Here is a 245,473-nt window from a genome sequence, read left to right on the forward strand (position 1 = left end):
TCAGCCCAATGTTGCTAGCTTTGAGGAGGGAGGAGGGAGGATAGCGGGCCCTAGCTTCTAGAATCAGGCAAAGGCAAGGAAACGGATTCTCCCCTGGAGCCTCCAGAAGGAATGCAGCCCCACTGGCACTTGATTTTAGCCTCGTGAGACCCAATTTGGACTTCTGACCTCCAGAGCTACAGGATAACCAAAGTGTGTGTGTGTGTGTTTTTTCAAAGTGTGTTGTTTTAAACCCCTTGTTTGTGGTCATTTATTGCAACAGCAGTGGGCAACTAACACAGGGGTATTTTTGGGTGGGGACGCACGTTCTGTCACTTTGTTACTGGCTTTGATTCTAAGACCCTCAAAAATGTAAACCTTACCTGATTCAACTTTGTACATACACTACTTACTGGAGACCCAGCAGGGACAAACTCCTTGAGAGCTTTTTCCCTCATAGCATTTTCATTTTGCTTAACATTGTGTGTGTGTGTAGTCTACAAATTTTAATACATGTAGAGATTCATGGAACCACCACAATCAGGATATGGAAGATGTCTGGCACCCCCACAAGACTCCAGCATGCTATCCTTTCTCATCACACATTTCCCACGCCCCTAAGCCCTGGCAACCACTGACCTATTCTCCAATGCTATAGCTCTGTGATTTTTGAGACCCTCCCATTAATGGAAACACACGTTATATAACCTTTTGAGACTGGCTTCTTTCCCTTAGCATAATGCCTTCGATAGTCATTCAAGCTGATGACTATATCAATGGTTCGTTCCTTTTTATCACTGAGTTGTATTCCATTGAATGGATGCACTGTAGTTTATCCATTTGCTACTGGAAGACATTTCGATTATTTCCAGTTCTTGGCAATTACCAACAGAGATGCTATGAACATTTGTGAACCATGCGAACATAAGTTTTCATTTCTTTAGGATGAATACCTAAGAGTGTAATTGTTGGGTCATATGTTATGTATATATTTAAGTTGATAAGAAACTGCCAAACTTTTCTGGAGGAACTGTACCATTTTGCCTTTCCACAGAGAATGTGTGAGAGTTCTAGTTTCTCCACATCCTAGCCAGCACTTGGTTTTTTGTTGTTTTTATTTTAAGATTTTGTTTATTTATTTGACAGAGAGAGAGATCACAAGCAGAGAGGCAGAGCAGAGAAAGAGGGGAAGCAGGCTCCCTGCTGAGCAGAGAGCTTGATGTGGGACTCGATCCCAGGATTCTGAGATCATGACCTGAGCCGAAGGCAGAGGCTTAACCCACTGAGCCACCCAGGCGCCCCGCCGGCACTTGGTTTTGTCAGTATTTTTTATTTATTTATTTATTTCCATTCAGCTAGATGTGCAGTTGTAACTTTTTGGCCTAATGATTAATGATGGTAGACATTTTCTCTTGCACCTGTTGGCTATGTTTATATTCTCTTGGGTCAAGGGCCTGTTTTCAAATCTTTTGCTTGGTTTTTAAATAGGCTGTTTGGTTTCTTACTGTTGAGTTTTGAGCTTTCTTCTCTGGGAGCTCCTCTGGACTTTCCAGTTCATGGAGGTGCCCCTTTTCTAGTGCTCAGGGCAGAAGGTGGGAGCATTATTTACTTCCATCTGTCATGTCCTTCCTGTAACTGCTCATGTTGGGCCCAAGTAGCTCATACTCTTACTACGACTCCTGCAACCGCATTGTTTGGTTGCTGGGGTAAAGATTACTCAGAGGCTCAGCTGGTTAAGCCTCTGTCTTCAGTTCAGGTCATGATCTTGGAGTCCAGGAATCATGCCGCACACTGGGCTCCCTGCTCAGCAAGGAGACTGCTTCTCCCTCTGACCCCCCTCTCATACTCTCTCTTCACTCTCTCTCTCAAATAAATAAATAAAATCTTAAAAAAAAAAAAAAAGTCAAACAGGAGACTTACGTTTTCTTTCTCAGCAATGGAAGACCCCTTCCTTGGTCTTCAAGCCAGAATTGGAAGGTTTTTCCTGTAACTCTCTCTGTTGATGCTAATACCCCCTTCAAGATTTTGGGCTGCATTGCATCAACCATTTAACCCAGGGAATGGTAGAGTGGGAGGAAATAGTAAACTTACCACCAATTTGGTGTTACTTTGGTATCTGGTCTTTTCAGAGAGTTCAAATAGCTCATGTGCATTCTCTCCAGGTGTATTCAATGGGAGAGACAGGGTGGAGTGTCTTACCTAGACCTGGAGCCTCCTGGAAATTTTCTAAAGCACATGATGCATGTTTACACATACAGTGCCAAAGCCACCATGCCGGAAGCACCTCTTACATCAGGCACTGGAACAGAATTTTGTGTTCAAAGGGTTATGCTTAGGCAGCTATCCCTCTTTCTAGCTGTGTGATGCTGGGCAAAACTCCAAATGTATCTGATCCTCAAGTTGTCTTGCCATAGGAGTGTGGCAAAGATCAGACCCAATAATATGTATAAAGCCCTTCACCTCAGGACCCAGAACATAGTAAGTGGCCAAGAAATGATAGCTACTCTTGATGTTATTATTACCAATTATTTTGTTGTGGGCAGAGTCCTGGGGTTACAAGCTGCAGAGAGGGACTCTGCCCATGTTATGCAGAAAGGGAAGGTCCATTTGGAGCTCCTGGAATCCAGGAGCTGAGGGATCAGATCTAGGAACACCAGGGACCGCAGGCTGGGTGGAGCTGGCACCACAGTGTAGGACAAGCTGCCCTCGGGTCTCCCACGGTGGGAGGTGGGTGTCATCCCTGCTCTCCCATGAAGACCACACCCACGGGGAACTTTCCAAGAGGAAATGGGGATTAATAAGCAAGGGGGACGTGGATTCAGGGAAACCCTCCCCTTCAAAAAAACTCTTTCCTCTTGCGAGTTAAAAGACCACAGGCAGGAAACCTAACCTCTCTGTACCTCGATTTTCTCACCTCTGAAATAAGATCATAATCCTATGAACTGAAGACTTCACCCAATAATATCAGGAAAGGACTATAACTCCAGATCAGACACCGAGCTAGTGCCCAGTTCTAAGTTTTATTATTATTACATGTCACTGCCCATTCAATCCTCAGAACAACCTCTGGGTATTACTGACCTCGCTTTCCCAGTGGAGAAACTCATAGGTGTGCTGCGATTTGGCCAAGGACACTGACTTTAAAGCTGCTTTTTTCTTTTCTCTTCTTTCCTTTTTTTTTAAAGTAGCCTCCGTGCCCAGCGTGGAGCCCAATGTGGGCCTTGAACTCACGACCCTGAGATCAAGACCTGAGCTGAGATCAAGAGCCGGATGCTTAACTGACTGAGCCACCCAGGTGCCCCAATGCTGCTTTGATTCCCAACAAGCTTTCCCTGTCCCCAGGGTGGGGGTGGTCAGAGTGCCACCAGCTGTGGGGCAGGCCCCAGTGTATACAGCTGATGGCAGCCACAGCAGGGGCAGCACTCGGGGAAGGGGGTCTTGTAACAAAGGGGGTTGTGAGAACCCCCTCCATCCAAGGTCCTTCGTGCATTGGAAGCAAAGAGCTGCCTACAAAATGAGCTCACCTGTGTACAAAGTGCATCTACCCTCAGTGCCCCCGTGGTGTGCTCCATGCTTTCCTCATGAAAGATATCAGTTATTTGGATGAAGCTGTCAGGATGAGAAATTGTGGGCTAGGAGACAGGACAATGTCCCTAGCGGGTCTGTGGGTCACGAGGTTTGGCACCAGAAGCCCTGAGCTGACTGGGCACAGGCTGGGGTGGGGCGGAGGCCAGGGCTGGACCGCCAGCGCAACAGGAAACCTGGGGCAGGGGAAGCCGAGGGACCAATCGGGACCCATCCCGGGGCGGGAGGGGATGGTGCTACAGAGGGCTCCTTATTTTCTTTCCATTTTTTCCCTTTATTTCCCCTACACTTAAGAAAAAGCTGTAACGAGACAGCCTATGGAACGACAAGATTGATTGTGTCGTTCTGGCCTTTGAGGGAAGAAGGGGGAAAAAATCAAATTATTGGACAGGTTCCTTTTAAGGAACTGCTGCTTTAATTTATTCTCTTATATTTTGTCGATAGCTGTTGTTTTTTTCTCGAACAAGTGCTGCACTTTATAAATGGATTTCACTTGGGCAAAACAAACACAGTCATTTCATATTTCTCCTTCCTTCTAAAACTTACTTAAAATGTGGTGAGTGGCTGAGATTTACACACGGGGTCTGACCATCACTCGGGAGGGGGACAGGTGGCTCTCGAGAAAGCACCCTGTCTCAGCTGGGGAGGGGACTGGCAGGGGCGGATACGGCCACAGACCACCTCCCAGCCACACAGTCAGGAGCCCAGGCCTGTTGGGGCTCCCTGTCCCCCACCAAGGAGACATTTTAAGGAAACAGATCCCCCCACCCACTCTTAAAGAGTCTGATTCAGTGAGTCTGGAGTGGATCCCCAGACTCTGTGGGAGTTTTTAATCTCAGATGATTGGATAATAAATCCAAGCTGGGTGACCTCCCGGCCTCACCCCTACCACCCCCAAGTGCCCTGGACTCCTCTGGTGCCCCCAACCTCTGTCCCTCTGCTTCCTCGGCCTGCAAGTCAGACTCACCTTTTCAAATGGCAAAATCCTGTTCAGCCTCATAACCCAGGGCGGGTGTCACCATTCACTCACTCAGTTATGCAGCTGCTCATTGAAAATGTATTTATTCAGCACCTTTATATGCCAGGCACTGGGCTTGGCATTACAATGAGTAATATACAGAGATACAGAAAGAGGAAGAGAGAGAATCCTTGCCCTCCAGAAACCCACGGAACAGCCAAAAGGGAGGGAGGGAGCTCTTTCTGGCCCCTGCTGTGCCACACTCGGAGTGGGGTCTCAAATCCAGACATCCCTGGGGGTCCAGAAGATCCCTACGTGAGCGAAGAAGCAGGCTGGGGCTGGCTGGTGCCAGGGACGGCCCACCCTCCACATGGGGCTGCAGCCCAAGTACGCCTTGTGGAAGGGAGCTCAGAGTATGCAACTGGTTTTTCAGAAGAAGATAGGAATCCACATATTTATATGAAATCTCTTTTTTTTTTTTTCTTTAGATCTACTCTCCCTGGGAGCTACACAAACCTGCCTGCCCGCCTGCCTGCCTGGCGCTCCGGCTGGGTGTGAAACCTACCAGAGCTCATCTCCTGCAGAGGGAAGGGAGGGGCAGTGTCTGGCTGAGTGATGCCTGACCAGAGAGCCCAAGCTGCAGTTGGACTCAGACGCTTCCCCCGGGTACTGCCACCTGGGTCCCCAGGTCCTGGAGCCAGCCCCCTCCAGTGCCCAGGAGGCCCGGCCAAGCCAGGCCAAGCAGTCCCCTTTCTCTGCCGCAGGATCCTCCAGCCTGGTCGCTCTGCAGACTTAAATAATAAATTGCAGCAGAGAGAGGGAAATTAAGCCATGCAGTGGGGGAGGTGGGGGCTGGGGGCTGGAGGCTGCGATGGAAATCTAATGAGGAGTCAGCCAAGTGAAAAGGAGCAGGCAGACGGGGGGCGGGCTGCAGGGATGGCGAGGGGTGGGTCTCTCCGCCACCCCATCCCCTGAGCTTAGGCCTGTAGCAGAGCTGCATGGCAGCTTCCATCTGTCCACACTAGAAATCTAGCTTGGTCCTGCCATTGCATAAAGCAAGATGAAGCCCCCTGTCACGCCCTCACCTCCTCAGCACACCCCTTCAGGACGAGCCTCGCTCACAGGTGCTTGGCATCTAGGACCCCTCGGCTTTGTCCCCCTCCTGATCTACCCTGATGAGTGGGAGCAGAGCTCGGCAGCTTTTTTCCTTGCACCCTTTACTCTCCCTTCCTCCCCGTGTCCCCGCTATGCTGAGGACCCCAGGGTGCCCAGTGTCTAAGGTTAACATGGCACAAGCAACAGGTCAGAACGTTCTGGTCCACCACACTAGAAGAAGCCTGCCCCATGCAGGCTGGGAGAACCCTGGAGTGAGGGGACTGGGAGAGGTGGGGAGAGTTAGTCTGGCCCTGTGTGCTCACATTTTTTTTTTTTTTAATTTGACACAGAGAGAGAGAGCACAAGCAAAGGGAGTGGCAGGCAGAGGGAGAAAGAGAAACAACCTCCCCACTGAGCAGGAGCCCGACATGGGGCTCGATTCCAGACAGGGTCCTGGGATCATGACCCAAGCCAAAGGCAGACGCTTAATTAACTGAGCCACCCAGGTGCCCCTGTATGCCTCACTTTTGAGGCAAGGCCTGGGGAGCAGCAAGGCCCCTCTACCTGTCCCCCAACCAGCAAGACGTAAGAAACTCCTTTAAGAAGGTTGAGGACAGACAGGTTTACAGTAGCTCAGAAGGTCCCCGTGTGCCCGAGGGAGCCACAATATTGGTCTTGGAGTGAGATAGCACCAGAGTGGCCCTGGAACGTGACTGGGGGACCCGAGTGGCCAGGGTAGAGCACATGGCAGAGGAAAGACCTTGGACTAGGAGGAACTGAGGATCTCAACGGAGAACTCTGGGAATGAGGACGCAGCAAGGACAGTGGCACAGATGCAGGGTGAACTTGGCCCTCATTCAAGGCCTTGACCCTTTGTGGGCCCCACCTCTCCTTTAATGAGAAGGTGGGGACTTGAAACTGAAGAAGGAGAGGAGACCCAAAATTAATCAAGAACACCTGAACTGGCTCTATTTACACGGAGTTGACCAAAATAGGGGCAAGATAGAAATTAAGTTCAGTATTACAGAACCATCTTTGCCCACCTGAGTTTGTAACCCAGGAGACTCTTCCCACGCTTGGCACGGAAGACTCAAGAGGCATTTGGGGTGCGGGCAGGGACCCTCCTGAGTGTCTGCTCTGCTCCGGGCTCAGTCCAGAGACTGGGGGTGCAGCTGAGGTCCCAAATCTGCCTGTTGATATTGGACATGGAGGAGACTGTCTGTGAAAGTGAGAGTGACTGCATGAGCTGATGTCAGATGCTGTGAACTGCGGCCTGACCCATCTGTGCAGGGTCCTGTGATCCTGATCGCCCTGGAGGGGAGCCAGGAAGGCCTCTCTGAGGAGCAGACACTGGGCTTTGTCTCCAATGAGGAGAAAGAGCTAAAGGGGAAGGTCAGAGGAGAAGGCATTTCGGGCAGAGAGGACAGCAGGTGCACCAGACCAGAGATGGGTGTGGGCTTGCAGAATAGTGAAATGGGGCCCAGTGGATAGCAGCATGGTGTGAGCAGGGACCATGAACCCCACAAGGCACGGGGGGAGGTGGTCGGCCCTTCATTCCATGTGATGGAAAGTCAGGAGCAAGAGAAGCAAGGAAGACTGGTTTGATTTACTTCTTTCAAAGACTAGATCTTGATGACAGGGGACAACCTGTAGTGAAGCACAGGGTCCCCTGCCCCCTTGAACGGGGTCAGATGCAGTGTTTGCAGCAGGCTCGTGGCCTCACTGGCCCACTCCATGGGCTTTACCTCCAAGATGCTATTCCTCCACACCGCACAGCCTCGCCATGCCGTCTCCATAACCCCTTGTGGGAGTCCCCAGTCACTGTCCCCTGTTAAGCTGGGGTTCGTATGTCTATTCAGGCCACTAATCCAAGTGTGCCAAAGCCACGACGATATCTTCCTACTGTCTGCGTTCTTTATTTCAACCCATTTTCTGCCCTGCAGTGGAATGTAAGACTTGGTTATCTCAGTGATTAGGAAATTCTGTTGATTCAGATCTCCTTCTCCCCCATCTCCTTGTGCCTGGATTTCGGCAAATGTGGGTGGTGTCTCAACATGGCGGGGGGGGGGGGGGTCCGCAGGTGGGTCATAAGTCAATGTCTTCCCTACTGGCACTCACCCAAGACATGTCTTGGCTGTCCTCTCCCTTGAGCATTGGCAGCAAAGAGGTGTCTGTGTCCCCGTCTGGTCCCTGCTGTAAGTTTGGGTGGTGGTCTCCCTTTGTCACAACTGGGAGGTCCAGTTGCCCCCCTAGTGCTCTGGGACTGGGAAGCTTCCTGCGCTGTCTAAGGACCTTGCTGCAAGCCACCTCTCACCTCCTGTCTCTTGTCACCACACCCCGTCAGGGCATAGGGTACCAGAGAACCTCACCAACAAGGAAACAAAGCTGAGGTGCTCCCTGCGGCCAAATCCTCAGCTGCCCTGGGGGCTACTCCTCCCCAGCCCTGCCAGTGATTGCATAAAGAGGTCATTGCGGACATCCCCAGCCCACACGAGGGAAGATGAAGCCTGGGTGAGATGAAGCCACTAGGAGAGATGGGGCCATCTCTGGGGACAACTCGTGCTGAGAGCTACATGTGGGGGTGGGGCTGGCTGCAGGGGAGGGGGTCCCTGCCTCGGGGACAGGTCCATCAGGCAACAAGATGCCCAGTGAGGACCCCTCCAGGTGGTTGTTCTCCATCCCCTACTCTGCGTTGATAACCATCCACAGACTTGGACTTTGCCTTAAACCCCCCCTTGGCCCTGCTGGCCAGCCACATGGTACCCTCTGATTCCTGCTGTTACCCACCCTCCAGCCCTTGCCTGTGTCCCCATCATCCTGTCCAGCATCATGCCTATTGGCCTTTTGCCTCCCTCACCTTGTTGGAGAGGACCCACAGACCCTGGAGCCCAGACCCTGGAGCTCTGGGGTCAAGTCTCCTCTCTTCCACTCTGATGCCCTGTCCATCCAGGTCTTGGCTGCTCCCTTCTCTGCAATCCATTTCCTGCCCAAAACATGGGCAGGAACCAGAGCATGAAGCTCTGTGTGCTTTCAATCACATTTACCTGGGAAATGACTGCCGCAGACGGGCTGCTGGGGACAGGTGGCTGGAGCCCCATAGCACAGCAGAGACACTTTGGGCAGCAATGGGACAGTATTCCGTCCACCTGTATATGCATGTCCCTCCCCTCACCAGGGAGTCCAGTGCTCACCTGCCTTCCAGAAACTGGCCCAGCTGCTTGGGAAGGAGACAGGGATCCTTTGCAACATGGTTTCTAATTGTGAAAAGCTGGGAGCCACCTAAGTATTCATCAAGGGGGCACTGGGTGTATAAACCTCGAAATAGCTGTGGAAGGGAAGACCACATGCAGTTCCAGGAAGGATCGAGAGCCATGCAAATCTATGCACACAGAGCTGAAAACATATTGGTGCGAAAAACCGAGAAACTGATGATACTGTATGATACCATTTAAAAAAGGAAAAAAAAATCCACAAAAGAGTACTAACTCTTTTAAGGTACATTTATGTATTTGTAAAATCAAGAGGTGAAAAAAAATCATAGTCGTTCCCTCTGGGAAAGGGGGAGAAGGGGTGGGGTTAGTGCTGGTGGTCACAGGGGACTTTATCTAGAATGTTCTAATTTTTTCAAAAGAAGAACGGATCCTTGTATGACATGTGTAATTTATCATAACTGAAGAAGGACAAAGAATTCCAACAGCTGGGCCACATGCCCTTTGTGTCAGCCTTGTTCCTGGCTCCCCTTCCGCCCCCTCCCCCACTCTCCCCACCTTGTCTCGCCACCCCTCAGGCCTTCCTCCAGTCCCAGCCCTCTCTCTGGACCCAGAGCTGGAGGCCGTTAGATCTTCCATTTAAAACTCCTCATCCGCGCCCGCACTGGGGAGTTTCTTACTCCCTTTCAGATGTAACTGTCTGTCACCAATAATAGTCTTTTTCGATTTCATTTCCTTCAGCTCCTGCCAGCCACTCTGAGAGCCTCCTTCCCACCCTGCTGCCCCCCCCCCCCGGCCCCAAGTCAGGGGAAAAAAATACATTTTTGCCTTTACTATGATGTATGCGATCCCATAAAATAGTGAAACAGATATGAAAGGTTGAGAGAAGGTAGATAAATGGCTCCTATTATTCTACCAATCAAATGAAATACCTCTCCACGTCCTCATTTGAATGATAATAAAACTCGGAGAGGCTGCTGGTTCACTGTTGTCATCGCTGGCAGCCGCTGGAACCGAAGAGCCACAGGCCAAGGTAACCTTGGGGTGTCCTCTGCAGCCTGCTAGGGCCGGCAGTCCTGGCTCCTTACTCTCCCCCAGCCCGGGGCTCTCCCGACTCCCACTCCTGCCCCACCACCAGCTCACCCACTGGACAGCTCTGCACCTGTCTGCCCAGCCCCCAGCTCTCTCCGAGCTCCACGGGGCAGAGCCAGGGCCCCAGAATAAGAAACCAGGGTACCGCCAGGAATGCTCTGCTTCTCAGCTTTCTCAGTCCAGACCTCCCCTGAAAGTCCCTGACGGCCTGTCTACACTGACCACCCACCCCGGGCATTCCCGAGGCACTAGCCACGGGCCTCAGTGATGGGGCTGTCACTTGTGTCTTGTTCTGTCTCTAGTCCAGGGCATGTCTGTCTCCATGGCGTGGCTCTGAATTCCAGAAGGCGGGGACCACACGGGACTGGCTTGGCAGTGCCTCACAGCCTAATCATGTGTGTGGAGTCTTCATTCATTCCGCCGGCATCTACCAAATGCATATGGAGCCCCTCCTTGGTTCAGATGTCTCGCCATTGAAGAAACTGATCAGAAGCCCTTCTTGGGGGAGCCCACTCCATAGGTGAGGGGTGCAGGTCAGGCCACCTCCCCTTTTGAGCCCTGCAGTACCACAGACCGTAAGTTCCCGCAGTTCCGTTTCCAGTGCGTTTTTAGGGCCTCCCATGCATCCTGGCCTGACAACCAGGGAACCCCTGTGCCTTTGGCCTTCCCTGCATTTCCCCCACGCTGCGGGGAGCAGCACCCGAGGATTCCCCACTTCCCTGCCACGGACAGTCCTGGCAGCCGTCAGACCTGAGACCGTGTACCCTGGTGTGTGCTAACACAGGTGGGTGAGGCCAGGCAGACCACACTCTGTGAATAGGACTCTTGGACAGAATTTAACATCCTGATGGCCACACCCTAAAGAGACTTCAAATTCTCATGACTCAGATTCCTAGCAGGGCCATGATTTTGGCCCTACCCTTCAAATAAATTCCCCTTGTTTAAGGTAGCCAGGTTAGTCACTGACCCCAGGACTGCCAAGGCCGGACAATGCCCCGAACTGGCCTGCAGGGCCCCAGGACCTGCCGTGATATCTTGCTCAAGTGACATCTCACTGTCCGCCTCTGGCCCCATCAGAGCAGAGGCCTGGCTGAGGAGGCTCCAGCAGCACGGGGAACAGAGCCTGCCCACAGGAGACGTGGATGACAATGACTGAAACAGCAGTAACGGTACCCATTTAGAGATGAGGAAGAGAAGCCCTAGAGGGCCAGAGACAAGTCGGGACCCAAATCGAAGCTTTCTCTCTCCTTGCCTGGGACTCCTCCCTCTGTACCAGTTGCTCCCATATACCAGATTCTCCCCCTTCCTCAAGCCAAGGAACATCCCTAGGAAGAGATAAGCCAGAGCTGAGGCTCAGTTCCCTAGACGGGGAGGAGACTAGCAATTCGGTCTGTGGGGTTGACTCACTACACGCAGCAGGTAGTTCCCGGAATGCCCTGGAAGTCTGTCTAGCAGTTCACTAGACTGACAGCAGGCAGAACATGGAGGCCTGGGAAGAACCAGGAGCAAGGGCTGCTCGGAGCCTGCTCCAGCTCCTCCCCGGTCCTTGTGTCAGGCCTCAAAACCCGAGGACAGGCGTAGGCACGTGGTCCTCCTCTCGCTGGCCGCCCCGATAGGGAATCAAACAGACACAAGTCAGCACCATCACCTCCTGCATGGGGAGTGGACTCGGAGCAGCTGAAGCCCGGTGAGCTAACAAGTGAGGCCAAACAGACTGTGACTCCTGGTTCCAGGCTGGCTCAGGCTCCCAAGAGCTGCTTTGGGCCTGGCCGCATTGCTCAGACTTTTGGCAGGCTTAAGAGCACCAGCTCAGAAAGCCAAGGGCTCCTTGGAGGGAACTGAAACAGAACATTCTGCGGCTGGGGAACGGAGGGCTATGAAAAGACGGTGACAGAGCCGAAGTCCCCCACCACAACGTGGGGCTGACCCGGACGAGGGGCCCTCAGACCTCCACCAGGGAAGAGGCAGTGTGGCTGAGGCAGGAGCTAGGAGCCTTGCGAACCTCAGCAGGCCACTGCGAATCTTGAGTCCCTACCTCCCCATGTATAAGATGAGGCCGCTCCTTGGTACCACTGTAAGGATTAAACAAACATGAAATTGATTTGTTTATATGAAAATAACTAGGGATGGAAATGAAAACATATATCCACACAAAGACTGCACATGAAAGTTCGTGGCAGGCTTATTCATAATTGCCAGATACTGGACACCATCCAAATGCTCTGTCAATCGGCGAATGAATAAAGACACCGGTGTGTCCACATGATGAAATACAACTCAGCACTCAAAGAAACAAATCACTGATACACCCCAAAACGTGGGTGGCTCTCGAAATCATAATGAAGGCCACGTGGCAGCGTCCAACTCAAAAGGCCACATCTGCAGGATTCCATGCACAGCTGGTTCTTGCTGTTCACTGTCACCAAGTTCCGAGAAGTGGCCGCAGACACTGCGTTTGTGAATACAGACCTACCACTCCGAGGGGCATTCAGGGTTCGCTTCTTGCAAGCCTCCGTCAGCCAATCAATACATAACTGTGTTGTATGTGAGGCTCTGTATCCAGAAAGACACTTCGTGTAATGTATACTATTGATTCATTAACGTTGAACCCGCAGCTGGCAACACTTAAACTCACGGGAATGAAGCTTACCTAACACGCGTAGTTTCTCCACAAGGCGCATCACAGCCTTCTTGACACCTCAGAACACTAGGCAGCCCTGGAGCTCTACCCTTGGGGATTATTTAAACAGTAAAACCACCAACAAAGAGCACAAAAATGTGAAAGACAGGGTACTCAAGGACGCCACAAAGGACACTTGTTTACAGTGTGAGAGTTGGAAGAAGAAAACGGAGTATCACCTTCTTTTACCTCAGCGGGGGACATGTGCATCAAGCAAATTAAAATACGTTTTAATTTAGTTATTTGTCAGAGAGAGAGCACAGCGCACGAGCAAGGGCGGGGGGCGACAGGCAGAGGGAGAAGCAGGCTCCCTGCTGAGCAGGGAACCCGACTTGGGACTCAATCCCAGGACCTGGGGATCATGACCTGAGCTGAAGGCAGACGCGTAAACGACTGACCCACCCAGACGCCCCGCAAATTAAAATTTTCACCATTCTGTACATGTCTGTGGATCACCATGAAAGCACCATGAGTCTTAATTTGGGGGTTACAAATAAATTTTAGTGAGTAAACATGTTTACAAATACAGAACCTGTGAATACTGAGGATTGACTGTATATAAAACTCAAAAGAAAAAAATCAGACCCACAGTGACAGAAAGAAAATCAGTGGTTGTCTGGTGCAGGGAGGCACAGAGACTGACAAGGAAGGACCACAAGGCACCTTCTGGGTGATGTTCTCTATCTCGATTGTGGGGGGTGGGCGTTACACAGGGGGATAAATCTGTAAAACTCACTAAAACATACACTTGAAATGGATAAGTTTTATTATTCATAAATTATACCTCAATAAGTTGAATTTACAAAAATGACTTAGCATGATGTCTGATCATTCTGCCGTTCCTTTTGAGATCTCGGGGCCAGCCTCCTTGGAAGGGTCAGCAAAGGATGAAGGAAGAAGCAGGGAGTGCCAACGTGGGCTCCATTTGGAAGCTATTTGTGTCTTTCCCTCCCTATGAGATGGCATGTATGACCCAGACCCTTGGTTTCTCCCATGCAGACTTTTTCATTCCCACTTTGTCCATCAGAACACTTTTGGTTGCACGTGTCAGAAACCCAGTTCAAACCAGCTTAGATAAAGTGGGGAGAGAAGGTGTTTTTTGCTCCTGTCTTGGAAAGAAAACTCTGCATCAGGCATGGCTAGATCTAGGACTTAAGTGTGGTCACTGGGCCAAGGTTGGCCACCCTCTCTTGAGTCTGTTTCTCTGGGTCAGTTTCACTCTGGGACCATGGGCGGGAAGGTGATCCCTAGCGGCTCCGGAACTCCAAGGAGAGGGAACTTCTCTGTCTCAGCAAAGACGGGGAAGCAGGCATCCTTTGCCGAATTCACTGCTGAGGGGATGGAGTGTGCTGACTAATCATGCCTGCATCCTGTTCTCACTACCATGAAGAATATGGACCGAGGGTAGGGGAAGAGTCTTCCCAAAAGAAAATCCAGAATATGGGACAAGAGACTGGGACCATGTGCCTAACAGCCAGTTTGCTTTGAGCCAGAGCTCCTTTTTCTGGGCTGATATCATAAATACATCAAGAACTTAGACCTGGCAGGGAATGGATGAGAAATTGGAATTAAACTCAATATTCTAGAACCCGATGGAAAAAAGGCAGGGTAACTGCCTAACTGCCCCCAGAAGAAAGAGCAGAAAGATCTTATCTAGAAGTAATTGCCTGGCTTTGCCGTCCCAGCTCCTTACTCCTGATGCAGAATCCAGGTATCATCATCTTCTCTTGCTATAGAAATTCCAGTGACCTAAATATCTTGTCCCTATTTTGAGACCAACACCAATCATTTTGAAAACTAAGTTCTTTCCTGCATGCCAAGAGTTCTGTCATTCAGTTCTGGCTTCTATCTTTTTAGCAAGACATGATCATGGAACCACCTGAGCATCAATGAATTTTCTTAGACTCTTGGTAATGGAGGATCAGCTCTGTCCCTGACTTTTTCAAGAAACATCTTTGAGAACACACTGAATTTTTCTTCAATTTAACAAACATTTATCAAGCATCCACTTAATTGGAAACAATATGAAGGAGATGGTCCCAGCCCTTCTCTCTTCCTTTCTAATCTTTACACTTATTTATTTTCTTGTGTTAGTGCATTGATTAGGATTCCACTATAATACTGAATGGTAGTACTAACAGCATCTTTGCCCTATTCCTGCTAAATATTTCAACTTAAGTATGAAGTTTGCTCTGTATGTCTGATAGATGCCTTTTATTGGGATAAAGAAATTTTTAAAAATTTCTAGTTGTTAAGAAATTGTGATTTTTTTAATTAAATTTAATTTTTTCTAAGTAGGCTCCACCCCCAGCATGGAGCCCAATGCGGGGCTTGAACTCTAGGCCCTGAGATCAAAACCTAAGCTGAGATCAAGAGTTGGACACTTAGGGGCGCTTGGGTGGCTCAGTGGGTTAAGCTTCTGCCTTCGGATCAGGTCATGATCCCAGGGTCCTGGGATCGAGTCCTGCATTGGGTTCTCAGCTCAGCAGGGAGCCTGCTTCCTCCTCTCTCTCCTCCTGCCTCCCCTCCTACTTGTGATATCTCTCTCTGTCAAATAAATAAATAAAATCTTAAAAAAAAAAAAAGAGTTGGACACTTAACCAACTGAGACACCCAGACACTCCGAAATTGTGATCTTTTTAAATTATAAAGTGAGGGACGCCTTGGTAGCTCAGTCGGTTACGTGGTTGCCTTTGGCTCAGGTCATGATCCCAGGGTCCTGGGATCGAGTCCCGCATCAGGCTACTTGCTCAGCAGGGAGCCTGCTTCTCCCTTTGCCTCTGCCTGCCACTCTTGCCTGCTTGTGCTCTCGCTCTCTCTCCCTGACATATAACTAAATAAGATATTTTCCCAAAAATAAGGAAATAAATTGTAAATTGATGTTGAAATTTATCCAATACTCTTTCTAGATCACTTTTTACTGGGAAGTGTAATCCAAAAGCTTTACTATATTGAGCTTTAATAAACAGTAGACAGGAACACACAGGAGGGGGTGAGGAGGACCAGGGACAGCCAGGGAAACAAAGGAACATCTGAGTAGGTCCTTCAAGGATGTGAAGAAACTGACCAGCATCAATGCAGGGAATTCTCTGACAAGCCATCAGAGAATGGGGACAGGTCTGGAGTGGTCCTTTCATGTAAGACACCTCTGCTGGTTGGCAAATGCTGGCCCGCTATGGGTCCAGGACACACCTTAGCCCTGCAGGAATGGCCGCTTGGGCACTTGATAGTGAAGTCAGCACAGACGGCAAAAATCAAGAGAACAGTCAAGATTACCCTTGGAAATTGCTTAAATTGTCCATAAAACGCATACATGGATTTTATGTCTAAAACCCTGTAAGAATTCTAGAGTGTTCCTGCTTACCCACCAGGCTAACTCCAACTTGCTTCTGTGTTAAGCTTTTTTTTTTTTTTTTTTTTTTTTTTTTCAGATTTTATTTATTTATTTGACAGAGAGAAACATAGCGAGAGAAGGAACACAAGAAGAGGGAGTGGGAGAGGGAAAAGCAGGCTTCCCGCCGAGCAAGGAGCCGATGTGGGGCTCGATCCGAGGACCCTGGGATCATGACCTGAGCGAAGGCGGACCCTTAACGACTGAGCCACCCCATCGCCCCCACTCCCATTTAAGCTTTATCCTGTAACGTTAATGTTCATTAGTAGATTTGTTCGGTTCTGGGAGGATTACTTGAGTTTCATCTCAAGTCAGCCAAAAGTTAGACAATACAGAATGTCACTGTGATGTGCAGGTAGCAGGCACAGGTCGCCTTCTCCTGGATGGCCAAGAAGGTCTCTGTGTCTCCTCTAAATCAGGCTGAGTTTGGCCCCAACACCCCTGGGAGTCCCCCTTGTCCTCCCTGAAGTCTGCAGGCACAGTGACAAGGGAGTGGCAAGGGTCTTCCCAAGCCTAGCTTCCCCAGGACCTTCCAGCCCAGCCAACCTAGGCAGGACTGGTGTATGGCCAAGACCATCTCAGGAAAGGGGTCCCATCCACCATGACCCCACAAACCTGGTAATGGGCTTCTGGCCTTGACCGTGACCCTCCTTGCTTTATTGCCACCAATTTCTCAGCTCATCTCCTCCTCATGGGCCACACTCCAGCACCCTGGTCTCTTCTTCATCTCCTTCCTCTTATTATTTTTAAGATTTTATTTTTTAATTTTTTAATGTAATCTCTATTCCCACGTGGGGCTCAAACTCACCACCCCTGAGAGTCGCATGCTCTTCTGACTGACCAGCCAGGCTCCACAGTGGCCCCTTCTTATTTCTCAAACACCCCAAGTTCACCTCCACCTTAGGACCTTTGCACTTCCTGTTCCCTTTGCCTGAACTGCTTTTCCTTCTCATTGTTCAGGTCTCAGCTCACGTGTTGCCTCCTCAGAGAGGCCTCCCCAGGTTCCTTCCTAAAGTACCACCTCTATCCCATCACCGTAACACACAATCCTGTTTCCTGCCTTCTAACCACTAACCGTTTATTACCATCTTCAGTGTTTGTTTTCCTAGTTCCTCTCTATCACGAAGAAGGTCTTGATTGTTTTGGTCGCCTGGTAGCTACCCAGCGCCTGGCACACAGTAAGCACTTAATAAATATTTGTCAGTTGATTATGCAATGGAATCCTTGTTGCTGGTCACTCCCATGACTACTTGGTCCTGCTTTGAAATGTCTTTCTCTCTCCCCCACACATGATTAATTGAGGACATTGCCTGCCCTACTTTAGGGCCCTGATGCTTTCCTGGGATGCCATCTCAGAACTCCAGTCCTGCCCACTAGATGGCCCCTGCCCTTACCCCAGCAGACAGCTGAATTCCAGAGCCCTTCTGCCCACCAGTGTGTTCATGCTGCCCCAGGTCCTGGGTTGAGGGCCAGATGGCCACCTTGGTTGCTGGGCAAAGGCAACTACAGGCTCCCCATCTGAGTCATGGGCCTGCTCAATGCATCTCCATCTCCTGCCCTCCTCTTCACTGCTGCGCGGGCCTCCGGGTGAGTGTCCCTTGGCGGCACCTCCCGCCCCATTCATCCCCATTAGCCGCTGTCCACACTGGGCCGGAGGGAGATCAATTACCAGTGCTGGCCACTGAACCGTGCTAATGAGGATGAACGCTCACCCAGCTGGAGGCAGGGGTGGGTGGGAGGGGTAGGGAAAGCAGCCAATGTGAGCTACCTCACTAAAGGCATCCGGGAGGAAGGCTCCCTCTGGGGACCCTGGAAGGAGTCCCCTGTGGGGCAGGGACCCCAGGAACCAAGGTTCAGCTCAAGCTGTGTTCGGAAGAAGAGGAAACAGCCTGGCTGGGGAGTAAGGACTCAGGAAGCAGGGGTGACCCTGCTAAGAAGAGGGCTGTCCTTGGGTCTGGACTAATCAGGCCCTTGGCTCAGGCCCTTCCCTCTGCCAAAGGTGCCCTCTCTGCGTGCCCCACGCTCCAAGGGCCAGCTCAGAGATGTCTGCCTCCGCACTCACCCCAACGGCCTCCTGCTCCCAGACCTCCTCAGACCTTGCCCTGCTGGATTCTGACTATGCCAGATGGTGCTGTTCCGTGTGAAAAGACGCTTGACCTCTCTTGTAAGAGCCATGCAAAGGAAAACCGTGAGGATTTCGTTTCCTTCTAACAGATTGGCAAAGATAGAGAAGGCGGACAAAGGCAGAGCTGGTCATGCTGCTGGGAGCAGGAGGGGCAGGGGCAGCTCTGCGCAAATGGGTGTGATCACTTCAGAGGACAATTTGGCAGTAGCTATTTCAATTAAAAATGCACACGCCCTTTAACCCAACCATTCACTTCCGTGCATTTATCCTCTGAGATACGAGTGACCAGAGATAAAAGTACAAGAGTGTTCACTGCCCGGAAACATCCCACATGTCCATCAGGAGCGGCCATGGAAGTCCAGGAGGCCTCATCACACCATGGGGCCTTCCCCTGGCCTCCTCGCCTGTGCAGCGAGACAAGCGGAGTGCCGGTCTCCAAGCTGTTTGGGGAAGGAGATCAGTTAATATAAATAAAGTGCTTAAGGGCGCCTGGGTGGCTCAGTGGGCTAAGCCTCTGCCTTCGGCTCAGGTCATGATCTCAGGGTCCTAGAATCAAGTCCCGCATCGGGCTCCCTGCTCAGCAGGGATCCTGCTTCCTCCTCGCTCTCTGCCTCTTTGCCTTCTTGTGATCTCTCTCTCTCTCTCTCTGTGTCAAATAAATAAATAAAATATTTAAAAAAAAAATAAAGTGCTTAGAGGAGCATCGGCACATAGTAAGTACAAGTTCCTGCTATTATTACCGCTTTGCTATTGTTGCAAAGAACGGGCGTGTCTTTCCATTCCATACTGGTATATAATTATCTCCCAGAAATGCTGGTCAGTGAAAAATGCAGACAGAAGATTCTGTTGGAGGCGCCAGTCACGCAGTGCGTGGACTGGGTTCTGGCTTGCTTTGTTTCTTGAGGAGATCTGCTTTTGGATGCACAGACCATCTCCGGGAGGACACCGCCAGGACTAACAATAGTGGCTGCTCTGGGGAGGAGAAGGTGACCAGGAGACAGGGGCGAGAAGGGATTTGCACATATCCTTCCATGCAGCTTGTGGTTTTTAACCACATGCCTGCACCACCTATTCAAACAAATAAATCACTTGTCAAGCCTGGGGACTCACCTGCCTGAATCTCCCACCAGCCCCTGAGCCCCCTGAGGACAGAAACCGTGTCGGAGCTGCTGCCAAGCTTGGGGCACCCAGCATGGCCTGGCTGACACAGATACTTTGCAAATGTTGGCTGGCAGGCAAGCCACCTGGAATTTCAAGTGGCCCCTCTGCCCGGAACCCCCTCTCCCCAGGCACGATTCCAGGAGACTCCCCCAGATAGGGGCAGGCAAGTGCTGGAGCAGCCTGGGGATGGTTTGGCCTGATCAGGAGGCAGGCCCGAGAACTAATTTCCAGAGGATCATACCTGGAAGCAGGATCCAGGTGTCCAGATGTGTCCAAGCCACCAGGTGTTTAAGCCTCTGCCAAGAACTAGAACTTCGGGCCACAGTGGTGGCCCCTCTGTACACAGGTTACCGATGTCCCCATCTGTCTGCATAGCTGCACAGGGGACCAGGTAGGCATCACCATGGCAATGGCCTTGGAAATGCCAAGGGGCTGATTGTGTGGCTTTCTCTGATGGGCTGAGCTCCAGGCCCCCAGAGCCAGTAACTGCTGCCTATCAGGCCAACGCTTGGGCTGAGGAGCAGAAATGAGGCCCCAGGCCCAGGAAGGGACCTGCCAGGGCCAACGTTGCCATCAGCCCTGATTTGGGGCCACCCTTCTCCATCACCCTCATCCTCTTGTCCAGTGAAGGGGTAGCTGCTCCAGTCTAAACCCCAGGAGCAAGGGCTTGCCTGTGCCTCTCACCAGAGCCTTGGAGTGGAGCCCAAGTGGGAACAGCTTGACTCTCGACCACCTATCAGGTAAGGGACAGAGAGGCAAAACATGGCTTGTCCCTGCAGGGAAACACCCCAGCAGTGACACAAAACAAAGCAGCTCAACATGCACAGACATGACCAGGTCTTCAAAACACATTGTGGGGTTTCGAAAAGCAAGCTACAGCAAGACAGGAGTGGTGTCCTGGCATGTCAAACTTAGCATGGTGCCCCACACTCCAAGGGCCAGCTCATCCTAGCTGGAGCGTTCATCCTAAACACACACACACACATACACACATACACACACACACACACGATGATACCAATATTTCCTATGTGTACATAACTGAGTGCAAATTTTTTTTTGAAGATTTTATTTATTTATTAGACAGAGAGAGAGCACAAGCAGGGGGAGCAGCAGGCAGAGGGAGAGAGAGAAGCAGACTTTCTGCTGAGCAGGGAGCCTGATGTGGGGGCTTGATCCCAGGACCCTGGGATCATGACCTGAGCCGAAGGCAGACACTTAACCAACTGAGCCACCCAGAGGCCCCATGAGTGCGAAATTTTAAAAATATAAAATGTCTGGAAGGATTTATGCCTCACAGTAGTGATGACAGGGGAGGAAGATAGGAGAGGGGAGTAGAATGGGAGTTAGGGAACTTTAGTTTCATCCATTTTTTAAGGCAATTGGGTTCCTGTTTTACCTGTGCTGTCAAAATAATTTAAAATTAAAATCAGGGGTATCTGGGCGGTTCAGTCGCTTGAGAGTCGGCTCAGGTCATGATCTCAGGGTGGTGGGATCAAGCCCTGCATCGGGCTCTGTGCTTGGGGAGAATCTCTCTCTCCCTCTGTCCCCCTCCCTCTCTTTTCTCTCTCTAAAATAAATAAATCTTTAAAAAATATAAAACAATTAAATTAAATACTTTATTTCATGTCGCTTTTTCATAGAAAGCAAGACCACTCACTGACCACCCCGCACACTCCCAAGGCCCCTGTTCGAGTCTCTGATATTCCCTTAGCGCTCAGCCTTCCGCAGCTGAGTGACTCACTGTGATGCTCACTAGGTGGGATTTTCTTCCTTGGCTGGTATGCAGCTCTAGCCCAGGAGGAGTCCTGCCCACTGCCTGTTTCCATGTAGCTCCAGAGCTAAGAATGGGTTCATGTTTTTTGATGGTTGATCATCAAAAGGGAGATAATATTTTGTGACACACGGACGTTATATGAAATTCAAATTTCAGTGTCCAGGAAATCTTAGGAGAACACCGCCACGCCCATTTGTTTGTCATGTCAAGAGCTCCTTCCTGCCATAAAGCAGAGCTGAGTGGTTGTATGACCTGCAAGCCTAAAATGTTTACTATTTGGCCCTTTGCGGACAAAGACCACCGACCCAGCCCCCCTCCCGCCCCCGTCTGGTCTGTGAGTGCCACAGGGGTGGGGGACTTCGTTTTGTTCCTTATGTATTTTTTTTAAAGATTTTATTTATTTATTTGACAGAGGGAGAGACAGTGAGAGAGGGAATACAAGCAGGGGGAGTGGGCAGAGGGAGAAGCAGGCTTTCTGCCAAGCAGTTAGCCTGAAGTGGGGTTCAATCAAAGGACCCTGGGATCATGACCTTAACGACTGAGCCACCCAGGTGCCCCTCTTCCTATGTATCTTTACACTACAAGTGTCTGACACATAGTAGGTGCTCAGTAAATCCGGTTGAATGAGTGAAGGTATATGTGTTGGAGCCTGTTGCCTGGACCTCCTTCCCACTGTCTGTGGGGGCCTGAAGGTGGACTCAGGCAGCGTCATTGGCTCTGAGTCCTTTAAGAGAGGCCCGAGGATGGCAAGGCCTGGATTTGGCACCAATAAGGTGGGCCCCCAGGTCTGTGGAACCGTGGCTATGGCCTTGCTCAGCCCCAGCACCCACCACACCCCTCCTCCTCCGCAGGGATGGCCACACCTAGAGCCGCCCCCTGTCCGCAGTAGAGGTGGCTACACTGCACGGGCTGTGCTTTGGTGCCCTCTGGTGATCACTGGGAGTGGCTCCCTCCAAGGTCTGCACCACCTTGATTAACTCACTGTCCTCTTTCTGGAGGAAACCCTAACCTGGCCTCCTGAGCCTGTCTGACCTCCTCATCCAGAGATCCAAGGGCTCACCAGCCCAGGATCTCTTTCCTTTCCAGTTCCCCCATCTGGAGTAGCCTGATGTCACAGGACCCCCTCCCTCCAAGCCAATGTCAGACACTGCCAGCATCTCTCCTCTAGTTAGACTCTGCAAGCCCAGGACTCTGGAAGGCTCCCAGGCTGTCAGACAATGGCCACCTCTGTCATAACCAGGGTATGCTCCTCCCTGACAGAGGGTGGGAGGGTGACCTTGGTCCCCATGGCCTGGGGACCTACCTAGAGGGGTGGGCTGGGAGTGGATAAATAAAGCTTCCTTGTATTTTCTACACATCTGGAGAGATCCCCTTCTGGTAAGGATTCCTTAGCACAAGGGAAAGAACCGCTCTGGGTTCCACTTTGGGGATAGGAGACGTATCTAACCAGCATGAAATGCCACCTAGCAGTGAACATCATGAGTTTGTCATGATATACACATTACAACTATTCCAACTGCCTCTGCCAAGAGACCAAGTTTGAGCTGCCTCGGTAACTCCAGCTGCCATCCAGGGAGTACCTGAGTGGATGGATGGATGGATGGGTGGGGGGATTGGATGGATGGATGCATAAATGGATGGATGGATGGATGGATGGATGGATGGATGGATGGATGGATGGATGGAAGGATGGGTAGGTGGATGGGTGGATGGATTAGATGGTTGGATCGGTGGGTGGGTGGACAGATGGGTGGATGGATAGGTGCATAGGTGGATGGATGAGTGGGTGAATGAAAGATAGACAGATGGATATCCTACAGCAGAACTAAGCTTTGGAGAATCTTGGGTCCCTAGCCAGGGTCACAATCACTCCCACCAGTCATACCCATCCCATCTCATCATTCCCATTTCCAAATATATTCTGGTTCTCCCATTTCCCTCTACCCCTCTCACCACTCCCACCTCTTTGGTACCCCAGGTTCCTTCATGCCAAACCCATGCTAGCAGTAGGGTCTCTAAGGCAACTGGGACTCAAACCTAGAGAACACTGTTCCCCTGGAGCTTCCCAGAGGTGGCAGCCCCTCTATCTCCCCATCAAGGGGTCCCTTCTCCCAGGCACCCCAACTGTCACAGTGTAGCCATCCCTCTTCCTTTCTTGAGAGCATGTATTACTAACACAGATGCTTCTGCCTCTACCCATTTTTGAGTCACCTGCAGAAGAGCACGGCACAGGGCCAGGAGCTTGACCTTTCCTCCCCCTCCACACACCTAAGCAGGCGGTCGGACATCTGGGCTGAGACATGTTCCTGCCCCTCATGAGCTGACACTTCAAGTGTGCGAGTTCCACCTGGATGCCACAGAAGGGCAGGACTGGTGCAGTGCAAGCTAGCAAGAGGGGGTCAGATGGGGGCGGGGTGCAGCCGCCCAGCTGTGTGCTCCAGGGAACCCCTTCCCCCAGGGGGTTTCCTCATTGGGAAAAGACTCGGCCACCTCGGGAGGTGCTGTGAGGTTTGAGGGAAAGTGAAAGGCAGAAGCGTTTACAATCAGAAACCACAAGACACGTGCACAATATCATGAGCCCCATTTATTGTAGCATGTAGAGCCCACCCACAGCCTGTGTATCCCGGAGACCCCAGGACAGCGCCCAGCTCGCACCTTGGAGCCACCATGCGGTGCTGCCCCACGCCCCGCCCACCTGCAGCAGCTCCCAACATTCCTGAACCTCGGACTCGCCAGGGACCCCATGGGGCACTGTCTCAGAGGGACCTATGTTGGGGGAGGGGAGTGCCAAAGATGGCCCCCACACCTTTTGTTTGACTAGCAGGGTTTAAGAGATTTTTTTCATTAGCTGCAAACAACTTAAAACTCGGGATACTTCACATAAAAAATATAGCTTTTTGGCTTCCCCAGACTTCTTACATTAGACCTACCTACATTCTCGCTGTACAGCCATTAGCTCCAACTGAAGGACAGCCACCAATTTCAGGTGGGAATCTGTGGTTTGCCACAGTCCCCACCACACCTTGATGTCAGTCAAGGCCAGTTGCCCTTAGCGACTCAGACTCAATCATGCAAGTATTTCTCATCACAAAGCAATGTCTCTAAATGTCCCATCTCCAGGAATAGTGGGAAAAATTAAAGTCCCAAAGGTCTCGCAACTCAAAGGCCTACTTTATTTTTATAACCCACCCGGCCCTGAGGGCATCTAAGTTAAGAGACTGGGCACTAGGCCAAACCTCTCCTTTGATCCACAAATGCTCACTCCACACATACCCCTTTGTGCAGATCTGAGAACAGCAGCCAGGCTTCCCCAATCTGAGCCACTCTGCTCCTTTAGAAGCTTGTAAATTCCCTGAAACCCAAAGAACTAGTAAGCAGGGTGGACACACCAGGCACAGGGCTGTATTGGGTGGGGTTGCCCTAGGAAAGCCAGACCCAGGTAATGCTGTGCGGGGCGCGCCCTCTAGTGGTCAAGAGGCAACTCTACAGGCCACTGGGAAGATTTTGAACTGAATTCCAAGCAAGCCTAGGAGTCAACCATCGGTGGCCCTCAAACAGGACTCTCCCCATCCCCATGGGTGACAAGCTCAGGCTTCCAGCTACTCCCTGCCCAAAACCTTCCTGATCTCCATCTCACCCTTTGGCCACTCTCCTGGGCACGCTGGCACCCATCTTAGCCCCTAGGAGGAACAGACCCTTCCTAGACTGTGGCCTCTTTGGGACAGGGTCCAGCCTCCCCAATTCTTCACCCTCCAGGCTTCGATCCGGGCTTGGCCCACAGCAGCAGTGCAGCATTTGCAGGGGGAAAAACTTGCAGAGGTGGAGGAGGCAGCTCCCAGCCTCCAGGGTCAGGCAGGCAGGACACTTGGGTGAGTAGAGCAGGCCAGGTGGGTCCCTCAGAGAACAGGAAGCGCACGTCCCAGGAGACGAAGCCACAGAAGAGCCGCTGTGGCCAGATGGCCATTCCTCACAAGATGCTGGGGATCTGGACTTTCATGTGAAATATGCCAAGTTTTAAAAGTTGGCTCAACGTATGCACTACCCAGGCCAAGAAAACATGTTGGCAGGGTGGGTCCGGGCTGGGGCCCCAGGCGGACGGCACGGCTGAGGCCCTGTGGCCCATGGAACCTCTGAGATGGTGGGCGTAAGCCAGTGGTTTTCAAGGTTTTGTTTATTTGAGCAGTTTGTAGCCATCGTCATGTTTGATCCTGAGAGGCAAACGAGGGAGAAAAAATTCTTGGACCCATTCTAAAGTCTGACACATTGAGGCCGAAGGGGGCTTCTGGCAGGGTCAAGGTCCCAGCTAGTAGAGAAGACAGCTCTGAAGCTGAGTGAGGCTGTGTCCCAGGCAACAGCCCGCCAAGCCTGCCCTAATAGCCAAGCACAAAGGAGTGTGTCCCAGCCTGGGCAGGGACAGGGCAGACCCCTCCCATCCCACCCCACACAGCCAGCACCCTCTTAGCTGTGCCATTCCTAGTTCCCTGGAGAGCCCGCCACCCCACAGCAGCCGAGATGGTGCTCCCTGTGCACATTCTCACAGACACACCTGCCTTCCGTGCACATAGCTCCAGGACAGGCAGCGCGAGCAGAGGCACACAAGCTGTCCCCATGGGCACACAGCACACCCACACTCAAGCCCCTTGGACCCCTTGTTCGGGTCCAAGCAGAAACACCTGCAGCCTTGCCCATCGTGGGTACGGTGGCAGGGGAAGTGGGGGTCCCTGGGTAGGCCAGGCAGGTAGCCATGGCCAGTGTGGCAGCCTCACCAGTTGGCCTTCACTGCCTTGATGTCACTCACAAGGTTCTGGGCCAGGCAGATACCAAAGATCTGTAGGGACAAAGGGGCAAAGTGAGGGAAGGTCTGCTGGCAGGGCAGGGGTGTAGGGGGCATGCTGGGCTGAGGCAGTACCTGGAGGAGAGCGATGCCCACAAAGACCCCAGCCACAACGATCAGGTTGTCCTGCAGCCACTTCTCAAACTGGCCCACACAGCCTTTGGTGTGTATGGAGCCCTGCTGCTCCAGCTCCTGGGGACAAACAGGCAAGGGGCTTGGCCCACCCACTCCCACAGGCCTCCTCTGAGTCCAGCTTGCTAGGCTCATCCCTGCCTCAGAGCCTGAAATCTTAGCACCTGCTGCCTAGATGGAGCTCTACCACAGGGCCTTTGCATGACAGGCTCCTGCTGGTCATCAGGGTCTCAGAACAGATGTCCCCTCGTCCAAGAGGCCTTCTCTGACCACCCATCCCCAATCCCATCACCTCCTTTACTTTATATTCTTCCAAGCTCTTGGTTGAAAATGTCACATTACTATTCATGTGTGTTTATTCGTGAGCCTACTATCTTTCTCCCTCTACTGGAGTGGGAGCTCCTTGAGAGCAGGGGCTCTGTCTGCCTATCTCCTAAGCAGGAATTCCCAGCATCCAGGGCTGCCAGGTGTGAGCACCAGTGCGTGCTTGACAAAGGACTGAAATGAGCAAACACCGATGTGTCTGTGCCCACCAGTCCACTGTCCCCATGACTGGCAGTACCAAGCCCAAGGTGCCTGGATGGTTCCTAGGACTCAGCAGCCCCGCCCCCAACCACAGAATCCCTGAGGACTTTCAGAGGAGCCTATGAGAGGCTGACCTTCCCTTCCCAGTGCCCCCAATTCTGTCCCCAACCCTCTCACCAGTTTGAGCCGGACATCATAGCCACACTGGGTGTTGAGGACATCTTCCTGAGAAAAAAAAAGGCCAATGAGCGACTTGGTGAGGGAGCACCTCACAGGGGCCCACGGCGCCCAGCGCTGCAATGGTTCCTGCTTCTTAGGGGAAGGAGATGGAACCACAGACTCTGTCCATGCCCAGCACTGCTACATGAGGCTCACTGAGGCCCACGCAGCTCTTTCCCTGGTGCCAGGACAATGTCAGCCTGAGCTGCCTCCTGTTTAGAACTCCTGTCTGCTCATGTATTATAAGAATGGGAAGAGTCCTGGCCCTCAGTGTCCCAGGTGAACTGTGGTGGGAGAGATGTCCCTGGGAGAAGTTTCTGCTCTGAAGAAAGCCATAAAGGGGTCAGAAACCCCACGCCCTACCACTCCAGAATGGTGGCCCAGTGGTGTAGCAGCTGGCTGCCACCATCGAAAAGACAGGTTTGGCTGAAGGGTGCAGCCCCTCCCCCAGCAGGCCTCACTGGTGCCCACGGACACAAAGTCTACTTTGTGTCTACTAGGAGGACTCACCCCAGCACCAGAGGCCTCTGGAGCGGGCCGAGCCCAGTAAGCCCTATGGGGGATTTTTCCCCACATGTGGCCTATGCACTGCGATGTCCCCGCCCGTCCCCACCAGGCCCCACTCACCGCAGGGTCCCTGACACAGCAGGAGAAGGGCACCCCGCAGCGCTCCCGGCTCGGGTTCAAGTCAGTGCAGTTGAAATAGATGTTGAGGTTCCAGTCATTTGGCCCTCGGGCTCCGCAGCAAGACCACTAAGGGCGAGAGGAGAGCCGCAGGTGAGTCAGGCCCATCCCAAGAGCCCCATCTGGCTGGGAGCCTGGGCTGCTGGAGATAGCATAGGGGCGGGCTGTGAGGGGGTCAGGAGGCCACTAGGCAGGGGGCTTCTGTGGAGAGGGGAGGTCTCGAACTCGAACACATTCAGAGGCCAAACAAAGAACATAAACGAGAAAAGAGGGCCGACGGGTAAAAAGATACAGAATGGCAGAGACGATGGCAAACAGAGAGCCCCTGTACCAGCAAAGTGGACAGCAGGATTGTAACCCCAGCCAACACAAGCGGTCCAGAGTTTCTTAGAAGGGGAAATCTGTATTTTTCTATCAAATTTCTTCCTTTAAGTGTGTTGTAAACCCTGGCCTAGGAGCTGCCAGGTTGGAGCCTCTGGCTTCTGTTCCCCAACACCCTGTTCCTGCAGAACTAGGCACATTGAGGACCTACAAGGATCACAGAAGCTGGCTTCACCACAGACAAGGGGTCTGGCCCTTTCCCGTGGGGTGTGGACAGGGGAATGGCCCCAGAACACAGGGAGCTTGCTCTCTCCCACATCTGCCCAGCAGCCGCCTCCTGCAGGTGGAGCCCGCTGGCACAGGACTCACATATTCCTGAGCAAAGTCAATGAGGTTCTGGAGGTCAATGTCGTCCCGATAGGCCTTGACGTTGTTGTTAATGAAGAAATTGAGCTGGTCTCGAATCCAGTCCTTGAATACGAAGGCCAGGATCCCTGTTGCCAGCTCCAGGAAGAAGATGAGGCCAAGGAACACTGAGAACTGGGGTGGGGGCACACAGATGGTTGGCGTCAGAGATGCAGGGCCTGGGGGGGGCACGCGGCGGAGCCCCACCACCACCCCAAGACAGCCGAGAGAGTCCCCACCTTCTCTCCTATTAGTATTGTTTTATGATGGCGAATGACAGCATGGTTCTGACCTACCCATCCGTTCTCCTTCCCCAGGGAATCACCCTGTTTTCTTTGAGAAACCACCCTCCACATACACATTCAGCTCCTGAGGTCCAGCCAGAGCCATCTCCACCTCCTTTCCCATTCCTGATAGAGGACTGGGCATGCGCTGGGAGCCCACCAACCAGAACACTACCTCTCCCGGGGCCACAGGGACTGATCCAGAAACAGCCAATCTGAACCAAAGAGATGCAATTAAAGGCCCTGCCCACTGGTTGGGAGGAGAGAGCCTCAGCCTCCAGTAGGAGCCCCCACCCATTCGTGGGCATCCTTCCATCTCATGGGGAATAGAGCCTACTGGAAGGACACGCTAGAGAAACAGAGAGACCAGGCCAAGTGACACTGTGATGGCCCCTGGATCCAAATGTGTGGGCACCCAGCATACCCCTGGCCTTTCCTTGGGCCACTGGGTTTTTCAGGCATAACAGAAAGGATCCTATAAATACAGATAATACAATTCTGATGATTTTTGTTATAATAACACAACAGTAATAAACTGGCCATTATTAAGTACAAACTATATGAAGAAGTCGGTGGGAGGAGGCTGGGATCCCCAGTGGATCTAGGTGGGGGGTGCACTCACAAACTTGAGCAGGAAAGTGTTCTCCCGGAGGGCCCCGATGCAGCCAGCAAAGCCCAGCACCGACATGATGCCTCCAACCACTACAAACAGCCACACGGGGTCGAGGCCTCCCAGATCGGTCAGCGCAGAGATGTTGGAGAGAACACCCTGTGCCAGGGGAGCAGAGGCAAGTAGTCGGGCCGATTGTCCCACCGCCTCAACCTAGGGCAGCCCCACACCCGGCTCCACCACCTTACCTTCTCACCCCAGGCCCAGAGGCCAATGGCCAGGAACAGGGCTCCCAGCACCTGCAGAAGCAGCAGCGAAGAGCTAAGCATTGGAGTGTCAGCATCCTTCCCCAACCCTAGGAGAGTCCCTCGCTGTCTAGTAGTCAGGGTCTTGGGAAAGGGGAGGGGTAAGGGGACTGGACTATAAATGGGGTCCTGGGTCCTTTCTATCTCCCCAAGAACACATTTCAGTTCTCACCCTAGCGCTTTCCGGAACTCAGCACTGCGGCAGAGGGTAGCTGGGACACTCCTGCCAAGCAGCAGCAACAGTGATGTCCTGAGCCTCTCCTCCCACCAAGCCTGTTCTAGCTTCCGGGCTGCTAGCCTCCGTCCTGCCTCCTCACAATCTGGCCATCCTGCTGCCCGGCAGCTCTGTGATAGCCGCCCTGCTCGTTCTGTTTTCAACACTCACAAGTAAAGACCCCTGAATGACAAGGAATCCTGATGTGAGCAGGATCCAGCTGAGGGACCCCCATCTGGGCCAGAGGCTATGACCTTGAAAACATTTTGCCACAGTTCTGCCTGGACCTTCTAAGCACCACCCACCATCCTGCCTCAGTTCCTTACTGTGCAGAGTCTTGGATGTCCAGGCCATATGCCTGAGCCTGAGCAGGTCCCCAGATATCCAGTCTCACATGGAGAATGGCCCTTCTGCCCTAGCACGAGGCCATGACCCCACCTCTTCACACCTTCCCCACCAACCCACTTTCCCAGGCTCCTTCCCCTCCCCCCACCAATTCTAGTCCATTCCACCATGACCACCCACTTTTAATGCTTTCCTCTCTCTGAAGACTCTTCTCGCTGCAGTACTCTTCTCGAAAAATGTCTTTCCTTCCCTCCCCCCACACTAGATCTGGGATGTAAAACCAAACATCACTGCTCCCGCCTCATCCCACTGCATGGCCTTGTGCTAGGGCACACCTGCCTGAGGCAAACATCTCCGTGTCCCAGGCTCAGTTCCATGTGTGGGAACTACATCGGCAAACAGGACAAATGAGCTCTCTGCCCTCAAGGAGTTTACACTCCAGTGAGGAAAATCCACAGTAAGCAAACAACGAATTACAGATACCAACGGATCCTTTAAAGAAAAGCAAATAGTAATGCGGTGAGTAGTGACTTAGGGCGGTGGAGGTGTGCTTTCGTTTGGGAAAATGGGGACATTTTAGCTGAGCTCTGAATGACGAGAAAATGTATCAAGGAGAAGAAAATTTCAGGTGGAGGGACTGCTGGAAGCCCAGGGGTAAGATCCAGTGTGGCGGTGCAAGGGACAGACTGAAGGGCAGCAGGGCCAGACCCCAGAGGGGACTGGAGATCGCTGGAGGAGTCTGGACTGTATTAATCGCTGAAAGGTTCTTAGCAGCGTAACACCAGGGTCCATGTTCCATTAGAACAAACAAAAATCTCTGGCACCTCCCTCTGGCCACCTGGACCCAAACCCGAAACCTTCTCAGGGCCTCCCTAAGGGGCCTGGTTCTGTCAATTCAGCCTCATAACTTCCCCTGGAGACTTCCTCACTTCCCACTCCCCATCCCCCAGCTTACCCTCAGCCCTCCTCCCGGGTGTCCCAACTTCCAGGCCCTCTGTATGTCCCTCCTCCCCCCAAAGAAGGCAGACAGATCTGCCTCCAATACAAAAGCCAAAACAGACCCATCACCCAGCAATGAAGCCCTCACTGCTTTACACTGTGCTCAGTGTGAAACTCCAACACTGTCCCAGCCCTGGGGCCTTTCCTGCTCTGGCTCCCCAGCCGCACTCCCCCGCAAAAGTGGGTGTGCCTGGAACAATCCTGGGCTTCTCTCACCTGTCCCCCTTAGCATCCGGGGACTCACTCTGCTCTGTGCTCTGCCTCACCCCACCCACTGCCCCGGGTATGTACCTTGGCTCTACACTTAACTAGCCTGTGACTCTCCGTTAAATGACATAACCTGTCTGTGCCTATTCCCTCATCCATAAAATGTAGATAATAAATAACAAAGTAGCTGTGTGAATACAAGTTAGAATTCATTTAATCTGCCTAACAACCCCTAGGGGCAGGCTTTAGTATCACCCCTCCCAGGTAAGGAGGCCAGAGTCTTGCTGAACAAAACTGAATGGGCCTGGTATTTTGACTGAAGGCAGCAGTAACAGAGACTGTAGAGGCAGCAAGGAGCCATAGAGATGGGATGCGGGAGGGAGAAGGGAAAGATGACTTGGCAGGGCCCTGGGGCAGGTGCCACCCTGGGAGGGCTCCACTAGCAGCTCCCTTTTCTGGCAGGGGCAGCACCGCCCCAAAGGCTCGGTTTTGTCAGCTGCGGAATGTTGAATTCTGTTCCTCCAGGGTCAGCTCCGGACGTCTCAACAGGAGTGGTCTCCTGTCCCCAGCCGAGTAAACTAGAGCTACTGGCCCTCCCAGCCGGCAAGCTCTCAGTATGGAGCAGGCTGACCTACCCGCCACCCTCCCACCCTCCTTGCAGGAGCTTAAGGCTAAACGAGGGGATCCGGCCCCTTTCCTTCACTAAGACACTCCTCCCTGTGGACGAAACCAGGACGGAGCTCAGCGCACAACCACACTCCACACTCCAGGGTAGCAAAGGAGCTGGGCAGGAGACAGGTCCGTGGGACCTTCAAGGAAACACCTCCCCTTTCTCCACCAGGGCTAGAGAAGATACAAGGAGACTCCACCTCCATACCCTACCCCCGCGGCGCCTGGGGCCCCACCTCCAGTAATCCGGGCCTCCCCGGGGTTCCCTGGGGTGTCCTGAGAGTGGGCGTGGAGGTGGGAGTGGGAAGAAGGTGGGGGGTGACGGTCCCAAGCCCCTAAGGCAGGGAGTGGTCCCTTCACCATCACCACCAAGTAGGGGACTGAACCTCCTTCTCCCGCCACCCCCAACACGGGGCCCGGAACCCACCCCGCTCTCACCCAGAAAACAATGTTGAAGCCAAACAGGAAGTATTTCCCGCAGCAGCCGACCTCGGGTTCCTGGAAGTGCTGGTGCTTGCCCGGCATGGTGAGCATCCGCCCGCCGGCCCGGGAAGCGGAGCCGGGGCCGGGATCGGCCCTCCACGGGCCACCCTGGGCTAGAGCCGCCCGGGGCCTAGCCGGGCGGCTGCGGCTTCATGGCCGCGGCCACACAGAGCGCCGGTTCGGCCCCGCCCGCCCCACAGGGACCGCCCCCGGCGACCCGCCCTCCCTGTTCTCCCCTCCCGCGCAGTCTCGTCGAAGCCCCGCAGCCTCTAGGTCTGACTCCGCCCCTGCCCTGCTCTGTCCCCTCCGAGCCCCGCCCCCAGGCAGGCTCCGCCCCCGACTCGGAGCCCCGCCTCCAAGCCTGACCCACCCCGAGCGCCGGCAGCTGCGTAGATCTCTCCAGCGTCCTGCGGACCTGCTTGCGAAGCGTGATGATGACCCCCCCAAGTCTCAGGCACGAAGCATCCCCAGTCACTCCTACTCTACAAGGCTCAATACCAGCGCCACCCCAGTCCCCAGCCTTGCTGTCGGAGCCCAGTCCAAGAGAGGAGTAACTGCTGCTCTAATGAGCAGATGGGGACGGTGATACGGTGTTTTTAACGTGCCGCCTGCTTTATTACAGTGCAGTCGAATCAGATGCGCTTTTCACTCAATGGAGATTCATCTCGACCTCTCCTGGCTCAGACTCTGGCCAGAAGACAGCTGGGTCTTGTGAAGGCCTCGCCTGCTGCTCCCTGACACTCTGGCATTGCCAGGGGCATATATATACCCGACTCCTGGTCTCTAACCCCTCAGACATGGAAACCTGTCCCTGACTCTTCCCATCTTTCCCCTTTCCCCGTACTAGCTTGAGCCTGATTGGGCCCCGGGGGTCTCACATGAGCCCCCTTAAGGCCGGACAGGTGATTATGGTTTGCGGGGGCCCAAATCTTACTCCATTTTAGAACTCTCGAAAATAATTCTAATTTTGTTCAAAAGTGTTTATTTCGAACAGGAACAGAAAAGGGGCTTAAACTTCATCACCTTTCAGCTAATCCACCTCAAGCAGAACCATGAGGGGACCTAACCACTGCTGTCCTCCATTCCTGGGGCAGGACCTCGACTGTCTACCCACCTCTGCTTCAGCCTGACCTGAGGCAGACGAGGCCCAGACACAGCTGAGGAGAGGGCAAGAGGACACACTTGTCTCTCTGTGAGATAGTGGGGTTCTGCCTCCAAGCCTCCAACCCTTGTGACCTCCCATACAGCCCTGCTCCAGGGACCCACCCACATCTGGTCAAGGGAAGGTGCAACATACAGTACAAATCTCATGAGAAGGCAAACGCATAAAGGCTTGAAGAGTGATTACAAAGACGAGAGCCCAGACCCCAGCCCCTGTTCTGGAGCCCCATCTCGCAGTGTCTGGAGCCCCATCTCGCAGTGTCTGGGGCCTTGGGCCCTCTCCCCCAAAACAGAAGAGTCACCCTCAGGCCACCCAGCCCTTTTCCCAGGAGTACCCAAAGTAAGTGCTGGACTGTAGGATTCTCTTGTCATCTTTCCACCTTCAGTTGAGCTTTGCTTCCCCCAACTGACTCACCCCAACCCACCCTCTGATGAAACAAAAACAGTCAGGGCTTTCCTCCACCTTTCCTGCATCCTCAGGCTGGATCCCTGACCACAGAGCTGTCCCCTAGGCCTAGGGCCAGGCTCTTATTCACTCCAGGACATGGGAGTTCAAAGAATGTTCATATTCACTCCAGGACATGGGAAAACCCAGTTGTCTACCCCCCAGTCCTGCCCAGCATCAGCACTGTAGCCCAGCACCACACACACAGCAGGGAGGCTCAGGGGCATTTGAATGGAGAGGGGTGCCACGGTCTCATCACACCACAAACTTATTCTTAGTTAGGGAGTTGCTCTTGGTGGCTGTGTCTGCGTGGGCCTGGTATCCAATGACGATCTTCGTGGAGAGGCCCAGGCGCTCTTTGTAGACCCTCCTGGATGATGAGTAGAAGAGGAAATGAGACAGAGTCACCAGCAGGTCCTGGAGATAACCTGGGACCCTGGGTCCTTTGCCCAGAGCTCCCACCCTGGTTCCAGTCACCATCACTCTCTCTGCATCTTACCTACGTGAAAACCCCAGACAGGACTCTTTAATGCAAAAGAAGAGTCCTGTTAGAGATAGCTTGAAATATGGATTCCAAACCCCCATAACAGGTGGGTAAGGAAGGAGGAGGAGATGACACAGAAAGTTCCAGAGTCTCCCTCACAGGCCAAGCCACCACCCGTCACACACACTCACCTTCTCCCCTGGAACAGACCCTGCGCCAGAGCGATCGCTCACCCAATGTGCAGCACGCCCGCCTGGTTCTCTGCCTCCCTCGTCCACACAGCGATCTTGTCCCCCTTGGTTCGGATATTGATGACAGCCCCACACACCTCCCGGCTGTGCTCCTCGAAGCTCTCCCCGATCAGACACAGCAGCTGGGCCCAAAAGGGAGGATGGTGAGACCTCTACCTGAGTCACAGGGAGTGCTCCCACTATCACAGGGAGTGAGACCACGGACACCACATCAGCCCAGCCTCTTCTAGTCGGGGGGCCTTCCCCAGCCCTCCCTCCTCTCCCCATGGCCACTCACAGTCTCCAGCCACAGGCGGTCCAGCTCGCTGTGGCGCTGCTGCTTGGCGAGACTGACCAGCCAGCGGCCACCTCTCTTATTCCTGCTGTCTTCCCACATGGGTTCAATGCCATCCTAAGAGGTGGGATAATCAATAAATAGCCTCCCTTTGTTCAAAGGGAAAGGTGGGCCCAACCACCTTCCCAGGCCCTGCTCCGGCCCCTAAATCAGCCTCCGTAGGCCAGGGTCCCTCTTGCCTCCAACCCCTGTGAACAAGCAGGTTCTACCACCAGCCACTCAGCCCCCCAGACCCTCCCATGGGCTCCCCAGGCCGCTGATCCTCGACACTTGTCACCTTTTGCAACCTTGTAGATATACACGTATGTTTATCTCCTTTACTGAACTGAGTTCCTTGAGGGCAGGCTTCAAATGCCAGGGGCGGGGTGGGGGGGTGGTAATTAAGGAAGCCTCAGGGGCCACTGCAGTATGTACATAAATCACCTGGGGAGGTCTTTAAACACGGAGGGGAGGGTCCCACCACGCACACCTGTTGGGTCAAGACCTCCGGAGATGAACACTGATGAGAGCCTGGACATTGACGCAGAGTGTTCCCAGGCAATCTGAGGCATGGCCCTAGTTAAGGAGCCGGGCCAGAAACCTGGGCTTTTTCTGAATTCCCCCTTCTCCCCCTACCCCTTCCAGACTCTTCAAGGTCCTACAAGGCACAGCTCCAGCCTTATACGCTGTCCAAGCTTCTGTTTAGCATTTCCTTGGACTGGAAGTCGCATCTCGGCTGAGGAAGGCTGTCTGTGGCCACCCCCATCCCCAAACCCTCCACGAGGGAGGAAGGCAGCAGAAGCTGAGAAGGGTCAGCCCTCTTGGGGGTCTGAAGGGCCCCAAGTGGGGAAGGGGGAGGCACAGCTTACCTTGAACAGGGCGTAGTCACAGCCGGAAGAGAGCTTACTGGCCAGCTGGATGTGATTGTACATTCTGAAGAGAACCCCCCCACCCCACCCCAGGCTGAAAGTCCAGACTTTTTACGGCCTGGTTCCAACTTGCCTTGTCCTCCCCCCCCCCCCCAACTTCTCACCAGACTCCACTACTTTCCACCCACACATCAGGCCTCCAGGACTTTGCTCACACTCACCCTCCCATCCCCTGCCTAGAATCCCATCTCTACTTACCCAAACCCTCAAATGCCACCTTCTCCCTGGAGCCGTCCCTAATCATCCAACCACCTGGGGAGGCTTTTAGAGCCCCAGTGCTGGGTGGGAGAGGGGGTTCAGGCACCCCCCCAGCTGATCCCCAGACTCTCACCCGCCCCTCGGGTTTGTGTCACACCTTTCAGATTCCTTCCCTCGATCAGCCACGGTCAGACCAGATGGTCAGAAGCAACCAGGCAGCCTAATCCTTCCTTTGTGGCTGAGATGAGCTCAGAGAGGGAAAAGAACCTCCCCAGAGCCACAAAGCCTTGGAGCTGCAGAGTCTTGGGCAACTCCTGGCTTCTCCCACCCGGTAGCCTCTCTCCCAAAGCCCTGAGAAGGTTTCAGGGGGGGCCATGTCCCAGCCCCCAGGGTCCCCACCCCCAAGCAGAACCCACCAAGCCCCAGCCCTCAGCAAATGCTGGGAGGTCCCAGGGAGAGCTAGGAGGAAAGCGCTCCGGGGGGGTGGGGGGGGGGGGTGGGGGGGGCTGGGAAGGATCCCCAGCTCACAGTCCCCTGGCTCGGGCCTCCCGGGCCAGGAGCAGACACTCACGCCCAGAAGTCCTCCACAGTGTCAAACTTGGTGACCAGATGCAGGTTGTCCTGCCAGGCACGGCTGCGGTCATTCTTGAAGAACCACAGCGCCCACCTAGGGGGAGGGGAGGCCAGGAGGAAGCAGAGAGCCAGCCCTCCTGGGCCCATCACCAGCAACACCTGTGCTGGCAGGGAAGTCATGCCCCTTCAGGGACAAATGATGAGATGGGATTTGGGCACAGCACACCCCCCCATCCCCCCACAACCACGCCACGGTGACTGGGGTTAGTTATCCCGAAAGGCTGGGCAGGGTGGGGGAATTTAACACAAAATCTCAGTTGGGTTAAGGCCAGAAGGGCCAATAGGGCCCAAGCCTTATGCCCACTCTGACCTTTCTTGGATGAGGAACTGGGGCCGAGAGAGGAAGGTCTAGTTCAAGGCCACAAAACCTGCCTTACCTGTTCAGCAGCGGGTGTAACTCCAACTTGACCCCCTGGGGGGCCCCATCCTGGGCCTTCCTCCTCTGGGACAGCAGGGCCCCGGGTGGATTCAGAGCCCCCTCTGCCATCAAGACCGGCCCTGCTGCCCCCTCTTTCTCTTCCTTTTTCTCCTCCTTCTCCCCCCACTTTCGGATTCCACCCTCAGCCTCGCTGGCCTGACCAAAGAAAGGAATCGGGGTGAGCAGCAAGCCCCTTCCCCCCTAGCCCCGTCCCTGGCTGCATGAAGGGCAGGAGCTGGACTTACAGGGCTGGTGGCGGCCATAAGGCAACCTGAGCTTCATCCCAGTTGGCCCCCAGCTGCCGGCTTTTAACCCACCAGCACCGCCCCACTCCGTCCCCAGAACACGGGATGGGGAGGAGCCAGAGTAGTGTGGCCGGCTGCTCAGAGGGGAAAGGGCTTCCACTATGCGTTTCATCTGCAAGCATTTAGTGAGCACCTTTGCATGCAGGCAGGTGGGAGGGAGACAGGTGTGACCAGACAAACCCAGCCACCACACACATGGCCATGGGCTGGCTGGATCACAGAAGGTAAGGGTCAATATTAGGGATCTGCCCTTTGTGCAATCACATCCCCTGGAGGATGGGCCTAGAATGGGCGCAGTAGGGAGGGGGAGAGGCAGGGAGGGGAGGAAGAAGGAAAAGCTCTGGCTCTGGCTACCCTTCCCCTTCCTTCTCAACAACACTCTTTTCTGCAGGAGCTGAGGGCTCCCCAAATTTTTCACCCTCCTCTTAGCTACTTCTAGGGTCTGAGATCTATAAAGAGACTAGTCTACTCCCCCTACACCCAGGGAAGCCCTTGACCACCTGGAGGCTGACAGTCAATCTCTCTCCAACCCACATGCCCTAAGCTCCAGGTACAGGCCAGGCATGGGGCTGGGTGCCGGGAGGCACTGAGGGGTCAAAACTGAGTAACTCCTGTGCTCTGCTCTATTGGGGGAGCCTGAGAGCAGGGACTCTCACAAACACCTGTGTAGTCACAGTTTAGACCTTGGAAGAAAGGGAATTCGCAGATGGGGAAAGATAAGTCCATGACCTGAACTGGGGGCTTTCGAGGGGCAGTTCTCCAGTGCACAGATCAGAACCACCTGCTGGCCTTGTTAAACAGGCTGCTGGGCCCTGCCCTCAGAATCTGATAGAACTGGCATTTCTAACAAGCTCCCTGAGGATGCTGGTCAAGAAGCCCATTTTGAGAACCACTAGCTTGGAGGCAGTTCAGAATGAGGTGATGTTTGCGTTGATACCTAAGGCATGAACAAGAGTTAACTAGGTGAGTGGACAAGGGCATCTCAGGGACTGGGAGCAGCATGTGCAAAGGCCCAGGGGCAAAGGGAACATGGGGCACTGAAGGAAAAAAAGAAACACCAGTGTGGCTCTTACCCAAAGGAGGAAAGGCTAGTAGGTCTTGATCTTAGGAAAATGGAGAGCCACTGAGGACTTCAAATGGATACAGATGGGCTGGGGAGGTAATCAGATGGGCTTTCCAGCACGTTCTTTGGGCTTCTCTGCAGGAAACAGACTCTGTGGTACCGAGAGTTCAGGGGAAGAGATCTATTCGGTTGCTAATATAGTTGTCCAGGTGACAGATCTGGTGACAGGGAAGGTGGAGAGAACATGACAGATGTCAGAAGTGTTTGGAAGGAAGACTCTCTAGCCTCTGGTGATGGATTGGCTCTGGAGAGGTGGGCCACAGTGTCCCAACTACCTGTTGCCACATCACAAGCCACCCGAAACTTAATGGCTTAAAACAGCAACAGTCCTCTGTTTTGCTCACCAATCTACAGTTCAGGTTGTGCTCACTAGGGACAACTCACCTCTGCTCCAAAGTGCTGTCAGTCAGAGTGGCTTACGGCTGGGGCTAGAGTCATCTGGTCCCTCCCTGGGACAGTTGATGCCAGCAGTCAGCTGGACCCTCAGCTGGGAGTGTTGGCTGGGACAGCTCTATGTACCTCTCCATGTGGCTGGTTGGCCTCCTCACGACATGGTGGCTAGGTTCCCAGAAGCAGCATCCCAAGAGACAGGAAGCAAGAGCTGCCAGCTTCTTAAGGCTTGGGCCCAAAACCTGGCATGGCATTGTGTCCGCTGTATTCTATTAGTGTCCCAGGGCCCACATTCAAAGACGGGGACATAATCCCACCTCTTGATTGGAAGAGTGTCCAAGAATTTTGAACAGGGTTGGGGAGAGATCATGAATCTATATTCGATGGAGAAAAAAGGAAAAAGGACCTTCCCTGAGTGCCAGGCATGGTCTTAGCTGCCTTAGAGTCCTGGCCCAGAGCCTGGCATGGAATGCCCCTGCCAGCTGCACTGCCCCTTCCCACCTTCTTCCACATCTTCCTGCATGGGACAGTGTGTGGACTGTGGAGTTAGATCACTAAGGAAAGACCCTAGGAGTAAACCTCTGACCTATGGGGTCCTAGTCCCTACTCAAAGCCCTCCCAAGTCTATCTATGGAGGACTTCTGCACAGTGGGCTCCTGCAACCCTGTCCTACCATACTATTCCGAAAATATCTTGAATCTGCCCATTCTTCTTACGCCCCCACTGCCCCCACTCTAGGCAAGCCTGCCATCTCTGGCCTGGGCCACTGCCCAAGTCTCTCCTAACGCTCTCCTTACTTTGACTTCCTCCTCCTTACAGAACATTCTCCACTTGCCTCAGAGGACTCATTTAAAATATTAATCTGATCACTTAAGTCCTCTGTTTAAAACCCTCCAGGACACCCAGATTTTGACCCAAAGTCCAGGTTGTGGGCCTGTAGGTTTCTGCATGATCCAGCCTCACAGTGCCCCAAGCACACCGAGCCTCCAACAGGCCAGACTGGCTCTTACCTCAGGGCCTTTGCACTTGCCATTTGCTGTCCAAATCTTTGCGGGACTGACTTCTTGTCCTTCTGGGCTGGGCTCAAATGTTGCCTTCTCAAAGAGGGCCTCCCCGTGTAGCTCCTCCTAATACACCATGTATTTTCCTTACTTATTTTACTCGTCTGCCTTCCTCTACTAGAACAGAAGAACCACTCACAGCTGTGCTCTCTAGTACCTGGAGCTCTTAGCAAGGCCTCGGAGGACTAAGTGAGGAGGGAGAGTTGACCTTCAGATTTAGCAAGTGGACATCACTGATTTGGACACGAGCAGCACCATCTAAAACATCTCACCTGGTCACGAGTTCATTGGCTGTCAGTTGCTTCCTACTAGAATTTCAGTTTTAGAAGAGCAAGGACTTCATGGTCTTGTTTTCTGCTATATCTCTGGTACTAGAACAGGGCCTGGCACCTGGAAGGCACTCAGGAGAAACTGACTGGAAAGAATAGATACCAATGGCGGGTTATATGACTTCCCCTCTTTGGGTGTTGGCTCCCTCATCTGTAAGCGGGGGAGGGGACTGAAAATGCCTGTTTTCCAGGATTGATTTTAGGGATTAATGATATAATGGAGACCATGCCTGGGACGTGGTAGGTCTGCGATGAGCATCATTCAGCTCCCACCCTGCCTGCCGGCCTTCCTCCCCAACCTGAGGCCTCCGGACAGCAGGAATGTTGATAAATGTTTAATCACACTGTCAGGCACCACATACAGAGTTACAAAGACCCAGCTGGATTTTCAAAAAACCCAGGCAGGGCTGGGATCACCAGGATCTCCGTGATCCTCTTAAGAGCCTGCCGCTCCAGCCGCTCCAGCTGTTCCCCTGGGGATTTTCTCCCAACCCCTCCCCACATTCTCCACCCCTCTCTCCCCCAAGCTTCTGCAACCATTCTCAGTACATTCTTAGGAAGAGGAAAGGGAAGAGAGGAATGGAGAGCCCCATTTTCCTGGGGGAGAGAAAATGGAACCGAGGCGAGGTCCCAGAGAACTCACAGGATCAGGGCCTGGTCAGAAGGAGGCCTGGGGCCTGGGCTCTGCCATTCTGTACCCTAAAGGGGAGAGGGGGAGGAGGTGGGCCACAGTGTGACACAGGGTGAAGAATCCCTTGTGCTGGAAAGTGGCGGCCCAGTGGCCACGCCACCTTCTTTCTGGAGACAGTACATAGAGAGTCAAAGAAAGATGTAGCAGATGTTAACACTTGGTGAATCCAGCTGGAGAATATTCTGGTATTCATTATATTAATATTGCAACTCTTCTGGAGATTTTATTCACTGTAGCATGCTCCTCGCAAATTTTCTCTAGGTCTGAAGTTTTTCAAAATAAAAAAGTTGGGTGCAAAAAGAAATAGCGACAACGATGCTAGTGGCCTTCTCCATAACCATGCTCCCCATCTCATACTTTGATTCTGGGAAGTCATAGGCCCAGCCACACATTTCCAGCCTCCCTAAAGCAAGGCATAGCCTGGAAGCATGCCGAAGTTGTTAGCTTCTGAAAACTCCTTGGGAAAGAGACAGACAACTGGCAGCTGCCCTTTTACCTACTTCCTCTCCTCCTGCCTTCTGCATAGATATGATGGCTGGAGCTGCGACAGCTGTCTTGGACCATGAGATAACCTTGAAGGTAGAATTCATGTACTAAGAATGGTGGCACAGGAAGGTGGGAGTTTAGATTCCTGAGGAATGTGCAGTCATCAAACCAACTGTGGCCTGCCTACCACTGGGCTTCTTTAAGTGAAGGAATAAAAACCTGCTTTGCCTAAGCTTCTGTATTAGCAGCCAGATGAACTGCCTGTCTGATTCACAATGTAACCCTGTCTTTTGCTCCCTTTGGACCCTGGACTTTTTCACCTGTTGAATCTTCTGCCAAGAATGTTCAGCATCACTTGTGAGGTCCTTCTCATCTTTCAAAACCCAGCCTGAATATCACTTTCTCCTGGAGGCTTTCTGGAGGTGCCCCTTCCTTCCTGGGCTCCCATAACCCCTATGCTACTATTAATGTCCCTGACGGCCCACTTGCTGTGAATCTCAGGGCTCATCGCTCATCGTTGCTTTGGCCCCTCTGTAGCATTTAACCAGCTGTCCTCTCATCCCCTTGGTTTCCCGGCTACCAATCTTTCCAGCTTCTCCTCCTCCCTGTGCTGCTCCTTCTCAGTCTCTTAGCCAGGTCCTCTGCTTCTGGTCACACATGAAGTTTGCAGCACCTCAGGATTCTGTTCTGGACCCTCTCCTTGTCACTCTCTATGTTCTCCTGGGCAACTGCGTCCATCCCCCCCTTGTCTCTAGCTACTACCTGCATGCTAATGACTCCAAATCCGGTGGGATACCAGGCTGCCTTGGACCAGCTCATGAGAGCAATTATTATAGTTTCAGGAGTTTGTGAGCCAGGTGTTGAGGTCATTATCAAAAATTAAATTATATAAGCTTATGGTTATATAAATTATGTTTAAAACAGATGATAAATGCTCAAAACATAGCTTCCTAGTTATTTTATTATCAATGCTTTTAAGATTGTTCTTATCAATTTATCTGTATGGTGAAAATACTGTAAAAGGCCATACTGTGGCCCATCTCTTCCCAGTTCTCGCTCTGTGACATCACATTGACAGTGAACTCAATCACAAAGAGAGAATTCACACCACGGATGTGGCAACTTCTACAAATCAAGGTATCTCTCTGCTTAAGAAAGCCACACATTAAAGAATTCCAAATACAGTGGCCCAAATAGATACCTGCAGCCGGTCCCGAGTGATGCCCTGAGCTCCAGCTCAGATGTCCATCTGCTGGATATCTCCTTCAGTTTGTCTATCAGGCACGGCACAGTAAGCTCTATTAGGCCTCAAACAAGCTCTCCATCGCCTGCGCCCCCTCCGCCCCCAATCCTGGAAGCTGCCTCATCTCCTCTATGTTTGTTTCTTCTTTCTTTCTTTCAGATTTTATTTATTTATTTATTTTTTCTTTAAAGATTTATTTTTTTGACAGATAGAGACTACAAGTAGGCAGAGAGGCAAGCAGAGAGAGAGAGAGGAGGAAGCAGGCTCCCAGCCAAGCAGAGAGCCCGATGCGGGGCTCGATCCCAGGACTCCGGGATCATGACCTGAGCCGAAGGCAGAGGCTTTAACCCGCTGAGCCACCCAGGCGCCCCCAGATTTTATTTATTTATTTGACAGAGGAGAGCGCAAGCATGCGGAACAGCAGGCAGAGGGAGAGGGAGAAGCAGGCTTCCTGCCGAACAGGGAGCCCAATGCAGGGCTGAGATCCCAGGACCCTGAGATCATGACCTGAGCTGAAGGCAGACACTTAAACGACAGGTCTTGAGCCACCTCAATGTCTAATTCATTTTGCAACAGCATCTCTCACCTGCTGTCCAAGCCAGAAACCTGGGAATCTTCCCTCAACTCATCCCTCTGCCTCTTCCCCAACACATAATAGGTTACCTCCTGAACAACACCCAACTGTCCCTCCAAACCTATTCCAGCCTCCCTGAGGCTTTTCTGGCTCGGGCTCCACCATCAGTCCTGATGGATTCTGCCCCAGCTTTCTCATGATCTTGCTGTGTCCCAGACCCTCAAACAGTTCACCTCCATATGGTCCTACAAAATGCAAATCTCATTTGTCTCCCTGGTGCTTAAAATCCTTCAGCGACCTCCCCGTTCCTATGACAGAAATACAACAACCTTTGTGTGGTCTTTCTCTCTCCCCACCCCCTCCTCTTTGCTTCTTCATCTCTATTTTGACATTCTGGGGTTCTTAGTCGAGAGTTGCAAAAATCGTTTCTGGCTAATTTAAGTAGATAAGGATTTTATTATCCAATACTGGGCAGCTCAGAAACTCTCCAGGAAGGCCAGAGAGTCCCCCTTGAAGACTGCACATCCTGGATTAGTGCTCCACATCACACTGCCAAGCGACTCTAGAAGGCTCTCCCGATGCTACCGCTGGGCATGGACAACGTGTTGCGCTGTTGGTGCTGGATCCACCCAGAAGCAGTATCACTGCTGTCCATGGTCCCTGGTAGGACCTGCCACCACCAACACCACCAGTCCTCGCCAGAGCTGAGAACCCTCCTTCCCTGCTAATTCAGGTTCAAGTCTGGGGCTGAGGTCACATGTTAGGGCTTTGAGGAAGGCTAAGAAAGCACTGTCAGCTCCCAGAGGGAGAGGTGGGCCCTGCCTCAGAATATGGGGGATCCCCCAAACATAAGAAGGGGACAGTTCCAATGCTGAGAAGCCAAAAATAATGACAGACACCACCCATGCTAGCTTTTAGCCTGCTTACCCCCCCACCCCCGGCTGCCTCTCTGCCTACCTGTGATCTCTCTGTCAAACAAATAAATAAAATCTTTTAAAATGAATAAATAAAAATAAAATACCATTTAAAGTAAAATAACCAAAAAGCATAAGAAGGAAGGTGATAAAATGTAAAAAATCTTCCCTCCTTGAGTGCTCTCAGCCCCATTTGCCAGGGGCAACTGCTGTAACCCTATTTTGGAAGTCCCTGCTGGCATGATCTTTGTATGTCTAGATGTAAGAATGTATATATGTATGTATAAGAGGTCTTATGTAACTATGTGTGTCTATGTATCAAAACTGACTGGTTCCCCACATTACAGTTTAGTACTTCCCTCTCTCACTTCACACCATTTCTCCATACACTCCCATGTCAGTACACATGGGTCCTGCTCATCCTTTCACTGGACAGATGTCTCACAATTAACTAGCCAGACCCCTACAGATGGACATTTGCATTTTCAGTGCTGTAGTGAACATCCTTATACAAATGTCTTTGTGCGCTTGTGTGAGCAGATCCAAGGAATGAATTCTTGGAATGAGAACTGTTGGCTCAAAAGGAGCATGCATTTATGTTTTTGGTAAACATTGGCAGACTGCCTTCCAAAAACCATGCACCAATTTGCAGCTCTATCAGTGGCCTATGAACACTTTCCCTCCCAGGCCCTTGCACCGTCTGGCTGCCCCCTCACCTCATCCCCTATCATTTACCCACCCTGAATTTCCAACCACAGTGCCTTTGCCCATGCTATACCCATAGCCTAAAATGCCATTTCAGCCTGTCTTTCAGGTAAAAACTTATCTCTCCCATGAAACCTAGCACAGAGGTCACCTCCTCTGTTCAGACTTTCCTGATTCCCCTGATCTTTTGCAGTCCTCTTCCTCTGGGATCCCATAATTTCTTGGGCATAATTCTGTCGTTGCTCCAACTGAGGACCTATGTGTGCCTGGCATTCTATGGCCATTTGACAATCCCCATCATAACCACACACCAAAAAATGGTCTTGCCTGGCTATCCAGCTGTACTTCCTTTTATCTGTTCCTAAGCACAGTCCTGTCTCAGGACCTTTGTATGTGCAGCTGCCTCCCTATGGATCTTCCCCATATTGGCCCGGATGCCTCTCTGGGGTCTCTGCTCCCACTGGCCTTCCCTGGCCACTCTGTCTCAAGCACCCTCCTCTAGTCATTCTGTTACATCACCATTCCATTATCTTCATAACATTGCTCACAAGCTGAAACAACCTTGTTAGGTTTAAGTGCTGACACGTTTGTTTTCCCATTTCTGCACAGACACAAACACATCATTGTAAACTCCCCACTGGCAGGGACCTTGGTTTCCTTTTCCACTGTCCCCAGCCTCAAACCTGCCTAGCATCTGTCTAAACGTTCAATCAACATTCATTGAGCGAGTCATCTATTATTTTCCCGGAAAAGAAACTGGCGTTCAGATAGGAAGGCTGAGTAGCCCAAGGTCCCACAGTTAATAAGAAGCACCCCTGAGATTCAAACCCATTTGAACCCCAAAGCCAACTGCAGACAGTATGTCTTCCCTACTCTTGGCGCTCTCCATAGTCTCCCCCACCCGATTAGGCTCTCGGGGGCTGGATGCGGATCTGACGCCCAGAGGTCTCCAGCGGCGCATCGGGGGCCGGCCCCGGGAGGCTAGCGGGCTCCGCGGAGATGTCACCCTCCCCGCCCCCTGTCAGTCAGGCTGAGGGGGCGGCGCGGCCGCCAGAGGGGGCGCTGAGCTCAGAGCTGCCGCAGCACCCGAGCGGGAGCCCGAGCCGGAACCGGAGCCTGAGCGTGCGGTCCCGCAGGGCGCAAGGCGCGATCCGCGGCTGGCGACGCACCGAAGGCCCGGGCATCGCTGCGCCCCGGCTCAGGGCCCGCGCCCCGCCTGCTGCTGACCAACCTGGGCACTTGGCGAGGCCCCGATTCCCCCATCCGCCCCAAGCCCACCCCAGATCGGCCTAGCCGAGCCCCTGCGTCCGCTCGCCGCAGCCGCAGCAGCTCCTCCATCCCCAGCCCGGGCCCAGCTTCCAGGTGAGGCGGCCGCGCTCCGGACGCCGGGGTCCGGGAAGGGGCTGGGGAAAGAGAGGGGACTGGGCGGGATGGGGAAGCGGCTGGGAGCGGAGACGGGGAACCCGCGCGAGAACGGAGAGAGGGTTCCGGTAGGTTCGTGTCGGTGTGCGCCCTGGGGTGTTTGTGTGACTGCTGCCCTGTGCCCGCAACTGGCTGGGTGGCCGTGTGGATGTGCTTCCACGCCCGTGTGTTCCTGTGTGTCAAGGCGTCCGTGCGCGTTTGAACGTCTGCGTGTCCTGTATGTGCACGTGAGCGTGTCGGTGGAGAATGTTTGTGTGTATGGTCGTGTGACTCTGTCGTGTATACAGGCAGACCCCCAGACTTCACGCCGAGCCCAGCACCCCGACTGCGCGGGGCTGCAGGTTGCAATGCCCCGAATAACCGAGGCAGTGGCTCCTCCCGCGTCCCCGGGTTTCAAGGACGCCGGGACTTGTCGCGGCCCTATGGCCTCCCGCTGGGGAGGGGGTCTGACAAGGAGGGGGCCGGCCTGGAAGGGCGCCGGGTCTCAGGAGCGAAGTGGGGGGTAACCAGCGTCCCCGGGGAAGGACTGGGGTGAGGGTGCGGGGCCAGCGCACCCGTGCCGGTGTGTTCGCCCTCCCCAGGCCGCCAGGATGGACGTGTTCATGAAGGGCCTGTCCATGGCCAAGGAGGGCGTCGTGGCCGCCGCGGAGAAAACCAAGCAGGGGGTCACCGAGGCCGCGGAGAAGACCAAGGAGGGCGTCCTCTACGTCGGTGGGCAAGGGGCAAGGCTTCCGGGGCTCTGCGGGGTTTGGGGGTCCTTTGAGGGAGTGGGGCCAGTGTCCTTGGAGGGAGGGAGTTGTCCACTGTCCACGGAGGGGTCTGAGCGGGAGAATATGAGTCAGCAGATGAGGCGGGGTCAGTAGGGGTCACTCGGGACACAGCCAGCGGAAGGAAGCCTGGGTCAGTGATGAGACCTATGGGGAGAGGAAAATGAAGGGAAGAGTTGGGGAGGGTGGGGTTCAGCTCAAAGGCCAGGGACAGGTGCATGGGTCAAAACAGACAGCCTTTTTCTTACTCACATGATTACTAGTTCCTGGTGTTTAGCACTTACTCTCTGCTGAGCACCGTGGGAAATGCCATACATCCATTAAGGCACATCATGCCCCTCGCCCATTCTGCAGACCAAGAAAAGTGGGGTTCCCAGAGGTTTAACTACAGTGCTCAAGGTCACACAGGGCTGAAACCAGAAGCTGGAGTTGGAGCCAAGCCTTATGGACTCCAGAGCCCCTGTGTTATTGGGGCTGCCCCTTAGCCCTCCTCTCCTGCAAGGTCCACCTCAGAGCCGCCGTTAGGGTCTTCCTGCCTCCCGATGCCAGGAGCTCCATCACTGCCTCTGGGTCCCTCCCCCTTGCCGCTTCCAGCTGTGTGAAGAGAAAGGCCGAGGGAATAAAATCTCTCCTAAATGTGAGAGGAGAGGGAGCCCGCAGGGTCATTTGCATAAGGGGATGCAAGGCCCCAAACTGACGATTACTGAATTTCCGTGGTGATTCAGGGCTTACCGGTGTGTAGTAGGCAGAATGATCCTTTGTGTGGGCGGAAGAGGGCTGGTTAATTTGCCCGTGGTTGTGGCAGATTTGGGATTGTGGCAATTTGAAAAATACCGACTTCTTACTACTAACACGCTAGTAGGTGCCGACTCTCCTGCTAGTGATACAGAGCACTCCAGTCGTGGGATCTGACATCCAGTGGCTGGGTGGGGACCACTGCAGTAGCGTAATCATAGAGGCTAGCATTTGAGCTGAACCCCAAAGAATAAGAAGGTGGCTGGAGGAGGGGAGTTGGAGGAAGCAGAAAAGGGCTGAAGGAGACAGGACCAGAGAGCAGAGGGCAGGAAGCAGTGCTGGGGGTTGAGATCAGAAAAAAACGGGCGAGTGGCAGCTCACAAGGGGGCCTTGTTGCCCAGGCCAAAGGATCAATTTGACCTGCCAGGAGAGATTGTAAGCTAGGGACTGACATGATCTGACTCCAGTGTAGAAAGTTTCCTTGGGTCTCTGCAGAGAGACCAAATGCAGGGAGGCCTGGTGGAGGATAGTGTAGCCAGCAGATGAGGGTGACTGGAACTAGGGCACAGGTGATGGAGATAAGTTGGAGGCTTGAGCCCACACCTGCCAGGCCCCAGCTCTGGCCGCCCTCCTCCTATGTATCTGGCTACCGGCTACCCTTTCGCTCCTATGTATCCCTGGCACCCAGCTCGGTCTCCCTGCTAACAGACTCGAAGCACCCCCTTCCCCTTAGTTTGGTACCTCCTGCTCTTCCGCCTGCCCAGGAACCCCCAATGGCCCCCAGTTCCTACACATTAAAGCCTCAGCTTCCTGCAGTCTGTAACTCAACACCGTTCTTGGTCCTGCCTCAGTCCGTGTGTCCATCTCTCCAGGCACACAGATAGCACTGCTGGGCTCTGTGCAGGCCCGGAAAGGACACCTCTCTGTGCCCTATGTGGGTGGTTTCCTGTGCCTGAGATACCCTCCCCAGTCTCCTTTCTGCATATCCCCCTGCTCCCCATTTGTCAAGGCCCAGGCAGTGCCCCTCCCCTACCACGTACCCCTTGGAGGCTGGATGGAAGTCCTTACCCCACTACTTGAGGTCCAGGGCACCAAATCTGCTCTTCTCTTACCCCATCTGATGGTGAGCCTTTGGCCTAGGACCTGGCACAGAGCAGGCGCCAACAAATGTTTGTGGGAGGAATGACGGGGTGCAATGCAGCACACCCCCCCCCCACTGTCTCCGTCTGGCTGGCCAGAGCGGGGCATTCCTGCCTTCCCATTCTGTCCTCTGCTTCCACTAGCCTCAGCCCTCCCAGACACCCATTACCCATTTCAGGGTCTACCAGCTGTTGTCTGTGTTGCTACATCCCCAGAATAAGAGACTCCCCACTACCCTGAAGGCTCCTGCCCACCTCCCCGCCCACCTTGGATCAGACCATCTTGCCTCTCCCAGCAGTTACCCTCCTGACAAGACCCAGCCAGTGCCATGGGTGTCAGGCACCCTCGGACCCATCACATAGTTGAGAAGCTCCTCAATTTGGCCAGAAGAAGGAACTCACACCCCAGTTAGAAGAGACTTTAGAAGAAATGGAGTGGGGGCTGGTGGGTGTGAGGGTCCATAGGCGGGATGTGGGCAGTCAGGCATCAAGGGCACCAGAGGAACCTTTACAAATACACACCACTACGCCCCCCCACCCGGCTCCACCCCAACTCCCACCCTCACCTGCTCACCGGGGGCTGAGAGGTAAAGGAATGCGCTTTGAGCTCTGTTGGCTTCCAGGCAGCGTCCCCCCAGAAGGCATGGGAGATCATTTCAGGTGGAGGAGGGGCCGGCGGTGGGGGAGAACTCGAAGTCCTCAAGAAGTAGGTGTGGAGGGCTCAGTGCTGTGATGAGTGGGGGGCATCTGCGGGATCTGTGATGGGGCCAGGATGCCCACTGCCGACTGGGTCCCTCTGCCCACTCCATTAACCACCACACTTGCCAGAGGCTCTGTTCCCTCAGCTCAGAGTCCTGATGTGTGCTCCTTTTTGTCCCTGCAGGAAGCAAGACTCGAGAGGGGGTGGTGCAAGGAGTGGCCTCAGGTACCAGCCCAGCCCTGGCACAGCTCCCTTCCCTCACCTCGGGCCTGGGATCTGGCCGGGATCTGGAGGGTGGGGGGAGGGGTGGTGGTAGAAGAGGGCACCCCCAAGGATTCCTGAGAGTGTGCCCCTTGAGGGAGGCCAGCTGGAACACCATGTTGGAGAGAGACACATTTCTTTCTGCTTTACCTGGGCCCCCAACCCCCTTCCCCAATCGTCTCCCTGCTCCAGTGGCTGAAAAAACCAAGGAGCAGGCGTCCCATCTGGGAGGAGCCGTGTTCTCCGGGGCTGGGAACATTGCGGCAGCCACGGGCCTGGTGAAGAAGGAGGAATTCCCCGCTGATCTGAAGGTGAGCTGTCCTCTCGCCATACACACGCACATGCACACACCCACGCATGTATGCACACACGTGCCAGGCACACCATAAACATGCCCCAGCCAGCTGGAGGCACACCTGGCCTCACGTTCTACGGAGCTCTGCTAGACTTGGCTCAGAATGAGTTTGCAGGGCGGGTAGGGATGCGGTAGTCCCTGTGACTGTGCCCCCAAGTCTGGCTGTATACATGTATCCTGCTTCTGAATGTGACCTGGACCACTTTGGGCCACGTCTGCATGTCACGGATTGTTTGTTCTTTCTTGTCTTCAACAAGTATCCATACCAGAGAGGAATTATTCTAGAAGTTGCTATGGCGAATAAGTTCCTATGTTCAGGGAGCAGATGCTATAGTGGAAGAAGACAGATAACCAATGAATGAGATGGTTTTAGACGGGGCTAAGTGCTATGAAGAAAAGGCCGAGGTGATATGATAGAGAGTTAAGGCGTAAAGGGACTACTGTAGTTGGGAGGGCTTCTCTGATGAGTGACATTTGAGCTGACCCCCAAGGGATGAGGTGAGCCTTGTGAGAATTGTATTTCAGGCAGTAGGACAGCATTGGTAAAGACCCTGAGGCAGGCATGAACGAGTGTGGGCCACGGGGGAGGGCTGAGTTGTCCATCGCACACTTGTGCAGCAGGAGAACAGTACCGCCACATGCATGAAGGAAGACACTTTCATTGGGACCCACTCTAGCATAAGACCTGTGAACTCTGAAACGCCAGAGCTGGATTCAAGTGCCACCTCCACTACGTCCTGACTCTGTGACCCTGGGCAGAGTCCATCACCTCTCTGAGCCTGCTTCTTTGCCTATAAGACAGAAGATGAATGCAATAGGGCTTTTATGCACACTAGGTATTTATCAGAGGTCCTCAAAACTTCTGTGTGCATCAAAATCAGCAGGAGGCCAGGTTAAAATACAGACCATCCACCATCTCCCTAGAATTTCTGATTCAGCAGGTCTGAGGTGGGACCTGAGAGTTTGCATTTCAAACAGATGCCTGAGTGATGCTGGTACTGCGGGTCCAAGGACCACCCTTCATCACAGGCCTTTACACATTGATCCTTTCACCTGTCGCTGGTGTAGGGCTTGACTCGGAAGTTCTGGCTTAGGTCCCGTGTATGTGTGACTCTCCATATATTCTTGTTCCAAGGATCCCTTCTGTTCACCGATCTCTTATGTGGGCAGGTAGGGTTCTAGACTCAGTACCTGGAGTAACTCACTGAATCTTTATATTCTCTGAGAAGAAGGCACTACAGCATGTCCATTTTACAGTAGAAGGAGCGGAAGCCCAGAGAGGTGAAGTGACTTGCCTGCCTCTCTAAGAAGGTACTTGGGAGAAGCTCAGGTTTACTGCAGTGAAATTGCTGGTAGCCGACCCAGGGCCAGGGTCCGTGCTGGGAGCTGGGGTGCAGAGAAAGACAGAACTGAGCCTGAGCTCTCAGCCTCGAGGGGCCTTTGCCCAGTACCATTTCTCTCAGGCCTCCTCCTTCCTACCAGCACTTCTGACACCCCAAGCCTCTGCTCACAAGGGAGCTCAGGACCATGGACTTACTATTTAAACAGCAGCCCTTTGGGGCTACCAAGCATGCGGAACCCGCGCAAGCCCAGGGTGCACATTTCCGAGTGTCCCCACCTCCCAGCCTGCTTCGGTGCCTTACCATGCAACCCTCCCTGTCCCCCTACAGAGCAGACAGCACCATCGCATTTCCCATCTAAGGCAGCTGAGTCCAGAGGTAAAGTGACTGACCTGAGCTAGTGAGTGGCTGGGCTGGGATGTTTTTAAAGTAAACTTTTTATTGAAGTACAACATACATACAAAAAGCACACAGCCCCAGTATTTTTTCACAGAGCGAGCCCCCCATGTAACCAGCACTCACATTAAGACACAGGACATCAGCCCCTCAGAAGCCTGCCTTAGGCCTTCTTCCAGTCCCTGACCCCTGGGACCAAGACAAGGGTAAGATGAGGGAGGATACTGGGGCCCAAAATTTGAGGGGGACACCAACTCTGGGGTCTCATGTGCATGGCCCTAAGCGTGGGGGCCTTCTTAAATGTGTACCGTAAGTGCCTTATTCACCTTCCCTTGGTCCTGGCCCTGCCTCCCCCACCAAGGGTCATTGCTCCTTGACTTCTGTCAACACAGATGAGTTGGGTATTTTTAACCCATTTCCACGTTATCACAAAGCACACGCTCTTCTCCTGGCTGCTTGTGCTCAACTGGGCAGCAATTCAGCTGCGTGTGGCAGGTGCGGCCCTTCTCCGCTCTCGCTGTGTGCTATCCATCCCTGATGGGCCATACTGCCCACCTCCGTTCTGCTGCTGCTGGACGTGTGTGTTGTTGCCAAGCAATGAGTTCCAGCTGGAATTTTTAATACTGGGTGACTTGGGGTAACCTTCCAATTTACCCACCTCCTAGGCCTTGATATACCCATCCATCCGCTGGGGAAAATGAGCCAGGGCAGTAGCTGTAAACTTGGGTGCCCATGGGGCCCACCTCCACTGGCCACGTGAAGGAACTAAAGCTACCTGGATGGGGGTCAGGCAAGCCTTCCCTAGGCCAGCCCTCCTGGCTCCTGGGATTCTTATCTCTGCCCAATAGGGAGGGACAGTGGTTATATGTGGGGAACGGGGAGGTGGTATAACCTCCTACCTACAGGTTCTCCCCTCCGTGGGGTCCAGGAGTGTGCCACCCACATGTGGCCGTGGGCAACTGTGCATGGACCCCAGGTGATTGTGGGTGGGCGTGTGCAGCCAGCTCTGTCTCGTGTTTGGGCACACACGTGTGCTCACGCACAGGTGGCTGGCCATGTGTCTGGCAGCCCCCCTGCTTGTGTGCCTGCTGGTCTGCACCCGTCTGGGCAGCAGATGCAGGGGGGAGGGGAGAGTCTTAGCTCACACATCCAAGCAACACCATGAGCTGTTGCTTCCAGCTTATCTTAAAATAGCAACAGCTGAAGAAACCAGGCCACATAGGACCCTGGGGGAGGGATGGGTGGAAGGTGGCAGGGGAATGGCTCCAAGCTCCTGCCTGGCCCTGTCTCAGAGCTTCCATCTCCCTCCAGCCCAGAGGAGCCTCCAGGGTTCTCTCTGGGGTCCTGATGCTCAGCAGAGCCTAACACAAGGCAGGTAAGGATAAGTCGGTGATGGGGTATACTGTCTATCTCCCCATCCAATCCAGTCCAAATGATGGAAGTGCAGTAGGCTACCAGGCACTGGGGAGAGGGGTATGGAGAGCCCCTTCTTCTCACCACTCCCAGCTTCATGGTGATCTAGGGGGATTTCACCCCTCATGCCTTAGTCCACTTCCAAGGCACTCCAAATAAACAATTGAATTAAAAATTCTGGTTGTACAGCCAACAAAGCCTAGCCTTCCCCCAATCAGCCAAAAAATCTTCCCAGGGAAGGAATTTGGGGGAGCATCTCCCAGCTGCCCTCATGGCCCTGTCCCTTCTCTGCCGGCAGCCAGAGGAAGTGGCCCAGGAAGCTGCTGAGGAGCCGCTGATCGAGCCCCTGATGGAGCCAGAAGGCGAGAGTTATGAGGAACCGCCCCAGGTGAGTGGTGGCAGGGCTGGGTGGGGCTTTGGGCATCCCAGAAGATTGCCACCATTCCCAGCTGGGGTGGGAAGTCCCTGAGAGGATAGGATTGGGCCAGGAAACTTCACACTCCCTTTTCTAGAACCCAGGCCCTAGGAGGTGGCAGCAGAGAGGGAGGACAGATGGGGCCAAGCACTGGGGCTCAGGCGCCCCTGCCCAGGGAAGTCCCAGCTGTCCCTAACTTCCAGGTTCTTCCCCTGCCCAGGGAGAGGGGCTTGCACTGTTCCTCCTTGAGGGGGAGGAGTCTCGGGGCCAGAACCTGGCCACTTGGTCTCCAACTCCTTCCTCTTTTGCTCTTCCCCACTCCACCCCCATCCCTCTGATGCAGGAGGAGTATCAGGAGTATGAGCCAGAGGCGTAAGGGCCCAGGACGGCCCCCCACCAGCAGCACAATCCCTCCCCTGTCCCCTGCCCCGTCCCCCAGAACCAGGGCTGTCCTTCTACCCCTTCCCCCGAAACACAAGATCTTCCTTTGCTCCAAGCGGACCCCTTGGAGCCTGTGTTGATGTCTGTCCATCTGTCTGTCCTACCCGCTCGCGTGGATCCCTGGGGCCTGGGCAGGGCGGGGGCTGCGGCCGTGGCTGGTAGCTTCGCCCCACCTATGTTGCCTCCTCCCCGCCCCACCCCGTCCAATGTCTGCGCGGATGTAGCATGTTCTATGTATTTTTAAAAGAAGATCGGAAACCGACGGCTCCCCCCACACACTCCCAACAGAGGCTCTCTGAGGGTCCCCCGGGCAGCCCCAGAGCCTCCCACCCCACTCCCACAACGACCCCAAGAACCCTTTTTTTTTTTAGCCAAACCAGGAGCCAGGCTGTGCCATGCCCCCTCCCTCAGCCAGCCCAGTCCGAACGCGGGCGTCGTGTGTCGTGATTGTGGCATGGAGAGTCTCCCAACCCCCGTGTGAGCGTGTCCTGGGTGGGCGGGCCCGGGTGTCTCCCCGCTCCGCGTGTCCACGAATAAAGCCAATCTGTCTGTAGCCGCCGCCGCTCGGGCAAGGCAGGGTTGGGCGGTAGGTGGGGGCGGCCGGCGGGCTTCCACACCCCAGACTACTCCACTCCGCTCTTTGGTGCCTGGCACCTTCAGCCCAGGTACAAGACTGACTACCTCGGGCCTCAATTTCTCCATCTCCTGTCCTCCCCCACCCCACCCCGCCCGGGTTGACGCAGGGGAGAGGGTCTACCCAGACTGGGAATCGCGGTTGGCTGGGAGGCGTGAAGGTGGCCTCGGGCGCCACCTGCTGGACTGTAAAGCGCCAAGGAAGCCCCTCGCCACCGCAGCGCAGGGTGGACGGGCGCACACCTCTCTGTACACGCAAAGCAGGGTCGCGGATGACAACGCACACGCAGACATGTGTGCGCGTACACTGGTCCTGGCGCGCGCGCCTGAGTGTACGCACCCTGGCAGGGGCACACGTGCAGACACGCATGCACGCCTGCTGACCGGCACGTGCGGACTCGCGCGCGCACTCAGTTACGCGCGCTGCGGAGGAGCCCTCGGAAACCAGCAGCGCGGGCACTGAAAGAGCCTTTTACGCTCAGGCAGAACGTTTACAGGCGCTCAGCCCTGCGCACGACTGACCAACGCAGAAAGACCCATCCAAGGGCAAGGGGAATGGACAGTTGCCCCAGAAGGAGGCAGAGCGCTGGCAACCGGCGCTCCATCCCTCTCGGAAAGGCCCTCGGAGGTTTGCGGTCTCCGCAGAGGTGGGCAAGGGTCCTCAGAAAGCTGGGAAGCCGGTCCGGAGCCCTGAGCAGATAAGGATCAGCACTAGAGGGCCCCCAACACCAACTAGGTGTGGGGAAGAAGGGGGCGGAGACGCCGCGGTGAGGCGCAAAGGCCCCGCCTCCGGCAGGGCGAAGGCGCTACTCTGCTCAGCTTCGAGGAGCCCCACGCCGAAGCTCCTCCCCCGCTAGTGGCAAGCCCCGCCCCCGTCGGTGCGGCGCTCTGGCCTCGTTTGCCGCAGCGGCTCTCTAACCAGGCTTGTACGAGGCCCCACCCCCGCTCATGCGGAAGCCCCGCTCTGCTTTGCCGCAAGGGCCCCCACCAAGTCTGTGCAAGACGTCACCCTTTTTCTCCCGGGTGCGACCTCCTTTCCGACTTTAGCCCTGTTTCGCCCTTCAGCCCCAGGGCCGGAAGGAGCTTGCTCCATTTAATCAACCCCCGGGTGTTAGCGCTTCGTCCTTCCCTAAGTCGTTGGGGGCGAGAGATGGTGCCAGGACCGGGTAGGCCTTGAACGCTGCAGGAGGCCGGTCCACTCGGGTCACCTTGGCCTGCAGTGTGCAAGCCATTATTTCCGGAAGTAGGAGGCAGCTGGCAGACGTGCGTGTAGAGAACAAACCGGTGGGTTCAGATCCTCTGATTCAGCGTGCAGGTGCCGGGATCTCAGATCCCTTTTGACTGAATTAAGACCCTATTTACAAACCCACACATCGCGGGGATTGCAAAGTCGTGGCCTTCGTGTTAAATTTGGCCTGAAGGGATGTTTGTGCTAGCCCAAAGTTTAAATTTTTCTCATTTGATTCCAGTTAGGGACAGCCCCTTTCCCTTCCTCTCGTCTTCATCTCATCCACTTCCCTCATTTTTATGAACTACCTGGCTGGTAAAGAATTTGAGTTTGCCACCTCCCCTCCCACTACCAGCACCTGATTTCCATTTTTGGATGCTGAAACCAGGTTCACCATCTGGCTTGTGGGGAGGTTTATTCTTCCTTCCTGGGTGCCAAGCCACGCACCTGGTTTCCTGCTCAGAGACCAATGATCTCATCTGCCAGGGTCACTTTAAATGCATTCCAGGCACAGGCCCAGACGCATCCTTGGAAGATGCCAGCCCTGTGTCACACGGCACTCCTGACTCTGGGTACACTTGTGAGAAGACCAGCTCATGGGTTCCTCTCTTATGAAAGGATGAAGCCATTTCTCAAGTGCCCAGTAGGTCCCCAGCATCCAACACTTGACTCCATTAATTTTATTTGAAACCATCCTCAAGGATTCCTTGTTATTCTAACTCCCCAACTTATGGAGGAGAGAATGGAGGCCAGAGGGGCGAAGTTGCCTGCTCTGGGTCACATTGCTGGGGAAGTGACAAAGACCACATTTCAGCCCCATCTCTGAGTCTGAAGCTCACCTCCTTCGGAATTTTCCAAAAACGGACTTGCTCTGAGAGAGACAAAGAACACCTACCATAGGGAAACTTGGAAGTGGTTGCAGCACAGAAATCACAGACATGCAATTTCATGGGCGCTGCAAGCGAGGAGGGGAGGGCTGAGCTGTGGGTGATGCAGGTGTATCTGTGTCCATGCGTGTCTGTGGATGTTGCCCAAGTGTGTTGTGTGCGATTATTTAGTCCTTCGATGATGCCTGCCGTGTCTGAGACGCGAGGGGCTGCAGGCAACAGCTGTGACAGGACATCCCACGGGTCAGCAAATACTTGGAACAAGATAATCTGGAGTTCCGTGACCAACAGAAAACAGTGATGTGAGAGACGATGACAAGGAGAAGGTGGTGACCAGTATTAAATTGGGGTGGTCGGGTCAGGTCTGGTTGAGGAGGTGAGGTTGAAGCAGAAACCTGAACAAAAGGGGGGTTCACATGGGAAGATCTGGGGAGAAGAGCACTGCAGGAGCAGAAAGGACCACCTCTCTGTGTCTGTGTCCATGGCAGGCAGACAGTCAGTGAGGCTGAGCCGGGTCCAGCCTCCCCAGTCTGTGGGTCCAGCCCCACCTCACCTTCCCATCTTCTGCCCCTGCTCTTTCTTCCACCTGGGTAGCTGCCCTCAACTGCGCCTGTCGAAAGCCTTTCCTCCACTGATATTTCCCTTGTTCTCCAACCACAAGTGATTTCTTATCACCCCATTCTGCTCAGCTGGGCACTCAAGGCCCCGCCCCCACCCTTGCATCGCCCCCCCCCCCCCCCATGTCAGCCCTGGCGGGCCTTTGCTGGCTGGCTCATCTGAAAATTGTGCTCTTCCCCTGACAAGGGCTGAGGGCTGTCCTGGTGTTCCTCCCATTTGCCTGTCTTCCTCCCAGTCTCCCAACCCCCACCCCTAGTAATCTGGCTCCACAGCTTTCTCTGGAACTTTATTTTTGTTTTCTCCCTTCCCTATTTATAGCTCTCTCCCCTCCGAACCATCCCTGCATCCATCCCGTTGCCTAGAAACTGGCTCTGGGCTGAAGGTGGGGGAAGGCCAGGCCGAGCCCAGGCAGGGGGGAAGGAAGAGCTGTCACCCACATCCCCCCCTCAGCACCACCCCCAGGCTCCCAGAAGCCCACCCTGCCTTCTGCCCAGCACCCATGGGTGTTTTTTAAAAGATAAAATGTGAAAAACAGCAGCTATAGTAAAGCCTTTTACAGCCTCTAAAGGACAGGCTGCCTATGATTTCACTTGGGCCTCTCAGTGGCCTATCCCCCCAGAGGCCTGGACCCATTTTCTCAGATGAGAAAACTGAGGCTTCAGGAAGCAAAGGCCCCACAGCTGAGGTCTTCTCAGTAGCAACGCCACAGCTCTGAATTTGTTAGTTTTGGGATATTGGCCTGAGACACTGAAAAGGAAAATTTAATAGTATAAAAAATTCCATAACCCATGAGTTGCAGAGGGTAAAGAAAAACATTTTGTCATGATCCTTCTGCACACTAAGGAACCAAGAATGCCTCTGCCATGCCCTCCACGGTGCCCCTTCGTGCTGCTCCACCAGCACCCCCTTTTCTTTAGAGGGGGTAGGGGCAGAGAGAGACTCTTAAGCGAGCTCCACACCCAGCACAGGTGCCTGATGTGGGGCTTGATCTCACAAGGCTGAGATCATGACTTCATCCAAAATCAAGAGTCAGAGGCTTAGCCGACTGACCCACCCTGGCACCCCCACCATGCCCCTTTTGATGCCCCAACCCCAACCATGCCTTCACCATGCCACACTGCAGTCCCCCTACCATGTTGCCGCTATACCCCACCATGTCCAGCTGTAGCTCTTCTCTAGCCCTGATGCTTATCTTCCACAGGCTGGACCGGGAATCCTGAGCTTGGTTCCTGGCTCTGTCATTTCACCAACTGGGTGACCTCGAATAGTTCATGTAACCTCTCCGAGCTTCAGTTTGCTCAGTTCAAGAGTAAGGATATGAATTTTCACCCCATAGCACTGATAAGAGAATTAAATGAGATACTGATGAAAAGGTGTTTTGCAAACTATAGAGGGCTGTACCATGTGAGTGATCAATTAGTATAGTAAATGTTGTTATTGTTGTCATCATCAGGGCCAAGAGATGGGGCAGGGCAACCAAAGTGGGCCCTGGGATCAGAGAAGGAGCCCACAACCTGTGTTGGGGGAAGAAAGAGGTCCTTCTCTGGCAGAATGAAGACCAAGGGTAGGGACTGCCTGCAGGCCGCTGAAGAGTAGAGTGTGCTCTTGTGCCTGATTCCTTTTTCTCAACCACCCCTATTCCCTGTCCCCATCCCCTACTACCCCCTCTTCTTGTCCCCCAACCCAAGGCCCACCTTTGCCTTCAAAATAGCCTCTCTGGGGAGAATGGGGGAGAGGGCTGCCAAGGAGCAGCTGGGCCATGATTCAGCCTGAGTCACCCATCCAAATCCTAGGGCCGCCCCCAGCTGGGCCGGGGCCTGCAGCTGCCAGAGGGAGGGGGGTGTGGCGAGGGAGGGAGGGGGCCTATGTGGGCAGCAGATTCTGCTCAGAGGTGCCTAGTCCAGGGGCTCTCAGGAATATCAGGGCAGAGCTGGGAGGGCCTGGGAGTGATGCATACGAGGAGGTCAGGGTGGGGAAGGTCACCCCACAGACATCAGTTATCTGGGTTAACTGAGGAGACAGGGTTTTCATGTGTGTATGTGTGTGTGTGTGTGTGTGTGTGTGCCTGCACGGCACGGGGTGTCACACGTATATGTGTTGTCACTTTCTAGCTCTGTGACCCTGGCAAGTTACTTAACCTCTCTCTGAACATCTGTTTCCTCACTTAGGAAATGGGAAACATATTATCAATCTCAGATGGTTTTCCTTAAGTATTAAATGTAATAAGATGATGATTGAAAAACACCTGGGCAGTCAGTGAACGGAACCCCACTACCACCACCGCCATCATCTAGGGTAGAGTGGATTATACATTGCTTGCGTGAGAATGGATACATATCTGAGTGCTTGTATTCAGGGGTGTGGGTACAAGCCTCAGTGGGGAGAGGGTCTGGATGAGTGTTTCTTGAACGGGGTGAATGTATTCTGTGTGTATGTTTCTGAAGCACAAATAAGAATTCTTCAGAAAGTGGGTTTATGTGGCACTGTCTGCCATATGGTCCCACCCCTTCTCTCCCTCTCCCTACCCTTTCACACACATACATACACTCACACACACACACACACATACACACACACACACACACATCACACCTCCCTTAGAGGCCATGATTTGCTGAAATTCAGCCTAGACCAGGACCAGCGCTCAGGCAAAGGAGTTGAGAAACTGTGGATGCTGCTGTATTGGCAATCTCAGACTTTCTCAAAAGCCTTTAACCTCAAGCAAAGCTGGAATGAGTGTGAAAGGGGGAAGGTGTGTGTTGGAGTGGATGTGAATATGAGAGAGCAGGAGCTGCGCGTGTGTGTGTGCATGCACACATGCGTGCACACAGGGGTGGAATTGGGGGGTGGCTGCCTCTCTGCTCTGGTACAGTCTGCTTGTCTCCATGGCGCCTGTTGCCACACACGCTTGCTTTTCAGAAAGTCACTGGGATTGTTTATTCCACCCCCAGCCTGGGTGCCAGCCAAGGAGCTGCAGGCTCTTGTTTATCTTCTGGTGCGTAAGAGTGTGTATGGCTTCCCAGCAGCAGACCAACCCGAGATATGTGCGCACACACACTCACACGGGTGTGATGACCACGTTAGTTATCACAAGATGAGCCTGAGCCGCTGGGTGAGCCACAACCCGGGCCCGGGGAAAATTTGCTCCACATGGGGACAGAGATGAAACCCCAGCAGCTCCACGTAGACACACCACCAATTTAGCAACCTCTAAAAGGCCAGGAAATTTTGAGAGCCAGTTGCCCTGGTTGTGGTCTTGGGCTCTAGCCCCACCCCCAGCACTAATCACTGCATGGTGGTTGGCCAGTCCTAGGTCACTGCCCACCCCTAAAGCCGACAGTGAGGCCCATTCAATGCCACCACATAGACTGGGGTGGGAAGGTAGCTCCCAAGGAAAATGGAGGTGCTGTGGTCAAAAAAGAGTGGACAGGACTGGCCTTGCCTAACCTTAACATCTATTACGAGTGCTATGCTATGCTTGGTGCTTGGTGGTTTTATCTCTCCCTATATCCTCTTCAGAGCTCTGAGAGCTGAGTTACATAGGATGAAGTTGAGGCTCAGACAGACCTCAATCAAGGCCACACAGCTATTGCTGGCAAAGTCAGAATCTGAACCCACACTGCCTACTTCCACGCCCTTTTTGAGCTCCCACTGTGCTTTAGCAAGTGTTTTGTTGCCTGGGAATTTTCATTTTTAAACATGTTTATATCAATAAGTCCCCATGGAACAAACATGGTTGGAGAGTGTGATAAAGGGCACAGATGGAAAGAGGTCCTGACTGTGCCCATGAGGCAGACACAGCTAGAGCTCTGACCACATCCCTTCAGATGCCCTTGCAATTTCTGCGCCCACCAGCAAGACTCCCAACAGGTGGTCCCTGCACCTTTGTCAAAAATCTCCCCTTGGGCTTTGGAACCCACTTTACCCACATAAACTGTGTGCCATAAGTGCCTGGGAACTAACACATAGCTCCATGGGCTGGCCCTTCATCAGTGTCCGCCAGGTGCTGGGATATAAATACACCAGTTCCCGTACCCTCAGCCAGGGGAATTCTGAGGTGTACATTTACCCCATTTTCTAAACTTCTTGCAAGATTACACTTCACCCACCCACTGGGATAGCTGGCTTAACAACCACCTCTTATTGGATGCCTTCCCCTCCTGGGTCACCTTCCCAGTCCGCTGCTGACACCACCCAGGGAGGGGTCTCTGCACCTCCCAAGTAAACCACTTTCCCTCAATCTTCATCTCAGGATCTCTGGGTTGCCCCAGGGCCCTGGATCCCATCCTCTTCTTCCATCCTGAGCACCTGGGCCCCGCCATTGTGCTCTCCCTTCCTGGCATCTTCCCTTTCCCTAACTACTGGCCCCTCTCATCAGAATTTAAATGCCTCCAAATCTCCTCAATTTAACCTTCCATCCCACTGTAGAACTTATGATATTGCCTGTCTCCCTCCAAGCCCAAATCTGCTGAGAGTCATCTGCTTGCTCTCTTTACTTCTTTACTCCAATTTACTCATCAATTCCCCCGCCTCAAGTCTGCCTTCCACCCCCACCACTCCACTCACTGTGTTTTCATCAAATTTCCATTACCTTCTCTGCAAAGTCCAGAGATCATCTCTCAGGCCATATCTTGTCATCCTGATGCAGTTGACCCTGCCTTCCTTCTGGAACATTATCTCCCCTTGGCTTCTAAGGCATCATTCTCCCGAATTTCTCCTGGTTTATCAGATTACTGTTTCTCATTCTTCCTTGCAGTCTTCTTTTCCCAGCTAGTACCTTAATGTTGGCATTCCTCAGGGTGGATATAAGGTTCTTGTCTCACCTTATTTGGTCTATACTCACCTTTCATGTACTGATACCCCTCTCATGTCTTCCATAACCCTTCTCTGTCTCCAGCCTGGTCACTCAAGAGCTCAGTTTTAGACTCAGATGTCTCAGCATGGAGATCCCACAAGCTCCTTCTTTCTCCAGGACTCGTCAGGTACCTGTCCTCCATATACTCAGCTCTCCAAGTCAGAGCTTCAGACAGGCAACAGAATCCTCTCTCCCTTCACAGTCACAATGACCCATGACCAAGACCTGTTGACTTTACCCTTAAGTAGGTATCAAACCCAGCCCTTCCTCTGTCCCAACAAACACTGCCATGTCGGACGTCATCATCTCTCACCTGGACAACTTCACGGCACCCTCACTCATGCCCTGGTTCCACTCTTATCCACCCTCACCCTGACCCAGGAGGAGCTTTTTAGATCACAGGTTGGTTCTTGCCAATTTTGATGTCTTGTGAGCCTCCCCAAGACTTGATGTCTTCATCTGTATCATGGGGCCAGTAATGTTTACCTGGAAGGATTGGAGGGGGAATAGAATGAAACAATGAATGTAGAATAGGTGTGAAGCGAAGTGCTCTTGTGGGCAGCGAATGAGCAATTTTCAGGGTCTGAAACATTAGGAAGCGTCCCTTATGTGGGTGTTGTCCGTGGTGCTGAAAACTGGTCCTGTATCCTGAGGATTCTGGATGCCGGGTATCCCTGGGATACTGGTTCCCTGGGATGCTGGCTGAAGACGTTGGTCCGATAGATTTTCATTTGCTGCCTGGATTTTGAAAAGATCACGGTGATGTATGGTTCACCAGGTAAGTGGGAGGAATAGAAGCTAAAGGTTTAGCATGAGGTTTCAGGAGTTAGCTCCACTATTAACTAGCTGTGTGAAAAGGAAGTAACCCATGAGTATCTCAGTTTCACAACTGAGAAATGGGGCTATAATAAACATTAATTTGCTCCTAAGTAACTGGAAATGAAATTTTGTGACACCTGTAACAAAAACTTAGCAAGGTGTCTGACCCTAAATAAATGTTACATTAGTTGTTACCATTTTTAATAGGTGGCTTCACTGTACAGGTGAGAAGGTCGTATCACCTCTTGGAAATTACAGAGTTATTTATTTGTTCTAATCTGGGAGGTCAAGGAGAAGGGGACTATTTCTCTGAGAAGAAAGGTCCAGAGGGTGGTAGGTAAAAAGACCTCATGTCCTCGGCAGTTCAGACTCAACTGGAAACCCCTGAACACCTACTTTGGGCTTCTTCATCTTTCCAAGACCACTGCGAGGTAATTAATGATAGTCCCGTTTTACAGATTGGGAAACTGAGGCTCAAAAGTGGAGAAATATCTTGCTCAAGGATACCCAGAGAGAAGAGAACCGAGCTTTCATAGCCAGAGAGTGGGCGGGCATCCTGGCTGGGGAGGCCCGTAGCGAGGGAATGGAAGGAGCCTCGCTCCCACCCTACTCGTGTCCCTTCAACTCGCGGGAGCGTGGGCGGTGGCGCGACAAAGGGGTGGGGGCGGGGCGGGGTGCTGGGAGAGAAGGCCGGAAGTGCGGCCAAGGCGGAGGCGGGAAATTTCCGCGCAGGGGGAGCTCGGAGATCGCGCCGACCTGCCTCCCTATACAGGCGCAGCGTGCCCTTGGACAAGTGGCTTTCCCAGTCTGAGTCCCAATTTCCTCCTCGGTGAAACTAGTAGAGGGAGTTCGCGGGGCTGGATTGAGTGAGATCTGACAGACTACGCGCCCCGCCCGCAACAGGCGCGCAGCAAATGGGCAGGCGCTCCGCCCCTCAGTCTCCCTGTCTGTGAAATGGGAACCGGGTCGAGGAGGGCGGGGAACCCAGGAGCTCCCGGACCTCCGTGAGGAGCGCCAGGCGAGGGGCGCCCCTCCCGCCATCCATCCCTCCGGCCTCCTCTTCCTCGCCGGCACCGCCCCCTCCCGGCTTTGGAGGCCTCCAGTCTGCCAGCGCGCATGCCCGGGGCGGGGCGCTAGGCGGGAGCGCGGAGCGGGCGCGGGGGACGGCGGCGCGGAGTCCGCGGGTCCGCCCGCCAGCCCCGCCGGAGGCAGCCGAGGCCGCTCGGGCGGCGGCGGCAGCGGCGGGAGCCGGAGCGCAGCGCGCTAAGGAAACGGAGCGGCAGCACTGTCGGGTAAGCGCGCAGCCCGCACCTGCTGCCCGCTACGGGCGGGCGACATCGACCCCATTCCTCGGCTCCCTGCGGCCCCGGAGACGCTGTCCAGGGTCCTCGAACCACCTGGGTGGCGGGGCTCGCGCACCGTGCGTGGCGTGTGCCCAGTTTGCGCCCGGGGTGTATGTGTGCGCGCGCGGCCGGGGGCGGCGGGTGTCCATTTCCAGGCTCCTAGCCGGGGCGGGGCGGGGGCGGGTCCCGCAGCCGCGGGCCAGGCACTGGAGGGGCCCTGAGGGCCGGCCCGCCCTGTGTGTAGGACCCGGACCCCGCGCCCCGCCTCGCCGCGTGCGGCCGCATTGTTCGACAGGGCTGTGCGGGAGGGGGCGCTTCCCGCCACCGCGGGGAAGGGGGTCCGCCCGCGTTGATTCATTTCCCCCGCCCCGGAGAAAGCTCTGTGCTCGAGTGGCTCCCCTGGAACCACCGGCACCACTGAGCTCACTCGCTGTCGCACACTCAGTGTGCCACACACTCTGGGGCACCATCACACACCCCATCACACACTTACCGCGTTCGCACACTGGCATCTCTCTCCTGGATGAGGCCACGATCTTCACACACACACACACACACACACACACACACACACACGGGCTCTTGGTCATTCCATCACACTCATACACACGGCCACCTGTACACTCACCCAGTACACCAAGTAGGAGCCTTATGTATACACCCAGGCATAGCTACGCATTCATACCAGAGATTGCCTATCACAGCACACTCAACAATATTCCCTTATCACAACACACTCCCAGCCACCCTGCTCTGGCTTGCTTTTCCCTATTCACACTTGCTCATGGTGTTCCTCTTGCAGCCCTAGACCCTGGAGTAGTCTGTGCACATGCTTCCTCTCCCATACTCCCCATCTCTTAGCTTGCTGCCCATCCCCTGCACTCCCTTAGCTCAAGTGTGCACACCCCTGCAAGTCTACTCTTACCCTCCTGTGGATGAATGGATGGATAGTCTGGGGGCCACTTCTGGAAAAAGGTATGGCTATCACCCTTTGTTACATTCTTTCCCCCCTCCAGTCCCAGGCAGGAGGCTTTGCTGCACCAAGGCTACTGGGAGCCAAGGGCTGAGAGAGTGAGGGGCAGCAGACCAGGATTGTTAGAGACACACACACACAGGCACACACTCACACCTGCTGAAGCACTGCCAGCCTTTGTTGGTCTTGTCACATGGGAGGGGGTATTTGCAGGTGCCTGGCAGCCTGGGCTTCTTATCGGGAAGAAATCCTAGAGAGGAAGGAAAGGGCTGGCGAGGTCCCGGGGCCAGAATAAACATTCACAGAGGCTCTTCTGCCCAGAAGTGGGGCACAAGGCCCTCTGTGTACATCCAAGTCAGCTCTCTATGAGAGACCCTGAGGTCTCTCATGGCGCACACCCACAGGGTCTAAGTGGCCCCCACAAGATGTAAATGCACAGGCCAGTCTGCATATATGAGTCGCATGAATACACACCAAGGTCTTCTTCAGCAGAATGCAGGAGTCAGGTCCTGGCTTTCCAGGCTAGCCTAAGCTGGCACGGACATCAACAAGCAGTCTTCACGCTCCTCTGCATGCCAGGTGAGCTGGCCCACACACCTCGGGGATCATTTCAATCTTTTTTTTTTTTTTAAAGATTTTATTTATTTATTTGACAGAGAGAGACCACAAGTAGGCAGAGAGGCAGGCAGAGAGAGAGAGGGAAGCAGGCTCCCTGCTGAGCAGAGAGCCCAATGTGGGACTCGATCCCAGGACCCTGAGATCATGACCTGAGCCGAAGGCAGCGGCTTAACCCACTGAGCCACCCAGGTGCCCCTCATTTCAATCTTTTACCTCAATCGGGTCACATAAGCGTGCAGGCTCATCTGCTCATCTTGGTGGGTGTGTGCAAGTGGGGACACTCATGCTTCCTTGGGTCCAGGGGATTGGGAGGACCCTTGCTCTGGCCCCAAAGAACAGAAAGGGACTTTAAGAGCCAAGCGTCAGTGTCCAAAATCTTAGTGGATACAAGCAGGAAGAACCCAGGCTTTGGGTTCAGACACAACAGGCTTTGAACTATAGCCTCCTGCACCAGCTGCATGCCCTTGTCAAGCCTTTTCTCCCTCTGACCTCAGTGTGTGCATCTGTGAAATGGGATGATAATGCCCCTTCATGAAATCATGGTGGAGTCCAGAAGACCAAATGAGCCTGAGAGTGCTGGGCCCAGGGCTGAGCCCAGAGTGGGAGAGCGATGGAACTGGGTTCCAGTGGGAGGGCTGGGCACAAAGGGGGGCACCCCAGGCCTGGGCTGCCTCTTGGAGAAGTGGCTTGAGGATACTGAGGATCCCTCGAGAGCCAGGAAGCACCCAGTAGAACTGTGAGCAGCAGAGTCTGAGAATGGTTTCTTGGCAGATCTTAAACCCGGACTGGGCCAACAATTCTAGATATAACTACATCCCTTCCCCCATTTCAGAGACTGAGGCCCAGACCGTGGAAATACTCACTCAAATTCAAGGAGCAAGTCAATGACCAAGCTGGTGCTTGACCCCACCTCTTTCTTATGCCCTGGCCAGGCTCTTTATCCATACCCCAGACCTTCTTCTGTGTCTGAGAACTGCAGACTTGCTGGGAACCAAGAAGCCAATATTTTCCGGGGGTGGGGGGGTTTCAGAGGAGACGTGTTACCAGCCAGGCCATGCCTGCCTCTCAGTTTCCTCTTCTGGAAAATAACTCAGCACCTTCCTGGCAGGTGGATGAGGTCTGCACAGAGTAAACGTACGAAAGGCTTGATGTGTGAGGTCACCTCCCACCCTTCTCAGCATCTAAGTCAAGGGTCAAAACTCAGGGGGCTATAGGCCAGGGGGATGCCTACAGGAGGGGCTGGCTATAAGAAAAACAAGTCAGTGATTGACACCAATGTGAAATCAGCTCCAGTGTCCACGACACATAGGGAGGGGTGCAGATTGGGGCTAATTGGGGAGTACACCCCCATCCAAGAAGGCAGCCACTGCTTGGTTCCTGCTGACTGTTGCCACGCAGGAAGCATGCTCAGATTGCCAAATTTTAGTTTTCCAAGAGAATCTGGAAATCTGATTTTCACATGAAATATTTGAATTTTTAAATGTTGATCGGTCAACGCCTTTAAAAATTTCCTTTTAGCACTCTGGGTCAAACAAGCAGGTCTGAGGGCTAGATTCTGCCAGTTTGCGCCTCTGCTGCAGGCTGTCCGTCCCCTGCCCCCTCCGGGGAGCACAGCTGGGCTCTGACAGGCTTGAGTAGATAAAAACAGGCCTTCCATGTACACAGCCCAGCCCTAAAGCGAGCAGAGCCCTGCACACCCCTCATCTTCTCTAATCCTCACAGCAGCCTCGTGGGAGCAGGGGCGGCTTTCTCAGGGTCTCCAGTGAGGAGAAGAGACTTGCCTGAGCTCATAGAACTGCTAAGTGGGGAAATGCCTCCTCTCTCTCCCCTTCTCAACCTCACTCCAGCCACTCTGGCCTTTTCACGGCTGCCTCAGATGCTGGCTCCTCAGAGGGGCCTTCCTCAGCCAGGTGTGTAAGTCAGCTGCCCCCCACCCCCATAGTCCCACAAGTCACTCGGCTCAATTTCCAAAGCCATGTGCCCCATTGTCCTCCACAAGGGGCAGACTGCTCCAACTCTAGTGTCCCCATATTGGTGATGACCCCCATCTGCCCCAGTCCCATAAGCCCAAAGCCTGGGGGACACAGTGGTGAATAGTATCAGCTCAGTCCCCATCCAGTGACTCAAGGTCTAGGCAGGGACCTGGAGGTCTAAAGGGCAGAGTGACATGTGTCTGGTTAGGGGAAGAACAAGAGGCCATAGGAACTCCTAAGAAGCTGGTGGGCAAAGAAAGCTCACTGGAGCAGGAGACATTTGAAATGGGACCTGAAGGTTTAATGGGAGTCAGGCAACTGTTTAGAGACTAAGGTGAGAGAAACTGTGAAGCCACGGATGAGCCCAGAGAGGTTATCCCCCATGCAACACCTGTGTGTGCCCACACGTGTGTGTGTGTTTGTACCTACTTTGAGGAATGCGTACTGAAAGGTAAAGCTTAGCGGGTAAGTGAGTACACAGGGGCTTGGGAGCACATGATAGGATTGGACTTGACCCTAAAGGCACTAGGGAGTCATTAATGGGGAGTCCCCACCCCCCATTTTTTAAAAAGGTAATATATGCACATATAACCACAATTTCATGCATTGCAAAGGGGCATACCAAAAAAAAAAAAAAAAAAGTCTCTTCCACCTCCAGATCCCTGGTCTCACTTCCCAGAGGCAATTGCTACTAAGTTTTATGGGTTTCCTTCCAGCAATTTGCTCTTTAAAAACAAACCCATATATGTGTATCTGTCCTTTTTTCCTGTCTGCATGCATGGAATCCCACCAGCCCTGACTTTTTTCACTTAATTTATCTTAGGCATTATTCCTTATCACTCCATACTTTCTGACAGCTGTTGGGGGGGGGGGCGGAGAATCCCGTGAGGCAGTCCCATATTTAATGAACTGGCTTCCTGTTTTTTTTCTCATCACCAGCCATGTTCTCGTGCACCCTTGATGCACCATCCATCCATCTTCAAGACCGTTCCTGGAGGTGGGCTTGCTGATCTAAATGCCAAGTGCATTGCAAACTTCTATAGGAACTGAAAAATGTCTTTCCAAAAAGATTACAGCTAATTGACTTACCTAGCAAGAGCAAGAAGGAGTTGGAGACAAAGAGGGGCATGGTAGACCAACATCTTAAAAAGATCATTCAGTCATTTATTTAACATATATGTCTAGGGGGCTACTTGCTTACTATATGCCAGTCATTGTTCTCAACCCTGAGGGTATATAAGTAAATACTACAAAGTTCCCATCTTGCTGGAGCTGACAGTCTAATGGGAGAGACAAACCATGTGTAATAAACAACAGTATGTAATATATCACTGGTGACGGGTTCTATGAAAAAAAAGCCGAGGAAGGCAAGGGGAATGGAGAGTGCCAACCAGTGCTGGGGAGGATGGGTCAGGAAAAGCCACAGGGAGCAGACCACGCAGATTTTAGGAGGGTAAGCATTCCAGGCAGAATAAAGAGCCAGTGCAAAAGCCCCAGGGCAGCGTGCATCCAAGGATCAGCAAGGCAGCCAGTGTGACTGAAGCAGCATAATCGAAAGAAAGTGGTAGGAGACAAGGCCAAGATCAGTGATGAGGCCAGAAGGTGCAGGGACATGTAAGGAGTTTACTTTTACTTGGCATGGCATGAGGAGCTACTGCATGGCTCTGAGCAGAGGAGAGATGGGCTACCTTGGGTCTTACTAAAATCCTTCCAGCTGCTGTGTTTAGGATGAACCGTATGGGTTGAAGGAAAAAGCCAGGATAAGCCAAGAGGGAGATAGTCCAAGTTCAGCTCAGGAGAGTGGCCAGGTTCCGGCTGTATTTTGAAGGGAGATCTGTCATGTTTTGCTGATGGATGGGATGTGGGGTGTGCGAGAAAAGTCAAGGGTGATTCTAGGGCTTTCGGCCTGAGCACTAGTGAGATGGCTTTGGGAAGGAGGGTGGGTGGAGTAGGTTTGGGGGAAATCCAGCGCGCTGCTCACTCTGACTGCCGGTGTGTAGTGGGACGAAGTTGCTCGCAGATCCAGCTGCCTGCCAGCCCTTCTCCCCGATGTTCCCCAGACACTGCACACTCAGATTGTCCAAAACACAGGTCCCCATTTCCCCAGATTTCCTGCCTCGCCCCCACCCCCACCCCTGGCCAGAATCCCACGGGCCACCCCTACTGCCACCCTCTGCAGCCGGCTGGCTCCTGTCGGTTTTCCCCAGGATCTCTCAGTTCTGCCAACTCTCATCTCTTGGACCTTTACTGTGCCAGCTCTCATCTAGATTATTGCAGAGAAGGGCTGGGTGAATGAAGGAGGAATTGGAAGGAGGAGAAATTAAAGAATGCTTGGCTAGTCCCTCTCCTCCCGCCTCCACACCATCCCAGAGCAGTCTTTGAAATCTCACATTTCAGACTATGTCCCTTCCCAACTATAAATCATCCACATCTTCTCAGGGCCTGCACAGACCCAAACTGCAGTCCACAGATATATTTTATTTGACCCACATGGTGTATTTCTTTTTTGATCTTGAATTAGGATATTTTACATTAACGTTCTGGATCTCCTGCTACTCGCTGATACTACCGGGATCAATCTGTCCAGAGTAGTGCTTGGCTAGCGGAGGAGTGGCTCCCGCCTTAGGGCATACCCTCTCTGCTTTGCAACTTTCCCTGCCACTCCCTATTGTTCTCTACCCAGCCTGGTTTCCTCACTTAAATTACCCTCCTGACCTCTATGGTATTGGAGTTTGTGACCTGTGTCCTAGAAGACAAAAGTGTAACTGCAGAGTAGCATGCCGTATGGGGTGGGCTGACAAGGAAGACAAAGGGTGTATGCTGCATGGGGTGATGATTGATGAAGTTGAAAAGTCAGACCATGAGGGCCCCTGGGTGGCGCAGTCCGTTAAGCGTCCGACACTTGGTGTCAGCTCAGGTCGTGATCTCAGGGTCATGGGATTGAGCCCCCCATCAGGCTCCTAGCTCAACACAGAGTCTGTATGAGGCTCTCTCCCTCTCCCTCTGCCCTCCTCCATGTTCTGTCTCCCTCTCTCTCTTAAATAAGCAAATTTTTTTTTTTAAATAAAAGGAAAGAAGTTACACTGTGGCCAAGTTGTGAAGGGCCTTGAATGCCATTTGAGGAAGTTTGACCTTTATCCAGAGGGCCACTGGGAGCAGAGAAGCAGGGGAGTGATGGGGTGCGACAGAAGAGGGCCAGATGGGGACAAAGAACCCAGGGAGGAGGCCCAGCTGCTAGGAGAAGGGTGGGAGGGAGAAGATAAAGGCTCCTGCTCACTGGGTCTTCCCTGAGTCTGAGTCTGTTTTCTTTGTGTTTCAGAACCAGATAGAAGCCTGGGGCACAAGTACGGTTAGGAGGGCAGTTGGGCAGTGCTGAAGACCCAACCTGGCTCCAGCTGCTTTGGAAGAACTCCAGCCCCCCAGCACCTCAGCCCACAGCCCTCTGCTGCCCACAGGATGGGAGCCTGGGGGCTGGGAACCCAGCCATGAGGGACTGCTGCCCCTCCCAGCAGAAGGCCAGCCCTGCACCCCCTAGGCACAACCCTGCCCCAAGCCCAGCCATGGACTCTAGACACAGCAGCTCCAGTGGGGCTGGGGAAGGGGTCTCTTGTTCTGAGGGCCCTGGCGGGAGCTTGGCCTACATCCCTCCCCAAGAGGCAGCCAGCAAAGAGACACTGGGGGCACATGGAGCCTTGGTCTCAGGGACACAAGAAGCCACCTTCTCTGAGAAGCCAGAGCCTGTGTCCTCAGTGAAAACTGATCCCTCATCCTTGGAAAACAGAAATCCTTTGTTTTTGGAGAAGATGGAGTCCAAGTCTTCAAAGCCGGCAGATTCCACTTCCATAGGAAAGGAAGCTGCTGGGTCCTTGAGAACAGCAGATCCTGTATTTATAGTAAAGACAGAGCCTGCAGTCTTGGGAAAAGGGGATCCTGTGGCTTCTGGAAGGATGGATCCTGTGGCCCCAAGGAAGGAGGATCCTGGACCCTTAGGGAAGGTAGATCCTGTGTGCTCTGACAAGGTGGAACCAGTGTCCCCAGGGAAGGAGGTCCCTGTATCCTCTGCCACATCGGACCCTGAGTTCCCAAGAAAGGAGGAGCCCTGGTGCTCAGGAAAAGAACTTCCTGTGGCCTCAGAAGAGGCAGCTCCAGCATTTGTGGGAAAGGGAGATCTTGTGTCCTTGGGAAAGAGAGCGCCTGGGCCCTCAGGAAAGATGGATCCTGGGTCCTTGGAAAACACAGATTCTGCAACTGCAGGAAAGCTGGATCCTGCCTCCTTGGCAACACTGACTCCAGGGCCATCAGGCAAAACTGGGCCTGTGTCTCCGGGAATAGTGGCTCTGGGGTCCTCAGGAAGGATGGAGCCTACTCACTTGGGGATGACAGATTCTCTATCTGTTGGAAGTGCAGAAACTGGGTCCTTGACAAAAGAGGAAGCTCAGTTCCCCAGGAAGATAGAGCCTGCCTCCTTGGGAAAGGGAGATCCCATGTCGATGAGCGTGACAAAAACTGTGTCTGCTGGGCAGGTGGATGCTGTATTTTCAGGAAAGATGGAACCGACGTCTTTGAAAAATGTGGATCCTGTATCTTCAGGCAAGGTGGGTCTGGTGTCTTTGGGAAAGGTGGATCTGGTGTCCTCCGGAAAGCCAGAGCCCTTGTCTCCTGGGGAGGTGACAGAAACTGTCTCAACACGAAAGGAGGACCCAGTGCCCTCCACCAAGGTAGATCCCATTTCTGTGGGAAATACAAAAACATCATCTTCTGGAAAAGTGAATCCTGAATTGAAAGGAAGGTTAGACCCTGTGCCCTCAGGTCCAGGGAATCCCAAATTCTTGGGGACAGCGGGATCCTCATCCTCTGTCAAAGCTGAGACAGTGACTGAGAGGAAAACAGAGCCGCTGTCCTTAGAGAAGGCAGGTCCTATGGGCTCTGGAATGGTGGGTCCCACAGCCTCGGGAAAGGCTGACGCCATGGCCTTGGGCAAGGCAGACACTGTGAGCAGAGGGAAGGCAAAAAGTGTTCCCCTTGGAGAAGTAGACTCTGTGTCTGGAAAAGTGACCCCCGTGACTCTAGAAAAAACAGCCCCGGCACCCTTGGGAAAAGGAGAAGCTGTCCTGGAGGGAAAGATGGATCCTTTGCCCCCAGAGAAGGGGAATCCTATGAACTCCGCAAAGGTGGATCCCAGGGCCTCAGGGAAGGCAGATCCCAAGTCTGAGGGCAAAGCAGAAACAAAGCCCTTTGGGCAGGAGGGCCCTGCTTCATCGGGAAGGGCAGAGACTGCACCTCTGCGGAAGGAGAAGCCGCTGGCCTTGGAGAAAGGGGAGCCGGAGGCCTCAGGAAACGTAGACCCTACTGCCTCTGGGAAGGTGGGGCCTTTGATTCCAGGGAAGGCTGAGGCCGTGCCTTCAAGAAAGGCAGAGCCCCCCTCTTCCGGGAAGTTGGGTCCCCTGACTGTGGAGAAGGCAGAGGCCTCCTCCTCCTCCAAGCAGTCAGATGGCAAACCCTGCGCCCCAGGCCCTTCTCCCGCGGGAACCGGGAGTGGCGGAGGCCTCTTGGAGCCAGTGCCAGAGCCCAGCGCAGAGGCCTCCGGCCTAGGCCAGAAAGACCTGGTGGCCGCTGGGGCCGAGAGAAGCCCCGGCCCAGAGGCCATAGGGCCCCCGCCCGGGCCGCGGACTCGCGACAACTTCACTAAGGCGCCGTCGTGGGAGGCGAGCGCCCCACCGCGGGAGGACGCGGGGACGCAGGCGGGCGCGCAGGCCTGCGTGTCGGTGGCCGTGAGCCCCATGTCTCCGCAGGACGGCGCGGGCGGCCCGGCCTTCAGCTTCCAGGCGGCACCTCGCGCGCCCAGCCCCGCGCCCAGGCCACCCTCGCGCCGGGACGCGGGCCTGCAGGTGTCGCTGGGCGCCGCCGAGACGCGCTCCGTAGCCACGGGGCCCATGACGCCGCAGGCGGCCGCGCCGCCGGCAGCGCCGCCCGCCTTCCCCGAAGTGCGGGTGCGGCCCGGCTCCGCGCTGGCGGCCGCCGTGGCGCCCCAGGAGGCGGCCGAGCCGGTGCGCGACGTGAGCTGGGACGAAAAGGGCATGACGTGGGAGGTGTACGGCGCCGCCATGGAGGTGGAGGTCCTGGGCATGGCCATCCAGAAGCATCTGGAGCGACAGATCGAGGAGCACGGCCGCCAAGGGGCGCCCGCGCCGCCGCCCGCCGCCCGCCCGGGTCCTGGCCGTGCAGGCTCGGTGCGCGCTGCGCCCCCCGAGGGTCCCGCCAAGCGCCCGCCTGGCCTCTTCCGAGCGCTGCTGCAGAGTGTGCGCCGGCCCAGGTGCTGCTCCCGAGCCGGACCCACGGCCGAGTGATCTGCTCCCCTTTTATACGCCCGGGTTTCCAACCTTTTCAGGCTCCCTTCTTGACCCCAAGATCCTAGAAGGGATCCCCCTCGACGGGCGGGAGGCCCCCCTGAGAGGTGGGCAGCCTCTAGGGCCTTCTCATCCTCTTCTTTCCAGCCTCTTCCCCTGCCAAGCTCACCAATGAACCCTCTCTACCCGGCCCACTCATGGTCATGGGACCACGAATCCAGCCCTGACACCTCCCTGTCCCCTTCCAGTCCTCATTGCTCCTTCCCTCCCTGTCACAACTCGGGGATCTGCTCAGCAGGCCCAGCCCTGAGAGCTGACGCAGGCTCCTGAGATGTCCAGACTGGTAGGCTGAAGTCTTCAGTGGCCACTAGGTCCCCAGAACTGGAGAGACTATGTACAAAGGCTCTAAGTATGCAAGGATTGGTGTGTGAAACCCCTGAGTGTGCAAGGCTCCAAATATGGGGCCCCTGGAAGAGTGTGTGTGTCCATGCAGTGGGCTGGCCCCCATGGCCCGGGCATGTCTTGCATGCTGGTAGTCATCCCCAAATCCTGTCTCCCCCTCATCTGGCCCAGTCCCCAGCCCTATCCACCCTCCCTGGACACTGTTCATGATTCCTGACAGCGGGAAGGAAGCTGCAGGAATGCCCAGGGGGCACAGTTGAAAGGAGAGTCTCAGACAGGTCTGGGAATCACAGTCAGAAGCTCATAGAAGGTCTTGGGTCCCAGGCAGCCTGGCAGCTGGTCTTGGGTATTGGGGGCAGGACAGAGAGCTCACTTTATAACCACAATCCTCCTTTAAAGGCTACCCTCTCTCCCTCATCCCTGTGTGTTGTGAGCCCCACGAGTCCCTTGTGACCATTCAATACCCCTGTCCCCACCCCTCCAGCCACAGTTTTTGGCTACAAACTGTCACAATATACATTGGTAATAAAATTGTCCCCCAATTCTTGGCAGGTGTGATTGCCTACAAGCAGAAGGGGACAGAGTAGCACGATATATTAATGCATTCAGAGAGGGGTAGGTGTGGTTTGGGGTGACAAGACTTCTTCCGAGGTAGATCATCATGTGGGGCTCTGCAGCAAGGTGCCTGTAGAAGGGACATCACAGGTCTGTGGTGTCCAGGCCAGCATTGGTGAAGGACACCTCCTGCTGTCCACCTCTGTCCGTCTTCCTTCCTGACAGCACCATGCCCAGAGGCTCTGTATCTAGCTCCATCGGACTGTGTGGGGGTTCCTAATGTGGGGAGAAGGAGAGAATTTGTGAAGGGCAGAGATGGGGTGATTTTCCCAGTCCATAAGGGACTCTTCAACCCATGACAGATGGTTGCTTAACTGCAGTCCCGCATGCTCTTCCTGAGGCCCATTTCTTGGCTGTGTCCAGAGGTGACCATGGCCACTAGTGGTGCAGATGGGCTCAGGTGAACAGGTGAAGGGGTGGGTCTGAGGGGGGAAGTCTCCTCTGGCCTTTGCCTGACCCACGGACACAGCAGGACTTCGGGGTCGTTCTCAGTCCTGAATGATAGCAGGCACGTTGTCCTGTGACAAGGTGTCAGTCCAATCTACCTCCTGCCACCTGTACCCCAAGGCCAGCACTGTGCTGGGCGCAGTCCATGGGTGCAGTCACATGTCCATGTGAAGTACCCACAGGAGACCCCTGAGGCAGGGATCCTGTACCCCACTTTACAGATGTGGAAACTGAGGCTCAGAGGGCTCTCATGGCCAGGAAGAGGCAGAGCAGGGTTTGGATCTCTGGGTCTTGTTGGCCCTAAATACTGTCCATTGCTGCCCCTGGTTGAATCTGGCATCTCCCTGTGCCACCCTCAAAGGGCCATGTCACACTCAGGGTCCCACCTGCAGCTCATCACGGCACACGCTCATATCCCTGCCTTTCCTCTTCCCCCTTCCCTTGCAACTTGCCACATACTCAAACCTCCTCACAAGGGCGCCCTCCTGTGGAGCCTCCCCCAGGCTCAGCTCTGCCAACACAGAGACACCTCTGGGGGCAGAGCCCCTGCCACCATTCTCCCCAGGGCATTCCATGGGCTTTTTCTGGACTAGGGCTTTTCCAGTCCCTGATAAACAGTGGAACATCCGAGGGGCCCCAGGAAGGACTAAACAGGCTCCCCAGAGTCCTCACCGTAGACCCCCCAGTGGGAGCCATTAGTGCAGTGCAGCCTAGGACAATTCAAACTGTCCTCGGAGACAGGAGACCTGAGTTCTGGTCTGCCCTTGCCTTGCAAGCTTTCTGACCTCAGGCAGGTCAGCCCCCAGAGCCTTCTGGCCTCAGTTGCTTGTGAAGGTTGCATTAGATCACCTCTCAGGTCTCTCAGACCTTCCACACAAACATTTACGGAGGTTTTGGGTGAGTTAGGGCACCAAGAGATCCTTAGAAAAAGGTCCCACCTGTTTTCCTCACCCAGAGACCGCAGGGCCCACCTGTGTTGAAGCAGAGACGGTAGAGTCTCGGCAGCTTGTCTGAGTTTAACAACCTCTATCATCCTTAGGACAGTCTTGGCTCTTTTCTGGCTTTTGAAGGCTCTCAGTGGCCCAGCTTCTCCCCTTCTCTAGACTCATCTCTTCAGGCTCCCTGCCCCTCCCAGCCCACAAGTCCAGCCCCACCGGGAACCCCCAATGCCACTCCCCTGTAGTGGTCAGCCTTGGTCTCCACCAGGGGCCACCAACCTGGCCACAAGTTCTCACCCACAAGACTGTTCTCTTCTTCCTCAGTTCCCCCCAGACAGATTCATTGAAGTTTTGGCCCCAAACCATCTTCAACCAGAGATGAACCGTCCACCCCAAGGCCTTCAGCACTTCCTGGTCACCCGGATTGCTATCCGTGACCTCCATCTTTGGGGGCCCATTTGGTGGCCTCCATGCTACAGGCAGATCCTGGTGCAGTACCCCCACACACACCCCACCTGCTGATCTCCTCCCTGGTTCTCTATCCTGCACATTAGAACTTCAAGAGCTTTAACGACACACTCAAGCATGTTGGATCCCCACCCATTGGATCAGAATCTCCAGGCTGTGACACCACATCGGCATTTCTAAAGGGTTCCCCATGCGTTTCTAGTTAGCAGCCCAGGCTGTGCGAACTGTTGATCTAATTGAACCATGTCCCCTACTGAACAAATAGCAGGACTGCTATTTATTTGAGCCTCCCTTCTCTCCTTTACTAGGCTATGTCCACCTCTGGATTTTTCCCTGCACCCCGCCAGCTTTCATACAAAGGTATACACAGAAGGAACCAGATTTTTTAGCTCTTGCTTCATACCAGGTGGTTTTCATACCTGCTCTAACTTCTCTCTCAAAAAGCCCTGCATGTTTAGTGTTCCGAACTCCATTTACAGAAGAGAAAACTGAGAACCAGAGGGAAGTCACCCACCTCGAGTCTCAGTGAACCAGTAGAAGAGCAAGGGTTGGGTCCCATCCAAGGCTGTGGGCTTCCCAGGGTCTGGTGTGGAGACATGCATGTCAGCAGCAGGTCCTTCAGCTCGGTCCCGAACCCCACCCCTTCAGAGAAGGACCCCATGTCAAGAAACCCCAGGCACCAGCTCATCCCCCAGCTTGCCTTGATTATCTCCTTGTCCTTTTCCAGGTCGACAGAGTTGTCATCCAGGGAATTGAGACTGTGGGAGAGATGATGGAGCTCAGTCAGTAGCCCCAGTCTTCCCTGTCCGTGGCCAAGAACCACCATTGCCTCCACCATCATCACCACGCGACCATCTCCATCTCCACCACATCACCACCACCTCCACCATTACCATCACCTCTACTACCAACACCACCACACCACCAGCACCACCATCATCATCACCTCCACCACCACCACCGCCACCATTGCCACCACCACCTCCATCACCTCCACCACCATCACCTCCATCACCACCACCAACACCGCCACCATCACCACCACCACCACCACAACCACCATCACCATCACCTCCATCACCACCACCAACACCACCAACACCGCCACCATCACCACCACCACCACCATCACCTCCATCACCACCACCAACACCGCCACCATCACCACCACTACCACCACAACCACCATCACCATCACCTCCATCACCACCACCACCACCACCACCATCACCACCACCACCACCACCACCATCACCACCACCACCACCACAACCACCATCACCATCACCTACACCGCCACCATCACCACCACCACCACCATCACCACCACCACCACCACCACCACCATCACCACCACCACCACCACCTCCATCACCACCATCACCACCATCACCATCACCACCGCCACCAACACCGCCACCATCACCACTACCACAACCACCACCACTATCGCCATCACTGACCAGCATGGCTGTGAGGGTCTCTGCTCACCTCATGTGGTCTAGGTCACTGGAGGAGGATTGGGAATTGAAGCTCAGGTCCGTGGTGGGGAGGTCCAGCATAGGGTTGGCCCTGGAGAGAAGGCTTATTCAAGCAGTTGTGAACCTCAGACTCCCCATGGAGCTTCTTACCCACCCTCTGACCCCCTCTCACCGCTCAGTGGTGTACATGTTCGTCCCAGGGATGGCAGAGGTCAAGGGCATCACCCCTGCCGCTGTCTTTCGGGCCTCCTTAGCAGCCTTCACAGCCCGAAGCTTCCGGTGGTAGCTGTGGAGAGCCAGGGGCTGGGAGAGTCACTACTTTGTCTGCGTGCCTACTGTGTGCCCAGTGCAGGTACTGAGAGTGTGGCTTCACAACAACCCTGGCAGGTCAGAGGCTTAGCACCATAATACCGAGGGCACAAGTAAGAGCCAGGGAAAGGAAAGGACTCATCTAGGGCTGGCCAGTGGCAAGGCCTGGAGTCAAATCCAGATGTGGCTGCTGGCCTCAAACTATTGCAAAAGGAAAACAAGGCAGCATTTATGAAAAGACTAGCATTTTCCTGCTTGCAGGATGCACTTTGCGTCCTTGTGCACCTTGAGGAATCTAGTGTTGTGCTCATTCTACAAAGGAAACCGAGGCTCAGGGAGGGGAGTTGACCTACCTGAGTGGTCACGACAGGTTTCAGGGGACTAAATACAGATATACCGGATGTCTAAAGCCAAGCTTTCTCTACCCACTAGATGTCTCAAAGAGTGGGAAAGGTAGGGCTGGAGACACGGGGGTTGATGGGAGCAGTACCTCTTCCGGATACACACGAGGGCCGTGGTCATGATCACGATGACCAGCAGCAAAGCCACTCCCAATCCTATGATGACACTGACGAGCAACTTTGGCAGGTCTGACTCCTGGCTCTCCTGGGAGCCCTGGAGAAGAGGTGTGAGGGAGGTTGTGAGTGGACCCTCCCCCTCCCTGCTCCCCTCATCAGCTCCCCTGCACTGACACTCACCAGTACCACCAGCCCCAGCTGCAGCAGCTGCATCAGTGAGTCCTGGTCATTCCGGATCATCCTGGCCACAGAGTCCCACTCAGACCCGAGGGATGTCGGCATCCCCCAGGGTTTTGCTCACCCTCCTGCCCACCCAAGGGGAGCCCCACTCACACACTCAGTTCATCAAGGGTCAGGGCTGTCCCGTTCGAGAAGACAAAATAGGCATCAAGGTAGGAACGGCCCCGGGCCCTGGAATGGGGCAGGGGTAAAGAGTAAACCGTCCAGAACCACCCAGCAGACCCCCCATGCTGCTGCTTCTCATCCTCACTCCAACCACTGAGCCTGTGGGCACTCACCGAGCTGTGGATTCCATGTCCTGAATGCTCACAACATAGACAGTAGTCCTGGTGGCCTGAGCGAGAACCCTGCAAAGGGGGCAGATGTCACTGAGGCATAGGATAGGAGCCTTAGACCGGGTCTGTGGCCAGGACTCTGCCAGGGGAATTAGGAATTGTGTGAATTAGAAAGGGACACCTCCTCTGGACAGTTTCATTGGCTACTCAGGTAGCGCCTCTGTGCAGATTAGACAGGGAAGCCCCTTCCTCTAGGGTTGGGCTTATGACTTAGCAAGCAGAATGCCCCTGTGCAGTGCACAGCCTTCACAACCATACGTGATGTCCTATTTAGGCCTCTCTCTCCCCAGCCAACACTATGCTTCTAGGAGCATTGAGAGAGGAAGTGCAGGTACAGGTACAGATCAAAGACAGGGACAAAATCAAGTGTAGGTCAGGGACAGGTTTGACCTACATTCTGTCCAGGTCTTGTCAGGGATCAGACTCTCAGGCCCTGTTCTTCCCCACAGCCCCCTCTAGGCGTCCCAAACCTACGGGATAATCTTCTCCATGTTGGCGCCCACCTCCTCCTTGTTCATGGAGAACTGCAACCTGACACGATAACTTTGGTCCACAGTGAAGAGCTACAGGAGGAAGGCATGGGGAAGATGAGGCACAAGGGACCCAGGAGCTGGCAGAGGGTACCGGGGGCTAGAGGCAGGACTCAATGCTCACATTCAGGGTGATTTTAGCTTCCTGAGCAGGACCCACTGAAGGTTTGTCCTGGGCCTGGACTGTCACTTGGTAGGTCCCTCGGAGAGTGGAATCAAGGTTGGTCACCAGCCTATAGAAGGTAGATGAGCATGGCTCAGTCTTGGAACCCAAACTGGAGTCCTCTGGAACTCACTGTCTTGAGGCCCCGTTGACTCCCGCCCATCCAGGGGCTGCCCACAGTTACTCAATATTGCCAATGAACATGTCCGCCTCCGAGGAGGTAGTGACCCGGAAGTAGCCCTGGAAAGGGGTCGTGGCCCCATCCTTGGCGATGAAATCCACTTGGAGGATAGAGAAGAGGATGGCCCCGTTATTCCCTGAGTCATTGTCTCTGGCCTGGGAGAAAGAATGGACGACACCTAGGGGCCAGGCCAGGTAACCCTTCACCCCCAGCAGGAATCAGCAGGTGAGATGGCCTGGGCTGGTCCCAATATTTCTATCAGCCTCCTCCAGGCCACCCCAACTAAGCAAACACTTTAAACAAGTCCCTGCTTCTGGCCCTCTAACTCAACAGGTTGCTGTCCAAAGTCTGTCCCATGTGGAAATCCTGTCCTGCTTTGCCCCAACCCAAAGCCACACACACACACACACACACACACACACACACACACACACATTTCCTGAACACCTAAGGTGTGCACCTTCCCTTAAATCCCTCATTTCAGTGTTTACTGACTTAAATACAAATTCCCTTGGCAGACCATGAAATAATTGGAGGGGGGGCCACAAACATTCTTATTCATTCTAGTGCCTTTTAGATATACATAGAGCCAACACACAGACCTGTGAGTCTACTGTTCAGAATGAGACCAAAGCTGGTGTTTACGTTTAAAAAAAGAGAGTCGATTTAAAGAAAAGGGCTCCAAGCTATGGCCACTGATGATATTGGAATGTAATTGGCTGAAGATTGGAAGACTCTTTAGGGCTTGAAAGAACCTGGAGAGAGAATTACTATCCCTATTTTATAGAGGAAACTGCGGTGAGGACTCAGCTTGAAGTGGGGAAGGCTGGCCTCTTTCCACAGCAAAGGGGAGCACACACATACCACCCAACCTCTTAACCCCCACACATCACTGCCAGGAACTGCCAGCATCTTCCAGAAGTGAAACTGAACCCCAGAAAGGCAGGTAGCTCCCCAAGTCAGGTTCCTGGCCTGTGTGGGAGGCCTCGCTCACCCATGCAGCACACCCAGTGTCCTCTATCAAACACACTCACATCCCATGTCCCGTGTATAAAAATACACGAAAGTATTTTTATAATTTCACTCTGGAAATTATTTATCTGCAAGGAATTCATTTAATTTACAGCTGTTATGATTTGTCTGTATGACTCAAGAATTGTGGCATAGCGAAAAAAAATCTAGCCTGCAAATAGTTTTTATGATCATGAAATTTTTGTGACAACAAAATGATAATTAATGGAGTTTAAATCCTACCAATTAGGCAAGTGTTCATTTCCATCCTGGGGTTTTCTTTTGATATGTTGGAGCCAATAAATTTCCTTTCTTGTGTTAAAACAGTCTGGGGGCAGCCAAAAGGCCTTGAAGGCCTTCGTCCTGTGTCTCCTGGGGCTAACGTAATGGACAGAGGCAGGAGCCAAGGGCTTACCTGGACAGAAGCCACCTGCTGGTTGGGGACCACAAGTTCTGGGATGATAACTACAAGTGTGGATGAGAAAGGGTCAGTGGGGTCAGGGCTAGTGCCCACCCGGCTGGATGCTGATCATAAGCCCAGCTCGGGATGCAATCCCCCCAAATCTTTCCTCAACCTCTCTACCACCAAACTCCCCATTACAACAGCCTCTGTGCCATCAGTTAGCAACTCATCCACCTCTCATTGTGCAGATGAGGAAACTGAGGCCCAGAAGGGAGGGCCTGGCCCAGGGTCCAATATTATGAGTTGGGGCAGAGCTGGGCTGAAAACTCAGATCTCCCCACCTGTTGAAACCTTGGGGGAGAGGTGGGATTGGAGGCCTTCCTTTCTCTCCACGGGCCCACTTGGGGCTGGAAGAGGGCCTATGGGAGCTACCCGAAGGAAATCCTGGCAGAGTATGGAGGGAAAGGCTGGCCGCTTACCAAAAGTCTTATTTTCAGGCAGAAAATAGGGGGCGTTGTCATTCATGTCCTCAATGGTGATGGCAAGGCTTCCTACAGGAATAAGTTTGGGGCTGGTTCTGGCCTCTAGGCCAAGGCCTGACCCAGAAGGCCTGGGCCTCAGCCATGCTCCCTGCTGCCTCCCTCCTGCGCATCTCCCATGCACCCCCCCTCCCCTGCTCCTGCCTGGGGGTGCCCACTCAGTTTCCTCTGGCCTTTGTGGCAGGAAGTATCCTCCCCATACCTCAGAGAGGGGAGCACTTGTCCAAGGTCATCCAGTAAGGACTGAGCCCGGCCGGGGAATGTCCCACCTGTTACTTGTTAGCTGTGTAAGCTAGGTTACTGGCACTGTGTGCCTCAGTTTCCTCAACTGTAAAATTGAACAGGGATCACCTAGCCTACCAGTAGTGTGGGAAGGACACACAGGAGGACTTTTATGGTGCCTGGCACAGCTCTCGGTGGCAGGACATTCTCGGACTAGGCTAGCTGTTGGTGCGGTTCTTCCAGCGACCACAGTCAGAGCTGGGCTACGAGCACAGTGACGGCTGCCCTCCCCTTCACCCTGCCTCACAAGTGGCTCTGGGCCAGGCACCATGCTAAATGCTTTACATGTGTCCTGGCCCCTGTGCAGCAGCCTCCTGAGCCCGGCAGGCTGGGCCGCCTCACCGTTGTCACTGTAGGCCAGGAAGCGGGGGTCCGTGGTGGTGTCCCAGGCCCGCACAACCAGCGTGACCAGGTCACAGGACTCATAGTCAATGGCCTCACTCTGATTGATGAACACTGAGCCGTTGGCCAGCATGGAGAACCAGCCATGGCACAGGCTGCCCACGTTGACCCCGGCCTTGGTACAGACGACGTTCACAAGTTGTATCTCCAGCTGGGACGAGGTATCCACGTCCCAGGCCACCACCTGGGCCACCAGGCCATGCTGTGAGCCATTCTCAGAGACCCGGATGCCCCGGAGTGAGGCTGGGTCCAGAGTGGGGGCCTCATCGTTCACGTCCTCCACGGCCACAGAGACTTCTGCTGTGGCCTCTCTCCCCTGGGGGTCCGGGTTCTCAGCACTCACAGTCAGATTGTAGGAGGCCTGTGTCTCATAGTCCAGGCTCACATCTGAGGGCAGCCAGAGGCGGCCCTCAGCCCACCCGGACCCCAGCACCAAGCCACGCAGTACGAAGTTGTTGGCGCCGCTCCCTGACAGGATGAAGCTGATGCGGTTGTTGGCTTCCGTCTGATCCGCGTCCCAGGCAGTCACCACACCCACCAGCTCACCTGTGGAGGAGGGCAGACTGCACAGGGACCCCGGGCGCAGCCACCGGAGGCTTCCCCTGTCCTCACCTCCCTCAAGTGCCCCCGGGAGGGATCTGACACCTGACCTCGCCCCTGCCCCAGTGCCCGGCCTGACCCAGAGAGGACTTACCTTGGTCCCTCTCCTTCACTGAGAAGGAGTAGACAGACTGGTTGAAGATGGGCAGGTTGTCATTGATGTCCTGCAGGCAGAGGAAATTCTGAGCACACGAACCTCAGGAGCCCCCACGGTTCGGTCTCCCCAGAGCCAGTCTGAGAAGCTCACGTTTCCTCTGACCCAAGGCACAGACTCTCTGTCAGCATCTCTGCACTTCACCAGTGAGAAAAGTGCCCCTGAGAGGACAGAACCAGCCCAGGGCGCACACCTGGGGCTCACAGGCCTATGGCAGGACCTCTGGAATTGGTTAGATAATTTCAGGGAGGCCCCACTCCTTCCTGCTTCTCTGACCACGACTCAGAGCCATCTCAGACTCTGCTTTCCAGAAGGGGGGTTGAGCTCCTATCGGCGTCCCCGTCTGGCCCAGCTTGACTCACCATGTCTTGGATTTATTCTGTTGGTCTCACTGTTTCCACAAAGGCCCATGGCCCAGGCTTTCCCTTGTCCCCTCTTTTTGCCTGTCCCTCCTGTGCTCAGCTGACCCCAGGACCCTTGCTCTGTGCTCAGGCATTGCTGAGCTCCAGGAACCTGCCAAGGCTCAGGCCTGGTCCTGGCCTTAGACACCCACTGTTTTCCATTCTTGCCTACCCTCTCCGGCCCTGGCCACCTACACCTACAGAGACTGACACTGTTGTCCCCGCACAGAGCCACCTCCACCTGCTGCTCCCTCCCCAAATCCTAACGCATGCTGCAGGTGCCCTTGGCTTTTCCTGCCCTTCCCCGGGGCAGCCCACAGGTATCTGCTTTTGCCTTCAGCTTTTTCTAAGTAAGCGTTCAACAGACATCTATGAAAACAAAGCCATCTCTTCCTTAACTAGGTGTGTTTTCTGCTGGCAATTTCCCAGAATGGCATGTCTGGCTCTGAGCATGCAGCCAGCAGCTTCCTAAGTCACAGGGGTGGCCGAGCTATGGCAAATCTAGTCCCACCTCTCCCTCACATGTGACTTGACTCCTCTGAGTCTCAGTGTCTTCATCTGCAAGATGGGGTCATGGTCCCCACTCTAGGGGTGGTTGTGAAGACGAGTCTGTGGGTGTGAAAGGACCTACTCACTCACTAAATGCAGTCCTGCTTTCTTCCTTCTTCATGGCCTACTTCACCCTGAGGACAGCGGAACAAGCTAACAAGTCCTAATTCGGCTCTGTTTCTCCATTTTCCCTGAGGTCTCCGTCTGATCCTTGCAGGGAAGCAGCACATCCCAACCCACAGCACACAGGGCTGCCCTGTGGGGTGGTGCAGGCTGTGCACTGCACAGGCCTAGGGGGCGCCATCCACATCATAGACATTGGAGAGGCACACATTTGTTACAACACTTCTTTAGAGGAAGGTGACTTGGGGGCTGGTGGCAGCCTAAGAACCAGACAGACTGGGTTCAAAACCCCATTCTGTGTCTCTAGGCAAGACTCTCACCCTCCATGCCTCAGTTTCTTGATCAATAAAATGGTAATCACCATCTCTATCTTGCAGGGCCAGATGTGCAGTAAACCCTGTAAATGTTGATTTTCACCCTTTCTCTTTGCCTGTGAATGGTGGTGTGGCGATAGGAGAGTTTCAGTAGAACTTCGTGAATTATAGCTAGAACCAACAGAGTAAATAGTTCCTGCCATATCTGTGGGAGAAATGTTCCAAGACCTCCAGCGGATGCCTGGAACCTGGTACCAAGTCCTGTACGTGCTATGTTTTTTCCTGAGCAAACATACCCATGATAAAGTTTAATTTACAAATTAGGCATAGGACGAGATCAACAATAACTAATACTAAATAGAACAATGGTAATGATATACTGTGATAGCAGTCAGTATGAATGTGGCCTCTCTCTCTCCTCTCTCAAAATATGTGATTGTCCTGCACTCATCCTACTTGTTGTGCCGATGTGAGATGATGACATGTCCCCATACATGAAGAGAGGTGGACCACGTGGACGTTGTGACGTCACTAGGCTCCTGACCCTGTGATGACCTGATACGTCATAAGGGGGATCATCTGTTCCCAGAATGCTGTTGACCGCAAGTGACCCAAACTGGGGAGAGTAAAACCATGGAATTCAGGGGCAAATGGAAACACTGAGGACCTCCCCTGGGTCCGGCACTCTGCAAAGCACCTTCCACTTGTTAACTCACTTTCTGGCATTTTTGTCACCATTTTACAGATGAGGAACTTAGGGCACAGGGAGGCTGAGTGGTTGCCTAAAGCCCCACAACAGAGCCAGAATCCTAACCCAAGTGGCCTGCTTCCAGAACTCTCTTGCCCCCCCCATCACAAAGGGCAGAAATGTGACTCCAGCTGGAGGTGTGGGGGTGCCGGCCACCTGCTGGGAGCTCCCCAACATGGGGCCCATCCTGGCATCCTGCCCGCAGCTGAGCCTGCCTCACCTCCACGTTGATGGTGACGTTGACTTCAGTGCTGAGGACCGGCTCGCCGCAGTCAGACACAAGCACGGTCAGCACGATTCGGCCCCCCAGGGCAGGTTCAATGGCCTCTCGGTCCAGGGGCCCCAGGTTTCTGAGGATCCCTTTATCGGGGTCTATCGAGAAGTTATGGCTGTAGGCGCCGGGCAGCAGGTTGAAATGCAGACGGCTATTGTTGTTGTTGGGCTGGTCGTCGTCCCGAGCCTACGAGAGAGCCAGCATCCAGCATCAGTTATCAGGGCTTCCCAGCTCCCCAGCGCCTCCCCTGCAGCCTGGCCTCCCCCTCCAGCACCGACCCACAAGGGCAGTAACCAGACCTAAAGCCGGTGGGACACGGGCTCATCTCTCAGCCTCAGTGTCCCGTCAAGGAGGGTCAGATCAACAGCTTGCAGGATTCTGTCCTGCCAGCGTCCTGAATGTGTGCTCGGTTTGCCTTTGGGGTGACCCAGCATGAAGACTACAGCAGATTCCATCATGCTTCTGGGCCTTTGCACGGGCCTTCCCCTCTACGCCCCTCTGCCTGATTCCAGGCCAGGCTGGTGATTCCCCTGGGCCTCCACGTCCCCTGAGCTATCTTCAGCACAACACAAGTGACACCCTTGGGTGACTCTCCAGCGCTCTTCCCCTAGCTGAGAGTCCTGTGTGGTGGGCATTACGGTGGATTCGTCTCAGAGGACTGGGCCCAGCAGAGAGCCTAGTGCACAGCAGGTTCTTCGGCAAACATGGCTTTGAATCCAGAGCTGGGCTACTCTGACTTGGAACCTAGCCTTTTCCCTTCCTCCCTTCCCGCCCCCTCCTCTATTCTTTCATCTCAGGTCCTTTGGGATCTTGTTTATTAAATGCCTCCCCTACAGACAGCCAGAGATGGTTTTTCCAGTAGCCTGATCCTGTCTTTTCCCCTCTTAGCACTTTGAATTCAGGCCAGTTAATTCACCAAGCGTGTCTCAGGACTCCTGTTAGTTACAGCAGCATATCTGAAATGCTCCTGCCCCAAGGAACCCACAGACCAGAGGAGCAAGAAGCAAAGGCCCAGGTTTCCCTGGCAGAAAGTTCTAGGCTCTGGTTTCAGGGCTGCCACCTATGGGCTATGCCACCCAAAAAAAGTCGCTGAACTTCTCTGAGCCTCGGGGTTCCCCTTCTGTGACCTGGGGACCATCAGAGCATCTACTTCCCACGTCAGTCAAGACACCAGAGATGGGAATGTGCTCTGGAAACCTCACAGCTCAGGAGTGGGACAGCGCTCTGTGGCCACGTGATTGTCATTCTGAGCACCTGGTTTCTTTCCCACTTCTTCCAAGGCCCCCTTTTCAGATGACTCTGGCAGACGTGTGTCTCTGATATGTCTTTGGAGCCAACCGTGGGTTTTTATCTCATACACTCTGTGAACCTGGCCACTGATATTTCCCTTTTTGTACTGGCCATCAGGAAGCTCAGAACTGAATGTTCAGCTGCCCTCCTGGCAACAGCATGGTTCTCGGTTCTAACTTTACTTTTGTGCCCATTAGCAACACCACCCTCATTTTCTCTTTTTCCTTATTCCTCCAATTTTTTTTACCTGACTTTTTAATCAAAGTCACCTCACATCCTTTCTGGAATGAGACAGGGGCTGGAATTAAAAGGGCCAATATGTTTTTGAGGGCGTGCTCTGTGCTGGGCTTTGTGCTGAACACTTTACACGTATTATCTCATGATTCCCCAGTGACCCTGGGAACAAGGACCATGATTGTTCTCATTTTCCAAAGAGGAGACAGAGGCCCTGAGAGATGGATTAACTTTCTCAGGAAATACAGAGGAGAGCCCAGGTTCCAACCCAGGGCCGCCATGATCACAGAGCCCGTCCCTGTCCTATCCGCACCTGGATGGTCACAAAGACGTCGCCCTCCTCCTCCTGGACAAAGATGTTGTAGGAGCCGCTGACCACAGGCCGGTTGTCGTTGATGTCCAACAGGACAATGTGCAGCGTAGTGGAGGTCGACAAGTTCCCGCCATCCGTGGCCTGCAACGTCAGGTAGTACTCGGCCTGCTTCTCTCGGTCCAACGCCTCACCGTTCCTCACTGTCACGGTGCCCGAGCCCTGGTCCACCTCAAAGATGTCTGCCCTGCGCAGCGTGGCCAGAGGGAGCCAACAAAAATACGGGATGTCCATTTAAGTTATAATCTCAGATAAACCGTCAAAAATATTGATGTATGTCCCCTGTGATATTTGCCATCCACTTATACTAAACAGATCATCCGTTGTTTATCTGAAATTGAAATGGAACTGGGTGTCCTAGAGTTTGCCTGCACCCTAGCCCCACAGCAAGGCAGCGAGGCAGGCCCGGGCCCCGCTCATCTGACTGTCCCCCCACCCCGCCCACCCTGAGACCTTACCCGTTCCCTGGAAGCAGGCTGTAGGTGATGCGGCCCCCCTCTCCTGTGTCAGGGTCAAAGGCCTGTGGGGCAGAGAGTTAGACAATAGGACATGGTTTGGAAATGATGGTACTCGCTGCCAGCCAAGCGATTGAAGGGGACAGGGCTGTACTGCTTCCCGTCACAAAGGGAGAACACCCGACACACTCCGATTCACAAATAGACACCCCCACACACATGCGTGCAAGCTGGCTCGAGCCTGAAGACATCAGATGATAGAGAGACTCGGGCAGGGTCATGGTCCCCAGGTCTGTGTTTCTCCATGTCTTGCTGAGCCCAGCCCCACAGGGTCCCCCTCACTCACATGGATGTTGTCGGTGACCACAGTGCCGTCTGCACTGTGCTCCCAGATACTAAGGTTGTAAAAGCTGTAGGGGAATGTGGGCCGGTGGTCATTAATGTCTCTAAGGTGGATGGTCACCAGGGCGACGGAGGCGTTCCCACTGACTGAGTCAGTAGCCACGACCTGAGGACAGAGGAAGAATCAGCAGTGTGGGGACCAGAGGACCCATGGGCCAGGCTCCCTGCTGGCCCAGAGCACCCCTCACCTGCACCAGCATCACTGTCTTTCCCTCGTAGTCCACCAGCGCAGGGACTCTCACCAACACCTGCACGTCCGTGGAGCCTGCTGCCCGCTCGGGGGAGACGCTGAAGGCTTCAGCATCAGGGCCCCCCACAGATAGCAGGAAGGTGCCATTGCTGCCCTGTGGAGATGGGCTTAAGGTATAGTAGAGACCCCAACCCCTGCAACGCACCACCCTGCCCCTTGCCCCTAATCCTGGCTGTAGGCGCCTGCGTCAGGAGGCCCTGCCTCTGAAGTCCCATGAGGGGAGGCTCTCAAGAGACTGCGGCAAGAGGACCCTGGGGAAGCCGGGCTGCTCACTGTTCCCTGCAAAGGTGGGCTCGTTAGAAGATGTCCGCAGGTGACTGGGCTCCTGGTTTGGGCTGGAAAGACAGAGCCTGGACACATTCCCCTCACTCCCAGAAGACATTCCTGTGTCTTCTTTACCAACCCCCACTCAACACAGTCCGCCACCCATACCAACACCAGCCACCAGAAACATCCAAAGTCACCCCATTACCCACACCACCCTCCATTCCACACCCTTTCCACTCCACTCAACCACCAACTCAACACACCCGCCCACCTACCACCACCTAACACCTCCTCCACCCACGTTTTGTACCAACTCGATATCACCAAATACTACCAAACATTGTCCATAGGTAGTCATTGTTCAATACCACCCAGACTGCCCACCACTCAGTATCAATTTCCACTTAAGAACACACCTCCAGGGGCACCTGGGTGGCTCAGTGGGTTAAAGCCTCTGCCTTCAGCTCAGTCATGATCCCAGGGTCCTGGGATTGAGTCCCGCATCGGGCTCCCTGCTCAGTAGGGAACCTGCTTCCCCTCCTCTCTCTCTGCTTGCCTCTCTCTGACTACTTGTGATCTCTGTCTGTCAAATAAATAAATAAAATCTTTAAAAAAAAATTTTGTAGGGTGCCTGGGTGGCTCGGTGGGTTAAAGCCTCTGCCTTCGGCTCAGGTCGTGTGATCTCAGGGTCCTGGGATCCAGCCCCACATCGGGCTCTGGTCAGCAGGGAGCCTGCTTCCTCCTCTCTCTCTGCCTGCCTCTCTGCCTACTTGTGATCTCTCTCTGTCAAATAAATAAATAAAATATTTTTAAAAAATAAAAATAAAAATAAAAGAATACACCTCCAACTTCACACCACTCAGGCTACTTTATGCTCAACACTGCTACATCCCCCAATATCCAGTACCCCAACATCCCTCAACTTCACCAAGCACCCATCACCACCCTCTCCTCAACGCCACTCAACATTACCTAGCATCCAGTATCAACCTCCACTCAGTGTTGCCTTTCTGCTCACCAGCACCTAGTGCCACCCTGAGCACAAAACTAAACACCGGTGTAACATCACCCAACATTTCCAAACATCACCGAACAACAACGGCCACTCATCATCACCACCATCACCCACCCACCGCTCCCCTCCCCACTTCGCATCTGGGTACCTTGTTCTATGGGTCACTCCCCACCATCTCCCCTAGCCATCTCCCACCATCACCCTCACCCAGCCACCCCTTGTCTGGGCGCCCCTACCTTGTCTGGGTCGTAGACCACCATGGTGAGGCTGTCGATGGGGATGCGGGTGGAGGCATGCTCATCCACGTAGCCCGTGAAGTTGACTTGGGCCTCTTGCGGGGAGAAGGTGCAGGCTGGGAGGCTGCAGTTGTAAAACTCAGGTTTGTGGTCATTGACGTCTGTCACTGTCAGCGTGACCCATGTGCTCACCTTGGCCTTTTGTCCATAGATGTTGGGGTGCATCTCGGTGGCCTGGGACCCGAGCAGAAGTCAGAAAGCAGAGGTCAAAAGAACCAAGGCTCAGAGAGAACAGAGATCAAAGGTCAGAAGTTGAAGTTCGGGTACAAAAGAGGCAGTGGACCCCTCACTCACCGTGACCTGCACCTTCACCTCCTCATCCTCCTCCAGCAGCTGCTCACGGTCCAGGGAACCGGTGACCCTGATCACCCCATCCAGCCCGATGTCAAACCAGCCGGGCATCGTGGAGTCTGGAGAGAGGCAGTAGGAGCTGCTACTTCCAGTGGCTCTGGCAGAGCCCCCATCCCTTGCTCCACCTGGGGACACCCCCATTCTCACTGGAAATGCTGTAGGTCACCGGGTCATTAATGCCTTTGTCACTATCCACAGCCTCTACCTTCAGCACCGATGCTCCCTGTGCAGAGAACCAGCTGGATCAGCCTCCCAGGCCCTTTCTCAGCCTCTTTTTTTTTTAAAGATTTTATTTATTTATTTGACAGACAGAGATCACAAGTAGGCAGAGAGGCAGGCAGAGAGAGAGGAGGAAGCAGGCTCCCCGCCAGCAGAGGGCCTAATGTGGGGCTCGATTCCAGGACCCTGAGATCATGACCCGAGCTGAAGGCAGAGACTTTAACCCACTGAGCCACCCAGATGTCCCCTTTCCCTGCCTCTTGTGTCCACCCAGACCCCGCCAGGTCCTCTGGCACACCTGGGGTGCATCCTCAGCCACAGAGGCCGAGTAAATCTCCCTGACAAACTGGGGGTCCAGGTCTGGCTGGTCGACCACAGAGATGGACAGGAAGACATGTGAGGAGTTGCGGATGATGAAGGTGTTGTTGTATATGCCACCTGAGTCCTGTGGGGAAACAGGTCTCCGTAAGGCCAGGCCTCGGGTTGTGGGGCCCCTCCATCTGCACCCCCACTCACAGAGGCCTTCAGCTCCAGCTGATAGAAAGCACTCTTGTTGTTGTAGCTGAGGCTGCCATTGAGGATGATGGAGCCGTTGGGTAAGATCTTGAAGAGGTGCTGGTTCTCCTCGGTGCTAGGGATGACCTAGGGCAGAGTACAGTCAAGCCAGAACCTCTCTCAGACAGACTGGGACTTGAACCCTAGCTCTGCTATTGACCATCCCTGCCACCCTCACCAGGTCATATAACCTCTCCGAGCCTCAGTTTCCACCTCTGGGAAATGAGCTCAGATATGTCAGCAGCGGGTTGAGAGGAAAGTCAGATGGGGTAATGAATGTGCTAGGCTCATCATAGGCACTTGGGAGACAGGAGCTATAGCTAGCAACCTTGTCTTCAGGAGAACTGGGGTCACAGCCCCCGCTGTCTGTGTGACCTTGGACAAGACACCGTACCTCTCAATTTCCTCTTCTGTGCATCAGACACCCGGTGATGTCACACGAACCCAACAGGGATGCAGACAGTGCCCCAGGCAAGAGGGTGGGGAAGAAGGGAAGAAGGGTCCTGTCCACAGAAGGGACCCTCCTTAGGTAGCTTGGCCAAATGAAGTTCAGAGGGAGCCAGCAAAGGGTTTGGAAGCCGGAGCTGGGCTTCCACTAAGACCCTGTCCTCACCCCAGTACTCAAGGTTCCTGTAGGCTGTGTGTGACATGCTGCCCCCTGGTGGCCACGAGAGGCAGGGGGCCCATATTCCCACAGTACTGGCCCATGCTCACCTCCTCTATGGAGTACACCACCACTCCTGCAGACCCCGTGTCTGGGTCCTTGGCCAGCACAGAGAACACCAGGGAGCCGACTGGCAGGGTCTGTAATGAGTAATGCCAATCCATCCCCTCCATGACCGAGCACTCATGTCCACCCCCGGAACTTGTGTCACCAGTTGTACCATAGACATAACACCATCTAGAGCCTGAAACCCAGTGTTCCCCTTTCTTTCCCACCTGGGCTGGGCCTCTGGGGGGGGGAGGGACGGCAGAGAACAGAGTACAGTCATTCCAGAACCAAGGATGTGCCACTCCCCTGCTCTTCCTGTGGGCTTTCTACAGTTACAGCAGTACATTCCAGGCAGCACTCTGCAGAGCTGGAAGGTTCTCTGGGGAGGTCTTTGCCCCCTGTGACCTGTCCACACTTTCAATATTTCCACACAGTGGCCAACATGAAAATCATGAATCAGACCACATTACTCTTGTGCTAAAACCCCCCAGTGTTTCCCCAGAATGCAGTCCACCCTGTTTCTATGGCCCTTTGAGGTCAGGCCACTGGCTAATTCTCTGAGCTCACCTTCTCCTCGCCTTCTACCCTCCATTCACACCAGCTTCCTGGCTATGCCTAGAACACTCCAAATTCATTCCCAGCTCGGAGCCATTGAATCTGCTGTTCCCCTGCCTGGAACATTCTTCTCCTCGAGAATCCCACAGCTGGTTCCTTCTTGCCATGTAGGTCTCTGTTCAGATGTCACCTACTCAGAAAAGCCTTTCCTGGTCGCTCAACCTAAGCCAGCTGCCTTCCTGGTCACTTTCTTCCATTTTACCCTGTTTTATGCTCCTCATGGAGCTTAGTACCACCTGAAATAATCCTGTTTATTTAATGTTTCATTGATTATTATCTATTTTCTTCATTAGAATGCGAGCTACTGAGGGTGGTAAGACCAGCTCTGTCTTATTTACCAGGTAGTCTCAGCACCAAGGACAGTGTCTGGTATCCAGTGGGCGCTCCATCAAAGTCTGTCAAGTGGCTGCCTGGACCTCGCTGGTCTTATGCCTGACCTAGTGTGGGGCCCCACACCTCATACATCTTCAAAGCCACATGGTTATGAAGACCCAGGAGTGGTGTTGTGATTGCTGCTCAGGGACCATTGGGGAACCTCCTCCCCATGCAGGTGGTTTCAGTGGGCCTGCCCTCCCCTGCTAAAGGGGGGGGGCGGGGCTCATGACGTAGACCTAGCCAATCAGAGTATTCTGTACCCCCAGGTTGATAGGCACATGACCCAAAATGGGCCAATGTTAGTCAATCCTGGAGTTTTGGCCAGGACCATGGAGAAAGAGTCTGTGTTCAACTTGCAAAGAGTGGAGCTGCTCTCTTATCACCCACCACAAGAGAGAATGGCCCTCTTACCCAAGGATGGGGGCAACAAGATAAGCAGAGCTGAGAGGTAGAGAGAAATCTCTTCTTTTTTTTTCTTTCATTTTTTTAAAAGATTTTATTTATTTATCGGACAGAGAGAGATCACATGTAGGCAGAGAGGCCGGCAGAGAGAGGGGAAGCAGGCTCCTTGCTGAGCAGAGAGCCCGATGTGGGACTCGATCCCAGGACCCTGGGATCATGACCTGAGCTGAAGGCAGAGGCTTAACCCACTGAGCCACCCAGGCACCCTGAGTAATCTCTTCTTGATGGCATGGTTTGAGTACCTGGATTCATTGTGCTTGAAGTTAGTATAACTCTAAATTTTTCAGATACATGAAAAAATAAATTCTCTTTTTTTTCCAAAAAGTTTGCTTTCATAACTGGAATCATTCTCATCCAGTCTGATTGTTTGCAACATGCTACTATAACTATTCCATGGGGTTATATTCCCCTGAATTTGGTTCCTGCTGCTACCCCTTTTAAGGGGTGCTTTTCCCTGATCCTGGACCCCCTGGCTGGCTGTCTCTGGTCCTTTGCACCCTGAGAAGCGCTTCTGGGAAGCCTGCATCACACACACACACACACACACACACACACACACACACACACACACCCCTCTAGGGCAGATGTTACCTCATTGATGGTGGTGGAGAAGCCAGTATTCTGGAAAACGGGAGCATTGTCGTTTCTATCCTCCACGATCACCTGCATTGTCCTCTGCACCTGCAGGTGAGAAAACCCAAGTGAGCTTGGAAAATGCAAGAGCTTGAGAAGACAAAAGGAGCGTCTGGCTGGGACTGCAAGTTGGCTTCGTTTCTCAGGCACTTTGGCAATATTTGGGGTACACTCGTTTTTGATACAATTTCAAACACCAGAATATAGTACACAAAACTCCCAAAGCTCTTCACCCAGATTTAGCCATTGTTTGATTTCTCTCTCTCTCCACATGTTTACAGAACCATTTCAGAGTAAGTTGCAGACATAATTAGGTCATTTTGAAAAAATCTGAAATGTGTCTGTTCTACTACAGGAATGTTCATTTCAGCTTTGTCTGCCATAGTTTTAAGCTGCGGACAACCTAAGTGTCTGTCCAGGGAGACCAGCTAAAGCATCATGGTATGTCCCCACATAGAAAATAGTACAAGAAACGGGTGGCTCATGAGGGGATACGGGCAGAGCTCCAAAGCTGATTGTTGAATTGGACAGGGCAGTTCAAGATACTATGTTCAGTAGGATCCCATTTGGGTTTCAGGAAATTCACCAAAACTACAATCTTTCTTCCGGGGATGCGTATATATGTAAACGCATAGCGAGGGGTGTGGCAGAACCGTGACTGGACGCTTTGGTTGGGAATGGGCTGGGAAGGGTCTACCCAGGGGACTCAAGCTTGAGCTGCACTTTTGACATGTTTACAAAGAGAATATATTCATGAATATCCAAGTCATTAAAATGATTTTTCTTAATGGACAGGTTTTGGGGAGTGTATTTTAAAGACAAAATCCTCAACTTTCACAGACGTAAGGCACAGTGGTGTCAGAGTGTCATTTAGAAATCTGAGTGCCGACACCAATACGTTTAGCCCGGAGAGTTGAAAGTACTGCCTCGGAAGAGCTAAGAGAGGGAGGTATTTAGCACTTGTTTTTTTTTTTTTTAAAGAATTTATTTGTTTATTTGACAGAGAGAGACCACAAGTAGGCAGGAAGAGCTAAGAGAGGGAGGTATTTAGCACTTGTTTTTTTTTTTTTTAAGAATTTATTTGTTTATTTGACAGAGAGAGACCACAAGTAGGCAGAAAGGCAGGCAGCGAGAGAGAAGAAGGGAAGCAGGCTCCCTGCTGAGCAGAGAGCCCGATGCGGGACTCGATCCCAGGACCCTGGCATCATGACCTGAGCCGAAGGCAGAGGCTTAACCCACGGAGCCACCCAGGTGCCCCTAGCACTTGTTTTTTAATTAATATTTGTATTAACATAAATTAATACAATTAAAGTTATGATGTAGGTGAGCTCTTTATATAACTAAAGTAAATTAATAATAATGTTAAAATCTTGGAAATATTGTGTGGCCCAAAATGGATGAGTATAATTTAGATGAAAATAAACATTGAATTCAGTTTTTGTTCACTAGGGCTCTGTCTGCTTGCTTGAGGTAGGGGACGCAGGCAGGAGGGGTCCCTAGTGCTCTGCTCTCCGATTCCAGGGCCACCTCCCCTCCCCTCCCCCCTTCCAACTCACTGGCTTGTTGTGATTGTCGGTCACGGAGATGATGATCTGGAGCAAGTAGGCGGTCTGCAGCAGGCAGGGAGAAGAGGTCCAAGGTGAGCCTCTGCTCAGGGTGAGGGCACAGGGAGGGCCCCCACCTCCCCATACCCCTCCCGGGGTCTTCCCAGGCTGCTGCCCTTTACCTCATAGTCCAGAGGGTTAGCCAGCTTGACTTCCCCGGTGGTTGGGGTGACAGAGAAGAAGGAGGCATCTTGGCCACTAATCGCATAGGTCAGTGTATCATTGTCCTGGTCCTGAGCGACCAACCAGAAGGCCTCGGCACCTGGAGGTGGGACAGGGAATGCCCACCGTCCATGGTCACCTCTTTCAGCACTGGCCTGGCTGAGCTGGGCTAGGGGGCCTGTCTTCTCTGTGTGCAGAAATCTGGGACCTCCAGGCTGCCAGGGCTCTGGCCATGGTGGCCATAAACATCAGGTTTGATTTTGTTGCTTGGCACCTGCACCATGGCTTTGATAACAACATGCTGATTTCCTCCAGGGGAAGACCCCTTCTGCCCTGGACATGGCAGGGTGGGCTGCGTTCCAGGCATCACCCTTTCTCCTGGCCCTGGAATTCCCTGCCTGACGTTCCTTGAGAGGAGAGCAAAGACGGCTGGAGGGGGAGTGTCTGGCTGCAGCTGCTGGGGACATCCTAGGACAGGGGACTCCTGAAGTCCCTCTGGGGGTGCCTGGGCCACCTCAGAGCCCTCCCTTCACCCAGAGAGCTTGCTCAGAGCCTGCCAGAAACACCACCTGGTCCAGTGAGCATGCACTGCTAGCCAGGGGCCCCCACTCTTTCACTGTGCCCCGGAGGGCATGTCCCTGGGCAGGGCAGGGGCTTGGAGATATCGGGGGACTCAAAGATCCCAAGGCCATCGACTCTCCAGTCTCAAAGAAACTTTTTACAGATCCATCCAGCCCCGCTCCAAGACCTTCCCTCCATTATCCCACCTAGCTTCTGCTCTGCCACTGAGAAACGTTACTCTCTTCTCAGCCACCTCCTTCCACTGTCAGACAACTGTCCCTTAGCAAGGGCTTTCTCCATTTCCCAATGTGTGTTTCCCTGTAAGTCCCGGCTGTGGGGACCCAAAAGCCTCATCTGTTCTGTCCATGAGGTATGGAACCCAGGGCCTATGAGACTTTTAGGAGACCTACAAGAATGTTTCATTTCTATCATAAAACATAATTTTAATATAGAGTCAGGGACCCACAAAGGCAAAAGTGCCATAACAAATTCCATGGGGCCCTGTGGCCCCTTGCTCAGTCTGAGGGCCTCAGCGGACCAGCCCACCCCTCCTGCCCATGACAGCTCTTCAGGGACAGGTTCCGCACTGTGCCCCTGAGGCTGCTCTTCCCTGGCCCAACAGTCCCAGCTCCTCCCACAACTCCTCAGAAAGCTTGGTTACGGTCCTTCCCCACCAAGACCCCCTCCTCCAGGAATACCACCAGACCAACGTTCTGCAAAGATGATGTCAGTGTCTACTTTATGTTTCCTTGATTGTGAGACACATTATCAATGTAATGACTGCTTCTGGGGGGAGAAAAGTCACTCTGTGTTAAATGACTATCTCGATGGTAAGATACATCCTGATTGAGTTAAAGTGCAAAAAGATGTGGCCTTTATACCTAAGGAAATCCAGGAGGTGTGTGGACGGGCATAAACCCTTACGTGTATATATTTGACTGGGGGCACAGAAACATGCATCAGGGAGGAAATGCACTTTTTTTTTTAAGATTTTTTTTTTAAGATTTTATTTATATATTTGACAGAGAGGGAGAGCGCAAGAGAGGGAACACAAGCAGGGAGAGTGGGAGAGGCAGAAGCAGGCTTCCCACTGAGCAGGGAGCCTGATTCAGGGCTTGATCCCAGGACCCCGGGATCATGACCTGAGCCAAAGGCAGATGCTTAACTGACTGAGCCACCCAGATGTCCCAGAAATGCTCTTTAAAAGTTGACCTGAAGAGGTGCCTGGATGGGTCAGTCGATTGAGCCTCCAATTCTTGATTTCAGCTCAGGTTGTTGTCTTGGGGTTGCGGGATCTGGGTTGTGGGATCAAGCCCCGGAGCTGGGCTCTGTGCTGAGTGTGGAATCTGCCTGAGAGTCTCTCTCTCTCCCTCTGCCCCCCCGCCACTGCTCACACACTCTCTAAATAAATAAATAAATAAAATCCTTTTTATTTAAGTGGCCTAAAAAAATTAAATATAGGGGCGCCTGGGTGGCTCAGTCATTAAACATCTGCCTTCAGCTCAGGTCATGATCTCAGGGTCCTGGGATCGAGACCCACATGGGACTCCCTGCTCGGTGGGGAGTCCGCTTCTCCCTCTCCCTCCTCTCCTGCTTGTGTTTCCTGTCTCACTGTCTCTCTCTGTCAAATAAATAAGCAAAATCTTAAAAAAAAATTAAATGTAACATATCAACAAAATCTATAAAAATAAAAGACATATATTAGGTCTCTGCATATTAAGAATTATATATGTTTGGGGCATCCAGGTGGCTCAGTCGCTTAAGTGGCTGTCTTCAGCTCAGGTCCTGAGGATTGAGCCTGCATCAGGCTCCCAGCCCACCAGAGAGCCTGCTTCTCCCTCTCCCTCTGCCTGCTGCTCTGCCTACTTGTGCTCTCTTTCTGTCAAATAAATAAATAAAATCTTTTAAAAAAAAAAAAAGAATTATAGGGGCGCCTGGGTGGCTCAGTGGGTTAAAGCCTCTGCCTTCGGCTCAGGTCATGATCTCAGGGTCCTGGGATCACGCCCCGCATCGGGCTCTCTGCTCAGGGGGAGCCTGCTTCCCTCTCTCTCTCTGCCTGCCTCTCGGCCTACTTGTGATCTCTGTCTGTCGAATAAATAAATAAAATCTTTAAAAAAAAAAAAAGAATTATATATGTTTGTCACTAAACTAAAATTGGTATTTAAAACATCATAATTACATATATTTTTTAAAAGTCTGCCTGATTGGGGCGCCTGGGTGGCTCAGTGGTTAAGCCGCTGCCTTCGGCTCAGGTCATGATCTCAGGGTCCTGGGATCTAGCCCCGCATCGGGCTCTCTGCTCAGCGGGGAGCCTGCTTCCTTCCCCTCTCTCTGCCTGCCTCTCTGCCTACTTGTGATCTCTCTCTCTGTCAAATAAATAAATAAATAAATCTTGAAAAAAAAAAAAAAGTCTGCCTGATGAAACAGATCTGTGGTACAGTGTTAGTGTCAGGAAAAGAAGTCTTGTGTAGGGAAGAAAGGACAGGAAGTGACCAAAGGGACGAGAGAGGATGACCTGGAGCTGTTGGCAACATCCTAGTTCCGGATCCAGTGGTAATTCCATGTGATTCAATGCACTTTCCTGCACATATTTTATACTTCAAAATAGAAAGTCTAAATGACATACTTGAAAAAAAAAATCTCACCAAAAGTGCTTTCCCGTGGTAACAGAGCCATAGAATTTATCTCAGGAAGAAAGAAATCGCCCTTTGGTTTAAGAAGGCCCAGAGCACAGCCATATGGTTATCAAAGATCCTCATTTGATCTGGCTCAGGGAGGGAGGTGCACTGCTCTGAACAATGAAGTTATTCGTTTTCTGTTGGGGGGTGGGGTTTGCGGAGGGCAGAGTGTGTAGGAACCCCAGGGCTGGGGAGTCGAGGAGACATCTTTCGTTTCCCAACCCATATCCTGCCTGCTGGGAATTAGGTCTTCAGTCCCTGTAGCTTCTTCCAAAACGATACTTCCCGGATGTCATTCCCTCTTGTACGCTGCCACGATCTTTACCATATCCAGTGTCTCATTCTTTATTATCCTTCTTTTAATTGACTTAGCATTTCATGTAAATAGATTTATTTTAAATAAGCTTTAGGGATGCCCGGGTGGTTCAGTCAGTTAAGTGTCTGACTCTTGGTTTCAGTTCAGATCATGATCTCAGGGTTGCGGGGTCAAGCCCCACTTTGGGCTCCACGCATGTTCTCTCTGTCTTTCAAATAAATTTTTAAAAATCTTTTCAAAAAAGAAAGTAAAAGCAAGCTTTAGATTGTGGCTGTAAATAGAAATCCATTTCACTTGCCATAGATAGAAAGCAGCTCTATGAACAAAGGCAATGGAAGTAAAACACAATTATTAACTTCCGGTGAGAAGTCTGTGAAAGGCTTTGAGCCTGAGACCTGCTTCCTGTTTAGCGGGGAGAAAAGCAGGGAGTGGAGGGAGGTTAGCAAGTGTGAGAGGTGGGAGAGAAAGAACGGTCCCAGATGGATCCTCTCTCTTTGGGGCATCAGAAACACCAGCCAGAGATGGGAAACAGGAAGAACGTTCTCATGAGGTGTCTTGGTTACTTGACGCCATGTGAGGGCCCTGACATAAAAGCTGAAGAGAAGAAAACAAATTCTAGAACAAACTCCCTCCAGGCCACCCTGGCCCCGTGATGAGCCACGGGGCTGCAGGATGGGAAGCAAGCCCATAAGGAAGACCCTGGGACCCTCTGTAGGTGAGGGCTTGGCACAGTTGTGCGCAGGGATGGTCACTCACCCACTGGTAGGTCCTCGGGCAAATTCACTCTTGACATGTTTCCTAAGAACACTGGGGCCGTGTTGGCTGTCACTGTAGGAACAGAGAGCACTTAGAACACTTGGATGTCCTTGCAAAGCCTGACCCCCTCCTGCCCTCTGTGGGAGCCCACACCAGTCCCAGCTTCAGCCCAGCTCACCCGCCTGGGCCTGGACTCCTCCCTAGGCCTCCCCAGGGCCGCCAAGCAGGGGTCTGGGTCATAGGAGCTGGGAGTTTGCTGACAAGGCAGTGTCACTCTCTTCTGGAGGGTCCTGCCAAGGATCTCCAGGCTAGTGTTACTCTAGTGGGGGAGGGGAGGTACCCACCAGACACCACGAGGGTAAGAAGCAGGAGGCAGGACAGCCACGGCCATGCCATCATGTCTGGAAGGACCTGAGGGAAGAGGGAACAGGGAAGGGGCAACTGTTCCCAGGGCTCTTTCCCTTTGGTGGACCACCCCCCTGTCGGGGTCTGAGCTGAGCCCACCCCCCACTCCCACTCAGCACTTCCCCAACCTCCAGGGCTCCTGTCACTCACTACCCTTTTCCAGATATTCCAGGGTAGTGGGGGGCGGGGGGGACTCAGAGGGGTAGGCAGGGTAGCTGAGCCTGGTCCAGAATTCCAGCCTGAGAATGACCCTGGGCTTGATTCCAGAATTCTGTGTCCTGTGTAACAGGGACAGCTGTAAGCACATTATATGTGTAATCTCGCTATCCTTGCAACTATGAGGTGGCTGAGAGAGGGAGGGGCTTTCCTGAGGCCGCATGGGGTGTCAATGACAAGACTCCGCTCTGAACACAGGAGTTTGGGACTCCAAAAGTCATTCCCTCAACCACTAAACTACCCTGCCTATTTCAAGTGTCTAAGCTAATAGCATACTTCAAAATCAGGTGCCTAAAGAGGGACTGTGACTTACTGAGGACAATCCAGATGTTCTCTGGGTGAGCAAGTTCCTTTGTCCTACTTGCTGATGCATTTAATAGCTGCCTTGGCAGCCTTTCCCAAAGTGTGCTCCCTGGAACCCTGGCCCTGTAAGATGCCACACAGTGGGAGGGTTCCCTAGTCAAGTCAGTTTGGGAAGGACTCCAAAGCCATGGGAGAACCAAGAGAAAATGACCCCAGTCCATGGCTGATTCCAAAAGATAGGGGTCCTCCAAGGAGGAGAGAATGAGACAGCAGAGCAAGAAGGGCTGCCACAGCTGAACCTTGACAAAGAAACTGCATCAAAACCCGGAAGTCTTCTCCCTCATGCCACGCTCCCCTCCTCCCAAGTTCCCGCCTCAGGGATGCACCCATTTGCCCAGGTCACCCCTGACTCCCCTTGTCTGGAATGCCCCTATCCAGTCTCTGATAGCCAGCGCAAATTATTCCAACTGTTCAGTCCTCAGCTTGCTCTACTGGCTGACCTGCAGCTTCCTTCCCACCTTCCTCCCCATGGAAAACGATTAAGGCCCTAGATGATGCTTTCTCCTTTCTCCTTCTGCCTCCTGACCGAATGCTCCCCCCATGTGGCCGTGCATGGTATGGCAAGTCCCCTTCTCCAGAAAATCCTGACAAAAATCTTCTCTCAATGGCCTTAGTCTTTCTTTGTTGTTACACAGCCATCTCCATAAATTAAAAATCCCACTGGTTGGGCACCTGGGTGGCTCTGTCGTTAAGCATCTGCCTTCGGCTCAGGTCATGATCCCAGGGTCCTGAGATGGAGCCCTGCCTCCAGCTCCCTGCTCAACAGGGAGGCTGCTTCTCCCTCTCCCACTCCCCCCGCTTATGTTCTCTCTCTTGCTTTCTCTGTCAAATAAATAAATAAAATCTAAAAAAAAAAAAAATCCCACTGGTTTTATAATTAAGACATCTGGGCAGCCACCATGACTGATGGATACAATATGGCCCCAGAGATGCTGTGCCCTTTCCAGGCCTTGGCCCCAAGATACTGGCAGTTTCCCCTTCTAGTCTCTTGGAACACTCACTCTTGGAACTCAGCAGCCATGCTGTAAGAAATCCCCAGCAGTCTCTTGAAGAGACTCACGTGGACAAGAACCAAAGCTCCTGGCCAACAGCCCAGTTGAGCTCCCAGCGAATAGCCAACATCCACCCGTGTGAGTAAGCCGTGGGCATAAACCCAAGATGGATGCTCTCCCTCCTAATGAGCCATCCATGCTGAGCCCCGCCCAAAGGGCAGATTTCTAGTCATAATAAACGACTGCTGCTGTTTGCCAGTAAGTCTTGGGGTGGTGTGTTACACGGCAGTGGGTAATGGGAGCGTACAGGGTGGAGTCCCTGAGGAAGGGACATGTCTGAAGGGTAACAAGAGGGCATCCCGTGAGGAGTGGAGGAGGGAGCTTCCGGTTCAGCATAGAGGATTCAACATTTATCTCCACTTCCTCCCTCTTGAAACCTCACTATAATGGTGGTAAAGATTTTAGAAGTTCAACAGAGTTGATGAGAGATGAATAACTTTTCAAGCTAGCGACAGTTAAAATTTTTTTTCTCTTAATGTACTCAACAGAGAGAGAGAGAGTACAAGCAGGCAGAGCGGTAGGCAGAGAGAGAGGGAGAAGCAGGCTCCCTGCCAAGCAGGGAGCCTGAGGCAGGGCTCCATCCCAGGACTCTGGGATCACGACCTGAGCCAAAGGCAGAACTCAACCAACCAAGCCACCCAGGTGCCCCAAAGCTAGTGACAGTTAAAACCAGAGTAGAGGGGGGCACCTGGGTGGCTCAGTCAGTTAAGTATCCGAATCCTGTTTTCAGTTAAGGTCATGATCTCGGGGTTCTGGGATAGAACCCCATGCTGGGTTCTGCTGAGTGTGCAGAAACTGCTTGTCTCCCTCTCCCTCCGCTCCTCCCCCACCTCAAAACAATTAAATAAACAAACAAACAAATATAAATAAATAAAACAAGGGTAGGGATGGCAGCCACAGGAAGCCAGCTCAAAACCCTAGCAAGGCTGAAGTATTAAAGGTACTAGAACCTTCTGAAAACAAAGGTGTGGCGTGGCCTAAAAGCGGGAAATTGGTTAAAAGTATCCATGTGGGGTGCCTGGGTGGCTCAGTGAGTTGAGCTTCTGCCTTCGGCTCAGGTCATGATCTCAGGGTCCTGGGATCGAGTCCCACAACAGGCTGTCTGCTCAGCGGGGAGCCTGCTTCCCCCTCTCTCTCTGCCTGCCTCTCTGCCTACTTGTGATCTCTGTCTGTCAAATAAATAAATAAAATCTTTAAAAAAAAATGTATCCATGTGAAGTCATTAGACTCCCAGATACCACTCCCCACTCCATGCAGTCAGGGGCTGATGCCCTACCCCCCCACAGAAGAGAATGTACACGGAGGCTCCTTCCTGAAGAGGCTGAATCAGAGAGCTCTGGACTCCAGGCCACTAGGCCTGGTGGAGGTGGGGCCCCACAGCAAAACAGGGGACTATATGAAAGACTGCGCAACAAATGGGGGCATCTCAGCCCCTCTCCCTGTCTCAGTCCCCAAAGCACTAACAGATGATAGGACATTTCCCCGCTGGGTCACCCTGGGGGGCTCAGTCAGTGAAGCATCTGCCTTCCCTCAGGTCATGATTCCAGGTCCTGGGATCCTTGTGGGGCTCCTTGCTCAGCGGGGAGCTTGCTTCTCCCTCTCCTCCCAGCTCGTGCTCTCTCTCTCTATATCTACTGCTATCTCTTTCTGTCAAATAAATAACATCCTTAAAAAAAACAAAATGGTAGGGGCGCCTGGGTGGCTCAGTGGGTTAAAGCCTCTGTCTCGGCTCAGCTCATGATCCCAGGGTCCTGGGATCGATCCCCACACCGGGCTCCTCCTCTCTCTCTCTCTCTCTTTGCCTGCCTCTCTGCCTACTTGTGATCTGCCTGTCAAATAAATAAATAAATAATAAAAATCTTTAAAACAAAAAACAAAAACAAAAATGGACACCTGCCCCAACCACCAGAAATAAAAAACCAGAAAAAATGGACCATTCAAGAGAAAAAAACCCACAGATTCTGAAACATGAGGGCCTCTGTTGGAACACTTTACGAAGTGGCTTCCAAAAGACAAGCCCCACCCCATCCCCAACCCAGGGACATCGCTGGACCCAGAGCCTTGTTCTTAATCATGAACAGGGAGCATCAGACACTGAAGGGAAGACAGGAGGCATCACACGCTAGAGCTGCTACTGAAAGCCGCCATAGCTTCAGGAAGTTTAGAAGCTGGTTGGCACTATGTTCGTGGCTTGAAGTGAGCCGGGGTGGAAGCATTTACACCACCGAAACAGGCAAATACAATGCATCACGGAAACCTGAACTCTAGGGACAGATGCCGAAAAAGCCAAATGAAATCAAACAAAAATGTGGGGAAAGGCAACTCAGAGGTGGATTGTTATTATAAATCTTGTAGTATTATTTAAATTTTTAAAAATTCAGTGCCAGCTTTGCGCAGTGGCAGTATCGTAGCCAATGAGGTTTATCCGAGGCGCGATTATTGCTAATTAAAAATTCAGTGCCCAGTGGGTGGAGCATGCAACTCTTAACGTGGGGGTTGTGAGTTCGAGTCCCATGATGGGTGTAGAGAGTACTTAAAAATAAAATCTTAAAAAAAAAAAAAAATTCAGTCCCAGGACACCTGAGTGGCTCAGATGGTTGACCTTTTGCTTTCGGCTCAGGTCATGATCTCTGCGTCCTGGGATCAAGCCCCCAATGAGCAGGAAGTCTGCTTCTCCCTCTCCCTATGCCTCTCACCCTGCTTATGCTTGTGCGCTCTCTCTCTCTCTCTCTCTCTCTGTATCTCTCTGTCTCAAATGAATAAGTAAAATCTTTTCAAAAATTCATTCCCATGTTACACTGCTAAAGCGAGCACTGTTACAAGGTTGCTCCGGGTAACTCTGTCAATATGAGAGATGGCCCCTGGCCAACTAAGAACCAGGTGTGTTCCAGAAATTGGAAAGAGGGGCCCTGTGGCTGGAGCAAAGGGAGAGAGGGGCAGGGAGAGAGTCGGGGATGGGGAGGCAGGCAGAGGCAGATCGTGCCTGGCCCCATAAGACTTGGTGAGGACGGTCTGCTTTAGTCTAAGGAAAACAGAGGGTCATTTCAAGGTTCAAGCAGGGGAATGACAGACTAATTTGCTTTTCTAAAAGATCTTTCTAGCTGCTCTGTGCTGGTGGATTGAAATGGTGGCAGCAGGGCTGGAGAGAAGAGGCAGGAATAGAGATATAATTTGGAGGCAGGACATTTGAAATTCACATAATTTAATCTCCTCAGGAACCCATTTTGCAGACAGAGAACTCAGAGGAAGGAGCTCACAGCTAGAAGGGAGGGAGACTCTCCCATACACAGAGGGAAGGGTACAGCGCTCACCTTCCCCCAGGGCTCCAGCAGGAGGGGAAAACCCCCACGTAAGCTGTGAACCCCAAACCTTCAAAAGATTTGTCCTCTCTGACCTGGTAATCCAGCTAACTGAAAATAAGGAATCTCTTGCTGCGGCAAACTGTTTATCACAAGCAGTTATTTATAATCATGGAAAACAGAACTAAACTAAGCATGGGAACACTGAGGAATGGTCAACAAAGCTGTCACCAAGGCATCAGTGGATATGTGGCAGCTGTTAAGCATCACAAGGGAGCACCAATACCTGTCATAGAAGGGATGTCTACTTAGCGCCGGACACTGAGCTGGACATGACTTAACCAGAGAACACTGGAGATAGGCTCTACTATACCCACTATACAGATGGGGAAACTAAAGGTCAGAGAGACAAATTGCTTACAGACCTAAGAGGCAGCAAAAGCTCTCTAGAGGGGCAAGTCGATGCCCTCCTCTGAGCCTATTTCCTTAATTTTTTTTTCCTAAAAGATTTTATTTGTTGATTTGAGAGACAGAGCGAGCAGGAATTGGGGGGTTTGGGGGTGGAGGGGCAGAAGGAGAGGGAGAAGCAGACTCCCCGTTGAGAAGGGAGCCCATTGTGGGACTCGATCCCAGGACCTAGGATCATGAGCGGAAGGCAGGTACTTCACGGACTGAGTCACCCGGTAGCCCCTACCTACCACTGCCCCATTTGTAAGATGGGACTGACAACTCTAAGAAGTTATAAGGGGTGGGGGAAGGAATGTAAATAGATTGTGCCAGCTCAGTGCCCCAGGGCACAGAAGGTGCTCAACAAATGCAAATACCTTCCTTCTGCCTGTTGTGGGCTCGTCTTCACCTTATGACTGCTACAGCAGTCCTCCGTGAGACATGAGCCGTGAGACGTGAGCCATGCTCTGGAAGATGCCAACTTGATAGAACTGAGGTCAAGTGTAGTGTGTGAGGTGGTCCTGGAGCTTGGCGTGGACAGGGGGTTGGGATGGGGACAGTAGTTTGGTTGGGGGTAGAAGTGACAGTGGGGCCAGAAGCAGGGATGGGGATGGACACATCAGTAACATTTGTGATGATGAGCGTGGAGAGACAGGTGGAGCTGGTGGAGGCTGCGGTGGGATGGTGTTGGGACGATGGTGAGCACACGGCGAGCCCACAGATGGTGTTAGACACCGGTGATGGTGGCATCCATCGTGTGAGCAAACTCCAGGGCACCTTAATCCTGGCTGGATGCAGCCAGCCCTGACTGTACTGACTGATCCCCTCTCTGTGCGATCTTGGACCTCACCTCTCACCTCTTTTGTTCCCCTCCTTCCCCTCCTTCAGAGCTGAGTCAGTCCCACAGGACAATTAGTCATTAAGCGTGCTGCCACAGGCGTGCAAAGTGTGCTCTTCACTATGACAAAGTGCGATTGGGAAAACAGGAAACTCCTGCCCTCGGGATCCAGTCCTCGAGTGGAAAAAACAGTAAGGATGAGCCAGGTGCTGCGACTGGCATACCCTGAGCCATTCAGCCCTCTGCACACCAGGGTCCCGGAGCAGAAGGGACATGATCCAGTCACTAACGGGATCAGAACCCAGAGCGGGGAGTCTGTGCTCTCTCTTTCCCAGCTTCCAGTTTGCTCCTCCTCATCAGCAAGACTTTCCCCAGACACGGAAGAACCCCCTAGGGGAAGGTAGAGGGACAACAGCCTTAACAGGCAGCTTCGTCCTCCAGAGTCCCTGCCGCCTCCACCTCCGGGCCCCCTCCCTAGAGCCAGCTACACTCATCGCTCATGGAAACTTCTTCCAACTTCCCCCTCCCATTCTCACAGGCCTCTAGAAGCCTGATAATCCTTACTCAAGGCAAGAGTGACGACCCTCTACATTAGAGTAAGGCAGACCTGAAGTCTTTCCCCTGCATCTAGTCCGGACGTCCTCCTAGAAGGCAGAGGTGGCTGTCAATCCCCTTTATGCCTGAGTTGAGGGAGGATAAGGCTCCTGCCCCATGCACCGGAGCCAGTTGGGGGCAAAGCTGGGATGCCACCCCTCCACCTCCCGTCCCACCCAGCCCAGTGCTCTTTCTTGCTGTGGTCCTGCCTCTCCCCTCCACTTCACTACCTCCGAGATCGGTTTCCCACAGTCTTGGCCCCTTGTTCGAGACTTTTTACACACATACAGACACATACACTCATTTGATCATAATGAGGCCAAAGTTCTTTGGTCCAGAGTGTCACCTTTGGATTTGGTCATTTGAAAAAAATTCACAGGGCCTGTGTGAGCTAGAGAAGGAACAAGAATGAACCTGCCCCACCAGTGAGTCTTTCCACCCACTGGGCACAGCACAGACCTCTGCCAGGGCTCGGGCTGGCTAGGGGACACACTTCCTGCCCCTCAGCCTGGCGGGCTAAGTCCACATAGGTCCTGACTCCTCTCCCCACAGAAGCTCCTCCCCCACCTTCTCCCGTGGTCCCCAGGCGCTGGACGCTCAGTTCTCAGTGTCCCCACCCTCTATTTTCCTCGCTCCAGGCATTTGCATATGCTGTCCCCTCCACCCAGAATGCCTTCCCTGGCCTTCTGCTACTGTGCAAATTTTCTCCATCCTCTGAGGCCAGGTCAGGTGCGGAGCCCGATTTATGCGTTGGCGGTCCCTCCTCTGGTCCCGAGGTTCCTGGCCTCCCAGCAGGGGCAGGGGACAGAGCAATTGCAGATGAGTAAGACAGGAATGGAGCTGCCTATGGGCTGGGACTGGGGGAGATCTGGACGGTGCCCTGGCCAGACCCCGCCCCCCAGGCTTCCACAGTGCCAACCCACCCTGGGCCTTCCCTGGGCCATCCACCCAGGGCCTCTGCTATGCCGGAGGTGGGGGGCCTGGGTAGGAAGGAGGCAGACTCACCCCAGTCCCAATACCATGCGGCCACTCCCAGAGGCTCTTCTTTCCTCTTCTCCACCTCTCAGTTTGCCTTCTAAAAGCTGGGACTATCTACATCCTAGAAATTCCAACTTCTTTCCCCCCACACTTACTCTCCTTACTCTCAAAAAGGGCTGCTTGGAGAAGCATCAAGAAAGGACAGAGGTGAATCGGGGGCTCCTGAACCCCTGGGGAGGCCCCTTGGGTTTGGCACAGGCGCACTTGCCTGGGCTTTGGCAGCACTGGTTCCTTGACCCTAGTGGGCCGAGGCACCAGCCGCAGCTCCCAACAGCCCGGGGCTCCCAAACTTTCTCCCAGACTGGGAGTGAGGACCCCAGGTGTGCCCAGGGCCTCTAGGAGGACCGGAGAGGGAGGCGGCCCTCATCATCCACAGGCCACCAAAGAGCAAACTCGGCCACCAAGACCACTGCCGCCTCCAGCTCACCACATACTTTCACTTCCGCTCTGTTTCCTTCTCACAGCTGTGCCCCTGCTGAAGGCATTATCGCCCCAGGGCCCAGGTGAGAAACTGAGGCTCTCAGAAGCTCAGAGAGGGATGTCCAAGAACAAGGGACACAGCGTTAGACCGGGACTAGCTCCAATTCCAGGAGTCCCTGGGCGAGCCTTGGTTGGGTCTCCATTTGACTCCATGGAGCCCTGTGTAAACCCACAAGGCAGACACCAGCCCACCCAGGGAGCACTGGTGCAAAGATGTGGACCCCAAGGGCACTGGGCTCCCTGCCATGGGACCCCTCCAGTGCCCATCACCCTGGCTGCCTCAGTGACAGACAGATAATGGGGCCAAACAGCCCTGGTTCAGATTCCAGAATCTTTCTTACTCACTCTGTACCTCCCCTGCCCCCTGCCACCAAAGCCCAGGCAAGCCTTTACTCCCTCTGGGCCTCAGCTTCCCTACTGAGAAATGGGGTGACGTTAAGAACCACATAGTCCACACACAGGTTTCCATCCATGATCCCACTGTTCCCTGAGCTCAGGCGTCTGGTGCCCTAGCCTGGCCGTGCCTGCCTCAGGGAAGAGGCCCGCCCTGCCCCTTGCTCTCAGCTGAGTCTCCACCTGGCACACCAGGTCTGGAAGGAGCCAGAGCTGAGGGCCAGCCTACACTCAGTGCCAACCAGACACATCCTAGCGCTGGCCGAAGTGGCCGTCCATCCACGGTAGACCACAGGCCCACCTCTGCCTCCTGGTTCTCCAGTTTCCTTCCTGTGCTGGGACCAGCCTGCTTCTACAGGTCCAAAAGAGGTCCAAAAGAATTCCAGAGCCCCCCAAAGCCAGGATAGATCTGAGATCTGGACCCAAGCAGTTGGGCTCAGAGCCCTGTTCTTTCTCCTTAAGCTCTGGGGGCCCCCAGTTCAGCCCCTCTGTCTTTAATCAACAGCCCTACCTGAAGATACAGACAGCCTGGGACTCAGCTCCAGATTCACCCAACTCAGCACCAGCGCACCCACCCACCTGGGTTCCCCTGGGCCCCTACAACCCCACTCAGCCCCTACTCCTGACCAGAAGACTCCTGAGCCCCTGCAGCAGCCGGGCTCTGCAGTCCCTACCTGGGCCCCAGAAGGGGCCGCCGATGCGGCAAATGGGCTCCGGCGGGCACCGTCTGGGGCCTGCCACAGCGCAGCCGGCAGACTTTGGCACCATCTCCTCCTCCCTTGAACAATCATTAACTCTGCCAGAGACCACACCCCCCCAGGAGGGGAAGTATGGGACCAACTCCTCAGCAGGTGCTGACCATGGCTGGCAAGGGGGCAGGAGGGCAGGATGGAGGCGGCACGCCCCAGTACTCTCAGGACAGGATGCTCAGGCCCCAGGAGAGAGCACCTGGCAGAACCTGAGCCCAGAGGACCTGGGACCCAGGCCCAGCCCTGGGGCAGGCAGGAGGTGGGGAAGGGGACAACAGAAAGTCCGGACAGTCCGAAAGTGACACCTAGCCCCCCCATCCCCACCAGACTATAAAGGGCCTCAGTGACCGGGAGCTTGTGGAGAAGGGGAGAGAGTGGTTAAGTCAGGAGAAGGAACTAATAAGCAACCAAATATGGAGATTCCAGAGGGCATCTGGGCGGTTTTCAGAGAAGGGTGACAGCAACCCTGAACTTGGATAATGCACTCTCCTGCCTATTGCTAACATTCCCCTCCCTGAAGCCCTCAGAAGTATCTCCCTTCTGCCAGGGGTTCATCCACACCCAGCCTGGCTTTATTTTTTTTAAAGATTTCATTTGTATATTTGACACAGAGAGAGACAGCAAGAGAGGGGAGACAAGCAGGGGAAGTGGATGAGGGAGAAGCAGACTTCCCACTGAGCAGGGAGCCCAATGCGGGGCTCAGTCCCAGGACCCAGGGATCATGGCCTGAGCCGAAGGCAGACGCCCAACGACTGAACCACCCAGGTGCCCCCGGGCTGGCTTTAAATACCATGCAGGTGCTCAGCAGGGTCTGAGCCCCCACATCCTCCTCCAGCCATACAGGCCCAACATCCCTGCATTGACACAGGAGAAAGGGGACCCCCAGCCTCTTCTATGGTGGCCTCTCCTATGGGTGGGGACCACTCCTGACTCAATAGAAATAGACCCGATGTTACTATGGGTCAGGTGCTTTCAGGGGGATGTTTGCTCGCCATCCCCACCCCCACGCCCCCAAAATTTAAAGTAGATTATCAAAGTACACATGCTTTGTGTATACTCATGTTCCCAGCCTCCTTATTCTCATCAGATAAAATGTGGAAACAACCCAGTTACCATTGACAGATGAATGGATAAACAACATGTGGTGTATACACACAACGGAGTTTATTCAGCCTTAAAAAGGAAGGACATTATCACACACGCTCGAACACGGATGAGCTTTGAGAACATTATGCTGAGTGGACTAAACCAGTCACAGAAGGACAAGTGCTGTATGATTGCACTTACATGCGGTATCTAGTCAGATTCATAGGGACAGAAGGTAGAATGGTGGTCACAAGGGGCTGGGGGAGAGGGAAGAAGTTATTTAATGGGGACAGAGTTGCAGTTTTGCAAGATGAAATGAGTTCTGTGATGAGTGCACGGCATTATAAATGTGCTTAATACCTCTGAACTCTACACTTGAAAATAGGGAATTTTGTGTTATGTGTATTTTAGCCCAACTGAAAAAGTGGAAAGAAAATATATGCTTCAGGGGCGCCTGGGTGGCTTAGTGGGTTAAGCCCCTGTCTTCGGCTCAGGTCATGGTCTCAGGGTCCTGGGATCGAGCCCCACATCAGGCTCTCTGCTCGACCGGGAGCCTGCTTCCCCTCTCTCTCTGCCTGCTTCTCTGCCTGCTTGTGATCTCCCTCTGTCAAATAAAGAAATAAAATATATATTTTTAAAAAAAAAGAAAATATATGCTTCAACAAGCTTTAAAAAGGTAAAGAAACCAGGATGAAGGGAAAAGGTATTAGAAAAACAAGGAGAATATAGGCCTGAAGGAAATCCATAAAATATTTAAATATTTGCCTTGGAGTTCTGGTTGCTTGTCAGAGGTGGGTCCCGAGTTGCACTCTGAGCTTCTTGGCAGGCAAAGGGAAGAAAAGAATACAATCCACTGATCCATTAAGCCCGGCATCCATCCACTAAATCACACACACACACACACATGGAGGGGGTGCGGGGAGGGGGGCAGGGGATGGCAGAGAACCTGCAAATGTCAGGATCTGGGACCCAAGGCGATCTGAGTTCTGATAACTGAGAGGTGCTTCCTTCTGTGAGACTCCTAGGAACGGATGCTGCCGAAGGTGGATGGCACTTGACACGACTATCACAAGATGGCTGTTGAGGGGGCACATGGCTGGCCCAGTGTGTAGAGCATGTGACTCTTAATCTTGGGGCTGTGAGTTCAAGCCTCCTATTGGGTGTGTGGATTACTTAAAAATAATAAAATCTATTGGGGCGCCTGGGTGGCTCAGTGGGTTAAAGCCTCTGCCTTTGGCTCAGGTCATGATCCCAGAGTCCTGGGATCGAGCCCCATATGGGGCTCTCTGCTTGGCAGGGAGCCTGCTTCCCTTCCTCTCTCTCTGCCTGCCTCTCTGCCTACTTGTGATCTCTGTCAAAGAAATAAATAAGATCTTTAAAAATAATAATAATAAAATCTTAATAAAGGGGCACCTGGATGGCTTGGTCAGTTGGGTGTCCAACTTGATTTCGGATCAGATCGTGATCTCGGGGTCATGAGACAGAAGCCTGCATGGGGCTCTGAGCTCAGAGCCTGGTCTGCTGGAAATTCTCTCCCTCCACCCCTCCCCACACCCTCGGGCTTACTCTCTCTCTCTCTTTCAAATAAATAAATAAAATCTTTAAAAAACAAAACAAAACAAGGTGGTCATCTAGAGATTTGGCTCAGCGGCCAGAGAGCCGGGTTCAGTTGTGGTGGAACAAGTTCCATCACCTCCGTAAGCCTCAGCTCCCCTGCCTGTAAATCATGGGTAACGTAGGAGACCCATCTCAGAAGGGGGTGGGGAGGGTGAAATGAAGTCCTACATTTAAAGTCCCGAGCACGGTCGTGGGATTGAGCCTCATGTCAGTCTCTGTGCTCAGAATCTGCTGGAGATTCTCTCCCTCGCCCTCTGCCCCTCCCTACACTCCTGTGATAGATAGATAGATGATAGATAGATAGATAGATAGATAGATAGATAGATAGATAGATAAAATCTTTTAAAAAATAAAGTCCTGAGCACAGTATCCAACACAGGGTAAAATATCAATGTTTCTGTTGTGATGTGGTGGGCTTTCTGGTAACCTAACTATTAAGAAGGCCAGGCAGCTCCCTGCAGGGCTCCAGGCTCCACACCTGCCCCAGACCAAGGGAATCAAGGCACCAGGTAGGGAAGACCCCAAACCCAAACCCGGTCTCTCTTCCTGCTGTGACACCAGGGGCCAACAGCTCTGAGTCATTGCGCCTGCCCCAAGAGGTCATGTCCTAGGCTGCCAGACCTTTGGACAGCATCTAGATGGGCCAGGTGAGGCCTATTGGTGCCCTGCCCATCTCAAGCAGCACCTGTCTGCCTTCCACAGTGTGGACTGAGAAGCTCACTGAGCTCCGGTCTGTGAAAATCCTGTCTGTGAAAATCTGAGTAGGAGTCCCAGGCCCAGGGTCAGTTTTAGGGAAAGGCAGGCTGCCAGTCAAAGAGTGGGGCTAAGAGACCAGGATGTGGATTCAGATGACTTGGGTCCCAACCCTGCCACCCACTTACCAGCTGGGGCCTTGACTATCTCCCTGAACCTCAACGTCCTCATCTGTAAAATGGGTGTAATAGCAGAACCCAACACAAAGGTTTATTATAAAGGTTAACAGGTAGGTGCAGCTCTCTTGAGCATACCCACTCTCATATCTGGAGAGTGTACTTTTTGGTTTCATAGACTTTCCCGCTTGTGTTACTCGTCCCCTATTTGAAAAAAAAACAAAAAACAAAAACCCTCAGGGAATACAGCAAAGCACATAGCACAATAGCAAGTGATAGAGATGTGCACATGGTATAGTGATTCAGACACACACCAGGGCTCTGTCCTAACCACTGTTCTAGGTGTGTGGTTTTTTAAAAATTTTGTTCAGAAAAGCTTCCCATTGCCTGTCTTTGTTGGCAACCTACTGTGTGCACCCACTATGTGCCTGGAAATTGATTCAGTTGAAACCAAGTCCTCACTTGCCTCCAGCTAGTTGGATGACATTGGGCAAGTCACTCCTCTCAGAGCTTCCCCTTGTTCATCTGCATCATGGAGACACCATACGCCTCCCCTTCCCACCGCCCACCCCGCGCCACATTGTACAACCTCAGGGGTTGAGCTGGAGAGCCTGAACTGGGAGTGTCCATTTGCTGTGGCTGTGTCCAACCCCTCCTCAACTTCCCAGTCATCTCTCCATGCTGCACACAGCTTTGCAGAGTACAAGATTTCTTCCTTCCTCCATTCTACAGCCCAAGAACAGCCCCTTGGTGTCAGAAACTCACAGCCTCCAGCCCTAGAGAGAATTTAGGACCCAAGAAACCAGCTCTTCCCCAACCCCAGACTCCTGAGCCCCTTTCCCAGACACACATTCCCTCTAAAGTACCCTTTCCAAGTGGCTGCTCTGTCATGCTTGCATGCCTCCAATGATGGGGAGCTCACCTGCTTACATGGCCTCCACTCCATGACTCCAACTACACATGTCTCACTGAGTTGAGAGCTTCCCTGAATACTTCCATCGGGTCCACCTTCTGAGAGTACCAGATCCTGCTTCCTGTCTATGCTATGAGGCAGCCCTTCCAGAGCTTTCCCTCAGGGCCCTCCCGCCTCTCCCCACTACCACCAGAAGCAGGCGTAGCAGCCATGCAGACCTGGGTTCACATTCCAGCTCTGTCCCTTTTCTGGCTGTGTGTCCTAAGGAAAGCCACTCTCCTTCTCTGAGCTTTATTTAGCTTCTGCATCAGGAAAATAAGGGAAACGAATCATGTGGCTGTTTCCTTTCAGAAGTTTCACTAACCTCAGTTAGTGGAGTTCTGAGATGGAACATAATGCCTCTGAGCCCTCTAGGAATGTGACTTGATGCCTCATGGCCTTCCTGGGCCTCCTTGCCACTTCGGTGTTCATTCAACAGACAGGGATTGAACACTCGCTTTATGCCAGACACTGTGCTTGGTGCTGGGCCCTGGCAGGATTGAAGGGGACCAGGTATTCCTGCCCCATAGAGGGATAATCTGAATGAGAGCAGAGTAGACCAGGCCAAGAGGAAAAAAGGGAAGCCCAGGCACACAGACTAGGGTGTGCAAAATCCCATTCCAGAAAGAGCCTGACCCTTGAGGGGAGCTGAAAGACCAAGGCTGTAGCACAGAGGCCATTTGTTCAGAAGACTGGGTTTCAAAAAAGATTGTACATTTATATAGAGGGATACTATTCAGTGACTTAGAAACATCTCTGTGACCATGGCAGTATTATTCACAGTAGCTGAAACCTGGGAAAAACCTAAGTGTCCATCAACAGATGAATGGATAGAGAAGATGTGGGATATATACACAGTGGAATAGTATTCAGCCATTAAGGGGTGCCTGGGTGGCCCAGTGGGTTAAACCTCTGCTTTCGGCTCAGGTCATGATCCCAAGGTCCTGGGATCGAGCCCCGCATCAGGCTCTCTGCTCAGCGGGGAGCCTCCTTCCTCCTCTCTCTCTGCCTCTCCCTCTGCCTCTCTCTCTGCCTACTTGTGATCTGTCTGCCAAACAAATAAATAAATAAAATCTTTAAAAAAAAAAAAAAGGGAAGGAAATACTGCCATTTGTGACAGCACAGGTGGGCCTGGATGGCATCATGCTAAATCAAATAAGCCAGACAGACAAATACTGCATCATGTTATTAATACGTGGAATCATTTTTTTTTACTTTTAATTTTTTTAAAGTTTTTGTTTATTTATTTTAGAGAGAGAGAGAGAGAGAGAGAGAGCACGAGCAGGAGGTGCAGACAAAGGGGGAGAAAGAGAGAAAGACTCTCAAGCCAACTATGCACCTAGCAGAGCCTGATGCAGGACTCAATCTCAGGACCCCAAGTTCAGGACCTAAGCCGAAACCAAGAGTCGGCTCTTAACCGACTATGCCACCCTGGTGCCCCTATACGTGGAATCTTAAAACAAAACTGAATATGTAGAAACAGATTGTAGAATGTGGTTGCCAGGTGCCAGGGGCTGGGGCATCAGGGAAATTGGGTGATGTTGGTCAAAGTGTACAAACTTTCAATTATAAGATGAGTAAGTTCCAGGGATTTAATGTACAACATGGTGACTACAATTAACAATACTGTATCTTATTTTTGAAAGCTGCTATGAGAGTAGAGCTTTAGTGTTCTCATCTTAACAACAACAAAATGGTAATTATATGAGGTGAAGGATGCATCAACCAATGTTATTGTGGTAACATTTTGCAGTATATACATGTATCAAATCATCAAATAGTACACCTTGAACTTACACAATGTCCTATGTCAGATATATTTCAATAAAGCTGGAGGAGTGATGGGAAGTATCAGACTACTCATACACACAATAGATAGGATCTCAAAAATATGAGGACCGCTGAAAGGAGGCAATATCTACATAGCCAGCCATTCTATTGATCTAAAGTTCTAAACACATGTAACTAATCTATAGTGACAGGAACCAGAGGAATAGTTATGTCTGGAGGGAAATGACTTGAAGTGGGTAAGAGGAAACTTTCTGGGGTGATGAAAATGTTCTCAATCTTGATTGGAGTTTTAGTTATACGGAGGTATACATTTATGAAAAATTCACTAAGCTATACACATTAAGGACTTGTGCATTTTAGTGTTTATCTGTAAAATATATTCTAAATTACGCCTTACTGTAGATATAGTTCTGATGGAGGGGAAGGAAGAAACAGGTTTGTTGAAGGATGAACCAGAGTAAGGCAGAAAGCAGGCTCCAGGTGTCAGGAGTGAGTAGAAATCTTGGAGTCTGCCACTTCCTAGCAAAATTTCTTCACCTCACTAATGCCTCGGTTTTCAAATCTATAGAACAGGGATAATAATAATGTTCTCTCACTGAGTTGTTAGACTTTAAGGAATAGCGAAGTTAATTCATGTTAAACACTTAGAACATTGCTTTACACGTAGTAGAAACTCAACAAATGGAAGCTTTAAAAAATAAGACGGGGGCGCCTGGGTGGCTCAGTGGTTTAGGCCGCTGCCTTCGGCTCAGGTCATGATCTCAGGGTCCTGGGATCGAGTCCCGCATCGGGCTCTCTGCTCGGCAGGGAGCCTGCTTCCCTCTCACTCTCTCTGCCTGCCTCTCTGCCTACTTGTATCTCTCTCTGTCAAATAAATAAATAAAATCTTAAAAAAAAAAAAAAAATAAGACGGCCTCCAGGCAGCTGGCAGAGGAGCCCAACCCCGGATCCTGGGGCAGCCGCTGCGAGGCGAGGCCTGCAGGGACTACAACGGGCTGGGCGCGGGGCAGGCTGGGAGTTGTAGTTCTCGCCCGTCTAAACCGCCCACGAACGCGGGGCCACCGGGATCAAGGATCCGCTCTGGGAGCGAGGAATGTCCGGCCTGAGCAGGGGGCGGCCCGCTCCGCTCCAGGGTGTCTCTAGCGATGGGCATATGCGTCCTATTTTCACTGGATTCTCCTAACCTCTCGAAAAGGGTATCAACGCTCGCAGTTCGAAGACGAGGAAACAGGCTTAGAGAAGGGACCAAAGCGGGGAACATCTGCGGACGGCAGTCTTTACTCTGTATTACCGACCCTAACCCCCCCCAATCCGAAGCCGGGGAGAGGGACAGACTCTCCGGGCAGCAAAGATTCTTTGAACGGGCATGGAGTCGCGTTATGTTCTGCATTTCACAGACGATACAGAGTTACTCGCTCGCCCAAGATCACGCGAGTAGTAAGTGAGCGGCTGGGATGCCAGGCCCTAGGTGCTTCGCCCTTGCACGCCCTTTGCCGCCGCACTCTGAGGGGTGTGGCCTAGAGGCGCCCCGCCTCCTCCACCCTCCGCTCTTGTGCATTTGGTGCAGTCCAGGTAGTTCCACACGCGCACAGGATTGGGGGTGAAGCTGCGCAGCCGCCGTAGGCTGCGCGCCCGGGAGTTGAGGTCTGCGGACCGTTCCACTGCACGGGGCCGGGGGGGGGGCCGCGGCAGGCGGTGCTCAGGCCGCAGCGGGACCCGGACCCCGGGCTGCAGCGGGAGCGACTCGCCGGCCGCCCGGTTGGGGTGGAGCCCAGCTGCGGTCCAGGTAACGCCTGGCCCGGACCCTGCGCCATGCGCCTCAGGCTCGAGGCCAGCGAGGACGGAGCAATAGGGGGCGGCCGCGGGCTGACAGAGTAGCTCAGGGACTTCCAGCGAGGCCTCTGCCTGCGTCTGCAGTGCTGAGCTCGCTGTCCCGGGACCGGGAGCCGGAGGTGCTCCGCTCACCAGTGCCTCCTCCCGCCCGCTAGGTCCAAGTGCCCCAGTTTGGGGACAGCCTCCCACGAACTACGAGTCCCAGAGTGCCCTGCGCCCCGCACGTGACCCGACCGACACCCACCCCACCCCCACCCCCCGCGGCTTCCGGCTCCCACAGGGACCCTGTCGTCAGGGAGCCGGAGCGAAAGTGGCGCCGCAGTCCTCCGGCTTCATAACGTCCTCCAAACATTTTACCAGCACTCCTTGTGCCAGCCTCTGGGGAACCAGAGCTTCCCGAGCCTTGCCCTGGAGCGTCTGCGGGTCCGAGGAACAGGCCACCACACCCCAGCGCCGTCGATACAGCTTTCAGAGTGGCAGAACGCGGGGGGGGGGGGGGCGGGGGGGCGCGGCGGTCCAGAGAGGGTCTGTGTCTTACGCAAGGTCACAGCTTCCGTTGCCTAAGGATCTCTAGACTCGAACTGAGGGGCTGTCGGGGGTCAGGGCGGTGGTGTGGACAGGATGGGATAAGAAGCTGGCCCTCAGTTGAGAAACTTACATGGAGAGAAAGTGGAGAATTCAGTTGAACTCATCTCCTTGGGTCTGCCAGGCGCCGCACTCCTGCAGGCCCCGGGTTTTCATCTCTGGGTGATGTGATAGTACCTGCCCCCACCTCTGCAGACCCCGGGAGTTACAGCGGCCAGAGCTGCAGGGGGAAGGGAATCAGAAAGGGAAACCCCTTCCAACTCCGGGCCCACGAAGCTCACACACTCAGGTGCAGACCCAGACCCGGAAAGTTGGGCAGGTCCCGTCAAAGATGCACACATAGTGGGAGACACTGTTGACCCACTGAGGTAGGTACTGTCCCCTCCGTTTTACCCCTGGCCAAACTGAGCTGTAAAAAGGTGGTGACTTCCTCAAGATGACATAGCTAATAAGAGGCAGAGCTAGGCTCCAAGCCCAGACAGGCTGACCAGAGGCTCTGTATTTAACCATCAGTGTGTGCCTGTCCTCAGTAGCCTATAGGAGATGAATAATAGCGGTGCACACTAAGTGCTCAGTACCATGTGTCACTAGTGTTATTGTCTTGATTTTACAGATAAGACTAAGGTAGAGAGAAACCAAATAACTGACCCAACTTAGAACTAAAAGTACCCCTGACCTGAGCCCCAGGCCAGTGAACACCTTAATGGACGCCCTGCCCTACCCCCATGTGCACAAACAGCCACTTCTTTTTAGGGGAGCTAAAGCTTAGAGCTCAGATGTGAAGGTGGTGTGTTCAGGCATGTCCTGAGCAGAGAGGACTTGGCAGGGAGCCCATCGACCCCCAGTCTGGGGTGTGTGAGGCTCTGGGCTCAGGTCCGCAATGCTCTGTGGTAGCGGGGAGGTCTTTGTCCCAGGCTGGCTCTACCAGGCTGTGCTGTGTGACCCTGGGTGATTCCCTCAATCTCTGCTCCACAGGCTACTTGGGCCCTGCATCTGTAGACGTTGAGGAGTCTTAGAAGAAAGGAGTGGTGTGCTTTCTGACCCTGAGGGAAGAATGGAGGCAACCAGCTGTCCAAGTCTTAGGGAGGGCAGGGCCCCAGCAGGAATCCATGACAACCTCCCTTTCTGCCAAGTGGAATCCCTCCCATCTGAAGAGGAGCTTGTGGGTGGAAGCTGGAATGTAACATCCAGAGCTTTGCCTTGGAGGGACTGGGATTTGAATCCTCTGCTGCTCAGGCACAAGTCCTTGAGCCTCCATGGTCTACTTTTGCCTTGGTATATCTGTGCTTTTTATTATTGAGCAATCCTTGGGGACTCTGTTTTGACATTTGTATTGCATGAACCAAACTTAATGTGAGATTAGAATGTGATCCCAGGTTTGCCCCTTGATGGCTAAGTCATCCCCCTTCTCACCCATTTCTTCATCTGCAAAATCCTGGCACCTAGCTCTTTGGTCATCTGGAGGACCAGTGAGACGATCAGAATGGGACTTGCTTAGACTGTGCAGGAGACCCTAGAACCCAAATTTCTCCACAGAACCTCACTGCAGGTGCTTGCATACGAATGAGCCGCCCCCACCTGTGGCCTCTGGAACCCACTGGGCCACACTTCCGGGATCTGAGGCAAGGAGAGGCACTTCCTGAACCACTTTCCTCATCTGTGAGATGAAAACAGAACCCGTCTTCAAGTGGCAGGGGTGGAGTAGGGTGGATGCAAGTGGGGCACACGGTACATGTGCAGGCCATATCACTATGTTGGGGTTCCCAAGCAGACCTGTAGGTGAACCTGAGGGGATTTCACAGGAAAGCCCAGACTTCTGGCTTCTCTGGAAAATCTGATAAAATTGAGCCTCCTGCCCACTTGCTCCAGGGTGATTCTGCATGTGCCCAGGAAGGTTTTTCAGATCAGGAGAAGTGTTACTGGCCTCTGGCCCTGGGGGCACCCTGGGGGTCTGTGGGTGCTTGCTTAGGGCCTCCCAGGGGAGTAAGCCAGAAGGTCATGCGTGAGAAAGGACAGAGCAGGGTTTTCCCAGCCCTGTAGAATCAGAGGCGAGAGTCAAACTCAGAGCCCCTTCCTTAAGCATCTGCTGCCTAGTGTGAGCCAGCGCCTGCTGGGGTGGGGGAGCAGTCCCGTGGAGATGGTTTTTCTGCCATCCTGGTACAGTGTGGTAACAGCTGTGCTGTGCATTAAGGAAGCCAGGGCAGTTGACTGCAGAAGACAGGTCAGGGAGCCTTCACAGAAGCAGTCTTGGAGCTGAACCCCAAAGGCTGAGCAGGGTTCTGCTGGAGTTACAGGGTGGTGGGGAGGTTTTAATTAGAGCTGTACAGAGGTTTGGTGGCTTCAAAGTACCTGGCTTGATTGTGTCTGAAGAATTGCATTCTGAGGGTGCAGGAGTGGTAAAGTGGTCTCTCTCTGGCAAGTCACTCTTGGGCAAGTCACTTCTTTCCTTGAGCCTCATATCCTCACCCATAAACTGAGCCCTTCCGGTGAAGGCTAGGATGATAGTGCACTTAATGATGCTGAATTCCCTTAGGCCAGCTGGGGGTTATGGAGTGAGACATGAAGTGAAGTGACTGTGACAGGGCTATGTGCAAATCAGATGATATGAAGACTGGGGTACGTCTAGCCCTGAGTTCAGAGATGGGGGAGGTTCAGTACATGCTGGAGACCCCAGAGCTTCCTATAAGAGGTGAGATGGGAACAGAGCCCTGAAGGACAGAGAAGAGAAATAGATTGGTAGCAAGGAAGAGAAAGGGTATCTGAGGGAGGCAGTCCAGCTAAGCACAGGCAGGAAAATTGCAGGCAGGGAAGGCCAGTAGGTGCTCCATCATGGTGGTGGGAGAACTGGGGAGAGGTGAGCCTGAAAGGCTAGGGGAAGCTGGTTAAGCACAGCACCAGTGGCAGGCAGTAGGGAGCCATTGCAGGTTCTATCTCTACACAGGCAAGCAGGGGGTGGTCTTAACAACATGGCACCTTCCAGTGAGGGGAGGATTTTCTAGTTGCTTTTACATAATGGGGAGAAATAGAAGGTCAGAAGAGATATAGGAGAAGGGAGAGTTGATGAAAAGGAGTTGCTTAGAGAAAGGCATCCCCTCTACACCCCCATTCATTCTCATGCACACATAGTTAAAAGCAATGGTTAGAGTTGGGCAGGTAACATCGACAGTACTGCATCATGAACTTGCTTTCCTGTGCTTAGATATCTGCAAAGTGCCCCTGGGAACCATCTTCAGTCATTGCATTGCTGGCTGCACATCCACCGTGCAATAATAGATTGTTGCTGGCCTAAACAAAACTTGAATAAGTATCTCTGTTCCCCAAATTTCTGGGTTGTTTCCATTGGATAACTTTCCTGAAGGGGGATTTCTGGATTTCTTACTTTAAGGGAACAGAAGTTTTTATGGCTTAGAAGATTTTAAAAAATACTCCTTCACAGTAATTTTTAAAAATTTAACTTTTTAAAAAAGATTTTATTTGAGAGAGAGAAGGAACAAGCAAGGGACGTGGCACCCAATCCCAGAACCCTGGGATTATGACCTGAGCCAGGAGAGAGTCTTAAACTCCACGCAGTCTTAAACTCCAATGCAGGGCTCAGTCTCACCACCCTGAGATCACTACCTGAGCTGAAACCAAGAATTGGAGGTTTAACCGACTGTGCCACCCAGGCACCCCTGTATGGTTTTGTGTTTTGTTTTGTTTTTTTTTAAGAGCAAATGTACATAAGTATATACAATAAAAAGTCTTATCCTCCGGATCCCATACTCTCTTCCAGTTCTCCCTGAGGACAGTTGTTTCCTGTATCTTCCAGAAGTATTCTGTGCAGATATTGTATATATCCAGTTTTCAAGCAAATTGCTTTCCATTTTTATTTTTAAATTTGGGGTTATGAAGTACACTGAAGCAGCATGGAAAATGACACCACCCCACCCCCAGTAGCCCTACACACAGGCTTTAACAAATGTTAACATTTTGCATTGGCATCTTGTTTTAGGGGGTAGCCCTATGTCAGTACAGCCCCACGCGGAGCAGTCCGGTTATTGATCATATGCACAATATTCTTGTCAGCCTGTGCCCAGCTCTTGGATATTTAAAGCATTACTGATTTTTTTTTCTTAAATAATCGATGGGGAGGTAATACCCCACTTTGTATAATGTTGCCCCTGTATTAAGGCAGAGAAGAACGAGCTCGGCTGTGGTTTCGGTTCAAATACCTATTCGGCCACCATAGCTGTGTGACTTGGGGTGAGTGGGTAACGCCCCCCTTGACCCTCCTGACCCATCTGTAAAATCCTGTAGCAATCCTTCCTTCTCATCGCTGCTGGGAGGAGTACAGTAGGAAACTGAAGACTTATTTGGGCTTAGTTTTCTAAAACCCTTAAGCAGGTAGGCCTCCATAGAGGAGACCAAGCTCTCCCGGCCACGCGCCAACTGCTACCAGAGCGCCGGACGACTGCAGCTCGTGCTTCAAACTGTTCCCCGTCCCTTTCCCGGGCCACGCCGGGGGCGGGGCGGTTAAGTGTCTCTGTGGCGTCGGCGCACGCAGGACCAATCCCCTTGCCCCGCAGGCGTTAGCTCGTTTGTATGGGTCACCCGCTATTGGTCCGTTGGGCAACCCAGGTGTCCCAGCTTTTTAAAGCTGCCGCGTAGTATAAACAAGGAGATGCGGGGCGGCCAAGCCATGATGTCATCGCGGCGCGGTAGCTCTTGGGGCTGACGTCATCTCCGGGGAGGTTGCCGACCCAAGGCTGTTAGAGCCTTCCTAACCCAGTTGGACTGGCTTAAGAGGCCGCTCCTGCCTCGTCGAAGGTCAGCCCCATTGCACTTAAGTATCCCAGGAGGCGCCCCGTTCCCGAAGAGAAGACCATGACACAGTAAGTCCGAGCTGCGGCTCTTCCAGGGGGACCCATTTCTCCGGCAGGGAAACTGAGCCTCAGAGGCGCGAGTGGTTCACGAGTTTGCATAGCAAGTTCGAGTTGTAGCTGGTTGGCCTAGCCCACCCCGGGGTCTCCCATCTTTAACTCAGGCCATGTGGCCCCGCCCCCTGCTTGTGATGAGGGCGGTCACTTTAAGTGCGAAGGTGGGGGCAAGAAGGAGGTTTTAAGAAAATCTGCCTTTCAAGATGGCGTCCCACTAATCACGTGCCGAGTCGCGGTGAGCGATTGGCTCTCATAGCCCCCGCGGGGCGGAGCTCTTGGCAGGGCTGCCGCGGGCAGCCGCCGGCTACTGTTTGCCGGAACCTCCCGGCGCGCCCCCGCGAGCCCCCCTCCCGCCCGGCGCGCGACCCCGCCGCTTCGAATGTTGTGAATCAAATGTGGGGTTTGTTACATTCCGCTGCCGTCGCGGACAGTTCTTAAAGGGCCAGCCGCCTGCAGCTGCGCAAACCCGGCTACTCCTGCGCCGCCTCCCGCTCCCGGAGGGCCTGGGCTGAGAGAGGCAGACCGCGCGTGGGCCTCGCGAGGCAGACGCCGGCGGACCGACAACAAAGAGAGCCCCGGAAGGAGCTGGACTGCCCCCGGACCGGGAGGGTGGGGAGGGGAGCACATTGTTCCGCAGGGCGGGGGCTCTTAAAGGGTCCAGGCAGCCCCCCTCCCCTCTGTCCAGCTTGGCCGTCCTAGATCGGGAACAAAGGAGCCAACGTGTGGCCTGGCGGCCCAAGGTGAGTAGGGGCCAGAGCCCCAACTCCCTATTTCCGCATCCGTGGAACTCCTGTCCCTCTCCCCTGGGATTGGGGGCTGTGATCTAGCTGGCTTCGCAGGGGTTAATCACGGGCGGTCCAGAGGGGATAAGGAGAGACCTCTAGAATCAAGGAGGACTTCCCCCCCCCCCCAACCCCCAAGGCCGGGTCGAGCCTCCCTTCTCCGGAGGCTGACTGCTGCGGAGGCTGAGTGCTGCGGTTGGAAAGGAAGGAGCCGCCCCCTCCCCCTGCCGCCGCCACTTCCTTTGTTGTTGCTTTTGTCTCACGCCGAGCACATGGTCCGGGAACCTCGGCTCTTAAAGTCACAGCGCTCTGGCCCCAACGCCGCAGTCCGGCCTCCCGCCTCCCCTGTCCTTCCGAGCGCGGCACAAATAAGTGAGGGGGGACGTTGGGGGTCTCCTCGCCGGGCGGGTGTCTGTACCTTGGCCCCCCATCCCCGGGGAGGGGTGGCTGAGGAAGCTCCCCGGAGCTCGGAAACCTGCGTCTGGCCCGCGTTGAGGAGGGGCTGGTCCTTCAGGAACACTGGTTTCCTCCCCCGCTAATGTGACCACCTGGTTTCTTGCGTCTTGTTTCTTCTGGTTTTATTTGGGCGTTCTAGGAAGGAGAGATTTCCACCCCCATTTCACAGCTGTGACAACTGAGGCTTACAGAAACAGAGAGATTTCCTTGACCAAGGTCACCTAGGGAACCTGGGCTAGCCAAGGACTCCTAGCTCTGAGGCTGAAGGTCCTACTCTCAGCTACCTCCAGGCAGCACACGTTGGGAGAGCTCTGCTTGCCTACCAGGCAGTAGTGGCTTAGCCTGCCCCTTGCGGGGGAGGGGGCTTCTCATTCTGCCTAAATCTACTCGGGCTCTCAGGCAGACATCCCCAGGGCAAATGACTTGGCAGGGGATCCCTAGACTTGGACTGGAATAGCTGCATGGGGCACTGGAAGTAGGGAGTTGGCTGCCTCCTGGGGAAAGAGGTGGCTGCAAAGTGTGCCTGCTTTCAGGCAAGATTGGGTTTGGGGATGGGACCCTGCAGACCCATGTGCCCACACCTCATTGAAAGTGCAGCACCAAGGACTATGGAAAGACAGAAATTGGGGGTGGTCACCTGGCCACCCTTGCAGTTTGACCTTGAGCAAGTTGCTTCCTCCAACTCTGGGTCTCAACTTGCTTCATTCAGCACAATAGTTAGTCCTGAGTGCCTAAAACAGAAAACTCTTGATCCCCTTTAGGGACTGAAATTAGTTGGGATTAGGTGGGTTTTGGGGCTACTGATGCTAATGAGAGTGTCAGGGGTTCGGGGGATCCGGGCCTTGGTGGCCAGCAAGGCAGAACTAATTCTGTCTCTCTCTGGCTTTGTGGGCTAGAGCAAGTTATTTCCTTTCTCTGGGTCTCAGTTTCCTCAACTGTGAAGTGGGTGTGTCCCTTCCGCACAACCTCTGTTCTTAGTAGGACTTCCAAGAACCAGGGGTCCTTCCCTTGCTAGCTGGGGTTTCCCCTAGGGAGGCATATTTCCCAGTATCTCTTCCAGAGCTTGAAGTGGCACCTGATTTTTGTTTGTGAGGGTGAGAGTGGAGGTTAGCCTCTCTTAATTTCTAATAGTGATCACTCACACATGCGCTTTAGAAATCACCTTTCCTTTGCGCAGTCCTTGCTAGTCCACTGTCAGGTGGTTATCTGGCTGTTCCATCTTACAGGTGAAGAAGCTGAGGCTGAGAAGGGAAGTGATGCGCCCAATCCTCAGCCAGGACTGTGGCCAGAGTCGGGGTACCGTGTAGAAGAATGCAAGGGTTGACACTTAAAACTTTGGCACAATCATCTACAGCGGGAGGCTCTTTGGTCTTCTGGTTTGGTTTCTCAGCTCCTTGCCACTTCCCTTTCCTGAGGAATGAGTGTTTTTGAAGGGGCTAACCAGAGCAGATTCCCATGTGCCTGAGCCTCTATGCCATCCACATCCCGCAGACTTCAGCAAGGCAGCCTGGAGCCATTGAAGATGCTGCCTGGGCCAAATCCCAGTGCACTCAAAGCTCTGGCTGACAGGCTCTGGACCTCACCTCTCTGAGCCTCAGTGTCCTTACATCTGAGGGTTGCTATGAGGACTCAGGATGGCATGTGAGAAGTGTCATAGTCATTACTGTTAATATTCTTTATCAGCAGGACTGTCGGCTCCCAGGATCTCCGAGGTCAGTTAGAGCAGAGGTGCCCAAACCTGGCTGTGCCATAGAAACTGCTGGGGAATTTGGTAAAATATCTCAATGTCTTTGTTCCCCAACCCTCTAAAGATTCTGATCCAGAAGGTCTGGAGTGGCCTAGGAGTCTCTCGTTTCAGATATTTAGGGGTATGCTAGGAGTCTGTCTTGGCCTTTTTGCTAGGCTGGATTTTCAGCAAGAATCAGGAAGACTGTGGGTGTACACATGTGTGAAGGAGGTACACTCAGCTCACCCCAGGGGTTACAAACCTAGTCACCTATGGTGGGCAGGTAAAGAATGGGCTTTCGGTGGCCTGGAGAGAAAGCTCCCCACTCTAGCGAGAGAAACCAAGCAGAAATGAGGGCCTAGTGGGACCAGATTTTCTGCTTTTTTTTCCTCTCAGGAAGGAACAGATTTTTATGTAATCTCCCAATTTTTAATCATGGGCACCAATTTCCCTCCTGCCAGACTGTGTGATGGGCTCTTGAGTGTACATTTACCACATCATTGCTGGACACAGGCTGGTCACTGGGCTCTGCCCGCCCTTCTGCCAAGTGCCAAAACCCAGGTTAGGCAGGAGAAATGTGAATTCCAGCTCTTACATGCCTGGCTGTGGCCATGGCCAGATGCTATCCTAGCAAGTGAAGAGCTTCCCCTGGACGCTGGCTGTGAGAGTTAGGGCCCCGGCTTATAAAGCCGAGCACAGAGGAGGTGTTCTTGCCACTGCTGGCAGGAAGGAACGAGGTGTTGAGGGTATGGTACACTGGCTCCCCAGCTGTGTCAGCAGGGAGGGAACACTGAAAGCTGGGTGTCGAGATGCATAGGAGTTCTGTCAGATGGAGAAGGGGCGGATGGAGGAGGCCTCCCTGTGGCAGGAACAGCAGAGGGCTGGTCCTATTTGATGCACCCTTCAGCTTTGCAGGGCCTGACAGGTTCCAGAGTTTTCTCCGCCAGGGCCTCATCCCAACCTCTGGAGTTAATAAATGGTTCCCCCCAGCTTATCCCACCTGGACCCCCAACTCCTACCCGAGGGAGGAGACCTGCCCCACCCCATTCCCACTCAACTTCCTCCTTTAGGTTCTTGCTTCCCCTTTTTTCTCAGCAAGCCCCACCGCCACTTGGGGGCTGTGTTAGGCCCCCAGAGCAAGGGCCTGGCTGTATGCCAGACGCACCCACCCACCAGTGGCCACTTCCTTCATTACCTCCTGCAGAGCGCTTGGGCTAGACCCCTTCTTGCTGGCAGCAGGGTGCCATGAGAGGCTTGTGGCCAGCTCACCTCCCAGTTTTGACACTTGGGCAAGTCCCTTTCAATCTCATTGACCCTCAGTTTTCTGTTCTGTGAAATGGACCTTGAAAAGTAGATGAAGTCACATGTGGGTAGGCACTGTGGCAACTGGTTATGGAAAGAAAGCTGACTTGAATTGAGAACCCCTGAGGGCAGGAACTGGGTCAGAACCTCTTACCTGGCAATAGTGGAAAGAGGAGGCCTGATTGGAGTTCCCCTAGAGCCAACACAATGGAATGGAGGAAGCTGGAGTGCCCTCCCAGGGACCCCCTGCTTCCTGGAGGTTGAAGTTGTTGATCACCACACCAGAACAGGGACCCCTGAGGAACCCAGCTTGAGGGAACCTTAGTGGAGCCACCACCTGACCCGGAAGCATGCTGGCCAGCCCTCTTAACTCACCACAACCCTGAAAGGGAACTTGATTCCATTTCACAGAGCAGGAAACTGAGATCTGGGCTCTCTGTCCCTGATCTGTCATCCTGGATCCCCAGTGCCCAAGAAGAAGGCCAGACCCAGAGTGCACACTGCGCATGGAGTACAGGGGCATGGTGGACATGAGTAGCCCTTAGAATCAGACTGCTGAGGTTTGATTCTGTCTCTGCAATCCCTAATGGGGCAAGTGACTGGACTTCTGTGTGCCTCAGTTTGTTTATCTGTTTGCTTCCTAGGGTTGTGAGCCCTGGCCCAGCCCCTCCACCCCTCTGCCACCCCTGATGCGACCATGGGCTCTGGCAGTGACTAGGTGGCCACCCTCTGCCCCTGTGGGTCAGCGGCGATTCTCTGTAGGACCCAGCACTACCCCGGGCCAGCTCCGGGGAAGGTAGGAAGGAACCTCCTAGTCCTACAGTGCTTAGAGCCCCTGGTACCAGGGCTGTCAGCTTGGGTTGGGGCATAGGGGCCAGGGGTGGCAGGGCACAGGGCCCTGAGTGGTCTTCCTTCCCTAGTGGGTAGTGACCTTGGCTTCTCTCCATGCTCTCTGAATGAGTGGCTCCCCTCAGTCCTACTGGGGCCTCCTCTCTGTGGTGCAGCCCCAGCCGCGAGGGCCCCCTGGCCAGCCTGCCTGCCCAGGATGAGCGCTTACCCTCCCAGCAGCCATCACCCCGACCACCACACCTCCCTGTAGAGGAGCACCGAGCCTCGGCTCCTGCCGGCAGGAGCCCCCGAATGCTGCACCCAGCCTCCCAACAGAGCCCGTTCATGGTTGATCTCCACGAGCAGGTAGGCAGAATACCCATCACCTCCATTTCCCCACCCTGCTGGCCCCTCCCCACCAGCCTCTGGCAAGCCTGTCTGAGGACCGGAGGTAGCAGAACCCTGATTTCCCCTTGCTTAACTCATTGCATGTTCAGTGAGGCATTATTAGCCCTGTTTTACAGGTTGGTAAATTAAGGCCCAGAGAAGGGAAGGGCCTTCCTTAGGACTACACAGTGGGTGAGTGGTAGAGTTGAAAGCCCCTCCCAGGTTCCCAGAGGGTTCTCTCTGCCTTCTAGGGCTTGGGACAAGGAGTACCGGCAGGTGGGTACCTAGGTAGGCCCCAGCTAGAGAAGGGAAGGGAGGTGGCCCAGCAGGGCTTTTTTTTTTTTGAGGGCAGCAGCATGGCTATTTCCTCCGTACACTTCCCGGGTTTCTCTCTGCCCACAGGTGCACCAGGGACCTGTCCCTCTGTCCTACACAGTCACGACAGTGACGACCCAAGGCTTTCCCTTGCCTACAAGCCAACACATCCCTGGCTGCAGTGCCCAGCAGCTCCCAGCATGCTCCGTGATGTTCAGCGGGCAGCACTACCCCCTCTGCTGCCTCCCACCCCCGGTGAGTGAGTGCCTCCACCTCCTGCCCCATCCCCACTTGAAAGCCCCAGACAAGGCCAGCAGCGAAAGCAAACTGAACTTACGACATCCATCCACAGTAGCAGAGTGCCTACCCAGCTCCAGGCTTCCACCCTGCCCAGAAAGGCACGTGTACCTTCGCGGACAGTGAGAGAGCACCTCAGGGTTCAGAACCTTCCTCACCCCATTGCCTACCTTATGGTTTGGAATTGTAACTGTGGGCCTTAAAAGAGTGTAGTATCCTGCCTGGGTGGCCTCTGGCAGGGGTAGGAGGGGTCAGAGGCTTCAGTGAGGTCACCTCTCAGTGGGTGGAATGGCCCCTGGCCCTTAGCCCAGGCATAGGCCCAACCCAGAGCCTAGAACATTCTGCAGCCCCCTACCCCCTCCCTCTCTTGGCAGCTGATCCAGGCGTGTACCATGCAGCAGCTCCCCGTGCCCTATCAGGCCTACCCTCACCTCATCTCCAGTGACCACTACATCCTGCATCCCCCACCGCCAGCCCCACACCCTCAGCCTGCCCACATGGCACCTCTTGGGCAGTTTGTATCGCTGCAGGCCCAGCACCCGCGGATGGTGAGTCTGGGCAATGGGTTTGATGCCCTAGGGGATGGCATGGGGGCCAAGGCTTCCCTTGTTAGTGAGTCTGGCTGCCCACCGCCCCCGTCCCCCCTGCTTTTTCCAGCCTCTGCAGCGGCTTGACAACGATGTGGACCTGCGGGGGGACCAGCACCCCTTGGGGAGCTTCACCTACTCCACCTCTGCTCCAGGCCCAGCCCTGTCCCCATCTGTGCCCCTGCACTACCTGCCCCACGATCCACTGCACCAGGAGCTGTCCTTCGGTGTGGTAAGTACCGTCCCCAGCCAGACTCTAGGGTGATCGGGAGACAGGTCCACTGGGCTGACCTGCACCTGGCACCCCTCTCGTAGCCATATTCCCACGTGATGCCACGGAGACTGAGCACTCAGAGATACCGCCTGCAACAGCCGCTGCCCCCGCCACCCCCACCGCCACCACCGCCACCGTATTACCCCAGCTTCCTGCCCTATTTCCTGTAAGTACCAGCACATCTGCCCCAGAGTCATGGTGCTCTGGTCTCCTGGGGCCTCCAGTTGTTGGACCCAAACAAAGCCCCATGGGGTACCTGGGGCCTCTAAAGCCATCTGGCATCCCCACCAAACCATATACATTCTCAACACTTACCACCTGGGTTCCTGGCCCTCCTACAATGTCCTGGGACAAATGCTGGAGTCCCTGGTGTGAACGGTGCAGAGCTCTGGGCTTTGTTTCACGGAGGGAGTCGGGAGCAGCTCTGTACCCCCTACACCTACTGATCTTGACCCTGGGCCCCCCACACCTGTCTCCCCCTCCCCTAGCTCGATGCTGCCAATGTCACCAACAGCAATGGGGCCCACCATCAGCCTGGATCTCGATGTGGATGACGTGGAGATGGAGAACTATGAGGTCCCGTGGAACACTGTCCTGGGAGGTGGGAGCCTGGGGGACCTCCAGCCCTGAGCATTAATGACCTTCCCTTCCTGCCTGGACACAGGCCCTCCTGAACCTGGCAGAGCGGCTAGGAGATGCCAAGCCCCGAGGCCTCACCAAAGCGGACATCGAGCAGCTCCCGTCATACCGCTTTAACCCAGACAGCCATCAGTCAGAGCAGACACTGTGAGTGCTGTGCCCCTATCTCCTGCCCCTCTGTGAGCACAGGGAGACTACAAGGGGACCCCTTTCTCCAGGGGGTTTTCTGCTATGTGATGAGCCTCCCCCTGCCATCAGTGACACTCTGTGCCCCCTACCAGGTGTGTTGTCTGCTTCAGTGACTTCGAGGCACGGCAGCTGCTGCGAGTCCTCCCCTGCAACCATGAGTTCCACACCAAGTGTGTTGACAAGTGGTTAAAGGTAATGCAACCCAGGCTAGATTCCAGATGTTCATCGTGTGGTAAGGGAGAGGGGTGGATGTTGGAGGGTTTCCCTTGTCATCATCTAGAAGTTCAGGCTCTGTTCAGGGGTCAGGTCCCAGAGGCAGAATAGACCCAGCTGGGGTGGGGGACAGGCAAGAGTGGAGCCTGATGTGTGGCTGCTCTCCCAGGCTAACCGGACGTGTCCCATTTGCCGGGCCGATGCCTCCGAGGTGCCCAGGGAGGCTGAGTGAGGCCCACAGCCGCCCAGGAAAACCCTGCCCGAAGCTCTGGAAGCTCGGGTTGGGGGACCTGGGGAGGACGGGGAAGGAGTGGCTCAGGCCTGCCCCGTCACTCCCGCCTGCATCTCCAGAGCTGGTGCCAGGTCAGCCCCGAGAGAAGCCCCTGCAATAAGCCCCTGCATTTGCCAAGCTCCAAAGACTCCTGCCCCAATCTGCCTGCCAGTCTGCCCACCACGGAGCTGCCTGAGTTTCCTTCACTCAGTGTCCCTCCTATTTGCCCTCAAGTCTGTCTCCTTTTCCTGCCAGCCCTGGGAGCCAGGAGTCCATCCTCCTCATCCCCCACCCCGCCACCCCGAGTGCAGCTGGGGGAGATCCTCAGCCCCAGAATGGTCAAAGGGGCCTCCATCCTGGGTTGCCTGGTCTCTTGCACTGAAATGGTATGCTGTCTGACTGGGTGACACAGACAGGCGTGCGGACAGAGGGTAGCATGAGGCCATTTCCTGAGCCCCAGGCCTGGGTCCTCCTGCCTTTACCCCAGACAGACTCAGGCAGCCAGCCCTATCCAGGCTGCTGTGAGGGTTGGCTCCCTCAACGACCCTCACCCCAGTCACAACATTCCAGCCCACCCCCAGGCTGGAGGGTATCAGAGCCAGCCTCCTGAGCAGATGGGAGACAGGCCCTGAGCTGGGGCGGCCTGTGACCTGAGGGGGCCTAGGCCATGCAGGGGAGACGTGACCTCCTGTGTTCTTGGCGGCCACCCCTTCCTGGCAGTGACGGCAGCCAAACACATGCCCAATCTCCCCTTTCTGTTGTTTTGCATGAACGTGAGGAGCAGCAGTTTTTGTTTATTCATTTGGCCCAAAATCGCGTGTAGGATTTGGGGGTGTGGATTTTTAAATAATTTGTTTCCTTTTGGTTTAATGGGGGATATAGGGACCAACCAGGACCAAGCGCCCAGGGGGCCGGGAATGGTCTGGTGGTGCCGCCTGGTCTGCATGCATGTGTGCGGCTGGGGCTGGGCTGGGCGGCTGGCAGTCAGGGCTGGGGTTGGGGGGTGGTCTGTGCTCAGCTGATAACTGCCATGCACTGTACTGCACACGTCCCCAGAGCCTACCGGGACCGTACGCTTTTCAGGGCATTTCTCCCTCCAGCCAGGGCCCATCTCCCACCTGACGGGGCAAGTCTCCTCCAAGGAAGCCCCAGGAGGACAGGGACCAGGGAGGGCGTGGACCCCACCTCCAGGGGCCCCCTTCCAGCCTGAGCCCTGCCCTCCAAGGTCTGGAGGAGGTCCCCGGTAGGGTCTGGCTGAGCTCCCACCTTCTCTTTCCCTAGTCCCATTCCTTTCTTGTCCTACCCCCGCTGGGGTTGCTGCCCCGAACGAACCGCGTGTGGGGCCGGCACATCCTAGCAGGCAGCCCCTGGCGCCTGCTGCCTCAGGGATGCTCCAACCACCCTCGTTCTCCCCGCAGCGGCCCTGGCTCCCTGCCTCCCCTCAGCCTGCCATGGGGCCCCATCAGCCTGGCCCCACCCCCATGGAGAACCCAAAGTCTTACTGTATATAACTCCAGGTGATGTTTCTATATTTATAGCAGTGTTGAAACCCCATGTGTTTTACAGAGAACCACCCTCTCCAAACCCCCCCTCCCTTTCCCACCCCGACAAAAAGGTTTTCCAGATCCTCAAGGTTCCTGGGGCGGGCGGAAACAGGCTCACGGGTTGTGTGTTGGCTGCAGCAGTCATTCCGACGAGCAGCTCTGGGGGGGAACACAACATTTAAAAAAAAAATCATTAAAAAAAAGATTTATAAAACAATTATTTAGGATGTTTGTGATTTGCCGACCTTGCTATAGATGCCATGTTACCAATGATTTCCTGTGGTGGGGGCTTGTCATTGTTTACTCTTTTATTTACCAACTTCTGGCCTAGGCATGACAGTGGGCACCATCCCCCAGCCCTGGCTGGGCCCAGCACCTGTGTTCTGTGTTAGAAAGGTGTTTTATGTATATGTGTGTGTGTGTATATATATATATATATATATATATATATATACACACATATATATATATATAAAATTACATATATATATATAAAAATACATGTAATTTGGGGGGCCCTGTTCCTTGCACATTTTACAGTTACCTCATTTTTCCCATGTATGTATTTGAGAAAATGCTAATATATAGAGAAAAAAAATGGTTCTTAAAGCTTAAATGTGTGGTTTTTCCATTCCATTGGATTCACATTGGTTTGTAGCATTTAACATAACTAGTATGTTGTATTATATATATGTGTATACTGATTGAAATTTTTAACAGATTTGTACTTTTTTTAAAATGAAAGTTGCTAGTTCTGCTTGACCAAGTAGTGCAATCATTATTTTTTTTAATATTGTTGCTGATTTCAGAGGGATATTCACTAATAAATGTATGATGTATATCAAGTATTGCCCAAGCTGCCTTTGGATACCTGTGTTCTTTCTGTGGGAAGTGGGGGTAATGGCGGTCTGAGAGTGGGTAGGGGATAGGGATGAGGTGGGCAGAAAAGACTGTTCTCTGCTGTGGCACCTTGGGGGTACCTCCTGATCAAGAGGGTCTGCCAAGCCAGGTTAGTGATGACATTCTGGGCCATCTGCTTCACACTCAAATTAGGCAGGATTCTGTTGGCAAGTGGCAAGATTCCATGAAACTGGTTTTAGGCAACCATCACTTGGTGGTCTCTCATTTCAATTCTGGAGGTAGGTTCTGCCTCAGGTGTGACTGGATGGGGCTCAGGCATGTTATAAACCAAGGTCTCCTGTCTCCTTCATTTTACAATTTTGTTTTGAAGGAGCTACTTCTGTGTGGTGGTTCTTGGCAGCTCTAGTTCAGTTTCTTCTAGTTTAGCATCATTCCATGGGAAAAACATTTTTTCCCTGGAATTCTAATGATATTTCTGGGATGGAGTCTTGTTAGACCCGGTTTGGATTGTGGGTGCATCCCTAAGCCATTCATTACCATAGCAGGGAGCTACACCAGCATGGCCAGCCTAACTTGCATTACATACCCTCCCACACCCAGGCACTACTAAGACTACCTGGACGTGAGTCCATCTCCAGGCTCAGTGGGGACTAGGGGCCTGAGAACTTCCCAGGGTACCAGGTTGGTGACACGGTTACATAACTCTTAACCCATGATGGTGTATGGTGCTGCAAGAATATCAGCTGATTGTTAGCATGTCAAAGCAACATGGTCTGGAGCAGGAGCAGTGGGCTGGGGTCAGGAAACTCAGGACCTGGTGTCTGTGTGATGCCACTCTCTGTAGCCTTGGTCAGGTCACTTTTCTTTTAGCCTCTGGATCAACTGCAAAATAAGGGACAATTAATTGAGTGGTTCCCTGTGTCTCAAGAGACAGGGCTATGGGAGCATAAGCGGGGTTAAGAAGGGCTCTGTTAAACAAGTTTGGGAAATTCCACACTAAAGGTAATAGGAGCCTATGCCGCAGGGCTTCTCTGAGCCTTGGTTATGCTGATGAGTGTTATAAGCCTCTAGAAATGGATACTGTGAGCAGCACTTGCTATATTGGGCTCATCTGGCTAAATGTAGTGCTCAAATTGCATTCTCTGGGGGCACACTGGGAAGTGTTGGACTAGACCAATGATAGTGACAGAGTTCCAGGGCCCTAGTCTGAAGTCTAGGGAAGTCTCTGAGCTTTTTTCAGTATTTAAAAAAAACTTACAGGAAAGCTGATGATCTTATCAGTTGATTTAAAAAAAAGAAACTTGGCAAGATTGAACATTTATTCATGATAACTCTCAGCAAGCTAGAAATAAGATAACTTCCTTAGCTTGGTAAGTAACATCTACAAAAAACTCAACAGCTAACAATGTAATGGTGTGAAAGACTAGGTGCCTCACCCTTGAGATCAGGACAAGGCAGGAATATCCACTCTCACCACTCCTTTTCAATATCGGAAGTCCTAGCCAGCACAATAAGATAAGGCAAAAAAAAAAGGAAATAAAATTAAACATAAGATACTGAAAAAAAAATTGTCCCTCTTTGTAAATTTGATGACCTATAAATTATCAAAATCCCATGGAGATTTTGAAAATCCCAAAGAATGTAAAAAAATGGAACTAAATGAGTTCATCAGGTCATAGGTCACAAGATGAATATACAAAAATTAATTATAGTCTATATAGTAGCAATGAACACATGAAAATCAAAATTTAAAACTACAGAGTCACTCAAAAGGTGAAACCTAAATCTAACAAAATGAGATCTGTGTGTTGAAAATTAATAAACACTGGATGAAAGAAATCAAAGACCTATATAAAAGAAGAAACATGTCATGTTCTAGAATTAGAAGACTCAGCAATAGGTTAAGATGTGATTTCTTGGAGCGCCTGGGTGGCTCAGTGGGTTAAAGCCTCTGCCTTTGGCTCAGGTCATGATCCCAGGGTCCTGGGATCGAGCCCCGCATCGGGCTCTCTGCTCTGCGGGGAGCCTGCTTCCTCCTCTCTCTGCCTACTTGTGATCTCTGTCTGTCAAATAAATAGACAAAATCTTTAAAAAAAAAAAAAAAAGATGTGATTTCTTCCCATATTGATCTATGTGATTTAATGCGATTCCTATCAAATTCTGGCAGGTTTTTTTGTGTGTGTGTGAGATGACATTCTTCAAAATTCATAATGAAAAGGCAAAGAAACAAGCAGCTAAGATAACTTTGAAAAACAAGAAGAAAGTGAGAAGAACCACCATACTTGATTTTAAGAGTTACTGTAGATCTGCATTAAGACACCATGGCAGAGGGACAGACAAGTAGATCAATGGAACAGAAAAAAGATCCAGAAAGAGACCCGCACAAGTAGGGCCAGCTAATTTTTGAGCATTCAATGAAAGATAGGCTTTTCAATAAATAATACTGGAGTAGCTGAACATCCACTAGAAAAATTAAAAAGAAACGTAAGTCACAATACAAAAATGAACTCAAAACAGATCAAAGATTTAAAGGTAAAACATAGGGGCACCTGGGTGGCTCATTCAGTTAAGCATCTGCCTTCAGCTCGGGTCATGACCTCAGGGTCCTGGGATTGAGTCCCTCAGCGGGGAGCCTGCTTCTCCCTCTCCCTGCTACTCCCCTTGCTTGTGCATGCTCTCTCTCTAATAAATAAAGTCTTTAAAAAAAATAAAGGTAAAACATAAAAGTGAAAAACATTTAGAAGAAAACAAGTGAAAATCTTCACTAGGACCTACAGTGAAGTGAAGACATCTTAGACATGACACTGAAAGCAATCCATAAAAGAGAAAGTAATCAACTAGACTTCACCAGAAATTAAATGCTTAATTTGCAAGTCACATATATGAGAAATGACTCATGTCAGATGAATAAAGAACTTTCAAAACTCAACAAAAGACAGTCCAATGAGAATATGGGCAAAAGACATGAACACATTAAACAAAGGATATTTCATTTGTTCACCACCATAAGCTATTAAGGAAATGCAAATTCAACCACAATAAGATTATTACACACCTGTAAAAACAATGAAAATAATAAATAGTGTCAATATCAAATTCTGGTGAGGATGCTTTGCATCCTCCTACATCGATTTCTCCTACATCGCAGATGGGAATACTAAATAGTACAGCCACTCTGGAATATAGTCTGGCAAGTGTTTTTTTTTTAAACACTTATTTTGATACAATCCATGATAAGTCAGTAGAGGTTCCACTCTGCCACTGAAGCATCTGTGAAGAGCCCTGTACCATTCAACTGATGAGCATCTAAAGGATGTCCCATCTTTTATCCCAGCCACCACACATACCTTCCATGTTGTTCCTGTCCATTAACTGCTTCCAAACCCAGATGACCAAATAGTTCTTTATCCCCTGAGTAAACTAAAAAGGGTTGGCTTGGACATTCCAGGATCTGCACCCCTCCTAAATCCCAGGCAAATCATGAGAAGAATAAGGTTCCAGGGGCTGGCAAACTGGCCCCCCTTGAAGAGCTGCTGCAGCCTCTGCTTGGCCTCTTTGCTCAGCTTCACCATGGTGACAGCCTGGCAGTTTCCTCTAAAAGTAAACATATACTTATTACATGACTCAGCACTCCTGGGCATTTATCCCAGAAAAATGAAAACATGTTCACACTAAAACACATACATAAATGTTCATAGCTGCTTTACTCGTAATCACCCCAAAGAGAGAATAATGTATACGTCCTTCAGTGAGCAAGTGGATGAATTGTGATCCATCCAGATCACAGAATACTACTTAGCAATAAAAAAGAAAAAACTAGGGGTGCCTGACTGGCTCAGTCAGTGAGCGTGCAACTCTTGAGGTCATGAGTTCAAAGCCCACATTTGGTGTAGAGTTCACTTAAAAAAAAAAAAAGGAACTATTGATACATGCAACAACTTAGATGGACCTCAAGGCAATTATGGTGAGTGAAAAAAGCCAATCACAAAGGAGATATATATATATATAAAATCAGTATTAGGAGAGATGGAGAATAGATTCGTGGTTGCTAGGGGTTGGGGATGGTGGAACAAGGGTGTGTGTATGTGTGACTATAAAGGGATACCAGGGGTAAGATCTTTGTGGCAATGCAGTGGTTCTGTATCTTGGTTATAGTGTGGTTACATGAATTTATATAAGTAATGAAACTGACAACTACAAAAACACACAAATGGGTGGATGTAAAACTGTTGAAAACTGGATTATATCAATGTCAGTTTTCTGGTTTTATGCAAAATGTCATTATTGGTGGGGCGCCTGGGTGGCTCAGTTAAGCGTCTCCCTTCAGCTCTGGTCATGATCTTGGGGTCCTGGGATCAAGCCCCGCATCGGGCTTTCTGCTCAGCAGGGAGCCTGCTTCCCCCTCTCTCTATGCCTGCCTCTCTATCTGTGATCTCTGTCAAATAAATTAATAAAATCTTTAAAAATAAAAACACATACATACATAGATACATACATACATACATAAAAAGATGTACTCATTGGGTTACATAAGACATTTTTGTAATATTTTTACAAGTTCCTATAAATTTATATGTATTTCAAGTAAAAAATTTTTTAAAAAGCCTTTGGGAAGTTGGGTAAAGGCTGACATTATGAATCAGATTAAAATCCTATCATTTTTGTATTACACACAGAAAATCCTAATGACTCCACCAAAAATTATTAAAAGTAATAAAAGAATCAAGTGGCAGGATACAAAATTAATACCCCAAAATTGGTAGTGTTTCCATACACTAATAATGAAGTGGCTGAAAGAGAAATTTTTTAAAAATCCTATTTACAGTTGTACCAAAAAGAATAAAATACCTAGGAATAATTAACCAAAGAGGTGAAAGAACTATACTCTGAAAACTATAAAACGCTAATGAAATAAACTGAAGATGATGCAAACAAATGGAAAGATGTTCCATGCTAATTGTTTGGAAGAATTAATATTGTTAAAATTTCCATATTACCCAAAGGAAGCTAAAGATTCAGTGCAATCCCTATCAAAATACCAGCAGCATTTTTCAATGAACTAGAACAAAAAATACTAAAATTTGTATGGAAACTACAGAAGAATTACAGAAAACTTGATTAAGAACAAAAAAGCTGGAGGTATCCCAATCCCAGATTTCAAGACATACTACAAAGCTGCAGTAATGAAAACAGTGTGGCACTGGCACCAAAATAGACACATAGATCCATGAAACAGCAAAGACCCCAGACATAAAACCACAATTATACGGTCAGTTAATCTATGACAAAGAAGGCAAGAATACACAATAGGAAAAAGACACGCTTTAATAAATTGGTGTTGCAAAAACTGGACAGCTACATGCAAAAGAATGGAACTAGATCACTAACACTATGCACAAAAATAAACTTGAAATGGATTCAAGGCCTAAATATGAGACCTAAAAGCATAAAAATCCTAGAAAAGAGTACAGACAGTAATTTCTCTGACATCAGCTGTAGCAACACTTTTCTAGATGTGTCTCCTGAAGCAAGGGAAACAAAAGCAAAAATAAACTATTGAGACTACATAAAAATAAAAAGCTTTAGCACTGCAGAAGAAATAAAACATCAACAAAACAAAAGACAACCTACGGAATGGGAGAAGATACCTGCAAATTATACATCTGATAAGGGGTTAATTTCCAAAATATATAAGGAACTTACACAATCATCACCAAAAAAAAAAAAATCTGATTAAAAAATGGGCAAAGGACCCGAATACACATTTTTCCAAAGATGACACAGGGATAGACACAAACACATGAAAAGATGCTCAACTCAACATCACTAATCATCAAGGAAATGCAGAGTAAATCTACAATGAGGTATCACCTTACACCTGTCAGTATGGCCAAAATCAAAATGACAAGAAACAACAGTATTGGCAAGGATGTGGAGAAAAAGCAACTATTGGTGGGAATGTAACGTAGTGTACAGCCAACTGTGGGAAACCTAGAAGGTATTATACTAAGTGAAATAAGTCAGACTGAGAAAGACAAATACCAAATGTTTCCACTCATAAGTGAAATCTAAAAAAAAAAAAAAAAAAAAAAATTATTAAACAAAAAGCAGAATCAGGCCTATAAATACAGAGAGCAAACTGATGGTTGCCATAGGCGAGGTGCGGGGGAGGATGAGCAAAATGGGTGCAGGGGAGTGGGAGATACAGGCTTCTAGTTACAGAATGAGTAAGTCATGGGAACAGAAGGCACAGCATAGGGAATATAGTCAATGATAATTGTAATGGTGTCGTCTGGTGACACCAGCTACACTTGTAGCGAACATAGCATAATGGATAAACTTGTTAAATCACTGAGCTGTACACCTGAAACTAATGTAATGTGGCATGTCAACTATACTCAAATAAAAAATAAGTTAAAAATTTTTTTTCTAAATCCTATCATTTTGGGACTCTTGGATGGCTCAGTTGGTAGAGCATGCGACTTTGGATCTCAGGGTCATGAGTTCAATTCTCACTTTGGGCATAGAACTTACTTAAAAAAATAAATAAGATATTTTTTAAAATCCTATCATCTTTGGGCTGTACTTCTGTTACTTAAAGGTGTGGCAGTGTTGCAGGGTTGGAGGTAGGTAGAAGTTCATTCTGGTTACCACGCTGTTCTATCAGAAGCTCTGCCTGCCAGTAACTACAACTATGCCTGACCCTGGTAACCATTTCTTGAAGAATGAAGTGGCAATCAAGTGTGTCTTTTCTTTAATAACGGTTGGTAGAATTGGTAACATCTCACCAAGGGGTGCACACCACAGGTCCTCGGAGGGAGGAAGGTGGAGCTCCAGGAACAGACACTTTCTCACCCCTTTGGCCATGGTGCCTCAGCACCCTTTGGATTCAGCCTGTATGCTAATGGGAAAGACTTTCAGGGTTCTTCTCTGGGCACAGGTGTAAAAGCCTACATACTCTGTAAGGGCAGTTTAACTGCCACTGAGTCCTCAGCACCTTGTAGGCTGCTTTGCATGTTGTTTGGCTAAATAAAGTCATTCAACAGAACTGGCTGAGTGTTTCTGCCCAAAGCCATGCACTGTTCTAGGCAGTGGGGGAACTCCAGTGAATGAGACAAAGTTCCTGCCTCCAGGAAGCTGGCATTCCAAGAGAGACAGAATATATAAGTAAAGAATAACTTTAGATTAATCACAAGGGTCATGAAAATGGGGCGGTCTCCCAGAGGTGACATTGAGATCAGTGAGGCCTGAATGATGAAAAGGAGCTACCTAGTCAGGAGAAAAGCATTCCAGGAGGAGGGAACAGAACATGCAGAGGCCCAGAGGTAAGAAAGAGTTAGGGCAAAAGCACAGGGTGAAGTTGAAGAGATGAAGTTGAAGAGGTGGTCAGGGGCCAGGCCCCAGAGGGCCTTATAAACTGTAGTGTTTCATTTGCTCTTCAGCTCCCTTAATTGAGGCATTATCATCTTTGGTTTCCCGCTGGAGGAGCTGCAGCTCGGAGAGGCCACAGCCTAGCCCTAGGCCCACACAGAAAATGGCAAGAATCAGGATAATCTGGTAGTCTTTCCACTCCTGCATTCTCCAAGTCAGAAAACCCACTTTTGAAAAACTCTAACAGAGGTCAGTCCGTTTTCCCCCCTCCTCCATGCTCCACTGCTACCTTACAGCCTCCTGGGATGCAACAGAAAATGGAAGTCCTCTGTCCCTTATGGGGTTCTTGGGGATGACAGCCACAGAAGGAATGTTGTCTCCTCTTTTCCTTTTTTTATGAATGGGGACACTGATTGCAGCCCTGGAGATAAACCCCTTTGTCATTTCACTGGAAGATGGGTGATGTCAAAGAAATGGGGTTCCATACTTGTATTTTCCTCCTTTCACCTGCCTCTCCAGCTTCCCTGTGGGAGGGAATGGAGGCAGTAGAAGAACTATTATCACAATCTCGTCTCACTCTTGTTAGCCCCTGCATCTCCCCTCCTTCCTTCAAGTCAGACCAGGTTCTCATGGTTTCCCCAACATGCTGTTTTTACCCATGTTGTGCATGCTGGTCCCCCTGCTTGGAAGACCATTCACATTTTGTGAGTGCCTACCATACTGCCAAGTTATCCCTCATGGAGTCCTTCTGTTTTCTTTACTGTAAAACTGTTACTACCTCCCTCATACTTCTGCTGAGGAAAGGGAGGCCCAGGGATGGGAGAGGACTTGGCAAAGATCCCAGAGCCAATACACACCAGAGCTGGGATCAAGGGCTCAAGCCCAGGTCGGTCTACCCACCCCTGCAGCCTTTGCCATTGAACCACACTATGTAGCCTCAAATGTCTTAACTTTTCCTGGTAAGCATGCTCCTTTCCCAAAGTTCAGTTTGAATGCCTCTCCTCAAGTGAGCTTCCCCAGATCCCTCCCTCAAGCCAGAGCAGGCCACACTTCTACTCTGCTTCCACAGCCCACCATGCAGACAGCTTTCCCCCACATGTCTCACCTGTTATGATCAATCCCGCTGGCTGCCCATGTCTCTGCTTCACTAGACCAAGGGCCATCACAGTCACCATGTTCCCAGATCCTAGCAAAAGGGCATGGACACAGTAGGCATCAGTGAGGGTTTTCTCAACAGATGATTGAATAAGTGAACAAATACGCTGCTGGGAGGGAAAGCATGAGGGAAGTTGACCCCAGCCCTGGGGCCCAGGTGTTTGCCCAGGCCCTGACCTCTCGTTCTTTCCATCGTCCCAGCATAGTAAATTAACTGTTAATCTGTCCCGTATCCAATGATCTTTCTGTACAATGATGATTCCTCGAACCATCCCCTCCCTGACCTCCACAGTTCTGACAAGCTGAGGCAAACTCATTGGCCTCTGCTGTTATTTCAACCTCAGATCAAGTCTCTGACAGAGAATTGCACACTGGGAAAGGCCTCCGAAAAACAGAGGGCTCACTGCCAGTCAGTGCACAACACAATAGCAGGTGCTCCGTCAGAAATTAGCCACATCTGCTGAGCAAGAAGGGATTTATTTTAGCAAATGAATAAAGATTTGATGTATTTTAACCAAAGTATATCCAGGAAAAAAAAAGCTTGAAGCAAATATGCCTAAATATTAATAATTTGGGGTAGCAGGAATGTGAATAAGGGTTATTTTCTTTTTTATACTTTTCTGCAATTTTTTAAAAAGGCCCTGCCATATATGGGGTGCAACTAAGCACAGAAACCCCAATCTACTTGCCGATTATGTTCCTCCCTCTCAAAGGTGGGAGTCCTGACTTCCCAAGGGTATCTTCTACCTCTGACAACACCCTCCCACCAACCCACCTCTTCTGAAACCTGGACCTCACCCTTTCTGTGATCTTTCAGTTCTGGGACCTACCCCATGGTCTTTCAACATATCAGTTTTTTTCCTTAAATTAGCTACAGTGGATTTCCTGTTTGTTACTTGCAACTAAAGATCTCTAATAGAAAGGTAAGAGCTACCTGAAAAGATCCAGATGTATACAATTACTGTGTTCCTAAATTGGTATACCATGCTAATTATGATTTATGTCTACTTTCCTTGCTAGTACCTATGTTACAGTAAGCCAGAGTCTTATAAAAAGGATTCTGGAAGACCAGAATCACGTGGTCTGGGCACTGCCTGCTGGCCACCAGAAGAGTCTGAGGAATTGACAGCATGTCTTTTACACTATTTCTCTTGGGGCGCCTGGGTGGCTCAGTAGGTTAAGCCTCTGCCTTCGGCTTGGGTCATCATCTCAGGATTGTGGGATTGAGGCCCACTTCGGGCTCTCTGCTCAGCGGGGAGCCTGCTTCCCCCTCTCTCTCTGCCTACCTCTGCCTATTTGTGATCTCTCTCTCTCTGTCAAATTTCTCCTGAGTACCAGTTGTGTTAGTTTATCTTTAGGCAGGAAATGCACGGTATATTTAGGGAACAACCAAGAGATCCATAATGGTTGGTTAGTGTGGCCATGAGGAAGAACAGAAAAACAAAGCTATGAAGCTCTGCAAGGGCCTAGAGTTGAAATCTCCAGCTCAAGGCTGAGGAGCTGGACTTTGACCTGGGTGGGACAAAGGAGGTGCTGAAAACTGAATGCCCGCATGTGACCCATTTTCAGAAAGGAAATTGGCAGCAGGAAGGAAATAGACTGGTGACAGGGCCTGGCTTTTCACGTCTTTCCTTACTATGTATTCTGGTCTGAGTCTCACCTGGGCTCTGTTTTTCCAGAAAGCCACCTAAGTCTTCCCATACTCTGGCCTGCTCTCTAAAATGGCTATTTCAAGTCTTATTAGACATCTGACCTCATCAACCCCCACAACCTGACAGAACAGAGGCCATCACATGCACACACTCTCAACTTTTTGCCTTCAAATCTACAAATACCTTGACTTCTGTTCCCATCCTTCCTCCTAAGGCCAACCCTTCCACCACCCCAGGGGCATCTCAACATTTTCCTCTAAAATCTCATTGCTTTTAACGTTTACACATAATGAAGTCTCTCCCACCTTAAAACAAATGACCTTTTCTCATTCACAGCTCTTCTCTGGACTGTTCTATTTCCTCCAATACCTTCCACCGACAAATTTCCCAAGAGCTGCCTACACTTCATCTCCCATTCATTTATTTCTACCTTCCGATACTGTACTCCCCTGAAATAGCACCTGTGAAAGTCACCAGTGACTTTCTGTTCCTAAATGCAGTTGTCAGATCCTGGACATCACCCTCAAATTTCTCACTCCATCACCATATCTTATCAGCCTCCAGGTCCTCTCTGGTCATTGTGCTTCCTAAATAGTTCTCATTTCCATCATTAACACCCCCACCATTCCCAAATCATTCCTGATCCAGGACTCTATCATATCACCTCTTAGTCCTGGCTCCCTCCCATTCAGTCTCCCCAGTGACAGAATCAGCTTTCTAACACCCAAATCTGATGTATCTCCCTTGCTTAAAGCCCCTCAATGGCCCTCAGGATGAAGTGTGATTCCCTTACCTAGTTCACATAATCTGACCCCCAATCTGTGGGCCAGAAACAAGGGGACACTTGAGTCTGTATCAGATACCAACTGGGGAACTTTTACATTTACAGAGATCTTGTAAGAGATCAATTAGGAGGTTATAGCTGACCATAAGAGATGGTTAGTGGGGATGGAAGTTCAATCAAAAGGAGGTTAAGAAAGAAGTGGACGCTGGTTGTGCAAGCCATCTTGGCAGGAAAGGAGGTAGGATGGTAACTTCTGGGTAAGTTTAAGGTTTTGCAAGGGAGGAGATACCAAACATTTTTATTTATTTTTTTTTAAGATTTTTTTTTTTTAATTTATTTGACAGAGAGAGATCACAAGTAGACAGAGAGGCAGGCAGAGAGAGAGAGAGAGGGAAGCAGGCTCCCCGCCGAGCAGAGAACCCGATGCGGGACTCGATCCCAGGACCCTGAGATCACGACCCGAGCCGAAGGCAGCGGCTCAACCCACTGAGCCACCCAGGTTTATTTATTTGTCCGAGAGAGAGAGCAAGAGCGAGCACATGCAGACAGAGTGGCAGGCAGAGACAGAGAGAGAAGCAGGCTCCCTACCGAGCAAGGAGCCCCATGTAGGATTTGATCCCAGGACGCTGGGATCATGACCTGAGCCGAAGGCAGCCGCTCAACCAACTGAGCCACCCAGGCGTCCCGCCAAACATTTTTAAATGGAACATGGAAGGAGACTCAGGTGATTGAAAATGGGATAGTTGTTAGTAAAGGTTCTGGCAATGATGACACAAATGGGAGACTGAGCACACACTGCTGGCAGAAATACAAATAACTTTTTGCACTAAAATTTGGAAATCAATCATTTAAAAAAGCAAAATTCCATCCTTTTGTGACTCAGTAATTTTGCTTCGATTTCTTTACCTCCCTGAGAAAACAAACATGGATGTGAACATTTATCACTACATGGATGTTTATTAAGTTGTACATAGAAAAGAAAAAAAAAAGCTGAACCTAAAATGTCATAAGAGGATTTTTATTAGTTTATCGTTTATGGCACATCCATTCAGTGAAATGCTGCAGTCATTTAAAAATATATAGAAGATGTGAAATTGAGATAATACAGTATTTACAATGCCATCCCATTTTTGTAGAAGAAAAAGTTTTTAATAGGTAAAGTCTGGGAAGACACACACTGGAATAATAACGATAGATACCTCTGGACAATGTGGTATTATAAAGTTTTTTTTATTGTTCCTTTGCACTTCCTAAAGTTTCCTATTATGAATAGGAATACCTGAATAAAGAAAACAATTGATGGGGCACCTGGCTGACTCAGTCAGCTCAGTGACTCGATCTCAGGGTTGTGAGTTCAAGCCCCATGTTGGGTGTGAAGATTAATTAATTTAAAGGAAAAAAACCACACACACACAACAGAAGCACCTGGGTGGCTCAGTGGGTTAAGCATCTGACTCTTCACTTCAGCTCAGGTCATGATCTCAGCATCATGAGATCAAGCCCTGTGTTGGGCTCTATGCTGGGTGTGGAGCCTGTTGAACGATTCTCTTTCTCCTTCCTCCCTTTCCTCCTCTCCCCACCCTAATTCATGCGCTCTAAAAAAACAAAAACAATTTATAAAATCACACAAACACACAGTGAGTCCATTCATATGAAGTTTAAGAACAAGCAAAACTTCTATGGTAAAAGAAGCCAGAATAGTGGTTGTCTCTGAGGAGCTATAGACACACAAGGTAACTTTCTAGAGTGATTAAATATATTGTACCTTGATTTTGGTATACACATAAAGGTAAAATGTTATCAAGTTGTGGATTTAAGATTCGGGGATTTTATTGTGTGTTTTATCTCCTTCAGGAGAAAACAGACCTACAAGACAGAAAAGAGAGGAAACAGGTAACAACACAGACCATTTGGAAGTGAAAAAGATGAAGTTCTGTGACAAGAACTTGAATTTCTCAGGAAGTAGGCTGCTTAGCAGTGGACTTAGAGTGAAAAGGATGCAGCAGGGCTTGGATTTGAGAAAGGGGACACAATAGAGCAATGCTTATGAGGCAGAAACACATGGGGAGTTTCCCAGAGCTGGAGCACGTAAGTGGGCAGCAATACCAAGGCTCCTCAGTTTACTGTGATATATAAGCTAGGACTTTGCAACGTAAGGAACAAGAGGAGAGAAATCAAATGGTTCGTTTAATTCTGGGAATTGTGACAGCACTGGATTGTAGTGGAGAGGGGCATGAAGCCAACAGAATTCTGGTAGGCAGATTAAGAGGTGTAGAGAGGGCCAGAAAGGCCTTATGGGCAGTGTAGGGACAATGGAGCTGGAGCACTAAAGGCTCTGGTCAATAAGGGTTTGGTTCTGAGGTCTTGAGGGTGAAGCAGTTCACGTTGAAGGCTAACCTCAAAGCACAGCACTGCTGGGACAGGAGCGAAGAAGGCAAACATTTACTTAGCATTCTTCCACCTACCACCAGGCACTTCCCAGAAGTCCATTTAAAGAGCACTAAACTTTGCAAGGATGCACTGCCTTGATGTTTATAGATGAGGGAACACCCTAGATTACTCAGCAAGGGGTAGTTTCAAACTCAGATTTGACTCAAAGCCTCTTTCTACTACATTCAGCAGCTACATAAGTCAAATCAGGAGAAGGACCAGAATTTTAGGAAATTCATGTATATAAGATGTAAGAGTCACCTAGGTTGCTGGTGGAGAAGAAAGTATCAGTTGCCAGTATCTGGGGGAATGTCCAGTAGCAACCACAACAGTATAAAGTAGTCCAAGGAGATGGCATGTGCTTCAGGAACAGTGTCCTGGACAACAGTGGATCAAAGCAGCAGAAGAGAAATACGGATCCATTTTCTGGTTTCTAGATTTGAAGGAAAATGAACAGTCCCTGATTAAGGGTTTTTCTGAAGTGGTATCTTCAAGAGAAAACCAGGTTTCAGCTTACCAGGGTTAAAAACTTGGGAGTTGGGGGCATCATTCTGAGAGTTCCCAAGAAGGGCAGACAGAAAAGGGGAAAGTTAGAGCCATGAGGAGAAGGAGAGGCTCAGCACAGAGTCCACGGTCAGGAGGAAGAGACTTTGGGGCTGGTGGCTCCATCAGGGTAAAAATACAACACCGGAGGCATGGCAAGAAAAAAAGTGTTGGACATTATCCGCTCATTAGCTAAGCATCAACTTAACCCTTTCCCCTTTGCTCTTCTTCCTTTATCTGCATCTAGGATGGACTGTTAGCAGTGGGCAAACTACAGACTGTGCTGCAAACAGTAATCGGAGCTATTCCTTAGCAAACACCTATTGTGCGCCGGGTCACTGCAGCAGCAATTCACTTCATCCTGACTGCAAGGCTACAACTGGCCCTGTTTTACCGATGATGAAACTGAAACCTAGAGAGCTGAGGTCATATGACCAAAACCATGGCCACAGCCAGGATTTGAAACCAAGTGTATTTGGCGTCAGAGTTCAAATCATCCTTTAATCTGTCAATTGATGGCAAAAATTTTACACATAACCTTCACAATCAATTGTGAAGTGTTTTTTTTAATTTTTTTATTCATTTTTAAAAGATTTTTATCTATTTGACAGACAAGTAGGCAGAGAGGCAGGCAGAGAGGAGGAAGCAGGCTTTCTACGGAGCAGAGAGCCCGACGGGGGGGCTCGATCCCAGGACGCTGGGATCATGACCTGAGCTGAAGGCAGAGGCTTTAACCCACTGAGCCACCCAGGTGCCCCCTTATTTTTTATTTTTTAAAGATTTTTATTTATTTGAGAGAGAAGAGAGAGAGCATGAGAAGGGAGAAGGTCAGAGGCAGAAGCAGACACCCCATGGAACTGGGAGCCCAATGTGGGACTCCATCCTGAGACTCCGGGATCATGACCTGAGCCAACAGCAGTTGCTCAACCAACTGAGCCACCCAGGTGCCCGCAAAGTGTTCATTTTTAAAAGTGGATTCTAACCTAAGGTGAACCAATGCTTCTTGCAGACTTACGAGACTGAGCAGAAGACATTCTAGTTTACACTTAAGATCTACATTTTTAAAAAATGAACAAGCAGTGCCTGGGTGGCTCAGTCATTAGGCATCTGCCTTCAGCTTGGGTCATGGTCCCAGAGTCCTGTGACTAAGCCTTGCATTAGGCTCCCTGCTTAGCAGGAAACCTGCTTCTTCTCCCTCTAACCCTCCCCTGGCTTGTGTTCCCTTTCTTTCTGTCAAATAAATAAAATCTTAAAATAAAACAAAACACACACACACACACACAAAACCAACAAAAAGGAAGCCCACATCCTCAGATAAGCAACAGGGTATACTATGAAGATGACAAGAATTTGTAGCTCACAGGAGTGAGTTCTTGGAGCAAGGTCAGAGAGTGGGGAAGAGAAAGGCAAAGAACCAAGGCTGGCATTTCCTCTCAGAAATTAAAAAATAAGCAAAAATACCTTAGGAGGGGAGTTCCAACAGTCCAGACTTCGTTAGATCAAAGGTGACTCTTCTTTAGGCACTCGTTCATTCACAAGGACGTGGGTGTGTTCTAGCAGGAGACATGGCATCCCTTTTGAAACTGACAGTTACAACTGCAAGAAAATATTCCTTCAGAACACACTCCCATGGAGAAAGGGAACAATGACACCTGTGTTGGGCACCTCATATACATTTGATTAACCTACAAACCCTCCTGACACAGATGGTGTTAACTTCATTTATAGTTAGGGGAAACGAAAGAACTTGTCTGAGGTCAGAAAAGCCCAAACTCAAACCTGGATCTGTCTGCTGCTTCTGCTATACCGCACTGTGTTGCCTGCCTCCTTTCACTGGAATACAGTATTTTAACTCCATGGTCGTCTTTGATTCTCTCTTGCTTTTCGGCAATGCAGTACCCTGTTCCCACCCCCATGGTTTCCCAAACTTTCCTTCACACATAGGAAAATACCTACCACATCTCTCCTGGACAGAAAGACCCACAACTTGTTTGGAGATTTTTGTTATAAAACATTTAATGTTAACCTACAATACAATGTAAACTTTTATGAAAAAAATTTAAAGTACACTAGATTTCTTCAGTAAATTATCACATAACTATTCAGGTGCAGTACAAGTTAGGGCACTGCATCCTTTGTGGATGGATTTCCTGTTGCTGCATTCCTCACAAGTCCTAAAAAAAACCAGTTGTAAAGTGGAGCTCCTTGTTCAAGCACCAGATAATACTCCCCTGACTTTGCATTCTGGGGGTTATCACTTCTTCCCACAGTCATTTTCTGAAACTCTTTCCTTGGCCTTGGCACCATTAGCAATTTTCATAATGACTGCTCAGTTGAAGATTCTAGTTTCCTTTTTTTTTTTTAAGAGACAAATATTCTCCTCTGCTCAATTTTTATCCAAACATCATAGTGGAGGAAAGCAAGGACAAAGAAGTATTTGCTGCAGGAAATTCTGTAGAAGTGGAAGAAAAGACCAGAAAGGCCCCACTGAGGCTGCAGAAATTCAACTGACTCCAACAGGTGTCTTGGTCATTTCCCATGGTTTTTCAGCTGAATCTACAACTTTAGTTTTGGGACTGCAGAACACAACTTGAAACAAGTGTTTTTGTTAGGTTGATGACTTGCTGTTTGATAAACAGCTGAAATAACCCAGAGGTGATCTGGAAATGAGCAAATCCTTGCAGATACTTCTGTTATTTTCTCCCTTACAGGTCCCATTGAGTTCCCAGAGGTCCTTAGGAATAACATACAGATTGTACTGGCTTTAAGTGACAAAACGTGCATCCTTCATGGAGGAGGGAGATGGCACCTAGGCATCAGCCCTAGAGTCAGCAAGGAGACAGGAATGGGGTCTGAGCAAAGCAGGCCTGTTTCAACATGGACTAGGAAGGAACATGTGCTTCAGATAAAACCTCCTGAAACCTGAAGTAATGGGCAGGCCATTCCAAGAACTGTACTGACATAGACTTTTTCTTAATATTCTGGCATTTGACCTCCTTCACTGAACAAGTTTTAAAAGGGCAAGAGACATAAAGTGCACATTGTAGAATAAGATGCAGACTGAATTAGGGAAGAAGTTTTACAACTTCCCAAAGAGGTGTGGGCAAGACACTTGGTACACCCAACCTAACAAAGGCCCTTAACATCCTCCCCTCCTGTGTACTGCCAGGGAAACAGCTGCGAGTTCGACTAAGGAGGCTCTGAGTTAAGTGGAAAAATTCCTCTTTGCATGGTTGTTAGCAGGAATAAGAATTCACATACGGTTGGATGGAGAATACGCTTTATCCTGGTACTCACTCCAGATTCCTTTAAGGCCAACACAACAGTCAGACAGTGATTTCCCACTCACCTGGGCTTGAGGCAGCAGGAAACAATGGAATAATAGGCAGTCGGGAGCAGAAATAAATTTTCCTAGAAACAGTGTTCTAGAAACCTGTGCCGAGGCTACTGGGAAATTCCTAGGCTTCCCAGGTGCTTTGTGTGAGGTTTCTTACTCTGTTCCTTGATGTTTACCCCAACCCGTGAGGGCTGCAGAGAGTAGAAGACACATCACTGCTACCTAAAAGAGTGGCCTTTAGATTTTAGGTAAGCAAGAGAGAAAGCCTTTGGAGGCTGGAAATCTACCATGTTTTATCTTGATGTGAACCCCTGGTCTCACAGCATGCTAAAAACTACAGTTACTTCAATAGGTTGCAGTGTTATGAGCCTGCCTAGTCTAGCTGTAGAACACTTTGGAGTATTTGCCAGCTCATGCTGGCATCTGTTAATACATGGCCTGACCCATGCACCCATTACCATAAACTCAACCAGTGAACAGATATCCAGAGGTTAAAAAACCCTATTACTTCAACACAGCAATAGAGAGGATTAAAAACTGCGTCCAGCAGATGGTTACATCAGAAACTAAATGTGCCTTCCAACAGTTTACACAGGCTGAGAGTTGGCTTGGCTCCCTTCAAGGTCTCTAGTTCTACCCTTAAACCACCACCACCACCACACTCCCACTCTGAGATAGGCACAGAACTCTCATGGGGTTCTTTCTGGCTCTACCAGAGGTCCTCCTAGTCCTTTGGGAAAGCACCAAACTTGGCAATTCAGGAAAGCTCAAGGCTGGGCAGAAGAGCATGCAAATGTTAGAAGAGGAATGAAGAGCCGCTATCCTTTGGTTCAGATCCCACAACCACTTGGTACAGAGTCCAAGGGAAAGCTGCAGTCATGTGTATACTAAGTATACACAGAGTTCACGCCATGTATATGGGTCTATCTGTATAGACTTTGTGGGGCAACGAACCCAGATTTCCTCCCAATATTCCCCAGTGGGGCACACAGATGGCAAGAAAGGACAGCAAGAGTTGGACCAAAAAGAACCACCTGTCTGGGAATGTGAGAGGGAAAATGGCAGAAATAAGCATAAACCAGCCCAGGCCACCTTTATTACACTCTTGTGGGCTAAGGAGCCCAGGGCATGAACTCATGGGCTTAAGAATTGGCTCTCATCAAATAAAGTTGAGGGAAAAAACGCCTATGTCAGCCTCATTCCTTTGGTCATTACAAAGCAACAGAAAACATTTAGAAGTTATTCATAAATTGTGGGAAGTTCAAGAACATCTCTATTCTGTGCCTTCTCTTCCCTCTCTTCTCCGGTGGTGGGAGAAGCAAGTCCTCAGGAGATGCTGCAGTAGCTGGTTGATGGAGGTCTTTTTCACTTTTATTTTCCATAAAAGCAAGAATGAATGAGAACTAGTGGGAATGTCCACCCTTCCCCAGCAGGGACAATGACTGGGTCGGAGGTGAAGAGTCTCCTTTTGTTGGAAGGTGCGTGGTGCAGAGGCAGTAGGGAAGGGTGGCCTTGCCAGCGGGAACGTTCATTGCTGACCTCGCACGCACACACAGGTGGTGACTCTTTTAGGCAGCATGGTTTCTGATCCTTCCTCAGGATGCAGCAGTCTTTTAAAAAAAATATCGTATTATAATAATAATATGAATTTCTCTGTTTTTTTTGTTTTTGTTTTTCCATTTCTTTTAGGGATTAGGGTAGGAGGGGAGAGGAAGAAAAAATGTCATTCATCTGTTAGGTCCTGAACAAAGAGAACTTCTGTGTGGCTGAGTCCGGCCTCCTGCAGCGTGGGGGGGTTGGGCCACTCCTCTGAAGGGATGCAGGGCAGCACCCGCCGGGGAAAGTTGGCTTCAATCTGAAACTTTTCCGGGCTTTCTTTCAAGGAAAATAAGAAGTCATGGATTACCTGCAGGTCATACAGAAAAAGGACAGTTAGAGAAAGACACAGACAGAAAACACAACTATGAAATCAAATATCCCCTTTGCCAGCTCTCTCCAGGATGACTCGGAATATGAAGTCATCGCATGACATTGGAATTCTATTATGAGGTCCTTCCATTTCACAGAGCAAATACATAGGGCCGCTCTTAATTTTAAGAGATTACATGCCCAATGCTAGTCCTACTTCTGAAGTAATTCATCTGCTTTTTTCTTGACAACCTGATAAAGAGCTAAAAATTCTTTACTGAGAAATAATCATAGTTACAGAACAGTGGGAAGTACAGAACAGAATTTTTTTTCTTTGAACCAGTTGAGAATGAGCTGCCAGCCTGATGGCCCATCACCCCTAAAATATTTGTGTATGTTTTATAAACAGGATAATCTTCTACATAACCATGATATAGCCCTCAAAACACAGGAAATTTAACTGGCACATTAATGCTGTAACAATATATATTAAATTATTATTAAGGTTTTCAGGTTTTGCTAGTTTCCTTTCATAGCAAAAGCATCTAGTTTAGGATTATGTGTTTCATTTCAGTGTCACATCTTCTAAGTCTCCTCCTTTAGTCTGGAACAAACCCTCAGTCTTTCATTGACTTTCATGACCCTGACACTTCTAAAGATTACTGGTCAGTTATTTCGCAGAATGTCTTTCAATTTTCATCTAATGTGTATTCACGATTCAATTCCAGGTATGTTCTTTGGCAGGAGTGTTACAGAAATGATGCTGCATTCCACTAAATCCATCCTATCCAGCTGGAGCACAACTCCCATTTGCCCCACTACCTATAATGTGCACTTTGATACCTTCATCCAGGTGGTGCCTGCCAGGCCTCTCCACTGTCACAGCCTTTCCGTTCTCCTTTGTAATTAAAGAGATTTTGTGGGGAGGTACTTTGAAACTACAGAGACAACTATTCCTTAAACTTTGACTTACTTATTTTTTAAGATTTTATTTATTTGACAGAGAGAGAGATCACAAATAGGCAGAAAAGTAGGCAGAAAGAAAGGGGGAAGCAGGCTCCCTGCTGAGCAGAGAGCCCAATGTGGGGCTCGATCCCAGGACCTTGAGATCATGACCTGAGCCGAAGGCAGTGGCTTAACCCAATGAACCACCCAGGCACCCCTTATTTATTTATATTAACATAGAATCATGATTCCCTATTTTATTCAGTAGGTTATAATGTTATAGTATTTATTTCAATATTCAAATGTTCCAGATGGAGTTAGAAGAGTCCATCCAAGATGGCTTCTGCGTCTTTGTGGCAAGTCTCCATCATTTTTTCAATAATTCCTTGCTATTCTGGGCTGGTCTTGTATTTTCCTGCCCACGATTTGGAATCAGTCATTTCTCCAAGGAGCCCTGGTTCTTCTTAATGGACAATGGTTATTTAAAAGCCATGATCTAGATGCTAGGTATGTTCATTGCTATTGGGGTTTTGCTGCTCCTAAGCACTCTCTATGGAGAAAAACTAGAGAGTATGTGTATATACATACACACATCTATATCTGAACTTCCTTATATATATGTACACAGGAAAACCATGAGTTCACTTCCCCCTCCTCACCCAGTTCTGGCTTTAACACCCCACACCAACACACCACACCAGAGGCCGCTCGGGCTCTTGACTCTGTGCACTAGGCAGTCCCCACATGTAGACACTCTCCTTAATTTGGTCAAGATCTGACATTCTTCATGCAGACCTCTCTTCTATGAGAATGCCCTTCTCACCCTGCTCTGGCTCTGATAGAATAAAGGTAAATTCTTAATGAGAAGTAAGGTGACATCAAGAAAACTCCCATTACTAACATTTAAAATGTGAGGTACTATGAATAGGCCACCTTTACCGCTCCCTGTCTCTTGACACCATACATTAAATACTGGCATACTGGATCTACTCTATGGCCCTCTTCATCCGGCATGCTACTTCTACCAAAGAGTCTGAAGGATGTGTTGTGAAGGGCAGTGTTAATCTCTTTCAGGTCAATCCCGAAGATCAGGAACATAACATTCAAGTTACCCTATTTGGAGGGCATCTATTTTCTTTTTGTTCTACCTCTCCTAAGTTTAGTCCCCTTTGTGTGAAGCAGTCCTTTTTTCATTTGTCTTAAATCTACCTCTTTAGAGCTTTTAAGAGGCTACATATGACTCCAGAATTTTTTTTTTTTTTTAAACTCAAGTAGGATGCTCAAGGAATACATTGCCAATGGAGAGAGTTTGTTTTTTTTTTAAAGATTTTTTTTAAATTTATGTATTTGACAGAGAGAGATCACAAGCAGGCAGAGAGGCAGGCAGAGAGAGAGTGAGAGGGAAGCAGGCTCCCTGTGGAGCAGAGAGCCCGATGTGGGACTCGATCCCAGGCCCCTGAGATCATGACCTGAGCCGAAGGCAGCGGCCCAAACCACTGAGCCACCCAGGCGCCCCATGACTCCAGAATTTAAGGAGTAAATCCATACTCCTCTTTCCTAAATCCATTCATGGTTTTATAAATTCACATACTTTAATCTACCAACCTCGATCATTTATAGTTCCTGTCTCTCTGTGCAATTTCCATTAATATTATTTTCCTTATGTTGAGATGCATCAATTAGACTTGCAACAAATACTATTGGTACGAACCCAACAAAGACCTTAAACAATATTTTGTTTCCTTTTTAATCCTGTTGAAAATATTCAACCCTGGTATAAAACTGGCATCTCCTGTTTACCACTGACAATGCACATCACCTCCAGAGGTCACTTTTGGTTCCTAACAGATAGAAAAATGATTTGGAGTCTCTCTAACATGCATTTATTTAACAGAAAGTCAGCTGCCACTTTTCTGCCCACTCATGAGACCTGGAGATTTTTTTCTACAGTTTATTCCTTTTTATCTTAGCATTTTACTACTATCAAGAGCTGAGCTTTTTGAAAATTGAGTATTCCACTGTATATTCACTTTTTGGGATTATTTACGAAGAGGAGATCTCACAGGAAGATGACACAAAGTCTGCAAGAACATGAAAAACTATGAATTTTTACTCAGTTACATGTATAAACTCCATGGATGTTAAAGGCCCACAGCATCACTACACTTTACATTTCTTTCCCCCCTCTGTGCTTTGTCCCCACTTATGATCAAGTATTTCAGTCAGAGGTTTGTTTTTTTAAAAACTGAGAACCTATTTAAGAGTCTTCAAGAACGGGGTTGGGGGGTCTGGGTGGCTCAGTTAATTAAGCAGCTGCCTTTGGCTTAGGTCATAATTTCAGGATCCTGGGATGGAGCCCCACATTGGGCTCCCTGCTCAGCAGGGAATCTGCTTGTCTCTCTCCCTCTGCCCCCTCTCCCCACTTGCACACACTCTCTCTCTCAAATGAATAAATAAAATCTTAAAAACAAACAAAGAAAGTCTTTAAGGATTAAATAGTTAACAAATGAATTGGTTCCCCTTAGGCCAGAAGCCTATTCTGTTCCACAATTCTAATAGATTTTCTTCTGAAACTCTTAAGAGAGTTAATTTTTGTTAGGTTTTTCACATACACAATTAGAGTTTAGGGAGTAGAAGCTCCATAAAGCTCAGGTATACTATGATGTGAAACTGTTAGTGAACATGGTTGCAAGCTAAAATCCAATGCAAACCTCCGTAGTTAGGAAACACCAGGGGGAAGGGAATGAATATTTAGTAACCACCTACTACACAGTATATACTATGTGAGGCTCATTCATGTTATCCCAATTTAAGAATCCAAAGTTAGGAATGTGAACATTTCACTCAAAAGAAATAAATGCATAAATGGGAGATAAATAAAATGAGAAAGCTACTCACTTTTCTCTCCCCAGGATGCCTCACAACTTTTTACTTTGTATTAACTCTGAGTCTTACATTCTCTACTGGCCATTATGTTCCATGAATGCCAGATCCATGTCTCACTCATCTGTATAACCCCTAGAGTGCCTGAGATATCTTCAGTTTACATTTATCAAAGGGCAGATTATATCTCCATCTAACTGATGAGGTATCTGAGGCCCTGTAAAAGATTCTACAACTTGTCCAATGTTCTTTACTTAAACAGGAGAAGTAATAAATGTGCCACCTGGCCTTACCTGACTGCAGTGCATCCTCATTTCTATTATGCAGTTTATTCTAGACTGTTTTGAGTTATCAGGGAAATGGCATAATATACTATAGTTGGTAAATTTAAAAAGACAATGCACTATCAATATAAACAGAAATTTCCTTTTGGTTATAAATACCAAAAACAAGAGTTAGCATGTGAGTGCTTACTATGAGCCAGGTGCAATGTTGAACACTTTATGCCTGAACTTAATCCTAACAACAATCCTATCAGAGAGTACCTATTACGATATCCATTTTACAGATGAAACTTGAGATAAAAAGTACACTAATCAAGAAAATGAATCCATTAATCTTAGAATGAAAATCCCCAGTTTTTAGAAGATTTATTTATTTGAGAGACAGAATATGCACAAGTGGGGGAGAGGCAGAGGGAGAAGAAGAAGCAGATTCCCCGCTGAGCAAGAGGCCCAACACAGAGTCCGGATCCCAGGACTCAGGGGTCATGACCTAAGCCAAAGGCAGAGGCCTAACCAACTGAGCCACCCAGGAGCCTCATCATTCTGGGGGACTCTAAGAGACTCTGCTTTTAACTATTTCCCTATGGAATGACAAATACTATTTACTTCTAGATACCAAATACAAAAGGTAGCCCCACAAAGTGGGGATTCTTATGGACTAAATGGATAGAAACAAAGAGTGACAACTGCATGCAAACTGTATATGCATTTATATTCGGATGTGTAATTCTGATGCTTTTACGTCAGTGGAGATAGAGTGTGCTGTGGAGACAGAGCAAGGGGTTCTGTCGGGATTCTGAAGCCAATGTGAGCTGAGCAGCATGGAAGAGCCCCCCACCTTAAATACCCAAGTCTTTTGTGGAGCTTCCTGGTGAGGAACACTTCAGAACTCAAACACGATGAAAAAAACCTTAGGAGCTCCTTTGAGTTGGCAGCTAGAACTGAAGGAACCTCACGGTTCATTGCATTCCTCTCTCTGCCCACTCCTTCTTATTCATCGGAGCAACAGATACACCAACAACACTTTCAAGAGTCCTTAAAAGCTTCCAAATCTATAGCCCAGACCCTGCATACACTTCACACAACTTAGAGGGTCCTTACTGTTAGAGACTGTGAAAAGTGGAATCGTCTCTCTACTCGAGAATCATTGGGTAATTTGAAAATGATCTTGACACTTTCAGGGTCATCAGGGGAAGGTTCCGGGGGCAGGCACTCCAACTTCCTTTCCTTTTCCTCTTGTAAATTCTGTACAGACACAAAACAAAGTTGAGACTATGGTTCCAACAGGGAAACAGGACTACTATCATCACGTAGGTTTACTGCGCAGCCAGAAGGAAAATGAATGACAGCTATTGTAAGAAAAACTTCTTGGCAAGAATCAGAAACACCCTAATTCAAAGTGCTACTGCATTACATGTATTATTTATTGATGATGTTATGGTAGTTACCTGTCAGGAAGAAAGGGAAGGGCTAAAAGACACCAGCTATAATCAAGTAGCAATATGTGACGAAAGATCATGAATGAAATGCAAAATTAGTTAACACTGACTAGTGCTAAGAAATAAAAAATATTGCTGTGAATTCTGAACTGCTTGTTACCCATTTATACTTGCTTTTCATGAAACAGAGTTGCTTTGTCTGACTTTTGCTCAGTGATGTATTTGTTCTTAATAAAAAATTGAAAAAAAATTTTTATATTACTTTTTGTAGTAAATATAAAAATGGCAAGGAGGGGGCAGCTGGCTGCCTCAGTCAGTAGGGCATACAACTCTTGATCATGAGTTCAAGTCCCACACTGGACACAGAACTTACTTTAAAAAAAAATGGCAAGGAATTAAAACATCCACAAATCCCATCATTTTCAAGTTTTTTCCTTTCACACTTAAGATCAGTTTGGGAATCACAGCGAGTCAAGATGGGCTCATTACCCGCCGACGTCTCTCCTCTGCTAACTTTTGTTGTTGCACCTCCTCTTCCTTCCGCCGCTTCCGTTCCCGCTCCTCCCGTTTCTTCCTTTCTTTCTCCTGGTCAGCCCTGAGAGAGGCCAGATAGGCCTCATCCTGCTGTTGTCTCAACACCTGGGTCTGGTTTCGTTCTTCCCTGTGGCCAGACCAAAAAGGAGAGAAGGAAAAGAACAATCTCTTTTTTGCTCATACTGAAACTTCTGGGGAGGTAAAAAGGTTGACAATCTTGACAGATGAGTATTTCATACTACCATGAAGGATTCCAAAGCAAAGCATGGCAGAATTTGAATGAGCTTTTTTCCCAGTTTAATCTGGCAGAAAAATAAATGGCAAGCCTCTCCTTTACCTTTTAACTTTAAAAACAGAACTATCCTTTTCTCAATTCTAACAAAAGTAACAATAGTACTGTCAAAAAGTGATCATCAAGATCACGTTTTACATTTAAATACCCTTTCAGGTTACTGCATTTTTGTATATATTGCTTTCATAAAACTAAAAACCACATACATGCCTTTAGAAGATTTGGAAAATGGAAAAATATCTTGTTCAGGATCCTACTAACCAAAGAGAAAATACTGTAACATTCTGGTGTACTTCCAATTTTCTCTCCAAAAAAAAAAAAAAAAAAAGTGTGTATGTATACATAGGAGTGAGTGAATGAGAGAGACTGTGTATCTATAAAATAAAATACACCAGAATACCAAAAGTTGTGGTAGGACGGTGGGTGATTTTAAGTTTCTTTTTTTGTGCTTTTCTCTGCTTTCAATATTTTCTACAATTAATGTACACCACTTATGTAATGGGGGAAGAGTTCTAACAATTCCACATTTTTTACATTTAAGCCCCTTAGATCATGGTTCAAGTATTCTAAATGACATGATATATACATTCTTGAGCACAGAGCCTTGTCTCTGATTCACATCTCCAAGAGCAGATGACTTGAAGAGAATTATTTCAGTCAACGTACATAAATATTTTAACACTAAATGCATAAGGTTTTCAAAACTGCCCAAGACAGAGAATAAGTCAGGATCTGTGAAGCCCTGGGTCAGCCACTCAAATCTGTAGCTGGTCTTTCTGTTCCAGGAAGAACTCTCCTGTACCTTTCAAGGCGTTCTGACACCAGGTAAGTCTGGTTTGCATCCATGATAAATGTAAGCTGGTTAATGAGGTCATCGGGTTGAATGAGGCCTTCTAGCCGTCCCACCACAGTCATTCTCCGATCCTTCAGCATAATCATGGCCAGGAATGGGTAGGTGTTCTCTCGTAAAGCCTGCGAGACTGACAGAAAGAAGAGCCAACAGGTGAAGTGCAGCCCTAGGGATGAATCAGATCAGCTCTTAGACTTTCCACAATGAGCAAGAGAGAAAGGTTTTAATCCCACTTGGGAAAGAAAGAGGTCTCACTTATTCTCTAAGTACCTTTTTTTCGTCCTAGTTTCTTTTTTTTTTTTTTTTTAAAGATTTTATTTATTTCTTTGACAGACAGAGATCACAAGTAGGCAGAGAGGCAGCCAGAGAGAGAGAGAGGGAAGCAGGCTCCCCGCCGAGCAGAGAGCCCGATGTGGGGCTCGATCCCAGGACCCTGGGATCATGACCTGAGCCGAAGGCAGAGGCTTTAATCCACTGAGCCACCCAGGCGCCCCCTCGTCCTAGTTTCTTAATCTCTGCTGCTGTTGTTTTATTTTTGTGTCTCTATTCCCAGGTAATTTGATTAGAATGGAACAGGCTTTTCTGGTGAAAGGTGGCTGGCATAACAATGCTATGGAAGACTGCAGGAGTCAAGGACAATGTCTTTTTGATAAGAAAGGATCTATAAAAAAAAATCTGACTACTGCTAAGCATGATTTTTTTCCCTATGTCGGGTGTCAAGCCTAAAGGAAATAAGGCTGCAAATCTCAGCCTTATATCACTGGTGATGAGCTCCACCACTGTCTTCTGCCTTTTCTTCCTCTTATTCAGTCCCTTCCTTACCCCCTTTTTTAAGTCTCCCCCACATCACCCTCAAACAAAAGAGCTAGTTTTTCTGTTCTAAAGGGGTTTTAGAAAGTTGGTTTTCTGAATAACCAAGGTTTTACCATAACAGAGTTTTACTTGTTTTCCTTACGGTTTGAAAGAAGAGATTCTATAAGCGTCTATAAAAAATATCCTTAGTCTCTTTCTTTCCACTACCCTCCAACCCCAAAGCCATATTTGAATGGCAAAATGCACACTGCACAAACTTATCAGATGCTTAAAAACCAATTAGGAGTAAAGATTCAGATTTTAAGATGTAGGCAAAACATCTTGATTCTTAGGATCTAGCATAGTGCCTAGTATGCTAGTATATACTCAAGTTGCTCAACAGAAGTAGCTGCAAAGTAACTACATTTTTCTTCACTGGTTACCTTTATATGTTATACTGAGTTCTAACAATACTTATCTCCAGTGAAGAGTTATTGTCAGCAAAGATTTGAACTTTCTGAATCCCTATCAGCACTCTAAGTACTCAAACGATGATCTGTTAAAATTGCTGATGACAAGAGTAAACTCCTCTGTAAAAAGCCATTTAGATTAAAAGTAAGTTGCTGGACAGAACTGGGTGTTTTAAAACTCAAACAGGTCCTGGCAATGGTTACCTGTAAAGAACAGACTGGGTCTAAAAGACCTGAGCTTGCTAACTGTATGATCTTGAGCCAGTCTCTTAAATTCTGAACCTGTTTCCTAAACCATGAAGTAGAGATAATACAACCCCCATCTCAGGACTACTGAGAGGATTAAATAAGATAATGTCAGTCAGTAGCACTGTGTCTAACATGGAATAATCATGCACTAAATGGCACATTTTCCCAGATTATTTCAAGGATATCTCACCAATCTCAATGAGGAAAAACAACTACAACTCACCCCTGTAGCCCTCAGGTTTATTTGTGGAACACGCCCAGAACAGCATCCTAGTGTTTATCAGGGAAATAACTTCAGGTGCACAGAGTGTGTTGCTGTGGAGAGGGATGAAAAGGACATGAGCAGAACTTGATTACTACAAAATATCAGCAGATTAAAAAAATTAAGTAACTAAACAAACAAATGATTAATCTACTTACCGACAGAACTCATCAGAGTCCTGGTGATCATCTCCATGAAGATAAACCAAAAGGAAGCGAAGCTCCCGCTTGGCATCATTAAGTGCCTGTGGAAAACAGAAGATCACTAGTTATTATGATGACTGTGCCTTGAGCTTTTAATTAGGCTAAAGGAACAAAAGGAGAAATGAGGAAAAAAGGTGAACAAGAAATCAGATTCTGGGCTCCTACCTTCACATCCCTGGCATTTTTCTCCCTATAAAAAGTCCACGCTAACAAGCTTTAATGAAAAGGTTTTAGTGTTGTTAGGATTTAAACTGTATTAGGCACATGAGAGTAGACAGGCTGACAAAGAAAGGTCCCCAACAAATCACAGAAAAGTCAGCTGTTCCCACAGTCTAAAGGAAGATAAAAATAGGAGAATCTGACCAGGTGAAAGGGAGGTGAGAATTTTGCCTCTTTACAGCTACACCATCTTTGTCCATAAAAAAATACTGCAAATATGAGCTTGACCCCAGGGATGAGAGACTGGGGGACCCAAATGCATTCTAAAGAGCAAAGGGTTTAAAAGATCTTTCAAGACAAAGCCAGCCAGTGTCCAAGATTCCTATGTATACTTTTGCATTTCCAAAATCCTTAGCACATTACGATTCAATTAAGATTTCCTGAATGACCAATGGCGGTCTACCCTCAGGATCATAGCAAGGAGGGTTCATGAAAGGTACCCATCTCATTCACGTCTGCATCTCCAGCATTGAGCACACCATCCAGCATACAGTGGGAGCTTAATGCTTGTTGAGTAAGGTGGCAGCAGAGCCACTGAGACCAACTATGAGAAAAAGCTGATATAGGAGAATCAAAGCAGGAAGCAAGAGTAAACATTTTTCTTTTTTACCAGATAGATTCAGGAATACAAAAACCTGAAACAAAACCATCCTTTGGACTATGTTCACAGTGTTATTTCTACATTTTTCTCTGGCAAACTAGAGATATGCCTAACACCCACAAAACTCTTAATTTTCATCCCCTGAGAGTTAACAATTCAAAGGCCTGTGTGGCTTGGGTTGAATAAGATGTGCTGCCTTGAGTCTATGGTCTATGCCCTTATTCAATTCTGTGAGGGATCAAAGATAACTTGGGCTTTGCCTTCAAGGGGTTTATTGTCTGATACAGGAGATAAAACATGAACATAATCAACCGTAATATATGGAAGAATGTGAAACTGCAGTAAGTTTTAAAAAAAAGAGCTATGAAAGCACAAAAGGAAAGACACTATCTTAATTGCAAGCTAGGCCAGATAGGGCACATCAATCAGAAAGGGTATAGGGAAGGGAGTGATATGACCTAGTTGAAGGACGGGCAAGGTTCCATTTAGCAAAAATGTGAGGAAGGCATTCCAGGTAGAGGGAAAAGCAAAAGCAAAGGCACAGAGGTGAAAAAAGTAGAGTATGTTCAGGAAATGGTTTAGCTGGAACCTAGGGCATGGAGAAACAAGTTATATAGGAAAAACCTCAAAAGGAGGTTGGGATTAGATTAAGTAGGGCTGGCTTTCTTTTTCTGTAAGCAGTGAAGAGGTATTTAAGGTTCCTGAGTAAAAGAATGACATGATCAGTGCTGGGCTATGCTTTCCTTTGTGGATAGAACCATATCAATAAATTGGCATCTATATGCTTTGTGGCACTGACCTGGCTGTACGTTCCCTGGTAGAAGACAGGGTGTGCCCTCCCATATTTCTCTTCAAAAGAGTGCATAAATGAAACAATGTCCCCAACGGGGTCAGTGACCCGGCTGCGAGGGTCAGGCCGTATAAAACGAAGAGCAAACCTGGGGAGGAAGGAATAAATATCACATGAATCGGCTTATTGTAGTGCATATGGAGTGGGCCAGTTTGTAAAGATTCCTACAACAGAGCCAGAGGCATGGCAGCAAAAGGAGGTGAATGGTCTATGAATGGACCATCAAACCTGAGAGTAGAGTCTGGCTCAAAAGCTGCAAAGCAGCAAGTGTTTTTCCATTGCCTGTTCAAGACAAATGTAAACTACTAGGATTATAAGTTCCAACAATGGCCTAAACAAATCCTGAGTGTTTTTTTGCAGAAAAATTCAGGACTAGAAAAATTGTGAAAGGAAGACACAGTCCAAAAAGATCACAGGTCAGACTGTGCCCCCAGACTCCCTAGAAAGGCACTGTCTAATAAGGCAGCCACTAGACACATGGGGCTAAGTTTAAATTAACTAAATAAAATATAAGATGAAATTCAGTTCCTCAGTTGCTCTCACCACATTAAGTACTCAGTAGTCACATGAGGTTAGTGGCTTCCACACTGGACAGTGAAGATACAGAATGTTTCCATTATCACAGAAAACTCTATTGGATAGCATTGCTCTAGAATAGAGCTCTGTTTCTTTTTGGTTGTCCTACTTGCCTCTCCCTCTCTTTTCTATTGTCCTGGGATTTTGAATTTCCAGTGCATACTCCCAAGTTATTCAAATTATGGACAGGCTTCAAACCCGAACTTGCGGTCATGATTTACTTGCTTTTCAAGGAGGCCAAGTAAAATTCTGCTAAATGATTGACGGTTAATGGCATCCATGAAGGAAGTTATAAAACTGACCTAGAGTACACTGGTAGATTTGGAGACCTGGCAGCTTTGTCAAGTTAAGGATGATACCACACATCTGTTTCTTAAAAGCCTATCTTCTATTTGTATAGCACAACTTATTTACCCTTTGGGTTTCCACAGAAGGCAATGGACAAGTTTTTGACAAGTCAATGTGCTACATAACATTAAATAAGTTGTCTGGATGATACAGTTGTGTTAAAATTAGTCAGACATGCCATGCATACTCTTTTTCCAAGGAAAGCACACAATACTCACATATTTGAGGCATTTTCAGCACAGAAAAGTTGACTAAACTATGACATTTTCCTTTCCAAATACTGAGCCAACTCCTTAGCCTCTCAAATTCCCCATGTGTATACAATTTCACTTAGAAATTCTCCTAAGTAATCAAATCAAATTCACTGACACAAACATTGCAGAGGAAATTAAAAACAAATGTAAGAAGTTGTATATGTGGGGGAGTGGTTAGAAATCATTTAGAAGATTGATATTTTGGTAACTTTCTTGGAAATTAAGGATTTAAGACTATTTTATTACTCTCTTAAGTTTTCAAATTTTGATGAACAAATGGATAAAGGCTTTAACTTTTCTTTCTAATTATAATACATTCCCATGGCCTACATAATTCAGGACAATCAGTTTTTTTTTTTAAAAGATCTCAATTCATCTTTGTTATGATTTTAACAGTTTATATGTGCCCATTTTAAAATAAAACAGGATGGAAAAAGTACCAATTGATTAACTGGTAACCAGTAAGAACTTTGCCAAAGCAAAGTAGTCATTAAGCAGGCAACTCCTAAAACACCCCAGTAGTCAAGGTAAAAGGTATTACATGATCCTTGCACTTTTACACCTGCTGGGTCCTCACCTCCAAAACCTCCGCTCTCTAGAGCAAAGCAAAGCTTTTCCATATATGGCAGGGAATATAGGTTGCCCTGTATACAAGGCCCAGACCACATAGTCTAGCTCCATCTGTTGGCCTGGATGCCCATACAACATGTTAGCTCCCCATAAAGCCTAAGTATGGGTTCATTTACTACTCAGCTCTAGACCAGATGCCCCAAGACCGATATGCCAGAAACTTGGTCCCCTCTGACATTTTCTAGCCCAGGCCCCTCTTTGTCTTCCAGTGCTGAGCTCTCTGAATGGTACATGAAGGAAGCAAGAAGAAAAGTGAAAGTATGAATCAAGAGGGCAGACATAAGGAAAGATGCCAGTGTCAGCAACCTATGGGTTGCCAGTATAAAGGAGAATGTACAGCAGTGTCTGAGAGGTAAAACTGTTGTGGGAAGGAGAAATACGGATAATCTCAGAGCAAGAAAGTTTGTTGGGATTATGAGTAGTCAGATGACGTTAGATGGTCTAGGGTAAAAGTTATAAGGAATGTACGAGATAATGGTGGTTAGAAAGAAAGGGTGTGAAGATTAACTAGGGAATGTAGAGGTGACAAACAGGGTGGGCGGAGGGAGGATAATGATAAATGTAGTAGACTGACCTTTAAAACAACAGGTAAGATTACTTTACAGGGTCAATTTAAAACAGTTCCATTTCACAACATCTGTTATGTTTGATCAATTTAAAATCTTGTCATACTACGTTAAAAGATTGCTCAGGAAGACTATTCAATGTGATGACAAACTGGCAAGTCAAAACCGACAGCAAAAACCTTATTATTCGGGTCTATGTTTCAGCTCCAAAGTCTGCCCTAATGCTACTGACGCATAAATACAAAGGTACATACCTAAATATATCAAGTATTGTGTAATAGGTAAACCGGAATGGAAGCATTATCAGGTAATAACCCCATCCAAGCAGCCCCTGAAATTTCAAAAGCAAAGTTAGACACCATTCTCTCAATCCCTTAATACCCTGCAAAATGACTAGTTCAGATTTTCACTCTCCTTTTGTTCTTTCATATGATTCCTCCCTCTACAATATGGTTCCCTCTTCCCTGGCCATTCATCCTTCCTAAAGACCTACTGCCTTGCATCTCATTTCATCTGATACTATCATATTTTTCTCTTATCACGTAAGTTTTCTATTAAATCTGCTTCAACACTTTCTGCAGCTACTTATATTAGTTGTCAAATTTAATTACAAGTATGCCTCCCAACATCGTAAATATTCATTCTTTCCTTTTCGGATTTACACATTTCCTTTTCAGATTCCACATTACACATTAAAATATGGTATACAGAAGTAACAAGAAAGATAACCACCTTGGGACATTTGTATATAAATTTGTATATAAATGCAGATAATTACATTAACCACAATTATAAATCCCCAAATAGCTGCCAATATTAATACTAATAATTACTATTATTTTAGCAATGCTGATTACTGCTGCTGTTATTATTAACTAGAATATATAAGGGGCTCTATAGTTTACAAAGTATTTCTTCTATGTCACATTGCGTTAACCTGAGACCTTCCCTGTGTCTATGGCCAGGGGGCTATGAAGCCCTATGGCTGACATTAAGGTCCCAAACATTGAATCAAGTCCAAAACAAACTGAGGAAATATTAGGCATATACAGAATTTCTGGAGTCATATAACTGCTCTAGGAATCTGTTTTCTTCTACTTCAGAATACCCTACAACAACTAGTTAGAAACTCTGTTTTTAAAACGTTGTCAAGTACTCCATAAACGAAAGTATGGTAATGGAGTAAATTCTAACTGCTGAAAGGTTAAAGAGAGTGCTTTCTTGAAATTTTAAGTCCAAGTTTATGAGGTCAAGTGTAACTCGAAGAATAAGAAAGAGGAACTCCAAGAAGTCCTCTGGAGGGGCGCCTGGGTGGTTCAGTTGGTAAGCATCTGTGTCTGGCTCAGGTCAACATCCTGGGGTCCTGGGGTCCTGGGATCAAGACCCACACTGGGCTCCTTGCTGAGCAGAAAGCTTGCTTCTCCTTCTCCTTCTGCCTGCGGCAACCCCTCCTTGTGTTCTCTATGTGTCAAATAAATAAAAAATCTTAAAAAAAAAAAAAAGTCCTCTGGAGTTCATTTATTAGTATACATGTCTGACTTTCCTAATTAGACTGTAAGAGCAATTTGAAGGGGGAGGACTGGCTCTTCATTCATATCTGGATCACCAACAGCAAAATACCCGGTACAATAGAGCACCCTTAAATGCCTGCTGAATTTAAAGGAACCACCATCACCTCCGTGCTACTAGCTGTTCAAGATGAATTTCAAACATATGGCCAAAGACTCCACAAAGATTCCAAGTACTTCCCCAGAAGTAGCTTAAAATTAAGTAAAATGAAGTAACTAAGAACCAAGTAAACATTCTAACTTAAAAGTGAAAGTGAAAGACCTAGGGGTGCCTGGCTCAAGTGGCAGAACATGTACTCTTGATCTCATGATTTTGAGTCTGAGCACCACGCTGGGTGTAGAGATTATGTAAAAAAAAATATAATCTTGGGAAAAAAAGTGGAAGATCTACTGAATATGTAGCAAACATTTTTAGACATGTAAATAAAACTGTGTACTCAAAACAAGGTACACAAAACTTCTCAAAAACTGGCAAAAGGGAAAAAAAAAGGATAGTTATCAATTCATTGAGGAATCAAGGGATAATGATAAACCCAATAAATCAACCAGGGAGCCAGGTCTAGCTAAGGTTCCCATTCTGATTATTTCCTTACTCCTGTCATACAGAGATCAATACAACCTAGTGAATGGACTTATAAAATAAAGGGGAAATTCCAGCTACAAATAACTTGCCCTTGGTTGTGGTCTTGAGACAACATAGCTGTAGATCCTGTGGTCAGCTGTATTAACTTGCAGGGGTCGGGATGGAGGTGGGTTGAATACACTTGGTACACCTTCTTGCTCATTCAATCGGTCCTGTACAGCAGCCTGAGAAGGAAAAAAGAGCATAAGAGTTTCAGTGATACTCAAATCAACCCAAAAGAAAAGATGAGACAACCACTGCTTGGTGTTTCAAAAAGGATTACCTGAGGAGTATACCTCTACAAGACATTTAATGCACTATGCTGGGAGGCAATGTGTGGTGATGGCTCCAGAATTCACAGGAGTCCAAGAAGCTTATCTGGAAGCTCCATTTATGCAGCAAACACAACTGCTTTTATCCAAATGGTATGTGTTATTAAGGGTGGCTGGGATCCAAGGTGCTTCATTGTAGGAAGGAAAGCCATCCACGGAGAATACAATGTAGAAAGTGCCCCTATAGCCGTGCAATGGAGCAGTCATGATGAGCAGTGTTTGATAGAGGGCTTGGCTTTGGAACAGAGAAACTTAGGTCTGAATCTTAGCTCTATCACTCAGAAGTGCTTGGCTTATGAGCCTCAGTTTCCTCACATGTAAAACGAAAGAACAGTATTTTCAGGGTTAATTTGAAAATTTAATGGGTTGTCTATATGTAAAGATTCCAATATAATTTCTTAAAGATTTTACTTTTTTAAAGACTTTATTTATTTGAGAGAGAGAGTGAGACAGCCAAGCAGGGGGAGTGGCAGGCAGAGGGAGAGGGAGAAGCAGACTCACCGCTGAGCAAGCAGTCTGATGCAGGGCTTGATCCCAGGACCCTGGGACCATGACCTGAGCCGAAAGTAGACGCTTAACCAACTGAGCCATCCAGGTGCCTCAAGATCCTAATAAAATTCTTGATAGAATATTCAATAAAAAATCTTATTCCCTCTTTATTTAATAAAGATTATTTATTTATTAGACAGCAAGTACGTGTGAGTGGGGGGAGGCACAGAGGGAGAGAATCTTAAGCAGACTCCCCACCGAGTGTGGAGCCCCATACAGGACTCAATCTCACAATCCCAAGATGATGACCTGAGCCAAAACCAAGAGTTGGACGTTTAACCAACTGAGCCAGTTTTTGGGTGTCCCCCAAAACGTTACTCTCTTAACTCTGCCCCAGAAGATGTGTATTTGTCAGTGTCATAAAAAATCTGGCCCTACCCAAAGAGAGATCTGGGTTTTGGGCTTTGGATTCTGGGAGATAATCTCTAACTGATAGGAGTGCCTTTGTTACCAGATCTCAGGGCGAAAATGGCCATCCCAAAAAGACCAACCATATGTTTTAGGGTGAGGACTTTGTGTAATGATTATCAGTTCATCTGGAGACTGAGCTCAATAGTAGGCAACCAATCAATTAAATCATGACCATGTAATGAAGCCCCAGTGAAAACTCTGGACACAGAAGCTAAGATGAGCTTCCCTGGTTGGCAATACTTCATGCATAATGTCATAAATCTTTGGTTCCACTGAAGAGGAATATGGAAGCTTTGTGTTTAGAAGTCAAGATTCTGCCCTACATGTCTCTTCCTTTAGCTGATTTTAGTCTATATTCTTTCCGTGTAATAGCTTTTAGAGAACTCTTCAGTGAATTATCAAACCTGAGGGTGGTTTTGGGAAATTCCCAAACCTGCAGTTTGGGAAGTGAAGTGAAGGTGGTGGGGCACCTGGGTGGCTCAGAGGGTTAAAGCCTCTGCCTTTGGCTTGGGTCATGGTCCCAGGGTCCTGGGATCAAGCCCCGCATCCGCCTCTCTGCTCAGCAGGGAGCCTGCTTCCCTTTCTCTCTCTCTGCCTGCCTCTCTGCCTACTTGTGATCTCTGTCTGTCAAATAATAAAACCTTTAAAAAAAAAAAAAAAGAAGTGAAGGTGGTCTTTTACGAACTTATGTGTGCTCTCTAACCATGATAGTTGCTTTAAACTTTAGGATGTGGCTAACATCAGGTAGTTCTCTAAGTTTTCATATTTTTGAGTATTAAGGTACAACTTTATGTGGAAAGAGCAGTCTTCAACAAATGATGCTGGGACAACTTACTGACATGCAAAAGAATGAACCTGAACTCCTAAATCACATTATATGCAAAAATTAACTCAAAATACATCAAAGACCTAAATATAAGAGCTGAAATTATACAACTCGTAAAAGAAAAATTAAAATCTTCATGACCTTGTATTAGGCAACTGTTCCTTAGATATGACACTAAAAGCACAAACAACAAAAAGAAAAAATTAGATAAACTGGACTTTCATCAAAACTGAAAGCTTCTGTGCATCAAAGGGACACTACCAACAGAATCAAAAGACAACCCACAGAAAAAAAGAAAAGATTTACATATATCTTTAAGAGTGTGGTATCAAGGAAATATTAAAAACCCTTAGAACTCATCATCAAAAACATAATAACCCAATTTAAAAGTGGACAAAAGACTTAAATAGACATTTCTCCACTGATATATAACCAACAAGCACATAAAAATATACTCTATATAATTAGCCATCAGAAAAATGCAAATCAAAATCACAAGAAAACATTTCACATCCACAAGAAGACTATAATATAAAAGAGATTAACAAATGTTGGTAAGGATGTAGAGAAATCGGAATCCTCATACACTACTGCTGGGAATGTAAAATAAAATAGTGTAGCCTCTTTGGAAACAGTCTGGCAGTTCTTCAAAAGGTTAAACACAGAGTTGCCACGGGACTCAGCAACTCCACTCCTAGATATACACCCAAGAGAAAAGAAATCATCTCCACAAAAATTTGTATACTACTGTTTACTGCAACATTACTGATAATGGAAAAAGTGGAGGGGCGCCTGGGTGGCTCAGTGGGTTAAAGCCTCTGCCTTCGGCTAAGGTCATGATCCCAGGGTCCTGGGATCGAGTCCCACATCGGGCTCTCTGCTCGGCAGGGAGCCTGCTTCCTCCTCTCTCTCTCTGCGTGCCTCTCTGCCTACTTGTGATCTCTGTCAAATAAATAAATAAAATTAAAAAAAAAAGAAAAAGAAAAAGTGGAAACACCCAAGAATTTATCAACTGTGGCATATTCATACAATGGAATGGGATTTGACAATAAAAAGGAATGAAGTATTGATACACATTATAACAAATCTTGAAAACAACATGCTAAGTGAAATAAGCCAGACACAAATGGACAAATACTGTCTGATGCCACTTATATGAGGTATCTAGAATAGCCAAATTCTATAGAGACAAAAAAATGCAGTTATGGTTACCAGAGGCAGGGGAAGAGGATAATGGGAAATAACTGTTCAAATTTAATAGGTACAGAGTTTCAGTCTGGGACTATGAAAAAGTTCTGAAGATGGATAGTATTACCACTATCACAACAATGTAACTGTACTTGATGCGACAAAATTGTAAACTTAAAAGCGGTTAAAATGGGGGGCGCCTGGGTGGCTCAGTGGTTTAAGCCTCTGCCTTCGGCTCAGGTCATGATCTCAGGGTCCTGGGATCTAAGCCCCGCATGGGGCTCTCTGCTCGGCGGGGAGCCTGCTTCCCCCTCTCTCTCTGCCTGCCTCTCTGCCTACTTGTGACCTGTCAAATAAATAAAAATATTAAAAAAAAAAAAAAACGGTTAAAATGGTAAGCTTTTACGTTATGCTTATTTTACCACAACACAAAAAAAGGAATGCAGTGCTGATACATGCTAAGATGGATGAACCTTGAAAATATTGAGTGAAAGAAGCCAGTCACAAAAGACCATATACTATAATTCCATTCATATGGAAGTCCAGAAAAGGAAAATCTATAAACAGAAAGTAGGTTAGTAGTTGCTTAGGAACGGGGAGGGATAGAAATAGGTGGGTAATAGCTAAAGGGTATGGGGTTTTTTGGGGGGGGGGGGTAAGGGTCTCAGTATTCTAAAACATTTTTGGGAAAATGTTTTAAAATTGATGGTGGTAATGGCTGCACAACTTTGTGAATATACTAAAATCTGCTGAATTTCACATTTTAAATGGGTGAACCGTTTGGTATGTGAATTACATATCAATAATAAAGCTGTTATTTAAAACCCACAACTGAAAGCAATTACTGTCAATGATAAATTAGAGCTTCTAGGCAAAAATTAGAATTTTAGAAAACTTGTATTTGCCATAGTAAACTTGGTGATTTCCTAATGCCTTTTAAAAGCTTTTCTGATGAGTATGGTGGTACTATTAACACATGAAATTATATAGTAAAATGCAACAACATTTGGAAGATCTGTACTAATTCAGTGAACACTATTTTCTTCAAATAACCAATGTTTTAAGTTATGAAATCATGCAATGGTCAAAGATTCTTATGAAGTGCAATGTCAATCTTTACAAAGTGTAATGTCAATCACTTTTTAGTGGGACCTTCATGACAAGGGAAGCACGAAGCTCAGGATGGTGAAGGAGAGACCAGAGCAGTCTTAACACAGAGTCAAGTTAGACATGAAGTCAACTGCCATGCTGGGAGAATACTCAAGCAGTCCTACAGAGCATTTCACATGGCAGGGACCTGAAAGCCTCCAGCCAACCACTGGCACTACCTTGTTAGATATGCTTGGGTTTCTTCTTTAAATTGGAGTTCATGGTTTGGCTTTTTACAGATGACAATAACCAGAGAAGTAATGGGGAGAGAAAGCAGGTGGCAGACACCAGATAGCTTATCTGATAGCCGGTGCTGCTGCCAATTCCACTTCTGACTCATGAAAGCCTTTAAGGAACAGTTCATTCTTGGGAAACAGGTATGGGGGAAGTTCAACACAGGAAAGAAGGACTAGAGGTATAACTTAAGAAGATGACTGGATCCAGCATCCTGAAGCCACCTACCCCAAATATCCTCTCCATAGGCCAGATCAAGGCACAAAGCAAGAGGGGGGTAGCCAGTGGGCCTCAAGGATGATGGGAGGTAATGAACTGCTTTCTGAAGAAAAGCAGATCTTAAAAGTTTCATAACAAGAAAAAAGAATCTCTAACTATGTATGCTGACAGACACTAACCAGACTTATTGTAGTAATCATTTTGTAATATATACAATACCGAGTCATTATGTTGTATACCTGAAACGAATATAATGTTATATATCAATTACACCTCAATAAAAATATTCTTAAAGTAAAATAAATAAAAATTAAGGCTAGACCTCAAAAAAAAAAAAAAAAAGAAGAACTGAAGAAAAGTGATGCCCCTCAGAAAACTGTGTGTCAAACTACTAACTAAAAAGGACATTCACAGGGGCGCCTGGGTGGCTCAGTGGGTTAAGCTGCTGCCTTCGGCTCAGGTCATGATCTCAGGGTCCTGGGATCGAGTCCCACATCCGGCTCTCTGCTCGGCAGGGAGCCTGCTTCCCTCTCTCTCTTTCTCTCTGCCTGCCTCTCTGCCTACTTGTGATCTCTCTCGCTGTCAAATAAATAAATAAAATCTTTAAAAAAAATAAAAAATAAAAAAAATAAAAAGGACATTCACGGGGCACCTGGGTGGCTCAGTCAGTTGAGCATCCAACTGTTGATTTCAATTGGGTTCATGATCTCAGGGTTGTGGGATCAAGCTCCAAGAGAGGTCCACGCTCAGTGTGGAGTCTTCTTGTCCCTCCCCCTCTGCTCCTTACCCCAGCTCAGATATGCACTCTCTCTCTAAAATAAATAAATAAACCTTAAAAAAAATCATTCACAAGAACTAAACAACAACAACAAGTGCAAGAAAGATCAATAGATTTCAATGTGAAAGAGAGTGAAAAGTTCCTTCATATGGTTTCAAATTCTATATCACAACTAACTTTAAGAAACTGTCATATATCAGAGAACAACCATGGTTATATGGAAAGGTTATTGAAGTACTTTTCCCACTTTCAACTATAATTGGATGAAACTGGATTTTCTTCACATACTTCAACTAAAGTGACGTATCACAACAGATTAAAGGTAACGCAGATGAAAATCCAGTTTTTTCTCTATTAAGCCAGACATTAAAGAGATTTGCAAGAATTTATGTTAACATATAATGAGTTTATTTTTAAGATGAGCTAAAATTTTTTTCAGTTTTAATTTGTAATACGGTAATAAATATCAATTGATAAAAGCCAATATAAACAAGCTCTATGGAGGTTCTCAAATTCTTAAGTGTAAACAGTGGCATGAAAAATTTTGAGAACCTCTGGATTATTTAGGGGAAAATATATACATATATTTTTAGACAGGCATAAAAATATCTGGAAACAAATTTAAAAATGTTAATATTACTATATTAGGGGTTTAGGATTAAGAGATTGTAATAAAAATGTGATCTGAATGGAATTTTTTTCATATTTCATCTTGGGCTTTAAACTTTTTAAAGCCAGGATTATTTTAATGTATTTCATGTATTATTATTATTTTTTAAAGATTTTATTTATTTATTTGACAGAGAGAGATTACAAGTAGGCAGAAATGCGGAGCTGGATACCAGGACCCTGAGATCCTGACCTGAGCCGAAGGCAGCGGCTTAATCCACTGAGCCACCCAGGCGCCCCCATGTATTATTTTTTTTTTTTTTAAGATTTTATTTATTTATTTATTTATTTGACAGCGAGAGAGAGAGAGATCACAAGTAGGCAGAGGGGCAGGCAGATTGAGAGAGAGAGGGAAGCAGGCTCCCCGCCAAGCAGAGAGCCTGATGTGGGACTCGATCCCAGGACCCTGAGATCATGACCTGAGCCAAAGGCAGCGGCTTAACCCACTGAGCCACCCAGGCGCCCACCCCCACGTATTATTTTTATGAGTTACTAAAATAGACTAAAGTGAAAAAAACTGTAAAGATGGCATAATCCCACTAGTGTAGCAAGAAAATTATACTTCAATCTACAGTCATATAAATAAATATAAAAAGTCCAAAAGGATATACACTAAAACTTAATACCAGAAGTGGAATTAAGGGAGAGGATTTTCTTCTTTATGCTTTTCAGAATTCTTTGTCTATGGGTATGCACATGTGCACAGGTATTTTGCAACAAGCTTTTAATATTATAATAAGTCATTTCCTATTAAAGGATGGTCAACATCTACCAGGTAACTGAAAATCAATAAAGAAAAGCAGGCGCAACAATATTAATATATCAAAGTAGAATTTAAAGCAAAAAGTATCATCTGATACTAAGAGATATTACAAGAAAGCTCTAACAGGCACTTGTCTTTCTGTGTCAAATATTCAAACTATGTAAAATTAGAAAGTGTCTCCCCAAGAATAAAACATAGTATTTTTTTTAAAGATTTTATTTATTTATTGGACACAGAGAGAGAGAGATCACAAGTAGGCAGAGAGGCAGGCAGAGAGAGAGGAGGAAGCAGGCTCCCCACTGAGCAGAGAGCCAGATGTGGGCCTCAACCCCCGGACCCTGAGACCATGACCTGAGCCGAAGGCAGAGGCTTATTAACCCACTGAGCCACCCAGGAGCCCTAAAACATAAAATTTATTAATATAGTTCATCTGCACCATGGCCTGCCTTTCCACAGCATGTAGAAAAGTATAGAATTTCTTTGACATATTTGTTATTAACACTGGAAAAGTATATACATATATTATCAGTACACTAAGCAAAGTTACATATATATGAAGGTCTGGAAGAACATACACTAAAACATCAAACATGGTTATCTTAAGTGTGATTACCAAGAACTTTTATTTTATTTAGTTATTTTTAAGATTTTATTAATTTGAGAGAGAGAAAGCACCAGAGGGAAGGAACAGAGGGAGAGGGAAAAACAGACTCCCTGATGAGCAGGGAGCCTGGCATGGGGCTCAATCACAGGACCCTGAGATCACAACCTGAGCTGAAAGCAGATCTTAACCAACTGAGCCACCCAGGACCCCTAAGCCCACAGTCTTAAATTGCAATAGTTAAATTAGATGTCATTAGACACTGCCTACTTTTAAAAAAAAAAAAAATCTTTTTTAGAGAGCATGAACACATGACTGGGAGCAGGCAGAGGTAGAGTCTCAAGCAGGCTCCAGGCCCAGGGTGGGGCTCGATCCCACACCCCAAGATAATGACCTGAGCCGAAATCACAGCCTGATGCTCTATCAACTGAGCCACTCAGGCACCCCAAGAACTTTCACTTTAAACTTTATCAACTCTGTGTCTTAAATTTGGGATAGACATGTACTGTTTTTGTAATTAGAAAAAAAGACATCACCAGTGAGAAATCCAACGTGGAGCTCGATTCCACAACCCCAAGATCACGACCTGAGCCAAAACTAAGAGCTGGATGCTAAACCGACTGCACCACTCAGGCACCCCAGGAAATTGCAGATTTTAATTATACAGTTAAATAAGCTTGATTGAATATAGACACCAAATCTTTATCCAACAAAAAACAAATTCCTTGATAACCACCTAGTTGTCAACAGCAATTACTTCTTAAAAATGAAGGAAAAGAAAGGAGGTGCAGGGGTTGGAGAGACATGCAAGCAACTTACATGGGGTGTGATTTTACCCATATGTGTTTATTTTGCCAATTCTTCATTTATATTTTTATATACACATTTTTTTCTTTTCAAATTTTTAATTAAATTCCACTTAGTTACCATACAGTGCAATATTAGTTTCAGGAGTAGAATTCAGTGATTCAGCACTTACATATAACACCCAATGCTCACCACAAATGCCCTCCTTAATGCCTTTCACCCATCTAGATCATCCCCCACCACCTCCCTCCAGCAACCCTCAGTTTGTTCTCAGTCATGAAGAGTCTCTTATGGTTTGTTTCCCTCTCTCTAATTTTCCCCCTTCCACGTTTATCTGGTTTTTCCCTTAAATTCCACATGTGAGTGAAATCATATGGTAATCTATCATTCTCTGACTTACTTTGCGTAACGTAATATATTCTAGTTTCATCCACATCATTGTTAATGGCAAGATTTCATTCTTTTTGTTGGCTGACCAATATTCCAGTGTGTGTGTGTGTGTGTGTGTGTGTGTGTGTGTACACACACACATCTTCTTTATCCATTCATCAGTTGATGGCCATTTGGGCTACTGTTGATAATTCTGCCATATATATACAATGCTGCTATAAACACTGGGGTGCATGTACCCCATGGAATCTGTCTCTTTGTATCCCTTGGGTAAATAAATTCTGCCATATATATACAATGCTGCTATAAACACTGGGGTGCATGTACCCCATGGAATCTGTCTCTTTGTATCCCTTGGGTAAATACCTAATAGTGTAATTGCTAAATTGCAGGGTAGTTCTACTTTTAACTTTATGAGGACTCTCCATGGTTTTCCAGTGGCTGCACCACTTTGCATTCCCATTAAACAGTGCAAAAGGGTTCCCCTTTCTCTGCATGCTCGCCAACACCTGTTCTTTCTTGTGTTGTTCATTTAGCCATTCTGACAGGTGTAAGGTGATATCTCATCGTGGTTTTGACCTGTATTTCCCGTATGATGAATGATGTTGAGCATCTTTTCATTTGTCTGTTAGCCATCTGGATGTCTTCTGCCCATTTCTTAAGTGGATTATTTGGTTTCCGAGTGCTAAGTTTGACAAATTCTTTATAGATTTTGGGTACTGACCCTTTATCAGATATGTCGTTTGCAAATATCTTCTCCTATTCCTTTTAGTTTTGTTGATTGTTTTATCCATATTTGTTTAAAAGAAATTTAAAACAAGGATTGCGGGGTGCCTGGGTGGCTCAGTGGGTTAAAGCCTCTGCCTTCGGCTCGGGTCATGATCTCAGGGTCCTGGGATCGAGCCCCGCATCGGGGCTCAGCAGGGAGACTGCTTCCTCCTCTCTCTCTCTGCCTGCCTCTCTGTCTACTGCCTCTCTGATCTCTGTCTGTCAAATAAATAAATAAAATCTTTAAAAAAAAACAAAACAAGGATTGCAAAATGCCTGGCTATCAGGAGCTAGATGGTAGGTACATGGCTTTTCACCTTATCTCTACATTTTTCTCTAAATTTAAAGTACTAATTTAAAAATATATCTTTTGGGCACCTGGGTGGCTCAGTTAGTTAAATGTCTGCCTTCGGCTCAGGTCATGATCTCAGGGTCCTGGGATCAAGTCCCATGCTGAGCTCCCTGGTCGGCAGGGAGTCTGCTTCTCCCTCTCCCTCTGCTCTTCCTCTGTCTCTGGCTTTCTCTTTCCCAAATAAATAAAATCTTTTTAAAAAAATTTTTTTAAACTTAAAAATAGGGACGCCTGGGTGGCTCAGTGGGTTGAGCCGCTGCCTTCGGCTCGGGTCATGATCTCAGGGTCCTGGGATCGAGTCCCACATTGGGCTCTCTGCTCGGCGGTGAGCCTGCTTCCCTCTCTCTCTCTCTGCCTGCCTCTCTACTTGTGGTCTCTCTCTGTCAAATAAATAAATAAATAAAATCTTTTAAAAAAAAGCTTAAAAAAAAAACTTAAAAATACATCTCATAATGTTAATGGAACATTATTAAGCCACAAGGACCTCAACACATGCCTATATGAAATAAAATGAAAGATTAATATGAAAAGGATAAACAAAAAACAAAAAAACAAGCTACTAAAAATTCCAAATATGTTCCTAAATAACTTCTGGGTCAAAGAAGAAAATCTAAACTTTAAAAGGGTATTTTCAGAAGAAAATTCATAGCCTTAAATGCAAGAAAGAACATAAATAAACCAAGGTATAAAAATCAAGATACTAATAAAAGAATATAAATATATAAAAGTGTGTAGATTTTTTTTTTCTTTTTTAAAAAAGGTTTCATTATTTGAGAGAAAGAGAGAGAGAGCGTGAACAGCTAGGGAGAGTGGCAGAGAGAGAGGGAGAAACAGGCTCCCCACTGAGCAGGGAGCCAAATCTGGGGCTCGATTCCAGGACCCTGCAATCAGGATCTAAGCAGAAGGCAGACGTGTAACTGACTGAGCCACATAGGCACTCCAGATTTTTCTTAAATCAAAAAAACAAAAACAAAACAAAACCAGAAAGAACTGATAAATACAAGAGTTTTTTATAAACCAAACAAATAATAAAATAAACCAATCTCCACCAAGTCTCACTTTTTCAAAAGGAAAACAATAAAAACAATGAGGGCTGCCTGGGTGGCTCAGGTCTCTGCCTTCTGCTCAGATCACGATATCAGTGTCCTGGGATCAAGCCCAGCGCTGGGCTCCCTGCTCAGTGGGGAGTTTGCTTCACCCTCTCCTATTGCCTGCCCATTTGTGCTCACGCGCCCTCTCTCTCTCTCAAATAAATAAATAAATAAATAAATAAATAAATAAATAAAATCTTAAAAGACAATGAGGGGGCGCCTGGGTGGCTCAGTCGGTTAACCATCTGCCTTCAGCTCAGGTCATGATCCCAGGGTCAAGTCCTGCATCAGGTTCCTTGCTCAAAGGGGAGTCTGCTTCTCCCTCTCTGTCTGCCACTCCCCCTGCTTGTGCGCGCGTGCACGCTCGCTCTCTGTCTCTCTCTCTGACAAAAAGGAAAAAAAAAAGAACCAACAATGAAAAGAGGGCCAAAAGAACAAAGAGAGAAAAAAGAAAATATGCCACTTTGTATAGCCTATGCTAAAAAAAAAATTTGAAAATCTAAGAAAAAAGCATCTCCTAAGTAAGCTTATGAAGAAAGATGTAGTAACCTCACACCAGTCAGAATGGCTAAAATTAACAAGTCAGGAAATGACAGATGTTGGCGAGAGAATATGCAGAGAAAGGGGAATCCTCTTATACTGTTGTGGGAATGCAAGCTGGTGCAGCCATTCTGGAAAATAGTACGGAGGTTGCTCATAAAGTTGAAAATAGAGCTGCCCTATGACCCTGTAACTATACTACTGGGTATTTACCCCCAAAACACAAATGCAGTGATCTGAAGGGGTACCTGCACCCCAATGTTTATAGCAACAAGGTCTACAATAGCTGAACTACGAAAAGAGGCCAGATATCCATCGACAGATGAATGGATAAAGAAGTAGTATGTATATATATAATTTATATATTTTATATATATATAATGGAATACTACTTAACCATCAAAAAATATGAAATCTTTCCATACTGTAATGACAAGGATGGAAGTAGAGGGTATTATGCTAAGCAAAATAAGTCAATCAGAGAAATATGGTTTCACTCATACATGAAATTTACAAAACAAAACAGAGGATTATAGGGGAAGAGAGGAAAAAATAAAAAGACGAAATCAGAGAGGGAGACAAACCGTAAGAGACTCAATCATAGGAAACAAACTGAGGACTGCTGGAAGGGAGGAAGGCAGGAGGATGGGGTAACTGTAGGATGGACATTAAGGAGGGCACATGACGTCATAAGCCCTGGTATTACATAAGGCTAATAAATCACTGACCTCTAGCTCCGAAATTCTATGTTAATTAATTAACTGAATTTAAATAAACTAAAAAAAAGAACAATGTAGCAAAGAAATTATGGATGGGGAAAACATGAAAAAGTTAACAGAGAACTGACAGAAACAAATTTTGAAGTGCTTTCTTTCTTTTCTTTTTTTTTTTTTAAGATTTTATTTATTTATTTGACAGAGAGAGATCACAAGTAGGCAGAGAGGCAGGTGGTGGGGGGGTGCTCCCTGCGGAGCAGAGAGCCTAATGTGGGGCTCGATCCCAGGACCCTGGGATCATGACCTGAGCCGAAAGCAGAGGCTTTAACCCACTGAGCCACCCAGGCGCCCCGAAGTGCTTTCTTTCAAATCTATGTTATGTACCCTTCTCGATTCATCTTATCAAGTCAGTCATCTTATAAAGTCAGCACATGCTTGAAATAAAAATTTTAACAAGGAAATAGCACAAAATTATCATACAGAGCAACATCATTTCTTCAGCCTAAAATGCATTCTCTGCCCCAAATGTTCACATTCACCATCCCTTTTCATCACTCAGGTGTCAGCTCAAATATAGCCTCCTCAGAAATGCCTTACTTCACCATCCTATTTAAAAAAACTCAGAGTTCCTGTGACATTTCCTATACTCATTCACAGCCATTTATTACGAATTAAAATTAACTAAAATTAAGCTCCCTGAGAGTAGGATTTTAGTCTTGTTCTCTGGTATAGTAACAGAGCCTAGAAATTATTGCTCAAAAATGTGCTGAATAACTAAATATAATTTAGGAATATATTTTCAGAAATCTAGCACCCTATTCAAATAACATACTATAATTAAAACGTAGTAATCTCAACAGAGATCATATGAATAGACTAAGATTAGAAGATAGTAGGCAGATATTTATTGAGAGTCTATGACATGCTGTTTTGTTTTGTTTTTTTAAGATTTTATTTATTTGACAGAGAGAGAGTGAGAGCAGGAACACAAGCGGGAGGAGTAGGAGAGGGAGAAGGAGGCTTCCAGCTGAGCAGGGAGCCTGATGTGCGGCTCGAACCCAGGATCCTCGGATCATAACCTAAGCCAAAGGCAGACACTTAACGACTGTGCCACCCAGGTGCCCCTCTAGAACGTTTTAGATGCTAGAAGACAGCAGTTAGCAAAACCAAAAAATAGCTGCTCTCATGGAGCTTAATTTCTAGTGATTTAGGTCAAAACAACATCACACTCGATAATAAAACATTAGAGGCATTATAGTGAGGACAGTGTTTACTATTACCATTATTAGGTGACACTGTTTAGGAAGTTCTAGAAATTCAATGATCAAGTAGAAGAAACAGAAGACCTATATATGGAAAAAAAAAAAAATCACTGAGTTGCAGATGACACAGCTACCTAGAAAATCCAAAAGAATAAACTATAAAATAAAATATGTAGTAAGAAAGCTCACATTAAGGTATTTGGTTACAAACCAAATATATAAAAATCAAGTTTTCCTGAAGAGCCACTGAAAAAAATTGAGAGGGGCACGATACAGAGGGATCTCATCACCATCTTTTATAAAAGACTGTAATAGACTTTGATCATAACTTTTACCTTTCCCACACATTCATTTTTAAAGACTAAAGAGTTGTAAATTAAAGCAAAACAAAACAAAACAAAAAACAAACAAACAAACAAAAAAAACTTCTATGAGGCAAAAGGACTCCTGCTGTGAAAAAATACATGTCTTTGGTTCTTTATCAAATCAGGAGAAAAGAAATAAGCTCAGAATGAATCCTACTATACCTCTATGTTCCAGTTATGCTGTTCCAAGGTATGGCGACATTGATCCATAGATTCTATGCCAGTCAGATCCTGAAAAGAAGGAAAAACCAAAAAGTTACTTAGGGAAAAACCAACAGTAAATATGTATATATTTTTACCCTTTATACTTAATGAATGCTGCTGGGAAACTACACTGAAAAGTATTGAAGACAGATGTTCAAGTATGATAAAAATGTCACTATTCAGAATTTACCTAGGGAGCACCTGGGTGGCTCAGTGGGTTAAAGCCTCTGCCTTTGGCTCAGGTCATGATTCCAGGGTCCTGGGACTGAGCCACACATCAGGCTCTCTGCTCAGCTGGGAGCCTGCTTTCCCCCCTCTCTCTCTGCCTGCCTCTCTGCCTACTTGTGATCTCTGTCAAAAACCCAAAATCTTAAAAAAAAAACTAAAATCAAATAAAATACTATACAAGTTTCAAAATTAAAATTGTTAAATTCTGTTAATTACTCTAAAGCTCTATTAATTAGATCCACTGGCTATGGGATGCCTGGGTGGCTCAGTTGCTTTAGAGTCCAACTCAGATGTAAGATCGAGTCCCACCATCAGACTCCGCCCTGGGTGTGGAGCCTACTTAAGATTCTCTCTCCCAAAAAAAAAAAAAAAAAAAAAAAAAAGATTCTCTCTCCCTCTGCCCCTCCACTGCCCTCTTTAAAAACAAAGAAGCACTGACTTTGACAGCTTTAACAGTCTAGCCTTTAGTTTCTGACCATTCTAGGCCTTTTATCAATTTGGCTACTGCCTTCTTTAAAAAAAAAATTTTTTTTTTTCTTTATTTCAGAGAGAGAGAAAGAGAATGAGCAGGGCAGAGGGAGAAGTGGGCTGCCTGCTGAGTAGGAAGCCTGATGCAGGACTCATTGATCCCAGGACCCCGAGATCATTACCTGAGCTGAAGGCAGACGACCAACCAACTGAGCCACCCAGGTGTCCCTGCCTACTGACTTTTAATAGGCTCCCCCTTAACTTCCAATTTCCTCACAGCCTTCTGCAGGAGACTGGGATATCCAGGGTTTCCCCACCTCTGTATAAACTGTCATTAAAAATTAGACTCCACTTTTCACCTTCTTCTCTGGGTGAATGGCCAAGCGGCCTTTATTTAAAGAAGATTTTATTTATTTATTTGAGAGACAGAATAAGAGAGGGAGAGAGAGAGCATGAGAGGGGGCAGGGTCAGAGGGAGAAGCAGATTTCCCACTGAGTCTGGAGACTGATGCGGGACTCTATCCTGGGACCCTAGGATCATGACCTGAGCCGAAGGCAGACACTTAACCAACTGAACTGCCCAGGCACTCCAGTCACTACTTAAATTGTTTTCTATCTCTCTTATGTACATATTATTTTCTGCATTCTACTATGATTATTATACTCACTCTATTATACTCACTCTATTATACTCACTCTATTGCCTTATCAGAACATACAGACGACTTGAGAGCAGTGTCTGGGATGTATCTATAGCACACAGTAAGAACTTTAAAAAGTTACAGAAGTAGTTACTTAGTACACAGTAAGGACCTAAAATGTTACAGAAAAAGTTAGTCTAAATTAAAAAGACTGCCATGCCTGGGTGGCTCAGGGGGTTAAGCCTCTGCCTTCGGCTCAGGTCATGATCTCAGGGTCCTGGGATCCAGTCCCGTGTTAGGCTCTCTGCTCAGCAGGGAGCCTGCTCCCCCCACCCCTGCCTGCCTCTCTGCCTACTTGTGATCTCTGTCAGTGAAATAAATAAATAAAATCTTTAAAAATAGGGGCGCCTGGGTGGCTCAGTGGGTTAAAGCCTCTGCCTTCCACTCGGGTCATGATCCCAGGGTCCTGGGATCGAGCCCCGCATTGGGCTCTCTGCTCAGCAGGGAGTCTGCTTCCTCCTCTCTCTCTGCCTGCTTCTCTGCCTACTTGTGATCTCTGTCAAATAAATAAAATCTTAAAAAATATATATCATTAAAATTAATTAATTAATTAAAAAGTCCTTTTTGTATATGCTTTGATGACTGTAGCTATAAACCGAAATCCTCCAGACAGTTTAAAATCCCCAAAACTTCTGACTAGATGTTAAGCTGGGTGTTAAAAACATAAATTTGCAGAATTTTCCTGAAGGTAGATCAGATGTGAAGCCTGGGAATCTTTTTTTTTTTTTTTTAAAGCTCTTTAATGAATTCTAGTATACACTGGGCTGGGCAATTCATGGTACTGTACAGTGCTATAAACAATGAGAGATTATACTGTATGCCACTTACTAACTTTAAAATAAAAAAATAGAGTTATAGACATTATAGGAGAGAAAAATCAGAGTAATTGCACATCTTCGATATACTGAAACACTTAACCTAATTTGCAAGCAAAACTCTTTCATAAGTAGAGAATCAGGGTGAACTGGAAGCCCAACTGAATAAGCCTGCTTTTCCATCACTACTGACGAGTACTAAACCATGCACTAGGAACAAGCAATGCTGGACACACCTAGGACAGGACTACTTACTCATCTATCAACAAATGTTCACCACCCCAGTATTCTAGATATCCAGTATACAAATACAGTTCAAATACAGTTCCTGTTTTCATTAAGTTTATATCCTACCAGAGGCAGACTGAACAAAACAAATCACACACATAGAGCAAATAAAATGAACACTTTTCTAGGTTAGGAGATTCCTTTGGATTGAGTGTTCAAGGAAAGCCTCCACAAGCGCTAACATTTCAGCAGAAAACTGATGAAAGATTAAGGGTCCAGTCATGGAAAAACATGCAGAAGAGTATTCTAGGCAGGACAACAAATGTAAAAACTCTGACAAATGGATACAAGACACTACGCATTTGTCAAAACCCATGGAACTTCATAGCAGAGTGAATCTTAATGCATGAAGTTAAAAAGATCATTTAAAAGGTCAGAGGATCCTAGGATGGAACACCGATTACAACAAAAGAATCTAACTGTATTATAAATATATGAAACAACCTCACTGAAGGGGAAGAAAGGGAAAGGTGTGGACCTAAGTAGCTGTGGAAATGAGTGGAGTCTATTAAGACTAAAGGCAAAAGAAACTGCACATAAGTGCTGTTCTCCAGATGATAAAGGTGTTTGCCATAGGGTGTTAATTCTGAAGTCACTAAATCTACTGACATATACAGGAACTGAACAACTAAGTAAACAGATGAGGGGAAGTCAGCTTCCTCAGTGCTGAAGCAGGAAGTTACAGGTAACCAAGGGGAGAAGGCTAGAATGATCCATGTGGTAATGGATTAGAGTTGGAGACATCTGAATCGACTCATGTTTAGCTTAATATAGGATGGTTAGAGAGAGAAACTCTTTGTATATACACATGTATGCCCCTGCTCCATCAACTGAGAGGACCTAGAAGCAACAACACACAACCCAGTAGCAAGCACCCGTTAACGCCCAGATTTTGGTTGCTAACATCGTTCTCCAAAAAAAGGAACCACGTTCCTTGGAAAAATGGGTGATCCTAGGACTAGGGCAGGAAATACACAAGGAAAGCTTAGAGAATCTCCTAGTGCCAGAAAGTAAGGAAGTGCCCCCAAAGAACCCCACAATGATGGGGGTATATCAAGAGGAGTCAAATCAAAGAGCTACCAATAACCAAAGATGGTACAATTTGAGTAACAAAACAGTCATGGATTATACTACAAAATAAACATCCATGAGTCCACATAAATACATAAATGAATAAATAAATGGGGGAGAACAGAGAAACATCCTGTGCAAAACACCACCAAATAATTGTGTAGATACTATGCCTCCAAGGAGACAGAACATAACTATGTACTCCTTAAGTGTGAGCTGTGCACAGTGACTTTCTTCCAAAGAGTACAGTATGGAAAAGGAGGGGAAAAGATTAATTATATAGCTGGGAAACCCAACACTACCACAACCAGGTAATCAAGTCAATGTCAATAGTGATAAATTGTGTTCACATTATTACATCTTATCAAGGGTACATAAACAAAGCACTTTACCTCTGTGGTCTTCCTTCCAAAAATCCCTCTTATCTAATCATGAAAAAAACCATCAGACAAATCATAGCTGAGGGACATTCTACAAAATACCTGACTAATACTCCCCAAACTGTCAGGATCATACAAAACAAGGGAAGTCTGAGAAACAGTGACAGCCAAGAAGAGCCCAAGGAAACTTGGCTACTAAGTGTAATGTGGTATCCTAGATGGGATCCTGAAACAGAAAAAAGAATATTAGGTAAAAACTAAGGAAATCTGATTAAAGTATGAACTTTAGTTAATAATAATATACCAATACTGATTCATTAATTATAACAGAAGTACCAAATTAATAAGGAACACTGAGTGCAAGGGACACAGGAGGTTTGTGTACTATTTTTTCAACTTCTCCGTAAATCTAATTCTGAAGTAGAAAGTTTACTCGAACATGAAAAAACAAAAGTGGGGGGGGGGGACTTCTGAGGCAGAACAAATCTGGCAAGTTGGCAGATAAGGTCTGAGAAGGCGGCAGGGGAGAGACCATTCATCTAGGGTAGTATTTCTCAGAAGATAGTGTTATTTACTGAGCATGAGGAAAACAGCTGAAATAATTTTTGCAAAACTGTGAGAAAAATTTACCTCTAGTAAAAAAGCAAGTGGTTTTTTTTTTTAAAAAGACTTATTTATTTGAGAGAGAGAGAGAGAGAGTGCACACACGAATGACGGGGAGGGACAGAGGGAGAGAGAGAGAGGAAGAAATGCAGACTCCCCACTAAGTACAGAGTCTGACACAGGGTTAAGACCCTGAGATCATGACCTGAGCCAAAATCAAGAGTCAGATGCTTAACTGAGTCACCAAGGCGCCCCTGAATTTGGGGTTCTGATTCAATCTCCATCCAAACGTTTAATTATAGAGGGAACTGGTTAAAGGGTTTTGCTTCTCTCTTCCAGATCATAAGCATCTTGAGAAGAATCCATCCACTTTTGCTTTCTGATCTTTGTAAGACCCTTCTGGTATTTTCTCGCCTAGCTTGGGAACCAATCCCTCCTCTATTCCTCCCTTTTCCACTAACCAGCTCCCCCCTCCCACCTCCCACATCACTGCTTACAGTCACCAGGTGAGGAGCTTTCTGTATTTTCTCTCCCCTGTGAGACTCCTCTTTCCTTGATACATATAATTTTGAGCACTCTTACTTAATACATTAAGTAACCATTAGTTATATAATATTCCAATTGGCCAGAACAATTTACATATAGATGTTACAATTGCTTCTGATTTTCCACTATTAAAATAGCACTTTGATGAACATTTTTGCTTGTAAAGTTTCTCTGTATTTAGAATTTTCCCCTTTAGGGTTCAATTAAAATTATGAGCCAAGGAATATACCGAATTTTTAAAGTTCTTGATACATATTGCCAAAATGCACTTTGAAAGGACTATTTCAATTTACACTAAACAGGGCTGGTTTCAATGTGAGTCAAAAGCTAAGTATGTCTCGGGGCACCTGGGTGGCTCAGTGGGTTAAGCCTCTGCCTTCGGGTCAGGTCATGATCTCATGGTCCTGGGAACGAGCCCCGCATCGGGCTCTCTGCTCAGCAGGGAACCTGCTTCCTCCTCTCTCTCCGCCTGCCTCTCTGCCTACTTGTGATTACTGTCTCTCAAATAAATAAATAAAATCTTTAAAAAAAAAAAAAAGCTAAGTATGTCTCAAGCCAGTATTCATTCTCACTTTGGTGCCAAAGGGAGTTCTGCAACGCTAGCTTTGTTCGAACAAAAAATATAGCAGTTTTGGCTAGAGACATTACATTAGCTTGCAACCAATTCTTTCCTTATCAAGAATATAATGTTTGGCTACTGGCACTTAAGGAAGACAGGTAAAACAGAGAACTTAGAAAATGCTGGGCTTAATAACCTTAGTCACTGGTTTCCAGCTTCTCCCAAATTAATTTATTTCAATTAAAAGGAACTTTTAATTTAAAATTAAAAACTTAAGGGATGCCTGGGTGGCTCAGCTGGTTGAGCGGCTGCCTTTGGCTCAGGTCATGATCCTAGCGTCCTGGGATCGAGTCCCATACTGGGCTCCTTGCTTGGCAGGGAGCCTGCTTCTCCCTCTGCCTCTGCCTACCTCTCTGCCTACTTGTGATCTTTCTCTCTCTGTCTCTCTCTCTCTCTGACAAATAAATAAATAAAATCTTTAAATACATAAATAAATAAAATTAAAAACTTAAAAAAAAAAAATGCCCAACGAGGGGCTTGAACTCATGACCCCCAGATCAAGAGTCACACTCTCTATCCACTGAGCCAGCCAGGTGTCCCTCTTTTTTTTCTCCCCTGCACTCAAAGGAACTTTCTTTTTAATGTAACACCATATATTAACTATACTGGAATTTAAAATTTAAAAAAGGCAGGGGGGCGCCTGAATGGCTCAGTCAGTTAAGCATCTGCCTTCAGCTCGGGTCATGATTCCAGGGTCCGCTTGTGCGCTCTCTCTGAGTCAAATAAAAAAAAAAAAAAAAATTAAAAAAAAAATTTTAAAAAGGGAACTTTCTTTTGTAGAGAGAACCCATTTATTTATATTATCTTCAAGATGCAGTGAGGTGCCTCAGCAAATAGCAGAAAATATTTGAACAAGGGTGCCTGGGTGGCTCAATAGGTTTAGCATCTACTTCAGCTCAGGTCATGATCTCACAGCCCTGGGATCAAGCTCCACACTGGGCTCTCTGCTCAGTGGCGAGTCTGCTTCTCCCCCCCGCCCCAGTGCTGCCACTGTGATCTCTCTTGTTTTCACTCTCTCAAATAAATAAAATCTTTAAAAACAAAAAAAAAAAAAAAAAGAAGAAGAAGAAGAAGAAGAAAAGAGAATGTTTGAACAAATGAATCCTGTTCCTTTGCCAATAATTGACTTTATTCCTCTCTGGGGTTTTTTTTTTTTTTCTTTAAATATTCATTTGAGAGACAGCGAGCCAGAGAGAGCAGGGGGAGGGGCTGAGGGAGAAGCAGATTCTGCACTGAGTGTGCAGCTCGGCTTGGGGCTTGATTTCACAACCCCAAGATCGCGACTCAAGAAGAAACCAAGAGAAGGTGGCCCATCCAACTGAGCCACCCAGGTGTCCCTAAAGATTTTTATTTTCAAGCAATATCTACACGATGTGGGACTTGAACTCACAATTCCAAGGTGAAGAGTTGTAGACTCCACTGACTGAGCCAGCCAAGCACCCCATCTCTCAGTTTTTAAGTATTTTTAAAATATTTAATTTTAAATATTGTTCTTCTCATTATCACATACTCCTACTTTGTGTCAGGCTACTAGCCATGTTTACTACATTTTCCCCAACAATCCTATGAGACAGATATTGCCATCATACCCATCAGCAGTTGAGAATACTAAGACTCTAAAAAGAATTATGTGCATGTACCCCACACCAAGTCAGGTAGCACCATAAGTGCTCAAAAAAGTTCAGCTAAATCTGCTGACCTTTATCTCCTACCTAGCTTGCTTTTCAGAACTCTGGTTTACATTTAGATCTACTGACATCTGAGGTGACTTGAGATGGCACTGGATAAAACAGCTGCCATGGATATAAAAGTTAATTTTAGTGCCTGTACATTAACATTGGGACCTCTTTCTCCCTCTTATCTCCCAAGGCCAGCATCTAATGTTAACTGCTACTACAAATCCCCTACTGGGAAGGTGCATCCAGGTCTGTCTTACTGAGTAATATCCCTTACTCCAAGATGATCTTTCCTTCCTTTCTCCTCCTCTCAGAGATAACTCTTCCATTAATTGCTCTCCTAAGGATTTAGGATACTACTGCATTAATTACAGCAATTTACACAAAAGTGTAATTGATTTATAGCATTAGTAGAAGAAAGGTATATATCTTTACAGCAAAAAATACTCTGAACCCCAACCAGTCTCTAATTAGCAAGATGCACTGGGGAAACCAGAGGAAAGTGTGTGGACTATTCTATATCCTTCTCCTATTCCATCCTTGGTCTAACTTCCTCCTCTCCCAAGAGGAGGAAAGTGTGTGGACTGTTCTATATCCTCCTGGACATAGAATATAGAACTGGAGGATATAGAATACAGATATAGAATACAGAACTGAAGGAAAGTGTGTGGACTATTCTATATCTTTCTCCTATTCCATCCTTTGTCTAACTTCCTTCTCTCGGAAGACGAGCACAGGCAACCCACTTCCAAAATACTGAAATCCTTGACCTATCTCAAGTATGATTCAAGGAAGGTATTATAAACAATAAATGATGTAGTGTTTTACCTAGATGTCTCATTCAACTATTTGGATAGGGCTTAGGTAACACTCTAGATTACCCAAGTATAATCACTAGAGTGCTTTCCTAAGAAGTGTTTCTCTTCCCACACCTCATCTGTTTAATCTAATAGACACTGTAGGAAGTAGGCTGATGTGAAATCTCAGTTGAAATTTAAGTACTCTCTAAATTCCAATTGGAGTTTTGGCTCTAGGTTGCTGGGGCTGGATATAACTTGCTTTCAGTTATTCCCAGAGAGAAATTTGACAAAAACCAGTGATTTTTGTTCCCTCCTTCCTACTACACAGATACCTTTGCTTTATGCAGTAAGCAATATGCCCTCTCTAGCAGTATAAAGAGAAACGGAATTTGAGGTCTTTCAGGAAGCAATCACAGACAGCCTCTATCTATTACTAAAACTCTTATATTCACATCTTTGTTATTCATAATTACTGGGCTCCCCTAAATTAAACAGCAGCAGTTGGGGTGCCTGGGTGGCGCAGTCAGTAGAGGGCCTGTCTTCAGCTCGGGTCATGGTCCCAGTGTCCTGGGATGGAGCCCCATGTTGGGCTCTCTGCTGAGCAAGGAGCCTGCTTCTCCTTCTCCGTCTGCCTGCCACTCCCCCTGCTTGTGCTCTCTCTCTTTCTGTCAAATAAGTAAATTAAATCTTTAAAAAAAAAATTAAATACCAGCAGCTTCCATTTCGTAAGCACCTATTACTATGTAATAGGCCTTATAAGTAATAAAGCCCTCATTTTCACCACTGAGAATGCCAATGGATACCTATCCAAAGTTAGGTAACTTGTCTAAGAATATCCTTGTCGAGGAATAACAAGAAGTGGTAGAGCTGAGACTGAAACCTAGAATAACTACATCCAAAGTCCAGGTTCCTGCCTATGCCATACTGCTTCCCATTATCATTTAATTCATATTAGAAGACAAGTTTTCAAAAATTCTCAATTCAGAAAAATTCAAAAAAAATTTTTTTTGTTTGAGAATACCTGGAATGTTTCTAATTTTCCCATTAAGGATTAAAGATAAATCGAAGAGAGCAGGGACGCCTGGGTGGTTCAGTCGGTTAAACATCTTGCCTTCAGCTTGGGTCATGATCCCAAGAGTCCTGGAATCAAGCCCCACACTGGGCTCTTTGCTTATCAGGGAGCCTGCTTCTCCCTCTGCCCGCTGCTCCACTGGTTGTGCATATTCATATGCTCTCTCTTTGACAAATAAATACAGACTTTAAAAAATAACTGAAGAGAGTAAATCAACCCCTCATTTTGCGCAAAAGGAAACTGAAGCTTAGTGATGTAAAAAGGCTTTCCCAAGTTACAGAGCGTCTGGGTGGCAGAACTGTCTGGTCTTTGTATTCCTGGTTACTGCTTTCTTCCTTCCCTTCTCTCTTTCTTTTTTTTTTAAGATTTTATTTTTTAAGTAACCTCTACACCCAACATGGGCCTCAAACCTACAAGCCTGAAATCAAGAGTCACAGGTTCTACCGACTCAGCCAGCTGGGCACCCAAGGTTCCTTCTTCCTTATTTACACTTACTGGTAGCTAACTATCAGCTCACAGATGTATGCAAAATTGTTCTCCTTTATGCCTAGATTCAACAATTTATTGGTATAGTTTTGCTCTACGAACAAAGGGTTTGGTGTTAAATAAGCCTAGAAAATGCTGCATATAAAAATCCCTTTTGGAAATTCCCAATACATCTTTTAAATGTCTTCCTTTTAGGTAAAAAGAAAAGAAAATTAACTTCCCAACTGCACAAAGGAAAGGTCTATTTTAAAAGAATACTATTAATATCTATTGAGGAGCTTTCCCATAGAACTAGCCCCGGAACCAAAGATTAGAGACCATCACTGGATGTTATAAACCAAACGGTCCATGTGAATCAAGAGATAATCCTACCCACCTGTGTAGATTCTTAAATATCCGAAAACTGACTGGACACAACAACAGTATATAGGATATTTTATATGCAAATATTTGAATCTACATTATTTTTTTAAAAGATTTTATTTATTTGACAGAGAGAGAGAGATCACAAGTAGGTAGAGAGGCAGGCAGAGAAAGAGGGGAAAGCAGGCTCCCTGCTGAGCAGAGAGCCCAATGTGGGGCTCGACCCCAGGACCCTGAGATCATGACCTGTACCAAAGGCAGAGGTTTAACCCACTGAGCTACACAGGTGCCCCTTGAATCTACATTAAAATGCCACATGGAGGGGTGCCTGGGTGACTCAGTCCTTAAGCACCTGCCTTTAGCTCAGGTCATGATCCCAGAATCCTGGGATTGAGCCCTTCGGGAAGCCTGCCTCTCCCTCTCCCTATACGGGGCTCAATCCCAGGACTCAAGACCTGCCTGAGCTGAAGGCAGACTGAGCCACCAGGAGCCCCAAGTGGTTGATCTTTGCTGGAAAATCAGAGGATACCAGAGTCTTCAATAATGCTTCATTCTAACTCTACTGCTAACTGGCTTGGGCATGATTCTGAGGTTCAGTTTATGTCTTAGTAAAACATAAATAAAAACAGTGACATTCATTGGGCTATAAAGATTAAGTATACAATGCTCAATACAGCTATTATTACAAAGAAACATGGAGAAAACATTAAAAATGAGAATGTCATCATAAAACTTAAGTTCCATGTGGACAAGAAAAAGACATTTTATTTGTACATCAAATGAGATGATCATGTGAACTTTTCCCCCCTTTATTCTGTTAAGCTGAACATAGATGTTCATACTTTCAACCACTGTTGTATTCCAGGAATAAATCCCACATGGTCATGGCGCATAATCCTTTTAAAATGTGGCTAAATTCGGTTTGCTAGTATTTTGTTGAGGATTTCTGCATTAATGTTCCTAAGAGATAATGGTCTCTAGTCTTCTTGCTGTGTCATAATCTGGCTTTGGTATCAAGGCAATGCTGGCCTCACAGAATGAGTTAGTAAAGTGGTCCTTCCTCCTCCAATTTTTTGGAAGATTTTGAGAAGGACTGGAATTAGTTCTTTTTAAAATTTTATTTTTAAGTAATCTCTACACCCAACGTGGGCACCAACTCACATACCTGAGATCAAGAGTGACATACTCTTCCAACTAAGTCAGTCAGACGCCACTGGAATTAGTTATTCATATGGCTGGTAGAATTTACCAGTGAAGCCATCAGGCCCAAGGCTTTTCTTTGTCAGGAGTTTTATATTATTGACTCACTCTCCTTACTGGTGATAGGTCTATTCAGATTTTGTATTTCTTTGTGATTTAGTCCTGGTAGATCTTTTTTTTTTTTTTTTTTAAGTCCTGGTAGAGCATAATGTTTCCATGAATCTGTCCCATCTCATCCAGGTTACCCAATTTGTTGGCATTCAACTAACTGTTCATAATACTTTCATATCAATTTAATTTCTATAGAATTGGTAATTATGTATTTTCGTTTCTGATTTTAGTAACTTGAATCTTCTTTTTTTTCTTAGTCCACTGAACTAAAGGTTTGTAAGTTCTGTTGATCTTTTCAAAAGAACCAATTTTTGGTTTCTCTCATTTTTCCCTACTGTTTTTTCTAGTCTCTATTTCATTTATCTAGGCTCTAATCCTTATTATTTCCTTTCTTCTGCTAGGTCTGGGTTTAGTCTTCCTTTTTCTAGTTTCTTAAGTTATAAAGTTAGGTTGCTGGTTTGAGAGCTTTTTTGTTTTTTTAGTGTTTTTTATAGTGTATAGTTGAAAATTTACTTCTTGCTGTATCCTGTAAATTTTGACATGTTTTTTATTCATTTTCATTTGCCTCTACATATTTTCTAATTCCCCTTGTGATTACATCTTCAAGCCACTGGTTGTGTAAAAGTATGTTGTTTAAGGTCACCCAGGTGGCACAGTCAGTTAAAGCATTCAACTTTTGGTTTCGGCTCAGGTTCATCTCAGGGTCATGAGATCAAGTCCTGCATGGGCTCCCTGCTCAGCATGAAGTTGACTTGAGTTTCTCTCTCCCTCTCCATCTGCCCCTCCCCTACTCAGTCTAATAAATTAAATCTTTTTAAAAAGTATGTTGTTTAATCTACACAAATTCGTGAATTTCCCAGTTTCACTTGTTATTCATTCTAATTCACCCAGTTGTGGTTGGAGAAGATACTGTGTATCTATGATATCTATCTATGATACACACAGACACACACACACAGACACACACACACTTATATGATATCTGTGTTTTAAAGTCTATTGGGACAAATTTTTTACATGTAGAAAACCCCTGGGGCACCTCGGTGGCTCAGTCAGTCAGATGTCTGCTTTTGGCTCAGGTCATGATCCCAGGGTCCTGGGACTGAGCCCCACATTGGGCTCCCTGCTCAGCGAGAAGCCTGCTTTTCTCTCTTCCACTCCTCCTATTTGTGTTCCCTCTTTCGCTGTGTCTCTCTCTGTCAAATAAAGAAAGAAAAATAAACCCAACAACAACAAAAAAACAAAAACAAAAAACAAAAACCCAAAGACTCCACTCCACCAAAAATACCCAAACGAAAAAACCCTGTTAGAACCATTAAATAAATTCAACAAAGTAAAAAGATACAAAGTCAACACAAATTTCAGTTTCATTTCTTTACACTAAAGATAAACAATCTAAAAAGGAAATTAAGGGGTGCCTGGGTGGCTCCGTCAGCTAAGCGACCAACTCTTGATTTCGACTCACACACGATCTCAGGGTTGTAAGATCCAGCCCCATGTCAGGCTCTGAACTGAGTATGGAAGTCTCCTTAAGATTCTCTCTCCTGGGGTGCCTAGGTAGGAAGCTCAGTCGGGTAAGCACCTGCCTTTAGCTCAGGTCATGATGCCAGGGTACTGGGATCGAGCCCCATATTGGGCTCCCTTTCTGGCAGGGAGCCTGCTTCTCCCTCTCCCTCTCTGCCTGCCCCTTTGCCTGCTTGTGCACTCTCCCTCTCTCTCTGACAAATAAACAAAATCTTAAAAAAAAAAAAAAAAAGATTCTCCATTTCCCTGTTCCTCTCCCACCTCCCCTTGCTGTCAAATAAATATAAATAAGTAAATAAAAAGGAAATAAACAATTCCATTTATGATAATATCAAAAAGAAAAACTAGAAAAAAGAATAAAATATTAGGAATTAACTAAGGAGGTGAAAGAAAACTACAAAACATTGGTGAAAGAAATTTTAAAAGATCTACATGAATGAGAAGAAATTCAGTTTTCATGGATTGGGAAACAATTGTGTTAAAATGTCAATACCACCCAAAATGATCTACAGATTCATAGCAACACCTATCAGAATTCCAATGACTTTTTTGTAGAAATAGAAAAAAAAACAATCCTAAAATTCATATGGAATCTCAAGGGATCCCAAATAGCCAAATAAAAGAAGATCAAAACGAGAGGACTCACATCTCCTGATTTCAAAACTTAGGGGGCGCCTGGGTGGCTCAGTGGGTTAAGCCTCTGCCTTCGGCTCAGGTCATGATCCCAGGGTCCTGGGATCGAGCCCCGCATCGGGCTCTCTGCTTGGCAGGGAGCCTGCTTCCCCCTCTCTCTCTCTCTGCCTGCCTCTCTGCCTACTTGTGATCTCTGTCTGTCAAATAAATAAATAAAATCGGCTCAGTGGGTTAAGCCGCTGCCTTCGGCTCGGGTCATGATCTCGGGGTCCTGGGATCAGGTCCCGCATCGGGCTCTCTGCTCAGCAGGGAGCCTGCTTCCCCCTCTCTCTCTCTGCCTGCCTCTCTGTCTACTTGTGATCTCTCTCTGTCAAATAAATAAATAAAATCTTTAAAAAAAAAAAAAAAAAACTTAGTACAAAGCTACAGTAATCAGAACAGTGTGGTACTGGCACAAAGACAGACATAGAGACCAATGGGATAACAGAAAGTCCAGAAGTAAAACAATGCATATAAGGTCAAATGAGTTTTGATAAGGGTGCCAAGATCATTCAGTGAAGAAAGAACAGTCTTTTCAACAAATGGTGCAAGAACAGTGGTTATCCACATGCAGAAGAATGAAGTTGGACACTTACTGTGAAGTTATATATATATCTATCTGCCCCTACTTTCTGACAGGGAGCTCCTAAAATCCCTGTGATTTCCTAAGTGATAAGAGCACTAGGAACATCGTTTGTTCTAGTATTTGGTCTCTAACCTTGGTTCCTGGCAGAGAGATCCTAAACCCCCTGGAATTTCCTGGATAGTGGCAGCATCTTTCATTTTAATGAGGTGATCTCAGGGAGCTCCTGGATATGGACTGCTCACCAGACAGACCAAGCCATGATCAGAAGCTTGAAATTTTCAGCCCCACCCCCCATTCTCTAAGAGAAGGAAGAGAAGCTGGAAATGGCATAAATAATCAATCATACCCACAAGATGAAGCCTCCATAAAAACTCCAACAGAATGAGGTTCAGAGAGCTTCTGAGTTAATGAACACACTAACATGTGGGGAGGACGATGCATCCCAACTCCACAGAGACAGAGCTCCTGAATTTAGGACCCTTCCAGACTGTCCTATATAACATTATCTCTTCTTCTGGCTATTCTTCTGTATCCTTTCTTATATCCTCTCTAAGAAACCAGTAAACAAAAGTGTCTCCCTAAGTTCTGTGTATCATTCTAACAAATTATCAACCCCAAAGAGGAAGTCATGGGAACCCCCAATTATAGCTGGTCAGTCTGGGAGACCTGTAATTGGCATCTTAGAAGTCGCAGTCTTTAAGCCATTAACTTGTGGGATCTGTCGCTAATTTCAGGTAGCTTCAGAACTGAATTAAACTGAATCTAGCATTGTTTGATCTAGCATTGCTCATATATCTGTTGTCAGAAGTACGGTGAGTGTGGTTAACAGTCTGAGAATAAAGGAGAAACAAGGGAGTGTGGTCTTCCGACTCATTTACCTAACACTATATACAAAAATGAATTCAAAATAGATCCATGACCTAAAATAAGACCTAAAACAAAATTCTTAGAAGAAAACAGGAAAAAAGCTTCCCAACACTGGATTTAGCAATGATTTCTTGGATATTAACACCACAGGAACAGGCTACAAAAAGCAGACAAACAGGACTTCATGAAAATCTTAAAAATTTGGGCTCCTGGATGGCTCAGGTGGCTAAGCGTCTGCCTTTGGCTCAGGTCACGATCCTGGGGTCCTGGGATCAAGCCCCACATCAGGGTCCCTGCTCAGTGGGGAGTCTGCTTCTCCCTCTCCCCCGTGCTCATGTTCTATTAGATAAAATCTTGAAAAATAATTTTAAAAATTTGTGCATCAAAAGGTACTATGGAGGGGCGCCTCGGTGGCTCAGTGGGTTGAGCCTCTACTTTTGGCTCAGGTCGTGATCTCAGGGTCCTGGGATCGAGCCCCGCATTGGGGTCTCTGCTTGACAGGGAGCCTGCTTCCCTTTCTCTCTCTCTGCATTTTTTTAAAAGTCTTAAAAAAAAAAGATACTATAGATAGAATAAAAAGACAATACACACGGGCGCCTGGTGGCTCAGTGGGTTAAGCCGCTGCCTTCGGCTCAGGTCATGATCTCAGGGTCCTGGGATCAAGTCCCACATTGGGCTCTCTGCTCGGCAGGGAGCCTGCTTCCCTCTCTCTCTTTCTCTCTGCCTGCCTCTCTATCTACTTGTGATCTCTATCAAATAAATAAATAAATAAATCTTTAAAAAAAAAAAAAAGACAATACACACAATGAGAAGAAATATTTACAAATCATGTATTATTTTACAAGATTATTTTTTTATGTGTGAGAGAGAGCACCCACAAGCAGGGTGAAGGGTTAGAGGGAGAAGCAGACTCCCCGCTGAGCAAGGAGACCGATGCAGAGCTCAGTCCTAGGACCGGGAGATCATGACCTGAGCCAAAGACACACGTCCAACTGACTAAGCCACCCAGGTGCCCCTGCAAATTATGTATTTGAAAAGGGATTAATATCCAGACTATATAAAGAATTCTTAAAACTCAACAACAGAAAACCACCAACCTGATTCAAAAAATGGGTAAAGGACTTGAACAGACATTTCTGCAAAGATATACAAATGACCAATAAATACACAGAGAGATGTTCAACATAATTAGGGAAATGCGAATCAGAACTATGAGCTACCACTTCACACCTAACAGGATGGCTCCTATTAAAAAAAAAAACAAAACACGGAACAGGGGAACCTGGTGACTCAGTTGGTTAAGCATCTGCCTTTAGCTCAGGTCATGACCCCATGGTCCTGGGATCTATGCTCATGGGGAGCTTGCTTCTCTCTCTCTCCCTCTGCGTATTGCTCCCCCTGCTTGTGCTCTCTAACAAATAAATAAAATCTTAAAAAAAAAACAAACCAAAAAACAGGAAACAAAAAGTATTGGTGATGATGTGCAGAAATTAGAATCCTTGTGCACTGTTGGTGGTAACGTAAAATGTTAAAAACCACTGTGGAAAACAGCATGTGTTCCTCAAAAAATTTAAAGAATTACCATACAATACAGCAATTTCATTTCTGGGTATATATCCAAAATAATGGAAAACATAGTCTCAAAGAGATACTTGTACACTCATGGTCACACCAGCATTATTCACAGTAGCTAAAATGTGGCAACACCCCAAATGTCTATTGACAGATGAGCACATAAACAAAATGTGGTGTATATATATACAATGGACTATTACTGAGCCTTTAAACAGAAGGAAATCCTACAATATGCTACAACATGGATGAACTTTGAGTACACTACACTAAAGGGGACAACCCAGTCACAAAAAGACAAATACAGGGGCGCCTGGATGACAGTTATTTAAGCGTCCGACTCTAGGTTTCAGCTCAGGTCACGATCTCAGGGTTGTGAGATCGAGTCCGGCATTGGGCTCCTCACTCGGTGCTGAATCTGCTTGAGATTCTCTCTCTCCCTCTACCCCTCCCACTCATGTCTGTGTGCACATGCATGTGCTCTGTCTCTCTAAAATAAATAAATCTTTAAAAAAAGGACAAATACTGTATGATTCTACTTATAATAGGTATCTAGAGCAAACTCATACAGACAGAATAGTGGATGCCAGAAGCTACAGGAAGAGGAAAAGAGAGAGTTATTGTTTAATGGGTACAGGAGTTCTCCCCCCCAATCTGAGATTTTCAGTTACCCACAGTCAACTGCCATCTGGAAGCAGATGATCCTCCTTCCGATGTATCATCAGAAGGTTATTAGTAGCCTGATGCAACATCGCAATGCCTACATCATTGACCTCACTTCATCTATCATGTACACATTTTATCATCTCACATTATAGTACAATAAGGTATTTTGAGAGAGATCATACTCACAAAACTTTTATTATAACGGTTATAATTATTCTATTTTATTATTGTTGTTAATCTCTTAGGTGCCTAATTTGTAAATTAAACTTTATCATAGGTATGTATATGTAAGAAAAACATAGTATATGTAGGGTTTGGCACTACCTGTAGTTTCAGGCATCCACTGGGGGTCTTCCAACGTATCCCAGGGGGAATACTGTATAGTTTTAGTTTTATAAGATGAAACAACTTACAGCCTTTTTCAACCTTTCCTAATGTGAATGCACTACTCAGGATCAAGCAGAAAAGTTGGTTAGGGAGATACGAAGATATTATTTTCCTCTTCACAAGAAACATTACAAGGCATCAAACTTTACCAATTTTCCAAAAGTCATCTGAGAGTCTGGTCTTCCCTGTTTCCTCCCCACTCTCCAGTGACAATTCTGCAACTATTTATAGGTTTCAAAACAGCTTGAAATCACATTTCTAGAACTTGCCATGCATAAGGTATGTTTGTGTATATAAACATAATCTAATGTCAAGTCTCACAAAATGTTAATAATTTATCACTTTTCAATTTCAAAACACATAATGTTCTAGGATTTAGATTCAACTCTTAAGAATCTATGAGCCAAGGCACTATAATATGTGTGTTGTGTTGTTTTTTTCTTTAGATTTTTATGTATTTATTTCGCAGAGAGAGCATGACCACAAGTAGGCAGAGCAGCAGGCAGAGGCAAGGGAGAAGCAGGCTCCCTGCTGAGCAGAGAGCCTGATGTGAGACTTGATCCCAGGACCGAGACCATGACTTGAGCCAAAGGCAGATGCTTAACCGACTAAGCCACCCAGGCTACCCAGCTTTCTTACTGATTCTTAAAACAACCTTGTAAAGTTAGGAATATCAGTGTCACTTTGCAGATGTGGAAACTAAGGCCTAAGATTAACTGCCATACAGATCTCAAATGTCCAAGTCCTAACATGGAGCTCTTTCCCCTTTACCTGCAAAGATGAGAATATGACTCACTGGATTTTTTTGTTTTCCCTTTTCTCCTAAAAATGGAATACCTAATACTGTTGAAAATACTTCAATAAAAGGGAGAGAGAAAGAAAAAACATCAAGAACATTTGGAACAAAACCCCTCTGGTTAAGTGAGATTTCTGGTGAATTACTCAACTCATTCAAAAAATATTAATTCAGCAACTATCCTGCAGCAAGTGCATCAAAGAAATCAAAGTCCCAATCCCCAGTAATTCTGTGGAGTAAATTTTGTGGACATATACATGACTGTACTGACAACACACCAGTGGTAAAATAATCCTGAAGTCTTTCAGGGGACTAGGGGAAAATGCAAAGGAAGACACAAAGTTCCAAACTGAAAATTAGCAGATGACAGTGTTTCAGAGCAAGGGAGGATTATGTATGGAGGCACAGAGGCATGAAAAAGAATGTTACATTAGGGGAACTAGAAAGTCTACAAAGTATCATTGGAATAGAAAGATGACAGTGCTAAGCAGGTGTTTTAGCCTTCCAATGGCTCAACGGGTAGAGAGCATGCAACTCTTGATCCCAGGGTTGTAAATTCAAGTCCCGCATTCGGTGTAGAGATTACTTAAAAATAAAATCTTTTAGGGGTGCCTGGGTGGCTCAGTGGGTTAAGCCTCTGCCTTCAGCTCAGGTCATGGTCTCAGGGTCTGGGATTGAGCCCCACATCAGGCTCTCTGCTCAGCAGGGAGCCCACTTCCCCTCCTTTTTCTCTGCCTGCCTACTTGTGATCTCTGTCAAATAAATAAAATCTTAAAAAATAATAAATAAATAAATATATATTTTTTTTTTAGATTTTATTTATTTATTTGACAGAGAGAGATCACAAGTAGACAGAGAGGCAGGCACAGAAAGAGAGGGGAAGCAGGCTCCCCTCCAAGTAGAGAGCCCGATGCGGGAAACCTGCTTCTTCTCCCTCTCCTAGTGTTTTCTCTCTGTGTTGCTCTTTATCAAATAAATAGTATCTTTTTAAAAAATGACTTAAGCAGTTTTAATCAATGCAAAGCAAATAAAAAAGTCTTAAGAGAATGACATGAAATGTTTGTTAAAAAATTGTTCTGGAAAAAGCAGGAAAGCTGAAGTTGAAAAGGAGATCTGAAACTAAGGGCACCAATATAAGGTTACTGAAATATCCAAAGGAAAAATAAAGTGTAAACTAGGGTAGAGGCAATGCAGATAGATTAGAGGGTTAACTGAGGATAGTGGATTTTTTTGGTTGACTTCTCTGTAACTTTTTTTAAGCACTTCATTCCTTTTATTTATTTATTCTGGAGAATAACTGACACACAATGTTACATTAGTTTCAGGTACATAACATAATGATTCAACAAGTCTACATTCCCCTATGCTCACCACAAGTGTAGCTACCATCCATCACCATACTACCATACAAGAGTACAATTCTAATGACTATACTCCCTATGCTGTAGTTTTGACCCCTGTCATATTTCTTTAATTTCAATAGGAACTTACACTTACTCAAATAAATACTTTTTTTTTTAAGATTTTATTTATTTGACAGAGAGAGACACAGCAAAAGAGGGAACACAAGCAGAGATAGTGGAAGAGGGAGAAACAGGCTTCCCGCTGAGCAGGGAGCCCAATGTGGAGCTCAATCCCACGATCCTGGAATCATGACCTGAGCCAAAGGCAGACACTTAACGACTGAGCCGCCCAGGTGCCCCTAAAATAAAGACTTAAAAAAAAAAAATTCCCAGAAGGCACCTTTATTTGAGAGGGTTTTGTTTTGTTTTTGTTTTTTGGGGGGGGGGGTTTTTTGTTTTTTTTTTTTAAGATTTTTTTTTTAATTTATTTGACAGATAGAGATCACAGGTAGGCAGAGAGGCAGCCAGAGAGAAAGGAAGGGAAGCAGGCTCCCCGCTGAGCAGAAAGCCCGATGCAGGGCTCGATCCCAGGACCCTGGGATCATGACCTGAGCCGAAGGCAGAGGCTTTAACCCACTGAGCTACCCAGGCGCCCCTTGTTTTGTTTTTAAACAAGCATTTTGGGATGCCTGGGTATCTCAGTCAGTTAAGCATCTGTCTTCAGCTCAGGTCATGAGCCCAGGGTCCTGGGACAGAGTTCCTCATCGGGCTCCTTACTTGGCAGGGAGTCTGCTTCCCCCTCTGCCTGCTGCTCCCCCTACTGTGCAATCTCTCTTTGACAAATAAATAATCTTAAAAAAATAATAAAAAAATTAAAAAACAAGATTTATGTATTTGAGACAAAGAGAGAGAATGAGAGAGTGCACATAAGCAGGGAGGATGGTCAGAGGGAGAGGGAGAGGCAGACTCTCTGCTGATCAGGGAGCCTGATGTGGGGGGCTCAATCTCAGGACCCTGAGATCATGAGCTGAGCCTAAGGCAGATGCTTAACTGACTACGTTAGCCAGGCACCCCACAGACATTATTTCTTAAAACAGTTTTAGGTTTACAGAAATACTCGAAGTACAGTCCCCACCCTGCCCCCAAAACCTTGTGTATGGCAATAAATACCATATGCAAAGTGAAAGACCTAGGAATAATATTGATAATTTATTTCACAGACAGAAGGTTAATATTCCTAACATAGTTATAAAAATAGAGAAGAAAAAGGACAACAAACTGATAGAAAATGAAAACTATACAGAGTTTGACAACACACTGTTGGTGAGGCTCTCAGGGGCCTCATACATTGTTCATGGGAGCACAAAATGGTACAACCCTCATGGAGGAAAATCTGACAAAGTCTAACCATTACATGTTCAGATACACACACATAAGCATTTAACCTTTGAACCAGAAAGCTTTCCAGGAAGCTATCCCATAGACACACTAGCAAAAACATAATGTCATGCATAAGGGTACTTATTGCCCTACTATTTATAACAGGTAAAGGTAAGAAATAACCCAAATGTCCATCAACAGGGGGGTTATCATGGTATATCCACATAACAGGGTATCACACGGCTATAAATATGAAAGAGAAATAATTCCCTGAAATGCTATGCAAGGACTACCAGGAGATAATAGGTATAAAAATAAGACGGAGAATGGCGGGGGTGAGGTGGGGGGGGCAGTGCACGCAGTCAGTGTTAACCGACCCTCTCTTGGTTTCAGGGTCATGAGATCGAGTACTCCCACATCACACTGGGCTCCATGCTCAGAGGGCAGTCTGCTTGAGATTCTCTCTACCTTTTCCTATGCCCCTCCTTCTCATGCACACGTGCTCTTGCTCTCAAAAATAAATAAATAAATAAATACATCTTGAGGCCCCTGGGTGGCTGAGTTAAGTGACTGACTCTTGATTTCTGCTCAGGTTGTAATCTTGGGGTCATGGGATCGATCCCCATGTGGGGCTCCATGCTCAATGTGAAGTCTGCTTGTCCCTCTCCCTCCCCCAGCTTGTACTCTCCCTCAAACAAATAAAATATCTTAAAAAAAAAAAAAGAGAGGAATAGAAGCTAGATTTCTTTATGAACATATTCATAGGGCACCTGGGTGGCTCAGTTGGTTAAGTGATTGCCTTCAGCTCAGGTTATGATCCTGGAGTCCCAGGACTGAGTTCCACGTTGGGGCTCCCTCCTCAGTGGGGAGTCTGTTTCTCCCTATGACTCCTCCCCCTTCTTGTGCTCTTGCTCTCTCAAGTAAATAAAATCTTTAAAAAAAAATTCATAAATATACCATATTTATTTTACACATTTATAATAGTAAATATTTATAAGACAAATTTTTAAAAGCAGCAGCAATCCCTAAACATGAGAAGTAAAAATCAAATAAATATTTATACTGGGTTGGTGACTTAAAGAATGACAAAGAGAAACTATCCCAAATGACTTTAGTACATAGTAAAATGAAAATATACCATGCTGAAAAAGAGGCTTAAATTGTTTCAGATAATCATATTGCTACTAGTATTTAAGTATGGTTATTTTGAGACAGTTAAGTGTTGATTATGTGATAAAGTAAAGGAATAGCCATATAGTATCACTAAGAACCAAGTTTTTGGCATGAAGAAGGATGACAAGAGAGGTAAGGTGTAGTGCTGAATTTGAATTGGTAGTCCTGAATCTGAAATGGAATTATCAAACTGTTTTATCATGAAATAAAAAACGCATATATTTGTGTGTCTGTGTATGTACTACATATTCTTAGTTCCGTCAACTAAAAGGTTCTAGACCAACCCAGCAGCAGCAACAAGCAGTCATAGCTCTGATGGCATCTAAATATTATATCTCACCCCCCCCCCAATGAGTTTTCCTGGAGAACTGGCTGATTCTAGATCTAGGCAGAAATTCTAGATCTACTCAAGATGAGTCTGACACATCTTATGTCAGAAAGCTAAAAAGCAATCAAAGATCAAAATTACTTAAGAGCAATAATATAAGGTTTTTACAAATTCAAAAAGAAAATCTTTTCTGTGCCTCTAAAAAAATAAAGAGTGTAAACATTAGAGATTAAAAAAAAAGTCATCAGGAGCCAAACTAAAGAAACTCACAACTGTCAAAGATGGCACCACCTGAGCCTCAATAAGCGCAATGGCAATAAGTTTCAATATGTTAAAATATTTAAATTCATGAGTTTCTATCAATACTCAATTTTTTAAAAACCTCACTGGTTACTTTTGGAGGATGGTAGAAAATCAACTCATTAGTTAAAGCCTAGTAAATAGGAGCACCTGGGTGGCTCAGTGGGTTAAAGCCTCTGCCTTTGGCTCAGGTCATGATCTCAGGGTCCTGGGATTGAGCCCCGAGTTGGGCTCTCTGCTCAGTGGGGAGCCTGCTTCCCTTCCCCTCTCTCTGCCTGCCTCTCTGCCTACTTGTGATCTGTGTCTGTCAAATGAATAAATTAAAAAAAAAAGTCTTAAAAACAACAACAACAAAAAAAACCCTAGTAAATAACTGAAAGAACCAAATGTTTATCCTGCCTTTTCTACACATACTATAACTCACTGTAACTAAATAGATGAGGGAATTGTATCTTTTCAAGATTTTACTTATTTGAGGGAAAGAGTGAATGAGCGAGCAAGCGAGAGAGAGAGCGAGCGCAGGCGCGTGCAAAGCGGGGGTTGGGGGGTAGAGTGGAGGGAGAGGGAGAGGCAGACTGCACCAAGCAGGGAGGCCAACGCAGGGCTCTACCCCAGAAGCCTGAGATCATAACCTGAGGTGAAGCAGACACTTAACTAAGCCATCCACGTGCCCCAGGAATTGTATCTTTATAGAGCAATACTTATTTTATTTCAAAGATTTGATTTATTTATTTGACACAGAGAGAGAGAGAGATCACAAGTAGGCAGAGCAGAGGCAGAGAGAAAGGGTGAAGCAGGCTCCCCGCTGAGCAGAGAGCCTGAGGTGGGGCTCCATCGCAGGACCCTGAGACCATGACCTGAGCCCAAGGCAGAGGCTTAACCCACTGAGCCACCCAGGTGCCCCAAAGAATCCTTATTAATAAAGGAGAAATGAAAGAATTAGAATGTCCTCATTTTGTATATGAAAAGCCTAGGTAAAAGCTAATGAAATATATTAAGCCTGTAAAAATGTGTTTAAGGATACTAACACTGTAAGCTAATTTTTTTTTTTTTTAAAAGATGTTATTTTTTTGACACAGAGAGATAGCAAGGGCAGAAACACAAGCAGGGGGAGTGGGAGAGGGAGAAGCAGGCTTCCCGCTGAGCAGGGAGCCCAATGCAGGACTCCATCCCGGGGCCCTGGGATCATGACCTGAGCCAAAGGCAGACCCTTAACTGACTGAGCCACTCAGGCGCCCCTAAACTTTAATTTTTAAGTGAAGAAATTCTGCAAAGTTTAATTATCAACATTTTAAATTCCTAAAATCATTCGTTTAATTCTGTACATCTGAATATAAGATATAAGTCTTCTCTGTGTAAAACCTTTTCTATATCATTTTTTAAGAAGATTTTATTTATTTGACAGAGACAAATTCTTAATTCCATTCTTTATTAAATACTCCCCAGATAAATAAATATAAGAGAACATGTATACAACTGAACATTCTCCAGGACCACCTACCTGTCCCTTTTATGTCTTGGGACAAGACAGAACAGGATCACAGCTCGTTTGGGTTCAGAGAGATGTGGACAGGTGCGTGAGAGAGGTGCAGCTAGAAAGGTGCTCTCCCTCCTCTGGGTGTTGAGGGTGTCCTGGCCATTGGAAGACTGAAACAGCTGCTTAGCACTGCCCCTGAGCCTTGGATGGGAACCACTTTTCCAGCTTCTACCTAACAGAGACCTGCCAAGGATAAAGTGTGGCACTGAGGGGCCTGGGCCCATACAGTAACTATGCATCAGGCACTTCACATGCATTATCTCATTTAATCCTTTTACGAACTCAAAACGTCCTTTCACAATAAGAACTTAAACTAGGAATAGACGGGAGCTTCCTCACCCTGATAAAGCACAGCTGAGAAACACTCACAGCTAACTCAATAATGTGAAAGACAATGCTTTCCTCCTAAGATGCAGAACAAGATAAGGATACCTGTCTGCTCTTGCCACTTATATTCAATACTGTAGGAGAGCAATTAAATAAGGAAAAAAAGCCATCCAAATTGGAAAGAAATGAAACTTTGTTCACAGATGACATGATCTTAGATACAAAAAATCCTATGAAATCTCCAAAAACCTAATAGAATACTGAGTTCAATAAGGCTGCAGTAAGATCAACATACAAAAATCTACACACTCTCAATGAACAATCTAAAAATAAAATTCAGAAAACATTTCCTTTCATGGAAACCTCAAAAATAATAAAATATTTATGAATAAATTTAACCAAAGAAGTGTAACACACAAAACACTAAAACATCACTGAGAGGAACTACAGAAAGGAAACCTTCCCATGTTCATGGATTCAAAGATTTAATTTTGTTAAATGGCAATAACCTCCGTACTGATCTACAGAGTAAACAGCAATCCCTATCAAAATCCCAGCTGCCTTCTATAGAACTTAACAAGGTGATTCTAAAATTCATTTGGAAATGAAAGGGACCAGAAGAGCCAAAATAATTCTGAAAAAGAACAAAGCTGGAGGACTCACACGTTCTGATTTCACACTTTTTTGCACAACTACAACAGTCAAGACAGTGTGGTATGAGCGAGAGGATACAAATCAATGGAATAGAAATGAGAGTCCAGAAATAAATCTGTAATTATGGTCAACTGATTTTCAACAGCAGTTCCAATGTCATTCAACAGGCAAAGAATAATCTTTTAAATAAACGGCACTAGGAAAACTGAATACCTGCATGCAACAGAATGAGGTCAAACCCTTACCTCACAACTATTAATTCAAAATAGATCAGACTTTACATGTAAGACAAAAGGTACAAATATGACACCAAATGCACAAGCAACAAAAGATAAATAAATTAGGTTTCATCAAAATTTAAAACTTCAATAAACACCATCAAGAGAGTGTCTTTAAAAAAAAAAAAAATGGGGCACCTGGGTGGCTCAGCGGGTTAAAGCCTCTGCCTTCAGCTCAGGTCATGATCCCAGGGTCTCCGGATCCAGCCCCACATCGGACTCTCTGCTTGGCTGGGAGCCTGCTTCCTCCTCTCTCTCTCTGTGCCTGCCTCTCTGCCTACTTGTGATCTCTATCTGTCGAATAAATAAATCTTTAAAAAAAAAAAAAAGAGAGTGAAGACGACCTACAGAATGGGAGAGTATTTTTGCCAATGATATATCTGATAAAGGACTTGTATCAGAATATATAAAGAACTCTTACAATCCAGTAAGACATGTAACCTAATTTAAAAAATGGGCAAAGAACGTGAATAGATGTTTCTCCAAAGAAGACTGACAAATGGCTAATTTTCTTATGAAAAATGTTTAACATCATTTTAGTCATTAGGGAAATGCAAATCAAAATGAGATACCACTTCACTCTTAACAGGATGTCTACAAAGATGGATGATAAACAAATGTTAGCTAGCAAGCTGGCTTTGGCAGCACAGATACTAAAACAAATGTTAGTGGGGATATGAAAAAACTGGAACCCTCACATACTACTGGTGGGGAAAATGATATGGTTGCTTAGGAAAAACAATTTGGCAATTTCTCAAAAAGTTTTAAACAGTTACCTTTTATTTATTTTTTATTTTTAAAAAAGATTTTATTTATTTATTTGACAGACAGAGATCACAAGTAGGCAGAGAGGCAGGCAGAGAGAGAAAAAGGCGGAGAGAGAGAGGCTCTCCGCTGAGCAGAGAGCCTGATGTGGGGCGCGATCCCAGGACCATGAGACCATGACCTGAGCCAAAGGCAGAGGCTTAACCCACTGAACCACCCAGGTGCCCCCAGAGTTACCTTTTAAACAGATATTCTACTACTAGGAGAAATGAAAACATGTCCACACAAAATTCTGTATGCAAATATTCATAGAAGCATTAATAATAATAGCTTTAAAGTGGAAGCAATCCAAAAGCCCAATGAATCGATAAAACAAAATGTGGTTTACTCACACAATGGAATATTATTCAGCCATAAAAAGGAATGAAGTACTGATAAAAGCTACAACATGGGACACCTGGGTGGCTCAGTCGGTTAAGCTACTGCCTTTGGCTCAGGTCATGATCCCAGGGTTCTGGGATCAAGTCCCACATCGGGCTCCTTGCTTGGCAGGGAGCCGGCTTCTCTCTGCGCCTCCGCCCACCACTCTGCCTGTTTGTGCAATTGCTCTCTCTGTCTCTCTCTCTCCCTCTGACAAATAAATAAATAAATAAAATCTTTAACAACAACAAAAAAAGCTACAACATGGATGAACCTTGTGACTGTTAATAGGCACAGTTTTCTGGCGGGTCTGATAAAAATGACTGAGAAGTAAATACTGGTAATGGTTGCACAACTCTGTAAATATACTAAAAATCACTGAACTGTGTATTTTAATGGTATGTGAATTATTGCTCAATAAAATTATTATTTAAAAAAAAGAGCCCAAGAGACCAAATTAGAAAACTATTAGTAATGATCAGAAAACACGACAAGAAATTAGATAAAAGAACCAAAAACTTAAGGGCGCCTGGGTGGCTCAGTGGGTTAAGCTGCTGCCTTCGGCTCAGGTCATGATCTCAGGGTCCTGGGATTGAGCCCCTCATCGGGCTCTCTGCTCAGCAGGAAGCCTGCTTCCTCCTCTCTCTCTCTCTGCCTGCCTCTCTGCCTACTTGTGATCTCTCTCTGTCAAATAAATAAATAAAATCTTTTAAAAAAAAAAGAACCAAAAACTTAAGATAAATGTGCAAAATTCAATAGCATTTCTATTAGTAACCATTTAGAATAAAGAAATGTTCTATTCATAAAGGTGACCAAAACTATAAAATACCTATGAATAAATTTAATAAGGAACATACAAAATCTAGATGGAATTTACAAAAAACATTTTAAAGGATATGTGACACATCTGAATAAAGAGATGTACCCATTCCTGAATGTCAACCAGTTCCAAATTAATATATACATTTTAGGCAATTCCAATAATCTGGCAACAGCACAAAATGACTCTTAAATGTATATAAAGGGGAACCTGGGTGGCACAGTCAGTTAAGCACCCAGACTCTTGATTTTGGCTCAGGTCCTGATCCCAGGTTCATGAGATCGAGTCCCATGTCTGGCTCCACACGTAGCACAGAGTCTACTTAAGACTCTCTCTATCTCTCCCCCTTTGCCCCCTCCATGGGTTCTCTCTTAAAATAAGTAAATCTTAAAAAAAAAAAAGTATATAAAAAACCTTATAAGAATTACCAATAATTTGTCAAAAAATAAATAAATAGGAAGGAATCCTATCCTATCAGATATTAAAACTTAGTGTAAAGCCCACTGTTATTAATCCAGTAATGGTACCAGCAGATAAATTAGTGAAACAGAATACAGTATGATAAAGAGGACTACTCACAGTGGGCGAAGGGATGGATTATTCAGCTAACCTATAATCTCCAGTGGAAGAAAGTGAAGTTAGGTTCTTATATGTACAAAAACTAAAGTTCCACATGGATTAAAGATCTGATTTTAAAAAGAAAACCATGAAACATTTTAAAGAAAGCAAAAGAGAACATTTGTATAACTTCATTAAGTGCAAGCATTCTTTTTTTTATTTTTTAAAGATGTATTTATTTGACAGATAGAGATTACAAGTAGGCAGAGAGGCAGGCAGAGAGAGAGAGAGGAGGAAGCTGCCTTCCCTCCCGCTAAGCAGAGAGTCCGATGCCGGGCTCGATCCCAAGACCCTGGGATCATGACCCAAGCTGAAGGCAGAGGCTTTAACCCGCTGAGCCATCCAGGCGCCCCCTTAAAAAGAAACAAAAACCCAAAAGCCTTAAGGAAAAGAAATGTCTTCTTAAGGAAAAGAAATGTCAACCTGATAACAATTTAAACAAATATAAAGATAACAAAATAAAAGATGAAAGATATCATGAAAAATATTTGCAATATGTGACCAATATCCCTTTTTATATACAAAGAACTACAAACTGATAATAAAATGTCAAATAATCCAACAGTAAATGAACAAAGGATAGGTAGGCAATTTACACAATAAGTGTAAATAGCAAGAAGAAGCTCAATCTAGGGGTGCCTGTGTGGCTCCGTGGGTTAAGGCCTCTGCCTTCGGCTCAGGTCATGATCCCAGAGTTCCCGGATCAAGCCCCGCATCAGGCTCTCTGCTCAGCAGGAAGCAGGCTTCTGCTCTTGCTGAGCAGAAAGCCTGCTTCCCCCTCTCTCTCTACCTGCCGCTCTGCCTCCTTGTGATCTCTGCTTGTCAAATAAATAAATAAATAAAATCTTTTTAAAAAATTTTTTTAAAAAGATTAGTTATTTATTTATTTGAGAGAGAGACAGTGAGAGAGAGCGTGAGAGAGGAGAAGGTCAGAGGGAGAAGCAGACTCCCCGTGGAGCTGGGAGCCCGATGAGGGACTCGACCCTGGGACTCTGGGACCATGACCTGAGCCTAAGGCAGTCATCCAACTAACTAAGCCACCCAGGCGTCCCAATAATCTTTACAAAATTTAAAAAAAAAAAAAAAGCTCAATGTAATCAGAAGTTTATGGAATGGGATTCAATCTTCAAATAAGCACTTTTACTCTACAAACCTCCCACACACGCAGGGACACCGACATTATCGCTTAAAAAATAGAGGCTGGGGGACACCTGGGTGGCTCAGGCCGTTAAGTGTCTGCCTTCGGCTCAGGTCATAATCTTAGGTCCTGGGATTGAGTCCTGTATCAGGCTCCTTTCTCAGTGGGGAGCCTGCTTGCCTGCCGCCACCCCTCCTTCTGCATAAATTTTTAAATAAATTTAAAAATTAATTTATTATTTATTAATAAATAAATTAGAACAGAATTTCTAATAGAAATTCTAATTTAGTTCTAATAGAACAAAATAAATTAGAATAGAAATAATTATTTATTAATAAATAATAAATTAAAAACTATAAATAAATAATAAATAAAATCTTAAAAAAAAAAAAAGAAATAGCTTAAAACAAGTGTTTACATTAGTCATTTAAACTTGACTGAAAACCAAAACCAAAATCTGCAACCACCACTACCACTAGAAGTGCAAAATTAAAACAAGAACTTTAAAAATTTAGTCATATTGACAAAAATTCAAAAAGCTACCATCCAATGCTGGCAAGAGTATGGGGAAACAGGTCCTCTCAAAACTCTCTGGAAAACAGTCTGACAGGAGCTATCAAAACGTACAAAGTACATTTGTTTTGAGCCAGTAACACCAGGATTCTGTTCTACAGAAATAAAAGTCTGCTATCCCAGCAATATCCCCTAGATCCATAACTATGTCTCTGAGCATTTCCTTTACTTTCATTGTCTAACTGAAACCTGACTTTTCTCTGAAGATACTTCTTCCTCTGAAGTCTTCTATCATTTTCTCTCTCAGATCTGTAAGTATGGAAGTGGGAGAACTGTCCTCTTTCCCTGTCTTCATTTCTGAAGAATGAAATGAAACTGTCTTCATTTCCACTTTTGAGATTCTTCTTTCTTTCTGCTTAAGAAGTCCACTTTTATCCTGAGTGATGATATCCAGAATTAGAACCATACTTTTGACTTGCTTTGCTGTGTTTACTTTCTTAAAACTACCAAAGAACAAGGGTTAAGTGGCTGACTCTTGATATCAGCTCCTGATCTCAGGATGATGGAATCAAGCCCCACCTCCCGCCCTGCACTGTTTGGAGTCCGCCTGAGCTTCTCTCTCCATCTCCCTCTATCCCTCCTACCACTGCACACAAACTCTCTCTCAGATAAAGAAATCTCAAGAAAAACAAACAAACAAAAAAACCCTACCACATAGCTATTGTTATTGGTCCTAGTCACTTACCTGTAGTTAAAAACAAATCAATACCTAATGCTGGAGAGGCAGTGCTAGGAAAGAGGAGGAAAGAATCCAGAATTCTGGATTCAAATCTAAGCTTGTTGCTACTAACCTTAGGTAAATTAAGTACTGATCCCAGTTTACTCACCAGTATCAGAACCTATACCATTTATTTTTTGAGCGTAATCAATGACACAATGAATCTACAGCACTGTGGACAGAATACAGTAAACACCTGAACAACACGGAAGTGAGGAGCACTGAGCTCCATGCAGTTGAAAATCAAGTACGACTTTTGACTCCCCAAACTTATCTACAAATAGCCTACCGTTGAACAGAAGCCTTACTGGTAACACCGTTGGTTAACATGTATTCTGTGTGTTTGTATTATATACTGTATTCTTAAAATAAAGTAAGCTAGTGGAGGCAAATGTTATTAAAAAAATGGTATGAGAAAATATATTTACAGTGCTGTATTTATTGGGGGAAAAAACCACTTATAAGAGGACCTATGCAGTTCAAACCCATGATGTTCAAGGGTCAACTGTAAACGCTCAATAAATGTTTAAGTGACCTCATAATATCAAAAATACCTTCAAATCTCAAAATTTCTTTATGTATTCTTGCTCTACAGATGACTTCAAACAGTTTCAGGGCTTTAAATATTATCTATATACAGATGATTTCCAAATTTGTATTGCTAGCCTAGATTATTCTCCTGCCCTCAATACTAGTATATACAGTTAGACATCTTCATTTGGATGTCTAACAGAAACCTCAAACTTTACATGACAAAAACTCATCTCACCCCCACACCCAAACGTGGTCCTCCCATAGCCCTCCTTATCCCAGTTAATGAATCTTCCATTTCTAGTTACTTAGGTCAAAAAGCTGAGATATCCTTATTTTCTTCCCTTCTCTCTCCATTCACATACAACCCCTTAGAAAATCCCATCCACTTTATCTTCAAAATATATTCAGAATCCAACTACTCCTCATGTTTACTTTCCTACTTCATTCTAGTTCAAGCAGTCTTGCATCACTGCAAAGATCTCCTAACTGGTCTCCCTACTCCTCCCTTAACTTCCTTGAGGGTATCCTCAAGAAAACTGCCAGAGTGACCCTAATAAACCATAAATCCTGTCATCACTCAAAATTCACCTTGCTTCAGAGTTAAAGCCCAAATCCTTACAGTAGCCTAGAAGGCCATTTGTGAATTAGCCCTGCTTTTAACTCTCTAACCCTGTCTCCTACTACTTTCTTCCTCCCTCCCTTCCTCCCCTGGTACTAGCCACACTTTCCTCCTTGCCATTCCTGGACAAGGTCCCTTGACGCCATGCTTTAGGACTCTTATATGCTTTACCCCCTCTATCTAGAATCCTCTTCCCCTAAGCACCCACATGATTTCTTTAGTACTTAACCTTTAGGTTTTCACACAACTGATACACTCTCATCAAGGCCTTTCCTTGATAATCCTATTTAAAATTAAACACCCCACTACCCCACTCCCCCACTCCCCAGGCCCTTGGGTGGCTCAACTAATTAAGTTAATTAAGTGCCCAGCTCTTGATTTCAGCTCGGGTCATGATCTCAGGGTCCTCGGATGGAGCCCCAACTCTGGCTCCAGGTTCAGCAGGGAGTCAATGCTTAAGTTTCTCTCTCTCTCTCCCTCTGTCCCTACCCTGCTCAGGCAGCGCGATCTCTACCTCTCCCCCTCCCTCTTTCTAAAATAAATAAATCTTTTTTTTTTTTAAAGATTTTATTTATTTAAGAGAGAGTGAGAGAGATCACAGAAGGAGAGGGAGAAGCAGACTTGCTGCTGAGCAGGGAGCCTGATGCAGGGCTCGATCCCAGAACCCTGAGATCGTGACCCGAGCCCAAAGCAGACGCTTAAATGACTGAGCCTCCAAGGTGCCCAATAAATAAATCTTAAAAAAAAAAAAAAAAAAAGTTAAGCATTCCCCCAAAATTCCGTTTATTTCTCTCCATAGCATTTATCACCATCTAACATAGCCTATATTCATTCCATTTATTTATTTTGACTCTTTGTCCCTCCCACTAGAATGTTAGCTCCACAAGGGTAGGAATTATATTTAATATTCCCTTATATCCTGTGCCTAAAACTATACTAGCACATAACAGGTCCTAAAAAAAGTTTATTGAGAATGGGATAAATGTTTGTGGACAAGGATATTCACTGTGACATTAGCTGTATGAAACCAAAAAATGAAAACAACCTGAATGTCCCTCAATTTTTTAAAAACCAAAAAGTAGTAATTACAATTATGTTTAACATTCAAGCACTTAATATTTGCCAGGGCTTTAGATATATTAACATTAATTACTGAAACAACACCTTGAGGTAGTAATACAGTAACTGCACACATGAAGAAACTAAAGCAGAAAGGTTAAGTAACTTGCCCAAGGTGACAAAGTTATTAACTGGAGAAGCTAGGATTCAAAACTAGGCTGTCTTACTTCACAGCCAGTCTCCTGACAACATGCTATGCTATGCTAACTTTAATAATTATACGATCCTACCTCTATTAAGACGAAGACAGCAGAAGCTCTTATCCAATGAAAATAAGACTTACTAGTCAATTAATTTAAAAAGTCACTTAAAGTGAGGAATAAAAACATTTCATACACATATATTTCATTTAAAACATAAATAATACACATTTATGCAGCAATTTTTTGATGAAAGCCTACCCTTTTGTTAAGGGCATGGGTCCACCAGCATTCCTTGGAGTCTTTCTAGCATAAACCGTATCCATAAGACACTGATTTAATTTCTTGGGAGTGGAAGAACTCCAAACACTTGACAAGAATTAAGTGCACAATACTGAATCTCAATGATTTTTTTCCAAAGTTATCTATACACCTATCTTGCCCACACCTAACTGAACAATATTCTAGCAACTTGATCCTATAGATCTTTCCCAAAGCATTTACTTTAGCTTTCAGATTAAAAAAAAAAAAAACCCTCACACTGATGCTTAAATTGTTTATGAATTATATTTTTATGACAAATATAACCAGCACACAATGAGTGGGGAGCAAATACAACTGACTTTTGAGGTGCCTGGATGGTTCAGTTGGCTAAGCATCTGCCTTCGGCTCAGGTCATGATCCTGGGGTCCCGGGAATGAGCTCCATGTGGGGCTCCCTGCTCAGTAGGGAGCCTGCTTCTCCCTCTCCCTCTGTTGCTCCCCCTGCCTGCGTGTGCTTGCACACGCTCCCTCTCTCATAAATAAATAAATGAAAATATTTTAAAAAATAAAACTGACTTTTGTCAAGAGTACAACTCCACTGGTGAAAGCAAAACTACTTGGACATATTACAGAGTAGATCTTAGGAAACAGAAGCCATCTGCTCCAACTGATCAGTCAAGTGAAGGGTAAGAGGGCTTATATTTATATTTATAAATATTTATATTTATACATTAAATATGTGTATCTGTATATGCAGATACACATATATATATTCTGTATATGCATTCTGTATATGCAGAAGAAAAAAGTATACAAAGACACACAACAAACTGGGAATGAGGAAAGGGGAATAAGATTAAATTTAATTACACCTTTATGATTTTATGTTACTGACTTCCATAAAGTATGCATTACTTGGTAGTTTTGTTTTGTTTTTTAAGTAAAAAAAAACACAAAAACCACTGTGAATTAAGAAATAATATCCCCATTTTATATGGGAGGAAAGATTCAAGAAAGTGGGAACATGCCCAAGGTCACAGGACTCACGAGAAGCTAAGCTGAAAGGCTAATTCAGGTTTGCCCCAAGTTTCAGAGCTCATGGTTTTCCTACAATACGAAGTTCCTGGTCAAAAACTTCACACAGATCACTGATTTTTTGTAAATACATGAACAAAGAGCATTGTGTTATTCTTTTTCTTTTAGGTAATAAAAGAGTCAGATGAAGCCAAAAAGAGATTTTCCAAGTGAATTATAAGCTTGATTCTACAGGCCAGAGTTCAACCTTAACTTTCTACAATTTAAAAGAACAAAGATCATACACCCTAATATTCATTTAAAAGAAAAGAAATTTCTTACACCTGTACAAAAGTAGAAAGGGATCATTTCTTCCTCCACTGGCTACGCATATAGCTCCTTTAGTCCCTTCTCTCTGTCCATGTCATCTTTCTCCAGGGGTTCAAACAGGAACCTAGAAGCAGTAAACCAAGGCACTAGGGGAGTCTGTTATATTTGGAAATCTGAGAAAATGGATTTCTGTAAAAGTAACCTTACCCATACCTGCATTAATTCTTCTTTCTTTTTTAAAAAAGATTTTATTTATTTACTTGAGAGAGAAAAAGCAAGAGAGAGTGAGAAAGCATGAGTGGGGGGAGAGGGGCCAAGGAGAGAGAAAAGCAGACTCCCTGCTGAGCAGGAAGCCTGATGTGGGGCTCAATCCAAGGACCCTGGGACCATGACTTGAGCTGAAGGCAGCACAACCAACTGAGTCACCTAGGCATCCCCCTGCATTAACTTTTTTTCCCTTAAAGATTTTACCTACTTATTTGTCAGAGAGGGAGCACATATGCGCACAAGCAGGGGGAACGTCAAGCAAAGGGAGAAGCAAGCTCCCCACTGAGCAAGGAGCTCAAAGCGGGACTCCATCCCAGGACCTTGGGATCATAACCTGAGCCGAAGGCAGACACTTAAGCAACTGAGCCACCAAGGCGTCCCTGCATTAAGTCTTAAGACCTATTCTCCTCCATTTAGGGGCGCCTGGGTGGCTCAGTGGTTTAAGCTGCTGCCTTCGGCTCAGGTCATGATCTCAGGGTCCTGGGATCGAGTCCCACATCAGGCTCTCTGCTCAGCAGGGAGCCTGCTTCCTCCTCTCTCTCTCTGTCTGCCTCTCTGCCTACTTATGATCTCTCTCTGTCAAATAAATAAATAAAATCTTTAAAAAAAAAAATACCTATTCTCCTCCATTTGAAACAGCTTAAAACAAATGTGTGCATTCGCTATTCATACTCAATTGGTTCCAAAACAAGAGAAAAGGATAACTAAAAAAATCTTAGAAAACAGCAAATGGACTGGTAAGCGTGATAAATCTACTCTAGGGAGTTCTAGTCAAATCACATATCACAAAAAAACGTGAGAGAGGAAACCTAAGATTTCTAAAATATTTCACTTTTGTTAGTTTCAATGTATCAAATGAAGCAACATACTGAGAACTAGTTCCTAGCAGTATTGCCCAGTTCTGTCCTGACTCCTAGGGATATTCCAAGCACACACTCCATACTGTTAGTGAAGCAAACCTGAAACCTAGTGTTATGTTATTCTCTAGTGGGGAAAAAAACTCTGATGGCTCCCTACGTGTACAGATTAAAATTTAAACCATTCTGCACAGCTTTGAAAGGCCTCCAAAATCTGGCTCTAATTCACCTATCCAATCTTATTTTCCACTTCCAATTCTCTAAATCCATCACAACACTCCATACTATTCCATCTTCATACATTGCTCAAGCCATTTCCTCAGCTTTGAGCATCCTTCTGCCTACCACCTGTTGAAATTCTATTCCTCCTTCAAAACTAGCAAAGTACAGTGGGAAGAGCCGAGCCTTAAAGCCTAAGCCTGACCCAGACCCAGACCCAGACCCAGACCCACCAGGTTTCTAAATATAATTCCATTCTCACTATTTAGTAACTTAATGAACTTGGGAAAATACTTCAATAGATCTGTTTCACCACTTAGGAGTAGCTATATCATCTACGGCACTTTACAAGTCTACTGGGAGAATAAAGCGTAACAGGTATCAACTACCTATCTAGCACCATGCCTAAGGTATAGTAGATACTTAATAAATGGTTAACTCCTAGGTCATCCTTCTCTCTTCTCTATCTCTTCTCTCCTCTTCCCACCTCCATGAATACTCCTGTTTCTCCCTAAATTCCCACAGCACTTTGTTTACACCATGAGCACTAATATACTGCAGGATACTCATTATTCACGTATGTATGTATCTTGCTTCTCCAATAGGTTATAGCTAAGATGGTTGTGGGTATGGAATTCTAAATCTCTGCCACTTAACTAGTGTGAGTTATTTGACCTCTCAGAACCTTTTCATTAACAAAATGAATGAGAGCTAATTCCTTACAATGTTATTAAGAGGTTTAAAGTAGTTAAGGTACATTAAATACCTGGTATAATGCTTGACACCTAGTAAGTTTCAAAGAATTTTCAATGGCAACTGAATGGTGAACCTCATCCAGCAACTGCTTAAGGAACACATAAATGCAAAATGAATTTGCCTTGGTAATTCCAGTTTCATAAAGCAATCTGCTTTGTGTGTGTGTGTGTGTGTGTGTGTGTGTGTAAGTTCTACACTCAATGTGGGGCCTGAACTCACAACCCTAAGATCAGGAGTAAGTTTCAAAGAATTTTCAATGGCAACTGAATGGTGAACCTCATCCAGCAACTGCTTAAGGAACACATAAATGCAAAATGAATTTGCCTTGGTAATTCCAGTTTCATAAAGCAATCTGCTTTGTGTGTGTGTGTGTGTGTGTGTGTGTGTAAGTTCTACACTCAATGTGGGGCCTGAACTCACAACCCTAAGATCAGGAGTCACATACTCTGACTGAGTCGGTCAAGCATCCCTCACAAAGAAATCTTAATACAACTTTAATCTACTACTCACCCCTTACTGATAAAAATGTCCGATGAAGACAAAAGGTAGGTACCCATGAACTTTACCTCAGAAATGCTATCACAAAAAAAAAAAAAAAAAAAAAAAAAATGCTATCACATATTCATGCCTTCCCAGTATCAGACTAAGTATATCATGACATATAACTCACATCACCTTGTAACACTTATTCTGGGAGCTTACCCTTAAAGAGCTGTGTAAGGGGAAAAAAATGGCCTGTCAAATTAAACAAACTCTGAAATAAGGGGTCCACCAGGGAGAGAAGGCTGGTTGTCTGATATTTATTCACTCTGATCCTAATTTGCTATCTTCAATTTCTCTACTCAAAACTCCAAACAAATGTCAACTGTGTCTATAATAGCACTTTTCCATTAACACACTTCCAACCCACTGCTCAATTTAAAGAAAAACTCACCTCTAATTATAGTGAAATCTAATCAAGGGAAGTACAGAAAAGTGATAATTTGTTAAAAAAAAAAAAAAAAAAAGACAGTACCACAACATTTGCATTCCACTCTCAGCTGTACACTGATACTTACAGAGGTGATACAGCACAGCTTAGGAAAAGTTCTGGAAAGATGGACCTGGCTTTAAATCTGCTACCACTACTTACTGGGTGTGTAACCTAAGTATGTTACTTCTTAAGCTTCATATTCCTCATCTGTAAAATAGGGACTGTAACAGCATGAGTCTCATAGGGTTGTTGTATTAAATGCGATCATGTGGGGCACCTGGGTGGCTCAGTGGGTTAAGCCTCTGCCTTCGGCTCCGGTCATGATCTCAGGGTCCTGGGATCCAGCCCCACATCCGGCTCTCTGCTCGGCTGGGAGCCTGCTCCCCCCCCCCCCCCCCCCCGCCCTCTGCCTGCCTCTCTGCCTACTTGTGATCTGTCAAATAAATAAATAAAATCTTTAAAAACAAAAAATTAAAAAATAAATGCGATCATGTACACTATGTGTTTAGCCAAGTACTTACAACATTGTAAGTACTTAATAAATGGCATCAGAACTAGCAGTGCCTGAGCACTAAAGTTCTTGGTAAATAACGCTGAATTAATGAATGTTCTATACACTTTATATTAGGAAGTAAGTATACCACTAACTTTAATTCTATCCTAAGTTAATGATTAATGGTAGCGATACTGCTTGGGAACAAACATTTCAGTTTACAAGCCCTTCATACATCCAAAAATTCATTTGATCAACGCAATATCCTTAGGGGGTAGACATTTTTAAAGAGAAGTATTTTAGAAATAAGGAAAGTGGTATCCATTAGAGTAATAAACAGCCAAGATTACCCACCCTAGTGGTCTCCTCCAACCATATTCTCCAACTCGGAAATAAGTGCTTAGTGCCAAAAGTTCCTAACATGACAACCACCACCAAAAGCAGGCAGATTTCTGCAAGTTACCACCCACCTCAAGAACTGTCAAGAACGTGAGTCCAGGAATAAGCCCAGGGTAAAAAAACCCCGTCAGACGCCACTGATGACACTTATAATTGTTGCATTGTTTCCTTAGGTGGTGTCCTCCCACACCTTTAGGGTGGGGGCCAAGTCTGCCCCCTCCCCCACGACAGCGCCCAATACAGGACACCAGGCACCCAAGAGGCCATCAATAAATATTTGTAGAAATAGCATGGGATGCTGGCAGATTTTCCAGAGACCCGAAACGAGGCCAGCTACGCGGTAGGGATTAAGCATCTCGGTAGGTCTAGCGTCGAAAAGCGGAGAGGGTCCGACAGATAACCGGATTGGGAAGAATGGTTGAGGACGGGTGCCGCTAAGGGAAACCAGGGAAGCTGGCCCACTGAGGGGAAAGGAGGGCCGCAACCCTGGCTAGAAGGCCGGGGACCAACAGAGGCTCGGGGGCCGGGAGCAGCAGGGCAGTTGGCGTCTGGGGGGGAGGGGGCCGCCGCTGGTCTGAGAAGAATCTCGGGCCCAATCTGAGAAGGGTTCTGGGCTCCTCCAGGGGCCCACTCCCCAGCCCGTGGCGGCATTTGCTGCACCGAGTACTCGCTGCTACCTGAAACTGCAGCAGCTTCTCTGTCTGCTCCTGGGTTAGATCCCGCTCCTCAGGCGCCGCCATTTTGCCGCCGCCTCTACGCTTCTGACCCGTCCGCACCGTCACCCGCCGGAAGTGACCTCAGCAGCAACCACGTCCGGTCTGAAAGGCCACCAGAGCGCAACTGCGTCTGCGCGTGCTAATGCCGCCGGGGGCTGCTGGTGGTGACAGTTCCCGCCGTCAGAGGGCGCCACCCTCGGGCCAATCCCGAACCCTTCCCGGAAATTGCCGAGGGACTGTTGGCATCAGTCGCCCTCACGGTTTAGGCGACAAATGGGTCTGCAGGGACCCGAGACTCCTGAATAGATCCTGAAGAGGCGAGAGCTCCCGTGTGCTCCTCGAGAAGCTCCGGAAATTTTCGAATGCCAATTCGCAGATTTAGCCTGCTTCCTAACCGTTTTCCCATAGTCTCCAATATTTCAGAATATTTCTTAGGACACTGTGGCCCTTCCAAAATATCGGCCGTTTGATGTTTGATTCCTTCCATGACGTTTCCGAAAGCGCCTGATCATCCCTCAGGAGATTCCGAAAGTCCCTGAATAGCGGTCGGGCATTTCTGGTGCTGCCCTGAGCTAGAAGTTGTGAAAGGCCTCACAATGTGAAAATCGGGGCTTCAAAGTCGTTTGCTAGGATTGTTTGGACTTGGCTACTTGAGTCTTTGATGGTTAATGGCGCTGCCAGCCTTGGGCAGAGTTTCCATCCACTCGGGTGGCAACTCTGCTCCTACCTGCCTCAGGCCCATTGGCCGGTTGACCCTGTGACAGACCGAAGGAAGTTCCTGGACTGGGATCGGGATCCTTGGGCTCAGGATCTAGTGGCCACCTGGCAAAGTGCTGGACATCCTTGGGCAAACCACCCCCTCTTTGGGCTCCATTTTGCCATTGGTAGAATGAGATTCCCCCAAAGCCACTGACACACCACCTCAGCTCATTCTCCTTGGAGAATTTCCACCCTTCCCTGTCTGACTTCCTTCGCACTTTGTCCCTTCAAATTGCCACCTCTGTTTAGAACTCTCTTTCTCATTTTCCCCTTTTGTTCTCCTGCCATCACCCTCCAGAAAGCCTCAAGAAGACAAAGTCTGGGTCTGGTGTGTATGCTTTTCCCGGACTACCTGTGTACCTTGGAAGTCACTCTGCCTCCCCCATCTGTGGAATTCCACTCATTTTCACAGGATTGATCAAGCAAGACAGGACAGGTGCTTTGAAAGCTGAAGTTCTGTGAGGACTACATTAAAGGATGGAAGGGCACTACTTGCAGGCTGTATCATGTAGGTCTTAACCAGGTCTGCACAAAAAGCATAACAATAACTTGGAACTTTTCTTAGAACTTTTAAGGTAAATCTGGAAGCAAACAGATGTGACTTTACATCAACTCAAACCTCAAAGGAGACCTGGTACTATTCAAACTAGATGAGAGATTGCAAAATCATACACTGTCTGGAGTTATTGCATAATTCTGATTTAAGATCTATTCCTTCAATAGACAAACTCTATAGCTGTATTACACACCATAGAACGTTCTTCACATAAAGAAATATACAGTTTCTTGGTCTACTTTTCTGTTTTCTTTGAATTAAGACATGGTTACAAGAAATATTTTGCTTTTCTTTTTTAAAACTCTACCAGTAAGAATTTGCCTCAGTGTAGAAAATACAGTATGGCAAACTGGAGAGTCCATTCTCTGTCCAAAGGTGGTTTCTGCTTTTTAGCTGTAGCTGATGGCTTCCATATAAGACCAATATTGCTAGAACTTCCCATTTCTTTTTATAGGTAATACCTTTATTTTATTTTATTTTTTTAAGTAAGCCCTTTACCCACCTTGGGGCTCGAGCTCATGACCCTGAGATCAAGAGTCACATGCTCTACTGATGGAACCAACCAGTCAACTAGAACTTCTTATTTTTGTTTTCTTTTTAATTTTTGAAAAGATGTATTTATTTATTTGAGAGAGGCAGTGGGGAGAGTCAGAGAGAGGGAGAGAGAAACTCCAAGCCGACTCTACACTGAGTGGAGCTTCATCTCACAACCCTGAGATCGCGACCTGAGCTGAAACCAAGAGTTGGACACTTAACAGACTACACCGCCCAGGTGCCCCAAGAAGTTCCCATTTTTAAAAGAATAGCTACAAATCCATCAACTGATGAATAGATAAAGAAGATGTGGTGTATGCATGTGTATACATATATGTACACATATACATATATATACTTATATGTATACACATATATACACAGTGGAATATCATTCAGCCACCAAAAAATTGAAATCTTGACATTTGCAATGATGTGGATTGAGCTAGAATGTATTATGCTAAGTGAAACAAGTCAGAGAAAAGACAAATACCATATGATCTTAGTCATATGTGGAATTTAAGAAAGAAAACAGAGGAACATATGGAAAGGGGGGAAAGAAAAGAGAGAGGGAAACAAGCCATAAGAGACTCTTAACGACAGGGGCACCTGGGTAGCTCAGTCAGTTAAGTGTCTGCCTTCAGCTCAGGTCATGATCCCAGCATCCTGGGACTGTCCCCCCGCATTGGGCTCCCTGCTCGGCAGGGAGCTTGCTTCTCCCTCTCCCACTCCCCCTGCTTGTGTTCCCTCTCTTGCTGTGTCTCTCTCTGTCAAATAAAATCTTTAAAAAAAAAAAATGAGAGAGACTCTTAGCGACAGAGAACAAACTGAGGGTTGATAGAGGTGGGTAGGGCATGGGCTAGTTGGGTGATGGGTATTAAAGAGAGCACTTGAGATGAGCCCTAGTGTTGTATGTAAGTGATGAATCACTGAACTCTACTCCAGAAGCCAATATTGCACCGTATGCTAACTACCAAAATTTAAATTAAAAAAAAAAGCACCTACAAATTTGGAGCTGTGTATGAAATTTCCCCATTTTAAAATTATAACTTATTCAGTTTTTAAGAAAATTACTCTGTCAACCATAATTGTAGCCACATTCTACCCTATGAGCTGCCAGTCAGCCTCTCTGACCTAGATAGAATCCTGATGTGCTCTGTTTGCCATGGAAGAAAGTGGCCTTGAAAAAAACCTTTGATCTCTTGATGTAGTCAAGGTGAAACCTATAGAAAGTGTAATTAATTAATTAATGGCTTGCCCTCTCCTTTAAGAACAATTTTTCCACCTGAAATTTATTCTGCCTTTTGTAGCAGTGCTGTCCAATCAAAGTATAATGTAAGCCACATATATAATTCTAAATACCCTAGCAGCCACGGTTAACACAGGTGAACTTACATTCAGTAGTGTATTTTATTTAACACAATATATCCAAAATATTCTTTTTTAAAATGTTTTAAGTCTTTAAAATCTGATGTGTATTTTACATCAGATTTACATCAGTCATCCCACATCTTTATTCGGACTAGTCACTTTTCAAGTATTCACTTGTCACACGTGGATAATGACTACCGTATTGGATAGTGAAGTTCTAGAACATTCTAAAGATCTTTTTAATAGGTTTACTAATTATACTAATCTCTAGATTTTAGGAATTCACTCAGCAAATATTTATTGAGTGCTTATGCTGAGCCAGACTCTGGACAACATACTACACACAGTTTAATGGTCAATTAAATGGATTTCATCACTCTCTGGAAGGATTGTGTGTGTGTGTGTGTGTGTGTGTGTGTGTGTGTGTGTGTAGGTTCTTGAGTCCTAGTTTTATGCCACATACTAGGATTTGTAACTGAGACCTTACTTTAGAGAATCTAATGAATACATGTGTTTCTCTAATCACAGTAATAGGCCTTTGTTGATGCATTACCATTTTGTTCCTGATAAAGGACAAATTCTGTCCTGCCAAGTCATGGAAATCCTAGAACAAGCCCTCAATTTCTGAGTGGCTGGAACATAAGATATTTTCTCTCAGTTGGGGACACAGTATCTTGATTGCTGAGTAAAGCAGACCACTGAGATGCCAGCAACAGTTTTTTGTTTGTTTGGCCTTCTGCCCCATCAAATTAATGAGAAAGGTAATACCTGCACCCTGTAGTATATTATAGATCCTCAGGCTTCTGCTAGGGGTATTTGGACTGATGAAACAAATTAGGCTTGGAGGCAAAGTTTTGCCTTACGTAAGTCACAAATACAACCATCTCATGCTCTCCAGGGAGGCCTGAGTACAAACTGATGCCCCCATCAATTGACTGTGTGACTTTGGCAGTTTGCTCATCTCTCAGCTCTAAACAAACTAATAGTCTCTATCTTACAAGGTCATGGCAAGTATTAAAGAGTACTAAAAGTATTAAAGTAAAGTCCATGGCCTAATCATAGCTACCTTCAGACTTGAGAAAAGAATGGAATGAAATAATGGATTAAGAAGAGGCTTTGTCAGAGCACCTGGGTGGCTCAGTTGGTTAAACATGAGACTCTTTTTACATTTGTAAAATGTTTTTGGCTCAGGTCATGGTCTCAGGGTCATGATCTTAGAGTCATGAGATAGAGCCCTGTGTCGAGCCCTGCTCTCAGTGTGGAGAGTCTACTTCTCTCTGCCTTTCTACCGCTTGCATATGCCTGTGTACTCCCTCCCTCTCTCTCTCTGTAAAATAAGCAAATCTTAAAAAGAAGTGCTTTGTCAGTGCTAAAGTCCTTTGCAGAAATTACTACTGTAGATTGATTCAACACACATTTGTTACTGTCTTACAGTTACTTAGTTCTCAGGATGAACTGGTATTAGGAATCTCCTAGTCTAGCAGGAAGTTAACTGCAGTATCAGGCAGGAAGTGATAGAGACCCAGAAGTATATAGTTATTAGCTCCCATTTCATCTCTCACCTGGATCACTGTAGGTACCTATTAACCTACTGGTCTCCTTGATTTTACTCTCACCCCTCTCTAATTCAGTCTCATCACAGCTACCAGAGAATCTTTTTCTTCTCTTCCCTTCTCTTCTCTTCTCTCTTCTTTTTCTCTTCCCTTCCTTTCTTTTCTCCTCTCCTCTTCTCTCTCCTTTTCTCTTCTCTTCCCTTCTCTTCTCTCCTTTCCTTTCCTTCCTTTCCTTTTCTTAGGAGACGCCATGCCAGCATCGAGCACAAAGAGGGGCTTGAATTCACAAAGATGAGATCAAGACCTGAGCTGAGATAAAAAGCTGGCGGTTACAAGTTCAACCAACTGGGCCTACCCAGGTGCCTCAGGAATCTTTTTACAAATGTATATCAGATCCTATTGTTCCCTAACTCAAAACCCTCTATTGGCTTCCCATTGTCCTTGGAATGGAATCAAGCTCCTTAATGTGGCCTGCAGGGCACTTTGTGATCTGGCTCCTACTGGTTCTCTGACCTCATTACTGGGAACTTATTACTTTCAAACTTCCACCTCATTACACCTCATTATTCTCATGTACACCTCAGGGATTTTTCATTTGCAATGCCTGCTGCCTGGAACACTCTTCCTTGAATCCTCACAGGGCTGGCCCCTTTTGACATTCCCATCTCAGCACACGTGTGCTGTATCCTCAATGAAGACCTAAATATATTATGTTTCCTCCGAAGCACTTATCACTAGATGCTCTTATCTTGTTTACCTGTTTATTTTTTATTTCCCAGCTCTGCATTCCATGAGGATGACAGAGGCCAGGTTGGCTTGAGCCACCACTGAGTCCATAGTGCTGAGAATTGTACTTGGCATGGAGTACAAGATCTGTAAATATTTGTCACAGGCTAGATCCTTAGAGCAGGGCCTCATGGATGGTGGTGGGGGGGGCGCTTATAGGATTAAAGTTATGGGAACTAAATGTGAAAATTAAGTGACTGTCTGTAGGATATAGAGGGATGGTCTTTAATTAAAGCATCTTAAATCAAAAGACAAAAGAGGGACCACATCAATTTTGGACGATGGGGGAAAAGAGTGCTGATAACAGGTGACCTTTAAAACAGAGATATTTGTTGCTCATTTAAAACCCCCATGCCGATAAAAAATTACATGATTTGTGAACTGTGAACAAGTTCAAATAACACCTCAGCTGGCAGAATGGAAAAGGGAGGAAAGCAGTAGACCTATTTACAGATGATTTAAATAACCCAGATGCATTTAAATTGTCCCTACAATCAGACTCTGTCTGATTCAGAGAGAAGGAGCATGTTTCTCAGGGGACAGAGTGTGGGTTTCACTGAACTGGGTACTCCGATTACCATCTGGACACCTTGGGGTCCTTATGCCTGTGAACCTGGAGATGGTGGAGCTACCATACTGGCCAGCTAATGCCCCTGATTACAATGAGGGGCCAGTGTTCCTGATATGCACAATGGAGTCAGGAAGAATATGCCTGGAGTCCAGGGGATTCACTGGAACATCTCTGGGTACTCTCATACCCAATGATAACAGAAGATAAGCAATTGTAACAACTACAATTTGACAAGGGAAAGGCAACTAAAGGCTCAGACCCTTCAGAAATGAAAGCCTGGCTTAGTACACTGGAAAGCAATCAGGCCAACTGAAGTATTAAGACAATAGTGAGGGAATCTAGAATAAGTAATGGAGGAAAGAGATGCTATGATTATCATTTACAGCTTTGGGACCAACTGTAGCCTCAGAGAACTGTGGTTTATTTCCTTAACTCACTTGCCTAATGTCTTCACAGAGATTGTGGCTGGTTACTACATTAAAGGGACTTCTGTAAGTGATTGGACTTGCACAGTTTCCTCTTGGGAGGAGTGAAGGCATTTTGTCCCCACGATGGGAGAGAACCCATATTGTAGCATGGCACTGGACATATGAGGGGAAGGAGCAGCACTGAACAGTACAAGGAGGGTGACTGTATCTAACGCCTCTTAGATTTTACCTCCGATCTTTGCACTCACCTGTGCACCGGGGCTCTTGGCCACTTGTTTTACCTCAGCCACTTCTATGGTGACCAACTCTACATAGATTCTGTCTGGCCACCACCCTGGTGACCAGCTTACCCAGACACAATCCATCAGCACCTCACCTCATGTACGTACCACAAACAGCCTACCTTCTATCCTACTGCTTGCCTATTGCGACTGAAGCACAAGACACCACAGGCCAGCACAATGGCCATACTCAGAAGTGCAGGGGAATTAATGTCCCCAAGGAGCAAAACTCTGACAAATAAGAAATGGGATCCAGCAAATAAGAGCCCATTTCCGGCCCCATAATGAGCGATCTTGAGATGCAGTCATTTAAATGGGCTCTCTGGGATGGAGCAACACACTTGCTACCAAACAGTAGCCAGCCCCTTGTACTTGCCCTCCATCTTTTCCTGCCCTTTCCCTGCCCTATCCCCACCAGTTCTGTCATGCCTGATTCCCTGGGAATGCACTCCCCAGTAAATAAGAAAGCTTTTGATTCAGTCTATGTTTTCTATGAAACCTGTCCTGTGACACTATATATGAACTTAGTGGCTCAACTACAAGGAAAAATAACAATTTCAGGTGAATTTAAAACACAAAATTTGCTTATATATTCCCTATAGGTTTTATTCTAAGAACACAAAGATTAGCAAAGAAACCTTAAATGATACTCAGTAATCACAGTGTCAGTAATAATATTGATATTGTGGTTTTTTAAAATAGATTTTATTTATTTATTTGAGAGACAGAGATCACAAGTAGGCAGAGAGACAGGCAGAGAGAGAGGGGAAGCAGGCTCCCCGCTAAGCAGACAGCCCAGATGCAGGGCTCAATCCCAGGATCCTGGGATCATGACCTGAGCCGAAGGCAGAGGCTTTAACCCACTGAGCCACCCAGGTGCCCCTGATATTGTTATTTTAAAACTATACATATATGGGGGTGCCTGGGTGGCTTTTCAAAAGAACAAAGATTTTCCAGAGGAAGGGAAAATGCATCTAAAATCAAAGAGCTCAAGTAAAAACATTGTAATATTAAATTTGAATTACAAACATTAGTTGAGGCACCTGGCTGGTTCAGTCGGTAGAGTGTGCAACTCTTGATCTCAGGGTTGTGGGTTTGAGTCCCATGTCGGGAGTAGAGATTACTTAAAACTACAAAAAAAAAAAAAAGAGGGGTGCCTGGGTGGCTCAGTGGGTTAAAGCCTCTGCCTTCGGCTCGGGTCATGATCTCGGGGTCCTGGGATCGAGCCCCGCATCGGGCTCTCTGCTCAGCGGGAAGCCTGCTTCCTCCTCTCTCTCTGCCTGCCTCTCTGCCTGCTTGTGATTTCTGTCTGTCAAATCAATAAAATATTTAAAAAAAAAAAAGAAAGAAAGAAAAAAAGAAAAGAAAAAGAAAAAAAAAGAAAGAAAATAATATTGGTAAAAACACTGTGCATTTTTCTTTTTCAAAAAAAAATTATTTCCTAGATCTGTTGACTAAAGAGGACTATAAGAAGTACCTAACTACTAAGGGGCGCTGACAATAGTTTCCAAATATTTCCCCCACTAAAAGGTTGTAGAACTCTTTGAAGAAATGACCGCTTCCAGTCTGGGACAGGAAATGTACATGATGACCCACGAACACCTTGATTACCAAAAAGCAAAGAAGCTATCAAATTGTTACAAGGGGATGAAGATGGGAAATTTTAAGCATCAAAAAGTCCAAGGATTGGATATGTTTATTATCTTTTTTATTATTATTATATTTATTATAGTGAGGGTTTCCTCAGTTATGCATATGTTGAAGTGTATCAAATTGGAAACTTAACATAGGGGAAGTTTATTGTATGTCAATTATACCTAAAGAAAGGTATTAAAAAGTATAATACCTACATTTGATTTTGGAACTCAAACACCATGCTTGAAGAGGGAGAGAGAAAGAAGAAACAGGGAGAAAGAAAGAAGAAACCACAGGAAGAAAGAAAGAAGAAGAAACCACAGGAAGAGGTTCTGTGTGAGGGTCAGGCCATCAGCCCCAGCTGAAGTTCCAGCCAGCCAGCCAGCCAGCCTCGGTTGCCAGGAATAAGACATGCCCAGATGACCTCAGCTTGAGTTGGAACACATCAAATATGTACAGGAGTTCATTATGATAACAAAAAAAAAAAAAAAGCAAACACCCAAAAACCAAAAAACAAACAAACAAAAAAATATAACCCAACAACAACCCAAAAACAAATAGTTCATTAACCACTTTTGAAGACTGTCAACATATTAAGTCATTTTTTCCTAAAAGCTGGCAAATTAAGAGAAGTAGTCAAGCATTTTACTCATCCTCTATGAACTCTACCTCTGGGTAGCCAAACTGATAATGAATGAAAGTTCTTCAAAAAAATTTCTAGCCAATGACAAAGATATATCCCCTCACACCTGTCAGAAGGAATAAAATAAAAAACACAAGAAACAAGTGTCGGCGAGGATGTGGAGAAAAAAGAACCCTCTTGCACTGTTGGTGGGAATGCAAGCTGGTACAGCCACTCTGAAAAACAGTATGGAGTTTCCTCAAAAACTTAAAAATGGAACTGCCCTACAATCCAGTAATTGCTCTACTGGATATCTACTCCCAAAATACAAAAACACAGAGCCCTACGTAGCACAGTTGGGTGGGCGACCGACTCTTGGTTTCAGCTCAGGTTGTGATCTCAGAGTCTTGAGAGTGAGTCTCACATGGGGCTCCACAAGCAGTGCAGAGTGGGCTTGGAGTTTCTCTCTTCTTCTCCCTCTGCCCCTCACCACTGCACTTTCTCTCTCTCTCCCTCTAAAATAAATAAATAAATAAATCTTTATTTACCTTGGCACCCCAATAAATACATCTTTAAATAAATAGAAAAACATTCATTCAAAGGGACACATGCACCCCTACATTTATAGCAGCATTATTACAATATCCAAATTATGGGAGCGGTCCAAGTGTCCATCAACAAATGAATGGATAAAGAAGATGTGGTACAGGGGCACCAGGGTGGCTCAGTCATTAAGTGTCTGCCTTGGGCTCAGGTCATGATTCCAGAGTCCTGGTATCAAGCCTTGCATCAGGCTCCCTGCTGAGCAGGGAGCCTGCTTTTTCCTCTCCCACCCCCCCTGCTTGTGTTCCTTCTCTCACTGTGTCTCTCTCTGTCAAATAAATAAATAAAATTTTTAAAAAAGAAGATGTGGAACATCAGTATGTACACACACACACACACACACACACACACAAACACACACACACACAATGGAATATTACTCAGCCATAAAAAAGAACGAAATACTGCCATTTGCAATGACATGGATGGAACTACAGAGTAAAGCACTAAGCAAAACAATTCAGGCAGAGAAAGACAAATTCCACTTGATTTCACTCATACGTGGAATTGAAAAAACAAAACAAATGAGCAAAGGAGAAAGAGCTAGAGGAAAACTAAGAAACAGACTTTTAACTATAGAGAACAAACTGATGATTACCAGAGGGGAGGCAGGTAGGAGGATAGGTGACATAAAGGGACTGGAAATAAGGAGGGCACTTGTTACAGTGAGCTCTGGGAATGGAATTGTATGGAATTGTTGAATGTGAACTACACTGGAATTAAAATTAAAACTTCATTAAAAATTTTCTAGCTGGGGCGCCTGGGTGGCTCAGTGGTTTGGGCCACTGCCTTCGGCTCGGGTCGTGGTCTCGGGGTCCTGGGATCGAGTCCCGCATCGGGCTCTCTGCTCGGCGGGGAGCCTGCTTCCCTCTCACTCTCTCTGCTTGCCTCTCTGCCTACTTGTGATCTCTCTCTGTCAAATAAATAAATAAAATCTTTAAAAAAAAAATTTCTAGCTAATGCAGAGATGCTGACAAAAGTAGGATCACACAATTTTTAAGCCTCAAATAAAGTAATTGATTTAGATGAAGATCACAAAGGCTGCAGAAACCTGAGGGGAAAAGCTGATCTGGAGCTTTGCTATTGATGGATCAGGCTGACAACACCTAAATCTGCTGATCGATCTTAGTGTCACTAGGAGGTAACTAGATGTGCCATGATGCAATTGGGTTTGCCAACACTAAGTATGAAATAGACTTGCAAAAAAAAAAAAATGATGTGGAATCCGATCAAGTCTCTAAATCAGGGTTTCAACTTGGGTATTACTGACATTTTAAGTTGGGTAATTCTTTTTGTGTGTGGGGGTTGTTCCATGCATTACAAGATGTCTAGTAGCGTCCCTGGCCTCTTCTCACGATGTTAGTGGCACCTCTGCAAGTTGTGACAATGAGAGAAGTCTCCAGATATTGCCATATGGTCCCTGGGAGGTGGGGAGTGGAGGGGGGAGAAAGTGGAAATCAACCTTGGTTTAAGTGGGGGAAATCTATTTTTGGGCAGTAAAGAAGCTGAAAGTCAGGAGAACAAGAAAGGCAGTTGCAGATCTTGGAGGAGAAAATGTCAGCTTAGTACTCAGGCATAAGGAGAGAGTCTCAGCACAGGCAGATCCTTCAGTTGGATGTCCCTGCAGCCATCATGTGGCCCTGAATTTTCTAGGCAGATACAGGCAGTTCAGAAACAAGGATGTCACAGGAAAACTGTGAAATTCCAAGACCAACAACTATGGTGGAGGATTCCTCCTTCCCTGTCCCCTTAGGACCCTGTGCCCCATCTAGAACCTGCCAGGATGCACGAAAAGTGCCAGGACTTCAGAATGCTCTCTCTGCCATCCCTGGGGATGTGTGTTTCTTCGTCAACCAGAAAGTTGCCCTCCAACTCCTTTGGAGAAGAAAATTTTGTTCAAAAAAAGTCTCTGTCTAGTTTCAGCAACTCCATGAACTCTCACACATCCTCTAAGAAGAATTAACTCTGCTCTTCATAAGCAATGATGTTAATCCTTTACAAACACATTTGGGGTTTTTTTCCCATTAAAAAAAAAAAAAAAAAAGACTTAACAGGAGATAGCCACTTTTCCACACTGACCATGAAGGAATAACAAGGTTCAAAGTTACTTTCCCACTGTAAACAACTGGAAAACTGAACAAAGTATGTGTAGAATTGTTTTTAAGATATTCACAAGAGATAGGACAGAACTGTGATCCCTGCAAGAAGAGAAACAAAGACGAGCCCTGTGATTTTTCAAGCTTTCTCCCTGAAGGAATTTCTAAACTATTGAGTAAGAAAGGGGAACTCAAAGAGAGGCCAGTGGTCTCAAGAGTCAAGGAGACAGAGATAAGAGTTTGGGAAGGTTAAAGTACCTATGGTTTACAAGGCGGGGTACTGGGAAGAGGGAATGAGGCAGAGCAAGTATCCAGAAATATGCATGGATGGTCCCCATGAATCTTTGGCTAAATAATAATCTGCTTGCAATGATGTGATCTTATATGTAGAAAACCCTAAAGATCACACACACACACACACACACACACACACACACACACAGTTACAACTAATACGTGAATTCAAAAGGTAGAAGGATACAAAGTCAATATACTAGTTTCATTTGTATTTCTTTATACTAATCACAAACAATCTGAAAAAAAATTAAGAAAACAGTTCCATTTATATTAGCATCAAAGAGACTAAAAGGGGCGCCTGGGTGGCTCAGTCAGTTAAACGTCTGATGCTTGATTTCAGTTAGGTCGTGATCTTAGAGTTGTGAGATTGAGCCCTGCTTTGGTCTCCACACTGGACATGGAGCCTGCTTAAGATTCTCTCTCTCCCTCTCTCTCTGCCTCTTCCCCACTGCCTAAAAGAGAGAGAGAGAGAGAGAGAGAGAAATACTTGGGAATTAACTTAATCAAGGAAGAGAAAGACTAATACAATGAAAAATACAAAACACTGCTGAAAGAAATTAAAGAAGTCCTACATAAATGGAAAGACATCCAATGTTCATAGATTGGAAAACTTAATTCTGTTAAAATATCAATACCACCCAAAACGATCTACAGGTTCAATGTAAATTCAGTTCCTATCAAAATCCCGATGGTATTTTTGGCAGAAATAGAAAAGAACCATAACAAGAAAAAAATTTCTAAAATCGATATGGACTCTCAAGGGGTCTTGTACAGCCAAAACAATCTTGAAAAACTAGAGGACTCACACCTCCTGACTTCAAAACTTACAGCAAAATTAAAATAATCAAAACAGAGTGATACCAGCATAAAGAGACATATAGACAAATTGAATAGAATACACAACCCAGAAATAAACCTTCTGCATATATATTCAAATGATTTTTGACAAGGGTGACAAGACCATTCCATAGGGAAAAAAGTATTTCAACAAATGGTCCTGGAGAAACTGGACATTCCCATACAAAAGAATAAAGTGGGGGCACCTGGGTGGCTCAGTGGTTTAAGCCTCTGCCTTCGGCCCAGGTCATGATCTCAAGGTCCTGGGATAGAGCCCCGCATCAGGCTCTCTGCTCAGCAGGGAGCCTGCTTCCTTCCTCTCTCTCTACCTCTCTGCCTACCTGTGATCTCTGTCAAATAAATAAATAAAATCTTTAAAAAAAATTTTGTGCATCAAAAGACACTGTCAACAGAGTAAAAAGGCAACCCACAGAATAGGAGAAAATATTTGCAAATCATATATCTGACAAGGGATTAATATCCAGAATACAGAAAGAATTCCTAAAATGCAACAGCAAAAGATTAAAAAAAAAACCCAATTCAAAAATGAGTGAAGAACTTGAATAGACATTTCTCCAAAGAAGATATACAAATAGCTCATAAGCACATAAGACACTAAACATTAGAGAAAGGCAAATCAAGGCACAATGAGATACCCCTTCCCACCTATTATGAGAACTACTATAAAAACAAAACAAAACACACTGTCAAGGACATGGAGAAACTGGAACCCTTGCACACTGCCCATGGGAATGTGAAATGATATCGCTGCTGTAGAATTGCAGATGACACAGATATTCCACTTCTGGGTATATACTCTAAAGAATTGAAAGCAGAGTCTTGAAGTGATATTTGCACACCCATATGCATAGCAACATTATTCACAGTAGCCAAGAAGTGGAAACAATTCAAGTGCCTATCAACAGATAAATGGATAAGCAAATACATATATGGTATCTACATGCAATGGAATACAATGCAGCTTTAAAAAGGGAGAAAATTCCAGTGTATATACAATATGAATGAAGCTTTAGGGCACTATGCTAAATGAAATAAGCCAGTCATAGGAAGACACTTCATGGAGCGCCTGGCTGGGCTCAGTGGGTTAAAGCCTCTGCCTTTCAGCTCAGGTCAAGATCCCAGTGTCCTGGGATCAAGCCCCGCATAGGGCTCTCTGCTCAGCGGGGAGTCTGCTTCCCCATCTCTCTGCCTGCCTCTCTGCCTACTTGAGATCTCTGTCTCTCTCTCTCTCTGTCAAATAAATAAATAAAATCTTAAAAAAAAAAAAGAAGATACTCATGATTCCACTTACATCATTACATGATTCCACTTACAAGGATAGTATTCAAGATCCTACCTCAGAGTCCACAATCTGCTTCCCAGGAGGGGTGAGGATAAAGTTAGAAAAACTGAACCAGATCTAGAGCAGAGCACCAAAACACAGTTGGGGTGGCTTCAGCACACCGGAGAGGGGAAAATCACTTTAAATGTAAAGACACATTTAATGCATGGGGAAAGATACCCTGCAAACAGTAATTGTAAAAAAAAAAAAAAAAGCTGAAATGGCTATATTAATATCAGGCCAAAAAAATTTTGGAATAAAGAGTATTACCAAGGGGGCGCCTGGGTGGCTCAGTGGGTTAAAGCCTCTGCCTTCGGCTCGGGTCATGATCCCAGGGTCCTGGGATCGAGCCCCGCATCAGGCTCTCTGCTCAGCGGGAAGCCTCCTTCCTCTGCTCTCTCTCTCTGCCGGCCTCTCTGCCTACTTGTGATCTCTGTCAAATAAATAAATAAAATCTTTAAAAAAAAAAAAAAGAGTATTACCAAGGATAAAAAAATATCTTATCATCATGATAAAGAGTTAAATTCATCAGGAGATCTTACAGTCCAAAATGTATATGTACCTAATAACAGAGTCTCAAAATACTGAGAAGCAAAAATTAATAGAACTGAAAGGAGGAAGGGGCGCCTGAGTGGCTCAGTGGGTTAAAGCCTCTGCCTTCAGATCAGGTCATGATCTCAGGGTCCTGGGATTGAGCCCCACATCGGGCTCCCTGCTCAGCGGGGAGCTTGCATTTCCCCCCCACCCCACCGCCTGCCTCTCTGCCTACTTGTTATCTCTGTCAAATAAATAAATACAATCTTAAAAAAAAAAAAAATAGAACTGAAAGGAGGAAAAGACAAATCCACAATTACAGTTGGAGATTTGAATGCTTCTCTCTTGGGGGCACCTGGCTGGTTCGGTCAGTCAGAGGAGCCTGAGACTCTCGATCTCAGGGTCCTGAGTTCAAGCCCCATGTTGGGTGTAGCAGAGATTACTTAATAAAATATATTTTTTTTAATTTTTAAAAATTTTTTAAAAAATTAAAAAAAAAAAAAAACCTCATGGGGCGCCTGGGTGGCTCAGTGGGTTAAGCCTCTGCCTTCGGGTCAGGTCATGATCTCGGGGTCCTGGGATCGAGCCCCGCATCAGGCTCTCTGCTCAGCGGGGAGCCTGCTTCCCCCTCTCTCTCTGCCTGCCTCTCTGCCTACTTGTGATCTCTCTGTCAAATAAATAAATAAAATCTTTTAAAAAAAAGACAGAACACCTCACATGAATACTTCTGTGTCAGGAATCAATAAAACAACTATAAGGCAAATCAGTAGGGATATAGAAGACAAACAACACAATCCACTAACTTGACTTAAGTAATGTAAGACATTGCCTGAAACTGTAGAATACATATTTTTTTTTTCTCAAGAGCATATGATAGATTCTACGCTGGGTCATAAAACAAGGCTCATAAAATTTCAAATAACTGAAATCATGTAAAATATATTCACTGTAAAACTCCAAAATCTTTGTAAATTAAACAACACACTTCTCAAAGACTAAGTCAATGGAAAACTCATGAGGGAAATTAAAACTTATTTTCACTAAATTAAAATTAAAATACAATACATCAACCTTTGTGAGATGCAGCTACAGTTTTATAGTTTTAGTTTTTAAATTAGGTCTATGATCCATTTCAAGATAATTTATATGTGTGATGTGAGATAAGGACTAAGATTCTTTTTTTTTTCCTATGTAATGTCCACCATTCAAGCTCCATAACTCACCAATAAGAAAACAATCCAATAATGTAAAATGGTACAACCACTTTGGAAAACAGTTTGGCTGTTCCTCATAAAGTCAAACATACACTTTCACACAGCCAGCAATTCCATTCCTAGATTTTTATGTGAGAGAATTGAAAATCTGTCCACACAAAGATTGTTCATGAACTTTCATAGCTGCTTTAGGCATCATAGCAAAAACTTGGAAATAATTCTAATGTCGATCAACAGCTGAAAAGATACACAATTTAGGTTATATTCATACTACAGAGTTCCACATAGCAGTGAAATGTTGACACATGCGGGGCACCTGGGTGGCTCAGTCGGTTAAGTGTCTGCCTTTGGCTCGGGTCATTATCCCAGGGTCCTGGGATCGAGCCCCATGTCGGGCTTCTCCCGAGGGAGGGAGACTGCTTCTCCCTCTCCCTCTGCCTTTTCCCCTGTTTGTGCATGCTCTTGCTCTCTCTTTCTCTAAAAAAAAAAAAAAAAGAAAGAAATGTTGACACATGCAACAACATGGATGAACTAACAAAAAGTGATCTGTGGTAACAGAAAGCACTCGTCACCTGGGGCTAGGGGTTGTGTTTAGTAGGGGGAGTTGACTGAGAAGGGGCACAAGAGAACTTTTCAGGGCAATGGATGTGTTTCATATCTGGAGTGTGCAGGTAGTTACACAGGTATGTATACCTGTCAAAACTCGGGAATTGTACACTTAACACGGTGCCCTGTATTGATTATAAATCTTACCTCATAAAATTGATTTTTCAGATAGCTTTAAGAAGCATAAATAAATACAATGTGGAGACATTGTTTGCATCCTGATTCTTTTTTTTTAAAGACTTTATTTATTTATTTGATAGATCACAAATAGGCAGAGCAGCAGGCAGAGAAAGAGGAGGAAGCAGGCTCCCTACTGAGCAGAGAGCCCGATGTGGGGCTCGATCCCAGGACCCTGGGATCATGACCTGAGCCGAAGGCAGAGGCTTAACCCACTGAGCCACCCAGGCGCCCCTGCATCCTGATTCTAACAAGCCAACTGGAGAAAAAAAAATTTGTGACCATCAGGAAAACCTGAATATGGACTGGATATTTGGTGATAGGGGTATTGCTGACAGTTTTTGATCTGGTATCATTATATTGTGGTTATATTGCCAGAGAGAAAAAGAAATCCTTCTCTTTTGGAGAAGTGCTCACAGATGACTTGATAGAACATGTGAGATTTGCTTTGAAAGAATTAAAGCACAGGGCAGTGAAATAAGTTTGGCTGGATATTGGTAACTATTGAGGCTGGGGGATGGGCACACCGGCATTAATTATGTTATGTTATTATAATTAAAATGTCCTTGTTGCACTAACTTTGCTACCATCCTTACATTTGTACATGCGGCTCTACTTATTTGCAATGTGTTGACCTACTCTGGGTCCTGACTGAGCAAACTCACAATAGGGAGATATTGAAGGGACAACTGGATAAATTTGAATATTGGCCAGCAAACAGCTGACACTGAGGAATCTGGGGGAGAAAGTTTGTGATGTTATCATAGTTCCGTGGGTGTGTAAAAAAGAAGGTAAAGATGAAGATGGAAGAGGAGGAGAAGAAATTGCAGCTGTAGCAATGATCCCACCTGGCACCCAGGCTTGGTTCCTTCATTTTCCACTCAAAGGTACCAGGAGTCCTTGCAGAAATGGCTTGTTCTTAAACCTGGAACATTTTGTTGTGCCGGAAAGTAAGAAAGCGTTCAAAGATGATGACATAAAAACAGAGGAGTCAGCTTGAAGGGGCTCCCACTGACCCAGTCTTGGACAATTTAAACAGTAAAAGAAATCATGATAGCAAAGTATCACAGCCCCTAGGATAAAATAAAAGTCTGGGAACCCATGGAGACTGAAACAAACAAATGTTCTCCTTGTAGTAGAGAGCCAATTAATAATTGTATATGAAATGACCATGCTGGAAAATTACCATTTGGCAACTATCACTGTGATCCCTGAATCATAGAAAAAAAAAAAATAGATGCGCTAATGAATGAATAGGTGAGAGTCGGAGGAGTGACATAAAATTTACATAGTCTTAATGCACCTGTCCACAGGATATTTGCAAATTATACAAGGAAAAATAGTGATTTAGTCTTGCAGAAACCTGACAGACACCACCTTAATCAAATGCTCAATGTTAACAACATCAGTAACTAGACGTCAGCATCACATCTGGGCTAATCATGCCAAAAATGTTTAGCCTGAATCTAACTATTAGGAACATAAGACAACTCAAGCTGAAGGACAAAGTAACTGGCTAGTAATCTTCCAGACATCTATGGTCATGAAAGACCACGAGAGGAACTGCTCCAGATTAAAAGAGAGCAAGTAGATAGCAATACAAGGCGTAATCTGGGATTTTCTCTTCCTCTATTGTTGGGGCATTTGGTGAAATCTAAGTTATGTTGATTAGATAATGGTTTTGCATTGATATTAATATCTAGATTTCGATCATTGTATAGTGGTTCTGTAAGTAAATGTCCTTATTTCTAGGAAAACCGTGAAATAGGAATAAAGGGGCATCACATCTGCAATGAGCAAAATAGAAAAGGAGAGAAAAGAAAAAAGGATAAAGCCAGTGTGATAAAATGTTATCATTTGGGGAATCTGAATGAGAGGCAGATGGGGATTATTTGCAATTTTCTGTAGGTCTGAAATTATGTCAAAATAAAAAGTTGAGGGGCGCCTGGGTGGCTCAGTGCGTTAAAGCCTCTGCCTTCGGCTCAGGTCATGATCCCAGGGTCCTGGGATCGAGCCCCACGTCTGGCTCTCTGCTCCTCGGAGAGCCTGCTTCCTCCTCTCTCTGTCTGCCTCCCTGCCTACCTGTGATCTGTCTCTCTCTCTCTCTCTCTCAAAAAAAAAAAAAAGTGAGAAAAAAAAACCCCAACCCTTCAAAGTGAAATCAACCAATTCAAAACAAAACAAAAACGAAATTATTAATGGGAATGTAAAATGGTGCAGCCACTATGGAAACCAGTACGGCAGTTCCTCAAAAATTAAAATAGTAGTGCCTGGCTGGCTTAGTCGGCAGAGTATGTGACTCTCAATCTACCCTTATGTATACTTGAAATTTTCCCTTAAAAAAGTTTTAGGGACGCCTGGGTGGCTCAGTCGTTAAGTGTCTGCCTTCGGCTGAGGTCATGATCCCAGAGTCCTGGAATCAAGCCCTGCATCAGGCTCCCTGCTTGGCAGGAAGCCTGCTTCTCCCTCTCCCACTCCCTCTGCTTGTGTTCCTTCCCTCACTGTGTCTCTCACTGTCAAATAAATAAATAAAATCTTTTTTAAAAAAAGGTTTTATTTATTTGTTTGACTGAAGTCACAAGTAGGCAGATAGGCAGGAGAGTTGGGGGGGAAACAGGCTCCCCACTGAGCAGAGAGCCCGATGTGGGACTCGATCCCAGGACCCTGAGATCATGACCTGAGCTAAAGGCAGAGGCTTAACCCACTGAGCTACCTAGGCACCCCAATAAAATGTTAAAAAAAAAAAAGGTTTAAAAAACTTCTCCGCTTCAGACTACATAAATTGAAACTCAGTTTCTGTGAGCTTGTCCCATATGTTTTACTCAACTTTATTTATTGATGTCTTTTGACCATCACTGAGTTTCACAATTAAATGGAGAATTAAAAAACTAGGATTGTCTTTAGAGGTCTACAAAGATGGAGGTGTCAAGGTGCTGGGTATCTCCAGCCCATAGAAATGCTACATGGTCCAAAATATAACTTTAATAATGACTTTTAATATATTAATGCAGAAAATTGGGGTAATGTACAAGAGCAAAAGCACAGCTGCAGAATAATTTGGACCAGTAACTTGCGTAACTCAAGCATGGAGTGCAGTGCTGCTGATGGCTAAAGTAGTTGGCCTGGAAAAGGAAGGAGGAATTGGGAAGAGCGTCTACGGTGGATTTGCTTGTGGATATGCTGTGTTGCATTGCCTAAGTTACTGACTGAAGTCTCCAGGAATCAGATAAGAACAGTCTATGGAGGTCACAGTAGGCACAGTGTTCACAGTCCTTCTGTCTCCACAAAACCTGGAGTTGATATTTAGGGCTGATTTGTTAAACTAGCAAACTTTCTAGGTCTTTCCAGCCCCTGGGTTTGCAGCTGGGGAGAGGTGTGTGATGATCGTGGAGTAGTGTGCTTGGACGGGGTTGTGCAGGGCCTTAGTGTTTTTCTTTTATACACTCCTCATAAACAACTATATTCTCATAAGATTGAGACCTACATCAAAGTATTACTGAGCCAAAGGGAAATTCCCTTCACCCCAACCCCATTAGGAAACCCACTACTCACAGTTTAGGGCACATCTTTTCCTTCTCTCTTCTAGTTCATAGTTGACCTTCTAGTCTCAAAATCAGAAACAGAAAAATCCCAAAGTCCAAATCTGATGGTGGTTCTCTGGGTTTCCCGGGGAGAGTTTTTTAATGCGTTTAAATATTTAATGTTGATATGTCAGAGCACCTCACCCACGATGCTGTGATGGGCCATTTGCCATCTGTTGGTCCCACAGACTGTGATCTCTCCTTGACCAAGGCTGGCTTTACTACTCCATTTTGTTGCCCTGGTGCTGGGTGTGGAGCTGGCGGGGAGGAGGCAGAGACTGTCCTGAGGGCTGCTAGGCGGAGGAGTGGCAGGCTGCCTGGACAAACTAGGTCTGCCCTTCTCCAGCAGTTTCATATTTTAGGGATATTTAAGGGACGCAGCCTCTAGGGTAGAGGCCAGCCAGGTCATCCAAACTCTGGCAGTCTGAGCTGAAGCCACCCTAAATGCAGAAAAATGCATAAGAAATGTGCGTTAGCAACAAGGCCCAGAGGGGACAGCCCTGGACTTACAGGAAGGAGGCAAGAGGTGGTAGGACACAGCGTCACCTCTCTAAGCCTCCTTCTCCACCTCCTATAGAGGGGAGGCTCACAATAATAGGATTCATAACATTTGCCCAGCTTAGGCAAAGAAACTTGTAGAATGACTCAGGAGCAAGATCCCGCAGCGTCTCACCCTCGTCGACGCTCCCCAGGCCGGGGTCGCCTGCCCGCAGTGAATAAATTTGGTCTTTCTCAGGCCAGTTCATACTGAAGGGAGTTTTAAGGGGCCCAGCCTCTCAGTAGGGGCCCAGCCGGCTCATACAAACTCTGGCTGGCTGAGCTGGTCGAGCCCCGGCCACCTCGCCCGGCCAGCTTGCCCCTAGACGCAGCGGG

General features: G+C 47.7%; 8 protein-coding genes and 2 non-coding genes across 29 annotated transcripts; 5 read left to right on the forward strand and 5 right to left on the reverse strand.

Annotated features, from left to right (window-relative positions):
• Positions 1-23,616: 23,616 nt before the first annotated feature.
• On the reverse strand, positions 23,617-32,514 carry TSPAN17 (tetraspanin 17). The gene is made up of 9 exons (XM_046000808.1): positions 32,244-32,514; positions 29,315-29,365; positions 29,079-29,225; positions 28,137-28,307; positions 27,390-27,515; positions 26,721-26,768; positions 25,962-26,078; positions 25,819-25,880; positions 23,617-25,260 (listed from the first exon to the last, which is right to left on the reverse strand). The coding sequence occupies exons 1-9, from the start codon at positions 32,337-32,339 to the stop codon at positions 25,224-25,226; spliced, it is 855 nt and encodes a 284-aa protein (XP_045856764.1). The 5' UTR covers positions 32,340-32,514; the 3' UTR covers positions 23,617-25,223.
• A 1,635-nt stretch (positions 32,515-34,149) lies between these two features.
• On the reverse strand, positions 34,150-37,383 carry EIF4E1B (eukaryotic translation initiation factor 4E family member 1B). Its single transcript, XM_046001165.1, has 7 exons — positions 37,366-37,383; positions 37,080-37,276; positions 36,641-36,736; positions 35,812-35,875; positions 34,907-35,020; positions 34,612-34,751; positions 34,150-34,264 (listed from the first exon to the last, which is right to left on the reverse strand). The coding sequence occupies exons 1-7, from the start codon at positions 37,381-37,383 to the stop codon at positions 34,150-34,152; spliced, it is 744 nt and encodes a 247-aa protein (XP_045857121.1).
• Positions 37,384-45,992: 8,609 nt separating this feature from the next.
• SNCB (synuclein beta) lies at positions 45,993-54,878 on the forward strand. Its single transcript, XM_045998850.1, has 6 exons — positions 45,993-46,303; positions 46,945-47,074; positions 49,888-49,929; positions 50,158-50,276; positions 53,768-53,857; positions 54,228-54,878. Exons 2-6 carry the CDS (start codon positions 46,954-46,956, stop codon positions 54,258-54,260), a joined length of 405 nt encoding a protein of 134 aa, XP_045854806.1. The 5' UTR covers positions 45,993-46,303; positions 46,945-46,953; the 3' UTR covers positions 54,261-54,878.
• An 8,850-nt stretch (positions 54,879-63,728) lies between these two features.
• On the forward strand, positions 63,729-75,469 carry GPRIN1 (G protein regulated inducer of neurite outgrowth 1). 5 transcript variants are annotated; one of them, XM_045999023.1, is made up of 4 exons: positions 65,073-65,683; positions 66,171-66,260; positions 69,212-69,269; positions 71,592-75,469. In XM_045999023.1, the coding sequence occupies exon 4, from the start codon at positions 71,758-71,760 to the stop codon at positions 74,617-74,619; it is 2,862 nt and encodes a 953-aa protein (XP_045854979.1). In that variant the 5' UTR covers positions 65,073-65,683; positions 66,171-66,260; positions 69,212-69,269; positions 71,592-71,757; the 3' UTR covers positions 74,620-75,469. The 5 variants fall into 5 exon arrangements, with proteins under 5 accessions (XP_045854981.1, XP_045854977.1, XP_045854979.1 ...); XM_045999025.1 differs by lacking the exons at positions 65,073-65,683; positions 66,171-66,260 and adding an exon at positions 63,729-64,657; XM_045999021.1 differs by lacking the exons at positions 65,073-65,683; positions 66,171-66,260; positions 69,212-69,269 and adding an exon at positions 63,729-64,657.
• Positions 75,470-75,608: 139 nt separating this feature from the next.
• Positions 75,609-111,507, reverse strand: CDHR2 (cadherin related family member 2). 2 transcript variants are annotated; one of them, XM_045999020.1, is made up of 33 exons: positions 111,424-111,507; positions 101,969-102,035; positions 101,625-101,696; positions 97,274-97,413; positions 97,104-97,157; positions 95,506-95,595; positions 93,465-93,554; positions 92,712-92,837; positions 92,494-92,640; positions 92,124-92,199; positions 91,920-92,035; positions 91,566-91,799; positions 89,986-90,141; positions 89,742-89,903; positions 89,399-89,460; positions 88,884-89,127; positions 86,993-87,232; positions 84,578-84,647; positions 83,824-84,429; positions 83,140-83,211; positions 82,673-82,722; positions 81,250-81,401; positions 81,027-81,135; positions 80,847-80,935; positions 80,316-80,384; positions 80,131-80,208; positions 79,978-80,038; positions 79,770-79,894; positions 79,143-79,256; positions 78,981-79,061; positions 78,190-78,247; positions 78,004-78,072; positions 75,609-75,852 (listed from the first exon to the last, which is right to left on the reverse strand). In XM_045999020.1, exons 2-33 carry the CDS (start codon positions 102,021-102,023, stop codon positions 75,721-75,723), a joined length of 3,999 nt encoding a protein of 1,332 aa, XP_045854976.1. In that variant the 5' UTR covers positions 102,024-102,035; positions 111,424-111,507; the 3' UTR covers positions 75,609-75,720. The 2 variants fall into 2 exon arrangements, with proteins under 2 accessions (XP_045854976.1, XP_045854975.1); XM_045999019.1 differs by lacking the exon at positions 111,424-111,507 and adding an exon at positions 102,559-102,609.
• On the forward strand, positions 106,046-106,181 carry LOC123939428. Its single transcript, XR_006817844.1, has one exon. It is a non-coding gene; the product is annotated as a U4 spliceosomal RNA (small nuclear RNA).
• Positions 111,508-119,488: 7,981 nt separating the features above from the next.
• Positions 119,489-135,803, forward strand: RNF44 (ring finger protein 44). 12 transcript variants are annotated; one of them, XM_046000224.1, is made up of 12 exons: positions 124,514-125,102; positions 128,069-128,156; positions 130,058-130,209; positions 130,388-130,607; positions 131,031-131,198; positions 131,615-131,788; positions 131,898-132,059; positions 132,143-132,267; positions 132,590-132,677; positions 132,766-132,887; positions 133,022-133,121; positions 133,312-135,803. In XM_046000224.1, the coding sequence occupies exons 3-12, from the start codon at positions 130,103-130,105 to the stop codon at positions 133,372-133,374; spliced, it is 1,329 nt and encodes a 442-aa protein (XP_045856180.1). In that variant the 5' UTR covers positions 124,514-125,102; positions 128,069-128,156; positions 130,058-130,102; the 3' UTR covers positions 133,375-135,803. The 12 variants fall into 12 exon arrangements, with proteins under 12 accessions (XP_045856183.1, XP_045856180.1, XP_045856182.1 ...); XM_046000226.1 differs by having other exon boundaries at positions 128,072-128,156; XM_046000221.1 differs by lacking the exon at positions 124,514-125,102 and adding an exon at positions 125,126-125,887.
• On the reverse strand, positions 134,935-151,272 carry LOC123938652 (mitochondrial import receptor subunit TOM7 homolog). 4 transcript variants are annotated; one of them, XM_046000238.1, is made up of 6 exons: positions 151,215-151,272; positions 144,295-144,375; positions 143,677-143,713; positions 139,166-139,412; positions 136,435-137,316; positions 134,935-135,116 (listed from the first exon to the last, which is right to left on the reverse strand). In XM_046000238.1, exons 2-4 carry the CDS (start codon positions 144,362-144,364, stop codon positions 139,223-139,225), a joined length of 297 nt encoding a protein of 98 aa, XP_045856194.1. In that variant the 5' UTR covers positions 144,365-144,375; positions 151,215-151,272; the 3' UTR covers positions 134,935-135,116; positions 136,435-137,316; positions 139,166-139,222. The 4 variants fall into 4 exon arrangements, with proteins under 4 accessions (XP_045856194.1, XP_045856192.1, XP_045856191.1 ...); XM_046000236.1 differs by lacking the exons at positions 143,677-143,713; positions 144,295-144,375; positions 151,215-151,272 and adding an exon at positions 143,479-143,633 and having other exon boundaries at positions 136,435-136,700; XM_046000235.1 differs by lacking the exons at positions 143,677-143,713; positions 144,295-144,375; positions 151,215-151,272 and adding an exon at positions 143,479-143,633.
• Positions 142,270-142,342, forward strand: TRNAQ-UUG. Its single transcript has one exon. It is a non-coding gene; the product is annotated as a tRNA-Gln (tRNA).
• Positions 151,273-154,158: 2,886 nt separating the features above from the next.
• On the reverse strand, positions 154,159-224,268 carry FAF2 (Fas associated factor family member 2). The gene is made up of 11 exons (XM_046000219.1): positions 224,179-224,268; positions 184,608-184,676; positions 170,486-170,620; positions 168,500-168,576; positions 165,821-165,959; positions 164,157-164,242; positions 163,960-164,051; positions 162,178-162,355; positions 161,039-161,210; positions 160,212-160,355; positions 154,159-154,996 (listed from the first exon to the last, which is right to left on the reverse strand). The coding sequence occupies exons 1-11, from the start codon at positions 224,239-224,241 to the stop codon at positions 154,814-154,816; spliced, it is 1,338 nt and encodes a 445-aa protein (XP_045856175.1). The 5' UTR covers positions 224,242-224,268; the 3' UTR covers positions 154,159-154,813.
• Positions 224,269-245,473: the final 21,205 nt, after the last annotated feature.

The sequence above is a fragment of the Meles meles genome, chromosome 3 (assembly GCF_922984935.1).
Source record: "Meles meles chromosome 3, mMelMel3.1 paternal haplotype, whole genome shotgun sequence".
NCBI classification, from domain to species: Eukaryota; Metazoa; Chordata; class Mammalia; order Carnivora; family Mustelidae; genus Meles; species Meles meles.

What these genes read in the sequence shown, in the direction of transcription:
- TSPAN17 (XM_046000808.1), bottom strand. Translation starts at nt 32,339, where the DNA reads ATGCTCACCATGCCGGGCAAGCACCAGCACTTCCAGGAACCCGAGGTC. An exon ending in TCTGGGCCTGGGGTGAGAAG is followed by an intron (nt 29,226 to 29,314) that starts GTAAGGTGGTGG and finishes CCCCTGGCACAG; the next exon opens with GGTGTTCTCTCCAACATCTC. An exon ending in TTGACTTTGCTCAGGAATAT is followed by an intron (nt 27,516 to 28,136) that starts GTGAGTCCTGTG and finishes TCTCGCCCTTAG; the next exon opens with TGGTCTTGCTGCGGAGCCCG.
- EIF4E1B (XM_046001165.1), bottom strand. An exon ending in GTGACTACGCCCTGTTCAAG is followed by an intron (nt 35,021 to 35,811) that starts GTAAGCTGTGCC and finishes CCCACCTCTTAG; the next exon opens with GATGGCATTGAACCCATGTG. An exon ending in ACCGCCTGTGGCTGGAGACT is followed by an intron (nt 34,752 to 34,906) that starts GTGAGTGGCCAT and finishes TTTTGGGCCCAG; the next exon opens with CTGCTGTGTCTGATCGGGGA.
- SNCB (XM_045998850.1), top strand. Translation starts at nt 46,954, where the DNA reads ATGGACGTGTTCATGAAGGGCCTGTCCATGGCCAAGGAGGGCGTCGTG. An exon ending in GGAGGGCGTCCTCTACGTCG is followed by an intron (nt 47,075 to 49,887) that starts GTGGGCAAGGGG and finishes TTGTCCCTGCAG; the next exon opens with GAAGCAAGACTCGAGAGGGG. An exon ending in GGTGCAAGGAGTGGCCTCAG is followed by an intron (nt 49,930 to 50,157) that starts GTACCAGCCCAG and finishes TCCCTGCTCCAG; the next exon opens with TGGCTGAAAAAACCAAGGAG.
- GPRIN1 (XM_045999025.1), top strand. Translation starts at nt 71,758, where the DNA reads ATGAGGGACTGCTGCCCCTCCCAGCAGAAGGCCAGCCCTGCACCCCCT.
- CDHR2 (XM_045999020.1), bottom strand. Translation starts at nt 102,023, where the DNA reads ATGATGGCATGGCCGTGGCTGTCCTGCCTCCTGCTTCTTACCCTCGTG. An exon ending in CTAACCCTCTGGACTATGAG is followed by an intron (nt 97,158 to 97,273) that starts GTAAAGGGCAGC and finishes TGCCTGCTGCAG; the next exon opens with ACCGCCTACTTGCTCCAGAT. An exon ending in AAGCTAAAATCACCCTGAAT is followed by an intron (nt 80,936 to 81,026) that starts GTGAGCATTGAG and finishes TTCCTCCTGTAG; the next exon opens with CTCTTCACTGTGGACCAAAG.
- RNF44 (XM_046000227.1), top strand. Translation starts at nt 130,103, where the DNA reads ATGCGACCATGGGCTCTGGCAGTGACTAGGTGGCCACCCTCTGCCCCT. An exon ending in AGGAGCTGTCCTTCGGTGTG is followed by an intron (nt 132,060 to 132,142) that starts GTAAGTACCGTC and finishes CCCCTCTCGTAG; the next exon opens with CCATATTCCCACGTGATGCC. An exon ending in AGCTTCCTGCCCTATTTCCT is followed by an intron (nt 132,268 to 132,589) that starts GTAAGTACCAGC and finishes CCCCTCCCCTAG; the next exon opens with CTCGATGCTGCCAATGTCAC.
- LOC123938652 (XM_046000237.1), bottom strand. Translation starts at nt 143,633, where the DNA reads ATGACAAAGGGGTTTATCTCCAGGGCTGCAATCAGTGTCCCCATTCAT. An exon ending in GCATCCCAGGAGGCTGTAAG is followed by an intron (nt 139,413 to 143,478) that starts GTAGCAGTGGAG and finishes GTTTACTTTTAG; the next exon opens with AGGAAACTGCCAGGCTGTCA.
- FAF2 (XM_046000219.1), bottom strand. Translation starts at nt 224,241, where the DNA reads ATGGCGGCGCCTGAGGAGCGGGATCTAACCCAGGAGCAGACAGAGAAG. An exon ending in AGAAGCTGCTGCAGTTTCAG is followed by an intron (nt 184,677 to 224,178) that starts GTAGCAGCGAGT and finishes CCTTCTTTTCAG; the next exon opens with GATCTGACTGGCATAGAATC. An exon ending in GACTCTGATGAGTTCTGTCG is followed by an intron (nt 164,052 to 164,156) that starts GTAAGTAGATTA and finishes CCCTCTCCACAG; the next exon opens with CAACACACTCTGTGCACCTG.